Genomic DNA, 234,650 nt, shown 5'->3' on the forward strand with positions numbered 1-234,650 from the left:
AAATCCATTTATGGTGGCATACTTTGTTACAGTTTCATGCTATGCAGCACTTCATCAGACTGGCAACCTTGCTCCTACATGTACTTCTTTCCTGAAGTTGCTGCCATTGGTGGCGCTAGAAGCTGGGCAAAAATATTTGGGAAGTATCTACGAAAAAGTCGTACATTGGCGAAACTTCACGCTTGTTTGGAACATGTCTCAAGAACATTAAGGAGAAGCGGAGAAAACACAGAATAAACAATCACTCACAGAAATCATGAACAGAGATGATGGAAACTATTTCTTACCAAACATTTTGTACCATCATCTAGCTGCCATTGGCAGCAACTTCAGGAAAGAAGAACAAGCAAGGTTGCCAGTCTGATGCAGCATGAAACTGTAACAAGGTATGTCACCAAAATGGATTTGATAGTATGAATTCCCATCAAACGACCGATTCTGTGTTCTAGGTTTCTGATGGTATAAAAACCTGTTTTGGAGTAATGCTATCACAGACAGAAGCTCTTTACTTCCTCAAAGACATTTTGAAGATAACTTCTGTCCAAGAAAGACTGATCAATGACAAAGCTGCCCTTCTGGATGAAATCATCAACATCTACCAGCAGAAGATTCCATATCAATCGATAATTGTAATATCCAGGAGAGACCAAGATCAACGATATCTACAATGGATGACATCAAGGCCCAAATTCTCAGCACACAAGGAGGCCTTTGTTATGATCACAACATCTTCATGAAGCATCTTCTGGAAACACTAGGTTTTGATGTTTGTCTCAATGCATGTGAAATAGGACTAAATGGTGTACAAGACCATGTGTCTGTTCTGGTCAAAAACTTGGTTCAAACTGGGGATAATTACTATGTTGATGTAGGTGTAGGTGATCCTTTCTTCCAAGCCATCCCACTGGATTTTGACAAAATTTCACCAGTGTATCAATGTGGTTTCCAGTTTTATAAGTTTATCAAGGAAGGAGAAGTGATCAGTTGGTGGCAGAAGGTCAATAGGTCATATTCAACTATATCCCTTGGTGAGAATGACATCATAATTGACGGGTGGAAGAAGTATATGACCTTCACATTACATGATCAAGCACTATGTGACCCAGAACCCTCCTATGCCTGGAATCACATTTCTCCAGTTGATGTGTGCAGTGGCCTATCCTGGGCAGAGGTTGTTAGCTATCCGTGGCACAAGCCTATTTCATGAAAATGATGAAGGGAAAATTGAGACTAAAATTAGATCTAAAGAAGAACTTGTAGATCTGCATGCCAAATACTTCCCACAGCTTCCTGGTGATTTGGTTAAAATTGCTATTGAGAAGATGAAGTACAACTTTGAAAAGTGAAGATTTAACTTATTGGATGAAACGTATACCAAAATAAAGTAACATAATCGTATTATATTATCGACTGTATAAAGGTTATCGACTGTATAAAATTTAAAATTGAGCTTGAGCCTGGTCACATCAGGACCCAAGTGTGTGTCTGCCCGGACTGACCGGTTAAACAAAGAGAAGACTAAAATGAATGGATGAATGTTAACCTTCATAAACATATCACAAATTAACAACAAAGGTTTTGCAAGTTGGGTTTTGAAAAGATTCATGTGGTCTTTACATAATGAGGGATATATTGAGAGATGGTGGGGGAGAACAAAACATCACAGAACAATACAGGACAGGACAGCAGACTGTCGATCAATGTGGATTCAATGTGGATCACATTACTACAGTCTGTCCACCTCGAAGTACAAAGTAAATAGACCTCGGAAACTGGAGGTATGAGAATAATTATTTCAGCGCAATGCTTCTTTGGTGCGCCAACTGCTGCGCGATTTATACTTGCCGAACGCACCACGCTCTTTAACCCGTCGCGTCGCATTCGACCCCTGATGCCACAGATTTGGTTTGTACTTCTATGTGGACAGACTATACCCAGGTACGAACCTACATTTGTGTAATGTGAACACAGCCTTTACTTCCAAATAAAATATGTGTATTCTGTACCGATGCTAGTATAGCACAAGGAAGCAACATGCTGCTGCATCATCATTACACTTTCTTGTATTCATACAGGTTCACACAAAGACCCTGCACATCAGTTGCGGACATGGTGAAGCAGAAATGATTCTGATATATCCTGATGGCAGCGGAATAATTGTTGAAGTGTGCTGATGCTTAGCACACATTAAATCACCAACATTTTTTTTTAATATATAAAGGGTTAATAATATATTTTAGTCAATTTAACTTTATGAAATTGCAAGCATCTGTGTGCATAATATGCCTGCATTGAGTTTTTTTTTAACATACTAAAAATAATACTGTTAACTTGTCATTAGTGAACCAGCTGTTACTTTCATCAAGCTGTAGCCAAGTAAAAATAATAATAAGTCAATAAAATGGATATAAATTGATCCATAATATCATGACTACCAACTTCAAACTGAACTGTTGTGAAAACTTGTCCTTCCGACAGATTGATTAATTCTACATGACAATGCTATCACAGACAGAAGCTCTTTACTTCCTCAAAGACATTTTGAAGATAACTTCTGTCCAAGAAAGACTGATCAATGACAAAGCTGCCCTTCTGGATGAAATCATCAACATCTACCAGCAGAAGATTCCATATCAATCGATAACTGTAATATCCAGGAGAGACCAAGATCAACGTATATCTACAATGGATGACATCAAGGCCCAAATTCTCAGCACACAAGGAGGCCTTTGTTATGATCACAACATCTTCATGAAGCATCTTCTGGAAACACTAGGTTTTGATGTTTGTCTCAATGCATGTGAAATAGGACTAAATGGTGTACAAGACCATGTGTCTGTTCTGGTCAAAAACTTGGTTCAAACTGGGGATAATTACTATGTTGATGTAGGTGTAGGTGATCCTTTCTTCCAAGCCATCCCACTGGATTTTGACAAAATTTCACCAGTGTATCAATGTGGTTTCCAGTTTTATAAGTTTATCAAGGAAGGGGAAGTGATCAGTTGGTGGCAGAAGGTCAATAGGTCATATTCAACTGTATCCCTTGGTGAGAATGACATCATAATTGACGGGTGGAAGAAGTATATGACCTTCACATTGGAACCAAGGGAAATTGAGTACTTCAGAGATCATATGATCAAGCACTATGTGACCCAGAACCCTCCCATGCCTGGAATGACGTTTCTTCAGTCGATGCGTGCACTGGCCTATCCTAGGCAGAAGTTGTTAGCTATCCGTGGCACAAGCCTATTTCATGAAAATGATGAAGGGAAAATTGAAAAGACTAAAATCACATCTAAGGAAGAACTTGCAGGTCTCTATGGGAAATACTTCCCACAGCTTCCTGGTGATTTGGTTACAATTGCTATTGACAAGATGAAGTACAACTTTGAAAAGTGAAGATTAAATTAACTTTATGAAAATGAAATGATGAAGGCCAAATTCAGAAGACTAAGACTTAATCTGAGGAAGAACTTATAGGTCTCTATGCCAAGTACTTCCCACAGCTTCCTGCTGATTTGGTTAAAATTGCTATTGACAAGATGAAGTATAACTTTAAAAAAGTGAAGAGTTTATCAGAAAAGTATACCAATACAAAGTAACATAATCATAATATATTATCAACTGTTTTATTTATTGAATCGTTTTAAGGGGGTACTACACCCCTGGCCAATTTTGTGCCTATTTTTGCATATTTCTCAAAAATTATAGCGCATTGGTGACAAGTAAGATATGTATATTATAGGGGCAAGGACTACAACTACTTCCCTAAAAATTCAGCAACTCAAGGCAAGTAGTTATTGATTTATTGATCAAATATTGGTTTTCCTCATTTTGACTGTAACTCCACAACTGTTGTCTGTGCTGAAATAAAATTTCCAGTGCAGTAGTTGTAGTCCTTGCCCCTATAATATACATATCTTACTTGTCACCAATGCGCTATAATTTTTGAGAAAAATGTAAAATAGGCACAAAATTGGGCAGGGTGTAGTACCCCTTAAGAGTTAAATTTTATTATACCTGGATAATATAATATTATACCTTGATGAATGATAATCTTCACAAACATATTGGTTTTGAAAATATTCACGTGGTGTGCCATAGATACAACTGTATTCTTTAGCCTTGAGTGAAACAAAATAGGGTGTCCTGAATGTAATTGTGTGACGTCATACATCAACTCATCTATACAACCAGTATCGACTGTATAAAAAGGAAAAATGTTTCAAATTGGATTTTTTTTAAAGAAATAATTTGAATTTGATGGCAGTTTAATAGGGCATTACATGATTGAGCATCCATGAAAAAAAGATTATTTAAAAAATTTCAGTTGATTCAGACATTGAATTTGTGAGTTAGGCATAAATGCATGTACTGGTATTACAGTGCCCCATAGGCCACTATGTTGTAATTTCTTTCTTGTCACAACTCAGAAAGTACAAATTGGACGATGTCAAACGACCAAATCTGTATGTTGTATTGGGTTCATCTGGATTGTAAATAACAACTGGTAGATGGGAATTGATACTATCAAATCCATTTATGGTGGCATACTTTGTTACAGTTTCATGCTATGCAGCACTTCATCAGACTGGCAACCTTGCTCCTACATGTACTTCTTTCCTGAAGTTGCCGCTACTGGTGGCGCTAGAAGCTGGGCAAAAATATTTGGGAAGTATCTACGAAAAAATTTATGTAACAAGTCGTACATTGGCGAAACTTCACGCTTGTTTGGAACATGTCTCAAAGAACATTAAGGAGAAGCGGAGAAAACACACAAAATTTATACTCGGTCACAGGAAAAACAATCACTCACAGACACCATGAACAGAGATGACGGAAACTATTTCTTACCAAACATTTTGTACCATCTTCTAGCTGCCAGTCTGATGCAGCATGAAACTGTAACAAGGTATGTCACCAAAAATGGATTTGATAGTATGAATTCCCATCAAATTACCGATTCTGTGTTCTAGGTTTCTGATGGTATAAAAACCTCATTGTTTTGGAGTAAAGTTGGGGTGGGGGGGGTGGGTGGTCCGAGTCTGTGGATCACAAAATGCTCCTTTAAAACAATTATTATATAATTACATTACTCCTATTTTTATGGCTATATATTATTACTTTCAATATTATTTTAAATATAGTTTAGTTTCAAATAAAGAATATGTGTATTCTGTACTAATGCTTGTATAGCACAAGGAAGCAACATGCTTCTGCATCATCATTACACTTTCTTGTATTCATAAGGGTTCTCGCAAAGTCCCTTGTATTTGATAGATGCACCAAATTAGTGAATATTGTGTCATTTCAAATGCCACTTAATATCCCACAACCCAGAACTACACTTGTTATTAATTCAGCAAAAATTACCTAATTATCATAGTAATTTTGGACATTCTAGTATTTTAATAATTTTTTAGGAGGTCAGTAGATGGCAAGGCTCAAGTTGTCCTGCTCATTTTTAGAGTATCATGCTGTAGTTCACAAGAAATTAAATACTTTGCTGTCGTCATATAAAGGGTTAATAATGTATGTTAGTTAATTTAATTTTATGAAATTGCAGGCTCATGTGTGCATATATTATGCAACTTTGCAAAATTGAATTTTTTTCTAACATTTAATAATAATACCATTAACTTGACATAAATGAACCAGGTGTGTACTTTCATCCAGGTGTAGCTTAAATGGATTTACATTGATCTGTAATACCATGACTACCAAATTCAAATGTTGTAAAAGCCTGCGACAGATTACGACCGAGTTCAACATGACAATGCTATCAGAGACGGAAGCCCTGTGGTTCCTCAAATACATTTTGAAGGTAACTTCTGTCCAAGAAAAGCTGATCAATGATAAAATTGCCCTTCTGGATGAAATCATTAACATCTACAGGCAGAAGATTCCATTCCAATCGATAACTGTAATATCCAGGACAGACAAAGATCAACATCTATCTACAATGGATGACATCAAGGCACAAATGCTAAGTACTCATGGAGGCATGTGTTATGATAATAATGTCTTCATGAAGCATCTTCTGGAAGTACTAGGTTTTGAGGTTTGTCTCAATGCATGTGACATAAAGATGAATAATGTCCATGACCATGTGTCAGTTCTTGTTAAAAACTTAGTGAAGACTGGAGATAATTACTATGTTGATGTTGGCACAACAGATCCTTTCTTCCAAGCTATTTCACTGGATTTTGACAAGGAATCACCTGTGTACCGATGTGGTTTCCAGGTCTATAAATTTGTCAAGGAAGGAGAAGAAATCAGTTGGTGGCAGAAGGTTAATACACAGTATTCACCTGCACCCCAAAATGAAAAGGGCATCATAATAGATGGTTGGAAGAAGTTTATGACTTTCACATTAGAGCCAAGGGAAATTGAGTACTTCAGAGATCACATGATCAAGCACTATGTGACCCAGAACCCTCCTATGCCGGGAGTCACTTTTCTCCAGCTGATGCGTGCAGTTGCCTATCCTGGGCAGAAGTTGTTAGCTATCCTGGGTACCAGCCTACTTCATGAAAATGATGAAGGGAAAATTGAGAAGACTAAGATTAGATCTAAGGAAGAACTTGAAGGTCTCTATGCCAAATACTTCCCACAGCTTCCTGGTGATTTGGTTACAATTGCTATTGAGAAGATGAAGTACAACTTACAAGTGAAGAGTAACTTGTAAAAAGCAAGAATATTGACTTATAGATGAGGTGACAATGTGTTTACATTTAGTATGCCTATACTGTACAGTTGGTTGAGATAAAAACTGCTGGACAAAAGTCTACATGGAGAAAGTTGATTTTGTTTTGCATCAACTTTGGTTTCAAATCAAACAATGCCAACAATGCTTACCATCAAACTTGCTTACAATCAATAACATTGACTGTATAGAAAGGAAAAGTAAGATTCCATGTGGTCTGCTATAGATATTACTGTATTATTAATATTTAGCCTTGTGTTAAACAACAGAGTGTCTTGAAAGTAAATATGACTAGTATGATGTCATCCATCAACTCATCTATAAAACCAGTATCAACTGTACTAAAAGGATAAATCTTTCAAGTCGGATTTTTTTTTAATTTAAGGAATAATATTTATTGCGGCTGTGTACTCTTTTCAAGAGATTGAGGGAGGATAATTGTGATAATATTTTGAGTGGTATTTTTTTACGTTACTTGAATACAATTTTTCATAGCACTAGATATCTGTTTAAATATTGCAAGTACAGGTATTACAGTGCCCCATAGGCCACTGTGTTATAATTTTTGTCTTTCGACACTTAAACCCTGGAATTATGGAAACTTTTGGGCCTCAGACCTGCTAAATTGTTGGTCTAAAGAAAATAAAAGCATTCATTTTTAGAATGCCAAAGACTTGATGAATTTATCTGTTCATTTTTGGAGAAAATCCCCCGAATTTTTTTGTCCAATTTTTTCCGCAATGTAACAGGGTTAAGACCACCCATTTTTACAATATCATGGTATTGTACACAAGAAGTTAATTACTTCGCTGTTGGCATATAAAGGGTTAATATTGTATTTTGTTAATTTAATTTCACACTATTGCAGGTACCTGCATTTGTATTTTTTTTACATAATGAAAATGATACTAGAAAGAAAACGGATAAGGCATCTCAGTTGCAAACTTAAAGCAAAATATGCTGTGAACTTTTTGGAAATGCTGAAATAAATTGAGGGGCTCAATATAAAAAACAGCATATCCCAAATTTGGGTTATTTTAAGAAAACTTAACTTTTGTGTGCGAATTTTCAATACAATACATAACAATTTCACATCTTAAAATGTTGATTTACAACTTTACCAAGTTATATTCATGTTTCATGTTTGTAATGATGACCTTTGGCGACCTTAACATTTTTCAGCAGCATCATCTATGTTTACCAAAATGTGGCATAGGTCGTTTTTATATTGAGCCCATCAATTATAAAAAACTAACAAAAACTGATTTTGTTAAAACTAAGAAAAATTAAAAGTCTGCTCTGAGGGAGGGGGGGGGGGTTCTATACCCCCTTTTATTTGTGATTTTTTTTTTTTTAATATTGAAATAGAAACCAAAAAAAAATGAAAAAAAAAAAATGTTCAAACTGCAAAATTAATAGTCAGCTCAGGGGATTCCACACACCTTTTTATTTGTGACATTTTGGGGGAAATGCTGAAATAATAAAAACTAACAAACATTTTTGAAAATTAAAGTAGGGATGACCAATGAACCATCAACTTGATTAGAACACTCCCATAGACATGCAGGGAGCTCAACTGTGCACTGCTTGCACAGACATTTCTAAATTGAGCTCGTTCTTTTATTTGTCATAATTTTTCTGTAAAAATTGGAGATGTTAATGCCAATTATGTTTTGTAACTATCCTGCAAATTACAGCATCATAACTTATTTGGTTTTTCTGTAAGTGTGAGTCAAAATTGGTCCATCGCCACAGTGTGCTTAATTGCCAGTGGCCCAGTGCAGCACTGCTCAGAATGGCACAAAATATTCAGATGAATAAGATCAGGTGAACACCTTGACCTACTGAGCTGTAATTTGGCAGAGTTGTCGTTATTACCTCTATCATACCCTCTGTAAAAAGGTTAAAAAATGGACAAGTAGATCTCGAGTTAAAAATTAAATACCATCTTCCCTTTGGAATTTCCAAACACCTTTCGAATCATGTTAAATAGACACCTTTCTGAACATAAATGTGAAGTTTTGTGCTCATTTGTTGTATTATTCACCTAATCTCAACCCTAAACATTTTCTTATATTTATACCATCTGCACTGACTTGCTGCTATACACGCACAGGAGCCGTACTTTTAAAATACGCGCCAAATCAATAATGAGTCTTTCACTCCATTGTTAAAGTACTGTGCTCCCTGTAGCATATGGAGTGACCAGGCCCTGGAGTGTGATGGTTTGTAGCACATGACAGTATTCATTCAAGCCTATCAAGGTCAGTTATTAGCCACTTGCTGAATGGCTGGGCATTATCAGCTATCAAAGAGATACCTTATGCTGCTGCCAATCACAATAGAGGTTAAACATTTTGTTAAAACCCCAGAAGTGATATCAAGACAAAGCTGTGCATGTTGGTACTTGATTATTTGGATTCCTATGTTGAAAATCCCTTGTAGTACATTAGTATTTTTCTTATGTGTAGTGTATATTGTTGTGGAAAAAAAGTTCACCTGGACTTTTGATTTTGTGCCACTTTGGCCATTATGGATGATTTTTGGCAAATGTTTTCCAAAAGCATGATTTCAGTGCTTCGGTTTGAAGAAATACTTAATGCTATTGACTAGTAAAGTGCCATTTCATAAGAAACCCTTTGATACTTTCACAATATGCTTGTTTCATGTTTGCATATATATTAAAATAAAGAAATATAAAAAGGTAACTAGAAGGCTATATATTTGTACACAAATACGGCTATACCCGCATGTTATCGGTGTACCCAAACTTATAGTCCTTATTTGCTGAGGACTTAAAATAAAGAAATTGTAAATAGTCGTCCAATTGGGCAGAAAATGTGTAAAAAGTGAAAGTCCAAGTCACAAGCTTTAATTGAATGTAGGTTGCACTGTCGTAGCACTTAAAATAAAGAAATTGTAAAAGTCCCCTCCCAGGTGAGTCGTCTCTCTTACTCTCCATAGGTTGCTGTTGTCAGTCTCTCTTACTCACAGTGAGGCTATGCAATATGATTAGGGGGAAACTATTCCAGAGGGAATATGTAAATTAAATGGAACAGCCATTTCAGAGGGAGTATGTAAATTAAACGGAACAGCCTTTTGGGGGGACATTTCAGAGGGAGTGTGTAAATTAAATGGGGCAGCCAATGGGTATGTAATTTAACGGGAACAGCCTTAACGCTTCACGCTGGTATTTCCAATTATGATAATACGATCTGTCTGTTTAGTCCCACGTGTGTGGGGTGGATGGGTGTGTGGGTGTTAGTAACAATATAATTCTCAGGTGCTATCTGTGTACAAATTCTGAGTCCGGGAGCTGCTTTCTTTGATGAGAAACGGCCCGCCCTTTGTTTTAACATTTGGGGCCCTGGGGCCCATAATATTTGACTTATGAGGCCCATATACATAATTACGTTTAAGTATAATTCTCAAGTGCTATCAGTAGACTTAAGCTGGGCAGTGTAGCTGCTTTATTTACTGAGTAACGGCCGGCCCTATGTTTTAGCGTTTGGGGCCCTGGGGCCCATATTATGTGACATATGGGGTTATATATACATATGACAATATAATACTAAAGACCTATCTGTGTACCAAATCTGAACCCTGTAGCTACTTTATTTGCTGAGAAACGGCCGGCCCTTTGTTTTAACATTTAGGCCCCTGGGGCCCCTAGCCTTGTACATATGGGGCCAAAATGGGCAAAAGGCACATCTACAACTTAGGGCCCATACATATGCCACATATGAGCCCTAGTCATCTTATACTTATAGAGCTAGACTTGTCAATCTGTTGCACCATATTTTAACATTTGGGCCCCTGGGGCCAATAATATATAACATATGGGGCTCTTGTATATTTGTAAATATAGAGTACCCCTAGGGCTATCAGTGTACCAACTCAGGGCCCTGAGGCTGCTTCATTTGATGAGAAACGGCGTGCTTTGAATTTTCACATTTGGGCCCCTGGGGCCCGTGACCTTGACCTCTGGGGCCAAGATGGGCAAAAGGCACTTTACGGGTAGGGCCCATAAGTGTACCACATATGGGACCTGGGGCCCTTGTAGTTTTAGCGCTAGCCTTGACAGAATGATGTGTTTGATGGGAGGAAAAGGAGGAGGAGGAGGAGGAGAAGAAACCACAGGATGGGAAGATACCCTGCATGCTATTGCATGCGGGTATAAATATATGCTTATACCAATTTTGCTCACATTGCTATATTTAGACTTTGTCAATTTATTTCGCTCCAATGACCGGTCAGAATGGGAAACTTTGAAAATCTTTCATAATTCGAAAAGTTTTTGACCGATTTTGACCATTTAACCACCAAAATACTTCTGTTGATGAGTTCTTTCCAGAAAACAATCTTTTGTAGCAATAGGGGCAACATGAAATTATGATGGTCATCCCTAATTAAAGAATAAAAAATAACTGCAAGGAAAATGACAAGTTGACTTTTGACGGAGTTCTACCTTTTTATTTTGGGGAAATGCTGAAACAAATTATAAACAAACTGAAAAATTACAACAACAAAAATCAAGGAAAACAAACACATTCATTAAACATGCCATTCATTACAACATAGGCCTACGGAAGAATTTGCCTTCTGTTTCAGCCGAGTGATAATAACTATTTTTAATCAACCCAAAACACTCTCCCCGCTGAGTTCCCGGTACCGTGTCCATTGATAATGACAGGCACTTATTTTAATTTTTGCCATGCTTTGTACAATTATATTGTCTTTGCTTTTGATCATCATGCCATTTCAAAAGAAACTTTGTGCGGTAAGTTTTTGCACATTTGTGTCTTTCTTTGCTTTTGGAGTTATTATAGTTATGACTGTATCAAAGTGATATAAAAGATTTCTTGATGTTAAAATTTCAAGAGAGCAATGTTTTGTCATTTCAGTGATGTTATGTATCATATTGAAAGAAACCCATCCTTACCTTCCCACACAATTATTATCAGCCATGTCTGTCACTTCCTTCATCTTGTCCTTTTCTGCCTTCCATACCTGCCATGACCCCTGTAATATCTTCTTCTCTCTCTGCTTGATCACAACAGTCTCTGCCTCATGATACTGACGTTGCTTACATGTCCATGTATGCCAGGCTTGTAGCGTTGTTTTCAAGTGATGTGTAAATGATTTGATATACAGATCATCTGCTGCTTGTACTTTACTCAGTTGGAGTCTCCAGTGATTGAAAGCCTGTAACAAAAAGACAAAATCATTTTGATCAGTTTTGTTACCTATCCTCTTTTTGTTCAAAATGTAACCGAACAACCAGATGGAGCAGGATACAATAGAAGTATGTATTCTAGTAAATACTAATACTCTACCTTGTAGAGATCCACTGAGCCAAAAAGTATATTCAATTCAATAGCACCAAATTAATTCATCAGGTTTGTTGATATACAGTAAGAATTTGTTACTCACTATTGATGACGAGGACCCAAATGTCTTCAACAGAGACGAGGGGACCCACTCACTACCTAAGTAATGTGTATGATCCTCTCCTGACTGAGAATACACCCTCTACAGTCGGGATACATCAGATACCTATCCACCATGATAGGGGAAACCGTCAATAGTGAGTAAAAGAAAATTTTCCAAGTCACATCACCAGTTCCGAAAACTCATGCTCACAGGCTCGGACTGACTGACGGATGGACACCCAGGAAGCATAACACCTTCCGGTAAAGGCTTTATATGTTTTATAATTCTTGATCTCTTTGACACACTTTTGTGTAGGCTGTGCAGGGGTTTGGCATAGTACTACACTACGCAAAAAAAGTTTCTTTATGGTTAGGAAATTAACCCACTATTAAGATCTAGCCAATAATTTTGTACGTTTGCTCAATAATCGCATGCGGGTGATTGTTCTGCGCTTTTTGACACCTCAATCACTACTCTACGACACTCCTGAGAAAAGATATGAATGTTTAAGTAACACGAGGTCGAAAAATGAAAATTGCAAAGAGGGCTATTCAAGTTTTCAGCATAAAAGAACACAAAAAACAACAAACATGCAGATAACATTTTTTGTTTAATTGCTGAGTACATTTCAGGCATCATACTGCCGTTTCCAACTTCACTTGAGATTAATCTCTTTCTTTACCCGTCTTTCAATACTTTGGGTGTCCACCGTTGGCTTCCTTACAGCAGCCACGCGGCGTCTCATGGTCCTAATGAGGCGTCGAATGTTACCTTGCTCAACCCCGTTTCACTCGTTGATAACGATGCGACGCAATCCCACCAGAGTTATATCTGCCTTTATCTTCTTGTTGACTCGTTTCTTGTACTGATCCCAAAGGTTCTCCAAAGGATTAAGATCAGGGCTTCTGGAGGGCCACTCTATGTTATGTTATGTTCTAGTGTCTCAATTCCTTCTGTTTCCAGGAATGCAGCTGTAATCATGACCTGTTTTGAATCCCTTTTCCAAATCCATCTCTCAAAACGTAAATGTCTTAGTACCCACTCACCTTTGTCTTTGATCATTCATCTGCATAATAAGCAAAGGATTATCCAACATGCATGAAGCAAAATGCTTTAAATTAAAATTTAAAAGGCGGGAATAATGAAACCGTCTTGGATCAGTGAATCAGCTCTAAAACCGCTGAATAGGCCTCTTTGCAATTTTCATTTTCGACCTCGTGTTACTTAAACATTCATATCTTTTCTCAGGAGTGTCGTAGAGTAGTGATCGAGGTGTCAAAATGCGCAGGACGATCACCCGCATGCGATTATTGAGCAAACGTACAAAAATTGGTTGCTAGATTTTTATAGTGGGTAAATTTCCTAACCATAAAGAAACTTTTTTTTGCGTAGTTTATTATTTCCTTTACCACTCAATATCACACTTCATGCTCTAAAGGTATTGGCAAGATTGCCTTTGACATACAAACATATTCAAGTTAGGCTAGCTCAATCAATAAGGCGTTCGACTATGGTGCACAAGGTTGCAGGTTCGAACCCTGGCGGTGCCTAGCACACTCATATGGAAATTTGAGTTAGCTTGAAATTCCCCTGGACAAGGAACTTACTGCTAATTGTCTCGTTGTAACCCGTACGAAACGCGGGGAGCTGATCCTGTTTGCGAAGGTCATTTGTGTAATGTCTAGGGTGTAGGCTCTTGAAGCTGCAAAGTCCCTGAATTGTTGTTAAATGGTTTATGGAATGATGGGGGGGGGGGCGTAGTGGTCAGCGACAACCTGTAAAGTGTGCTGAGGAGCAACGTCTAGTGTGTAGTGCACTATAAATCACTGCTCTTTTTTATTAATTACCTTGCCACAACTTACCAATTTTTTGCTGCGTTTCATCTGCATTATATTGCACTTCTCCTTCTGTTCCAGTCTCTCAATTGTCCATGATGACCACATAGATAAGCACCTGTTTCATATTATAATAAACGATTAGAAAATAATTACACTGACATGTTTTAACTTAGAGGTGTATGACCAGTTCGACAACCTCATCTCCCATTTTACCCCAGATAAATTAAAGGATTAAAGCCTTAATGTACGATTTCTGTTAAATTTTAATTTTGTTATTCTTTATTCAAAATGTTGAAATAATATTAGTAATAACTGCCGGGAAGGGTTGCTGTCCATTTTAAGCTGAAATAACAAGGTAAAGTGAAAGAAACCCCACTGGTTATTTTGGCCATTTAACATGCAGTTCTATGGGAGGACATAATTTTTATTATCAGAATTTTTAAATGTCGAACTTTGCTCTGTTGACCTACAAAGACAACAAACTTGGCCGATTCCATTTAGGGGCAAGTTGGGACATGTGTAAACATTGCAAATATGCAAAAAAATCAGGTTTGAAAAAAATTAACCTATTTCATATTATAAGATCGTACATTATGGCTTTAAATGACTTCAGTATCCTACCTCAATGCAATCACCCTGTTGTAATGGATCTCTGCACTCCTAATCATCTCAGCTTTGTGTCTCCACACCTTCAGATATTCTCTCTTGGTATTCCTGTCAAATTTACTTCTCAACTTTTCCTGTTGGTTTTCTCTCTCTTGTTTCACCTGTTCTTTTTGTTGTGTTTGCTCTTGTTTGATCCTCTGCTCATTGAGTCTCTGCATTAACTGTGAATGTTTGAAAGAAAAGAGTAATCTTGAATACAGATGCATAACTGGTCTGGTCTTTCATAGGGGCAAGGGTCTAGCCACTTAGAAGTTTGTCCAATTTGAATGCAAAACATGATTGAGAAAGAACTGATTAACAGTAATTTTCATTTGTCCATCCCAATTTCACCCCTACAAATGCGCCCATTTACACCTTCACTCATGTAAACAAAATATATCGGATTACAGGTATTTCCCTTCAAGCTTAATGCATGGACATCCTCTGTATTATTAAAACTCTCTCCATAAAATATAGATTCTTGGATGCATATTTTGTAATCCTTTTGTAAAATCTGCACTACCCCTGTGGAAGGAGTATGAATTTCAAATGGAATTAGCACACATATGGAAAAGTTTTCCTATGAAAGTCTCTTTAAATAAATTATACTTGACTCCAGTGTGTGCACGCTGTGTGTACAGAGGCGTTCAAGGTCAATGCACAATGCATACATTACCACGCAACACACTAAGAAGGGCTGTGCGGAAGAGGGTATGGTTTTTCCTTTGGTACGACGGCATTTTGTAACCAATCAGATTCCTTTTTAGAGAGTAGAATCCGGCAAAGTATTTCTAGGAAATACCGTTTGAGCCAAGTCAATCGGACTTTCTATTATTAAGTGAGGGCCATCTATAGCACGCTATTTTAATGACACGGGGTGCATGTCAGTGTATTTCGCCGTAAATCGAGTGAGATTTTGGGAATACCTTGCGGTGTTTAGTGCTCCTGTACGACGAGGTCTTTCATCAGATTTCCTTGAAAATCGGGGAAAGTAAAGTTTAATATATACTTGAGACAATTAAGAGTGAGCCAAAAAATAAAAGACTTTCCCTTTATAATAATCAAAGTTGAAAGTGAAAAAAGACAATTTTCTCCCATTGCTTAACTGTGGGACCCCTTTTATTTGAGCAAAAGAGACTACTTTTCCATATGTAACCAACTCTTTTTGAGACTCACCCTCCCTCTGTGGAAGACTCAGGTTGAATCTTTCTCAGATGGTGTATGAAATTCAAATGGACCTGCCTAATGTGCTCATTCCATTTGAAATTCATACTCCCCCTATGGCAGATATTTCCAAAATCTTTCACAGGGGTAGTATGGATTTTATATGGAATAGCCCATTCTGAAATTTGGATAACTTGAAATTGAATCCATAAATTTCATATTTGAATATCAAAATTCTCACAAGCAACGTGAAGCTTTACCTTTGTTTTCCATGTAGTGAGTGCTTTCCTGATGATCTTCTCATTGGAGTACCTTGTTGCCTTTGATTTCATGTCTGTCTCATGTCTTTGTTTGTTGGTCCATAGTCTCCACTGTCTGAATATCATTGACTTTTGTCTTGTGTCCTGCAAAGATTGGAATAAGTTATTCACATATTAACAAGCAATTTTTTGATAAATTGTCAAGTTGTATTTCTTTTTAATATCAGATAATCTATCTGTGTTCAGAATGAGGATTATGCAACACACAAAACAAAAGAGAGTGGTGTCCTTGTCAAGTTTGTAGTGACAATTGGAGCATTCTGCAATCCATATCTTTTTTAAAAATTCATTTTATGGGGTGCTAACATTCAAGGAATATATTTCTTTTGTATGCAAGCAAGCAAAAAATACAAGTCAAAAGATTGAAAACCTTTGAGGTTAGTTTTTTAAAGCAATTGCATTTTATTAGGCAATAGAAACAAATAAGTTTGATCTTTCAATCGACCATCAATGCTTGGTACATACTTATCATCAATAAAATCAATTAATTGAGTATTGCTAATTGTGATAACTTATGAATTTTTGGCTGTATGATATTGACCAATATAAATTTAGCATTAATTCTGATGTTGTCAGTTCATTAATATCAAGCATCAAAGCAGCATCGACGGTCGATTCAAAGATCAAACAAAATTGTTCTGGTGCCTTAGGGGATGACACTTTTGTAAAATTTTGTGACTATCAGAATGATATTTCTCTGAGCAATTGTTTAGTATGCCATATACTTACCCTGTGGTTCTCAGCTACCTTGCTGGTTTCCAGTCTTCTTTTCCACTCTTTCCACACAAACATCATTTGTATTTGTGCTACCCTGTACTGTCCCTGGTATTGCAAGGCTCCAAGTGTTTTCTGTTTCCTTGTATACTCTAACCACTGATAGAAGACAGTACTGGCTGGCCACAGACGCCATCTTTGTACTACACACATCACAATATCCTAGAGAAAAAAAGAATGCAAAAAGAATTGGTAAGTTAGCATTGCAAGATTTTAAGACAACTTGCAGAGCAAAATTGACAAATTAAGGAGACTCAATCATGAATAATGGAAATCATATGGCCTAGGGACTGCATAAGGTGAAGATAGGAATCTAATGTGATAGTGCTGATGTTTTCCCGACGAACCATTCCTTGATGATACTCTTCATAGCTTTACACTAGCTCTGTCTTCTGCCTTATCACCATGGGTTGACCAATGCAATGCACTCGCTAGTGTAGCTTTTAAGCCTTGATATTCATATAGGCTTAAGTATATGCTCTGACTTTTTGTAAGTAGCCAAGAGAAGGAAGCACACTATTCCCAAGCCACATTCACAAGAGGAAATTACCATGGAGTGCTCATAATAAAAAGGGTAAAATAAGGCTCTACAGATGACAGCGCTGGTGAACTACCAATGAATAACTTTTTTTCCTTTAGATCCAACACCCGCACTAATGCAGTCCTCTGTGATTCACTGTATAAAATGACACCAGAAATATCTTCCACAGGGGGAGTATGTTTCTTAAATATAATTGGTCAGGGTTAATCATTTTGAAACTCATACTCCCCCTGTATTATGGCTTTACCTATATCTTCCACAACTGGAGCATTTCAAATGGAAGTTACCAAATTGTCTATTCTATTCAAAACTCATACGCACTCTGTGGAAGACTTTAGCTAAATCTTCCACAGGGGTAGTGTGGATTTTAAATAGAATAGCCCAATATTTGAATAACTTACTCTTTTGTTAGTACTTCTGCGTTGAGATATATCTTGTGCATGTGACATTGCTAACCAAGGATGGACATGAGACTGGTCAAGTCCATGTCTATTCAATTCTTGGAATTCCTCCATCATCCACCTATCATCAATCTGTTCTCCTGTAAATCCACCATTTGACTGTCTTTGTGTGTCAACCCTGCTATGTAGTACTGTCAAATTCTCATCATCATCTTCAACCTGTTTAATAATGTCACGTTGAAAAATAAAGATAAATTGTTATAATATTATATTGTCTTGTTGTAATCTAACATGTCTAAGAGAATGAGAAGGGAAAATGAATTAGTTATTAGGCGAGGTGGAGGAATAAAGATTATTTCTAGTCAATGAACTCTTTTAGATGAGGTGACCAGTAACATCACATGTTTAGACTGCCCTCATAGGGCAAAATAATACACAGTATCTATAGCAGAACACATAAAATCTTTTCAAAAAACCTTTGTTGTTTTAATTTTGTGATACTATTTAACTTGTGGCACCTGTAATCAAGTTTGAAAAATGTTTGGTATTATTTGCTTTGAAACCAAAAGTTTATGCAAAAAAAAAAGAATTCTCCATGTAAACCACAGTCCTATGCCTGCCATGTTATAGACTCTTAAACATGTTCTATTGTTCCGAACAATATAGAAACCAGGTTCTACTGCCAGTTCTGTCATGCCAGCCAGGGTGCTGACAGCCTACTAGCAACTGGGTTTTGACGCCATCCCTATATCTTCAAACAGCCGCTTACATTCATCAAATTCTAGTTTACAGATGGAAGACTTGCCTGTATGATATCCCTACCATCATGACCATCCTTGCTATCAAAATTGTCAGGTAACTCGAGATTAGAAGATCTGATATAAGATGTGTTACCATTTAGTACATCATTCCTTCTTATTGGTGTTGACGAGTAAACCTTCCCATGCAATAGCATGCTCCGTGTACCCCCACTATGGCTTAAATATTGCGGTGGTAGAGCCTGATCCTGATGATCAAAGATACCACTTGATGCACTTGGTGATGAGGATGTTCTGATGTTGCCAAGGTAACCACTGTCTGGGATGGAGGAGTATGCAGCATTACTTGATGTCTCTACAGGTGACGATGGTGTGGTGTTATACATAAGTCGTACTGACTCCAGGTGTGATGGTGGTCCAACATTATACATGGGCTGTACAGATGTGGTTTCATCAGCTGATGAATGACTTATATCTGGGGATGACTCCAGGTCAAGGTTCTTCAGCTCATCATCCACAACAGCAGAAGATAAGAAAGAATATGATGCTGTAGATGCTGTTTCCTCTGAAAGAAATCAGAATTTCAGTTTTGTTTAAGAATAGATTTTAATAATAGCTAATAATATAACATTTCAAGATGACACTATCATGTCAAAAACATTACCACTGAACACAACTGATGGCATAATGATAACAATAAGCTCATTCTTTACTTTAAATGCATATTTTAATTACTTATAGACACTTCATTTTGTTGGAAGAGTGCAAAAGGTAGTATGCGTATGAGTCATTTTTGGTGATAATTGATTTTTGATTTTGTGCTAAGCAGCAGAAAATTTCCCATTGAAATGTACCATATTACCCACAATGCTTAGGGAACATCACAAGCCCCTAGGTTTACATGGTTTACAAGACTTTATTGACAATTACCTGATTCAACTTCAAGTAGTGATAGAGAGAATGAGTGTACAGCTTGTTGAAAGGAAGCATTGGTTTCTGTTCTCCAGGCGAGTAGACTCTGATGCAGGCTACGTTGCTTGTTGAGGTTGCACATTTTCCTGAAAATTTAACAAAATTTTAACACATAATAATAAATCCCTTTCAATTTCTCTATATATATGGTCTACTAAAAGTTGCATCTTCACTGAGCCCTTCTACTGTCACTTTTCGGGTTGTATGGGTGTGATCCTCGGCCATACAATAGCATGGTTTAATGGCTCTAACCACCACGCAAGCAAAGGTGTTGGTAATTGCGACCACCATCCATCATAGGGCTGGATAGCTCAGATGGTAGCGCTTTGGCCATGTAAAAGCCAAGGTCATCGGTTCTAATCTTACTTCAGCCAAATTCTCTTCCCTTATTCACATAATAATGATCATAATATACACCGTGAATGTGAATCTATGTGAATAAAAAGAATCAGTCACAATTTGATCATTGATGGAAATTGAACATGCATGTATTAACTCTCTCCATGCGGGTGTCGACTGCAGACGACAAGTTTCACATTTTATTTGAATTTTCAAAAATTTCAGAATTGTAAATTTTCATATTTGAAATCAGCATGAAAAATGCATTAAAATGAGTACAAACAAGCCTATTTATTATTGGTTCAGTGATTATTATGATAGCTCTTGATATTTTGAGAAAAATTCTCAAAACTTGGTCTTTTTATGTTGAAGCTTATGACTAGCACGCAGAGAATTAAGCATGTTAAATAACTACACAGTATAAATTTCACAGGGACAAGTATACAAAGTTCATGATCATGATCTTGTTATTTGGGCATCAGAATTGTCATGTTAGTCATGGATTTCCTAATATGGATCTAGTCTGTTGAAACTTGTAATTTTTTGTTCAATTGTGTCTCAAAATTCTAACACTGTGAAATTATAACACTGTCATATGTACACTTGGTCACATATTGACTGCTTGGTGCTCAAACCTGGTGAGTGCATTTTCAATTAAGTCACCAGTACACTACAAATTAAACGCCGCCTCAAATGTAGATACACTTTCTAAGATTAACAGAACTACATTTCAGAAATGCCCTTGGCATTTACAGATTTCAAAATGTACTTGACAGGTTTGTGTTCCAAGTAATCGGATATAATGTCAATTTGAACCACTTTTGGTGACACTTTAATAACATGAGTAGTTTTTAAAAAGATATTAAAATGTTCATGTTTCCATTGTAATTTCACATTAAATTGTGTTATAATTAAAGACCGAGATAAAAAGAATTTATCGCGCCTGATGTCACTGTTAATTACGATCCTTGATTGGTTTACACAGGTTAATCAGCGCCAAGAAAAGGAAGACCGATCTATCTGGTGCTGATCGGAGAAAAGGAATGGCAGCAAATGGCGAAAAAACTACGTACTTTAACAAGGCAAAAAGCAGCTTTTCTAGGCATTGTGGACATGGTGCCTTCGGTTAAGAAAGTTTCCTACTATAAAGACCTAACTTTTGAGATGGTTTGCATGTCGAAAGGTGCAAAATTAACAATAAGGTGCCCGGTTATAAATCCGCGTTCAGCAAGTCATCATCACAACACTTGTAAACAAACCGTGCTCGAGTTTGATTGACAGATGATGTCAGACGCGATAAATTCTCTTTATCTTTGTCTTTCATTATAGTGCAAATCAGCTGGAGGGAGTATCCCATCATGCATTGCAGTCTATCTGCAATAAACATAGTAAATGTAAGGAATTAATAGTCCTACAATGCTAAAATTCTGCAGACCTAGGGTGATGTTAGGGATGTTTTTCTTAGATTTATTTGGTTTTAAGCAAAACTATATATTTACTAGTGCCGTCGTCGACATGCCTTATGTCGATTTACTAGTGCCGTCGTCGACATGCCTTATGTCGACATCGGCACGTATCCCAACATGTCGACATCAAAAAAGAAATTTTTTTAAATATTTGAATAACAAGTCATTTTGGGCCCATAACTTGCTTTTCTGGCCAAAAAATATTTTTTGAAAAAAAAAAAAAAAATTGTTTGAATTTTTTTATGTCGACACACTGTTGACGTCGGTATACGAATTATATCGACATGTTGACATTAAAAAACAGTGCCGACGACATCACTAATATTTACGATAAATTTGTCATACCTGGTGAATTGTGCAACCTTTGTTTGCTTCTGCCAATTGTTGAAGGTTGTCAGAAGTGTTCTCTGCCTTCTCCCATCCTTGATATTCACAAGTAGATCTGCTGTCAACTTCTTCTGATGGGTGATGTTGTCATGCCAACGTCTGAAATATACCCTCAATAGAAGATGAGATTGAATCTGTAAGACAAAACAACAACAACATATTATATAGTTATATATCAGCTCCTAATCGGTGAGGGAATTGTTAGGCTTTTAACACTACCCAGCAAACACAAAACGTTTTCGACATCATTCGCAAAAGGTTATAAAAGGTTGTTAGAAATCGTTTAAATGTCAGGTTATATAAAGGGTACATTAATATAAAATAATTTCATAACATATTAAATATCATTTGTTGGTAATTTACTATACAGCAAACATAAATGTTTTACAGAAAACATTTAAATGTCGGGTTATATAAAGGGTATAAAAACGTTTTAATAACATTCCAAAAACATTTTTGAAAACTTGGTACAAATCATTCTAAACAGAATGTTATTTTGGGGTTGAAAAATATTTTACAAAAAAATGTTTGCCCAAAATATTTACAATAACGCTTTTTAAAATGTTTTTACGACCTTTATATAACCAGCATTTCTGTGTTTGTTGGGTGCAAATATTTTAACATAATGTTATTTAGGTGTTGACAAAATATTTGGCCAAAAATGTTTGAAAAAATAGTTTACAATGACATTTCGTAAACATTTTAAATATATTGTTGTAGTGAGTTTTATATAACCCGACATTTTAATGTTATTAAAACGTTTTTACCTAAACCAAAACCCAAAATATAACTTATTTAAAACATTTTAAAAACGTTTTTGTGTTTGCTGGGTATGACGAAAGTAAACCCACATTTAGGCCCTTTTATTATCAATTCAAAAGTGTATTAACATGAAAGGTTTTCTGGAACTAAGAATGATCTTCATGTCTTAACGAAATCATGAAAACAAGTAAAGAAGCAAATAAAAAATAGGAAGAAGTTGTATTTCAAGTTGCATTAATATGAACAATTAGACCTCTCAAACAATAAACAGTGGTACTTAGTAGGGCCCCTACTCTATAACATCACACTATTCATGATTTTTTGTGTCTTAACAAAATCATGAAAACAAGTAAAGAAGCAAATAAAAAATAGGAAGAAGGTGCATTTCAATTTCCAGTTTAAAGTTGGAAAATTAAATAAGATAATAATGATCTTTTAACACTCCTTTCTAAAACAAACATTCTAACCCTGTCTAAAGGGCAGGCTTTGTTGCTATAAAAGGTTCCAATTTGATTAACTCATTTGATTAGGCTCTTTAACTGTTTTGATTGCGTCACCATGCAGTCAAAACCCCTTGAAAGAAATCCCCTTGTTACACACATCAGGTAAATAAAGCTATTGTAACACACACTTTACTGTACATATACCGTATATGGAATTAATACTGTATATGAATTAATATCTTTGGCTAATATTAAACTTGTGTATAATAGATTTATGGGATAGGATTGCCACAACATCATGCTATCCTTCTTATTGGGCTCCTTGAAAAGGTGCCTGAATCAAGAGCCCAATAATCAAAGTGTCTCAAAAGTGTGTTAACGTCCAAAAAGCTGTTTCTTTTTACCCAAACTTAATGCATCATGCAGACTATAATTATTTCATGATCATGATCTCTAAAAACAAACTTCAAGTTTCCTTAGTGAAATTGTGATAGCGGAAAGCCATCTGGGTCAATCAAATATTTGGGCTGAACAATTCTGGCAACTCTGTAACCTGATTGATCGGTTTTTCAAAAATAAGAAATCTATCTATACATGCACTGAATGAACAGCATACATTTCTGCTACCAGAAACATCACAAAGTCAAAATACATTATCTGGTGCAATTTGTATTTAAACTGGTAAAACTAGACCTGTTCATACATGTAGATTTGTGAACAATTATGATAAGCAACTTCTTCAGGAAATAGTACACAACCACCTGTTGACAGCTGGAGCACCGTCAGGACAGAGGAGTATTACAAGACCCACAGAGAGCCTGCATCTTTACCTGTTGTGGGTACAGATTATACTTTGAAGGTAAGATACAAATTGTCTTATCACCCATTCTATTCTAGCCACTCAATGGACTATCCCAGTTGAAATCCATACACCCCATATGGAAGACATGATCTTAATCTTCCACACAGGGAGTGTAGATTTCAAATGAAATTATCCATTCTGGTAACTCTAATTGAAATCTACATGGTGGGAGGTAAAGATCGATCATTAAGATCATGTTTTCCATAGGGGGTGTATGGATGATAAACTGGAAAAGCCCATTTCAAAAAAACAAAATAATGAAACTTCAGTGGAGCTTGAACAAATTGAAATCAAAAATTTATATCTTCCGTTCTTCTCCAGCGTGCCTCTGTGGCTCAGTTGGTTAGAGCGTCGTGCTAGTATTACGAAGGTCGCCGGTTTGAATCCGGCCGGATGCACTGGTTTGTTTTTTTCAACGTTCTTATGCACTGGCCTACTCTGGGGAAAGATTACAATTTGTTCATCCTATTAACCCAGAGAACTAAGTATTATAATTTTCATACTTCAGTGGAGCTTGTTTCAAATTCTATCAAATAATAGTGAACATAGCATTGGCCTTCAAATCAAGTCTCTATTGTATTATTTTTGATTTTTTGATTTTTAAATGTGGTCTCCATTTCTTTTCAGGTGACTATGAAGGGACAAATTCAAGACAGACATATCTATAGAAGATGCAAATATTGTGGCTTCAATGCAGGAAGCGGATCTCGTTTTATATCTCATATACGCCATCATGAATTATGCATCAAACCATATTGGTACACCAATCCTCAACTTAAGCCTAAAGCTGGATGTTCTCATATGAATCACCAAAATGGACAGAAAAGTGTCAACGGCAGCAACCGAAAAGTGCCACCACAACAACGCAAGCGTAAAGAGGCACATGGAAAGCTACGGGTCAAGATGAAATTGACCAAGAGTGCAAAAGGTAAAAGCAAGTTTAAATGTGACTTCTGTGATAAACCATTCAGGTTTTTGAGTACGAAGAAAAGGCATGAAATGACCCATACAGGTGAGAGACCTTATACATGTAGCTACTGCAATAAATCATACACAACAGTTGCAGCCAGGAGGGAACATGAATGGACTCACACGGGATACAAACCATACAAATGTAGCTACTGTGAGAAGCACTTCCGAGCAAAATGTCATAGAAAAGTTCATGAACGGCTACATACTGGAGAAAAACCTCACAAATGCAAAGTCTGTGAGAAGACCTTCATTCAGCATAGTGGATTAATTGAACATGAAAGGACCCATACCGGTGAGAAACCATTTAAATGTAGCTACTGTGATAAAACATTTGCACGGTACATAGGTATCAGGCAACATGAACTAACCCACACTGGTAACAAACAGTTTGACTGTAAATTTTGTCAGAAATCTTTCCTGAAGTTGACCACGTTGAAAAGGCATGTGTTAATCCACACAAATGCCAAGCCACATAAGTGTGACACATGCAACAAGACTTTCAGACAGGCTGGAACGCTTGATGCCCATAAAATGACCCACACTGATGAACGCCCTCACAAATGCAGTCATTGTGATAAAACTTTTAAACTCAAAGCTCACATGAAACGACATGAGTTAAAACACACAGGAGAGAAAACATATCATTGTTCTTTCAGTGAATGTGATCGGGCTTTTATGAGACAAGATGGTCTGAAAAAACATGAACTGACTCATACTGGAGAGAAAAGATTTCATTGTAAATACTGTAACAGAGCTTTTGCCCGTCGGTCTTCTGTGGTGGATCATGAGCAGACACACACGGGTGAAGAAAAGCGCCACAAATGTAAATATTGCTGCCAATCTTATAAGAGTTTGACCTGCTTGAAAGAACATGAATCAACACACACAGGAGTAATGCTGTACACGTGTGAGTATTGCCCCAAACAATTCCATTTCAAAGTGAACTGCAAGCAACATGAAAAGAAACATGAAAGGGATTCATTACGGATTCATCATTGCAAACATTGCAGCAAATCATTTGCACAATCAGATGAATTACAAGTGCATGAAAAATCTCATCAATGCGGCTTCTGTGGTAAGATATGCCCGAATATGAGTCGTCTGAGTCAGCATGAAAAGTCACATCTGACAAAGACTCACAAATGTCAGTATTGTGATATGGCCTTCAGGTTTTTAGGGCAGAAAACGCGCCATGAGATGATCCACACAGGAGAAAAACCCCACAAATGTAGCTACTGTTCAAAGACATTTAATAGAGGAGATACATTAAAGTCCCATGAAAAACTACACAGTGGCCAAAGAAATTATAAGTGCAGTTACTGTGATAAAACTTTCACACAATCTAGTGGATTGAAAGAACATGAAAAGATACATACAGGAGAAAAACAGTATATCTGTAAATTTTGCTCAAAGTCTTTTATTAATATGAATTCAAAGAAACGCCATGAGCGAACACATGATAAGCCTTCATATGACACTGCTACAAAAAAGCACAATGCAAAATTCCATTGTACTGAAAGTTTTCCCTTATAATTCATGGATTTCAGGCAATTGATCACAAGTTGTAATATTTTAGAAATGATTGACACTAATTGAAACAAGTGAAGTGTATCTATCTTTACCAAATATTCAATTGTAATTTTTTCTGACTCAAACTATTTGGTACCTATCTTGTTTCTTTTGTAAATAGATTTGAACTTTTTGTCTTTTTTGTATGTCAGTAGTAAATAGATTTGTATACAGTATGTATAATTAGGGCTCAACCAATTATCGGATCGGATACCCTATCGGCCTGATATTTTCGATATCAGTATCAGATTGGATATTGCTGGTAAAAAAAAATCAAAAATCTATTATTCACAGCTAATTTGAAAAAAAAATGGAAAAAAAAGTTATGAAAAAATTATTAATATTATTCATATTATTCACCAACAACTTTTTATAAAAACAAGAAGAAATAATGCTAGCAGTAAAGTTATGTGTATAACTGATTGATTTTTGTAAACAATTTGATGCAATAATGAATTGTGTGATTTTTGAATAAACTAGTTATTAAAATCAAATGATAATTATGTTACCGTTAATCATAGTATTAGTATGACTAAATAAGGGTTTTATCAAGTCTCAGGAATGTAGGAAAAGTGACATAACTTCCAAATCAATTTGTACATGGCACAGAAAGGTTTATACAATTTTCTGAAAGAGTCAAGAAATCTAAAATAATAAAACAGATTTAGAGTAAAAAAACTTTTGGCGTGTGGCACTAGATTTTTTTGAGCATGAAGAAGGGGTCATTCCGGGTAGGGGGCGAAAATCAACAAATTTAGCACAAAATTGCTGCAAAAAGTGGAAATTTGTGTGATTTTGAGTTTTTACTGGAGCCATCGGAGAGCTGGTAGAGTTCTGACTGGGGCATGTCAAAGATCCACACTGAGTGATGAGATTGTAATGCTACACCCAATATATATATGACACAAAAGGAAGCAGGCTTAACTTGTGTTAAGCTTCAGATTAAATTGGTTAAAAGTGCATTGATTTTAAAGAAAGAGAACTTTTCTGATGATTTTGAACTTGTTTACATTTACTCTTTCTTTTATTAGTAATTCAAAAGGGTATCACTAAAATTGTATTAACAATAAAATGAAAGGTTTTGTGAAGTCTTAATAAAGTCATGAAAACAAGTAAAGAAGCAAATAATACATAGAAAACAATTGGCATTTCATTTTCCAGTTTAAAGTTAGAAATTTAAATTAGGACTGATGATCTTTTAACATTTCTTTAATTTTAATGCATGTATATATACATATATATTTTTTTTTAAAAGAAAAGAAAAGATAGATCGATTGATCTATCAGACCAGACCAGACCCTGTCTGAGAGGCATGCTTTGTGACACAGTAAAACCTCATTAAAACGAAATTGGATACAAGAAAAAACCTGTTATAAAGAAGTAGTTTTCCAGAACCAAGATATAAAATTCTTTTGTTATTTATTGTTTTTACAACCCTGATATAACAAAATTTGGATATAAAGAACTAATTTCTCTGTCCCTGACAACTTTGTTACAATGAGTTTCCACTGTATTCAAATAATTTGATGTTTAATTGCTTGGGCTCATTGATAGTTTTGAATTGTATTGCCATACAGTTGAGAGCCCTTGAAAAAATCTCCTTGTTACACACCTTATCACAGGGTTGCCCGCGATTTGAGAGCCCAATTGGGTGACTTTTGAAGATTTCCCCTGCAACTTTTTGTCAATTTCCTTTCCTATAGAAACCAATGGTTAGGAGAAAAAATGAGCGACTTTTTGATTATTTGACTCACACTTTGGGCTGAATTTTTTTGGCAACTCTGCTTTATCAGGTAAATAAAAGCTATTGATACACATGCTTTACTGCACACAGACATTGATTTAAGATCTTTGGCAAGTAAGTATTAGACTCAAAGATTTATAGGACATGGTTGCCAGAACATCACACTATCCATCTCATTGGGCTCCTTCAAAATGTGTTTGAATCAAGAATTCACCATAGTCAAATGAAAGTGTCTCAAATGTTTGTAAACCTCCAAAATGCTGTTTCTTTTGATATAAATATCACACATCAAGTAGACTGTAAATCATGATATCTGAAAACAAACTTCAAGTTTCCTAAGTAAAAGCAGAGGAGACTTTTATGGTAAAATTGTCTATCAAATATTTGGGCTGAACAATTATGGCAACTCTGTAACTGATTGATTCACTTGATTGATTGGCTTTCAAAGATAAGACATGCATCATAGATTATCAAAATATGCCACACTATTTTCTGTTACCAGAAACATCACATAGTCAAAATACATTATCTGATGCAATTTGTATTTAAAACTGGTAAAACTAGACCTGCTTATAGATGTACTTGCCAACAAAAATTATGAGAATTAGCAACTTCTTCAGGAAATAGTAGACACCCACCTGTTGACTGCTGGAGCACCATCAGGACAGAGGAGTATTACAAGACCCACAGAGAGCCTACATCTTTTCCTGTTGTGTGTACAGATTATACTTTGAAGGTAAGATACAAATTGTCTCATCACCCATAAATTTTTATTCTAGCCATGCACTCAATGGGCTATTCCATCTGAAATGTATATACCCCATGGAAGACATGACCTTAATCATCCACACAGGGCTACACAGGGGGAATTTAAGGGATCTGGAATGAGCGTTTTGACAGAATTTTTTGTGGGACATGAGAGCACATCAGACATGTCAAATTTTTTCCCAAAAAGACCTCATTTTTTTGGTGTTTTTGGAAAAAAAATCCATATCTTCAACACGAAAGGTCAAAATTTTTAATTGATCGTCGGCTTTTCATCCCACCTACATACACTTTAAGTATAACTCATCAGATTTATAAAGTTTACTTTGAGTACTGTTAAATATCAAAAATATCAATTTTTAATCATTTGCCATAAAACCTGTATTACTTTGCAAATTTCAAAAAAGCAAAATTATTTGATATCAGAAGGACATTCTTCGCATTCAGAATGCAATTCGATATGTTTGATGTGCTCTAATTTCCCACAATAAATACTGTCCAAACATTCATACCCCATAAATTCTCAATCCCTGCGTGGAAGATTGGTTAAGGTCATGTCTTCCATAGGGGTGTATGGATTTCATCTTAAAAAGCCAGAGAAACCAGTGACCATATTTTGATCCTATTTAAATTACCTCCAGTTGAGCAAAATGAATTTCTATTATATTTGTTGTTGGTACTTTTCATAAGTAACATGATAAGGCCTACTACAGTACAAACATGAATTTATTTTCAATGTCAAACTTCTGTAGTGGGTGCATTCTCATTATTTTCTATAATTCGCCAGCAAAGTGATTACATAACTCCTTGGTAACTGGATCATGCACCTTTTGGAATTGGTAGTTATGCCATAGACTTTGTGTTGCGATCATTTCGATTGTGGTGCAGAACTCAAAAGCGTGATCCAGTTGACATAGTGATAATCGGATTAACACGTAACACTTCGCTGGCAAATTAAGAGGCGGTCCTAACAATTTTCTTATGTCTTAATTATCATAAGGGATCAATAGCATACCTATCATTGAATATGATAACCATGCTGTTTTGAATAATTCTTACAAAACTAATTAATGAAACAATAACCAGACAAAAGTACAAAACACACACAAAAAAAATAGCAAGCATTTTGAAAAACAAAAAGGATGAGGGCGAGACGCAGAAATATCTTACACTTACCATAATGCATTTTCTCAATTTACTGATATGCTATCTAGTGCAACATGGGCCGCTAGTGTTGAAATGTGCCTCAGTGAACAGATAACATCCAGATCTTGTAAAACGTGCTTATTATTTTACTATCGACCCATGTTTAGCCAGTACATCGTCGTGTATTCTCAAAATGAGATTTCAATCAAATAATTGTGAACATTGCATTGACCTCTCATATCAAGTCTCCATTGTATTATTTTCAAGTTTTTTGATTTTTAAATGTGGTCTCCATTTCTTTTCAGGTGACTATGGAGAGACAAATTCAAGCCAGACGTATCTATAGAAGATGCAAATATTGTGGCTTCAACGCAGAAAGTGCATCTCGGTTTATATCTCATATACGCCATCATGAATTACGCATCAAACCATATTGGTACACCAATCCTCATCTTAAACCTAAAGCTGGGTGTTCACAAATGAATCACAGAAATGGACAAAAAGTGGCAACGGCAGCAACCGAAAAGCGCCACCACAAAATCGCAAGCGTAAACAGGTACCTGGAAAACTGCGGGTCAAGATGAAATTTACTAAGACTGCAAAAGGTAAACGCAAGCTTAAATGTAACTTCTGTGATAAACCATTCAGGTTTTTGAGTAAGAAGAAAACGCATGAAAAGACCCATACAGGTGAGAGGCCCTATGCATGTAGCTACTGCAATAAATCATACACAACAGTTCAATCCAGGAGGGAACATGAATGGACTCACACGGGATACAAACCATACAAATGTAGCTATTGTGAGAAGTACTTTGAGCAAAATCTCACAGAAAAGTTCATGAAAGGCTGCATACTGGAGAAAAACCTCACAAATGTAAATTCTGTGAGAAGACCTTCATACAGCAACATGGATTGATTACACATGAAAGGACCCATAGCGGTGAGAAACCATTTAAGTGTAACTACTGTGAGAAAACATTTGCAGGGGTGATGGCAGGAGACAACATGAACTAACCCATACTGGTAACAAACAGTTTGATTGCAAATTTTGTCAGAAATCTTTCCTGAAGTTGACCACGATGAAAAAGCATGAGTTAATCCACACAAATGATAAGCCACACCAGTGTGACATATGCAACAAGACTTTCAGACAGTCAGGAACGCTTGATGCCCATACAATGACCCACACTGATGAACGCCCTCATAAATGCAGTCATTGTGATAAAACTTTTAAACTCAAAGCTCACATGAAACGACATGAGTTAAAGCACACAGGAGAGAAACCATATCGTTGTTCTTTCAGTGAATGTGATCGGGCTTTTATTAGACAAGATGGTCTGAAACAACATGAACTGACTCATACTGGAGAAAAAGATTTCATTGTAAATTCTGTAACAAAGCTTTCATCCATCGGTCTCACGTGCAGGTTCATGAACAGACACACACAGGTGAAGAAAAGCGTCACAAATGTAGATATTGTTGCCAATCTTATCAGAGTTTGATCAGCTGGAAAGAACATGAATCGACACACACAGGAGTAATGCTGTATACGTGTAAACACTGCCCCAAACAATTCCATTTCAAATGTAGCTGCAAGCAACATGAAAAGAAACATGAAAGGGATTCGTTACTGATTCATCATTGCAAACATTGCAACAGATCATTTGCAGATGCTGTCAAATTACAAGTCCATGAAAATTCTCATCAATGCAGCTTCTGTGGTAAGATATACCCAAATATGAGTGTTCTAAAGAAGCATGAAAAGACACATTTGTCTAAGACTCACAAATGTCAGTATTGTGATATGGCCTTTAAGTGTTCAGAGCAGAAAACTCGCCATGAGATGATACACACAGGAGAAAAACCCTACAAATGTAGCTACTGCTCAAAGACATTTAATAGAGGAGATACATTAAAGTCCCATGAAAAACTTCACAGTGGCCAAAGAAATTATAAGTGCAGTTACTGTGATAAAACTTTCACGCAATCTAGTGGATTGAAAGAACATGAAATGATACATACAGGAGAAAAACCACATATGTGTAGCTATTGCCCAAAGTCGTTTATTAGTATGAAATCAAAGAAATATCATGAGCGAACACATGATAAGCCTACGCAAGACATTGCTACAATGCAAAATTCCATTGTACCATTAAGAGTGCAATTGATTGACATGAAAAGCTACAGGGATGGAAATCGTGGAGCATATACTTAGCCCTCTACCATGACAACTCAGGCTGCAACAACTAAATTGATATAGACGAATCCAACGAGTCAAGTCATGGTCAGGATTTGGTCGGCCATCTTTGGTTTCCCGCTAGCACAAACCTGGTGTTGTGAGCGCCCGATTGTGCAAATAAAAGCCACCTAACACCTAGAGAAGATGCAAAGACGAGGAGGGTTAATAGAATAATATATACAATAGACATGATAGAGGTAATCCTGTCGCATCTATTCATACATAGTCCTTTTGTTCATCCATTTGTACACCTATGAATATATGCGACGGGATTACCTGCGGAATTATCTCTATTGTATTATTCTATTAACCCTCCTCGACCTTCTCTAGGTGTGAGGCAGCTTTTATTTGCACAACTGTTGGAACTGTATTGTGTTGTAAACTTAAATCATTCTTTCGTCTACCTGTGTTTTCGCGGAAGGTGTAAAACGGGTGATGGAATGCAGTTTAAAATTTCCGCCAAGGCCAAATCATTTCACATTTTGGATGCATTGTAGCCAACGGGGACCCAACTAAAGGCTGCTAGTCAGGTGTAGGAATGTGTGTAATTGGATTTGTCTATATAGAGCGTTGGCTCTTATTAAGGTGGCTGTGTACTCTCAGACATGCATGTAGTAAAAGTGCAATAACTTTGTAATTATTCGCGCAAAACATATAAAAGTATACATTTTTATGAAGGCAAGACATCAATAAATCTTAATATAAAGACAGATTTGGGGTAAAAGCAACAATTTTGAAGAAAATCACAAAAAGTGAGTTTTTGGCAATATTTGTTAGGTACATCATAACAAAAAACACTCTTTCCAAAATATTTTATTTTGTTTTTAGCTCAATCTTGAGGCTCCATTCCAAAAACGTTTTTTTTATTTTTTGATATTGGCCTTATTTTTTGAGATATTGACCATATAAGGCATCAAAATGAACTTTTAAAATTCAAAACGCCTATTTGCACAAAATGATGCCCAAAATCGGAAATAGACCAAAATATAAAAAAATGAGAAAACCGTTTCTTGAGTTGAACATGCTTTTTACGATGATCATATTTGCTTACCTATAGATGCTGTATTTATTGAGTTATCGTGTACCTAAATCGTCATTTTACCGAGAAAATGAACATTGAAATAATGGCCGTTGAAGTTTAAAGTGGTCACATTTTGCACTTTCATCGAATCTCACAGGAGAATGCGACAGTTTTCGTTTTTGTAACTTATATTACGTGAACATCGGGTAAATCCACAGCCCCTTGAGAAGTTTGAGCAAAATCCCTTCATAACTTGATATTTAAATCGGGGGAAAGAACTTGAAAAAACCCACATTTTATCAGCTATTAAAACGGAGCCATTTGACCACTAGGTTTTTGTGAAATCAGTGCTTCCGTGGTGTTTCCATAAGATGCGCCGCGCAAGATGCAGATAAGCGTCAGCGTATGCGTCGCGATTTGTGCGTTAACAAATTGCGCGACACGGAACGCGATGAGTTGTTGCGTGCGTGTACCTTGCTGGTACAACAAAGATTTTCTTTCCTTTTCAATTTCAAACACGAGTGGAATAGTGAAATAAAATCCTTAAAATATTGCAGTTGGAGTTTACAAATCTGGATTTTCATTCCTTGTATTTATAAAAACATAACAAGGTACAAACATATCAAAAAACTCAATTTTGAGAAAGAAACAATGGCTAGAGTACACTGCCGCGTTAAAGTATATCCTTGTATTAAAAATGCAAATGAGACAGTTTACGTTTCATAGCTTTCATACTGAAATTTCTGGGCTTGCCTTTTGTTATTCCCCATTTCAAATGCTCAAGGACATATCTTTACAGATGAATGAGCATGAAAAGAATCTTCCGCACATCTATATGGTGCAGAGAAAATATCAGATTAGTTGACTCAGGATATGTAATGACACCGGTGTCGACTGCAGAAAACAAGTTCTAAATTTTCTTTAAAAAAGTAAAAATTTCAGACTTTTGCATTATCATGACCATATTTGGAAGAAAAATGCATTACAATGAGTACAAAGAAGCCCAGTATTGGATTATTGGTACTTCAAAATCAAACTGAAATCATATAAGGAAAATATGGAATTATGATATATAATATCATCAAATTTTACATATATGATAAGTTGAAAATGTAAATTATGCTTGCTTTCATTTCTGAATAGATTTTAACTTTTTTGTATGCGAGTAGAAGTAGTTTTGTATTTTATTGTTTTGACTAAAAAAAGCAACAACAAACACTTTATTGCAACTATAAGAAATAATGCCAGCATTTAAGTTGAGAAATTTTTTAATGCAAATTGGATTTCTACACATGTGTTGAGTGTTGACAGTACAGTGTAAAGAATTTAAACCAGTAGGTTGATAGGTTGTCAAAATATTTTAAAAAAATCCTCATGTTACTAAGTTTTGCCCCATGATCCCACCTTTCTCCAAACAACTTTAAATAAAATATAAGCAAAATTCACAATAAAATAATATCATTTGGCTGAAATTGACAATTTGCTGAAAATTTTCCCTTGATTAAATGTAGTAATTTTTTGAAAACTTTTGAAGCAAATTGAAACAAGTATCTATCTTTAACCAAAATATTAAATTGTACATTTTTGCTGACTCAAACCATTTGGGATCTTTCTTGTTTCTCTTGTAAATAGATTTGAACTTCTTTGTATATTACTAGAAGTAGCTTGGCATAATTATGTATACTATTTTTGGGTGTTTACCAAACAAATTGTTGCAACAAGAAGAAATAATGGCAGCATTAAAGTTATGTGAAGAACTGATTGATTTTTGTACATTTTTGAAGTAATAATGAAGTGTGTGATTTTTGAATAAACCAGTGAAATCAAATGATAATTATGTTACCATTAGTCATACATTTGTAGTATCAGAACGCCTAAATAAGGCAAAAAAAAAAAAACATGTTTGTTTCCTGTAGCAGGTCAAAAAAGTCAAATGAGGTGTTTTATTTTTTATTTTTTTTATAATCCAAGGTCTTAAAATGAAAAAAAACAACAACACTTTTTTGCTGCAAATTGGAATGGGAATTTACAGTGGATCTCTTGGACACACACAAAAAAACACCATATTTCTTCATATTCAAGAATATTTATGATCCCCTTTCAACTTGCAGATTAAAAAAGTATTTAAAAAAATGTGTGACATTTTCTCCAGTAGTTTTTCACTATGCTCGTTTCTTGTGTGATGAGTAAAAAAAACCCACAATTTTTGGAATGCGGCTCCAGACTTTTTTTGAGTATGGAGAGGGGGCAATGGGAGCAGGTCAAAAATCAATAAATTTAGCACAATATTGCTGCAAAAAGTAAAAATTTGTGTGATTTTATGTTTTACAGGGGGGGGGGCATCAGGGGATAGGGAGTTCTGACTGGGGCATCTGCGTTAAAGATGCACACTAAGTGAGGTTGTTATGTTGTACCCAATATATGAATGACACAAAAAGAAGCAGGCCTAACTTGTGTTATGCTTCAGTTTAAATAGGTTAAAAAAAACCTTTTCCGATGATTTTGAACTTGCTGTTACTGTTCCTTTGAACTTGCTGTTACTGCTATAATTTTTGAGAAAAATGCAAAAATAGGCACAAAATTGGCCAGGGGTGTAGTACCCCCTTAAAGTTGGAAAATTAAATTAGGTCTAGATAATAATGATCTTTTAACATTTTTTTTTTCAATTTTAATACATGATTGTGAAAGAAAGAGAAAAGATGGATTAAAAAAACCCCATCCCGACCCTGTCTGAAAGGCATCTTTTGAGGCTATCAAATGTTCCAATAATTTGATAGATTAATTGATTGAGCTCAATGACTTCCTAGGTTTAGAATTGCATCACTCTACAGTTGAGAGCCCCTTGAAAGAAAATCCCCTTGCTACACACCTTTATCAGGTAAATAAAGCTATTGATACACAAGATTGATTTGGCAAGTACTAAACTTGTATAGATTTATAGGACATGATTGCCAGAACATCATGCTATCCATCTTATTGGGCTACTTCAAAATGTGCCTGAATCATGAGCCCAATCATCGGGGTTTCTCTATCTACAGTGAAATGAAAGTGTCTCAAAAGTTTGTAAACCTCTAAAATGCATTTCTTTTTAGTACATAAATATCATGCATCAATCAATCAAGACATCTAGGCCTATAATGATCATAATCTCTGAAAAAAAACTTAGTAAAACTGTTCTGAGAGCTGGGTCTATCAAATATATGGGCTGAACAATTATGGTAACTCTGTAAAGTAATTGATTAACTTGATTGATTGTCTTCTCAAAGATAAAAAGATGCATGCAGCGACACTATTTTCTGTTATCACATGGAGGTAGACAGATCACATAGTCAATACACTATCTGGCGCAATTTGTATTTAGAAAACTAGACCTGTTCATACAAGTAGATTTGTCAACAATTATGAGAATAAACTTCTTCAGCAGGGAATAGTACAAGCTAATACACAACCACCTGGTGCATCCTGAGTACAGGACAGGGGTATTACCCACACAGAGAGCCTGCAACTTTGCCTGTTGTGGATACAGATTATACTTTGAAGGTAAGATACAAATTGTTTCATCACTCACTTTGTTCCAGGCACTCAATGGGCTATTCCAGTTGAAATCCATACACCCCCAGGCATATGGAAGACATAACTTTAATCTACCACACAGATGGAATCATCCCTTCTCAAAATCAAACAGGGAACCTGTACAAAGCGGGAGTGTCATTTGATGAAATGAGGTGGAATCATATTGCAAAGGTTTGTGGGATGGGAAAGATATTATGATCTTTCTGTGGAGCTTGGTTTGAATTCAATCAAATAATTGAACATTACATTTACCTTTCAAATCTCCATTATTTTCAAGTTATTTGATTTTTAAATGTGATCTCCATTTCTTTTCAGGTGATTATGGAGGACCAATTCAAGGCAAACGATCTATAGAAGATGCAAATATTGTGGCTTCAATGCAGGAAGCGCATCTCGTTTTATATCTCATATACGCCATCATGAATTACGCATCAAACCATATTGGTACACCCATTCTCAACTTAAGCCTAAAGCTGGGTGTTCGCAAATGAATCACCGAAATGGACAAAAAAGTTACAACGGCAGCAACCAAAAAGTACCACTAGAAAATCGCAAGCGTAAACGGGCACCTGGAAAGCTACGGGTCAAGATGAAATTTACTAAAAGTGCCAAAGGTAAACGCAAGCTTAAATGCGACTTCTGTGATAAACCATTCAGGTTTTTGAGTACGAAGAAAACGCATGAAATGACCCATACAGGTGAGAGACCTTATGTATGTAGCTACTGCAATAAATCATACAAATCAGTCCCAGCTAGGAGGGAACATGAATGGACTCACACAGGATACAAACCATACAAATGTAGCTACTGTGAGAAGTACTTTCGAGCAAAATCTCACAGAAAAGTTCATGAAAGGCTACATACTGGAGAAAAACCTCACAAATGTAAATTCTGTGAGAAGACTTTCAGGCAACAACACGGATTGATTGTCCATGAAAGGACCCATACCGGTGAGAAACCATTTAAATGTAGCTACTGTGAGAAAACATTTGCACGCAACACAGGAATGAGACAACATGAGCTAACCCACACTGGTAACAAACAGTTTGACTGTAAGTCTTGTCAGAAATCTTTCCTGAAGTTGACCACGTTGAAAAAGCATGAGTTAATCCACACAAATGCCAAGCCACATAAGTGTGACATATGCAACAAGACTTTCAGACAGTCTGGAACGCTTGATGCCCATAAAATGACACACACTGATGAACGCCTCATAAATGTAGTCATTGCAATCAAACCTTTAAACTCAAAGCTCACATGAAACGACATGAGTTAAAACACACAGGAGAGAAAACATATCATTGTTCTTTCAGTGAATGTGATCGAGTTTTTGTTAGACCAGATGGTCTATATGCACATGAACTGACTCATACTGGAGAGAAAAGATTTCATTGCAAATACTGTAACAGAGCTTTTGCTCTTCGGTCTTATGTGCAGGCTCATGAGCAGACGCACACAGGCGAAGAAAAGCGTCACAAATGTAAATATTGCTGCAAAACTTACAGGGATTTGAGAAGCTTGAAAGAACATGAATCAACACACACAGGAGAAATGCTGTACACGTGTCAGTATTGCCCCAAACAATTCCATTTCAAAGGGAACTGCAAGCAACATGAAAGGAAACATGAAAGGGATGCGTTACGGATTCATCATTGCAAACATTGCAACAGATCATTTGCACAATCAGATGAATTACAAGTGCATGAAAAATCTCATCAATGCAGCTTCTGTGATAAGATATGTTCTGATATCAGTCAGCATAAAAGGACACATATGACCAAAACTCACAAATGTCAGTATTGTGATATGGCCTTCCAAGTTTTTAGGGCAGAAAACTCGCCATGAGATGATACACACAGGAGAAAAACCCTACCAATGTAGCTACTGTTCAAAGACATTTAATAGAGGAGATACATTAAAGACCCATGAAAAACTTCACAGTGGGCAAAGAAATTATAAGTGCAGTTACTGTGATAAAACTTTCACGCAATCTAGTGGATTGAAAGAACATGAAATGATACATACAGGAGAAAAACCGCATATGTGTAGCTATTGCTCAAAGTCGTTTATTAGTATGAAATCAAAGAAATGCCATGAGCGAACACATGATAGGCCTACGCAAGATACTGCTATAATGCAAAATTCCATTGTACCATTAAGAGTGCAATTGATGGACATGAAAAGCTACACTAGGGATGGAAATCGTGGAGCATTATAATTTTAACCCTCTATCAGGAGTGATTGCAGACAATAAGTTTAAAAATTCACAAATTTTGCATTTTCATGACCATATTTGGAATCAGCATGAAAAATTCATGCATTGAAATGAGCATAAAGATGCCCAGTATTGGTTTATTTAGAACTGCAATCAAAACTGAAATTATGTAAGGAAAATAATGAATTACAATATTTATCATCAAATAATGCAAATGAGGAGTTGAAAAGGTAAATAATGATTTGAATTCATTTATGAATCGATTTTAACTTTTTTGTATGCGAGTAGAAGCAGTTTTGTACTTTTATTGTTTTATTTTATTGTTTTGACTAAAAAAAAGCACCATAAAACATTTTATTGCAACTATGAGAAATAATGCCAGCATATAAGTTGAGAAATTATTAAATCCAAATTGGATTTCAACATACATGTTCACAGTGTAAACAATTTATACCAGCAGGAATGGAATTTTAAGCTTCTCCAAACAACTTAAATCTGAAATTAACAGCCAAATTCACAATAAAATAATATCACTTGGCTGAACTTGACAATTTGCTGAAAACTTTCCCTTGTAATTGATTAAAAGTAGTAATTTTTAAAAACTTTTGAAACAAGTGAAGTGTATCTATCTTTTACCAAATATTAAATTGTAAATTGTTGCCGACTCAAACCATTTGGGATCTTTCTTGTTTCTCTTGTAAATAGATTTGAACTTCTTTGTATATTACTTGAAGTAGATTGGCATAATTATGTAAAATATTTTTGTGTGTTTACCAAACAAATTGTTGCAATTAGAAGAAATAATGGCAGCATTAAAGTTATTGATTGATTTTTGTACATTTTTGATGTAATAATGAAGTGTGTGAATAAACCAGTGAAATCAAATGATAATTATGTTACCATTAGTCATACATTGTGTAATGTCAGAACCCTAAATAAGGTATCAATATGCCTAAATAAGGTATCAGTATGCCTAAATAAGGTAAGGGGTTTTATCAAGTCTCAGTAATGTAGTAAAAGTGATCACTTGTAGTCAAGTCTAATATTTTAAAACTCATAGCAAGAAAAAAAAACATGTTTAGCATCCTGTTTTTGAAAAATAAGGAAGGAAGAGGGGCTTTTATTTATTATCACAAAACTTTCCTGAAGTGCTTCTTAGGCCCAAAAAAAGTATTGTTGTGTTGCCTTCAAGTGGGAAAAATGGGAAAGTTGGGTCGGTCGGTCGGATTTCTTTTTTTTTTTCACCTTCAGTTTTTAAAAATCCCCTCAAATATTAAATTATGCTTCTTCAATTAGGGACATTTATTTGTCAATTTTGACTTCTGGATACTTGTTAGACATCAATTTAAGACTAGTCTTTCAATAAAATATTAATTTTAAGTGAAAAACATTGATTTTTTTTAACAAAACCGTAAAAATCATCATTCAAAATAAAATGCGACCCTGATTTTTCTGGATTTAGGGTGGGTCGATAGAGGCAAACACAACAATTTTTTTGCCTTATACATTAATACGGTTATAGAAGGCTGTAGAACTTCTCAAACATCTTCATTAAAAAATTATAACAGAAAATTTGGAAAATAAGAAGAAAATTTAAGAATCTTCAAAAAAGGAAGCGGGAGGGACGCTAAACATGTTTGTTTTTTACTCGGCCTAAGTATTTATAAAGCATCCAATTTTATGTTTTAGGAACCCTGGGGAGGGTAAAATTTGGGGGGGGGGGCAGGGGAAAGAAATGTTTGCGGAGCTGAAAGAGGGGAGGGCAAGCAACATAACATCCTAATCACTTGTCGTCAAGTCCAATATTTTAAAACTCATAGCAAGACCAATAAGTATTTCTAAAGAATCCAATTTTATGTTTTGGATCCAATATTTTCACAGACTTGGATTCATCGAAATATAATAATGGTTGCAGTAGGATTTGAACTGTTCATTTGAGACCAAATGTTAACCAAAAGCCTTACATAATGACGGACACACTGACTGATGACACACAACTCATGATGCCATAAGGTATTCATTTTCTTTCGGACAACTAACAAGGGCAAACACATAAGGACAGGAGTACAAACACCACTAAATCCTTCCGCATTTGGTGTAACCCTTGATAGTTTTGGTAAACATATAGCACAGGGTCATCACCCCGATATCTTCATGGCAGAAATCACCATGGTAGGTTGAATCCACAACCACGCATGGCCATTTTGTTCCGACCTATTTAATAGTTCAATAATGGGCAGAGGGACATCCGACTAAAGTTTAAAAAAAAAGTTAAATCCTTCCCAAGCCTTTCGGCCAATTGGGCGGCGCCTATCTCCGTTTCATAACCATAGGCCACATGTCTGCAAGCAGAAAAGCTACAGCAGGGGTTAGTCCACTGGTAGCCATGTGTTTAACTTTCCCTACTCCATTCTTTCAATGCCGAACGCCTGGTAAGAAGGCAGTTATGGTACCATTTTTAAAGCCTTTGGTATGGCCCGGCCGGGATTCGAACCCGCGACCTCCCGATCGTACGGCGGAAGCTCTAACCACTAGGCCACCACGCCACCTAAGGCTATTGACAATAGCCTGGTGACTGATCTCTCTGTGTGTGCGTGAGCATGGTATACGCCATGAGGTCATCTGCTTTTAGACTGCCTCCACGAGTGTCCTACGCTGCGCTATAGTTCCGCACATATAAAATCAGAATTTTTGTCAGTTTTTGAGCTCAATACGCCTCTTTCTCAATATGCAAGCTAACGACTATCATATCCTTTCAACACATATATTCAAGTGCAAGCAAAAAAATATGGCTTCTTTAGAATAAAAAAATTACGGGAGATATTCATCATTTTCTACCCCGGTATCCAAAGATTTATCGTCTGAATATGAAATCGTGCATAGCACATTCATGTGTATCGATTCCGGGTATTGATTTTAGTGTCTCTGCTGTACAAAGTAGTTATTAACCAGGCGATGTCGGTGTGCATAGGCCTGTAGTGCAAACAAGTAGGTGTCCCTTGGGAGCAAAATGGTTAGCCATGATTGTTTATTATAATTATAATTAAATTTAAAGAAATGTAATTGATCAATGTTCAGAATATTACAAAACGGTGTACTTTGATCAGGTCAGAAACTAATCCATGTGCGGACATGGTAAGGAGGCATTTGTGCAAGCTGAAAATTAAAGGTGGCGCTGTTCAGGTCCTCGTTTGTTTAAAAAAAAGCAATTTTAAGTAATCAGGGATGCAAATTGTGCAGGAGCGGGGAGCACCGCTCCTAGGAAATGAGAGTCAAAATTGAGGAAATAATGCCATGGGAAGAAAAAAGAGGGAGAGGAAAAAAGAGGGAGAGAGAAGAAAAGAAAAGAAGGGGAGAGGAAGGGGGAAAAGAGGAAAGAAAAAGAAGAGGAGTGAGGTACAAGATAATAGGGGAGGGCTGTGAGGAGGCAGTGAAGCTACTGAATGGAAGAGAGGAAATCTTTAAATACACTGGTTGTGCAAAATTTGGAGGAATTCACATTATTGTTCAAGAAATAAGAACAAAAAGAGGAAGGTGTTGGTGTTATAATTCAGTGATAATGGGATATGAGGAAATTTACAATTCATCACCATAGGAGGTATTCAATGTGATTTAACAGGAAAAAAGAAGTTGGATGAAGGCAGGTGGAAACAGGACACATATCTGAGGAAATTTACAGAGAGGCGGCAATCATATCTGAGGAAATTTATACAGAGGTAGCAATGAGGATTTTATGGGAACATAAGTCGTGAAGGAATTCAGTGTATCAATACTAATACCACTGAGAAGAGGCCAAACTGGAAAATATTGAGGAAATTTAAAAAGAAGAACCATAAAGCACTGAACAAGTTGTGCTCCCTCTGACAAAATATGAAAGAGGAAATGGTGGGCAAATGAAAATAAAAGGGGAAAGGATCGAGCCTCTGTCCCACCAAAATTGACACCAAACTAGTGTAAAATACCAATTTTTTTGCGCGCTATGCACGCACATTGTCCTAATACTAGCCGCCTTTTTTTGGAAGCTCGAAGACTTTTAAGTTGTTCTAAAAAAAGGCTATGTCAACATTCTCATCTTTTGAAGTGCAGAATAAACCTATTTTATGCATGGTATGATCCGGGTATGATTGAGGAAATTTTGAGCCTAAAAACCTTGCTCCTGAGGAAGAATTCACAATTTGCACCCCTGTTTAAGTTAAATCTTTATTAAAGATATTGGTGCCACCAAAATGGAAAATGGTTATACATGGGGTAGGAAAACAAACTTACTTTCATGCATATTTATAATACATGTACTTCAATGGGACTTTATTTAGTGGTGTGCACCCTACACAACTGGGCTGAGACCATAATACCTATTATCATGGCGATGGTATTATGGTCTCACTGGGCTTATACATATATATTGACATTATTGATGAATACCTACCCTGGTGCATATTACTTATTAACCCAAATAATCAATGTTCAATCAATATAATGGGATATTATTCACCAGAATACACACATAGTACATGCACACACAGGGTTGCCAAACCAGCGATTTGTAGCCCAATTGGGCGACTTTTGAAGATTTTCCCGCGACTTTTGACAATTTCCTGTCCCATAGAAACCAATGGTTAAGAAAAAAAATTGGGCGACTTTTTCAACATTGGCTCCCCGCGACTTCCGATAGTTTCCTGCCCCATAGAAACCAATGGTAAAGAGAAAAATGGGGCGACTTTTTGATTATTTGACCCGCGATTCGGGCTGAAATCTTTTGGCAACCCTGACCAGAATACACACATATAGTACATGCACACATAGTCTAGGCCCAGTATATGCCTGGGATTGTGGTTGGAGTATGTGACTGTATTTCTTCTGGCTGGTATCCCTACATGTATGATCATTTGAGAAGAGTGCTTTTTATTGCTTGATATTAAACATACAATTTAATTGGCGCCTGATTGGTGTTCATGTTCAGATGCTAGAACTACCCATGTTTCACTTCATTTGAATGGAGCAAATTTAAGGTGAGTTTTGCTAGCAATATTGTGTTTATAGACAAAGTTTCAATATATTACTAAGTCAGGATTGAGGATGATATCAGAGAAGAAGTAAAATTGCTTGTAAATTAAAACAAACCTTAAATTCAGGTTTAAACTTGAAACCTGCCATCTGAACCTCAGACTTCTGAAAAGCATATCCCTTGCTTACAGCAAGTGCACGATCACAGCTATGCACTTCCATTTGTTCTCCTTAAAATGATACTTTTTAATATCTTGAAACAACAAAATATATAATTTATATCAGATTGTTTTATTCAAGAAATTTTGTGAACAGCTGTTTTGATACACAGCATTTATGCAATTTTTGAAGCATCCTTAAAAATTAACAAAGAAAAAGTGGAATATAAAACAACTACCATAATTATATTAAAATTTTTTGAATGTTCTTTCTGCTTCATCTTGAAGTATATAACTTATGTATATCAAAGCATGAAGAATTCATTTTTTCTTACCACTGGACTATGTTGGCTCAAATTACACAATTTTATATATTTTCAGTGCTTTTAATGATATATTGATATATCGAAAATTTGGGGGTGGGACTTTACTCGAAGGTGGGACTATACTCGCGTGAGTACGGTACTCATCTACATGCAGCTTTACATGGTTGCACTAACCCACTTCTGGCACTGAGCATAATGATATATTATTATTTGTAAAGTATGTAAACCAAGCGAAATTTTACAGAATATGTTCAGTGCTCAGTGCCAGGTACAAATAACTGAACATTTTTCAAAATTGGGGGTGGGACTATACTCGAATTTCAAAAAAAAAAAAAAAAAAATATTTCAAGATGTTTTGTATTTTTAATACGAAAATTGATCATTTGTTTTCATGTCATACTCTATTAATGATTTCAAAATGCATTGAATTTGAATGCATTTTGAAATCATTAATAGAGTATGACATGAATACAAATTATCAATTTTCATATGAAAAATACAAAACATTTTGAATTTTAGGTCAACCATGAATGATCCTAGCATTTACATGTAGGTCTAGGTCCTGGGACACTCCAAAACCGAAAAAATATTTAACTTAACTTTTTTTTTTTAATTTCTGAAATTTTTCAAAAATTTGGGGGTGGGACTTTACTCGAAGGTGGGACTATACTCGTGTGAGTACGGTACTCATCTACATGCAGCTTTACATGGTTGCACTAACCCACTTCTGGCACTGAGCAGTTGATGTGTTATTATGAGTACACATTATGTCATCAGTACATTTCATTTTCTTACTAATAGGCCAGTAAAATCAGCTGAAAAGGTCAAAAAAATTGCAACATGAAATTTTTTTGCGGAAAACATTTCTATTAGGTGCCCTTATCAATATACTAAAAGTCTACCAAAATCAACCTTTGCGAAATATGGATAAATCGATTTTTTTCAAAATGGCCTCCAAAATGATTAAAATGGTGGAAACAATATAGAAAACAGACTCACTATGTCACTTATTAGTAATAGTAACACGATTCCTTTGTTTCAAGCTATGCTTCTAGGGTCTGAAATAAGATTAATCACTTTTTCTCACTTGTTAAGTTTTCAAAATGGCCGCCAAAATAGCTGGAACGGTCATTATTCCATCACTAAATATGGAATTAAAAAATTAGCACTTGTAAACACAAACTGATAGTTTGGGACCACAAGAAACCCTCTGTACCACAGAAAAAGCTTTTGACACCCCAGAGGAACGGGGATGCCCAGTATCACCAAACCCTAACGACAGTCGCCCCACCAACGACGTTTCTTGTGACCCTCACGTATGAACGTGTATGACAATCTTGAGGGGTGGAACGCCTAAAACGCGGGTTCGTGAGAGAGGTAAGTATTATGCGCTATGCGTATCTCCCTCTCACTTCTGAGTGGGGTACACACTGAGCAACTCTACTTACCTCCCACGATCTCTTTACGCAAGCAATGTACCCTCTCAGAGCCCTCACTGGGCGTGACGGTTTCATCACATATACCCCGCAATGAGAACCAGATCAGTGAGGCACATCGGGTAACGAGTAGAGGACAGGGCATGGTCTGTTTCTTGTCCAGGAACCCAGCCCGGGGAAGGATAGAGATTACCTCAGTGGTGAAGCGTAGGTGGTGCTCGTCTATAGACAGAACATGTACATAACTGAACAATGTCGACCGCAGGCCACTGCCATCAAGAACACAGTCTTGAGTGTCAAGTCTTGCAACGAGAGAGGTCCTCCGTGGGTTCGAAGGCCTTGGGTAGATACTGCAACACCAACATGAAGTCTCATTCCGGAACCATGGAGCGAACTGGCGGTCTTTCTGTCACCATGCTCTTAATGAGCTCCGCAAGTGCTGGACTCGATAAGACCGTCATATACCCCCCCCTCAAGTCATGATGAATCGCTAAAATGGCAGTATTGTATGCTTAAGCGGTACGAGGCATACGGTCCCCGTGGTAAGGAAATCGGTGACTTGTAGAATCGGCGAAGTCGCGAATCGTAAGTCTGTCTAGTTGACTGTTGCCTTGCCTTTCAGCAAGCGCAGCAACCGGATATGAATGGCCCGCGGTCTGGGCGGACTGGCGGAAGTACGCCAAACAGTCAGGTGGAGGTTGTTAATCACCTCCATCTGTACCTGGTGCCGGTGGCGTGGCGGAACTGTGAGAAGATCTACATGTACTTGGCATAGACGACTGACTGGTTCTCCCACGAGAAGATCCAGGAGCTTGGGCCAGAGAAAGCGGCTAAAAGGAGTAATCAGTTCCAAGAATTGGCTACCTTCAGCAGAACCAGAAGGATCATGGCAATGGGAGGGAAGGCATTATACCGAATATGCCCTCCCAACTCTCCTGCATGGTGAACCGGCCTACCGCCCTTAATCCCGGGTGAAGTAAGGTGGAAGCTAATGGTTCTGATAGGACGATCTAACCTCTGAAAGATGGACCGATGCATGCATACTACTAAGTGAGGTGCCACTCAATTAGAAAAGAGAGATGAGGACTCGGCGAGTCAACCCCGTCCGAAGCTCCGTACCACCTCCACTGACACTACAGAAGAAGGGACACTGTCTCCCTGCAAATGCTGATAGCTGGAACTTTTGGTGCCCCCTCCCTGTTGATGTAAAACGCCACGGTCATGCTGTCATACTGAGTTGATTTATCCACCAGGAGAGGCAGGAGTGGAGCTGCCGAGGGACCGGAATTATGAGGCTCTGAGGATGCCGCCACGCTTGCAACTGCCCGAGAAAGTATAGCTGTATCTCCCTCGTACACAAGTGGCAGCTCCGAACGCTGGCCACCAGCCCTAATAGGCGAAGCCACACCCGAGCCTGAACCGATGCCCCCTGCCTGATAATCAGAGCGCATAATGAAACCAGCGATCCTCAATATTGGGAGAGACCCGGACCCTGGCGGAGTATATCGTCGCCCCCAGAATTATTCAAGTGGAACAGTAAAAATAAGTTACAGTCATTGCAGTCATGCTGACAATTAAATCACCTTTTCGAATCACCCCTGATTTATAGGTCTTTAGAATAGACCCTGTAGCTCTTTGTGGGAGAAATGTTTGACGACGCTGTATTGAATGTTATATTAGGACCGTCCATCCAATTACCATTCAAATATTTACTCTAAAGTATCCGATACACATAATATGTGGATCATAACTTACATGTACTATTTTAATGCTGATTCAGCTTCTATGATGAAAAGTTGATTGCCCTGGCTGTATTCACAACTCATAATGAACGTATTTGGCGGCCATTTTGAAATTTTGAACAAAAACTACGCAGACAAATAAATATTTATGAAACGGTAAGGGCATAAGAGCATTTGTAGGTCAAAATGTCACCCAATTCCCACATGGACACTCATATAATATTGATATCACAACTGTCTATTTTTTACGACATTTTGGCTGCCATTTTGAAAAAGTCAATTTTACACATCTTTTGCAGAGGTTGATTTTGGTAGACTTTGAGTATGTTAAAATAGAGACTTAAGAGCAACATTTTCATAACTAACCTGTACTATTTTGATACTGATTCAGCTTCTATAGTGAAAAGTTGATTGCCCTGTCTGTATTCACAACCCATAATGAACGTATTTGGCGGCCATTTTGAAATTTTGAACAAAAACTACGCAGATAAATAAATATTTATGAAACGGTTAGGGCATAAGAGCATTTATAGGTCAAAATGTCACCCAATTCCCACATGGACACTCATATAATATTGAAATCACAACTGTCTATTTTTTACGACATTTTGGCTGCCATTTTGAAAAAGTCAATTTTACACATCTTTACAGAGGTTGATTTTGGTAGACTTTGAGTATGTTAAAATAGAGACTTAAGAGCAACATTTTCATAACTAACATGTACTATTTTGATACTGATTCAGCTTCTATGGTGAAAAGTTGATTGCCCTGTCTGTATTTACAACCCATAATGAACGTATTTGGCGGCCATTTTGAAATTTTGAACAAAAACTACGCAGACAAATAAATATTTATGAAACGGTTAGGGCATAAGAGCATTTATAGGTCAAAATGTCACCCAATTCCCACATGGACACTCATATAATATTGAAATCACAACTGTCTATTTTTTACGACATTTTGGCTGCCATTTTGAAAAAGTCAATTTTACACATCTTTCGCAGAGGTTGATTTTGGTAGACTTTGAGTATGTTAAAATAGAGACTTAAGTGCAACATTTTCCGAAAATAGAATTCGTGTTGCAATTATTTTGACCTTTGGAGATTTTGGGGCTGATTTTTACTGGCCTATAATATTTAATCATAGGTCGTGTTCTCACTACAGACATGGGGTCTCGTACCTAGGTCCGAGTCCACATACAAGTGGACTGAGTCCACATTGATTTCGCGTTCTCACTAACACCAAAATGCTGATGTAGGATCGACTCCAAACCCGGATGTTATAATATCAAGCACTTCAATGCATGACCATGACGTCACAAATTCTGTTCCAATGCATGTTTTGAGCCGAACTCACAGCACAAATCAAACTTTACTATAGTCTATCAATTTGGAAAGATCATGTTTTATTTCCAGGCCCCTGATATATTCCTTCAATCTATGGATATGTTATTTTGTAATATATGCATGTATTTGGAAAGATCTGAAATAAACAGCTCTAAATACTGTTATTTTATCTAGGCCTATACGTGTAAAATGAGAGAAATACATCGGCCGGGTTATTATCACAGTCTGATTTTGGTCAAGCACGCCGATTCACATAACACAACCTCTAAATCACCATCAAAAATACTATTTTTGATTGGTAATTTTAACTCAGTCTAGCAAAATGTACAACTCAAAAACGAATATTACACCTGAATAATTCAATTCAATTCAATTCAAGAAACATTTATTTCACAACTTCAAAAATACATAGTATAAATGACAAATGCCATAATTTTCAAACCAATTACATACAAAGCAAAGTAATGAATCCGATCACAGGCCCACTGATGACAGTCAAATGCGATCACGTAAGAACAAGCAACCTATTAAAAGGCAAGAGACAGGTCAAGAGTGGGCCTGAGACAAGATTATGAGGGGCATCAATAAAAAACCTAAAATAAAGTTGTGGGGCAACACGCGGGGAGCAAGCTCGTGGGTGCGGGTTGCCGCCAAACAGTACAAACGAAAATACAAATACAAACAGGACAAGACAAGACCTTACAAAAAAATAAGATGTGAGCAGGAGTCAAAGAATAATTACTGGTAAACCGGTTTAGAAAGCAAATTGCTCTTAAAATGATGTTTGAAATATCCTTTTGTATTATACTGTAAAGCCCAATGTCGTTTTGTTTAATTCTGAAACTGGATAAAATCTGTATCTTGCCGCGATGCCGTTGTTTTCACACTGCACGAGAAGCATGCTGCTCATCAAACTAGCTACGGCAAGCATCTCGAACGAACCAAAATCTATGAACGAACGAGCGTCCGTGTATATCCACTTTCCCTGACTTTTTCCGCATAAAAATAAATATTGTAAATTACATGAAATAAAGCACGTATAAATTTGTTCTATAATACCAGCGCCCTTAATCTTAATAGTTATTGCATCTTTCATGAAGCTAAAGCATAAGGGCGCGTTCTCACTATGCCTGTTTGATACCAGGATGTGGACTCGATCCTACATTGAGTCCACTTCCAAGCATAGTGAGAACGCGAAATAAGTGGTCTCGATCCTACATCCAGGATGTAGCATCGAGACCACCTCAATGAGGTAGTCTCGTACCTAGGACGTGGTATCAAACAGCATATTGAGAACGCGTTTACAAGTGGACTCGATCCACTTATACCGGAAATGATGTATGCACAACCTTGATGGCCGTTGTTGTACTATAGGCCTGTACAATATACATGTCTACATTATATAATTTTCCATGATAAAATAAAACTTCAACTTAAAAATTCATAGCTGGTATTTTAGTACAAATTTATAACCGGCTTTACTTCATGTAATTTACAACATTTATTTTTTATGCGGGAAAAGTCGAGGGGAAAGTGGCTATACACGGACATTCGTTTGAGATGCTTGCCGTAGTTTGATGAGCTCGTGCAGTGTGAAAACAACGGCATCGCGGCAAGATACATATTTTATCCCTGATTTTATCCAGTTTCAGAATTAAATAAAACGACATTGGGCTTTTAACAGGATAGTACAAAAGGATATTCAGGTTTAATATTCGTTTTTGAGGTGTACATTTTGCTAGACTGAGTTAAAATTACCAAGATTTAAGGTTGTGTTGCATGTGAATCGGCGTGCTTGACCAAAATCCGAAATAACAACCCGATGTATTTCTCTCATTTTACACGTATAGGCCTAATATAAAATAACAGTTTTTAGAGCTGTTTATTTCAGACCTTTCCAAATACAGTACATCACAAAATAACACATCCGCCTCACATCCATAGATTGAAGAAATATATCAGGGGGCCAGGAAACAAAACATGATCTTTCAAAATTATGATAGTCTATAGTAAAAGCTAGTAAAGTTTGATTTGTGCTGTGAGTTCGGCTCAAAACATGCATTGCAACAGAATTTGTGACGTCATGGTCATGCATTGAAGTGCTTGATATTATAACATCCGGGTACGTGGAGTCGATCCTACATCAGCATGTTGGTGTTAGTGAGAACGAGAAATCAATGTGGACTGAGTCCACTTGTATGTGGACTCGGACCTAGGTACGAGACCCCATGTCTGTAGTGAGAACACGTCCTTAGACAACTGATTCTACAGCTGAAATTGAAGCCATCACAAGGAGCTGGTGCTACACTTAAGGCCTTGTATCCATAGGCTGTTCCCTTGTGGTGTGTGCCCTTGTTCCATGTTCACTTGTTCCCATGTGACCTGCCACACAGACAACAAACCTTTGTTTTGCTTAGTGGATGTATCCATTGGTATGTGTGGCAGGTCACATGGGAACAAGTGAACACAGAACAAGGGCACACGCCACAAGGGAACAGCCTATGGATACAGGGCCTTACATCCACAGGAGTGCTCTGGTACAGCATAGCCTGTTGTTCTGGTCTGAAACTACATTATTAAACGTTTCTTGGCCTCATGTGTGTGTCCGCATCCCTCTTGTTTTTATCCTATAATCATGAACTGTAGAAACAAAATCAGTCCATGCTTTAATTGACATGTTCGGCACTTCTCGCATTAGCCGACTTTGCGGATATGTATTTAATAATATAGAGGGCGGGTATTGAACTGAAGGCCTATAGATAATAACATCACTGCTCTTCTCCATCTGACTCATTAGCTCAGTTGGTAGAGCATTGGTCCGGTGATCCGAAGGTCCCAGGTTCAAATCCTGGATGGTCAGTGAAATTTTTTCACTGGCTGTCATTTATGCATGTGGAGACTTGTGTTAAAAACCTTTCTCACATTTAATAATAATGTTGTTTCATTTATTTTTCATTGTATATTTTTGCTTAATTGTATACTGTATCTCAATTTGTTATTTAGCCACCTTATGTATTAGTTGCAAGGTTTAAGCCAGGGTTAAATACCTTCTATCGCCAGAACCTAATATATTTATGCATCACCTACATGCATGCATTACATTAATTCATAATAACTTCTCTGCATCAGCTCAAATACTATTTTGAACTCACACTATAATATGGTACCTGAGCATGTACATATACATATAGCTTGGCTTGCTTTGAGTGTTTTATATTCTATTGTGACAGTGTGGTGTTTTCGTCTGTGGAGTTACCAGTGACATTCACGCATAAAGCGGTGCACCTGAAACAAGAGGTGGGAAGCCCAGAATTGATTGATTTATTGATTGATACCCTGAATAAAATACCCAGTCATGCACATACATGTACACCCCATGCTACACTCTAATATAATCTGTATTTTGTTTTTGTCTTTTCAGTCAACATGAAGATATCAAAGAAGCAATGGATCATATGCAAATACTGTCAAAGAAAATTTATATGCAACAGTCCTCGATACAAATCACATGTTCGCAGCCATGAGTTGACTATAAAGCCTTATTGGTACAGCAATCCAAACTTAAAGCCAAAAGCTGGCTGTGTACCAGTACACATCATGAGACAGAGCAAAGGGAGATATGAAGGTCAGGGTACATCAACACAATCTCTACATCATCTGGACAACAGAAAAGTTGATACAAAGAAATTCATTTCCTCATTTGCACCACTTCCACATGAAGATAACCATGCAAGAGATGAAGTTTATCAATCATGTAACCATGGCAATGATGTCTTCTGTCAAGCAAGTAACACGATGACACACGGGGGAAAATGTCATAAAAGATGCCACTGCAAGGAGTCCTCTCAACAGTCATGTCATCAGGTACAACAAACGGGAGAGAAACATTATAAATGTAGCTGCTCCAACAAATCATTCAGACGAATGGAGAGTAAGAAAGAACACGGAATGATTCACTCAGGAGAGAAGCCTCATAAATGTAGATATTGTAACAAATCATTCAGGCATTTACAGAGAAAGAAACAACATGAAAAGATTCACACGAGAGAGAAATTTCATAAATGTAGTTACTGTAACAAATCATTTAGCCAATCGGGGCACAAGAAAGAACATGAAATAATACACACAGGAGAGAAACCTCATCTATGTAGATACTGTAACAAATCATTCAGCACATTAAGTAACAAGAAACGACACGAAAAGAATCATACAGGAGAGAAACCTCATAAATGTGGGTATTGTAACAAATCATTTAGCCAATTGGGAAACAAGAAAGAACACGAACTGATTCACACAGGAGAGAAACCTCATAAATGTGGGTATTGTAAGAAATCATTCATCAACTTAGGACACAAGAAAAGGCATGAAAAGATTCACAGAGGAGAGAAACTTCATCAATGTAGATACTGTAATAAATCATTCAGCAATTTGGGAAACACGAAACAACATGAAATGATGCACACAGGAGAGAAACCTCATAAATGTAGTTACTGCAACAAGTCGTTCAGCCAATCAACTTCAAAGAAACGACACGAACTGACACATAAAGGAGAGAAACCCCATAAATGTAGACATTGTAATAAATCATTCAGCCACTTAGACAGCAAGAAACAACATGAAAAGATACACACAGGAGAGAAACCTCATCAATGTAGATATTGCAATAAATCATTTAGCGGATTAGGCAACCAGAAACGACACGAAAAGATTCATACAGTAGAGAAACCTCATAAATGTAGTTATTGCAATAAATCATTCATCCACATATACAGAAAGAAACAACATGAAAATATACATACTGGAGAGAACCCTCATAAATGTAGTTATTGCTACAAATCATTTAGCCAATTAATGTACAAGACACAACATGAACTGACTCATAAAGTGAAATCTCATAAATGTAGATATTGTAATAAATCATTCAGCCGATTGGGAAACAAGAATCAGCATGAAAAGATTCATACAGGTGAGAAACCACATAAATGTACATTCTGCAACAAATCATTTGGCCTCATAACTAGAAAGAAAGAACATGAAGATATTCATACTGGAGAGAAACCTTACAAATGTAGTTATTGTGACAAATCATTCAGCCAATTGGGAAACAAGAAACAGCATGAAAAGATTCATATAGGAGAGAAATCTCATAAATGTAGTTATTGTGATAAATCATTCATACAATTGGTAAACAAGAAACGGCATGAAAAGATTCATACAGGAGAGAAACCTCATAAATGTAGATATTGTTATAAATCATTCAGCCACTTACACCACAAGAAACAACATGAAATGATTCATACAGGAGAGAAACCTCATAAATGTAGATATTGTAACAAATCATTCAATAACTTGGGAAACAAGAAAAAACATGAACTGATTCACACAGGTGACAAACCTCATCAATGTAGCTACTGTAACAAATCATTCAGCCGGTTGGCACACAAGAAAAAACATGAACTGATTCACACCGGTGACAAACCTCATCAATGTAGCTACTGTAACAAATCATTCAGCGACTTGGCACACAAGAAACGACATGAAAAGATTCACAAAGGAGAAACCTCATCAATGTAGATACTGTAACAAATCATTCAGTGACTTGGGACACAAGAAACGACATGAAAAGATTCACACAGGAGAAACCTCATCAATGTAGCTACTGTAACAAATCATTCCGCGACTTGGGACACAAGAAACAACATGAAAAGATTCACACAGGAGACAAACCTCATCAATGTAGCTACTGTAACAAATCATTCAGCCGGTTGGCACACAAGAAACGACATGAAAAGATTCACACAGGAGAAACCTCATCAATGTAGCTACTGTAACAAATCATTCAGCCGGTTGGCACACAAGAAACGACATGAACTGATTCACACAGGTGACAAACCTCATCAATGTAGCTACTGTAACAAATCATTCAGCCGGTTGGCACACAAGAAACGACATGAAAAGATTCACACAGGTGACAAACCTCATCAATGTAGCTACTGTAACACATCATTCAGCGACTTGGGACACAAGAAACGACATGAACTGATTCACACAGGAGAAACCTCATCAATGTAGCTACTGTAACAAATCATTCAGCTGATAGAATTACGAGAAGTATAACATGAACTGATTCTTACAGGGGAGAAAGTGTAAATGCAGATATTGTAACAAATCATTCACACATTTGGTTAGGCAATAGAAACAAATTAGTTTGATCTTTCAATCGACCATCGATGCTTATTCGATCCGTGTTATTTATGAAATCAATTAATTTACTATTGTTAATAATCATAATATAGTAATTATTTCCTTTAGTGATATTGACCGATATGAATGTAGCATTAATTCTTATTAATTTGTTGATAGTTCATTAATAACAGACATCGAAGCAGCATCGACGGTCGATCCAAAGATCAAACAAATTTGTTTCTGGTGCCTTAGCAAGAAACACATGAAAAGATTCATACAGAGGAGAAACATGAGGAGATCATTTCACAAGAAACAACATGAAAAAAAAATTTAAAAAAATGGTCGTCTGTCACAATTTTACTGGGCAGGAAGATGGAAAAACTTGTGAGAAGTGAATCACATATTTGAACAATTTAAAATTAATAGTTAAAATTGCACAAAAAAAATCTGAAATTGAAAGAAAAAACCCACTTTTTCTGCAATTCATAATTAGGATAGTTAAACTGTTTTCCTTTATTTCTAGATAAATTGTATTTTGGATGATTTCCAGCAGTTCTTGATGTTTCCAGTTCTCCATTAGATAGAAATGTATTGGTTGACATTTTTGTCATTGTCTTAGTGATTTAGATAATAAAAACAGTTTTCAGTGGTTCCCAATCAGTTAGGTACAATATTGTAGATTTATTATTAGGTATTGCTTGATTTTTGCTTTCATTGTGTTTTTAGACTACATCTACAATCAACGAAAAAAGTCTTGGAACGCTTGCGTGTAAATAACGGAAAACTGTCACCCCCTCTCCCCGTGCAATGTTGAGAAATGCCAATGTCTTCAGCGGTTCCCCAATGTGTTCCAACATTGCTTGATGGGGAGAGGGAAGGGGAAATCATTGTTGTAGATGTCACGTTTCTTCCCAAACACAATATAGGTCATTTCCATGAACATAAGAAATTCTGCACGGAATCTTGACAGAGTGTGCCAAGCGTTCCAAGGACTTTTTTCGTTGATTGTCTCTACCAAATGCAAAATATTTCATCTAAATTTCGTTTTTGTCTCATAACTCAAAAACGGAATGTCGTATGAGCTTCAAATTTCACACGATTTGAGAGTGGATTATATGCTTTGCAATCATAATAAAATTGTTGATAAAGAATTTGGTTTATTTAGAAAGTGGTCACCGAAAACACCCCAGGTGCTAAATTACACACGTTTCATAATTATGGCTCTAAAATGTCGTTTTTGTCCATAGCTCAAAAACAGAATGTTGTATGAGCTTCATGTTGAACACGATTTGAGAGGGGTTATATGCTTTGCAATCATAATAAAATTGTTGATACAGAATTTGATTTATTTAGGGAGTGGTCTCTGAAAACACCCCATATGCTAAATTACACACGTTTCATAGTTATGGCTTTAAACTGCTCTAAAATGTCGCGTTTTTGTCCATAACACAAAAACAGAATGTTGTATGAGCTTCATATTGCACACGATTAGGGAGTAGATAATATCCTTTTGAATCATAATAAAATTGTTGATAAAAATGTTGAGTTATTTAGGGAGTGGTCACTGACAACACCTCCTATGCTAAATGACACAAGTTTTGTAATTATGGCCCTCTTCTGTATGATACTGAGTCAATTTTCGTTTTTGTCTCATAACTCAAAAACACTACAAATGAATTTTTCGTACAATATCACAATGTTTTGCAACATGTTTTCCAAAATGTTTCTTTAATGTTATTAAAACGTTTTGCACCCTTTATGATATAACCTAACGTGTTAAATTTATGTTTTCACTAAAATCCGAGCGAATCAGAAAGATTATGATGTAACAATTTGAAACAACTCATTTCTGAATATTATTTATAACAAAATACGCTTTTGCGATGAGAAAAAAAAAAAATAAAAAAGAAACAACAATTGAATACACTTAAAGAAAAAGTATAGACCACCATTGGGACTCGAACCACGCACATCAGTCAATAGCCAATAGGTTAACAGTCGGAGGACTAATCCACTTTTACGCTGTCATTGCACATTTTGAAGTAACAATATTTACGTATGTTCTTTTAATAGTCAAAATGGGAAAGTGTTAACAACTTGTATAATATGAAATCAATGTTTAATCAGTTTGCATAATGAAAACATTCTCAATTGGACATAGCAAATGTAAACGAACGGACGCATCTCATGAGATGCGTCCGAAAACATAAATTTGCTATACCAATTTTGTCAGTTTTAATAAACTGAATGACACCTTGATCTCTATATAAATTTGTTACACTTTACCATTTGACTACTAAAAAACAAAACTTGTTACAATTCGATTGCGTAAATGGCAGCGCATGCGAACGGATTAGTCCTCAGACTGATAACCTTGACTATTGACCGATGTGGTTCGAGTCCCATTGGTGGTCTTTTTTTAAAAGTATATTCAATTGTTGTTTTCTTTTTTCTTTCTTGTTTTTTTTTCTCATCGCAAAAGCGTATTTTAATATAAATAATATTCAGAAATGAGTTGTTTATGCGTATTTATTTCAATTCAAATGGGTAAACTTAACTGTTAACAAATTTCGTATATGAAACGAATGTTTCATTCCTTTTGCAATAAAACATTTTCAATTGGTATAGCAAATGTAAACGAACGTGACGCTTCGTGAGATGCGGCCTAAAAACATAAAATGTCGCTTTTGGACCATTTTGTCATTATGGTAAACTGATACATTTTGCCGTTTCTACTATAGGGTGCTTGCATGGAAGATCATTAAGTTCAAACCATCCTAAAGACACGCTCCAGAGGACATGCAAATGCACGGAGTACAATACCAATCACCTGTTTAACTGGTTTTGATCAAGTAATTCTTTGTACTCTATGCATTAGCATATCTTATGGAGCGTGTCTGGAGGATGATTTGAACCCATGACCTTCGTGCAAACACTCTATACAAGTTTACACTTTCCCGATACCTGACTACTATAAAAGAACAAAACTTGTTACTTGATTGCGAAATGGCAGCGTGGCGTGAGCGGAATAGTCCTCAGACTGATAACCTTTTGACTATTGACCGATGTGAATGGTTCGAGTCCCAGTGGTGGTCTTTTTTTTAAAGTTTTAGAGAAAACATTTACATGTTGGGTTATATCATAAAGGGCACAAAATGTTTTAAGTTTTAATAACATTGAAAATATTTTGGAAACATGCTCCAAAACATTGTGATATTGTAAAAAAATGTAATTTGTAGTGTTTTTGAGTTACGAGACAAAAACGAAATTTGACTACAGTAGAGAGCATAATTACGAAACTTGTGTAATTTAGCATAGGACGTGTTTTCAGTGACCACTCCCTGAATAACTCAACATTGTTATCAACAATTTTATTATGATTCAAAAGGATATTATCTACTCTCAAATCTGGTGCAATATGAAACTCATACAACATTCTGTTTTTGAGTTATGGACAAAAACGACATTTTAGAGCATTTTAGAGCCATGATTAAGAAACGTGAGTAATTTAGCATAGGGTGTGTTTCCAATGACCATTCCCTAAATAAACCAAATTCTTTATCAACAATTTTATTATGATTACAAAGCATATAATCCACTCTCAATTCGTGTGCAATTTGAAGCTCATACGACATGCCGTTTTTGAGGTATGAGACAAAAACGAAATTTAGATGAAATATTTTGCATTCGGCAGAGACAATCAACGAAAAAAGTCTTGGAACGCTTGCGTGTAAATAACGGAAAACTGTCACCCCTCTCCCCGTGCAATGTTGAGAAATGCCAATGTCTTCAGCGGTTCCCCAATGTGTTCCAACATTGCTTGATGGGGAGAGGGAAGGGAAATCATTGTTGTAGATGTCACGTTTCTTCCCAAACACAATATAGGTCATTTCCATGAACAAAAGAAATTCTGCACGGAATCTTGACAGAGTGTGCCAAGCGTTCCAAGGACTTTTTTCGTTGATTGTAGTCCAATATTCAGGGCCGTCGCTAGAGGGGGGGTATGGGGGGGGGGTGACACTTCAATACACAATTTTGTCTGCAAAATTTGATTGCTATCGGCAAAATCATGTGACTGTAGGCAAATGTAGTCAAAGGTATGTGTGATTGTCGGCAAATTGTGAGAGCCATATAACAGATTAATCATGTGTTACGTAATTGACATGAATAAAAAATTTTTGGGTCAACAAATTACAAAAAATTTCCGTCGGCAAACCATACTGTACACCCCCGAATCATATTATTCTAGCGACGCCCTGCCAATATTTTTAAAACTCATAGCTCAACCAATATGTGTGTAGTATTGGGTTCAAATCATCAAATTTCAAATGGGCCAAGCACCATAACACATCCTATGCATAGCATGACCCTTGGTTACTCATAATATGTCTGCAGATACGCGCACTCGCTTCGCGCCAACTTGCAATGCACAGTAACGATGTTCGCTAAACGATGCGCAGATCGCGTTGACGTGTACTGACGACATCTCAGGTGTACCTGCAAAGGCAAATGGGATTTACCGAAAAGGTCAATTGTACTGTTTTAGCAGTAAAAGAATAGAAATAAACGTTGCTGCTTTATCCTTTACATCCAAATAATGTGTCTGCGCACCCATTAGTTCGGCATTATTCTGCATCAATTACCCTTAATTCTAAATTCAGAATATAAAAGCATATGGTCAAGGTGTATCTTTTATGCATTTGAATATATGAATACAAAAGCCACCTAAGTCCATACTTTGGCCAAATTGAGTTACGCATGGGAAATTGTTGCTATACATAGGCCTGTCATATGCATGAAAGAACAACTCAAATTCATTCTCTGTGTCTATTGGGCATGTGAAAAATAGCATGTATGAAAGAATCACCCAATTCCATGATTTGAGTCTTGTAACACATTGATTGAAATCCAGTATGTATAAAAGTCCACTTGTAACACATTCATTGCTAGAGAATGACTTTTGAACAAAAAATGGGTTTAATAAAGGAAAGTGTGTGGTTTATATTACATGGCAGAATGCTTATCAACATTATACTTACCTGTGTGCTTTATTTTGTATTATCTTACTAGTGGTAATCTCATTCTAACATTGTTGTCTTTGTATATGATTCAAAAAACCACCTAAGTCCAAAATTTAAAATGAACCCCACGAAGTCCCTGAAATGCTAATCGTCATACCTAATACAGGTTAATCCACTCATTTGCACGTAAAACTTACCATATTGACCAGGTAAATCTAACTGAAGGAATTAAAATGATACACGGGTTTTTCTCTCAAAATAACTTCGCATGGACTTAGGTGGCTTTTGTATTCATGTATTCATTTGTTAATATATGTTTAATTTTTAAGTTTAATTCATATTTATAGTAAATTGATAAAGTATGGTAGTTTTATAATAGTGTGAAGTGCATCCATGAGCGCATGAGGATCTGCGATTCACAATGCGCTATATAAATGCTGTTTTATTATTATTAATTTTACTGAAATAAAGTGAAGTGATTGTGAACAAAATGACATATTAAACTTGATGTTTGTCTCCTTTAGACTGGATTAGTTTTCTTTCAACTAGTTGGTATATTTTAAGAGTACAGAAACAATAAATTTTGCAAAAAATTCTCAAAATACGCATTCTGCAAATTCATCACTATTTATGTGATACGACTGATGATTTGCACCATTCCCCCATTAAGGGGTGGGGTATGAACGTTTTGGACAGTATTTATTGTGGGACATTAGAACACAGCAGACATATCGAATTGCATTCTGAATATCAAATTACATTCTGAATACGAAGAATGTCCTTCTGATATCAAATAATTTTGATGTTTTGAAATTCGCAATGTAATACACATTTTATGGCAAATCATTTTATGGCAAATCATTAAAAAAAAATTGATATATAAGGTGGTATGAAAAGCCGACGATCAATTGAAAATTTTGACCTTTTATATTGAAGATATGGATTTTTTTTCCCAAAACACCAAAATAAATTAGGTCTTTTGGGGAAAAAAATCCATATCTTCAATATGAAAGGTCAGTTTGGGGTGGGTAGGAGTGTGCCTCTGAGAATTTGAAAGTGGACCCATCAAAATATAATACAATTTTTCAAGAAATTTGGACCAATCGATATACCAAAAGGAAAATTTTTCACAATTTGTTTCCAAAATGTTGGCTACAGTGAGGCCAAATTTGCCATTTTCAAACTAAATTGAGAAAAATTCTGAAAAAAAAACCCATCCATATACCAAAGTTACCTTAGAAAAGGGGTCATTGATATACAAAAAGCAGAACATGTGTCTGGGCTGGCATTTGTAAATTGTAGCAACACTGGTTTTACTCATCTTGCTCCAAAAACAAGGTTTTCCCTGAAAACACACACTCAAAAAGTGTATTTTTGTTTTTCATGCTTTTCTAGCAACAATCAATATAATCATTGCATGAATTTGTAAGGTGTTGCACACACAACACACTTTTGGGTAGAACCTTGTTTTAAGATGGTCGTGCAAAGCGCCTATTGTTTATTTTATTTATTTCATTTATTTATAACATTTGTCACATAGCCAATACATTGAAGTAAAATATCCTTTGCAACTAGGCGGTTACCCGTATTTGGCGGTTCTCGGCTGGCGCGGTTACCTGGCTGATGGTGACTGATGCTCATAGGACAGTTTTTACTAATTTGACCTCAGATGACCCCTTGTGACCTCGAAATGACCTTCCAAAATTTGGCTCTAAATGTTGACTGCACCCACCACGTTTCATGCCCATACAACAGTTTTTAGTAATTTGACCTTGGATGACCCCAAACTGACCGTCCAAAAATTTGACTCTAAAAGTTGACTGTACCCATCAAGTTTCATGCCCATACGACAGTTTTTACTAATTTGACCTCAGATGACCCCTGGATGACCCCAAAATGGCCGTCCAAAAATTTGACTCTAAAAGTTGACTGTACCCACCAAGTTTCATGCCCATACGACAGTTTTTACTAATGTGACCTCAGATGACCCCTGGATGACCTCGGTTGATCTTGACCCACTAACCAATACAAACTTGTTCCGTCTTAGGTCAAGATGCACCTACCCACCAAGTTGCATGCCCATATGACAGTTTTTACTAATTTGACCCCTAGATGACCTCTGGTGACCTTGACCCACTAACCAATACAAACTTGTTCTGTCCCGGGTCAAGACGCACCCAAATCAAGTTTCAGGAACGTCGACCCCAGTCTCTGAGAAAAATAGTTTTTACTAATTTGACCCCTAGATGACCTCGGGTGACCTTGACCCACTAACCAATACAAACTTGATCTGTCTGGGGTCAAGCTGCACCCACCCACCAAGTTTGAGGAACGTGCGACCCCTAATCTCCGAGAAAATAGGCGGACAGACACACAGATAGACAGACACACAGATAGACAGATAGACAGAGAGACAGATAGAAGATGCGTATTATTATATAGATAAAATCAAAACATTGCTAGAAATACATCAGCAAAACATAAATATACAAAAAATAGGCAAACAGACTTTCTGTTTTTAATTTACATAAGTTTAGTACAGACAATTCTGTCCCTGCCCAAAACACATACACAAAGGCTCCATCTGTATAACCCAGAAATATTCCCAGGGCTGTAAAACATTTTAATCAATTTGGTTTTAGGTTGAGACATTTGGTTTTAGGTTTAGCCTATAGCCAGTTCCCCAATAATGTTATTTCAATCAAATTGATTATTTGACTAGTGGGTAAATTGATATTTAACTGATCAATAATCAATGTAGGATATCATGATGAGTATTCAATCAATCATCTATTGAGAGTTGGCCAGAGTTGCCAAACCTGCAATTTGGTAGCCCAATTGGGAGACTATAGAAGATTTTCCCTGTGACTTTTGACAATTTCCTGTCCATAGAAACCAATGGTTAAGAGAAAAATTGGGTGACTTTTCAAAAATAGGCTCCAGCGCATTCCATTAGTCTCCAGTCCTATAGAAACCAATGGTAAACATAAAAATTGGGAGACTTTTCCAATTATTTTACATATACCCACAATTTGGGCTGACATTTGTTGGCAACTCTGGTTGCACTTTGTAAAGCTGTAATAATAAAAGCAAGATGCCTATAGCAATCTCACAATATTATACCAGAAAAGAAAATAATTGTTGTTGCAGACTATATTACTTTGAATACACACAAAATGTATCTTGAACTGTGGGTTTGAGAGTTACAATTACTTACTATACTGGAACTGTATGTTGTTCATCTCATTCTGAACTACAATAAAGGTGAGTTTGTATAAATATTTTCTTTTCTTCAAAAACAACCTAACCCTAACCCCCGAAGGGCTTTTTAGCGACGGGAAGGGAAAGAATGAAAGAATAAAGAGAGAAAAGAAGGAAAGAAGTTGTTTGGCCAGCGAAACCGTGCCCTATATGTCACTTAGGGCGATCGCGTCATCACACCACGTGGGATGCACGCATCTAACAGCGCATATATCAAGTAGTATTTTGTAGTATACAGGCGGGTTAGGGTTAAGGAAGCATGTACTGAGTTTCGATAGTGGTAACCTAACCCTAACCCCGAAGGGCTTTTGGCGACGGGAAGGGAAAGAATGAAAGAATAAAGAGAGAAAAGAAGGAAAGAAGTTGTTTGCTGTGGGTGGGATTCGAACCCGAGACCCCTCGCATGCCAAGCACTCGGTCGGCGACACCTTGCCACGGGTCTTGGGCTTCGTTGGCCAGCGAAACCGTGCCTATATGTCACTTAGGGCGATTGCGTCATCACACCATGTGGGTGAACAGCGCATATATCAAGTAGTATTTTGTAGTATACAGGCGGGTTAGGGTTAAGGTATACATTTACTATCATACATTATCTTGCTGTATTTCAGCTAGGGTGCCATAGGTAGAAAAACTATTGACCATAATCCATTAGCGAGAGAGATTTGAGAAGTTAAGATTAATTTGATTAGTCTGGCATTAAAAATGTATTCTCAGTTGGTTTGGAATATAAGCAAATTCTGGAATCAGGGAATTATGACTGCTCCAATTTTTGTGAAAGTTATGGCAAATTGTTCATCTACCCAAAGGAGATCAGAAAAAGAATAGTTTGTACTACCTGTCTGGTCAACATATTATATGACAAAGATTTCATAAGTCAACAGGTGAATGACCTTTGACCTAAGTTACAATATTTTCTGCCTTAGTAACCTTACCTTGTAAATAGTGCCAACGATTCTTTTTTAATACCACTAAGTAGAGGAACATTTTGTCATACATGCATAACTTTATTTTGAAGACATGTACAACATAAAGATTGATCTATAACCTTTAAAGACATGTTACTTTGTAACTGTAGGTCACAATGTCTGATCTAGTCCTGGAATTTCAGTATATGGGGTGCCTCACATGCTAAACACACAAAGGCCTACTTGTGTGCAAAATGTAACTTTCTGAACCTCAATTTGTATATCCTTTCAGACACCATCATGAATCAACCTAAGCATCAATGGGACCTACGATTGTATCATGTATGCAAGTATTGCACAAGATTTATTGGAAACATTCCCCGTTACAAATCCCATCTACGCAACCATGAGTTGAGTATTAAGCCTTATTGGTACAGCAATCCACACCTCAAACCGAAGGCTGGATGTTAGGGTGGTTCTTATTTTTCAAAAGTCTGAAATACAATTTTCTCACCCCTTCAAATGGTGATCCTGGATGAAAAATTTATTCTCTGAAATTTTCAGAAATATTGAATATGATTTAGAGGTAGCTCACGAGCCCTCAATGTGGTCGTGAATTGACAGAATATTAGCCATCGGACATTTTTGAGCAAGTTTACAAAGGTGTATTTTCAAAATAAAGTGTTTCTTGATACTCAATCTTTGTAATTGCATTAACAATAACTAGATTAACATACAAATAGCAAAATATGTCTTGTATTTACTTCCATTGTTAATTTAAACCAGACCAAAAATGGCATTTCGTGCCACGCACTGCTAAATACTGCTTGTCGGCCACTTTGAGCAATTATGAAAGCCAGTAGTTTTATAAAAGAGAATATCATGATGCTTAAAACTTTGTAAAAGCATTAACATTAGCTACTTAAACATATAAATAACAAAAAATATCTTGTTTTGTCATTCATTATTGTTTTAAATTCAACCAAATATGGTACTTCGTGACATTAATACCCCGAAAATACTGTGTATCGGCCATTTCGGGCATTTTTACAAGGGTCTATTTTCAAAATACAGTGTCTCTTGGTACTGAATCTTTGTAATTGCATTAACAATAAGTAGTTCAACACATATATAGCACTAGATACCTTGTTACTACTTCCATTATTGTTTTAAGATCAACCAAATATGGTACTTTGTGTCATTTGACCCCGAAATACTGCGTGTCAGTCGGCCATTTCGGGCTATTTTACAAGGGTCTATTTTTAAAACACAGTGTCTCCTGATACTAAATCTTTGTTTTTGCATTTACACTAACTAGTTGAACACATATATAGTACTAGATGTTTGGTATTTACTTCCATTATTGTTTTAAGATCAACCAAATATGGTACTTGTGCCATTTGGCCAAAAAAAACTGTATGTCAGTTGGCCATCACGGTTGTTTGATGGGATCATTTATTAGTTTTTCAAACAAAACATCATGTACACCCAAATTTTAGACTAAAACAGCTAAATGTGATATCAAGCTAATGTATACAGATGCTATTGAGTCATTCTCAAATTAAATTTCCTTTCTTTTACAAAATTATTCACTTTTTATAGCATTTTTATAGCTCTTGTGGATATAAAATGTATCTATTAATGACAAAATTGGTGGCGCTATTTAGTTGCTGGAAATTATTCTGTCAAGCTTTTAATACAAATAATTCCTTTTATTGTTTGATAAAATATGTTTATAAAATTTTCTTGTTGCTTGTTTTACCTATTCCAGCTGTTTTAATGGCAGTATTAATCACATATCCCTTGCAAATACAGAAATATGATTTAGGATAAATAGCGCCATCTATAGTTTGCATTTAGTTAATAATGAAGCCAATTCTATATACATCAAACAACCGTGCCATTTTGAGCAATTTTTCAGGGCCTATTTTCAAAACAGAGAGTGTCTCTTGATGTACTAAATATTTGTAATTGCATCAACAGCAACTAGTTTAAACATATTTATAGCAAAAGATTCCCCTTGGTTACTTTCATTTTAACTAGATAACAGGTACTTCTGTTATCTGACCTTGTGACTGAGAATCTGCCAACGTTGACTTTCTGCTGTCAGGATCGTGCGCGCTGCCGATGCTCAGATACTTGCAGCAAGAACTGCAGCTGGTCTTCATCATGTGGAATGTGTTTGTTAAACTCCTGCACCAGTGCCACTCCGCACTCTGCATGGTCATTTGTCACCTTAATGTTCTTAACAATTTCCATCCCTCTTCTGAAAGTCATCATTTCTGGACCCTGGTGTTCAGGGTTACAAAATCCTCCAGCCGGCCATCAGGAACTTAACTAGCCTTGTGGAAAGTTTGATGCGCTTTAACATGTTTAAGGGCTCAATCTCACCCTCACTTTGCAATCGACTTCACCATCTCACATTTTGTGGCTGCTGACACATTAGGATCAAAGAAAACAACCCAAGGCCAACCAACTGCTCTGACCGATTCCAGAGGTGGAGACTTAGCTTGGCAGATGTGGCCTTAGAGACATTTGCATGGTTGTCTTGATATTAAGCCTGCAAGTAGCTGGAGGTCATAAATGTGGAGCACAGGCAGCTAGGGGTGCAGTGAACCATGCTTTGAGGTAGAGAGTCACAGAAAATAGGCAAAACTCGCACATGTCCCGATCTTTATGCCTTTCTCCTCATAGCGTGTCAGTTTGAATTGCCCTCGGAACATCCACACCTTGAATGAGTAAATGATCTTGGCCATCCAACGCGCATGATGCATGGGACCCGGTTTCACGAAGTGGGTACCACGAGGGGAATGCCTCCAATGCAGTTACAAAGATTTAATATCAAGAGAAAATAGGCCCCTGTAAAATTGCTCAAAATGGCCGGCACTGAAACATTTTTTTGGGCCAAATGGCACAAAGTACCATATTTGGTTGATCTTAAAACAATAATGGAAGTAAATACAAAACATAGTAATATAATGTGTTCAACTACATGTAGTTAGCATGGTTAGTGTAAATGCAAAAACAAAGATTTAGTATCAGGAGACACTGTGTTTTGAAAATAGACCCTTGTAAAATTCACGAAAATGACCGACTGACACACAGTATTTCTGGGTCAAATGGCACAAAGTACCATATTTGGTTGATCTTCAAACAATAATGGAAGTAATAACAAGACATCTAGTGCTATATATGTGTTGAACTACTTATTGCTAATGCAATTACAAAGATTCAGTACCAAGAGACACTGTATTTTGAAAATAGACCCTTGTAAAAATGCCTGAAATGGCCGATACACAGTATTTTCGGGGTATTCATGTCACGAAGTACCATATTTGGTTGACTTTAAAACAATAATGAATGACAAAACAAGATATTTTTTGTTATTTATATGTTTAAGTAGTTAATGTTAATACTTTTACAAAGTTTTGAGCATCATGATATTCTCTTTCTATATAACTACTGGCCTTCATAATTGCTCAAAATGGCCGACAAGCAGTATTTAGCAGTGCGTGGCATGAAATGCCATTTTTGGTATGGTTTAAATTAACAATGGAAGTAAATGCAAGATATCTTTTGCTATTTGTATGTTAAACTAGTTATTGTTAATGCAATTACAAAGATTGGATATCAAGAAACACTTTATTTTGAAAATACACCTTTGTAAACTTGCTCAAAAATGTCAGATGGCTAATATTCTGCCAATTCGCGACCACATTGAGGGCTCGTGAGCTACCTCTAAATCATATTCAATATTTCTGAAAATTTCAGAGAATAAGTTTTTCATCCAGGATCACCATTTGAAGGGGTGAGAAAATTGTATTTCAGACTTTTGAAAAATAAGAACCACCCTACTGGATGTGTGAAGCTACAAATCAACAGCCTTTCTAAAAAAAAAAACCTGAAGACCACAAAGAGGAATTCACATCACATGGACACAAAAAAAACATAAGAATGAAGATCACTTTCTGTGTCAGTTTTGTGACAAGAAGTTCAAGTCCTTATCTGCTAAGTGTCAACATGAATTTACTCATTCAAAAGATGGCAGCTATAAATGTAGGTATTGTATCAAGTCTTTCAGCAAATTGTGTGACAAGAAGCAACATGAAATGACACACACAGAAAAGAAATGTTACCACTGTAGCTATTGCAACAAGGTTTTTCTATCATCAAGTAATAAGAAAGAGCATGAAATGATTCATACAGGAGAAAAACTCCATAACTGTAGCTATTGCAACAAATCATTCAGCAAATTGGGGAACAAGAAAAGACATGAAAAGAGTCATACAGGAGAGAAACTTTACCAATGTAGCTATTGCAACAAGGCTTTTCTATCATCAAGTCATAAGAAAGAACATGAAAGGACACATACAGGAGAGAAACCCCATAAATGTAGCTATTGCGACAAATCATTCAGCAAATTGGAGTACAAGAAAACACATGAAAACATTCATACAGGAGAGAAACTGCATCAATGTAGCTATTGCAATAAATCATTCAGCCGGTTGGAACACAAGAAAACGCATGAGATGATTCATAGAGGAGAGACACCTTATCAATGCAGCTACTGTAATAAATCATTCACCCAATTGGGAAACAAGAAGCAACATGAAATGACACACACAGGAGAGAAACCTTACCATTGTAGCTATTGCAACAAGGCTTTTCTATCACCAACATGTAAGAAAGTGCATGAAATGACACACACAGGAGAGAAACCTCATAAATGTAGCTATTGCAAGAAATCATTCAGTCATGCCAGTACCAGGAATGCTCATGAAATGATACATACAGGAGAGAAACCTCATAAATGTAACTACTGTAACAAATCATTCATTGTATTAGGAAACAAGAAACAACATGAAATGATACATACAGGAAAGAACCATTACCAATGCAGCTATTGCAACAAGACTTTTCTGTCATCAAATGGACATAAACAACATGAAAGGACACATACAGGAGAGAAACCATATAAATGTAGGTATTGTAACAAATCCTTCAGCTGATTTGGAAGCAAGAAACAACATGAAATGACACATACAGGAGAGAAACCTTACCAATGTAGCTACTGTAACAAATCATTCAGAGGATCGGGAGACAGGAAGCATCATGAAATGACACACATAGGAAATAAACCTTACCATTGTAGCTATTGCAACAAGGCTTTTCTATCATCAAAGGAGAAGAAAGTACATGAAAGGACACATACAGGAGAGAAACCATATAAATGTGGGTATTGTAACAAATCATTCAGTGTATTGGGGAACAAGAAACAACATGAAATGACACATACAGGAAAGAAACCTTACCAATGTAGCTATTGCAGCAAATCATTCAGCCAATTGAGTAACAAGAAAAGTCATGAAAAGATTCATACAGGAGAAAAAACACATCAATGTGGCTATTGTAACAAATCATTCATCCGATTGGGACATAAGAAAAGGCATGAAAAGATTCATACAGGAGAAAAACCTCATCAATCTAGTTAGTAACAAATTATTCATCCAACTGGGAGACAAAAACATAAACTGACACATACAGTTTCCCTGTAAAAGAACGCATCAATTTCAAAGTACTTCTGTATGTGTTTAAATGCTTAAATGGACATGCTCCAGGTTATTTAGCTTCTTGTTTCACACCTTACCATCAATCACGTACTGGACTTCGCTCTGCTTCAGATACAACACGGCTTACTGTACATAAGTTCAATGCCAAATCTCTCCATTCTGCCGCAAATAAAGCCTTTTCTTTGGCTGCTCCTGGACTGTGGAACAATTTACCCATCACCATTCGTACTGCAAACTCATTACCAGTCTCAAGAAATTACTGAAGTCATATCTTTTCCCAAAAAGTTAACTGTTTTATTGCTCACATTGTTTTGTTATATTGTGTTTATGCTTTGAATTTGTTTATGCGCTGTGGTCTACATATACCGGCGCTCTATAAAAGAATTGTGTATGTATATATGTACATGTATACAGGAGAGAAAACGTGTATGTAGCTTCTGCCACAAATCATAATTCAGAAAATTGGGAAACAAAAACTGACATGAAAGGATTCATACAAGAGAGAAAGCCTATCAATGGCAATTCCATTTAGAATCCACACTACCCATGTGGAAAATTAAAAAAAAAAGTCTTTCACAGCATGGTTGTTTAATAGCAAAAGGTGAACACTGATGGCGCTATTTATCTTAAATTGTGTTTTTATGTTTACAAGGGGTAGACACTGGTATGACATTAAAACATCAGAAAAAGAGTAACAAGTAGCAACAACATTTAAAAAAAAATATCATGAAATGTTAGAAATTAAATATATGTAAATAGTGCCCCCAATTTGAACACAAATGCACAGATTATAGAATAAAAAGTACCACAAAAAACAGAAAAAGATGAATAAGTTGAAAAATAAATGAAAATCTATGTTAAAAAGAGGAAGAAATATGTACATATTAGTGTCATAGTTGTTGGTATTGTCCAGGTTGAACATTATAATTATAATGTTTTGTTAAAAAGATTACAAGATCACATCAAACAAACATGACAGAGGGAGTATGAGTTCTGAGTAGAATAGACAATTGGGTATCTTCCATTTGAAATACTCACTCCAGTTGAAGAAGGGGGATCCAGAGTATATGTTTTCAAATGATTAACCCTGAAAAACATATTCCCCCTGTGGAAGATATTTCCAAAATTTTCTACAAGGGTAGTGTGGATTTTAACTGGAATAGCCCAATGCAGCTACTGAATCAAATGATTCAGGCAGTTAAGGGGGTACTACACCCCTGCCCAATTTTGAGCCTATTTTTGCATTTTTCTCAAAAATTATAGTGCATTGGTGACAAGTAAGATAAGTAAATTATAGGGGCAAGGACTACAAATACTGCACTGGAAATTTTATTTCAGCACAGACAACAGTTGTGGAGTTAGAGTCAAAAATGAGGGAAAACCAATATTTGATTAATAAATCAATAACTACTTGCCTTGAGTTGCTGAATTTTCAGCGCAGTAGTTGTAGTCCTTGCCCCTATAATACACATATCTTATTTGTCACCTATGCGCTATAATTTTTGAGAAAAAATGCAATAATAGGCACAAAATTGGCCAGGGGGTGTAGTACCCCTCTTAAAATGCTAGAGACATGATATTGTAACAAAATTATTAGGCTGTTGGAAGGCAATTAGTGAGACCCATGCTGGAATGACTCATGAATGTAGCTACTGTAACAAGACATTGAGAGTGGTGTAAGAAAAACCATGACATGAGCCACACAACTTAAAGGGGGATTCATGATCCTAGCATCCTGTTTTTATCACATTTTCAGTAGATATAGATTTAGAAAATTACTTTGTTTTGTGATTGCAAGAACATGCCATGTGAAATAAAGCTGATATATCAGCTATACACTCTTTGGTCACAACCAGCACATTTTGCAGATTTGTTTGACAATATGTGACCGTCCACGGCGAATGAGCCGTAAATTCCTCCCCCGGTCAATTTTGTTTTATTTTGTGTTTAAGAAATAAACATCATAAACTTTAAAATGGTATATCATTTGACTTCAAACGATATCCAGAAGCGGGGTTATGGTTTGTTAAACTTTGCTCCTTCAACAAAATTATTGCTTTTTACGTTTTTACATGTGTCTCTTTTCCCACATTGCTGGCAATAAATATCAAACAGTCATAATTGGTGGTCATTTCAAATCATCCCCAAGTCAACAAGGTTTAAGAAAGTTCTCTCATTGTTAATTGTTGGTTATGCATACCTGTACAAAATACAATGCCTGGTAACCCACCACTTGAACAGGATTTAGTAAAAAGCAAACAAATACCAGAGCTATTAAAAGTTCTATAGCCATCTAAGGTAGAAGCTTACTATCCACTTCAACAATAGGATTATTGATTAGTTTTTGACTATCAAAATGAGACAGATGTCGGGCCAGCTTAAGTAATCGATGAATACGACCTTCGTACACATTTTACACCATAACTCAGAATACAATTTAGGAATTTACGGCTCATTTGTGCTGCCGTTTTGTTTTGTTTCTTTTCCCCCAAATTTGTTTAGTTTTTACCCCCAAAAGACATAATATCTTCAATATGAAAGGTCAAAATTTTCAAATGATGGTTGGCTTTTCCTCCAGCCACATACACTTTAAAGACCCATCCAGTTGACCAGGCAAACTTACAAGGGCAACCCAATTAAGTAGGCTTAAAATATAATCAAGTCAATGTTCATCTCTATACACAGCTCCCAACTTAATGTGTTTTCCAGATATTTGGAGCGGCCTTTAACGCGGCTGTGCTCTAGACATTGTTTCTTTCGCAAAATTGAGTTTTTTTGATATGTTTGTACTTTGTTATGTTTTTTATAAATACAAGGAATGAAAATCCAGACTCCAACTGCAATATTTTAAGGATTTTATTTCACTATTCCACTCGTGTTTGAAATTGAAAAGGAAAGAAAATCTTTGTTGGACCAGCAGGGTACACGCGTCGCAACAACGCATCGCGTTGCGTGTATCGCATAATTTGTTAATGCACAAATCACGCTACGCGACACGCCGCCGCTTATCTGCATGCGCGGCGCATCTTATGGAAACACCACGGAAGCACTGATTTCACAAAAACCTAGTGGTCAAATGGCTCTGTTTTAGCTGATAAAATGTGGGTTTTTTCAAGTGCTTTCCCCCGATTTAAATATCAAGTTATGAATGGATTTCGCTCAAACTTCTCAAGGGGCTGTAGATTTACCCGATGTTCCCGAGGTACAAAAACGAAAACTGCCGCATTCTCCTGTGAGATTCGATGAAAGTCCAAAATGTGACCACTTTAAACTTCAACGGCCATTATTTCAATGTTCATTTTCTCGGTAAAATAACGCTTTAGGTACACGATAACTCAATAAATACAGCATCTATAGGTAAGCAAATATGATCATCGTAAAAAGCATGATCGACTCAAGAAACGGTTTTCTCATTTTTTTATATTTTGGTCTATTTCCGATTTTAGGCATCATTTTGTGCAAATAGGCGTTTGCTCTAGGATGCTTTCTTATCCAGGTAACACATTTAGACTTTTGTCAAGGCCAAAGTGACTCAATATAGAAGCTTGAACTCAATGTGACTCAGTGGGTATTGTCCTTATTTGCTGTGTTACCAAGGTTATGAAACATCCTACATAGGGCAAACTATTCTTTTACTGATTTCTCATGGCAAGACACAATTTAAAGACCATTTCCACAAAATCAAAAAAAAATTATCGCCTCATGTGGAATTACCTGTCGTATAATGTCAAAATGACCTTAATGATAAATGCCACACAACTGCTAGGGCTTGACCTTTTTTTAAGGTCAATAACTGAATATTGAACTACGAACACCAAGTGCAATTTACAAAACATTTTATCTTGATGCAATGTGATCAAATTGTGTATCTGAATAGTTAACAAATGATCAAATTTTATATTGCAATTGTAATTCAGCAAATTGTGCTCAGCAAAATATACCTATAGGCCTATAATTTTTATTCAGTACTATGTGTCCCTATCTGATGTCATATTGTTAAACAAGCTTATGTAATGAGATGATGGTTATCTAAACATCTATATAGCCTATTATGAAGAGCCCATTGAAGGTAGCAAAATATAATCAATCATGCTATTTTAACCAAAGAATCTGATCATGCTTTCTATTGCTGAAGATAGATCAGTGGCGTACCGTGGCCGCCCCAACCCCGGGGGGCTGAAGAAAATCCAATTTTGCCGTCCCTTCCTCAAAAGCCCGAAAAGCGAAAAGGTTGACCCAATTTTTTTCTCGGTCGTTTGAAAAAGTGAAGAGCAAAAAAAAAAAAAAAAAAAATTTATGCTTTATCAAATTTTTCCGCCCTTTTTTATTTACTAAATCTTTTTGCCGCCCCTTCATTTTTGACGCCCCTGTTTTTGCCGCCCCTTCTTCTTTCGCCGCCCCTTCATTTCAGCCGCCCCTTCCGGGGGGCTGGAACCCCCAAAGCCCCCCCAAAATATGTGCATGTAGATATCATCTGATCATACTATCTACTGAAGATAGCACTGTCTGAGATTCATTATTTTCATAGTAATTTTTTTCAGAAAAAGAAATTGTTGAATGTGGCTACCTGCATGAAATTTGAGAACAGATTTTGTCAACACATTACATATAACCTTAATCCTCAAAAAAAATATAAACCAACACTCTCTACACATCTCTCCATCATTTGACACAAGTCAGATGCAATTCCCTAGGTCTATCCCTAAAACGTTTGAAAAACTGTGTGGTTTTTTTGTGTATTTTTTTTTTTGGTCCATGTGAAAAACAATATTCAGGGTTACTGGCTTGTTTTCCAGTTCAATCAAACAACTTGCAAAAGGACAAAATTTAAGGGTGTGTTTCATGGCCAAACTTTCAGGTTTATTCATGCAAAATCACTATACATATCAAACTATAGGCCAAATTATCAGCCTTTTTTGACAAAGTGCAGTCAACCATAGAATATACAATATGGTCATATTTTAATACAATTCAATTCATATCATTTGTAGGTGCCAAAGTAGCAACCCTGAAGCAATACAGGGTTGCCTACTCCACAATTTGGTAGCCCAATTGGGCAACATTTGAAGATTTTCTACATGGCTTATTAACAAAATTCTGTCCCATGGACAACAAATTTTAATTTGGGTTATATCTTTTCAACATAATAATTAATATTGCTCTCACCCCTGTGATTGTTGTTAGTTTCAAGTGACTTTCCAATGATTTGACCTTTGATTTGGGCTGACAATTTCTGGCAACCCTGAAGCAAGAGACACCTGTACAGCATCAGTCTCACTGCTGGCATCTTCATGTATTGTAATGGTATTATTACTTTCACATTTCAATACACACTTAAACTTGAACTACTTTGCATTGGATTTTGTGGACTTAACAAGTTGCATTCCTGTACAGTTGTATGCTGTGTTCATCATTGTGGAACATAGTAAACGTGAGTTTTTACATATAGGCATGTATAATTGTAGTTCTATTGTCTATTTCACTTCTTCTATGATTATTATTTCTTACTGCTTAATACAACATTCCAGGTGGAAAAAAGACAAGCAGGAGTTTTGTGCATGCATAGAAAATAATCACAGTCTCTTCTATTTTCTTCCTCTGCTTTGAAATAATATTTTGAAGTGCCTCTTTAAATTGATCTGGGTTGGCAATATCAGTTATGGTATGGGGCATGTTATTTCAGTCTCTCACTGTCCATGAGTATTTTGTAGGTACTTCTCATCTCTATACCAAAAGTCACAAAAAGCTACAGCAGCAAAAAAAAAGCCTATGCGGAGTTAGATATCACTCTTTTCCCCTCGTTGGGGTGTTCACTAATTAGCCCTAACCATACGAAAAGCCTCAGCAAAAAAACTGAGTGCATCATCATATTCTTCTTCCTTCCTTCTTTTCCTTCCCCACTGCCAAAAAGCTTCTGCAAAGTGTTATTGTACAATATGCCATTTATCAGTTTCGTTATCGATGATGTATGGATAAACTTAAAATTTAGCCCTTTTATAGACAAGGTATTGTTGGTCGAAGCAACCTAAAAATCGATTTTCATTATCTAGATCAGTATATTATTGAAAAATAACACCTTGATGTTTTGCAAAGGTTCATTCTACAAATCGTATACTTTGCAAACTTGCTTAATTTATGAGTTATGCACGTTTTACAAAAGTGTTGTTGTTTCAGCCCTCTTTACAAGGTAACTAAAGAACCGCAGCACCTATAAAAGTATATCTGTGATATTTTAATTCTTCTACACACTCGTTAGGAATTGAGCAATGCAATTTTTGCCAAAGCTCACTACCATTCGTAAGATGATGTGAACTACCAAATCACAACAGTTTAAAATAATTAATAACCTTAAGGGCTGGGGTATGAACGTTTGGACAGTATTTATTTTGGGACATTAGAGCACATCAGACATATCGAATTGCATTCTGAATCTGAAGAATGTCATTCTGATATCAAATAATTTTGATTTTTGAAATTCTCAATTTAATACACATTTTATGGCAAATCATTAAAAATTGATATTTTTGATATTTAACAGTACTTGAAGTAAACTTTATAAATCTGATGATTGATACTTAAAATGTATGTAGGTGGGGTGAAAAGCCGACGATCAATTGAAAATTTTGACCTTTCGTATTGAAGATATGGATTTTTTTCCCAAAACACCAACAAAAATTAGGTCTTTTGGGGAAAAAATCCATATCTTCAATATGAAAGGTCAAAATTTTCAATTGACCGTCGGCTTTTCCTCCCTGCTACATACACTTTAAGAATATATCATTAGATTTATATAATTAACTTCGAGGACTGTTATATATCAGAAATTTGAGAACTATCAAATTTTTATAATTTGTCATAAAATTTGTATTATATTGTGATTTTCAAAAAATGAAAATTATTTGATATCAGAAAGACATGCTTCGTATTCAGAATGCAATTCGATAGGTCTGAGGTGCTCTCATGTCCCACAAAAAAATACTGTCGAAACGCTAATAAACTCATTTTAGATCCCTTAAATTGTTTGCTTTTGACTTTTTCTAAATTTTTGAGTTTTAATTTCTTTTGCCAAATTTATCTGTTTAATATCAGAAAAGTTTCAGTTTTAATCAAAAATATAACCTTTTAGCCCAAAAGTCAATTGCGCGTATGTTTATAAGATAAAAAACAGATTTTATGTGCAAACTAGAACTCTCACCTAACAGGTAATTATGTACTCGGGTACACAATTGAATTTTCCGGCGGGAATCCAGGTACCTGAAAATATGAATGAAAAAATCCAATTTTTTTTTACAAAATTGAAATTACTTGTTATTCAAGGCTGGAAACCAGAAAAATACTGCTACCAAAAAAAAATTACTATTTTTAAAAATCAAAGTTGGATAAAATTGTACATTTTAATAACCAGTACTTATGCTTTTTGTGTGTGTTTTTCGGGTACTTTGACCCATGAATTTGGACCTGGGTAGGCCAAGGACGAGCGGAACAAACCCGGGAATTGGTGAGAGCCTTAGTGCCAACTTTGACTTATACAACTACACTTACATGTTTTCCAACTAAATGAGTATTAATATTTAAAGCATGATTTTAAACCAAATTTCAAACATTTGGCAAAAGTTACAAAAAGTATATCTAGTTTTGAAAATAATGAAAAAAAAACATTAGTCATTACTGAAAATTGGTTGTTACGTTGCCCCAAAATTTGGGTTAAAAAGTTATTTATTTTCTCCAAAACTGCATTTTACTAAAATTTGACGCAACAATAATGGATTTGCCATATACTTTTATATAAATAGCAGTTATGAGGCCCATATGCTTCATAATTCCTGGGTTTAAGACCAACCTCAAAATCACTATTACGGTATTCCTCTATTCCATGTCCCAGCCATTGCAGCATTGAAATTACAGTATCTCGAAAAGTAAATGCCAAACTTCATATATGCGGTGGAGAATACATGTCACATTTTGAAAATTGAATATTTCCCACTTCAGCCTGATTTTGCTTGATCACACCATATTTCAAAAAAAAATTTACATAGTAAATCAGGCCAAAAAAAGTTGTTGTGTTGCCCTCCGCGACCGGGTCAAAATGGCAAAAATCTAGCCCCGGTTTTGTCTTGTTTTTACTTTTTTTTTTCAACAAATATTTTTTTAATCATACTCCAAGCCTATTTCTGGATCCCTCACATTCACTAAAAAGTTTGTGCCCCAAGCCAGCACATTATTAGGACTGACTCATATTCACCAAACAACATATTATGTTTAAGGCCCTTCACAGTTGATTTTTTTCCCGCTCAAAATAAAATATAAAAAAAAGACACTAATAAGTACAAATTTAATTAATAATTAATAATTAAATCTTAACAATAAACTAAGAATTAATTGTGAAGGGGCTTAATATTATTTAATAAAATATTCATGGGTAGAAAATACAAATAATATTACCGTATTCATTCCAATAAGCGCCCAGGGCGCTTAACAAAGTCATTTTGGGTGGGCGCTTATTTTTTACCTTGTTTTTAGTCATCAATCACCGTCTGAAAGTATTTACTCACAGTTAGTGCGCCCTCACAATATTATGTGTCTTAATTTAATATTATATTGACAAAATGTTTTTGAGGGCGCACTAACTGTAAATAAATGGTGGCCGCTGCGCCAGCAAAAAATACGAATTTGGGACAGAATTAGCTAAAAGTTGGCCTTTTAAAGGCATTTGCAGGTGGTTATTTCTTAATATCTATACATCTGCCCACTATGAAATAGCATCATAATTTAATTTGGTGCACATTTTGGGTGCTTTTGATGCTCAATTTCCCTCATGCATGCATGTAAAATCACTCGACAGGTAAGCTTACTGGAAGTATTTTGACAACATTGGATGGGCGGTTAATAATTTCATATTGTGTTTGTTGCAAAGTCGCTGGGTGGGCGCTTATTGGGGCATGGGCGCTTATTAGAATGAATACGGTATGCATTTGCCACTCTTCACTCATGTTACTGTGAAATAGTAGGTATGAATGGTTGCGTTAATTGGTAAAAAAAAAAGAATTCCGGCCGGGTGAGTCACCAGATTTTTAGGCTTGGGAGGGCAACACAACAATTTTTGTTGGCCTCATGGTAAATAAAAAAAAATGATATTTGAACTAAAAAGTATACTTGATATGAATGTATGTATGTCAACTTCCTGAAACCAAAGGTTTTCGACCTATGCCCTATGACAAAGATGCAAATTTTTTTGGCTGTCTTGCCATTTTGCCATTATTGTAGAAGTTTGTTATGTACAGAATACAAAATGTGATTTTCTGGAATCTTATTGTATTTCCTTTCAGACACCATGATTCGACCCACGCGTCAATGGGATTTACTAATGGATCCTGTATGCAAGTATTGCAAAAGAAGATTTATTGGAAACATTCCTCGTTACATGTCCCATCTTCGGAACCATGAGTTGAGTATTAAGCCTTATTGGTACAGCAATCCACTGCTAAAACCAAAGGCTGGGTGTGTGCAGATACAAAGACATTCTAAAAGAAGATCTGAAGATCATGATCCAACAATGAGGGGCTCACGTCACATGACAAAAAAGATCAAAGATCATTTCATGTGTCAGTTTTGTGACAAGCATTTCAAGTCCTTATCTGCTAAGTGTCAACATGAATTTACTCATTCAAAACATGGCAGCTATAAATGTAGATATTGCATCAAGTCTTTCAGCAAAGTATGTGACAAGAAACAACATGAAATGACACACACAGGAAAGAAACCTTACCAATGCAGCTATTGCAACAAGGCTCTTAAATCATCACATGATAAGAAACTACATGAAAGGACACATACAGGAGAGAAACCTCATAAATGTGGGTATTGTAATAAATCATTCAGTCAATTGGGATACAAAAATCAGCATGAAAAGATCCATACAGGCAAGAAACCTCATAATTGTAGCTACTGTAATAAATCATTCAACCTATTGGGAAACAAGAAGAAACATGAAATGACCCACACAGGAGAGAAACCCCATAAATGTAGCTATTGCAGCAAGGCTTTTCTATCATCAAAGGAGAAGAAAGTACATGAAAGAACACATACAGGAGAAAAACCACATAAATGTAGGTATTGTAACAAATCATTCAGTCAATTGGGACACAAGAATCACCATGAAAAAATCCACAAAGGAGAGAAACCTCATAATTGTAGCTACTGTAATAAATCATTCAACCATTTGGGACACAAGAAAGAACATGAAATGACACACACAGGAGAGAAACCCCATAAATGTAGCTATTGCAACAAGGCTTTTCTATCATCAACGGAACAGAAACGACATGAAAGGACACATACAGGAGAAAAAACACATACATGTAGGTATTGTAACAAATCATTCAGCCAATTGGGTCACAAGTATCACCATGAAAAAATCCACAAAGGAGAGAAACCTCATAAATGTGGCTATTGCAATAAATCATTCAGCGATGTGAGTACCAGGAAGCAACATGAAAATATTCATACAGGAGAGAAACCCAATAAATGTGGGTATTACAACAAATCATTCAACAAGAATCAACATGAAAAGAGTCATACAGGAGAGAAACCCCACCAATGTGAATATTGCAACAAGACTTTACTATCAAAGGATATGAAACGACATGAAAGGACACATACAGGAGATAAACCTCATAAATGTAGCTACTGCAACCAATCATTCAGCCGATTGAGTCACAAGAAACGACATGAAAAGATCCATACAGGAGAGAAACCATACCAATGTAGCTATTGCAACAAGGCTTTTCTATCATCAAATGAACAGAAAGAACATGAAAAGATCCATACAGGGGAGAAACCCCATAAATGTGGCTACTGCAACAAATCATTCAGCCAATTGGGACACAAGAAGCAACATGAAATGAATCATACAGGAGAGAAACCTTATAGATGTAGCTATTGCAACAAGGCTTTTCTATCATCATATCAAAAGAAACAACATGAAATGATGCATACAAGAGAGAAACCTCATCATTGTAGCTTTTGCAACAAATCATTCAGCCGATTGGGAGTCAAGAACCAACATGAAAATATTCATAGAGGAGAGAAACCTCATAATTGTAGCTACTGTAATAAATCATTCATCCAATTAGGAAGCAAGAAGCGACATGAAATGACACACACAGGAGAGAAATCCCATAAATGTAGCTATTGTAACAAAGCTTTCCTATCATCAAATGAACAGAAACAACATGAAAGGACACATACAGGATAAAAACCACATAAATGTATATAGGTATTGTAACAAATCATTCAGTCAATTGGGACACAAGAATCACCATGAAAAAGTCCACAAAGGAGAGAAACCTCATAAATGTGGCTATTGCAATAAATCATTCAGCGATGTGAGTACCAGGAAGCAACATGAAAATATTCATACAAGAGAGAAACCCAATAAATGTGGGTATTACAACAACTCATTCAACAAGAAACGACATGAAAAGATCCATACAGGCAAGAAACCCCACCAATGTGAATATTGCAACAAGACTTTTCTATCAAAGGATATGAAACGACATGAAAGGACACATACAGGAGATAAACCTCATAAATGTGGGTATTACAACAAATCCTTCAGCCAATTGGAAAACAAGAAACAGCATGAAATGATTCACACAGGAGTGAAACCTTACCAATGTGCATATTGCAACAAGACTTTTCTATCAAAGGATATGAAACGACATGAAAGGACACATACAGGAGAGAAACCGCATAAATGTGAATATTGTGACAAATCATTTAGTCTATTGGGAAACAAGAAAGAACATGAAATGATTCATACAGGAGAGAAACCTCATCAATGTAGCTACTGCAACCAATTATTCAGCCGATTGAGTCACAAGAAACGACATGAAAAGATCCATTACCAATGTAGCTCTTGCAACAAGGCTTTTCTATCATCATATGAAAAGAAAGTACATGAAAGGAAACATACAGGAGAGAAACCACATAAATGCAGCTACTGTAATAAATCATTCATTTCATTGGAAGCAAGAAAAGACATGAAATGATACACACAGGAAAGAAACCTTACCAATGTAGCTATTGCAACAAGGCTTTTCTATCATCATATAAGATCAAACTACACGAAAGGATGCATACAGGAGAGAAACCCCATAAATGTGGGTATTGCACCAAATCATTCAGTCAATTGGGAAACAAGAAAAAGCATGAAATGATTCATACAGGAGAGAACCAGCATCAATAAATCTACTGTAAGAAATCATTCACATGCTTAAAAACGTGAACAAGCATGAACTGACCCATACTGGGGAGAAACCTCAGACATATGGTCCAAGAGATAGCAGGAATTTCTTTGACAAAAATGACCAGGTGTCTTGTTATGATAGTTGGATAGAACATCCCATGGGACATCTGAAAAGTGAAGTCTTGAGTGTCATGAGTGGTGGAGCATGACATCAGAGGTCAGTGACCTCAAATTTGACCCATTTTCCTGTTTAATTCGTTTTATGCATGCCATTTATTAACAACAGCCTCGATTTTCACATTTTTGGTGTCTAATGAAAGATATTAAAATTATCTATCAAACAAAACTAAAAGATTTTTCTAGTTTGATATTTTTATGGTCATTTTAACCTCAAGAAAAAAAAAGATCCTGACTGGCTGACCCTACTTGAAAAGTCCGTCTGCCTGGAAAACAGATTTGTTGGTTTTTTTCATCGCCATAGCTATTCCTTGAGCAGCACAACCAACACATTGCAAGATATAGATAATAACTCTATAAATGTACACCGAGTGGAAAGAGTGCAAAAAAGTGAGAGTGAAATGGAGGACAACCCCTTTTGAGTGGTAAAATTTCACGATATAAGGATTGAAAAAAGTAGTCTGTATACTCTTGAAAGAGTTAACATCCTAAAGAAAATGTACTTTCTTTCATTTTCAAGTGTTTTCCACTCAAAAATGGGTTGTCCTTCGTTCAACTCCTTGAAAGAGTGGAAATTTAAATGGAGTACAGGGTGAATTTTTTAGGGGGCTGCCAAATTATTGTGCTAGCTCACTCTGGTAATAAGACTATGCATGCAAAAATGTACAATTAGGTCAAATTTGTTCTGAGGCAGGTCTAAATGAAACTCACACAAGAATGACACATAAACTTGCACTTGGTATTTACTGAAAAAGGACCAATTTCGCAGCATCCCCCGGTTGATGAGGCTACTGATTTAGCCCGGGGATTTAACCTCACTGACATTGTCCCTTGAAAATAGCTTTGATATGCATGCTTCACGCTATCCCTTAAGGGGGTACTACACCCCTGGCCAATTTTGTGCCTATTCTTGCGTTTTTCTCAAAAATTATAGCACATTGGTGTTAAATAAGATATGTATATTATAGGGGCAAGGACTACAACTACTGCACTGAAAATTCAGCAACTCAATGCAAGTAGTTTTTGATTTATTGATCAAATATTGGTTTCCCCTCATTTTTGACTGTAACTCCACAACTGTTGTCTGTGCTGAAATAAAATTTCCAGTGCAGTAGTTGTAGTCCTTGCCCCTATAATATACATATCTTACTTGTCATCAATGCTCTATAATTTTTGAGAAAAATGCAAAAATAGGCAAAAAATTGGGCAGGGGTGTAGTATCCCCTTAAATGTATTCAGCAAGTAACAGCTACACAGTATTTGCTCCCATTAAATTAAAGACCTACTTAGGCTGGCCAAAATAACTAAGGGGCGTGCATCAATTAGATGCATTTATCATAATACTCTTACTAAGTCATAGTGGTGTACAGTACCATTAGGTTAAAAAAAGGGTTTGTCTCAAAGATTTGTGAAAAAGCAAAATGCGGAAATTTTTATTATTTAAAAAAAAATATAAAACAATATTTTTTTCCGGAAAAATTCGGGTGAAATCAGATTTTTTTTCTCAAAATACAATAAAAATACCAATTCGGGAATAAAAAAAATAAAATTGCATTTCGCATTTGTTTTCAAATCACGCATAACCTTTGAGACAAAATGGGAATTATTCCCATAGGTTTTTGCTCAAACATAATCTGGGTATTTCTACATTTGTATGATAAAATTATTTTGTATTCTAAGTGTATAGTATGTGTTATAAGTATCCACCAAAAAAACGTTAACAACGTAAAGAAAGCAGCAAGTTTAAAAAGCCCCCACCTCGGCTCACTTTTTGAAACTTGGTCCCATTTGTAAAAGATACTGATTTAATCTTTGTCATAATTATCAACTTAAAACATTTCCAGAAGTGTTATGTATCTTTAATGTGCCGATGCGATATTAAGTTGTTAGCATTCTGGAACGATCAGAAAGGTTATTATGTTGTTCTTGGCCAATATCCTTATATATATGTTTTGTTTTATGATAATTATTAAGTTCATGACCAATGATTGAATTAAACGAATAACAAGTAGGCATGTTAATGACAATGATACTATTGTTTAAACGTTAAAAACACCGATTTGCTGTTGATATTCAAAATGGGACCAAGTTTCAAAAAGTGAGCCGAGGTGGGGGCTTTTTAAACTTGCTGCTTTTTACGTTGTTAACGCTTTTTTGGTGGATTTTCTTTCTTTTATGAATGTAGCCAAGCAGCTCTAAGCTTGGAAAGTCATCGGCTCTGAAGTACTCCATAAAACGAATAAAACGAAAAATAGATGTTTGAAATTATGTTATCCTTGATTTATGACAGTACATAATTTGATAAAACTTTATCAGCCGTTTATTTTTAAAACTTGCTGGTCACAGCTACCGTGTGACTGTAATGTTAATAGGGATACATATACATTTTAATATACTTTAATTATTCAAGGCAACTAAGAAAATGTAAATATGGACAACACATACCCAATGTTGACGATGCCAGCGAGACACAGAGTCCGATTTACTTCACATTAAAACTATGTAGCAAGGCTTATACTACGGAAGCGTCTAAGTGCCACGACTTAGCAAGATAATTATGTTTTAATGATTGTGGTTTTTGTAGCCCTCATGGGCAATCTAGTTGGATATCCAAATTTCGCGGTTGATAGTTCTTTGTAGCCCTGCGGGCAATCTAGTTGATTTCCTATTAAGCGGCGGTTGTTGGCGGTTTTTCGCGGTTTGTAGTTTTCGTTTCCCTCTTTCTTCATGCCCTACCCTCTATCGGGGTTAATTTATAGTTTCAGCTCGTTGGGTAACTATACTTTTCGGTGTGTGGTTCTTTGTAGCCCAGTGGGCAATCTAGTTGGATATCCAAATTTCGCGGTTGATAGTTCTTTGTAGCCCTGGCGGGCAATCTAGTTAGATTTACCTATTAAGCGGCGGTTGTTGGCGGTCTTTTCGCGGTTTGTAGTTTTAATTTCCCTCATTCTTCATGTTCTACCCTCTATCGGGAGTTAATTTATAGTTCAAGCTGGTTGGATAACTATACTTGGCGGTGCGTGGTTTTTGAAGCCCTGCGGGCCAATCTAGCTGGATGTCTCTATTGAGCGGCGGTTGTTGGTTGTCTTTCACAGTTTGTGGTTTTAATTTGTTGGATATCCAAATTTCACAGGTTGTGGTTCTGTGTAGCCCTGTGGGCCAATCTAGTTGGATATCCCTAGTGAGCGGCGGTTTTTGGCGTTTTTCGCGGTTTGTGGTTTTAATTTCTCTACTTGTTCAGGCCCTGGCCTCTATCGGTGGCTAAATTGTCTTTTAAACTGGTTGGGTATCCATATTTCGCGGTTTGTGGTTCTTTGTAGCCTTTGACATCCCTATTGAGCGGCGGTTGTTGGCGGTCTTTCGCGATTTGTGGTTTTTAATTTCCCTCATTCTTCAAGCCCTGTAGTCTCTGGGGGATAATTTATAGCTTAAGCTTGTTGGATAACCACACTTCTTTGTAGCCTCATGGGCAATTTAGGTGGATATCCAAAATTCAGCGGTTTGTGGTTCTTTGTAACCATGTGGGGCAATCTAGTTTGACATCCCTATTGAGCGGCGGTTGTTGGTGATCTTTAGCGGTTTGTGGTTTTAATTTCCCTCATTCTTCAAGCCCTGCTCTCTATCGGGTTTCCGTGTGTATGTGGTCATGGTGGTGGGGACAGTCCTCCTTGCAATAGGCATTTGGGTATTTTTGCCGCTTTGCTAATTTGTCTTTACGTATGACTTTAATGGCCTTACATATTTGGTTGTCTCTTTTTGGATACGTTTTTGTCCCTGTTGGCCTTCCATACAAGTGGAACAATACTTTTTCACACATATATTATAGACAAATCCAAATACACGCATTCCTACACCTGACTAGCAGCCTTTAGTTGGGTCCCCGTCGGCTACAATGCATCCAAAATGTGAAATGATTCGGAAATATCATGATCGTCAGGCATGGTGAAAGCATATGCATGGTGAAAGTAGGCCCTAGGCCTAAATGTGAATAAAAAATCAAACATGTTTGTTTGATGAAAAAAATATAATATCACAATAGCAATGGATGTTCGAAATGGTTTTATTCTTGATTTATGACAATAAATTGGTTAATAAAACATTTAAAAAAAAGGTGATGGGAAGTTTGAACTTGAGCAAAACTTCTTTAGTGGATTAGAAGTCCATGTCCTTAACCACTTCGCCACGTGGACGTCCCGATGTAAGGACGTGTGAAAGTGGAGTATTTATTAATATGAATGTATGCTGTGGTCCGGAAAGAATAAAAGAATTGTGAAAAACTTGATTTTTTTGGCTAATGGGATCCAGAATTTGTATGTAGGGTATCCAGGAAAATGCTAGGGTATATTTTGAAAGTGAATCTCAAAAAGTAGTGCGACAGTGACAGCCATGTATGGCTGTAGCAGTGACTTAAAGATTCTGGATATCAGTATGATTAGCTATGATTTGCCACTAATTTTGGCTATGAAATAAACAAGAATGTTTGTTTATTATGAAATAATCGGATTGACTGTAAGATTGGTGTAACTTTTTGAATTAATGAGTTATTAAAATATTACACTTTGGACAGTAAATAAGATTTAGCATGGTTTTAGATATATTTTGTACCCAGCTTAAAAAATATCATAGAACAATAGCGTTTTGTTTCGTGTAAATATAGTCTTTGGTGCATCTGCTTATTCTTCTTTATCAGTCGCTTTTTTTAAAACTTGCTGGTCATGCTACCGCATGACTCTAATTATACTTGTTTAATAATATTTTTGTAGTTTCTTAGAACCATTTATTAGTTGTGTTGTACAGTCGAGTCATTGTGAACATAAAGTCTCATTTAAAGTCAAGCAATTCAAGTCAAATCACCTACCAATATACCGTGGTTACACTACATGCTAAATATTTTTGTAGTTAAATCTTTTGATTAGTTCAATAAAACCTTACATTTTGATAGTTGGGTTGTACAGTCATTGTAAAAATTAAGTTCGATTTGAAGTCTGGTAATTCATTACACAAAACACTGAGGCTACACCAAGTGGTTTATATCTTCAGTGTGGCAAAAACTTTTGTTTTGATTTGATCCTTGATTATTTATAGAAATGCTGGTAATATCTGGTCCATGTAGACCAACTCTTATTTATCATAAAAACACATATTACATTGCGTCGCTGGGCGGGAAAAACCTCATATGTAATTCCAAAGGTCAAATGCAAAACCTCATATGTAAAAAGTGGGCCCAAATTAAAAAACCTCATCAACTTGAAGAAAATGTTCCAACACACCTTCTGGTGCTTCCCTTTTAACTGTTGTTAAGTGCATAAGTGTCTGTAAATAACCAAAAGAGCAACACCATATTTTATGCAAATCCTGTTAATTTTTAACCGTTTTTTTGCGTCTCGTTACATATGAAGTTTTGTAATTGGGGCCCACTTTTTACATATGAGGTTTTGCATTTGACCTCTGGAATTACATATGAGGTTTTTCCCGCCCAGAGACGATTTACCAAATTCGGCAGCTTTGATGTGCGTAAAGGATTGAGAAAGTTAGTGAACTTAACTTGGTTGAGTCATAGTGGGCAAATAAGATGCATATTATGCATAAAACTTAACGATGGTCTAGCCAAGTGACAATATGTTTCCACCCAGCATGCCCAGGCAGAAGAGAAGAAGACAATACCGAAATGTTCGCCCAATGGCGCACCTGGGCTCCTTTGCCTTGGAGTAAAGTTCATGTACAAATAGAGAGCTCCATCCTCTAAAAATCCCAACAAGAATTAAGGGTATATGCCCTTATTTGCTGGTGGGATTTTTTTTATGGGAGGGCACTTTTAGTTTATGTCTAAAATTCCAGCTAGGTCCAGGGAGCCCATAGCGTCATTAGGTGAACATTTACGGTACCTTTATAGCCGCATATGCTGCACAGCAGCATAGCTTCATAGAGGCACAGAGGAGGCACATACCAATTAAAATTACAATTTTACAAAAATCCCTTTCTTCTGAATGATTCCATTATTATGGAATCTACTAAAATAGCATAATTGTATCATGATATTTACTGAACACGATAATTACCAGATCATGTAATCTACTGAAGATAGCATAATCTGATCATCTACTCAAAATAGCAAAATCATATCATGCATGTATTTTCTTTGTTGGGAGTGGGGATTTGGGGCACGAGCGCCCGGATTCAAAGGCGCGGGCGGCAATTAAGAAGGGACGGCAGAATATGAAGGGGCTGGCTGGAAAAAATTGGTGGCAAAATTTACATTTTCTTTAATAGCCACCAGGTAGGAGCAGCCACGATACGCCACTACATATCATGCTACCTACTGAAGATAGCATAATCTGATCATCCTACATAATGAAGATAGCATAATATGATCATGCTATCTACTGAAGATAGCATAATCAGATTATGCTATCTACTGAAGATAGCATAACCTGATCATGCTATCTACTGAAGATAGCATTATCCGATCATGCTATCTACTGAAGATAGCATAATCTGATCATGCTATCTACCGAAGATAGCATTATCTGATCATGCTATCTACTGAAGATAGCATAACCTGATCATGCTATCTACTGAAGATAGCATAACCTGATCATGCTTTCTAGTTAAGATAGCATAATCTGATTATGCTATATATCTACTGAAGATAGCATAATCTGATCATGCTATCTACTGAAGATAGCATAACCTGATCATGCTATCTACTGAAGATAGCATAACCTGATCATGATATCTACTGAAGATAGCATAACATGATCATGCTATCTACTGAAGATAGCATAATCTGATCATGCTATCTACTGAAGATAGCATAACCTGATAGCATAATCTGATCATACTATCTACTAAAGATAGCATAACCTGATCATGCTATCTACTGAAGATAGCATAACCTGATCATGCTTTCTACTGAATAATCTGATTATGCTATCTACTGAAGATAGCAGATCATGCTATCTACTGAAGATAGCATAACCTGATAACATAATCTGATCATGCTATCTACTGAAGATAGCATAATCTGATCATGCTATCTACTGAAGATAGCATAATCTGATCATGCTATCTACTGAAGATAGCATAATCTGATCATGCTATCTACTGAAGATAGCATAACCTGATCATGCTTTCTACTGAATAATCTGATTATGCTATCTACTGAAGATAGCAGATCATGCTATCTACTGAAGATAGCATAACCTGATAACATAATCTGATCATGCTATCTACTGAAGATAGCATAATCTGATCATGCTATCTACTGAAGATAGCATAATCTGATCATGCTAACTACTGAAGATACATAATTTCGGTATTTATATAGCGCGTTACCGCAGATCACAGAGTGTTCAAAGCACTGTAATTTCACTGCCATGATGAATCATCACAATCAGATCGCATCAACTAGGCATTGTGCAGCCAGAATAGCGCAATCCTATCCGCACTTTATGTAACATCCCCCATTTATTTGTGCAGCTCCCCAAATTCCATAGGGTATATTGCTGATCCATTAATTATCCTTTTCTGGTGCATTGTGGGATAGAAAAGGGAGCAAATTAGCGATCAATTTGCCCCCTTTTCTATCCCACAATGCACCAGAAAAGGATAATCAATGGATCAGCAATATACCCTATTGGGTGAAGGAAGTTTTTGATAACCAAACAACTAATCCCGGATTTTTTTTAAGCAGGAGGAAACCGGAGATCCCGGAGAAAACCTGCGAGAGCGAGCATGGAATCGTCAAGTATGCAAACGTGGAGTATACAATCGTACAGTTTTTGTGGGGTGGGCATGTTAAGTGTATTAGATGTACTATTGTTAAGTTCAACTCGTAAATTTAGTTATAAGTGTATTGTCCTTTTCACTTACGACTTGTACATAAGCACACTGTTCAATCTAAGTATGTTTGTTTTTGTTCTGGTTTTCAGGGCGCCAGCTACGGCTGGGGCACTTTATTGGCATGACTTTGTGAAAAGCTTCTAATTTACTCTTGCTAGATTTACTTCGCAATTGTTTTGCTTAAGGTATGCCCAGCTTAGAAATAAAACCACAATTTGCTTGGATTTGTTTTTATTATTGTTTACAAATATGCACGGGATGAAATCTTGTGCGTATAATCTTTGTTTGAAATATAAAATTAATGGACTGATAAAAACACCAAATAAACCTAGACCTTTGTATTGCTTAACCAGTTTACCGCCTCTTAGAACCTGATAGAGAGATGGCGCTCTTACGATCGCAGAGTAGACCTATGATCCAGGTGAAGAGCGACGCGTGTTATTTAGAACAGTTACCTTTACCAAAATCATTAAAATCCCGTATAGACTTGTCATCTTTGTTGGAAATACAAAATTATTGGGTTAATAAAAACACCCAATACACCGTGACTATTGTGACGCTTATTAAGCATGTTAAACAAGTTCAAATGCTCTTAAAACCTGATATCCGCGGCGACTTTCCGTTAAATCAATAACCAGGAATGCAATATTGTCAGGTATTACATACAACCGACAGTTAAATTATCATAATATGTCCACTTGGAAAACAATCCTTAACAAACCTATATTTTAAATAAAATAATTCTGCTCCAACAACCCCCACAACATGATTTCCTAACAATAGTAACTGAAATGGTAAGATCTTTATTCCTTTTTATTTGAAACCAACCCTCTTTCGTCCCATCAGTTTGGATCTAAATTAGGGGGGAATTGGTTGAGAATATTTTAATGGGGTCTTTGGGTGCGAGCCAAAAGAAGCCTCGAAAATCAGTGATAGACGACTCGTGTTGTTCAGATGGAAATATTAGGGTCTAGGTCTTTGGGTGACAGATCTAAAGGAAAAATATGGGGTGTTTGGGTGACAGAGCATGTGCTGGTAATAGGGTCTTTTGGTGAAAGCGATGGTGAAAAAGGGGGTCTTAATAGCCTGGTCTTTGGGCAACATAGCATGTGCTGGTAATGGGGTCATTGGTTGACAGCGATGGTAAAAAGGGGGGTCTCCCTACATACGCGTCACCTCCAAAGTGGTCCGCAAAGAAATTTCAGCACATCACGTCAAAGCTTCCATTGGGTACCCCATTCCTTTTTTAAAGGAATTTTTATTTATTGATGTTCTGTATAATTGTATTTTTATGTTGGATGCACTGCACATGAGTGCATGTGCCACTAGTACAAAAGTGATTCCAATAAATTGATTGAAATTGATTGTTCAGGATTGCTGGCTTGTTTCCATTCAGTCAAACAACTTGTGGTTGAGGACAAAGAGCCAATGAGCAAATAACAAAGCAAATAAAAGGTGTGTTCCATTCTTTAGTGGTGGATGAAGTAGCACCATCAAGCAAGGCAGGGTTTCCTGACCCAGCGATTTGTAGCCCAACTGGGCAACTTTTAAAGATTTTCCCCATGACTTATTGACAATTTCTTGTCCCATGGACACCAATAGTTAAGGAAACAATTGGGTTATAACTTTTCAACATAACAATTAATATTGGCCCTTGTGACTTTTGGTAGTTCCATGTCACAGAAACCTATGGTTGAGAAAAGTTGGGTGACTTTCATAGTTACACCTGATTTGGGCTGACAATTTTGGGCAACAAGAGGCACCTGCAGTAGCAATCTCACTTTGGCACCAACATTATATTGTAATAGCTTGTAATCGTGTATGTTCACAAAAATACATGCTATAACTTTAACTTTGTCAAATTTGTGGATTTGGGAGTTTCATTCTTGCACATATGTATGCTGCATGTTCATCATTGTGGAATAATAAAGGTGAGTTTCTACAATTGTGTGTTTACAAGATAAAAAACATGTTTTGTGTAAGCTACCAGCTCATGGTTGTGCATAAGTTTATGAGATGCTAATTTCTTCTGTGTTAATTTCTGATGTGATGTACGTACACAACTTCAATTCTCTATCACTTGAATGAACATGATGAATAGAAATAATGGAAGTCAAGAATAGACAGCTTAAGCAATAAGAACTTATGTTTTGCCCCATGGTTTTTAACACATGCATATACTTATTATTGAAAATGTCAACTAAAGTTATTTAGTAAAATGCATACATGTACACACATTGTTTAGTGAAACTCATAACCTTGAATGCAGGAGAGTTGAGTGCAGCTTTCTATGAGCTTATTATCATCGATGGGACCATTTACACATGTGGAGATTTTGTATACCGGAGGGGGGGGGGAGTTCAGGTCAGCAAGGGCAAACATTTTTTTTGCCTTACCATCAATGGACTGGGCCATTTATACACATGGAGAGTTTGTGTGCCTGGGGGGTTCAGGTCAGCAAGGGTAAACATGCATACATGTACTGCATACTGTTGAGTGCTGAAGTGAAATTGCAGAGCACATTAGATTATTGTAAAACACTTTAATTTCACTGCAACTTAATTTGGCAAATTGGCAAAATGTCATATTTTTGTGGCAATTTAATTTCACAAATTTGCATGAACTATTTGGCGGCAATTTAATTTAGCGATTGAAAGCGCTAGTGAAATTAAATTAGCCAAATTAAATTGCTAGTGAAATTAAATTCTTTTACAGTATCGGCCATACCAATTTTATTGTGATAATATAGACCTATAGGGCCTATATAAATTATAAATTATAAACACTAACAATATAATAAAGTACATCATCATTTAATATCATCTCCCTATACTAAATTACTGTAGCCTTGCTAAAGCTCTCCATGTAATTTTTTGGCCTTGCATGTATCCACATAAAAGTGGGCAATGGTGAATCCAATAGACGAGGACAAAAAACACATCAAGGATCAATAAATGATACAAGAGAATACCTTGAATATGAACAACAGGAAAGAAACAAAAAGCAAGGTACACCAACTTGATGTGGGGAAACAAGTAAAATGCAGACTAGACAGTATGCAGGGGGCCAAAAACAGCAAATGTAGGCAAAGTTTGACAGCCAAAAATTACCAGTTATTTTGACCAATGATAGTACAAGTTTGTTATACATAACACCATTTTCTGGAATCTGTATTTACTTTCAGACACCATGATTCGACCCAAGCCTCAATGGGACCTACGAATGTATCATGTATGCAAGTATTGCACAAGAAGATTTATTGGAAACATTCCCCGTTACAAATCCCATCTACGCAGCCATGAGTTGAGTATTAAGCCTTATTGGTACAACAATCCACTGCTAAAACCAAAGGCTGGGTGTGTGAAGCTACAAAGACTTTCTAAAAGCAGATCTGAAGATCATGATCCAACAAAGAGGAGCTCACGTCACATGACAAAAAAGATCAAAGATCATTTTATGTGTCAGTTTTGTGACAAGAATTTCAAGTCCTTATCTGCTAAGTGCCGACATGAATTTACTCATTCAAAAGATGGCAGCTATAAATGTAGGTATTGTATCAAGTCTTTCACCAAATTGTGTGACAAGAAACAACATGAAATGACACACACAGGAAAGAAACTTCACCAATGTAGCTATTGCAACAAGACTCTTCTATCACCATATGAAAAGAAACTACATGAAAGGACACATACAGGTGAGAAACCTCATAAATGTGGGTATTGCGACAAATCATTCAGCCGTATGGGAAACAAGAATCTGCATGAAAAGACCCATACAGGCGAGAAACCTCATAAGTGCAGCTATTGTAACAAATCATTCATCACTTTGGTAAGCAAAAAACAACACGAAACGAATCACACAGGAGAGAAACCTCATAAATGTAGGTATTGCACCAAATCATTCATCAAATTGTCCTACAAAAAACAGCATGAAATGATTCATACAGGAGAGAAACCACATAAATGTAGCTATTGCACCAAATCATTCATCATATTGGGAAACAAAACACAGCATGAAATGATTCATACAGGAGAGAAACCTCATAAGTGTAGCTATTGTAACAAATCATTCATCACTTCGGGAAGCAAAAAAATACATGAAACCATTCACACAGGAGAGAAACCTCATAAATGTGGGTATTGCAAGAAGTCATTCAGCCAATTAGGACACCAGAAAAGGCATGAAAAGATCCATACAGGAGAGAAACCTCATAAATGTAGCTACTGTAATAAATTATTCAGTGAATCGGCAGACAAGAAAATACATGAAATGACACATACAGGAAAGAAACTCCATAAATGTAGCTACTGTAATAAATCATTCGCCCAATTGGGAAACAAGAAAAGGCATGAACAGATTCATAGAGGAGAGAAACCTCATACATGTAGCTACTGTAACAAATCATTCACCCATTTGGGAAACAAGAAAGAACATGAAATGATTCACAGAGGAGAGAAACTCCATAAATGTAAATGTTGCAACAAGGCTTTCCTAACATCAAGATATAAGAAACAACATGAATTACTTCATACAGGAGAGAAACCTCATAAATGTAACTACTGCAACAAATCATTCAGCACATTAGGGTACAAGAATCGGCATAAAAAGATCCATACAGGAGAGAAACTTCATAAATGTAGCTACTGTAACAAATCATTCATCCAATTGGGAAACAAGAAAAGACATGAAATGACACACACAGGAAAGAAACCTCATAGATGTAGCTATTGCAACAAGGCTTTTCTATCATCATGTGAAAAGACATTACATGAAAGAACACATACAGGAGAGAAACCATATAAATGTAGCTACTGCAATAAATTTTTCAGCTGTGTGTCTAACCAGAAAAGGCATGAAAAGACCCATAAAGGAAAGAAGCCTCTTCAATAGCTACTGTAACAAATCATTGATCGTCCTGTCCAAGCAGCATGCATTTCTGGCCGGGCAGATGGACCTGACTGATAATTACAAAAGAATAGGCAAATTTTTAGTTTCTATGCAGTAAAACTGACTGTAACTGAAAGCCCTTGTACAAACCAATATGGATTGTCAAATGGTGTCCCCTTTGAAGGAGGTGTGTTATGGCTAAAGTATGATAAAGGAACAATCCCAACAGAGAGTAGGAATTCCCACAGTTTTTTTTGCTCACAAAAGGGGATTAAATTTTTGTTAAAATTATTTAGTATTCTAAGTGATAATGTAGTATTCCACTATATGTTTGAAAAATAGCCACCGAGTTCTTATAAATGGTCACACGCCAGTGATTTTACAGTCGCGGGAGAACAAGATGTTGATTCAGCTATCAATTAAATTATTTTGACCAAATACTACATACTTTAATATGTTTTAATATACATGCATCTTACTAGTTATTTGATTAATCCTCATTGCTTGTATGTGTAATAGGGATGCTGGAGTGAGGGTTCTTGCCATTCCGTGATGCACTGTCTTTTTTTTTCTGCGTTGGCGCTGCAGTCTGGTGAAATCAGTCGCTCCAGTATTTCTATTTCTTAAAATATATTTTTGTGTAGTTTTTTAAGACTGTATTTTAAGTAGTAATTTGTTATTGAAGCGGGTATTGAACTGAAGGCCTATAGATAATAACAACACTGCTCTTCTCCATCTGACTCATTAGCTCAGTTGGTAGAGCATCGGTCCGGTGATCCGAAGGTCTCAGGTTCAAATCCTGGATGGTCAGTGAAATTTTTTTTCACTGGCTGTCATTTATGTATGTGGAGACTTGTGTTAAAAACCTTTCTCATAGTAATTTGTTGTTTTAAGATTGTATTTTTCATGGTTTGTTAAGCGCCTTGAGACCCTGTTTGGGTTAAAGGCGCTTAATATTTGCGGCTTATTATTATTATTAATCTAGTGGTATTTTAGAAACTGTATACTTTATTTTGATGCACCCTGTAATGTTTTTGTAGGTAGTTAGAACCTTTGATTAGTTAAGTCTCATTTGAAGTCAGGCAATACAAGTCAAACAACCTAACAATTTACTGTGGCTACACTACATGTAAGTGATTCATTTACTCACTTAAAATAATTGCAAAATCTAGATTAGAAGAAAAAAAATGTATCACTTACTGAAACTAAATATTTATTTCTCAATGTATCATGATGTATCTAGCCTAATGTAAATGTTTTTTATACTTATAGTTAGAACCTTTAATTAGTTCAATAAAAAGCTTACATGTTGACAGATGTATTGTACAGTTATTGTATAAAATAAAGTCCTGCAATTCATTACAGTAAAATGTTTAAATAATGGGTTCGGCTGCGCCTCATCCATTATTTACGTTTTTACTGCCTCGGACACATTATTTGCATGTAAAGGATAATGCATTACCCTTTATTTCTTAAAAATAAAGTCCTGCCATTCATTACACAATTGATAATTTGGTACTTTATTATTTACAATCTGCTGGTAATAACTGGTCCATATAAACCCAGGCCTGAGAGTAGTAGCTAAAACATTCTGAAATTATTTAAACCATACATACTTTTGTACACAACAAGACAGTGTAGAAAAATATCTGGAAGTTGGAAAAAAAACATCTGGAAACATAAAGTTCATTTTAAATAACCCTGTATACTTATCATGAAAACATGTATTACATTTACCAAATTATGCAGCTTTGATTTAAGTATTAGTAAACGCAGTCATCCTTGTTGCGTTTTGCGTCGGGGTGACCGCACAAGGCACAATGCACACATCTTATAGCAACGAGATTAGCACCATTTACCGCCGTTGACCATATGGACGATTTCAGACCAACCTTAATATATGCAGTGGTATAGCCAGGAATTTTCAAAATGGGTGCAAAGGGGGAAGGCAACTTTGAAGGGGGATGTGACAAAAACTGTTAAAAAAAGGGCTAATCAGGGATAGTCAGCATCTCACCTGACCCCCCCCATTGTCTATGCCACTATTAATATATTGGTCTATAAGTTGATTCATGCTTTTGACTATGTTGTAGTCAACCAATTCAATTCAATTTGTTTATAATCTTTTGCAGCTGGATGAAGTAGTACCCTGAAGCAATGCAGCGTTGCCTAACCCATGATTTAGTAGCCCAACTGGGCAACATTTGAAGATTTAATTTCCCCCATGACTTATTGACAATTTCCTGTCCCATGGACACCAATGGTTAAGAAAACAATTGGGTTATAATTTTTACTCATAATAATAAATATTGCCCCCCCCCTCCTGACTTTCGTTAGAATATTGGGTGCCAATCAGCCATCTCTCCCACATGACTTTGTTGACAGACATAAAGAAGCAGGGAACAGTGTGGCACACTGATTAAGGTCTTTGCCTTTGGTGCAAGAGATCCGGGTTCAATTAAAAAAAAAAAAAAAAAAAAAGATTCCACTCTCCCCATGGCTCATCTGGTAATGGTGGGGCAGATGACCCACGACAAAAAGACCTTGTTATAGTCGGTTCCGATCAGGATAACAAGCCCAATTGCTGGCTACACTTGACTGTCCTGCAAAAATTCCCAGACCAGCTATCCACGGCGACCCCCTTCGTTCATCAGGTCACTTGTGCCAGGCCGAAGTTATTTCAGCGTTATCTCCTAGATTTCAGCTGTTAACGCCTAGATATGCCACCCTATAGCAAAAAATGTAAAAAAGACAAATACAGCCTGCTATCAACTGAGCCACTGGATGCCACTTACCTCATCAGCTCTGCATATCTCTTGCTGGAGTTGTCTCTCCTCATATCCATCTAGCCACACCATGAATGTCCTCTCCATTAGACGTCTCTCACATCTTCCTTGGTACATCTGGACAGCAGACTTCCTCCTGGTTACCTGCCTCCATGCCAGCAAGTGTCTGTGAAGCTTCTGTTCTTTGAGAAGTGTGTGGGCTACTTGGTATTTGTGTGCTTGTCGTGATCGTTCTCTGTAATAAGAGAAATGTAGTAAAGATTTTTTAAAGATTTTTCAAATATGATCTGCTCCAATGTAATGATCGTAAGGACAATGCACACAAGAGACAATTTGCAATTGTAAGCTCAATGAACTCTACACGTATCTTTGTGCTTAACAAATTGATGCATATAAATTGATACAATTTCCCTTCTTAACCCCATGAGCACTACATGCTGATCTAACATTACCTCTGATTGGCCAATTACGTGATATCTTCACTTTTAATCACCAATCAAAAAGCTTTGTAAATAATTCATCCCAATTTTTTTGCGTGGTGAAATTATTCTAACAATGTTGTTGATTGGTCCAATCGATAATGAAAACTTCTTTTTGGCCAATCGGCAGGTAGTTCTCACAAGGTTAAGCAATGAATAGAGATACAAAATTAGTGTCACTTTAATATTCCATGTTTTTCACTCAATATCTCCAGTACTTCACAACCAATTTCAATCACCTACATCTTCAATTTTCAGTTGATGCTACATGTAAGAGAAAAGTGTGTTGTCCATTTCCAGATATTTGTCAATATCAATTTTGTCTTGTCTTGTATAGAAAATGGTACATGATGGATCTTATTCATTTTGAGTATTGCAATAACTTGTCCAATTTCAAATCAACAAATAGAGAGTTCCCTCCTCTGAATATCCCAACAAGAATTTAAGGTGAGTTGGATGGCAAGGGAAATAATTTTCCAGTTTTAGCATTAATTAAAAAACTAGAATCAGTCACAGAAGCCAATAATTGAATTTATATTTCAATAGGTATTGTGGTTCTTGAGTTAAGGTCAATATCAAAACAAAGGTTTTGTTAATTTCCCCCTCCCGAGAAAAATCATGTACATGAGAAAGAAATGATGCCCTTATATTAACGCCTTAGGATCTCCTTAAAGGGTGTCTCCAGCAATCACAACATTCTGCCTTATGCCTTTATTTAAAACACAACTCATTTTGACCATAAAAACGAATAAAAACAGTTGGCTCTCAACACGCGATATTCAAAATTCCTGTGCCGAAATTTTTGAGTGCAATGACATCATTGTTATTTGTTCTCAATTGTTGTCAGCCTGCATTGTAATACTGGGACGACATTGCCAGGGACAGGTGATTTGTGCGGAAAAAAATAGCAAATTGCACGGAATTGCGCGGAACTCTTTTTTCAGTGCAAATCATGTATCCCTGCTCATAGGAAAAAAAATAGCCAATTGCGCGGAAAAAAAGTTCCGTGCAAATCGCCTGTCCCTGGCCATTGCACTGGACAATTTTGAATATGGCTGTACTAATTTGTTTTTATGGTCAATATGAGTTTGTTTCAAATAAAACCATGTGATTCATGCTTGATAATTAATTTTCTAACATATAAGGCATGATGTTGTGATTGATGCCGGAGACACCCTTTAATAGAATCCATACCATTCCTCTTGTGTGTTGTTAGCTTCATTTATGTCAATATTTAGTGCAGACACTAGGTCAAGCACCCTCTGATGGGATTTTTACGAGACATAACTGTAGTTTATGCCTAAAATTCCAGTTTTGTCAAGGGAGCCCATAATGCACCATTAGGTAGGTATATGTTTACAGTATTTTAGGCTAAACAAAAAAAAAGATTATATCTCAAAGCCCATGGCAGTTTCAAAAAAGAATGCGTAATGAGGTGGTTTTTTTTAAGATTTTTATAAACCTAAAAACTAAAGATTTTTTTAAAACTAAATTTCGAATTAAAATTTTTGAGTGTTCAAAAGTACACAGCATAAAATTGTGGTTGATTCACACAATTGAAGTACAATTGTTTTATACCTAAACAATGCAAGTAACGAATCATGTAATATTCTTCCAAATTTTGGTTAACAATTTCGTGATTTTACGGCAAAAAAAACTACACAAAAAAAAAGAAATAAATAAAAAATGAATGTCGGTTCAGCTGACGCGCTGAGAAAAACGAACACGCCTGGCTGCTTTGAGACATAATTATTTTTTTAGCCTTATAACTAACCTCCAGCACATAAACGCCCTCATGATACGTCTGTGTTTGAGCTGTAACTGATGATGACTACATAAACGTCTCCTTCTCACTACATCCCTCCATGCATCAAATACACTGGCAATGTAAAAATTAACATCAATGATTACATCAATCATAAACACTACAACTAGAACTTATCATGTCAAAATGTCAGTCTCATAACGCCATCTAAATCACAACTTCTTGGCTACTGCATTCTATATTGCACACATCTAAAAGTATTATACCTGGCAGCTATTGCAGATTGGGCAACCCTTGATGCCTTTATCTCCTGTATACATAATATTTTATACTAAAAATACATAATGAGGGGTTAGGGAAAGAATGTCCTACCTGCAATAGCTGCCAGGTGCAATATTTTTAGATTGTGTATGATATAGAAAGCAGAAATTGTCAAATTGTTTATAGGGCTATTGCAGATAGGGCATTCTGGCACTAATCCCTCGATTTGGTCTTTAACATATTGACTTGTAGCTTCTTCTAACTTTGACAAAGCCCCCCAAAAAAGATTGTTTGCTTGTCCTCCACCAACCGACCATAATCTGGAAAATATGGATAAAGTTTTTTTTGTCTTACTGTAGAAATGAATACCCTAATTTTCGAAATTCCAGAAAAAGTCATTGGTTAAAAATCAGTAACTGTTACTTGATACTAGCAATTTGAAGAATTCCATCTTTCCACATCAGTTCATTTTTTATGCCAGAAAAATGGAAAAAGAAAATGTTTAAAACTCAGAAGCAGGATTTCTTCTGGGTGTAATATTCACTTGACGTCAGCATGTACAAACTGGAAGGGCTTAATACTGTTGCCGTCTGCCAGCATATCATGTGAGCAGCCAATCAGCACTAGGCACTCAAAGTACACAGCCAATCAGCAATAGGCACTAAAAGTATACAGCCAATCAGCAATAGGCACTCAAAGTACACAGCCAATCAGCAATAGGCACTCAAAGTACACAGCCAATCAGTACTACACACTCAAAAGTACAAAATCTAAAAATAAAAGGATTGCAATGGAAGTATCTGGCGGATTGTATAAGCCACACAAACACTTCCCAGAAATCTTTTTTACCACAGACAATTTGTCAATATACCCAGCACTCAAAATACCCATATGACGCATGCGAAAGAATCTTGGAAATCACTATTGTAACTTGTTTTACGTCAAGAAGTCTTTCTTTGAATCAAAGTTAATTTGTATTGTCTTGTATCATCAAAGACAGATGTGATTTATATATTGTTTAATGAACAATACATAGCCACATTTCCTCACAGGGAGAATGGCAAAGTTTAAGTGACCGCTTATGGGTTTGAATTTCAACCAGCCTTAAAAATGAAGCTCCCGTGGACCAGTGGTTAAGGCACAAGTCTCGTAAACCTGAGGTCCTGGGTTCGATTCCCAGGCGGGATCACTTTTTCTACTTGTCTCCTTTATTATTTGCGATGGTGATCCTGGTGAAAAACTATGTTTATTTACATAGCCACATCATTTAAAATTCATTGTTGTGGACAGTTGGAAAACAAATGAAGCTATTTTTATCAGGATAGTAAAATGCCCATAGCAAAGAATAAAGCTGAATTTATACAAAACTACTTTTGCAGAAAAGCGGTTCTCACACCCTCAGTGTGTACTTTCATTTTCATAGCACTGAGCTAATCAGTAGATACAAATCGCCCAGAGGCAAAAACTTGAAAAAAAAAGTTATGCTGCTTGTCACATGAATGCACCAACCAATCATTTCCTAACTGGATCTATTATTTTGCTAATTTAACTTTCTTGATCATTAACTTTCGGATATGAATTAAAAGCAATGATAATTTATATTGATGTTCGAAAAATCTATTTTGCAGACTTTTTGAATATTTTAATTGTCATCTGCAATCGCTATCACCGTAAAAATTATATCAAGTGACAAGTAATGCATTGCAAAATTTGGCGATTGCCCATCGCATTTCAAAAGCTATGCAATTACAATCGCTCAGCAATAGTATGAATTTCAGGTTTACACTCATTTCCCTGATATGGTTCATGATTGCATATTCCTGGTTATAAAGTTGATAAATTCTGCCATGCTTGTGTGTGGGTATAACAACCAATATATGAATTTGACAGCCAATCAGCCATCTGGAAATACTTCCTAAAATGTGCTCATATCATGGTCCACTTGATGAGTTTATTTCTTGATATAAAAGAGACAATGAAAAGCTTCTACATGTACAAGTAACATCCCTGTATTGCTAACATTTTTATATTATTCTGCAAAGATTACCTTTCATGTGCAAATAACCTTGCCACTACTTGCAACTTTGCAAGGTCAGAGAAGATACCTTACCCTTCCCAGAATCCTTTGCAACATGATATATCACCTCATTTCATCAAATTAAACTTCCATTACGTTGTACAGGTTCCCTGTTTTCATTTTGAGAGTAAACTGGCTAAAAAACATGGGTTGATAGACAGGAAATAAGCATATTTTGCAAGATCTGGATGTGCTTGTTCATTGAGGTACTTTTTGTCACTATCGACTTAAGCTGCACTGGATAGCAAATCAGTACAGAATTGAAATGGAAGAAATGCATTATGGGAAGGGTCAAATAACTTCTCTGGTGCAAGGTGATACAATTGCAACCAGAATGGTAAACCTACCCGGTCATCATCTTGTGATTTCTTCTTTGTACCATTGGTGATATACTCTTCATTTCCATGGTAATGAGTCTCCATGACAACAGGATTCTATGTAACTGGTTGTGTTGCATCAGACACATGGCAGACTCCACCCTCTCATGTGTATGTCTTTCCTTGCAAGTGGCTTCTATCCAAGTTTTGAAGGATGCTGCATGATGGGAATTTCATGCATATTAAAATATATTACCATAAAGTGAGTTCAATAAAATATTAAACAAAATATACATGTAATAGCACATAACCAGGTCAAAATGACATTGGGGGAAGAGGTTGTAAAATGTCTTGAAGTATAGTGAATCAAGCACCTTTTGGCGTGCAAAAAATTGGTACTTTTGGAGCTAAAATGGCCAAATATGAGGTTAATTTGATCAGAAACCCACATACTGTACAGGCGTCAACATGGGGGGCGTTGATGATTGTATGGATCATCCCCTAGCAAAATATTGGGGGATTTATCCCTCATCACCCCGGGATCTACGCCTATGATAAAGGTCACACAGCATCTTAGCTAATAGTTATATATCCCATTAACAGGTAGTTTGCTCCTTGGATAGGCAAAATTAATGACTTTTGACAAATTGTACTGGTGTGTTTTTTGGTCGCTACACCCAGGTCAGCAGTTGGTACAGGCTTTATAACATGGGCCACTATAGTCTATATATCTACCTCCAGTCACTGGCACTAGCTTTGAAGTTCAGCGTATGCTGCGTTGGCTTAGCGAGGTTTCTTGCGTGTACACATGCAGCACGTTGATCGTGCGCATAAAAGTATGTACACGCACCAAGTAACGCAAAGCTAACGGAGAACACACTGAACTTCAAAGCTTGTGCCAGTGACCGGAAGTAGATATATAGACTATAGCTTAACTGCCTTGGGTACAGTAGACCTGGTTTTCCGGACCAATCTTGATTTCAGAAGGTTTATAGGGTCAACTTTAGTAATCAGTATCTGGAAATCATGATGGAATGTATACTGATGACGCACTGATTTTGCTTGAACACAACATACACTACCAGAGATACACTGCTGATTAGCTACTTCATTAGACCTATGTACTCTAGAGTACACACACACATACTGGATTGGTTCTGCACTGGTACACTAGATTAGCCACAAAGTAGCTGGGCATCAGTGTACCTCTGGGGTAGGGCAGGAATAGGAATTAGGGGTCCATTTCACTTAACCTTACAAAGCTTTGTAAGTCTCAAAATCATTTCACTAAACAAACTTACGAATGGTACCCTTCGTAAGTAATGGGGATTTACTACAGGAACCCTTCATAAAGTTAGATCTAGTAATTGGGTATTTGTAACTTTACTAACAGTTACAGGAGTTACAAAGGGTAAAAAGTTTAGTGAAATGAACCTCTGGTAAAGTACTCAAAACTTGTAAATGTATGCCCACCTTGCACAAGGCCCTGTTCTCTGATGGTCTGATACTCTACACATGCCACCTCCAACCTATGAACATGGACACACAGCTTCCACTTCCTAATAGCTTTCTTTACACATCTCTCTGACCATAGTCTCTGGCACAATCTGGCTGCATTTGCTTGTCTACACTGATTCAGCCAAGTCTGAAAGATGTGATGTTTCATCTTGAGTTGATTAGAATGGATGAAATTCTGCATGTGTGCTCTGTATTAGTAAAAACAAGCAAAGTAAAGAGACTTTTGTCAGTATCTGAAATTGAGAACTTTAGTCTTCCTTGTTAACATCGTATGCAGAAAAGATAATCTAATTCTAAGGAGCGTTAAGCTAATAATTTATTTTATTCATTTCAATAATATAACAAATAGTTAATTACCTAATTAATTATGGACTTACTTAATTTTTAGTATAAAGGGAGCAATAACAGATTCAAAACCTATAACAGAACCAAAGACTATCATTAAAATATATATTTCCAAAATTTGAGTTATATACCGTAGAATTCCGTCTAGAAGCATATATGCCTCTAAATGAGGTTTTTTTTAACGAAAGATATGAAAGGCCAATACCCTTCTCAAAAACATTGCAATAGATTGGTCTTACAAATATACATGTTTGTACAGCCGCCTTTATCAGTAATATAGTTGTTCAAACTCCAAATAACGTTTTTGTTGAGAGTGTCTGCCTCTTGTCTCTTGTGTCAAAAAAACCTCGTTTAGAGGCATATATATGCTTGTAGACGGAATTTTACGGTATTGTTATATATGAGACCCGCTCTGACGAAACCGGCCATAAGTCGCACTCAGCCATTTCGAGATACGGCGAGTCAAAGTTGGGAAAGGGGTTTTCCCTTGCAGATTTTGTTTTTCAGTTTTTATTATTTTTTGATGACTTAATATGTTTACTTTAACCTACCATTTAACAATTTAAGGAATTAGATATGAAAAGAAAGGAGAGGGGTAAAAATACACTGTTACCTTTGAAAAAATCCGAAAAAGTGCGCTTGATTGATGTTACGTCATTGAGACTCAGCAAGCCTGAGAAAGGGCTATTTAAGATTGGTTTGGTTAGTCTGATGGCTCACATCTGTATAGCAACCATTCTTATACTGGTCGATTACGGCTTATATTGGCTATTGCTAGTTATAAGAAAACACGGGGCCATACAAGTGGATTTATCAGGAGAAAGTGGGGTAAAGCTAGAAACTTTTGGTGACAGTGCAATAGCTAATTTCGTTCGTGATGCATTCTCGTTTGATTTAGATAACAGCTTCGATGTATCTTATGATAACAGAGAGTGTCTGCCAGATGGTAGTGCACCAAATCACGTCTTGGCAGTCGGTATAGGTATATGCTACTTAATAGCAATATTCATGGTATTATTTCAAGCATATGCACTCAGATTACGAAGGCGTATTGCTGCATATTTCTACCCAGAACGCGAGCTGGAACGGCTTTATTTCATCTACAATGACACACTAAAGAAACGCCAAACGTTATTCAAGTTTTTGAAGGATGTTATAAAACAGAAGAAGAAAGAACACGATGCAACACAACAGCTCAGCATTCGTGTTTATCTGGCTGAACGCTATCCAATCTGCAAGAAGATCTTCAAGATCCTGCATATATCCAAAGAACAGACGCTCTGTTTTGGATGTGACAGTGATGACGATGGCACCTTCAAGCAATGTGAAAGCAACAAGTGCACGGCACGATATTGCGACGAGTGTCTCAATGTAACGAATAATACATGCACAATTTGCGGTGAAGGTTTTGAAGACGTATTTTACGAAGCCATTGAAGAAAGCAGTGAAACACGGTTCTAATAATTACTTTGTTGCTTAATCCCTGAGCACTACCTGCCGATCTGACATTGCCTCTGATTGGTCAATTACTTGATATCTTTACTTTAATCACCAATCAGAATGCAGCTTTGCAAATAATTCACCCCAATTTTTTTGTGTGGTGAAATTATTCTAACAATGTTGATGATTGGTCAAATTGATAATGAAAACTTCTTTTTGGCCAATCGACAGGTAGTTCTCATGGGGCTAAAGGTATTCTGAAGTTTACACCGTACATTTTATTTCATCAGGTTACTAACATTATACTGATAGAGCACATATAAAGAAACATATGTAAGGAACCAATTGGATTCACGCTATGCTGGTTTACATGATTCAGGCAAGTTTTGCATGCATAATTTAAAGTAGGAAATAGAGTTTGGCATCATGAACCAGAAGAAACAAACACATCAGAGATTTAATGATACATGAGGAAACTCAAGTTTGGTGATTAGGGTGTCTGCCTAGCATTTGGAAGGTGGCGGGTTGGATTCCCAAGTCAACAAATTCTCAGCTTTTTTTTATCTGGACCTTGCCTGGCTAACTTGTTCATTTGTAACACTTTGGGTGGGTTAAACTGTCCCATTTTCTTGACACATACAAATTAACACCAAGAAACATCAAAATCATAAAGATACAAATAAAAATATTATAAATTTGTAAAATAAAATTTCTCTGCAAAAATACTAGTTAATTATGTCAAAAAGAGAACTATTTTTTTAGAAAACAAAAGTTCAACATCTATTTTTGCCATATATTGTGATAACCAAACCTGTTTGAAGAATAACAAAGAAAATATGAGGGCGCTGTTTAAGTTCGAGTAAAACCCAGCAAATTAAAAAAGCTTTAACCAACAACACCCTCCTATTACCACAGAATATAATAGAATTTTGGACCAATTTAGTCTCAAAATGCCCTCTAAAATTAATTTATATTTTGGACAGACTTTTGTCAATTTTGTGACATTATCAGACACATTTATGGCAATTTTGCCCCTACATACACACAAAAAACACATGCACCTGAGTACAAGGACATTTCCTGATTTATATACTTTCAAAGAAATACTAAAATCATCTGGAATGTTCTGTCTGCATCCATCCGCACTGTTATTTATGGCAGGAAAACATTGATTTTCCATGAAAACTATCGCAGAGATGTTTAAATTGATATATAATAAAATATGGATTACTTTCAAGTTCATGTTTTTTTAGTTTATAGATTTGAGGGTTTTTTCCCCAAAAGAATTAAATCCATATTGTATAGTTCTGAGAAAATCCTTAATGTTCTGTTTGCACCTGCACTGTTATTGATGAAAGGTAAAACATTTCTTTTCCTTGAAAACTATCTCAGAGATGTTTAAATTGATATTTAACAAAGATGGAGTGTATACTTACAGGCTCATGTTTTTTAAGTTTTTAAATTTGATATATAAAGAGTTGTATCCAAAAGGAATTAAGTTTATAAATGTGATATGAAGATTTTTTCCCAAAAGAAATTAAATGCATTTTGTATAGTTCTGAGAAAATCCTTAATGTTCTGTCTACATCTGCACTGTTATTATCATTTATGCTTTTCCTCAAAAACTATCGCAGAGATATTTAAATCAATATTTAACAATGATGGATTTCTTTCAAGCTCATGTTTTTAAGTTTATAAATTTGATGTATAAAGAGTTTGTTTCCAAAAGGAATTAATCTACTTTGTATAGTTCTGAGAAAACTCAACTATAAAAAACAATAAGGATGTTGCACGATATGTGCACATCTTTGATTAAGTTTATTTACTGCCCAATGCAAGATACCATATGTTGAAGCTCACCAAAACTGGTTTGGTTTCATTCTTTTGTTTTCACTGCATTTTCTATGTATTTCTTTATTTCGGGACACAAGTAGATATAATCCCTTTTAGTTTTGACCAATTTCTAGAAAACCATTTACCAGTTTATTTTCATTTCAAAATAATGAAAGGCAATGTCAACTCACACTGAAAACAGGAAACTGCATTCAAATTACTTAAACTTTTTGAATTATAATTGTTTTGCAGGGTCGAAATTTCATTTCACAGTGTAAGAATCAATCTTGATTCTTGCAGAATAAATTTGCGGGATCATTTGATTCTTGCAAATCAACTTTTGTGTAAACTACAAAAGTTTGCGAGAATCAACCTTAATTCACGCAAATCTGTTTACGAGAATCTTTGCAAGAATCGATTCACGGATGCGACCTGAATGCTGGTACACAGCAGTGAAGTTGAGACTGTTTGTCCTCCGAATCGGTATAGGTAATTTGTACAGAGTCCCGTGGGCCTGATATAAAATTATAATATAGTCTTAGTGATATGATAATGTTGAAATATAATATAATATTGATTTTTGTTTCTTTGAAAGGAAAAGGAAACATCAGAATATAATAAAAAAGAATTCTATGAATGTGCTCCCAAATACATACTATTTCATGAAAAATTAAATTGCTTTACAACAAAATATTCTCAGATTCCATCACAAGATAAATTACTTACAAAAACAGTTGACATTTTCTGAAAATAAAGGAAGACCTGTTTTCATTGACACCTATTATAGTGAAGTTGAAAGTGGTGTTCTTTTGGAAGTAAAGTTTGTTTCATGTGGAAAACATATTGTGTTTATTACTAAAATTTGGTTTAATGTGTCTGTAAACAAGACCAGCATTCTTATCCAAATACAGTTTTTAAGATTTTTTTAAATCTCTTGGAAGTCTTAAACCAAACAAAAGTCAAATAAACATTACAATTTACATGTTAATTCATCCAGTATTTCTCAAGACCACCTATCATTAAAAATGATTGCTTTCTGGAAATATTACACCAAATTTATAGTACAAAAGTACTTCAAAAGTATCATGCAGGCATAATAATAACCTAAAAAGCATGTAAAATTCAGCAAAAACAGCCTGAAAATATATAAAAATGCATAAATGTTGGTAACAAAAAACCCTGAAATCAGGTTTGAAGCAGAAAATTTTCATGCGTGAAGTAGGCACCTACCAAAACAGGTTTCCTTTAAAACAGCCATATAGGGCACTTATTAGGGAAAAGGCACTAATTAGGTAGAATACAGTACTCCAGAGAAGATATCTCACACTTCCCACAATGCATTTCTTCCATTTCAGTTTACTGTACTGATTTGCTGTCTAGTGTAACATGGGTGGATAGTGACAAAAAGTACCCCAATGAACAGAGCACATCCAGATCTTATGTTTATGTTTATTTCTTGACTATCGACCCATGTTAACTGTTCAGTCATTCGCAACATGAAAACAAAGGGAATCTGTACAAAGTAATAGGAGTATCATTTGATGTAATGAGGTGATGCATCATGTTGCAAAGGATTCTGGGAATGCTAAGATATCTTCTCTTACAGAACTCTTTAAAAGATATTTTCAAACAAACCTTTGATGTTTCTGCCTTGCAACACATTCTGTCCATCTCTGCATTATCCTCCTTAGCAACACTCTTCCCAAGATTGTTTCAGCTTTCTTTCTTTTCTCTCTCCATTCATGTACATATACCATCCATCTGTGCAGTGCCCTCCTCTTTATGTCTCTGCGCTCTTGGGAAGCCAGGATTAATCGGTGTAGTTTCTGTCTTTGATATCTCAGTTGCCATATCTCCCATGCGTACCTGGAAGTAATGGACAAGTAGGTTTAATCCTGTCTCAAGTCAGACTGCCTAAACTTGAATCCTTAACAATGAGATGTCGTATCTGGCCCATCCTACCAGTTAACCTCCTAGACAAATCTAAAGCACTATCACAGATGTAGTTTGCATGAGATGGATGAAGTGGATGTCTGGATGTCACAGAACACTCTACCATACCATGATTCTATTTGATAGAATAGGAAGAAAAATAGGGAGAGATACATTGATACGAAAAAGTCTGGAAGGAAGGCCGTAGCCAGGATTTATTGGGATGCGACCGGCTCAAAAGTGGACCTTTTATAATTTAAGGGCTCATTTTCAAAATTTGTGGACCTATTCATTCAGATTGGCATTTTGTCACATTAATGTGAACCAGTTTAACAACATCAAATGCCTATTCTGCAATAGGTATAAAAGGACATAATTAAGAGGGGCGCTAGACCACTAAAAACACCTGTGTTCCACAATCTGGTCTTTACTTGTCCAGCCTTTATTGACAGCAGGCATCCACCTCTATTGAAATAAGCTGATTGGTACTTCAAACTTAACAGTGCATTCAAGTTATGTACAGATCAATTCAGATAATCCCTTGCATTTTCATTTCTGAACAACACACTAGCTGAAAAGATAAAAAGACCCTTAGTTTACCTGAGCTTGACTTGGTCCAGTCTTTTTCTTGCCTTCAACACTGTCAACTTTTCTCTCCACATGGTTAGATGTGTCCTCATGAGGGCTCTCCTTCTTGCCTCTTTAGCTTGGCAGTTGTCACGAATATGTTCACCCTTAGCAATCAAACAGCCTTGTTGCCATGCTTGAAATACTTGAACCAAACGATGATGCCTGTTGTTTGGAACAAAATTCAAAAACATATAAAAGCATTATAAAGTAAGTGAGCAATAAATATAACTCAAAATGAAAAATGTACTAGCACATAAACAAGCACTCAAGCAGTCAACAAAATATTATAAGGAAGTTGGACAATGTAACCTAAACATACAAAGAATCCTTAATATGATAGGACTATAACTAGAGCAATAGCATTGGTATGATTTGCAAGACAAGTTGAGCAAGTTTGAAAGTTGAGCCTGTGTGAAGTTCAATGACCTTTTACTTGAAAACCCCAACATTTGGGACTGTAGGTCCTGCGTACAGAGAGCCATAGCCGTACATGTATCTCGCAGTCAGTTTAGAAATGAGTAGGGTGTTAACCCCTGACTGTTCCCAACCTGTCCCTGTGTCCAAATGGACCCCAATGAAAATAAGCTTCAATAGAGGCTTTCTTGGGTTATCCAGGGTTGTTAAAACCCAAACAAATCAAATAAAAAAGAGGCATTATTGTCACCCTGCTACAATAATTGCTACAACAACTCATTTTTTGTAGTTTTAAGAAAAAGTCCAAAATATGGTTCAAGCATGCATATAAACATACTTATTCATCAATAAGAAATGATGAGGGTGATTACATACCTGGGGCATGTGACTTTCAGTGACTTTGCAAAATTCACAGCAAAATCTTCAGACTGAGTTAGGCATACTCACTATTTGTATCTTGTCAAATTGCCTAACTCATCCTAAAATCTCCTTTATGATTGGGCAATGTCAATGGGATTATTACAGCAGGTACACATGCTAATAAAGACATGATTTAGGCAAAAACTCAATTCGGCTGAATAATCAGAGGCGTAGCAAGGGTGAAGTCCATGGGCCCGAGCAAAGACAAAAATGACATAAGTGTAATAAAGGAGACATTAAGGGCCTAGCACTGTTCCTTGTGCTCCATGGGCCCATTGCTACGAATTGCTTGTGAATAGTGTTATGTCCAGTTACTTGTGAGGTTATAGTTTATCATTGTTAAAATCTCTGATTGTGAAGCAGTACAGAATATAATTGTACAATTTAGACTTTCTTATCATCCCCACACACTGCTCTGCACGTGCAGTGATAAGTAGTGAATGTGTAGCGTCTTTTGAGGCTTTCTTGGGTTATCCAGGGTTGTCAACCCAAACAAAAAATTCAGTTTATAAGCTCAAATTGCATTGCATTAAAGCTTCCATTCTCTCAGCACTTATTCTTGTCATTCTGTTTAATTTGCTCAAATATGATGAAGGAGGGCATTTTGTTTTTATTGTTTGCAATGAATATATCTTACTTGGATTTGCCTTTATAGCCTCATACCAAGTATCCATCCCACACTTCTGGGTAATACCAATTGGGCTATTGCAGTTGAAATCCATACACTCCATATGGAACAGATGATAACCTTAATTAATCTTACACATAGGGAGCATGAATTTGAAATCTACATCCCTGTGTGATAGATTCAGATCATATCTTCCATATGGGGTGTATGGATTTCAACTGGTAATAGTCAATTACTGAATGACAGGAGCATTAGTTTGGACACAACTCACTATTTCATATGAAGTTGCCTGAAATACATGAACCATTACCTATTACGGCAAAGGGGCACATGTTTTTGTACACATGTTTAGTGAGGAGGTATACATTTTCTGATTGTTTTCAACAGATGTGCTTTTCCTGAATACTGGAATCAGTGCAATGTCCAGCTTACAGCTTGCCATGCATACTAAATAGGTTTATTTATGCTCATACAATGTATTTAAATACTTTAATGTACCTTTTGTTTCAATATTTCTTATCAAATTTAATCATTATTATCCTTTCTTTTCATTCTGGGTGGTGTCTTTAATGATTTAGCGTTTTTATGCAAGGGAAGTGAAAGTGGTAAGTGGTATGCACTAGTGTGCTAGTGGATACATGATTTTGTAAGTGGATACACTATTGTGCTTCTGCAAACACTAGTTTCCTTGTGGATACACTAGTTTGCTTGTGGATTATTCTAATTTATAGTAAATACACAAGGTTGCTAGTGGATACACCAAGTTGTTAGTGAAAAGTGAGTTTAAAGTTCACACAGGGAAAAACCTTGCCATCTATGATAGCCCATACCTGCTTATTTAGTCAGTGAGGGGTCAGATGTAGTGAAAAAATAAAGTCACAAAAACCAGCTTAATTTTGCAGTGCAGTTACTGAAGCTACAGAACAACATCACATGCTGTTAACATGCCACTCTAGAAATATGAAAAGTAGTTCAATTTGAAATTGAACTATTCCAGTTGAAATCCATATACCCCTATGGAAGAAATGACCTTAATCAAGTATGAACTTCAAATGGGGTTACCTGAATGGGTGACTTCATTTGAAATCTGCACCCCCTGTATGGAAGATTAAGTTTAAGTCTTCTATATGGGGTGTATGGATTATAACTGGAATAGCCCGTTTTGAGGCAGATAATAATTTAACCCATACCATACCTGTAGTGTTGCTTGGCTTGCTGTGTTTTCACATACATTGTCTTCATAGATTCCCAGTACACTTTGGTTATTCTCACTTCAAAGTGAACACTTGCCATTTCTTCTTGGCAACCTTTGACCCTTGACCTTGCTGTAATCTTCTGCCACTGATGAAAAGCTGATGACAAGAGTTGCACCCTGCAAAAGATAAGGACAGACATGATTATTACTAGAATTACTTCAGTACTTTGTTCTAAGAGAAGGTAAGTACTGTAGATAAAAGATGTACAAGCAAGCAGCCAGCATGACAGACAGACACACCCACATCCCATACCCACCTACTTGTAAACAGCAGCAAACTAGGGCAAAGTTTTTCAACAGAGGACATTTAACTTGTGCATATCTAAACAGACTTTTTACATCTGAAATCCTGCACCAACCCATGGACCTGTTTCAAGTTTTTACAATCCAACCAATACCTGACCTCAGAGAAGATGTCTTACACTTCCCATAATGCATTTCTTCCATTTGAATTTCCTGTACTAATTTGCTATTCTAGTGCAACATGGGTTGAAAGTGACAAAAAGTAGCTCAATGAACAGAGCACATCCATCCAGATCTTACAAAATATGTTAGACTATCGACCCATGTTTTGCCAGTAAATTTGCAACATGAAAACAGGCAAATGTTAAATCTCTTCTCTGACCTGACCCTATACCAGGCAAACAAGGCAATCTTATATAAAACCTTTCTCACAAAATGAGCGGAAAGTCACCGAAGAAGAAAAGCAGATATGGTTCATTGAACAGAAAACAAAAGAATTCTTCTTTGAAATATTGACTTTTGAGCACCAAGTGAGGGGGCAATCCTGGCAAGTTATATATGACCCAGAAGTTATGAGACTGCCTGACCATTAATAAAAATAAAGATTTGCAACTTTCCTCTCATTTTGTGGGAAAAGGTCACATATGCATTTTTACATTAGTTGCAATATGCTGGTGGGAGAAAGGAACTAAGGATGTCTGAAGGTGCTGGTGTCTGCTGTTATGTGAAATATATTCTTGTCTACATCCTTGATTGCAGGCATTTACAAAAGCACAAAAATACACCCAGAGGTACAAGTTTGGTTTGGGTAGGTGTGTGCTGCTGAGAATTTGAAAGACGACCCATCAATATACCAATTTTCAAGAAATTTGGACCAATCGATGTCAAATTTTTTAGCCAAATTTAACACAAACTGTCTTAGCTTTTACAAAGCTTTCCCCCCAAATTTTGGAGGAAATTTCCAAAATTTTGGCTATGTACAGTGACGCAAAATTGGGATATTTTCTGATAAAATCAAGCAAAGTTTGAAAAAAGGACCCATCTATGATCTATATACCAAAATTGGCCTAAAAATGGGGTCATTGATATACCAAAAGGCTGTAAATGCTACCCATCTTTGCAGCACATCCCCATTCCCTGTTTGGTCATTTGTACTGAATACCCCTGGGATACACACTTACTTAAAATGTAAAACTGCTATTTTCTTCCTCTGTTCAACTGCATGCTGCTTTTTCCATTGTGTGAAAGTCTTAGCCAGGGCATACTTTCTGGCTATGGTATCAAGCAATTGAAATCTTTGTCTTCTATAGGTAGTAAGATTTTTCCACTGAAATTAAATTAAACAAAACCAACAAAATAATCAATACTATTTTACAGAATCAACACACAAGTGAACCAAATTCTTGAATTTCTGAACCAAAAACAGCCAAAACTAAGTACCACGTCTTCTTCTTCTTCTTTGTGGTGAGATGTATCCCTCGGCGGCCGAGTATTATCACATCCATGGAGCAAGTGCGGTGCAGAAAACACAAAAGGTGCAGGAAATAGATGAAGGTGCTGTACAGTGTGGCTAAAAACTCCAATGATAATTTAAGGGATGATGTTGGCCAGGCCTCCTATGAATGCCTCACAGGAAGGAGTGGTGATCAAAGAAGCTGGAAGAGCATTCCACATCCGGATGGTACTGGGGAAGAATGCATGTTGGTACACCAAGATGGGGCTCGAGGGATAACAAATCTTAGGTTGTGACCTCTTGTATGTGATGTCAGCAGCACAAGGTGGTATGGTGGTATGTCAACAAGACCATAATAGCCCTTGTACAACATCACAAGCTTGGACGTGTCTCTGCGTTGCTGGAGAGTTGGCCAGTTACATGCACTGGTTTTATTTCATTTTGCTCTTTGTTTTATTTTATTTGTTGATTTGCTTGCTTATGTGTTTGTATTTTGTTATTTATTTAACTCATGAACAAATTTGAAAGTGCCCATGTGAACTTTTTAAGTGCACTCTTTCAGTATTATTTTAGCATGAGATTTCATCAAATGTTAAATCACAGGAGTTACATCACATAAAAATCTTTTCAGCATTAGGTCACAATGGCTGTGACATTTGTTCTTCAGTTAATTATGGCTATATCCCAAGTTACATAACAGTGCATTGCTTGGAAAATAGATATAATGTGGTAGCCAACTCTCTGTGAAATCACTCTAAAACCAGTTTAATGAGTAATGGCACCCCGAAATGTTATCCAATATGATGTTGCTGTTAGTATTTTTCTGGAAATTATAAAAAACAAACTTGATATATCTGTATATCAAGATTGATTCAAGTTTGAGATCAACCAATTGTAACTCACAGACAAAGAAGGATCCAACTCAATGTGAACTTGCTTTCATTGAGTTAAGACACATCTTATTTTACTCTGTGTTTGCTGTCTTGTTTGCTGCTGAGTTCTATTTGACTTGAATTTGTTTTTAAACTATAGCATGCAGTTTTCGCTGGTTGCTTTTAAATTTTGTTGTCTGTCCCTGAAGAATGGCGGTTTATCAGCTCGAAACGACGGGTGTTTTTTTGTCTGTTTGGTTTTGTTTGTCTGCTACATGCACACTGTGCACTGCACAGTGATTTTCATCACTTTACAGTGTACTTTTGTACCCTTTTTCTGACACTTATGTGGGCTCTGGAATTGGCAATTTTTGGACATCAAACTTTTGTTTGTTTTCGGCCTACATTGGTTGTTTGATTTATTGTATCTGTTTCATGTGCACAGTGATTTTCATCACTTTCTCTAGTGTGCTTTTGTATTCCCATTGATTCATTTTGTTTCAACAGATTTAACAGTTCTGTGGGCCTTGGTACTGGTAATTTTTGGCTATCAAACTTTACCTACTTCTGATGCCTATATTTTGCTGTTTTTGTTCCCCCTCTGTGTACCGTCTAGTCTGCATTTTACTTGTTTCCCCACATCAAGTTGGTGTTTTTCTTTCTAAAGATCTACCATTCATAAAGGTTTTTTTGTAATCTGTTGTAATCCTATTTACTGAGATCATGCTGAAAAAATAGTAGGAGACCATAACTCAAACAGCTGTCAATTACTCTATCACCATCTATGCATGTAAACACAGCCAAAAAAGAAAGTCTCCAGTAGTTCCATCCCCATTTAATCAGATTCTGATGAGTTTATGGCAAAATAATTTATATAATAATTTTCTATACACTCTCCTTCAAGATTGATACCAAATTTGATATCAAAAGTTTAATCATCGTGAGCATAGAAACATTTGTTTGGAAATTCGTGCAATTTTAAAAATGATATAGGGAATTGTATCACGTAGCAGAGCTAGCGTGAGTGCCAAGAATTACGCCGCCTGAATAGGCCGGCAGGTTAAAGGTTTGCCCATGCATGTCAAAATGCAAATCAAATACCCGCTCTTTCAATTGTGCGCAGGCAAGGGTACAATGATTCCTGTCACGGGCATGCTTCAGGCCACATAATAAGCTGATACCATGCATTGATTTTTGCGTGGTCAATTAAGTAATTTGTCATTTTTAAAATTGCACGAATTTCCAAACAACGGCTCCTTTGCTCATGATGATTAAACTTTTGATATCAAATTTGGTATCAATCTTCGCAGGAAAGTGTATAGAAAATTATTATATAAATTATTTTGCCATAAACTCATCCGAATCTGATTAAATGGTGATGGAACTACTGGAGACTTTCTTTTTTGGCTGTGTTTATATTGTTTTGGAAGTAAACTATCAGAATCTATCCATTCTTTAGTGTTTACAATGCACTAGCACAAAGTTTTGAAGGTTACATGAAAATTTTCATCTATAAATAAAACCCTTGGCTATTGTTTGCAAAACCTGGACTAAATTAGTCAATCAACAACAAGAAGGACATAATTTTCAGAAGTAACGTTCAAATGTTTTGTAATTCTGACTAGGAGACGGGTTGATCTGGTCTTACGTAAGTTACAACGCACATTCAATGGAATTACAAATTACAAAACCAAATTTGACCCAACTAAATAACTAAATCAAATACTTGAATCAAACTGCAGACAAATATTACAAACACAGTAGTGGATAGAGAAATTTGCTATACACTACGGTGGTTGTAATATTTGTCTGCAAATAATATTAATATGTCATCTCACTTTGACCTGAAGCCTCAACTGTTTACTTTACACCTACCGACTGGTCTTGCAAAACATGTTTACATTTGTATGTGTGAGGGAAAATACAAACGTGTGGATGTGATTGGCTAATTCTATCGTATCAAGAAATATCTGTTTCTCATTGGCTGCTCAAATTAGATGGCACAATGGGCTATTCCAGTTGAAATCCATACACCACCTATGGAATACATGATCTTATTATGAATTTCAAATTGGCTCACCCATTCAGGTAATCCATTTGAAATTTACACTCCCTGTGTGAAAGATCAAGGTCATTATGGGTTGTGTGGAATAGAATGGAATAGCCCAATATGCTACTATACAGGTTTATATTTTCAAAAATAAAATGACCAGGTTTGTATGCTGGCAATTTCAATCTTAAGGCCTCTGATGGTTAGCCACTTTACTAAGTAACTTCTAATCAAGAACTTACTTTATCTTTGAACAAGTTCATTAGGATTGTTGATTTAAACTGTGAATCGTTATGAACCATTCCAACTAAAAACTAAGGTGATTTACTCATGTTTTAGTGATGTTTCACCACTATGCTAGTGGTTTCATCAGACTGGTAACTCTTCACATCTGACTGTTCCTCACATTTGACTGTTTCAAAAAGCAGATAAGACTAACAAGTTGCTGAAAGAAGCCATTTGGATCTGCAGAAAAGGACATGGCATTCTAAACTATGCACTCAACAACATCTTTGACCAACTCATCACACCCTCTACAGTGCTTCCTATTGACCATAAACCTTTTTACCATAAACCATTTACCTTGTTAAAATGACTTTCCAAATCTCTCCTATGTCTTCTCTCCTCCATCATATTTTGTAGTATCTTAGTCTGTGACACAGCCCACTGTAGACTTCTCAGACCCTTCTCCAATGTGTGCTGATGCCACATCTGACGTGCAGCTTCCTGGTTGACTCTGATGATGGTATGCCATCCGGTGAAAGTCTTCTGCAATAGATGAAGGTTGTCAAGTGCAACTGCCCTGTGATGGATAAAGAGAAAAACAATTTACTTCATTTTATTTCATCTGAAGGGGTATAAAACATTGCTCAGAGGGTATTTTTTATATTTTAACAATGTGTGTCTCAATTGAATTGTTGACCTTTTTTCCGCCAAGGTGCTCAAGAATCTAGAAAGTGGTAGTAGTTCACTAGTAAATATAAATTATTACTACGGACTTGTGTCTCCACTAGCCAATGTCATAACCTCATGGTTCATTTTTCATAATAGTGTTGGTATATTTTCGTTGCCTATCACTACCACTCATTTTATATCAAATCATAAATTGAATATTATGAATGCATACGTTTTCAAGATTTTGTACAAATTGGACTTTTGCACACACACCACACGCACACACATTTTATTACAAGGACATACAGCAATTTTCTGTAAATACTAATTGTCTTTATAGACCATTCCTATAATTGGCACTTTCCTGTCATTGATGGGGTGAACATCAATATCACGCCCTGGTTTCGTTACTTTATAATTACATAATACCCTTCTTGCCCTCACTTTCGTTATGTGATATCGATATTCACCCCATCAAGGGCAAGGAAGTGCCAATTATAGGAATGGTCTATGAAGCTCCATCTGTGGTCTCCAACCAAAGTGGACTACAGCAATCTAATTTGACTTGTGCTGACGTACTTAAGACTTATTTTCAGCATGCAAACAAGAAGTTATACAAATTCTAAGATTCATTTTTTCAACAAGAAAACTTTGTTTCTGGCTCATTCATCGATGGGTGAGACAACACTAGGGGTAAACATCACAATCATGCAAAAACAGGCTTCAAAAAGTATGGTCTAGCTGTTAGGTTAAATATTTCATTATTTAATGCTTCCTATTTTTATGTTTTATACAATCAACTTGAAGTTAAGATGTTCAGGAAACTAAATATTTACTGTCTGATCTATTCACTGCTATTTATATCATCATTTTATACAGGAAAAAACATGGACTGTGTAAATTTGATGTTTTTTTGGTCAAAAGAAGTTTTTTCCTAATATGTGACATGATTTGGTCCTTAAAGGCCAAAGGAGGCATTTCTGAAAATTAAGTTACTATAATTATTACCTTATACAAACATTAGGCTATGATATACTGGGAACACAAATAACATACTTGGTTCTAAAGTTATGAGGTTTTGTGATGTGTATTTTAATGTATTTTATTGTTTTTTACTCCATATTTTTTGCCTTTATCTCGGTTTCAAATTTGCCGCCTTTGGCCTTAATGGATCAATTTGTGTCATGTAAAGCTCTATTTCAGAAGTTTTGATAACAATCCTATATAATTTCATTAAATTATACGCGAATAAAGGAATTGCTTTTAGCTGCTGTCGTGCATCCATCTTCTCATTAATCATTGTCTTAAGTAAAGGGTTGTTTTACGCCAAAAATAATGACGTCGCCCGGGTTATATGAGATGACAGATGTACGACAGCGGCTAAAAACAATACCTTTATTCTCATTCTTAAGGGAAGGGGTATGAACGTTTGGACCGTATTTATTGTGGGACATGAGAGCACATCAGACATATCGAATTGCATTCTGAATAAGAAGAATGTCCTTCTGATATCAAATAATTTTGATTTTTTGAAATTCGCAATGTAATACACATTTTATGGCAAATCATTAAAAATAGATATTTTTGATATTTAACAGTACTTGAAGTAAACTTTATAAATCTGATGATTTATACTTAAAGTGTATGTAGGTGGGATGAAAAGCCGATGATCAACTGAAAATTTTGACCTTTCGTATTGAAGATATGGTTTTTTTTCCCAAAACACCAAAAAAAAATAGGTCTTTTGGGAAAAAAATCCATATCTTCAATTTAAAAGGTCAAAATTTTCAATTGATCGTCGGCTTTTCCTCCCAGCTACATACACTTTAAGAATATATCATTAGATTTATAAAATTTATTTCGAGGACTGTTATATATCAAAAATTTGAAAAATATCAAATTTTAATAATTTGTCATAAAATTTGTATTATATCATGAATTTCAAAAAATGAAAATTATTTGATATCAGAAAGACATGCTTCATATTCAGAATGCAATTCGATAGGTGCTCTCATGTCCCACAAAAAATACTGTCGAAACGCCATAAACGCTCATTCTGGATCCCTTAAACACTTCAATTCAAATAAAAATATCATAAGTATACCAAATTTTAATCAAAAATCACACATTTTTAACACATAAGTTTCTCAGGTGCAAACCTGAATGTTGACCAACAGAATGCAGTATATAGGCTCTTATCTGGCCAACAGATCAATTTGCTGGGTAGAAATTTGACCAAAACTAAACTTGCAGTAGGTGTCTTCTTTTGGGCCATTTAACACCAAACTGAGCCTTAATTTATGGACTAAAAATACATATAGAATTGCATTGTTATTTGTACACAATTCATTTTTGGAGCAAGTCAGTGTAAAGACATTACAGTCACTTAATAAAAAATTTGCCAAAAACTAAATGTAATGTACAATGGTAAAATGTTTATCGTTGCCTCAATACCTCTCTGATGATGAACTTATTGACTACTCCTCATATACAGTAAATATAATATCCAGTAGCTCTATTTACCTGTTCCAGTTGTCTTGTTCTTCTCTTTTGGCAGCCCCTAAGATTCTCACATTCACCAACCATCGTCTGAACCAATATGCCTGCATATATGACAACAACAATATCAACATTCTGCATTAACAACACAACTCATATTAAAGTTTTAAACAAATTATGTCAAGCATATCTAGGCATTAACAGCTACAAGCAAACCAATAACGCTTATAAAACTTCAACCAAATAAAGTGTGCTTTTGATGGTATAAGCCAAATCGGCATTGGAAGTTTGCAAAGCATTGTGGGACAGTTTTTGCAGGTTTGGGACACTTTGCCCTCTGACCTATTGGGAAAATTAAAAAAATTGGTTTTTGTGCGTACAAAATATAATCTTAAATGTTTTACAAGCATGAAAACAAACCCAAAAAAACATTATTAGTGAATAAATTAATTATTAAAATATATTTAAAGGTGAACCTCATTGAAAATAAAGTTATATATCAATGGAAAGCTTATGATGTCAGGATACTAAAAATTATTTTGTCCGATTTTTTTGATGGCCATTAAAGCTGAAAAATTAAAAAAATGAATGAATTTTTGGTCTTTTTTAAGGCGCCCAAAAAGCACCCAAATCAATCGTCTATGACCTTGAGAATGCTCGTGACGTAAGCTCAGGGTTCGCAGTCACGTGATCCTACTCGGAAACATGTAAACAAGACTTGCTTCCTGTACTTTGCAAGCTGCCCGGCAAGTCTGATTTTCACAATAAAGCCTGAAATTAGAGGAATCTTCAAGTTGCTGGTTCCTTCTATATATATTAGAAATAATAGAATTATTGTCAGCACATAAATTTTCCGTAAATTTTGACAAAATCAGTCATAACTCGCTGGGTATAATTGGGTAATTGAGTTTGAATTTCGCGCTGGGATCAATTCCATGCACAAACTTGCTGCTACCGCTCATGTCATGGACTGAATAAACATGATCGAAAAACAAATTACATACTTGTTTGTGACATTTCTATTCTTGATTCATTTGAAAATATCTGATATTTAAAAATATCGTCTTGCAGTAATCAAAAAATTAATAAAAAAAACCGCCGATTTCATCAAATCCAGCCCATAAAGGTTTTCATATTTAGCGCATTGCGGTAAATACACTCTTTCCACGCAATCACGATTGAAAGAAACATACTTTATTATAAAATAAGTACAATTGAGGCTTAGTAGATGGAATTCTGAAATCTGAATAAAATTAAAATATTGTCACTTGTGTCACGATTCTTTAATGAGAGTACAATCAGTGTACGGTACTGAAAAAGTGAAACATTCATGTTTTATGGATTTATACCGAACACGATATGCGTGAAATTGCTGCTGAAGAAATAGCGTTTACCCGACCAAGGTGGATATGCTAAACACAGCGAGTCGCCAAGTTAGTCCCTACGGTATAGCAATTGCGGTGCGGTGTGTGTTGCAGCAGATTTGATCAAGTCTGCTTTTGTATGCATTTTCGCAATTAAGCTTGAAATTAGAGGAATATTCAAGTTGCAAATAATAGAATTATTGTCAACACATAAATTTTCCGTAAATTTTGGACAAAATCAGTCGAAACTGGCTGGGTATAATTGGGTTATTGAGTTGAATTTGGCGCTGTGATCAATTCCATGCGCAAATGCTTGCTGCGACCGGTGACCGGTCATGGCATAATAAACATCAAATTAAATACTTGCTTATCAAGTGACATTCCCTGTTCTTGATTCATTTTAAAATATCTGATTTCTAAAAATATTGTCTTGCAGTAATCAAAAAAGATTTCATTAAATCCAGCTCATAAACAGGTTTTCATATCTAGCGCCGTGATCATCCCCGTCGGATATCATTAATTGCGAAAAATATTCTGTCCATGAATTGGCAATTGAAAGAAACAAATACTTTATAAATACAATTTAGGCTTGGTAGACCGTTATTTGATGGAATTCTGAAATCTAAATTATAATATTGTCATTTCTGTCACAGTTCTTGATGATAGCACAATCGGTGTAGCCCTACTGAAAAAGAAAAACATCCATATAATTGTTGTATGGATGATGGTAGTAGCGAAATACTAAAGAAATTGCAGGAGCTGATGTCTGCGAGGCGGATATGCCCAAACAGCGCTAGCCTTCGTCTTCCGGGAGCACTTCTCTGTGTATTAGCTGATTTGATCAATCGTTCCTTGATATTTGGAACATTTACAGGAATAAATTTTGCTGATGAAGTAGCAATAAGTTGGAAATATCAGAATGTGAATATCAAATCGGTCATTTTGTCTGCAAGTACAGTACAGTCGCGGATACCGAACACTCGGCGACTGAGTCACTGAGTTCATCCCGTATGTATCTACGAGTTCGCCTATCATACATGACCGGTTGTAAAGCTAAGAAATAATTTAAAAATCCTGTACATGTACCTTATTCTATTCCTTCATTTTCTCATTGTGATAAGTTTATCTCAACTTGGTGTGACGATCTGAACTGGTAGCACTAGCAGTTATTTTTTTGCAATCTGTTTTCATTCCGGTTCTTGGCGAATCTTCGCTCTTCGTGCTTTACTGTAATATTCCCTATGCATATCGTGGATGGCTTGGCCTATCCCAAATCACCCGCCAGCACTTTTTCCATTTTTATCCACACACTTTATTCAGGAACTTCATTCTTGATTTGATCATGATGTTTCCTTCATGTTATTCTTATTTTATTGAAGATATTTTTCATGTAAAGTAAGTTGACAATGACTTAATTCGTACATTGGCCCGATGCATGCCACAGTAATGCATGGACATTGTGTTTACAATCAAACCGGAAGTAACTGTGTGTCCCCGAGCTGACGTCATCAATGAAAGCGCCCAATTTGAACGATTTCGTTTTGTAATTTAGGGGGGGTGCCAATATCCAATCTTTGCATGGATATTTTGTCTAGCCTAGTACGTTAGGCAAATAAAAAATATTCTTTTCTGCTTCCTGACATCATAAGCTTTCCATTGATATATAACTTTATTTTCAATGAGGTTCACCTTTAATGATAACATTATGACAATAATAAATTAATTAATAATAATTACAGCAATTTTCCAGATATGTACTTGAAGCAAAAATTAGGTAAATGAGTACATATAATTATTCTTCATCCCTACTCTAATGGCTAAATTTCTTGATCTAAAGATAAGGTAATGCAAGCAGTGTAACTCAGGAAACACCTTCTTTAGCAATGACTCAAAATGTGAACTGCTCCCACAAAAATGAGTGTAAAGTTGCCAGTCGATGGAAAAATTCAACGGAAGGAAAGGAATATAGAGGAAATATCGACCAAAGCAAGAAACCTAACATGTTTGGTATCTGATATATGCTGATGATCTCTGACAAATGTACATTGTATCATCACCTTCACCGTTCCATCCAGAGTGTAGCAGCCTATATTGCCAAAGCTCTTAGGTGAGCAACACATTTTCTTTGGGAAGTGGTTTAAATTTCACTCAAATACTAAAGCTGGTATATATATATTATTATTTTGAAGCAGTTTGTTTTTACCTAGGTTGGTCCGTAAGGGACACAAGCTTGGGTCAACGATCCATATACTTATGCAAAATGCTAAAACCAGGCTAACTATAGCAGGCTGACTATAAAAGCACATTGGCCCATATATTTAAAAAGAAATAAAGCAAGAAATAGAAAGTTGATTTGCATTAAATTAGGTGACCCAAACTGTTGGTTTTAAACAAAATATTTGGCAACAGGGACAAAACCTAACAATAAGTTTGTTTAATATGTATATAGAGGTCAGCTAGTTTGTGATTCTGGGAAACATCAACAAGTCACCCCGCAAGCAAAGGTTTGTTCCTATATAAGGTAATGTTTACTCCATTTAAATAGACTAAGTACTTTACAGCACCTACTTGTGTACTATTGGCATACACATTTTGCCTTTTTATTTAATAGTCATAGTTGCACGATATTAAGTTTTTCAACCACTGTCATAATCATAATAAGAATAAAAATATATGTGATGTGACCATGTAATATCAGTGGCTTATCAGTTGCCTGGGTACATATTTTCCCAATTTGCATCATTGTAGCCCAGTATGTTCAGTGGCATATACATGTACCTGGCAAATTTTAAGGACTTAAAGTAAAGTTTTCCTCCCCACCTGTTCAAAAAATGACTTAAAGCTCACAAACATTTGCAATCTTACATCATTTTGGATCATAATCAATGCGAATTTGGGTGTTAAGAAGATGCACACTAAAATATTAATCAAGTTCTGCCTGATAGTTGAGCTGGTCTGCGTAAGAACCATGGGAGGGGGTAACACTCTACCTCCCCACCCACCTAAATATGCTACTTTGCAAATATAAGTCTTGTATTGAAAATCAGTCTATAGCTTTTCTAAATATCTGATTTATATGGTTTAACATTTTGACAGGCAATTGAGACTTATTTTAATACAACTAATCCCAAAGAAAAATTTAAATCAATCAAAAAATTAATAAATCTAATCTAACAATGCATCTTGCATCGGATTTTTGAACAAATAAAAAATACAAGAAACAAACCTGTAAATAGTTTTTGCCAGAGGAGGCTTAAAGGCATTCCTACAATGCACTATGATTGGGAAATTAGATCAATATAACCTAATTTTAAAGGCAAAGTCCCCATTGCCACACACACAAAATGGTAATTTTAAAACTGCAGCCAACAAGCTAATGACTGATATTTGATTTTCTTATAGGAAGAAACATTCATATTGTCCCATGCATTAATTTTATTCATAAGTCTCAATATTTTGAATGTTAAATAATAGGATGAAAACACCAGATATTTGCATACAATCCCAATAAAAATTATGGTCAACTGTACCACATGTGTACAAAAGCCAGACATACCAAGGTCAGAAACCCCATTGGGTTATGGGAATGTCTTTAAACATCCTCTGCGTTTTTGCCTTATACATGAATGTCAACCATCATACTCATTTACACTAATCATATAATATACCTTAGTAACAAGTTCCTCCTGCCTGTCTAGTGGTGCAGAATGAAGTAGATCAAGAAGTTTGAAGGCCCACAGGATGGAGGTAGTTCTTCTTGGACTCTTGCCATTAGGACTCAGGCTTGACAGAGATGAATTAGATCTATAACAAAATAATAATACATGAAAAATTCAATACAATCCAAATTAACAGGTACTTACAGTTTTTGATCAGTGATATATAAAACACAAACTTAGGGTTTCAACAGTTCAACATCAGTATAAGTATAAAACTCTCAATCTTTTGTCAGGATTAGCTCTAATTTCTTCAAGACAAAACCATGAGTTCTATATGTAGACTGCACCTTGTCCCTGGACCGTGTCTACAGAATATCATGTGGGCTGCCCCTTGCCCAGTGACATATAAGTAGATTTCCATGTAACTACCGTACTTACGAGATGGTGTCAGAGCTCATCCTGTGAGAGATTTAAAACAGTTTTATACTTGAAAACCTGTTGAAACTTTCAATTTGTATCATGAATACTAGCTGTAATTGTATAAGCAATTATACAATTTAATTAACAAAATAATTTGAATAATACAATTAAGCTATTTACCTAATAAACTGCACACTAGCACAATTAAACATAAGTACCAGAGTCCTGTTTATCAGAGGACAGTCTGTGTAGCTCAGTAGTTAGAGCGCTCACCCTGCAAGCGAGAGGTCTGGGGTTCAAGTCAATGCACAGGCAGGTATGTCCGGAGTTTTTACTTTAGTTTATCTGCCTATGCATGTTATTTTCCCACTCGTAATTTCATGTTTAATTGTGCTAGTGTACGATACGCGATTCTTCTTTCAACTGTGTAACAATTTATGTTCATCTTCCACGAAGCATGAATGCCATCCATACTTGGAAGCAATCAAAATTTCCATTTCTTAAAATCCACTTGAAATAATAGATCACATTGGATTTCATTCTATTCTAAAATAATACTAAGAAACTGAAACAAACTTACAAATTCACATCCTGTGCAGTCCTTCTCTCTGGTGACAACTTTTGCTGATGCATCTTTTGACTTAGGTGTTTTAATCCCTATAAAAAATATTTAAAAAATATTTTTAAAATGTTTCTACAGTAGGCTTACAGTCTCCAGTTCACCAAGGGGACCAATAGATTCCACCAGATCCCAAATTTAGAGCAGTAAATATTGTTTTATAGCCTTCAACAATATATATTCTTTGTTCATTGATTGGTTAAAATGTAACTCAGATTAAATGCCTGATGAAACTGCCATATTTTAGCTGCAGTTCTGTGCTGTTATGTGTGCTTAGCAAGACAACATAACTTGCTACACATTAATACCCCGGTTCCGGTACTAAAATCCTGTGTATGTGGTGAGTTGCACTGACCATTAGGAACTGTGATGCGGCAATGAGGTCAGAGGGAAATAGTAGTACTATTCCCGCGGGAAAGTACTTCCAATAGTTCCCCATTCCCTCATCCCTTTACAAAATACTATTTTTGGTCACATGATACTCGTTTAACCAATTAATGAACAAGAATATATTAAAATGAAGGATATAATTTCAAATAACTTCACATAGTATTCAAGCGTGATAAAATAGTAAGAACTGGTAAACGGGCAGTTAAAATTGAGAAAAAAGGCAAGTTATTAAAAGGGCGAGATTACCAAGAAGCCCTCAAGGCCAGTTACAGGATGTCAACAAGGCGAGGTATGGAATCTACAGATACAAGGACGAGTTAGAAAATTATGCGGAAAAGTCCATGTGTACGTGCAATATTAAGCATGTCCATCCGACCTTGTTCAAAATAATTTGCACTGGACGTTAAGTAGTACACACATTTTTTTAAAGAAATTTTGCATTTATTTTAGTCGTGAAGGAGTCTCATTGACATTAGCCTTCAGGAAAAAATATTACAAAGCTTTTTCTTGAAATAACCATAACTTGCCACAAGAACTACAACAATATTACAACATTTCAATTTTGAGTGAATGAATTAAAGAAATCGCTGTCCTTCAAGTGCTAATGTCACCAACCACTCCGTTGGTCACGTCCTGAGTTTACTATCTTGATGTGTTATGAAGATCCAGTACGCCATGTATGCAGTGTTATGAACATCAAATATTCAACTAAATATTTTTATCATTTAAAATGTCTTATTAAAATGGGCTATCAAAAATCTTAGATTTGTCACAAATGCAGCCTTGGTGATGAAAAAAAAATCAGAATTCTGACAAATCATTGATGGCATCCTCGTCAGCGAAAATTACAATTTACAATATTGCTTAAATATGCCTTAATCACTTCTATCCTGAATGACCAACAACTTGATCTAAGGTATCTCATCCAAAAGACTAATTGTAACTTGCCCATATAGGTTTGGAGTGATTGAATTGTACCCAGCAGATATTGAGTGCTGTGCCATGTTTTCAAAAACTGAAACTGATGATTAATGCTCTAAATGCTGGCCATAGTTCTAATTTTTAATACATTTTCTCAAAATATCAAGAGCTATCTCAAGAACCACCGAACCAATACTAGGCTTACTTGTACTCATTGTAATACATTTTTCATGCTGATTCCAAAAATGGTCATGGAAATGTACTCTGAAATTTTTGAATTTCTAAAGATAATGTGAAACTTGTCATCTGCAGTCGACACCTGCATGGAGAGGGTTAACTACTAAACTTCTGAACTAAAAACTAGTATATTCATATGCAACTTTGTACTCTCCACATATTCTGTGATTTGTAGGTGGCATGTATGCATCACTGAAACACTGGTGAAGGAGTTTCATTGACATTAGCCTTCAGAAAACAATATTACAAAGCTTTTTCTTGAAATAACCGTAACTCACCACAAGAACTTCATTTTCTCAAAATATCAAGAGCTACAATGTATCTCAAAACCACTGAACCAATACTAGGCTTGATTGTATGCATTTTAATGCATTTTCCATGCTGATTACAAATATGATCATGGAAATGTACAATTCTGAATTTTTTGAATTTTTAAAGAAAAGGTGAAACTTCCCTCTTGAAGAAAGGTAAACTACTATAAGCTTCTGGTAGTATTCAGTATTCATATGTATTTGTCAAGCAGCACTGTCCATCACCGCCCACCATTATAGATACAATCATGAATTGTAACTAGAATTATGCGGTTCATAATTAAGGTGGCCCACACAAAAAAACATTTGTAAATAACAAAGGTTTTTAAATACATTTATGCAATTGAAGCCAAATAATTCACAAATGTGCAAACATGACATAAAACTATACAGCACATGAGGCCACCATACCCTGTCACCCCACCAAGATTTTGAAGTTGATTAGTTTTTGTGTTTAAGCTGCAGAGTGGATAATTGAATATCCAGTAAAATATGCAAATAAGCTCATTAATATTCATAAATATGCAAATAACATGACACAAAACTATACAGCACACAAGGCCACCACATTCTATCACCATACAAAGTTTGAAGTTGATCAATTATTGCATTTAAGCTGTAGAGAAATGAAAATTGAGGTAAAATATGCAAATAAGTCCATTAATATTCATAAATATGCAAACAACATTACAGCAGGCGGCCAACCTGTATCATAACATAAAACCCTGACAAAACATTGTTGTGGGAGTCAAAAAAATCAGAATAAGTGGTTATGCACGGTCTTATCTACAATAGCTGCCCTATATACATTTGACAATGTGACACCTGGCAGCTTTTGCAGATAGGACCTTGTACTAACCCCACAAAATATGTACCTTATTAGCTCTCATCTGACTGGATTGCACAGGCTTTCTCAATTGTTGACTCTGTTGCCTTGTCTTTCTTGTGTGTACTACCTGCTCAATGCCATTCCTTTGTGTTCCAACACCATTGAAACTACTCAGTCTGTGTGAATCTGCTGCTGTCATAGATCTCAAACCATGTTGTTCACTCCTGGTTTTTGCTACATAAGGTTGATTAACCCTAGAATTTGTCTTATATGTTGGCTCTCTTGCTGACACATCACTCACTGTTGATTGTAAATCTTCTAATAGAAAGGTACCAGAAGAGTTAACCGATGTATTGATGTCCAACAGATCATTATATTTAAGACTAGTATCAAAGTCATTTTGCATAGATTTACCCTGGGTATCAGCTGCTGTATTGTGATGTTGGGAGGTGCTATTTGGAATGTCTGAGGTGTTTCTGCGGTTTCTGTAGGAAGATTGGAGTAGTGTTTTAGATCCATGCATTTGACTTGCTGCAGCATCTTCACTTACTCTGCTCTCAGCCTGTGTTAATCTTTCACTTGATACTGATGACCATTTATGTCTAACAGTTGACCTTTGGCCTAAGTATCCTTCAGGAACCATTGCCGACTGTGACAATGTCTTATGTGTGACATTGGACGGACTAGTTTTTTGACCTTTACCCTGTGACCTTTGCACTCTTGACCCTGTGTCAACATCCAAGGAATATCTGAGCGGAGATGTTTTCCCTATTGATGCCTTTCTTTGGTGTTCTAAAACATTTGAAGAAGAATGACCTTGTCTTGCTATAAATTGAGAACCATCATCAACATTGGATGCCATCCAACCGCTTGACTGATCTCCTGAAATATTTCCATTTGTAAACTTTCTAGTGGAAGACATAATAGATAAATTTGGATGACTAGTGGAAGATATCTGTCTGGAAGAAGATGAATTGAGCTTAAAATTAGAAAAAGTACTTCCCTTTCCCTGAGGTGATGTTCTACATGTAGTACTAGATGGTAAGGCAGATGAGGATATGGAAGAACTATGATGACTTTTAGCTGATTTTGTTTTGGCATCTGCACTTTTGACTTTGGTTTCATTTTGTGTATCTTCTTTCCGACGATAAGAAGCGTAGGATTTATCATGTTCAAGTTCTTTGGCGACATATCTTATACTTCTCCAGATACTAGTATCACTGTCATGACTAGTTAACACATCATGTGTTGCAGCTTTTGTCTTTGAGTCAGATAGGAAGTCAAAATCAGAATCGCTGCCATCTTTACTCTTATAGTAGCCACTTTGTGTAGGAAATATTGCACTTTGTGGTGGCTCAGAGGATGATTGATCTGAGATGACAGGTGCAGTGGTATTAGACATAAGCAGCATTTGAACGTTATCTTGGGAAGCAGGAAGACTGTGTGATGATGATAATGGAAGAAAACCATCAGAGTTGCTTCTTGAACTACCATTATTTGTCCTAAGCATTGCTCTGCTCTTTGTCTGACTCTCAAGATCTTCATGGTACTGAGCGTATAAGCTCTTCCCTGGGTCTTCTTCAGCTATTTTGTAATCATATGAATGGTAGACTTTGTCTCTTTTGGAAGCATCTGCATGTTTTATACTACTACTTGGTAATAATGAAGACATACTTGTGTGCTCGCTGGTTCTTGTATTTTCAAACAATTCTGTTGATGTTATCCCAGATTTCTGATTGTATTTATCATTGGCATGAAGATCATCATTACTATATAACCTTTTTTCAAGTTGCATTTCACCTTGAGTATCATTTTCATCACTAACCAAAGTCTGCAATCCTCTTTTTGATGACAAAAACATTGAATGTCTTGCTGCTAGATTTTCCAAAATTAATTCATCTTTAAATGCATCAGCTTGTGATGCTCTGGAGAAAGAGAATCTGCTTTCAACTTCTGATGGTATATCTTCCCCAGGTGACATTTTCTGACTTACAGTTGATCTGAAGTTTTCTTTATCAGCATGATACCTGTTATCCACTACATAACGACCACCTGACGATACTGATCTATCATTCATCTCAAAAGGACCACTGTCGTGCAATGTCTTCGTTTGATGCTCTAACCTCTGTCTCTTCCACAAGTGACTGCTTTGAAAAGATGATTCTTCTTTAGAGTACTTGAATTGTTTAGCTTGGTTACCACGGTAATACGGTAAAGCGCTGTACATCTCTGCAGGTTTAGGGCTACGAATGAAGATTTCCTGAACTGTGAGATGAAAATTAATGAAAACAAAATATTACATTGGGCTCAAGTTGAAATTATACTCCTACACAGGGAGTGTGAATTTCCTGGGAGTGTTGGTTACCTGAATGAGTGACTCCATTTGAAATCTACACCCCCTGTGTGCGAGATTGAAATATATATGGATTTCAACTAATATAGCCAATTAACTATAAAATATTACATTAACAATATTTGTGAAAATTATCATTCATCAAGGTAGTAAAACTATAACATTTAAAATGCCAATCTAAACATCTGGAAAATTTTCACATCAAAATTTTAAACAAAGAAAATAGACAGTGTGAGAGGGGACTCAAAGAAGCAATTTATTCAAAAAGGGAGGAAACTTCATTCAAGGGTAGAGTAAAGGAGACACATTCATCCACACCCAATTTGAGATTTCTTGACACTTATGATGTATTCTTTCACTTGAAACTGATAAAATACAACTTTTAAATATTTCCTCCCATATTTTTTTTGTTTTATTTATTTAAAAATCATTATTTCACTCTTTCCAACTCTAAAAAGTCACATGGCTCAAGACAGTTGAAGTAAATTGGCCAGAAATAGGTACTTAGAGATTCAGCCGCACACATGATTTTAACAATTAGAGTATAATGTTCAAACCTGAAGTTGAAACACTTTTATGTGAATGACAGATTTTCAAGCTACTAATTCAAAACCTTATGGCAAGAATCTTATATGAATTGCATACATGTATATAAAATTATTAAAATCAGAAATGAGGAATTCATTTAAATGGCAATTAAAGGGTATAAAACTTTTGTCTGCTTTTAGTGCACCGTAATTCAAAATAATTTAAGAATCTGAGTGGCATTTGACTGCAAATCTTTGTTTTGTTTACACACATTAATTGCTGGCGTTAACAACTTACCAAAATACAACTTAATAAATTAACAGCATTGGACATACATGCAGGCTTCGGCCTTGTCTCATGTGTGTGACATGAGGCAAAGTGTGCAAGTAATCACAATTATTTCGCATTCCAATTATCAAATAAATAATGTTAAATAAATAAATAATACCAAATATTTGTTAAATTACAATTATCAATCTCAGAATAAAAATGTGACACAAACAAATACTGGTTAGGTAACATTTAACAAAATTATTCAAATGGCTGCAAAACAATCATGATATGTGAACGTGATTCATACAATCTTCTATAGCGAGAACCCATCAGAGCAAGCGTTAGAAAAATCTAAACCAAGCATTGATTGTGTCAAATGTGCACTCCGCGTACTACACGCAGTGCTTGCGGATGTGTTCGCGTCGCGTAGGCTTGATTAATTTTTGGGCGGGTTGATGCATATATTTGGTTCTATTTTCCCAACATTTTTACTGATAATTTTGTTAAATAAAAACAGCAAAAATCACATGTTTTTTTTTTTTCTTCTCGTGTATGAAATAGATTAATGAACGCATATTTCTTGTTGCTCGAGAATTACAGGGGGGGGCATTAGACGCATCAACATCAGCGTAAGTGCATTATTTTGTCAAATTTATCTCCCAACAAGTAATATGCGTTCATTAACCTATAATTATATTGTAGGTTCTCATAAACACAAAACGTTTTAGAAATAAAGTTTAAAATGGGCATGTGAAATCTAAATCAATATATTACTGAAAAATAACATCTTAATATTTTGCAAAAGTTCATTCTACAAATCAAACTTGCTTGATTTATTGCTGTGAATGAGTTATGTACGTTTTACAAAAGTGTTGTTGTTTCATCCCTCTTTACAGCATCGCTCAAGAACCACAAGACCTACAAAAGTATATCTGTGATATTTAAATTCTTCTACCCACTTGCTATGAAATGATCAATGCAATTATGTTCCTCTCTTTCAACCAGAAGTCAGTCACAGCACAAAAAGGAAATGTATTTAGACACCAATAACAGATCAATGAATAATAATTGAAGAATTATTTTAGGAATTGATTTTCTGTTATCTGTGGTAGTGTTAAATAGGATATGATTCAGAGAGAGATAAGAATATATGTGACATGTGCAGGTGGATACGCCTTTACAGGATTGTGTAAGAATAATGCCCGATGTATACTTTTTATTTGATGTAGACTATTAGATGTCTTCGTTACTTATTCCCATTCTATTTCTAGTCATGTTTAATTTCTAAAGAATGTTTGCTGATGTAAAATCAATAATATATTTCCACCATACATTCAACATCAAATATAATTGATTTTCTGTCAACAAAAATTCATTAGAAGATAAAAATGAATTGAAATAGATTAAATAATGAATACTTCTTGAACGAATAAATTCTATGTCGCATATAAATTTGCAGTATATATGGCCCTTAAATGGACTGAGTATCAAGGGCTTAAACCAGAATTCAGTGGCTATGCCATAAATGTCTACATGAATTATGAATTTATTTGTACAATAACAACATGAATCTATTTGGTTCCTTATCTAAGCAACTATTCAATTAACTTTAGATGAGCAATGTTTGATTTAAAAATGTTTGAATTAACAATTCAATTAACTTAGTTATGTTTGAATTGTTTTATAATTGAAAACTGTATTTCGGTTCTTTAAAAATCCAAAATAAAATCCATGTACGTTATAAATTAAGGATATTCAGCTTTAACAAAGTGTAATTTGACTGATGTTGAGTTCAAATTTACCCCATTCACATAGTCCATCATTCCTTGGTTCCCATTTAAAAATCAATGCCTACAATTACATTCAAAAATCAGAACAGCACATCTCTTCCAAATAAAGTAGATCTTATAAAACAAGCTTAATATTTTCTTGACCAAACAAGGAATCTCACCAGATTTTGAATACAGTTTCTCTCTCTCACTTTTCCACTGCTCCATTCTCTCCACAGTATCAACACTATCAGTAGATAATTCACTTAAGTGCATTGACCCCTCATTGGTTGCTATGGTGATAAAGCTGTTGTCAGGGTGATCATCTGAACTTCTCTCCTCCTTGCTTGTCACATTTTGGATATTGGTGGTAGATCCATGCTTTCTTTTTAAATTGACATGATCCTATGACAGTCACACACAAAAGAATTGATAAATAAAACATGTAAAATATGGGCTACTGAACACATTTGGGTCTAATGAACCGAAATTGGGAAAAATTACATGTTTGGAGCTATGAAAATTCCAAATTTTCCCAACTCTTGGATTAAGTGTACAATATTGGGAGTCTTAAATCAAAGTGAGGCTCAAGAACTGGAGCATGATCCCAAACTGACAGTCGACTTCAGAACAGCCAGAGAACCTGACAATAGGAATTTTGACTGTCGCGTATATACCCAATTACCCATACACCCTTTTCATGTCAGTGCACCTCAATCAAGTTTTTAAACCTAGGCAACTTCTACCTTACCCTATAAGATAGATGTCCCTTGCAGTTGGAAGAAGTAAATTTTTGGCATATTTAAATATTCTACAATGCACAAGATGGAACGTTTTATATAAATTCATACATGTACAAATTCATAAGTGTAAAAGTTTTATATAAATTTGCACATGTATAAATCTCCATGCACAGTCTTACCAGCTACCTGTTTCCAGTTAAAGCACAGAAATTTTGTATTCCAACATTACAAGTTCTGTAACACTACTTGTTGGTTGCTACAAGTATAATGATCCCAGGCAAATGACACCTACACATGATTCTGTTACCACATAGTAAGTCTTCATTTCATGTTGAGGTAAGATGTATTGTATTCATAGCAAACATACAACATCAATAAACATACAACTTTGAGTATAAACAAATAAAACCCCAAGCCACTTTAAATGTAAGTCACAAAGTCAAACTCTTCACAAAATACTATATATTCATACAGTATTTGAAATGGAGTTTTGTCAGAAGATATCACACACTTCCCACAATGCATTTCAACTTCAATTTTCTGTACTGATTTGCTATCTAGTACAACATGGGTCGATAATGATAAAATGTACATCAATGAACAGAACACTTGTATTCAGCTCTTGCAAAACATACATTGACTCCCGACCCATGTTTAGCCAGTATATTCTCAAAATGAAAACAAAGGGAACCCGTACAAAGTAATGGGAATGTCACTTGATGAAATGAAGAGATGCATCATGTTGCAAGGGATTCTGGGAGGAATTTAGTGAACTATATGAAAACATTACTGAGAGTTGGTAGAAAGTTTTGACAGTAGAAATAGTTGGCCAACCTTGGCGTGTTAGTGACCTTGGCATTGTGCAAGCTCCAGGGGGTGGTTTCCACTGATCAGGAAAAGTAAACACTTGTTTGACAAAATTAAATGGACCTGAAAAAGTCTAGGCTGAAATACTAGTAGTGTAGTCTATTTTGCGAACTTATATTTGAGGAGAAACATTACCCTTTAGTTTGATACCTAATCATGTGTTGCTCTTTCACTTGCCTACATGTGTTTGTCTGTCTGTTTGTTTGTTTGTTTGGGGGTTGGGTCTGGTTTGTTTTCCTTGGTATTGAGTGTTTAATTTAATTGTCAGGTGGTGCAACATCTTCTCAGGCTTTTGCTTTTAGTTGCACCTCCCCCATCTTGTAATTATAAAATGTTGTTGGTTGTTTATGTGTGATTTTAATTGAAATAAACACCATCACAGCGTCTTCATTCAGCGTAGTGATGTTTACAATCCTCCAGTCACATGCTAATGGGTGGTCAAGTGTCAGCAGAACATTGTATATGGCAGGCAGCTAGGTCATATTCCTACACTGAATGAAGACGCCATGATGGTGTCGTAAGCTACAAAATATGCTTATCCCCCATAAATTGTAATGCTTCTGCTGCGACTGCTGCGGTATCTCCAGGGTACCCCAATAAGTATTTTCCTACACAACATACCAATAATCAAAAATTTAGTAAGACCACTTTGGAGAAGAATGTCCCTCACCCTTAACCCTAACACTGACCCAGGTTTTTTGCTATCGGAAGTCACAGAAGATCCGAAAAAGTGAAGAAGAAGAAGAATTTTTGACTTGGCACCCCCGGGATTTGAACCTTTGACCCCGCATGCCAACCACACGATCGCGGACCGGGAGCTACACGGGTTATTGCTGCCCGGCCAGCAATTCCGTGAGCATTTGACACTTAGGGTGATTGCGTCATCGCAGACCCTGGGATGCATGCATGCGCAGAATTTTTCATCGTGATATTCTGTGGTATTTTTGGGTGTAAGGGTTAACATAGGCTCTAATCTGGAAAAATACATCTTAACTAACCCTAACACTGACCCAGGTTTTTTGCTATCGGAAGTCACAGAAGATCCAAAAAGTGAAGAAGAAGAAGAATTTTGACTTGGCACCCCGGGATTGAACCTTTGACCCCCGCATGCTAACCACACGATCGCGGACCGGGAGCTACACGGGTTATTGCTGCCCGGCCAGCAATTCCGTGAGCATTTGACACTTAGGGTGATTGCGTCATCGCAGACCCTGGGATGCATGCATCGTCGTCCGTATTCCATAGTGGCGTATAGTGGGGCGCTGAATAAACAACTTTTCGAGAAAATCGGGTTTGAAGAAATGCCAATTTAAAATCGAGTTGTGTAAATCAGACATTCATTATATTTTGTAAATGATGTGAAATTTCTGTAGTAAACTAAATAGATTTTATTGTTATATATTTTTCAAAAGAAATAAATACATACTAATGCTGGCAAACTGACAATAAAACTATACGTCACTATGGAAAACGAACAAAACGCAATACCCTAACCTTACGTTACACGCCACCTCGGTCGCCGTGTAATCCCTATGGCGTTACTTTTTCGTCTTTCAGATTCCATAGTGGCGTATAGGTCCGATACGCTGACGCCACTATGACATACGATGTTTTTCATTTTGCCGATATTTCATAATTATAAAATGTGTATAAAAAGTGGCGTATGGTCGATCACGCCACTATGGAATACAAAAATGTCACTTTGTAACTATACGCCACATTTAATTAATTAATTACTAATTAATTAGCTAATTATGACTGATGAGACTTAGAAAAAAAGAAAGAGAACATCATTAAAAACATATGTGCCAATTTTCAAAAAAATGACCAAAAATCACTATACGCCACTATGGAATACAGCCGGCGACATGCGCAGAATTTTTCATCGTGATATTCTGTGGTATTTTTGGGTGTAAGGGTTAACATAGGCTCTAATCTGGAAAAATACATCTTAACTAACCCTAACACTGACCCAGGTTTTTTGCTATCGGAAGTCACAGAAGATCCAAAAAAGTGAAGAAGAAGAAGAATTTTTGACTTGGCACCCCCGGGATTCGAACCTTTGACCCCCCGCATGCTAACCACACGATCGCGGACCGGGAGCTACACGGGTTATTGCTGCCCGGCCAGCAATTCTGTGAGCATTTGACACTTAGGGTGATTGCGTCATCGCAGACCCTGGGATGCATGCATGCGCAGAATTTTTCATTGTGGTATTCTGTGGTATTTTTGGGTGTAAGGGTTAAAGGTTCTTGACCCGATCAACAGCTTTATCACCAATTTTTCTTTTTCTCATTATCCCTGTAAATTTTAATGCCCAAGATATGTTTCATTTAAATGTTGTGTACAAAAATGTGTTGAATTGTGGTGACAACAGACACCTAAATGTAGGTACCGGTACTTAAAACTACTGAAATTTTATATCCTGTCCCCTTAATATAAATTTCAAGGTTATCATTAGCAAGACCTAGTGTTTTTTGAGTGCCAAAGAGCATAGATTTAAAAGATTTATTTTCAAAGTGAGATAGTTGTTTTCTATCCACTTGGAAACCTACAAGACCTAAATTAAGAATTCTGTTTATATTTTAACCTCAATTGATTTATCGTTGACAAATATTGCAGTGTCATTAGCCAACATGTAAGGTGTGTTATTTATCTCTGAATTCTAAAGAAGATTTTTGAGTTTCGAGTCAAGATTTTTGAGTTTCAAGTCAGGATTTTTGAGCTTTGAGTCAAGATTATTGAGTTGAAAGTCAGAATTTTGGAGTTTCAAGTCAAGATTGAGAGTTGAGAGTCAGGATTTCAAATCATGATCAAACTTCACATAACAATCTGAGAACAGTGACGTCAGAGTTTTACCATGCGTCTTTAATACGTTTTCTAGGCATTTTTCTTTGAAATGTAATTGAAATATGAATAATTTAAACTTCAACACTCACTTGTTTATTTTGCTTAACGGAAGCAATTCCGAGGAACTTCCTTGTTGTCAGCCAGTGTTTCTAGCTCTGACGTTTTCTTGGAAACTGAGCAATCCAATCTGATCAGATGACGTCACACTAGGTGACGTCACTGAAGTTGGAACATTTCTGTTCCTAGGTTTGATCTGCCAGGGTGTCCCACACAAGATCTAGTTCCAATCCTGTTAATTTTGTTCAAGCTAATGAATAAAGGGTGTTTTTACATACCAAAATATATTTGATTAACTTTTCAGAAATAGGAGAAAAAGAGGGCGCAAGGAGGGTTCTGTTTTTGTTTTGTTTTTTGACACCCTGTATTAGATCACAGATAAACAACCTGAGTTGCCTCTGATTAGGTCATTGATAAACTACCTGGGTTACCTCTGATTAGATCACTAATAAACTACCTGAGCTACCTCTGATTCGATCATTGATAAACTACTTGAGTTGCCTCTGATTCGATCATTGATAAACTACTTGAGTTACCCCTGATTAGATCACTGATAAACTACTTGAGTTATTCCTCATTAGATCATTGATAAACTACATCAGCAACCTCTTAGATTATGCTACCCGAGTTACCTGATTAGATTATTGATAAACTACCAGAGTTACCTTTGATTAGATTATTGATAAACTACTTGAGTTACCTCTGATCTGATTAGATCATTGATAAACTACTTGTGTTACCCCTGATCAGGTCATCAATAAGCTACCTGAGCTACCCCTGATTAGATCATTGATAAACTACTTGTGTTACCTGATTAGGTCATTGATAAGCTACCTGACTTACCTCTGATTACATGTAGATCATTGATAAACTACTTGAACTGCCTCTGATTAGATCATTGATAAACTACCTGGGTTACCTCTGATTAGATCACTAATAAACTACCGAAGAGCTACCCCTGATGTAGATCTGATTAGGTTATTAATAAGCTACCTGAGCTACCCCTGATTAGATCATTGATAAACTACTTGTGTTACCTGATTAGGTCATTGATAAGCTACCTGACTTACCTCTGGTTAGATCATTGATAAACTACTTGAACTGCCTCTGATTAGATCATTGATAAACTACCTGGGTTACCTCTGATTCGATCATTGATAAACTACTTGTGTTACCCCTGATTAGGTCATTAATAAGCTACCTGAGCTGCCTCTGATTAGATCATTGATAAACTACCTGGGTTACCTCTGATAAGATCACTAATAAACTACCTGAGCTACCTCTGATTAGATCACTGATAAACTACTTGTTTTTACCTGATTAGGTCATTGATAAGTTACCTGAGTTACCTCTGATTAGATCATTGATAAACTACTTGAACTGCCTCTGATTAGATCATTGATAAACTACCTGGGTTACCTCTGATTATATCACTAATAAACTACCTGAGCTACCCCTGATTAGATCATTGATAAACTACTTGTGTTACCCCTGATTAGGTCATTAATAAGCTACGTGAGCTACCCCTGATTAGATCATTGATAAACTACTTGAGTTACCCCTGATTAGGTCATTGATAAACTACTTGAGCTATCTCTGATTAGATCATTGATAAACTACTTGTATTAGCTCTGATTAAAATAAGCTACCTGAGCTGCTCCTGATAAGATCATTGATAAACTACTTGTGTTACCTCTGATCAGGTCATCAATAAGCTACCTGAGTTAACTCTGATTAGATCATTGATAAACTGCTTGAGCTAACTCTGATTCGATCATTGATAAACTACTTGTGTTACCCCTGATTAGGTCAGTAATAAGCTACCTGAGCTACCCCTGATTAGATCATTGATAAACTGCTTGAGCTAACTCTGATTCGATCATTGATAAACTACTTGTGTTACCCCTGATTAGGTCAGTAATAAGCTACCTGAGCTACCCCTGATTAGATCATTGATAAACTGCTTGAGCTAACTCTGATTAGATCATTGATAAACTACTTGAGTTACCTCTGATTAGATCATTGATAAACTACTTGTGTTACCCCTGATTAGGACATTAATAAGCTACCTGAGCTACCCCTGATTAGATCATTGATAAACTGCTTGAGCTAACTCTGATTCGATCATTGATAAACTACTTGTGTTACCCCTGATTAGGTCAGTAATAAGCTACCTGAGCTACCCCTGATTAGATCATTGATAAACTGCTTGAGCTAACTCTGATTCGATCATTGATAAACTACTTGTGTTACCCCTGATTATGTCAGTAATAAGCTACCTGAGCTACCCCTGATTAGATCATTGATAAACTGCTTGAGCTAACTCTGATTAGATCATTGATAAACTACTTGAGTTACCTCTGATTAGATCATTGATAAACTACTTGTGTTACCCCTGATTAGGACATTAATAAGCTACCTGAGCTACCCCTGATTAGATCATTGATAAACTGCTTGAGCTAACTCTGATTAGATCATTGATAAACTACTTGTGTTACCCCTGATTAGGTCATTAATAAGCTACATGAGTTACCTCTGATTAGATCATTGATAAACTACCTGAGCTACCTTTGATTAGATTATTGATAAACTACCTAAGTTACCTCTGATTAGATCATTGATAAACTACTTATTTTACCTCTGATCAGGTCATCAATAAGCTACCTGAGCTAACCCTGATAAGATCATTGATAAACTACTTGTGTTACCTCTGACACTATCATTCTTGAGAAACAAGAACAAACAACTTACCTTCTTCTCAGTACGGTAATGCCCACCCAAGGACCAATGCTGTGATTTTAGCTTCCTCAATATCTTTGCGCTAGACCCATCTTGGTGCAAATTGTGAAAGTCTTCATCCTCACCATTTTCCTCCACATTCTCTACTGCTTGAAGAATATGTCGCTTGCCTCCACCTCTCCCATCTCCATGACGATCTTGCACGGAGCTTGCAGAGAATTCAAGTGACGCCGACACCAAGCTTGTGTCAAATATTTTTTTCTGAGATAACCGATTGACATCTTCCTTGGTAGAGCCCAATTTGGACACTGTTGACCTACAAGTCACATTTGATTGACGTGTAATCTGATTGTTTATTTTACATTCTTCCTTTGAACAGGTGGATTGTCCAATTAAATCAGTATCACGGTGAAATGAAATATTACATTGTCGTTTCTTGGTTTGCCGCTTCCTAGCTGAAGCTGTCAGTTTGTTTGGAAAACTATTTGATGCGGAGGAAACTAACTGGATCCTTCCTGGTTGACTGTAATCTGGTTGTTGTGGGGGTGATCTTGGATATAAATTGGATTGTCTTTTTGGCATTGTTAAATGTTTAATTGCTTTGTTGCATCATGGATTTCTCTGCATCAACTCACTTCAGCACTTCACCTAGAGTATAAAGCAACAATAATAATTTTATTTTTCCCCACGACTTTCTGCCATTAAGAAACACAGTTGAATTTTAATCCCATCACATGAGAGTGATTTCGAATAGATGCATGGTCGTATTAATACATGCACAGTACGTTTGAAAATCGCACAGGGTTCGCAGGTTTTTGCCGCAGGTGGAAAAAAACATGGTTTTAACCCGCGGTTAAAACCGCTTGGCAAAAATGGCAAAAACTAAAAACAGTGATTTAAAGTTATCTCAAAACGAATTATTAAATAAAAAAATTAATTTCCTGAGTGTAACAAGGCCAGATTTTGTAATTAGTAACATTATTAAGAAAATAAAGCAGGCATGCGTTTTCATTGCTCACTTGTGCATTTAACTGGAATGTGGCATATCAAATTCAAAACAAACAATACAGTAAGCAAAAGTATTAAGGTAACAGTTATGTTCACCCCCTGTATATATCTTAAACAAAGACAGATATGTCATAATTAGAAATCTTTTGGCTCGAATTTAAGACCTCATTCCTTGAAATCGTTCAAGAAATAAATAATTCATTAAATTCATTGTATAAATGTCAGTGATTGTGTCCATGTATTGTTCCTGCACATGCAAAAGCAGTTGTCAAGCTGAATTTATACATATACTCGATCGCTGGATCACCATGTGAAATTTTCACCTCTCGAAAACCTCTATGAGGTTGTTAAGCATCGAGCACGCTGACTGGCTTAGCAATTGTCAAAGTAGTTTTGTAAACCAATCAGGTTAGACGTACTTTAATGGCGGGGTCAAGGAAACCTACATAAATATGTTTTCTATACTTCACTTGACCCAAATATATGATTTTTTATGGTGATGAGCCACTCGCACATGGAATTTTAGAGGATTTTGATAGCAGTTCCATTAAAAAAGCTGCTATCGCCATGAGACTAAGATCTAGAAACACCCCTAAATGCTGTTTTGGGGAATTTTGCTAGCAGAATCTTTTTGATGAAAGTCAATTTTTGACAAGATGTAACTTTGTTACGGAAAGTGCTATGACAAAAATGTTTTCAGTTTTGGCTTTCTTTACTCAAGGGCTTTAATTTGATATGTAAAATGATGCAGTTTGATGGCAAATTTGAATTCACCTAGCATATACCTAATACATGTACAACAAGCGGCTAGGGGACGCAGGGGTAACCTTGTCAATCAATGGTTATTCTATTGTCCACCAAAGATAAGCTTATGACATCACCAATACGTTTATATCTATGATCAATCCAATCGATAGGCAATTATCCCCAGAGGACCACTGTGCGAAATTGACCAAGTTTAACGTGTGCGCATAAATCTGCATGGAATAAAAGTTAAATAATTATAAAATATTGCTATTTGAAATGAAATAAAATTTTATAATAATAATGAAAAATAATCACAAAAGTTATAAATAATGATAATAGGCCTAATAATAACTTTTATGTTAAATCATTGACCATTTATAATATAAAGCTACCAAGTAATACATTTTAATGTGAAGGTCTGAAAGGCCATCCCGGCAAACACAAAACATTTTTGGGTTTTGGTTTTGGTTTTGGTAAAAACATTTTAATAACATTAAATGTCAGGTTAAATAAAGGTCATGAAAACATTTTAAAACATTTTATATGGAAACACACTACAAAAATATTTTTTAAATGTTTTCAAAATGATATTGAACAATATTTTCTGCTAAATTGTTTTGCCAAATATTTTGTCACCAGTTAATAAAATAATGATATAAGTTTCAAAAAATGTTTTTGAATGTTATGAAAAAGTTTTATTCCCTTTATATACCCTTTATATAGGCCTACTAAACTACTAATAAATATGTATTAGGCCTATAGGCCTACTCAAAAGACACATTCCTATTTGTATTAACAATTTGAGAATTATTAAAGTGCTTAGTTTTAACCAAATAACAAACAAAGCACATTTTAATATAACATTTTTCTGCTAAATTGAATTGGTATTTGTATTCAAGTTAGGCCTACATTTTATGACAACATGGTCATGCTGTTCGTGCGGATATTAATGTATAACGTTACGAATTCATATTTAGGCCTATGATAATGATAAAAAAAGTTTTAATTTCTTTAAGGGCTGGGGTATGAACGTTTGGACAGTATTTATTTTGGGACATTAGAGCACATCAGACATATCGAATTGCATTTTGAATACGAAGAATGTCATTCCGATATCAAATAATTTTGATTTTTTGAAATTCGCAATTTAATACACATTTTATGGCAAATCATTAAAAATTGATATTTTTGATATTTAACAGTAGGCCTACTTGAAGTAAACTTTATAAATCTGATGATTTATACTTAAAGTGTATGTAGGTGGGATGAAAAGCCGATGATCAATTGAAAATTTTGACCTTTCATTATTGAAGATATGGATTTTTTTTCACAAAACAACCAAAAAAAATAGGTCTTTTTGGGGATCAAATTCATATCTTCAATATGAAAGTAGTGATAGGCTGTACAGCCCAAAAATAAGGGTGATGTTTCAAAAAGCTTAGGGTACCAGCTGAATTGAAGCAGCTAATCCTCCTGAGCATTTTGACACCATTTAAAAAAAAATCGGTTGAAAAATGAGACAGTGCCGCCAAAAACGACCTTAAGGGGATTTCTTGGGACCCCCTATTTTTCACTATTTTGACAATTATGGGCATTTTCTTTGCTGTTTGTTGGATTCTAATGATTATTTGCATGATTTTGGGTCCCCTGGATATATTTATGCAATTTTTACACAAATCGTATGTTTTGATGCAAGTTTAAGAGCCAATTTAGGATGTGAGGGCTCTGTTCAGCCTAATAGCTGTTACGTATCCCCCCTACTAAAATTTTATCATTTCTTATTATCAAATCAAAGTTACTGATAAATAACAGCTTCTGTCCAAATTTGAACTCTCAAGCTTATTTCATGCTTGTGCGTGGTACCCATTTGAATATATGTGTAGAGACGCTTCCATTGACTTACATGTGATACAAAGTTCGTTGACCCCTGTATATTGCTATGGGCAGGTTACCCCTGTATTAAAAATTAGTGCCACGGCCACACCAAATGTGATAAATGGCTGAAAATTTCAGAATATGGATGATTGATGATTATCTCTAGTATGAAAACTTAAAAATAAAAAATGGTTGTGAAATGGGTCGCTAAAAGGTAAAGCGCCCTCACGGCCTAATTTTACCCAAAAACGTTAATTTTAAGGACACTAAAAAGTTTCATTTGACACAAAGTGCATAAATGACCTTCCTGGACCTAAAACTATGTATTGTAGATACTAAAAATGCATTACATAATCCATAATGTGATAAAATTCCCTTAAAACTAGAAAATAAGGGACAAATCTCCCCCCCCCTTGTGCGTCGTTATTTGGCCCGCACTGTCTCAATTTTTGGCTGATTTCAATGAAATTGGTGTCAAATTACTCAAAACACCAAGCTGCATCAAATAAGCTGGTACCCTAAGCTGTTTGCAACTACACCCTTATACAGCCTATCACTAATGAAAGGTCAAAATTTTCAATTGACCGTCGGCTTTTCCTCCCTGCTACATACACTTTAAGAATATATCATTAGATTTATATAGTTTACTTCGAGGACTGTTATATCAAAATTTTGAAAAATATCAAATTTTTATAATTTGTCATAAAATTTGTACTATTATATTGTGATTTAAAAAAATGAAAATTATTTGATATCAGAAAGACATGCTTCGTATTCAGAATGCAATTCGATAGGTCTAACTAAGGTGCTCTCATGTCCCACAAAAAATACTGTCGAAACGCAATAAACGCTCATTATATATACCTTATATTCTTATAATATTATCATTATTTTGTTTATATTTTTATTATTGTTTTTTTTTTAAATCGTAATCATAAAGAATAAATTAAGTCATGACAACTTGTTGTTGATTGCTCGAGAAGTCTAGCCAAGAATTTGCTCACCGATAGCTTCACATTCTAGGCTAGAGACCGTAGCATTCAAAATGTAGTCAGATTCGCTGGAGCATGACACCGTGTAAAGCAATGGAAGTTCAGAAGTAAACACAGCCGATCACGGCAGGTGATTGCATCAAAAATGTTGCTAAAATTACACTTGAAATTATAGACTGCCCAAAATAGGCAAATATTGCTCAAAAGATACAGTTGACTCATCGAAATATCTTTCATCCAAATTTCAACATTACCAGAATAAATAACCTCCGTGCAAAAAATTGCATCGCTGTCCGACCAAAAAACCATAGCAAAGCACTCTAGCTTGAATTGAATGAGTAACTATCGTGTGCAAATTCGAAGCTAGAGTTCTCGAGTAAGTTGTTGAGTGCTGAATCCAGGTACCTGGCTGGGGCTGAATCACCTCGTAAAGTATTAAAGTGCGCCGCCGTATCTTAATTCCATGATCTTGATCCTACTTTTATCGATATACATCGATCACTTATCGGATTAAGTATTGAACACAATAGATGAATTATTTGATTGACAAGGTTACCCCTGGGTTCCCTAGCCGCTTGTCATGTACATGCGTTACAAATATGAATGATGTACGGAAAAAATAATCGCTGCCGGAGCCTGCCGGCATGCCGGGGAATGTTTTTTAAACAAATGTGTGCAGATTCTAGAATAGATTTATAAAAGGCCATGAAAACATTTTTAAAATGATGTATATGCAAAAGCACTACAAGAACATTCTTAATATAGGTTGCGCCGGCCCCGACTCATGATTCATGGACAGCGGTGGCACGGGATTCTCAGTTGCTGTATCTAGAATTTTTAAGCTTACCTATCTCTCATGATTTCAGCTGTCAAACATGATCGAACCAAAGCCATGTCAATTCGCATTAATCATTGTAGGTGACCGGAAGATCCAGATGCATTAAACATATGATACAGCTAACTCCACCAGCACTTACAAAATTGATAAAATCATAAATAAACACGGCATTCCATTTCCCATATTTCGCAAAAACCAAGTGAGTTCGTATTTACCGGGGTTGACCTCCGTCGAGCAGCTGCAGTCTACTTCCGGATTTGCAGATAAAAAATTCCCTTTAAAAAGACAGAATTACTGGTTTGAGGGATCTGGGATCAGTGAGCGTTTTGAGCGTTTCGACTGTATTTTTTGTGGGGCATGAGAGCACATCAGACATATCGAATTGCATTCTGAATACGAAGAATGTCTTTCTGATATCAAATAATTTTCATTTTTTGAAATTCACGATATAATACAAATTTTATGACAAATTATTAAAATTTGATATTCACATTTTTGACCTAACAGTCCTCGAAGTAAATTTTATAAATCTAATGATATATTCTTAAACTGAATGTAGCTGGGAGGAAAAGCCGACGATCAATTGAAAATTTTGACCTTTCATATTGAAGATATGGATTTTTTTCCCCAAAAGACCTAATTTTGTTGGTGTTTTGGGAAAAAATTCCATATCTTCAATATTAAATGTGTATTAGGCCTACACATGCGAATTTAAAAAAAATCAAAATTATTTGATATCAGACGCACACTCTTCGCATTCAGAATGCAATTCGATATGTCTGATGTGCTCTAATATCCCACAATAAATACTGTCCAAACGTTCATATCCCATCCCTTAAGGAGATTTCAGTATCATGTTTTTGTGTGTGGTTTATTTTATTTTTATTTGGGGGGTAGTTATTTTTATTTTTTTATTTTTTATTTTTTTTATTTTTTTTTTTTTTATTTATTTATTTATTTATTTATTTATTTATTTATTTATTTATTTATTTATTTATTTATTTATTTATTTATTTATTTTGGCTATAAATTGTTTGAAAAAAATCATAGACTTCATTAAAAAAAGGAAATGAGATTTTTTGATTAGGACCCAATTCTTTTTATATGAAAACACACTAAATGATTTGATTTGTTTTGATTTGATATAACAATGCAAGGTAAAGAACTATAAATTGCACCAAAACAAAAAATAAAAAGGTAATTAAAAATTAAGTTGATCAAAATCATTAGAAGCTAATTTGGTTAAAAGATGTGTTTTCACAGATTTTTTTGAAACTTGGTTATCAGAAATTGATTAGATTACTCTTGGTAAGTTGGCCCAATCCTGAATGGTATTATATAATAAAAGGAACCAGAAGTGATAGTAGCACAGCGTCATCGTCCCTATATCTTCGTGTCAAAAATTGCCGCCGTGATAGTACGATTTGTTTTCAGGTAAAACCCAGGTTTTGTTTCCAATACACTACCTAGAAATGTAATACACTAATTAGCGGCCATGGCTATTTGCTTGTGGATATATTTTACTGCATTTAATGCGTAAAGATTTTGAATCGTAAATAAAAATTGTGATATATTTAATTTTGAGAATTACAATTATATAAAAGCTCTTATAAAGGAACACGTTTAGCCCATTCACCTAAGATCCAGGTGCTTGTATAGAATATTCAATCACGCGTCTATAACACAATGCATATGTAAACTTTCTTTATCTGTGTCAATAATAGAATATTGATTTCAAAAGAATTGAATACATTTTGAGTTTGTACTTTACCACTGAGCGATCTAGCGATTGATTTCTAGCCAATCAGATAGGAATCCTTTTCTTGCGTTCGGTGAAATACCAATCGCCCGTCGCTCACCAACGGAGTATGGAGCTGTATGGAAAAAATATTTATAATATAGGGTGTTGACACTGTGAGTAGTGGATTTGGGAAAATGAACATTTTGCACACAGTTTCTGGTACTATATTGGTGCACACTTTCTGGTCAAATTTGATCCAAGATAGTGTACGTGGGCCAACCTCATTAAAATATCAAAAACATGGTTCAACCTGAGTTGTTTTGCCCTATTTTGAATTTTCAAGAAATTAGGATCCTTAAAATCATCTTCTCTAACAGTGATAGATGGAATCCTTATTCAAAATAAGTGGTGCTTGTCTCTCCTTTGACATGTTTTCTGTTGATGAAGTTGTTGATATTCTTAAGAGTCTTGATACCAACAAGTCTCCCGGTCCTGATAGTATTCTTCCTGTTTTCTTAAAATCATGTGCAAGTGAATTAGCTCCTGTTTTGTGTATCTTTTTTAATGAATGTATTTCAAAGGGTGAAATTCCGTCTGCTTGGAAGTGTGTAAATGTTGTGCCTATTTACAAAGGTGCTGGTAAGCCTAAGAATGCTATTTCGAGTTACAGGCCAGTTTCCTTAACAGCAATCCTCTGTAAGGTCATGGAAAGATTGGTTTGCAAACGTCTCCTTGGTTATCTTGATGAGCATGACATTCTTTCAGATAATCAATTTGGTTTTCAACATGGTAGGAATTGTGAGCAGATGTTGGCTAAATTTTATCATTTTCTCTGTGGTAACCTATTGATAACAGCAAATATTGTAATTTGGTGGATGGGATTTTTCTTGACTTTAGTGCAGCTTTTGATAGAGTAGATCATACAATTTTGTTGCAAAAGCTTCATTACTACGGTATCAGGAATAATGTGCTCAACTGGATTCAAAGTTTTCTTTCTGGTAGAAAACAGAGAGTTATCTTTGGTGGAGCTAAATCTGATTGGGCTTCAGTCACATCGGGTGTTCCTCAAGGTTCTGTTTTGGGGCCCATCTTGTTTCTGTTATTTGTAAATGACATTAATGACAAGCTGTCCTCTCCCTTATTTCAATTTGCTGATGACCATACACTTGTACGCTCTATTAGAACTTTTGAGGATCAAGTTGCACTGCAGAAAGATCTTGACACAATTCACAGGTGGACCATTGGGAACAAACTCCCCCTGAATGCTTCTAAGTGTGCTGTTGTTCATTTTTCGAGGTCTAGGGCTTGCAGTCTTTTTACATACAAGTTAGGTGGTATTCCAATTAAGGTTGTTGATGAATATAAACTGCTTGGTGTTGTTTTCAATTCTTCCCTATCGTTCTCTTCACATGTTGATAAAATCTGTAAAAGGTTTCTCGCCTAACTGGTTTTGTCATAAGAATTTCTCGCCATATGCACGTCAGTGCTCTTCTGCATCTATTTAAAGCATTGATACTCCCTCATCTTACATACTGTGCTGTTATTTGGAATCCTTGTCAGACTGGCCTGCTTGATAGGTTAGATAAGAGTCAGAGAAAGATTTCTAAAGTTTTGATGTATAGAAAGAGGTGTCCTTCTGATCTTTCATACGAGTCCAGATTAGATGAATTTGGATTACTTAAAACATGTGACTTATTTGATTTGTTGAGGTTGATCTTCTGCTTTAAATTGACTAATGGAATCGGTCCTTCTTCTTCTTTTTGCCAATTTTTTAAACCTTCTAAGGTTAAGGAGTTTAGGTATCTCTACTGTAGTTCTCATACCAATGCCTTTTTCAACTCTGTTTTTGTTTCCTTTCCACGTTTGTGGAATGAACTTCACAATGATGTCCGCTCTGCGCCCTCCCTTACCTTGTTTAAGGCCAGGTGTAAAGAACATTTTATGATGTACAGCCTGTCTCAAAAAAAATTGTGCAAGTGAAAAGCGCCCTCTGTGGCAATTAGAAAATACCGTTGTGACATAATGCTTACATCAACGTCAAGGGCATAGTCTTAGCTCTCAAATGCCGTTTAGTCTGTTCAATTTGCTTGTTTTAATCTCGAGATATGCTTACTTAACAACGAAAGGGTAAAATCACAATTGTGCCACTTTTACTAGGGAAGAGGGCTGTATATGTAAATCAATGATATCATCAAGTTTATCAAGGCTCTGAGTTCCTTCGTGAAATCAAAAGAATGCATCAATTACACAACAATACAAAATTGTTTTTAGTGTTTTATCATGACTAGCGGGATACCCGCGCTTCGCGCGGATCCCCGCTAGATGAGTAAATGGGAGGTACATTTTATTTATCTAAATCTGTCTCTTCTTACATTTTCTTTTTTAGTTTCTTCTGCTTAGCTTGTGATTTTCCGTTTCCATGTTATTTATTTATTTAACCCAGTTCCCATTATTTTCTAAATCTGTTCTTTCTTACATTTCCCTTTTAGCATCTTTTTTTATTTGCTGCTTGTGATTTCCCGTTTCCATGTTTTTTATTTAATTCTGTTCTCATTATTGTAGCTTCGTTTTTTCTTACATTTCCTGAATAGTTTCTTTCCTTCTTTGTTTCGTTCCCGTTTCATTTAGTTACTTTAACCCGTTGGTCTAATTACTCGTACCTTTTTGTCCTCATTTTAATTTAATTTTTCTTTATAGTATCGCTTCATCCCGTGACCCGTCTATGTACCTTTTTGTCCTTTATTATTTATCCTTCTTTCCGTATTATATCATGTCTACTGGTCTCTGGCTCGCAAATCGTGTGGCTCTGCACCGTTTACGCGCGCATTGGCGTAATGCGCATTACGCACGCGACGCCGACGCGCTGCCGGCCAGCTGCAGTGACGCGTATGCTGGTAACCGATTTTCATAACAAAACCCCCGTTTTTACCCATTATTCACTGTTTTTGCAGCCAATTCTTGACCGTTTTCAACCAAATTTTCGCATTACCGTCTCGGTATATTCCTCGATCTCCCATATGAATTTGGTGACATTTGGATTGAAACTGACGGAGCCTTTATACACATAGATAGATAGATAGATAGATAGATAGATAGATAGATAGATAGATAGATAGATAGATAGATAGATACAACATTCCCCTATTTATAGTAAGACTAGCGGGATACCGCGCTTCGCGCGGGTCCCCGCTAGATGAGTAAATGGGAGCGTTCACTATAACAGGAAGAATTACTGAACAGGTAGAATCATTGAAAAGGTACATTTTTTTATGTATCTAAATCTGTCTCTTCTTACATTTTCTTTTTTAGTTTCTTCTGCTTAGCATGTTATTTATTTATTTAACCCGTTCCCATTATAAATCGGTTCTTTCTTACATTTCCCTTTTAGCATCTTCTTTTATTTGCTGCTTGTGATTTCCCGTTTCCATGTTTTTACTTAATTCTGTTATCATTATTTTAGCTTCTTTTTTCTTACATTTCCTGATTAGTTTCTTTCCTTCTTTTTTTCGTTTCCGTTTCATTTAGTTACTTTAACCCGTTGGCCTAATTACTCGTACCTTTTTGTCCTCATTTTAATTTAATTTTTCTTTATTGTACCACTTCATGTTGTTTATACAACACACATCTTTTTCCTGTATTTATTACGTCCTCTCATAGCGTGTCTGCGGACGTGTTCACCCGGTATCCTGTGACCCGTCCATGTACCTTTTTGTCCTTTATTTTTCCGTCTTTCCGTATTATCATGTCCACTGGTCTCTGGCTCGCAAGTCTTGTGGCTTTGCGCCGTTTACGCGCGCATTGGCGTAATGCGCATTACGCACGCAGCGCCAACGCGCTGCCGGCCAGCTGCAGTGACGCGTAGGCTGGTAACCGATTTTCATAACAAAAACCCCGTTTTTACCCATATTTTCACTGTTTTTGCAGCCAATTCTTGACCGTTTTCAACCAAATAAAGTTTAAACACGTTCCCGTATATTCATCGATCTCCCGTATGAATTTGGCGACATTTGGATCGAAACTGACGGAGCCTTTATAGTGATACATAGATACATAGATACATAGATACATAGATAGATAGATACAACATTTCCCTATTTATAGTAAGACTAGCGGGACACCCGCGCTACGCGCGGGTCCCCGCTAGGTGAGTAAATGGGAGCGTTCACTAAAACGGGAGGAATTACTGAACAGGTAGAATCATTGAAAAGGTAAATTTCATTTATCTGAGTCTGACCCTCGTTAAGCCTAAGTTTCCATTTTAGTTTCTTTCTTTCTTTTTAGTTTCTTCTACATGGGCCAAATTTGTTCCATTTTTTAAAAACATTTTGCTGCTAAGCTTGCAAATTTCCATTACCATGTTTTTTATTTACTCAATCCCGTTCCCATTATTTTCTAAATCTGTCCTTTCTTACATTTCCCTGTTGACTTCATTTTTTATTTGCTGCTTAGCTTGTGATTTCCCGTTTTCATGTTATTTATTTAGTTCTGTCCTCAGTTTAATAGCTTTTTTTATTTAAATCATCTAATTTTATTAGATTTTATTATTCTTTCCTTCTTTAGCCTATTTTATTCCCGTTTTCATTTTCTTACTGTGACTAACTATAGGCTAACCCACATACTCGTAGGCCTACCTGTTTGTCCTCATTTTGTTTTCTTTTTTAATTACAGTAGGCCTACCTCTTCATGTTGTTTGTACTTTTTAACACACATCTTTTCCCCGTATTTATTACGCCTACGGTCGGTCGTTCACCCGTATTACCATTCATTGCGCGACTCTGCGTCGTTTACTCGCGACATGGCGTAGTGCTGCGTTACCCGCGCGATATCGCTGCGCTACGCGAGCGGCTTGGCATTAGATACGCCCGTACGACGCGCACGGGCTAGCTTGACAACTGACTCCCTTTTTTGTTTACCCAGCATAGCAACGTACCACATTTTCACTGATTTTGAGGCCAATTTCTTGACCGTTTTCAACCAAATAAAGTTTAAACACGTTCCCGTATATTCATCGATCTCCCGTATGAATTTGGCGACATTTGGATCGAAACTGACGGAGCCTTTATAGGCATACATAGATACATAGATAGATAGATAGATACAACATTTCCCTATTTATAGTAAGACTAGCGGGACACCCGCGCTACGCGCGGGTCCCCGCTAGGTGAGTAAATGGGAGCGTTCACTAAAACGGGAGGAATTACTGAACAGGTAGAATCATTGAAAAGGTAAATTTCATTTATCTGAGTCTGACCCTCGTTAAGCCTAAGTTTCCATTTTAGCTTCTTTCTTTCTTTTACTTTCTTCTACATGGGCCAATTTTGTTCCATTTTTAAAAACATTTTGCTGCTAAGCTTGCAAATTTCCGTTACCATGTTTTTTATTTACTCAATCCCGTTCCCATTATTTTCTAAATCTGTCCTTTCTTACATTTCCCTGTTGACTTCATGTTTTATTTGCTGCTTAGCTTGTGATTTCCCGTTTTCATGTTATTTATTTAGTTCTGTCCTCAGTTTAATAGCTTTTTTATTTAAATCATCTAATTTTATTAGATTTTATTATTCTTTCCTTCTTTAGCCTATTTTATTCCCGTTTTCATTTTCTTACTGTGACTAACTATAGGCTAACCCACATACTCGTAGGCCTACCTGTTTGTCCTCATTTTGTTTTCTTTTTTATTTATAGTAGGCCTACCTCTTCATGTTGTTTGTACTTTTTAACGCGGCTGTGTACTCTAGCCATTGTTTCTTTCTCAAAATTGAGTTTTTATGATATGTTTGTGCCTTGTTATGTTTTTTATAAATACAAGGAATGAAAATCCAGATTTGTAAACTCCAACTGCAATATTTTAAGGATTTTATTTCACTATTCCACTCGTGTTTGAAATTGAAAAGGAAAGAAAATCTTTGTTGTACCAGCAAGGTACACGCGCGCAACAACTCATCGCGTTGCGTATCGCGCAATTTGTTAACGCACAAATACGCGACGCTTATCTGCATGCGCGGCGCATCGTATGGAAACATCACGGAAGCACTGATTTCACAAAAACCTAGTGGTCAAATGGCTCCGTTTTAGCTGATAAAATGTGGGTTTTTTCAAGTTCTTTCCCCGATTTAAATATCAAGTTATGAATGGATTTCGCTCAAACTTCTCAAGTGGCTGTGGATTTACCCGATGTTCACGTAATATAAGTTACAAAAACGAAAACTGTCGCATTCTCCTGTGAGATTCGATGAAGGTGCAAAATGTGACCACTTTAAACTTCAACGGCCATTATTTCAATGTTCATTTTCTCGGTAAAATGGCGATTTAGGTACACGATAACTCAATAAATACAGCATCTATAGGTAAGCAAATATGATCATCGTAAAAAGCATGATCGACTCAAGAAACGGTTTTCTCATTTTTTATATTTTGGTCTATTTCCGATTTTGGGCATCATTTTGTGCAAATAGGCGTTTTTGAATTTTAAAAGTTCATTTTGATGCCTTATATGGTCAATATCTCAAAAAATAAGGCCAATATCAAAAAATAAAAAAACCGTTTTTGGAATGGAGCCTCAAGATTGAGCTAAAAACAAAATAAAATATTTTGGAAAGAGTGTTTTTTTTTTTTTTTGTACCTAACAAATATTGCAAAAACTCACTTTTTTGTGATTTTCTTCAAAATTGTTGTTTTTACCCCAAATCTGTATTTATATTAAGATTTATTGATGTCTTGCCTTCATATAAATGTATACTTTTATATGTTTTGCGCGAATAATTACAAAGTTATTGCACTTTTACTACATGCATGTCTGAGAGTACACAGCCACCTTAACACACATTCTGTTTCCCGTATTTATTACGCTACGGTCGTTCACCCGTATTATCATTCATTACGTGACTCTGCGTCGTTTACGCGTGCCATGGCGTAGTGCTGCGTTACCCGCGCGGTATCGCTGCGCTACGCGAGCGGCTTGGCATTAGATACGCCCGTACGACGCGCACGGGCTAGCTTAGTAACTGACTGCTTTTTTTTGTTTACCTTGGATAGCAACGGACCACATTTTCACTGATTTTGAGGCCAATTCTTGACCGTTTTCAACCAAATAAAGTTTAAACACGTTCCCGTATATTCATCGATCTCCCGTATGAATTTGGCGACATTTGGATCGAAACTGACGGAGCCTTTATAGCATACATAGATAGATAGATACATACATACAACATTTCCCTATTTATAGTAAGACTAGCGGGACACCCGCGCTACGCGCGGGTACGTCCCCGCTAGATGAGTAAATGGGAGCGTTCACTAAAACAGGAGGAATTACTGAACAGGTAGAATCATTGAAAAGGTAAATTGTATTTATCTGAACCTGACCCTCTTTAAGCCTACGTTTCCATTTTAACTTCTTTCTTTCTTTTTAGTTTTTTCTACATGGGCCAATTTTGTTCCATTTAAAAAAAAATTCTGCTGCTAAGCTTCCGATTTTCCGTTACCATGTTTTTTTATTTATTCAACCCCGTTCCCGTTATTTTCTAAATCTGTCCTTTCTTACATTTCCATTTTAGCTTCTATTTTATTTGCTGCATAGCTTGTGATTTCCCGTTTTCATGTTATTTATTTAATTCTGTCCTCAGTTTAATAGCTTTTTTATTTAAACTTCCTGATTTTATTATAGCTTTTTTCCCCTTACATTTCCTGAAGAGTTTCTTTCTTTCCTTCTTTAGCCTATTTTATTCCCGGTTTCATTTTGTGACTAAGTATAACCCACATACTCGTACAGCCTGTTTGTCCTCATTTTGTTTTCTTTTTTATTTATAGTAGGCCTACCTCTTCATGTTGTTTGTACTTTTTAACACACATTCTGTTTCCCGTATTTATTACGCTACGGTCGTTCACCCGTAATATCATTCATTACGTGACTCTGCGTCGTTTACGCGTGCCATGGCGTAGTGCTGCGTTACCTGCGCGGTATCGCTGCGCTACGCGAGCGGCTTGGCATTAGATACGCCCGTGCGACGCGCAGGCCTATAGCTTAGTAACGGACTCCTTTTTTTGTTTACCTTGGATAGCAACGGACCACATTTTCACTGATTTTGAGGCCAATTCTTGACCGTTTTCAACCAAATAAAGTTTAAACACGTTCCCGTATATTCATCGATCTCCCGTATGAATTTGGCGACATTTGGATCGAAACTGACGGAGCCTTTATAGCATACATAGATAGATACATAGATACATAGATACATACAACATTCCCCTATTTATAGTAAGATAAAGGTATAATAATTCTCTTTTTCCACTTACGACAAATTAAACGATAAATAAATATTTCACATTCTGCTGTAAAATTAAATACATGTGCATGTCAATGATTTTACCATGGTTAATACTGTTCTCTTTGTCATTCAAGACATGTTAAAAGACAAGCAAATATTGCACATTTACAGGTTAATTTGACAAATAAATGAACTTAGACAAAACAATGCACGCACGCTGGTGTTGATGCGTCTAATGCACGAGCCCCGAGGGAGGGGGGGGGGGATTAGACGCATCAACATCAGCTATCATTGATTTATATGTACAGCCCTATTCCCTAGTAAAAGTGGCACAATTGTGATTTTACCCTTTCGTTGTTAACTAAACATATCTTGAGATTAAAAGAGCAAATTGAACAGACTAAACGGCATTTGAGAGCTAAGACTATGCCCTTGACGTTGATGTAAGCATTATGTCACAACGGTATTTTCTAATTGCCACAGAGGGCGCTTTTCACTTGCACAATTTTTTTTGAGACAGGCTGTAAATTATGTTTTTCATATTCATAGGCCCACTCTGAGGCAATAACTTTGTTCACATGTATTTTATATTTTGTTGCTGCCTGCCTATCTTGTGCACTGTGACGCATCCTGTGTGCAAAAGTTATGTAATAGAGTGAGTCACTCATATATATATATTTTTTCATTCAAATGTTTTTGCTTTAATTAATGTGTATCTTGTATTTATATTATTATTGTTATTTTATGTACTTTAATATAATCAGGAAAGAAGAACACATTGTGCTTGGACTGTTTAGTCTACTTCTTCTTTCCTGGATTGTCATTTAAATTGCTTTTAATGTTTTTTTCATGTTTGTAATTTATGGCAATTGAAATAAATATTATTATATTATAAAATGAATCTTATAACTTTGTTTTGAGCAATTAGCAGGCATTTACTCATCTGTTTATGGGTGCCAGCATGCCATGAAGAAAGAATAATAAAATAAACAAAGAACAAGAGCAGAGGATAAAATTTTCTTGATTTTGATCAAGAAACTTTGAAATTTCAGTCTATAGAATTAACTTTTTTTATGATCCATTTCTTCACCATTCAAGCACTGGTCAATAGTAATACCTATAAGTAATACTTTAAATTATAAACGGTCTAAAGGTGTAGTAGCAAAACGTTTCTTTTTAAACAAAAGACGTAGTATAAAATAAGAATTTCTACTTAAGACATTATTCGTGGTTCCTCATGGCGATAACTTAACCCACAAGCAATATTAACGAAATCAGCAAAACCAAAATTGCAAAATTGCCATATATATATCATACTGCAGTTCATTTTCCTATACACAATACACAGTGCTCTCACCATTGAGGTGTGACCTCTACAAACAGTGTATGTTAGAGGTATAGGGCGTTTCCTAGTTAACGTCACTGTGTGAAAAATAACCGGCCAATATTTATTGTAGTCTCTGAAATTCTAGGAAATATAGTTTTGTAACATTTCCTAAATTTTTAGCTAATTTAGATATTTGGAAATATTCGCACTTTGGTGTTTTAGCAAGTAGGGCACGGCAAGGCCTGCAAAATTCCTTGTATAAATCGACTGCAACTTTTAGTGAATATCACTCACTTGTAGATCGCTCTTTTCCGAAGGGCATTAAAGCTAAACCACTTGACGGATATTTTTTGTACTTGATGTCAATAATGTATACATTACATGTAGGCTAAATACTGAGTAGGGGACCTATGTGGGGCATCTGTTTATGTTCGTACCTCCCTGATATGTAAATGACAGATAACAGCAAAAACAGCTCCCCTATCTGTCCATAACTTTGGTCAGTGAAGCGAGCCAGGGGATTTTAAGCAAGGATGATCTACGGTAACGCACGAAGTGCGTGTTTCAAGTGGGTGATTATTGATTGGTAAGTGCCATATTTGGGCGTAAGTGCAGTGCACAATTAAATGTGAAGGATATAGACTAGACTTTATCGATTGATTTTGCTGGAATAGTTTCTGATAACCAGGTTTAAGTACTGCAAAAGTCGAATCATGTTTGCTGTGCAGTATAACTGCACTATGTATTGTTGTAAACCGTGGGTAGAGGTTCACAATATTTATCATGAAGAGCCACAAGTAATAATGAAAGAATTATTCCAAGTTATGTTAGTTGACCGGTTTATTGTCGTAATAGACATGTAACATTCATATCTTGATGTCAGATCACAAGTCCTACTCCTAAGAGTACTGTTTAGAATACTGAAATGAATCTCTCCTACTCATCTACTCTCTCAGTGATCCCATATTGGAAAACCCAGCTCCTTATATAGCCTACACTAATAGAGAGAGGGTTCCAGGAAATATGAATCTGTCATTGTGAGAGGTCATACCTTCCCATATAGGGTCTTTGAGCGATCTGCTGTTCAGGAAGGTTATCCCTGACAATAGAGTCCATTGAGAAGATCAATTAGTTGTCAATCACAACTTTTCACTGCAATGTATAAACATGTGACATGTGCTGCATATGAAGCCTTATAACGTTATAAGCCAGCTAATTACAAGGTCTTCAAGGAAAATACAACAATAGCTGTAGAACTGAACTAGTGAACAGAAGTAGGACATTGTACTTTGGGAGCACGTGTGGCCGAGTGGATTAGGCGCCCAACTCATAATACACAGGTTGTGAGTTCGAGCCCCGCTCGTGCCAACGTGTTGTGTCCTTGGGCAAGGCACTTTATCCTCATTGCCTACTGGGGGATGGGGTTGGGTTGGATTGGATGTTTGTTTAGTTGTTTGTTTCAATGTTGCAATATTGGCGCTGATTAAGCTGCTGCCTGCAAATTGCATTGTGTCTGTTTAGTTGTGTTTAATGTACAATTCTAGCAATTTGACCTGCGGGTCACCATTAGAGTTTGAAATAAATATTTAAAAAAAATTGTTTTTGTTGTCAGAAAAAACCCTCTGAATCCAGTATTACAAATGTAAAGGTTTTTACACGTATAGATGAAATCAGGCCGCTTTTTATTATTATATATTAGTAAATTGTGATATTACAATTCATAACTATGTATATCAACTTGATGAGAAATACTTGGACTAAATAATATAAAAAATTACTTGAGATCAATTTCATCGTGCGAGCAGAATTTGAGCACGACATATCAATTGTATTTACTATGGAAATAACCAATTTCCATGGCCCAGCTAGGAAATAACTTTTTGTTGTCCCTTTCCAATTTCTCGTGATGAAGTTCGCGCATTATATACATCAGTGAACATCAAAAGAGCTCTCCGAGAGCTACATAATAGTACATGTAGTGAAGTGTTCATAAATGAACGTCATCTGTCTGCTGCATTGGAAATCAATTTCGCTTCGAGCGCTGAAAAGGGCCGTACGAGCCAGCATTTTACTTACCAACATAATTTGTCTTTTTTCAGGAGAAATACGAATAAAATTGCAACGAGCGTCAACTTGTAATGTAATAACTATTCTCTTCGAATGGAGTTAAGCCTTTTTTGCAATATATATACCCTTTAATCATACTCCAATACAACTTAAACAATAGAGAGACGGGTTCCAGGAAATGTGAAACTGCCATTGTGAGAGGGGTCATACCTTCCAATATAGGGTCTTTGCCCGGGGGGTGCACTCCCATTGTGGCCTGTACACCATCCGCGATAATCAACTTTTGAAAAGCACCCTAAGCTAGAACGATACCCAGGTAACATGCGCCTGTTTTCACACCCTAAACAGGGATTTTATTCAATTTCATACCTTAAATTTCATTTCCGCGTATTAGACATTGCAATTTTGCTACCCGTTTCCCGATTTTTCATGTTTTTGACACCCTAAACACGATACGCGCGCGCGTATCGTGCCTACTCACGAAAAACTACCCTTTTTACGCGTTTTTATTATGGTGTACAAGCCACAATGGGAGTGACCCCCGGGGGTCTTTGAGCGATCAGCTGTACAGGAAAGTTGTCCTTGACAATAGAGTCCATTGAGAGGATCAGCTGTGACCAAGACCATAACGCTCACAATAGGATCTATTGGGAGTGATGCTCACAAAAGGATCTATTGAGAGTGGTGCTCACACTTGGGAGTAAAGCTCCAAATAGGATCTATGAAGGACATCACCTACCAATAGCTAAGTACACATTCAGAGGATGATTTAAGGAAGCCCCATCATGCACTGTAAAAGTGTTATCACTAGAGTTTCAACTGCCACTTTACTTTTCAAATCCCATTGAACTCTGTGCAAAAGATGTTGTTTTAGAATTGCCCGTGTGTCATTATTACTTGGTCGATTTCAGATCTAAAGTGATGTATGCATGAAGGATAATTCACACCTTCTGTAGATAACATAAAATGTGAAATCGACTGGCATTTTGAATGTGTATTTATTGTAAATATATCAGTCCAAATTCAAATTTAACCATGCACGTGTGTATGCAGTGGGCGGGCAGTGGTGTCATGTTCACTCACACAGCTGTGCTAACCGCAAGACTTGCTGGGAAGTGCTTAAATCATCCTCTGGTACACATTGGTCTTATCAATAGGCATAATAGAACACTATTGGTAGGAAGCACTGAAGTACATCTCTCACAATGGTATGATCGCTAATATGCTAACTCACAAAGGGATTATTGTCTTACGTATCATGGGTGTAAATGAAGACATCATCACGTGTGTGTGTCTGTATCATTTACCTATCTAAGTTTTTAAGGGTGGTATAGGAATACAACACTATCCCCTCCCTGTTTGGAACAATGCCCTCATTGTTTAGCTCTTTTGGTGCAGGTGATATCTTTATACAATAATTATGTGCCTGGTTAATAGTACTTACTTTAGCAACTAAATTTCTTTATACTGTTTAGTTGAAGTTATCCAAAACAAATGTTAAATGATAAATGAATATTATTAGTATATCTTATGCTAATTTGTACTATTGCCTAGGAGTTAGTTATATTTTGTATGCTGGCTGTAATTCCCTTCTGGTAAAATTGACATAGCTTTATGACTAGTAGTACATCTAAGTTGCTGCTTACTAGTTTTAGGGAAAGGTCAGTGTCTGTATACCATCAATACTATGCATACCATGCATGCAGATCCTAACATCCAGTTTATTTCAAATAAAATATGACCGAAGTTCCATGGCAAATAATAATTTTGCACGCTTGGTTACACTTTCAACCTCTACGATTTATGATACATATTATCAATTTTCAAAATATCTTTATTAGGTTTGCAGGAAATGACAGGAAAATACATAAAACAATAAATTATAGATGATCAAAAATCATCCCTTTTCTAACAAAATCCTAAAACACTCTCCTAAATAATTAATATATGTTCCAAAATGGGCGGATTTTTTTTGGAATCTTTACAAAACTACATTTCTTTCTTATAGTATCCACGTGTGGTATCCCTTCAGAGCAACATCAGATACTTAACACACACGTGTCATACTTTCAAGGAATTCTCTATAGAAACATTGGATATGGTTTCAATTCTGGAGTGAAAATTAATCAACCGTAGTCGGCAACACACATCACATCAAAGGCAACTTTCAAGTAGATGTGTAACTACTTGAGAATAAAGGACTATAAATAGGTGCGACAGGATTACCTACGGGATTATCTCAAGGATATAATTCCGTTCTCCCTCCTTTTTCTTACATCTTCTCTGATCTAATAAACCTTCACCAAACCTTTTGAACTACTTATTGCATTTAATTGCTCATTATCCATTTGGTAATGTAATAGAAGATAACATAAAGTATTTATACACCATAACAGGTGATTTTATCTGGTTAGTTCCTTCTTTACATGTCCAACTATCAAAATATTTATCACTTGCATGTATTTCAATGCCTTTAATGTTGACAATATTTACATAGCTGATTACCGGTAAAAATATCTTTTCTGCTAACGTGTAAAGAATTTTGACTGCATCAAGGAAGATCGTATTAAGGGGGTACTACACCTTTGGCCAATTTTGTGCCTATTTTTGCATTTTTCTCAAAAATTATAGCGCATTAGTGACAAGTAAGATATTTATATAATAGGGGCAAAGACTATAACTACCGCACTGAAAATTCAACAACTCAAGGCAAGTAGTTATTGATTTATTGATCAAATGTTGGTTTCCCTCATTTTTACTGTAACTCCACAACTGTTGTCTGTGCTGAAATAAAATTTCCAGTGCAGTAGTTGTAGTCCTTGCCCCATAATATACATAACTTACTTGTCACCAATGCGCTATGATAATTTTTGAGAAAAATGCAAAAATAGGCACACAATTGGGCAGGGGTGTAGTACCCCCTTAAACTACTGATGCATAAGAATGACAGGTTTAGTTTGCATTAATTGCAAATCACTTTTATAAATAGATGATTAGTTGCTGAATTAGTTGGCAATCACAACTTTTCACTGCATTGTATATCACAAACATGTGACGTGTGCTAAATAAGAAGCCTTAATTTAATAATATTGTTATCAACCATCTAATTACAAGGTCTTCAAGGAAAATACAACAATAAACTTATAAACAGAAGTATGACATTGCCATTAAAGTCCCATTCAGTGATCCCAGCGAAGAGTAAAAAACCACATAAAATTGTTTATAAATTGCTTAAAAGTGAAGGATAAGTCATTCAAATTGTCATTTGGTATTTTTGAAATGAAAAAATTGGCAAAAAACGAAGAACAGCAGCATTGGTGAATTTGAAGCCCCATTCAAATACATGTAGCTATACTGTCAGTATATAAATTACAGATTCATGTAAATTTTTGATTTTTGTCTTTAATACAAGGCTTTCGGCTGAACCACTAGCAGGCTATGTTAACACATTTATGACAATGGCAAAGGTACCAAAATCTGAATTTTGATGATTTTTACGATCATCCGGATATGGGCAAATCACTGAATGGGCCTTTAATTGTGGGCTAACAAAAGGATCTATTGAGAGTGGTGCTAACAATAGGATCTATTCGGATTTCAAGATTTATTTATTTGATATTCATAAGATATGATCAAATACATTGTAACGGATACAAATAGGTAAAAGTAAACAATATAATTAAACTACAACAAAATGATTAAATATATCATGCAGAATACGTTTATCAAAAGATGAGTTTAGAAACTGAATAACCTGAATAGTATCATAGTCCTGTACACTCATAATAAGTAAACATCTCAAAAAAAGTAACTAACCCCCCTTAAATAATGAACATTATTCAAAAAGGGGCTATTGTATTGCAAATCTGTAAAATGCGTTGGAAGCAGAATTTCTTTTTGCGCATTTTGACACCTCATTTGATACTATAGCCCAGAAAACAATAAAACACCGGTCAATTTAATGTAGTGAGGTCCAGATTTGAAAGTTGCTCTTACATACAAATTTTTACAATACAAAAACACTCAGATATTATTATACAGATTTCCTTCCATTACACTGAATGCAAAATCAATAGAATTTACTGCAACTTTCAAATCTTGGGTTAAATTGATTTAAATGTACGCTGTGACATCAATATTTAGTCAATTGCTACAAATGAGGTGTCACCCGTTTTTGAATAATGGTCATTATTTAAGGGCGTTACTTTCTTTTTTTGATATGTTTATAAAGATATCTCTATGAGATAGACTGTCAAAATCATAGATGCTTCCAATCTTATCCGCAAGTCATTGTAGAAAGAACACTTCAGAACAAAGTGGAACTCATCTTCAACATCATTACTATCACATAACTTACAATTCCTATCTTCAGGTTTAATATTAAAATGACGACCTTTTTGCAATCATTAGCTCATGTGCGCTAATTCTTAATTTACAAAATGACATAGAGCGCCCGCGGTTCACCATCATGACATAAATTTCTAATGAAAAGGTTTTTTGAAAAGACAAAAAATTAATATGAAAATTACTATTATTAAGTTTATTTAACAGAAATGGAGACCAAACCTCACAGCCATACCCAATTATTGGCTGCACTAATGTTTGGAATAACTTAAAACCACATTTTGTTGAGTTATCAAAATATATTATGACGTATTGAGAGTGGTGCTAACAATAGGATCTATTCATTCTATTGGTAGTGAAGCTCACAATTCGCTGTCGAAGTGACGTAATAATCGGATTAACTACCATAGCAATGGATGAATACAATTTTTGAATAGATCGCCCTGCACTACAAGCAGATTGCACTAATCATCTGTGTAGGTCACCAAACAGAAGTCGTGTTCACACAGTCGGATATAAGTGAGTTATTACCGGTAATAAGCGACTTATAACCGGTATTGGTGACTTATCACCGGTATTAATGACTTAAATCCGACTGTGTGATCACGACTATAGATTGAATAAAATACCGCTCTTTTCAAAGATATTAATCTTACAGGTGCGAGTGATTAGCATTTCTTTGACATCTATGTTCAATGCATAGGTACCGCGGGAACGATGTGGTGCAGGGCGATCTACTCAAAATTGTATTCATCCATTGCTATGGTAGTTAATCCGATTATTACGTCACTTCAACGGCGAATGTTCGACATTATCTTAGTTCAAAAGCCCCCTCGCGCCCCAATAAAGAAATCGATTATGTTGTTGGATAACTCAGGTTTCTTGCTGCTGCTATTCAAGCATAGAATGGTCTGCGCCACAACATCTACAAACAATTCCAAGAAGCTCTTAAAGAAACACTTGGTTTTAATTGTTTTGTTGTGAATGATGGAATAAATGAATGAATTGTTGAAAGAATGAATTGTTGAATGAATGAATGAATGAATGGGTGGGTGGGGTGGAAGAATGGAAGAAAAGGAAATAAAATGATTCATTCAATTTAAATTCTGTTCACTCGACCTCGTCATTTAAGTAACATTTAAGAGGTTCGGTGGTCCTTTTCAGGCGAAGTTTGCGCATTATTTTGTTTTCACGATTAAATAATATTCTTTGCCTACCGTTCCAATTCAATTAGGAGAGAAAAGACAACAGAAATGAGTCTATAAAACAGAAAATAACAGAATAAGTAAACATAAACCGGCCCAATTTGAAATACTAACATTTACAACTTCGTTGAAGAATGTGCCCTAACGAGATCAGGTTGAGTTGAGGGCTGGAGACTATGTTCGAATCAATTGTTATGCTAACTGAATTTGTGACCATTGACTTAAAGAAGTATGGTTAACATGAGCAAACATTATACTTTTAAATGAAATACTCAAGAATCGACATTTGGAGACTAGTTTATCAACGACAACAACGATCAGTTGATGGGATAGGGGAGTGAAATCTTAATTTGAGTGTTAAATGTTGCCATGGTTATGTGCCATTCATATAACGCCTTACATGCTGCATAACAAAGACAGTTGGTATTAAAGGCAATATAATTATGTACAGTGATTCAAGCGAGAGTGTATCACAAATTAAAAATTGCTGGGAATTGCTTCGAAGTGACGGATAAGTCAAAAACATTTGTCGTAAATAAAATTAAGAAAAGAAAAGAAGAGAAAAGAAGAGAAAAGAGAAGAGAAAGAAAAGAGAAGAGAAAAGAAGAGAAGAGAAGAGAAGAGAAGAGAAGAGAAGAGAAGAGAAGAGAAGAAAGAGAAGAGAAGAGAAGAAGAGAAGAGAAGAGAAGAGAAGAGAAGAGAAGAGAAGAGAAGAGAAGAGAAGAGAAGAGAAGAGAAGAGAAGAGAAGAGAAGAGAAGAGAAGAGAAGAGAAGAGAAGAGAAGAGAAAACGTCAACGTTTATGAATAGGAAGCTTCATTCAGAAAAGAAAAGAGAAGAGAAGAGAAGAGAAGAGAAGAGAAGAGAAGAGAAGAAGAGAAGAGAAGAGAAGAGAAGAGAAGTGAAGAGAAGTGAAGAGAAGAGAAGAGAAGAGAAGAGAAGAGAAGAGAAGAGAAGAGAAGAGAAGAGAAGAGAAGAGAAGAGAAGAGAAGAGAAGAGAAGAGAAGAGAAGAGAGAGAAGAGAAGAGAAGAGAAGAGAAGAGAAAAGAAAAGAAAACGTCAACGTTTATGAATAGGAAGCTTCATTCAGAAAAGAAAAGAAGAGAAAAGAAAAGAAAAGAAAAGAAAGAAAAAAGAAAAGAAAGAGAAAGAAGAGAAGAGAAGAGAAGAGAAGAAGAGAAGAGAAGAGAAGAAGAGAAGAGAAGAGAAGAGAAGAGAAGAGAAGAGAAGAGAAGAGAAGAGAAGAGAAGAGAAGAGAAGAGAAGAGAAGAGAAGAGAAGAGAAGAGAAGAGAAGAGAGAAGAGAGAGAGACGAGACGAGAGAAAACGTCAACGTTTATGAATAGGAAGCTTCATTCAGATGTAACAAAAATCTTAACAAAACGAGTCAATTTACCCTATTCTGGTTTCCATTTTTTTTAGGCTTTCCAATTTAGCAAATCACTTACAATACCGTGCCCTTAATTAAAGTAAAGCACAATTTTATATACATTGAACAATGCATTTTGCAAATGAAAAATACAAACGAAAAAAATAAATGAATACAAATTGCATCTATTACAATGATTTATACCGGGAAAGATGGAATTTTTTAGTTATCAACGGCATTTCTATTGGTCATATTGTTTCGCATTTTCAGTTCTACATAATTATATTTAGCTTTCTCAGATTTGTTCGATTTTAAAAATTGGACGTTTCTAGTAGAAGGAGAGGATTGCGTAAAAATGGTGAATTCCAAGTTTTGACAAAGCAACCTATTTTGAAAATCTGTAAAATTACTAACCGTTCAGCACAAAGTTATTTGGAAAATGTTATGCAGTATATTTGCTGTGTCCTATTCTTACTTCTACTAAATAGTCGATATCTATCGTTTATTTATGATGTTACGAAGCAATCCTTGAGTGACCTTAAAATATTCTTTCTTTGGTGGCAGTTTTGAAGACAATTATTGCGGTGTGTGAGTTTCATCATTTGAATTGCCGGCAGAGATGGATTTTTCATAAAAATATAGAGAAGGTTCGTCCTTAGTCTTACAGCATGCATTTATGTCCACAGTATATTGGCAAACCCACAGCTACGAACGAAGACAATTAAAATTTACTGCGAGGAACTTATATCCTCTGTAATAATGACATTTTGGGTAAAAATTGTGGTAAAAACCACATAAAAAGTATGTTTTTCAACCTAAATATGTGATGTCATATTGAAATGTTTCACTTAATTCCATATCAAGAATTATTTAGCATTGTAAGCTCTACATATGTGCCAAATGTGTTGTATTTCCTATAAAAGAATGTAGGATTTCTCCAATATATGTGATGCGATCAAGCAAAATCAGTCGGAACTCGGAAATATTAAATTTTCAGTTTCTTATAGTATTTTACAGAAAACACCATTGAAATTGAACAACCAGTTCAAAAGATATGAGCAATTAAAGAGTTTCCAAAACAGGAGGAAGCAAAATGAAATATTTCCTTTGTTTGACTGTATCTCAAAATCAATATTTCCGAGTTCCGACTGATTTTGCTTGATCGCATCACATATTACACAGTGCGGCTGGACGATGGTGATAAAGGATCCATGAGTTATGATGCCTTTGCACTGAAAATTACACACATGCAGTTTTCGTCCATTTTCAGTAATGGCAATGTCACGCCAAAACGAATCAAGCTATATATTTCCATGAAAGTCACAGAATAAGTAGGAGACATGTGTGGCATTGTATTGAACTTATTAAGATTAGATACACTGTTGACTATATATTTTTGATTCAAACACGGTATAAATCATTCTGGGACACCCTATATTATAAGCCTACCGATAGTCGTGATTTGCTCTATGTTTTTGCTTGATAAACATGATAAAAGGGATGCTGGCCTTTAACTCTCTTCACGCGGGTGTCGACTGCAGACGACAAGTTTTAAAAAAATTCAAAAATTCAACAATTTCAGAAATGTAAATTTTCATGACCATATTTGGAATCAGCATGAAAAATACATTAAAATGAGTACAAACAAGCCTAGTATTGATTCAGTAGTAATTAAGATAGCTCTTGATATCAGAGAAAATATTTCAAAACTTGGACTTTTTCCATTATTTGGCTAGCACGCAGAGCATTAATTATTATTGGTATTTCGCCCATTCCCTCTACTAATTTCCTTTTATAGTCTAAGTGGTTGCGCCTCTTGTTATAGTTTTACTTGTTAATGTGTTTATATTTTCTGTTGTTTTTCTCTCTTGATTATGGATGCAAATAAAGCTAAATACATGACAGTCTTTTGTTTTTCCCAATAATGAACATTTTTGACATTGAAAGAGGGTCATCTTTAATTGATAACCTTGCTCAGCACTAATAAATTAATTCCATACATGTTTACAGATAATGCATATTTGTTCTTCCACTTTATATCCTCCGCGCACGCACAAACAGTTTTCAGAATTAATTCACCATTTCGCACAATACATGGAAAAAAAAATTCAATGACGTTACTACCAAAAATAATTGGAATTTTGATGACGACTTTTTATAGGTACGTAGACCATACACGTCAATTTCCAAAATACAGATGAAACCATTTTTTTCATATCTCGCAAATATATGCAGTGCCAGTGGCATAGTGGTCTTGCTATCCTCTTGCCCCTACCCACTCATTATGATGCTGGTCGCCCTGATTCGTAAAATCTTGGGTCTTTCTCGTACTATTTAGATTTAGCCCATTTTTGACCATTTTCGTCAAAGAGTCCCCCTTGAAAGTTGCCTTTTGCCCCCTCCCCTTCGAAAATCATTCCACTGGCTATATGTGACTGGACGCGGCGAATCAGCCGTAATGTCGGCCCCGGTCAATTTTGTTTTATTTCGTGTTTAGAAAATATATACCATAAGCTTTAAAATGGTATATCATTTGACTTCAAACGATATCCAAAAGCGGGGTTATGATTTGTTGAACTCTGTTCCTTCGACAAAATTGTATTTTTTTATCGGTTCTACATGTGTCTCGTTTTCTACATTTCTGATAATAAATATCCAACAGTCATAATTGGCGGTCATTTCAAATCATCCCCAAGTCAACGAGGTTCAGAAATATCCTCTCATTGTTCATTGTTGATTATACATACCTAGACAAAATACAATGCTTTGTTATCTACCACTTGAACAGGATTTAGCCAAAGCAAACAAAGACAAGAACTATTCTATAGAAATAGGTAGAAGCTTATTATCCTCTTCAGCAGTAGTATTATTGATTGATTTAAACAGCGTTTGATAAGATACTGGTCGCAACGAATTGATACACCTATGAATACGACCTTCACATACATTTTACACTTTAACTCAGAATACAATTTGCCGAGTTTACGGCTGATTCGCCGCGTCCACTCACATATATTCGATGGTCTTTCCGAAAAGTGAATGAAAGTTGTGCCTCAACACGTAGCTACTCTTATAACATCTGGGATCCAATGAACATTTTGACGACGCTTCTATAACGCAGGTGGTGTATGACGTGCATTCCCTAAATTCAGTACATTTTCATCGTCAACCGTGTAATTGAATGGGATTATTTTGAAATTTTAAAACGCTTGAAATATCACAAACAAATAGGCCTATGTTGATAAATAATATAAATACAAGCTAAAACCGTTGGGGTTCGATAATGAACCCCACAAAACTAACCGAGTATATGGAAAATGCCATACGGCCGGGCGGTTTCACGAGTTGCCGGCTCGATCATGTCATCCGCCGCCTGCTATAACGCATCGTAAATTCCACTCGCTAAAATGATTTAGTTACGACCCATATACTACAGGAACCCTTCGTAAAGTTACAACAAAATGGGAATCCGTAGCTTTAGATCGTAAATTATTTCATGATGTTAGTGAAATAGATATTACGATGCATCATAACTTACGATGGATTTTGATGAGACCGACGAAGCATTAGATAGTAAATCTGAACGAAATGGACCCCAATTGGCTTCCTGAAACCCTACATGGGTGTACATATCATCGTAGTGCCACCATAGATATCATGACTTATAACATATCTTTCATATTTCTGACCAGCACAAGATTTGGTATCGGACATGTCGGAAGCGGAACAAAATTTTAAGCATTAGCCTAATTGAAAATTGGTGTATATATTTCTCCACTATATATATGTTAACTCATGTCAGGGGTTTTGATTCACAGCACTTGATTTTTATTATATTAGCAGATGTCAACATCCAATCATGTACTAGCACACTAAATGAAAGATTCAGGCAATGGGAAGCTATGAGATATATTTTATCGGCCAAATATTATACCTGCATCTATTTTCTTTTATATGCGGTTGAAGTTAAAAACTTATATTGGGTACACATGCATTAACTTTTAAAATAATTGTTTTTGGCGCTCAATTACAATTTTATATAACAATGGACAATTTGGTATGCCACGGGCCTCTTCTTCTAATGTTGACAAATAAATGCAAAAAAAAAAAACGTCTTCAAAAAGGAAGAACATTCAATTTGGTTTTGTTAGCTGCGCATTGCTTTTTGCGTTACGTTTATTTACGTTCTTAGACTTTCCCCAAATATATATACAACAAGAAATGAAAACCATTGAAAGAAAATCATCTCACTAAGCTTATAACCACTCTGGCTTATAACCAAATGTTTTATAATTCTTGAAGATGTCCATCAGGACTGTTCATGTTAAACTGGTATTTGTAAATTCATACAACTAGTCCAAAAATTTCCACTTACTTGCAGACGTTTCGGAAACTCACAGTTTCCTTTATCGATGCTATTGTTGCAGTGACGATCTATGTACAGCAGGTGATTTTTGCTGCTTATCAACCCAGTTGCCAGTTGATTTCTCAGCTATCAGATCGTCAAAGACGTGACTCAAGTTGTATTGTCCCTCGTCTCGGTTCACGCTTGGAAGAGCATAAAATTGGTGACAATATAAAAACTAGAGCCACTAGAAAGGCATCCCAATCGGTAGTTCATAAATCAGCCATCACCGACCACGTAGTAGACAACAACCACGTCATCAATTGGGAGGAGGCTAGAATCGCAGGCAAAGAGAGTGATAGATATAAGAGATGGATTAAGGAGGCAATCACCATCAGAAAGCGGGGAAAAACCATGAACCGAGACTGAGGGGTAATGCAACTTGAGTCACGTCTTTGACGATCTCATAGCTGAGAAATCAACTGGCAACTCGGTTGCTAAGCAGCAAAAATCATCTGCTGTACATAGATCGTCACTGTAACAATAGCATCGATAAAGGAAACTGTGAGTTTCCGAAACGTCTGCAAGTAAGTGGAAATTTTTGGACTAGTTGTATGAATTTACAAAGAGCTACTACCATAAATATAAGCATATATATATATAGATATAAATTTCGATGGACATTTGACAATTTCTGTATAATACTTGTATTCTATTATGTACACGTCTAAAATATGATACCGGGCAGCTATTGAAGATGTCAATCTCGTACATAACATAGGTACACTCACGAATATTAAATTCCTTGATTGTGAAGTTCACTGTATAAAGTATTATGTTCATTGCGATTATATACACAAAATAAACATCTCCAAAAAGTAACTAACCCCCTTAAATATTGGCCATTATTCAAAAAGGGGCTATTGTATTAGATATCTGTAAAATACATGTTCACATCTCATTTGATACGATAGCTTAGAAACAATAAAACCCCGGTCAATTTAAGGTTAGCAACTATTTTAAACTGTTGTAGTTCACAGCATCATGCAAATGGTAGTGAGTTGAATTGCTTATTTCATAGCGAGCATGTAGAAGAATTCAAATATCACAGATATACTGTTGTAGGTCCGGTGGTTCTTGAGTTATGTTGTAAAGAGGGTTGAAACAACAACACTTTTGTAAAACGTACATAACTCATTAACAACAATAAATCGAAGTAGTTTTCAAAGTATACGATTTGTAAAATGAACTTTTGTAAAACATCAAAGTGTTGTTTGTCAATAATATATTGATTTAGACAATGAAAATCAATTTTTTTGATTGCTTCGACCAACAAAAGATTGTGTCGTCCAGATTTGAAAGTTGCACTTGCATACAATACAAAAACACCCAGATAACATTACACAGATTTCCTTCCATTATACTGAATACAAAATCAATAGAATTTACTGCAACTTTCAAATCTCGGGTTACATTGATTTAAATGTGTGCTGTGACATCAATATTTAGTCAATTGCAACAAATGAGGTATCAAAATGTGCAGGAATAAATTCTGCTTCCAACGCATTTTGCAGTTATGTAATACAATAGCCCGTTTTTTAACAATGGTCATTAATTAAAGGCGGTTAGTTTCTTTTCTTGAGATGTTTACATCTATGATACGATGTTTTTCGCGAGATGGTGAACATGGTGAATGACAATAAGGGTTTAGTCTTAATTTGAAATGTAACTTTGTTAAATAATTATTATTCTAAGTTCGAGGAGAGAAATGTTGACACTCGACTTTGTTGCGGATGTCAGTACAATAATTGCATTATGCATTTTTGATATTATTTTGCAGACAGTTACAAAACAACATGTTTTCTTTATGTATTAATTTAATGGCACAATATATTTAAAACCGATCTTATTGAAATTATTATCTATTAGTGATGGAATCATACACTACTCTGACATTTCATCCAGCTTTGTGTCATAATAATTTTGTTATTTAGTTATTTATTATATACTGGGCCAAGAAAGTATCCTTACACTTGGAAAAATAATCACAATTTCAAAACTGAACCATATTGGGGTAAATTAGTTTTTGTAATAGATGCAATAATCCTGCACATTATGACACCACATTGAATCCAATGTGACCTCAAGAAGTAAAGTTACAAGCAGTTGAATAGACGAAGGTCCAGTTTTAAAAGTGACAAGTTGGCCTATACAAGGCGCAAAAAGATTCCAACAAGCGCACCAAAGAGACTACACAGTTTCTTCAATGAAACTTTATTTAAAGCAGTATTTATTTCAGTTGTTACTTCTCTGTACTTTTCATAACTACTTGCATTTTATTTGTCAGCTCTTTTGTTTCAGTTTCCTTTTGTTTTAAATTAAAGGCACACACAAATGAGCCATTTACCACTCTCAAACCAAAATAATGTCTAGTCCATGAAGTTTTGAATAGGCCAGCGTGTCACTTTTGAAACTGGACCTTCAACTAATCAAATGCTTGTAACTTTGCTTCTTGAAGTCACATTGGATTCAATGGCATGTCAAAATGTGCCGGATTAGATAGTGCATCTATTTAAGAAACAAATTTATCCCAATATGGTTCAGTTTTGAAATTATAATTATTTTTCCAAGTGTAAGGATACTTTCTTGGAGCAGTATATATTTTATTCATTGTACGTGTGAGTATTATTATCTGGTTTGATTCCATACAATTTTATTTCTTTTCATTCCCATGTCGGCCACATTATATCAACATTGTACACATTAATATTGTAGCGTAAGTTAAATTTCCACTTTGTTCAGATTGGGTGCCACATTCACGCTCTGCGTCTTTGCGGCATTCACATCTCTTCACTATTCATGTTCTAATGGTAATATAATGTATTCTTGATCTTGCATTTTTCATTTTTGTAATAATAATTAGTGTTAATTGAGATGAAATAAACTTGAACTTAATCTTGAAGTATTTGTTATCTGTATTTGTTATCTGAATGAATGAATGAATGAATGAATGAATGAATGAATGAATGAATGAATGAATGAATGAATGAATGAATGAATGAGTGGGTGGGGTGGATGAATGGAAGAAAAGTAAATAAAATGATCCATTTAATTCAAATTTTGTTCACCCGACCTCGTCATTTAAGTAACATTTATTAAGAGGTTCGGTGGTCCTTTTCAGGCAAAGTTTGCACATTATACAGGGTGTAACAATAAAATTTGGACAATTTGAAAAATAGTATTACACAGGTATGCCGCGTATTTTTTTGATTTGATATTTATCTGTCTATCAGGATAATGTCTTTAGTCACCAGATAAGCTTTGTTTAAAAAAATAAAAAAACCGATCGTATACAAGTGAAGATATGGCCAATTATGCAACCTAGTCTCAAAACCGCTTAGGCCACTTTTGTCTGAGTGTGACAAAAGTGACTGAATAGAAATGAACCATGGTGCTCTTATGATAGGTAGTTTTAAACAATGGGGCATTCGATGTGGTAGATATTATTACATAATAGAGTATCTCCTTGAGGTTTTGAAAGTCACAATTAAGCACTGACATAACAACCTATAGGAGTCGTGGCTGCAGCTCCACAACTTCAACTCCAATTCACGTTGGAAGTGCGCATTTTTTTTATGGTTGTGACATAATGTAGCACATGCAATCACGCAGAAACCATAAGATCGTTTGTAGGTCATTTTCCAAACTCACGCCTTCCATACGAAGGCATACAATTACGTATAACTATGAGAAGTACGTAGAATTTGTTATGTGTACCAACAACAATTCTGGCAATAGTGATCGCCACAGAACAGCTAGAAGCCCAGCTGAACTTAATTCCAAAAATACCGGCAAAACAATTCTTAGTTTTACCAATGATATGAGAAATTACTTTTGAAAGAAATATCATGACGTCATTTATACATTTTTAAAGAAATATCATGTTATTATTCATGTTAATTATAGTCTATATATGAAGAAAAGTCACTTACAATTCATTTGTGTCAGTTCTTTGATGTTTAATACACCCCTGAGGAAATGGTCTTGCGACGGCCCTGTATACTATAGGAACCCTTCGTAAAGTTACAACAAAATGGGAATCTGTAGCTTAAGATCGTAAATTATTTGATGATTTTAGTGAAATAGATATTTAATACGATGCATCATAACTTACGATGGATGAGACCGACGAAGCATTAAATAGTAAATCTAAATGAAATGGACCCCAGTTAGCTTCCTGAAACCCTGCATGGGTGTACTACTACTATACATCATCGTGTCACCATAAATATCATAACTTCTATATCTTTCATATTTCTGACCAGCACAAGATTTGGTATCGGAAGCGGAAACTTTAAGCATTAGCCTGATTGAAAATTGGTGTATTATATTCTGCCTACTATATATGTTAACTCATGTCAGGGGTTTTGATTCACAACACTTGATTTTTGATTATATTAGCAGATGTCAACATCCAAAACGTATTAGCGCAGTAAAATGAACGATTCAGGCAATGGGAAGCTATCAGATGCATTTTATCGGCCAATATTATACCTGCATCTATTTTTTTTTTTATTGGAATCAGAAAATGCGGTTGAAGTTAAAAACTTGTGGGTACTCATGCATTAACTTTTTACACATGTTATACTTTTCAAATAATTGTTTTTGGCGCTCAATTACAATTTTATATAACACAATGGACAATTTGGAATGCCATTGGCCACTCAACCATTCTTCTAATGTTGACAATAAATACAATATAAACGTCTTCAAAAAAAGGAAGAACATTCAATTTGGTTTTGTTGGCTGCGCATTGCTTTTTTGCGTTTATTTACGTTCTTAGAACTTCCCCAAGTATATATATACAACAAGAAAAGAAAACCATTAAAAGAAAATCATCTCACTAAGCTTATAACCAATTGTTTTATTATCTTAGAAATATCAAAGAGCTACTACCATAACTATAATACGCGGGGAGCTAGAGGCACGTCCTGTGCATCCCCCCAGGACTAAAGCAAACCAACTTTTTAGGTTCCTGAGATGACCCTAAAACATAATCAGGAGGTTCCAAAAAATATAAACTGGCCCTAAGTGGGTTTTTCCCAAGATATCGTCCAAAATGACCCCAAAATGCAGGTAATCACTATAAATGACCATAATATGAATACCTTTTCTGAATCAAACTATTTATATTTTTGGGAACATCCTGATTATGTTTTGGGGTCATCTCAGGTACCTGAAAAAGTTGGTTTGGTTTAGTCCTCGGGGGATGCACAGGACGTGCCTCTAGCTCCCCGAGTATAAGCATTATAGATATAAATTTGGATGGAGTAGTGCAATAAGACCATAATCGCAATAGCTGCCCTATAGACATTTGACAATTTCTGTATAATACTTGTATTCTAAATTATACACGTCTAAAATATGACACCGGGCAGCTATTGAAGATGGCAATCTCATACATAACATAGGTACACTCACGAATATTAAATTCCTTGATTGTGAAGTTCACTGTATAAAGTATGTTCATTGCGATCATAGACACAAAATAAACATCTCCAAAAAGTAAATAACCCCCCTTAAATAATGGCCATTATTCAAAAAGGGGCTATTGTATTACAAATCTGTAAAATGCGTTGGAAGCAGAATGTCTTTCTGCGCATTTTGACATCTCATTTGATACGATAGCTCAGAAAACAATAAAACACCGGTCAATTTAAGGTTAGCAACTATTTTAAAATGGTAGTGAGCTTTGGCAAAAATTGCATTTCTTATTTTATAGCGAGCATGTAGAAGTATTCAAATATCACAGATAATATTGTAGGTCCTGTGGTTCTTGAGTTATGTTGTAAAGAGGGTTGAAACAACGACACTTTTGTAAAACGTACATAACTCATTAACAACAATAAATCGAAGTAGTTTTCAAAGTATACGATTTGTAAAATGAACTTTTGTAAAACATCTAAGTGTTCTTTTTCAATAATTTATTGATTTAGACAATTAAAATAATTTCTTTTTGATTGCTTCGACCAACAAAAGATTGTGTCGCCTTTGAGCGTTTGAGGAATGAGCGTTTTGAGCGTTTCGACAGTATTTTTTGTGGGACATTAGAGCACATTAGACATATTGAATTCCATTCTGAATACGAAGAATGTCTTTCTGATATCAAATAATTTTAATTTTTGAAATTCACGATATAATACAAATTTTATGACAAATTATTCAAATTTGATATTTTTCACATTTTTGATATATAACAGTCCTCGAAAATAGATTTGATAAATCTAATGATATATTGTTAAAGTGTATGTAGCTGGGAGGAAAAGCCGACGATCAATTCAAAATGTTGACCTTTCATATTGAAGATATGGACTTTTTCCCCAAAAGACCTAATTTATTTTGGTGTTTTGGGAAAATTGATCGTCGGCTTTTCATCTCACCTACATACACTTGATTATAAATCATCAGATTTATAAACTTTACTTCGAGTACTGTTAAATATCAAAAATATCAATTTTTAATGATTTGCCATAAAATGTGTATTACATTGCGAATTTCAAAAAAAATCAAAATTATTTGATATCAGAAGGACATTCTTCGTATTCAGAATGCAATTCGATATGTCTGATGTGCTCTAATGTCCCACAATAAATACTGTCCAACAAACGTTCATACCCCATCCCTTAATGTAGTGAGGTCCAGATTTGAAAGTTACACTTACATACAATACAAAAACACCCATTACACAGATTTCATGAATATACTGAATACAAAATCAATAGAATTTACTGCAACTTTCAAATCTCGGGTTACATTAATTTAAATGTACGCTGTAGTCAATTGCTGCAAATGAGGTGTCAAAAATTGCTGCAAATGAGGTGTCAAAATGTGCAGGAATAAATTCTACTTCCAACGCATTTTGCAGTTATGTAATACAATAGCCAGTTTTTGAACAATGGGCTTTAATTAAAGGCGGTGAGTTACTTTTCTTGAGATGTTTACATCTATGATACGATGTTTTTCGCGAGATGGTGAATGACAATAAGGGTTTAATCTTAATTTGAAATGTAACTTTGTTAAATAATTATTATTCCAAGTTCGAGGAGAGAAATGTTGACACTCGACTTTATTGCGGATGTCAGTACAATAATTGCATTATGCATAATGCTATTTTTGATATTATATATTTTCAGACAGTTACAAAACAACATGTTTTCTTTATGTATTAATTTATTTGGCCCAATATATTTGAAACCGATCTTATTAAAAATATTATCTATTAGTGATGGATCATACACTACTCTGACATTTCATCCAGTTATTTATTATATATTTTATAATTGTACGTGTGAGTATTATTATCTGGTTTGATTCCATATAATTTTATTTCTTTTCATTCCCATGTCGGCCACATTATATCAACATTGTACACATTAATATTGCAGTGTAAGTTAAATTCCCATCTTGTTCAGATTGGGTGCCACATTCACGCTCTGCGTCTTTGAGACGTCCACATCTCTTCACTCTTCATGTTCTTATGGTGATATAATGTATTCTTGATCTGGCATTTTTCATTTTTGTAATAATTATTAGTGTTAATTGAGATGAAATAAACTTGAACTTAATCTTGAAGTATTTGTTATCTGTATTAACTGAATGAATGAATGAATGAATGAATGAATGATGAATGAATGGGTGGGTGCGTGGGTGGTGGGGTGGATGAATGGAAGAAAAGGAAATAAAATGATCCATTCAATTTAAATTTTGTTCACTCGACCTCGTCATTTAAGTAACATTTATTAAGAGGTTCGGTGGTCCTTTTCAGGCAAAGTTTGCACATTATACAGGGTGTAACAATAAAATGTGTACAATTTGAAAACTAGTATTACACAAGTATGCCGCTTATTTGTTTGATTTGATATTTATATGTCTATCAGGATAATTTCTTTAGTCACCAGATAAGCTTTGTTTTTAAAAAAACCCGATCGTATACAAGTGAAGATATGGCCAATTATGCAACCTAGTCTCAAAACCGCTTAGGCCACTTTTGTCTGAGTGTGACAAAAGTGAGTGAATAGAATTGAACCATGTGTTCTTATGATAGGTAGTTTTAAACAATGGGGCATTCGATGTGGTAGATATTATTACATAATAGAGTATCTCCTTGAGGTTTTGAAAGTCACAATTAAGCACTGACATAGCAACCTCATTTACTATAGGAGTCGTGGATGCAGCTCCACAACTTCAACCCCAATTCACGTTGGAAGTGCGCATTTTTATGGTTGTGACATAATGTAGCACGTGCAATCACGGAGAAACCATTTTATAGGTCATTTTCCAAACTCACGCCTTCCATCCGAAGGCATACAATTACGTATAACTATGAGAAGTACGTAGAATTTGTTATGTGTACCAACAACAATTCTGGCAATAGTGATCGCCACAGAACAGCTAGAAGCCCAGCTGAACTTAATTCCAAAAAAACCGGCAAAACAATTCTTAGTTTTACCAATGATATGAGAAATTACTTTTGAAAGAAATATCATGACGTCATTTATACATTTTTAAAGAAATATCATGTTATTATTCATGTTAATTATAGTCTATATATGAAGAAAAGTCACTTACAATTCATTTGTGTCAGTTCTTTGATGTTTAATACACCCTGAGGAAATGGTCTTGCGACGGCCCTGTATACTATAGGAACCCTTCGTAAAGTTACAACAAAATGGGAATCCGTAGCTTTAGATCGTAAATTATTTTATGATTTTAGTGAAATAGATATTACGATGCATCATAACTTACGATGGATTTTGATGAGACCGATGAAGCATTAAATAGTAAATCTGAATGAAATGGACCCCAATTGGCTTCCTGAAACCCTACATGGGTGTACATATCATCGTAGTGCCACCATAGATATCATGTCTTACTGATATCTTTCAGATTTCTAACCAACACAAGATTTGGTATCGGAAGCGGAATAAAAATTTAAGCATCAGCCTAATTGAAAATTGGTGTACATTTTCCTCCTACTAATAATATATGTTAACTCATGTCAGGGGTTTTGATTCACAGCACTTGATTTTTGATTATACTAGCAGATGTCAACATCCAATACTAGCGCAGTAAATGAAAGATTCAGGCAATGGGAAGCTATGAGATACATTTTATCGGCAAAATATTATATCTGCGTCTCTTTTCTTTTATATTGGAATCAGAAAATGCGGTTGAAGTTAAATATTTATATTGGGTACTCATGCAGTAACTTTTTACACATGTTATACTTTAAAAAAATAATTTCGTTGGCGCTCAATTACAATTATAATATACAGTAAGCCAAAGAATTAAGGTACCAGTTATGTTCACCCCCTGTATATCCTAAATAAAGACAAATATGTCAAAACTAAAACAAACAGTCAATACCTGTACTCTTTAGCTCTGATTTAAGATCTTATTTCTTGAAATTGGTTGAGATTTTAAAAACGGTGATCTAAAATCTAATGAAGAAACGAAATCAAAAGTTGCACTTTTGTGTTCTAATCAATGAAAGCATGGCGCTATAGTTTTAACGTGCTAATCAATGGAAGCACAGCGCTAGTTCTTTGAGTTCTCTTGTTCACGAACGCTTTGTGTACAAATCAATAGGGCATTTTGCAACAAACTGCAACGTTTAAGAGGACTTGTCCAGGAAAATAGACTTATTTGTCAAATTTGTGGCAAAACGCAAAATCACCAATTTTCTTCATATTGTGTCAATCAATGATACTTTAGGGTGATGTATCAAAAATAACATTTACAGTGACACCAGCTTCTTGTTGCCATGGAAACGGCTAATTGTTCTTTTCCCCTTAAATTGAGTGATTTTGGCAAAATTATGTGTAAAATTGTCTGTCAATTCGATATCATTTTGGAAAAAAGTTAGAGCGGGTTCATTAAAGTTGGTGAGTGTAAAATTTAGGTCAAGGTCTTGTCTGTGTTTCAGGACCTAAATGGGAACTGAGGGCCTTTTGATTTGGGAGATACCACTTTTTCTAAGAGGGGTGTTTTTATTATTTTGAAAAGTACATAAAACCTGTATGGTTGAAACGGTTGTAAGTATCATGCCAACGCTTCTAATTCAACAAACTTTTGTTTCCTGGAAGATTAAAGTATGCTTTAAGAATTTACAGAAAAAATGGTTTGGGGAAATCATCTGTATGCTCATAGTGTTTCTAGAAATTTCCCTATTTTTACAATCTCTTATTTGTCTATTTTGCCTTCATTTGTAATATTAGCATTGGGAAAATTACAATTATTGGAGATTGTAAGCCTAATGTATTGCAAATATGAATATGAGATTACAGAAATATCAAAATGCTAAAAATACAGTGTTTCTATAGTATTTTGGTTTTAATCATTCATTTTGGTTCAAGGAAAATTAGTTTAGGGATAGTCTTACTAGGAGAGAACAATTTTGCATAACAAAGTATTTTGGTAGCATTTGACAATTTATAAAATATTAATGAATAACAATTTCTCCAAAAAAGCAGTGTTTCTATTTTAAAAAATTGGAAAATTGCATTTTAAGTGTTTTATATTATTATTATTATTATTATTATTATTATTATTACTATTATTATTATTGTTATTGTTGTTGTTGTTGTTGTTGTTGTTGTTAGTGTTATTATTATTATTATTATTATTATTATTATTATTATTATTATTATTATTATTATTATTATTATTATTATTATTATTATTACTATTATTATTATTATTATTATTAATTCATTAATTGAATTCGGGAGAAAAAAATCATTTTAATTTACCAAAAGAAATAATGTAACCCCCTAATTTTTGATACCATTATATTTGGTACCAATGTATAGCTATGGGTCTCCTCTACCCAGTAATACCAAAATAAGTACAAATATTCCCCACACAATGTTGCTATGATGTCATAATGTGAGGGTGCCCATGAAAATGTGGGAAATTCTGCCCATGTACAAAAGTATATACGGTAGGAAAAATTGATTTTGGGCTAAAAATTCTACACAAATTTATTTTTCAGTGAATATTCTCCTCAATATAAAAGGAAAAGACACACTATTCGCGAAATGAAAATCATTGATTTTACTGTACAAACCAATGGGTGCCTCACCAATCCCCCTCTATAGTCATCTTTGACGATCGATTCTACCAGGTTCTACCGGGTAAGAACATTTATCACTAAAATGAGCGCAAAGGATGGATCTACGACTAGCTTAGGTCGTTTGGGCGCAGGCACATGTGTTTTTTATGACGGATAAAAAATTTTAGGAGAGGGGGTTGTTTTTCGTAGTTCTAGCTATAGAGTTAAAGCGGTTTTTAGTAGATAAACGGTCAAAAACTAAAGGTAGATAATTGGTATTTAATGCAAATCTAAATAGATGGTCAAAATATTGAAAATGTGCACATTTTCAGAATTCACCATATAGATTTAATGGGGCTAATGTCACAGAGCACTCAACCCTTGAGTGTTTTACTCAAAACATTTTATATTTCAAGAACATAATAATAACAAAAGTTTTATGAACATTCGGTAGCCTACCCTTGAAGGGAGCACACCATTAAATCAATGCGTCATTTGTGTAACCCTAATGAGTTCCGGTAAAATACAAAAACTTTTTGACGTATTTGGGCTGCCCTTTAGACAAATAATCAGAGAGAGTAGCAAATTATATCTCAAATAAAGTGTAAAACCTATGCATGAATTTGAGTCGCCAAAAAGTCGCATTTTATAATTATCGAGAAAATAGGTCCGCGAAATAGTCTTGAGAGCATATCAAAAACAGTGAGGGCACTGTTTAGTGCCTCGTACCTGGAAAAACGAGGTGGAACTTCAGGCTACCCATACATTGAATCATATGTTAAACTTTCATCGATTTGCAATCGACTGGTTGTCATAAAATATCTCAAAAGGTGCACAAAAGGCCTCAAAACGAGCAAAGAAGATCGGAATTTGTACACATATTTCAAGGGGGGATTAAGCCTATGAGAAACTGATATAGAACTTTTAACTGTAGATATTGTAAATACAATCCAAATATTATTATAATAATGTCAATTTTAGTTGTATGCAGCTATTCATGACAAGTCAATATCAAAGTACGGTTTATTATTAGTTCATCATGAACACCATCAGTGTTGCAAGCATGCGTTTAACTTTTTACAGATGTAGTACATTTTTTGCCAAAAATGGCAACACTTACATGCGGAATGGCAACTCTGCTATTTTTTTTTATATCAATACATTATACAAAGTACACTAAACTATTGTACACGATAATAGTACAATTTTATACAAGTATTATATGCGAGAATCAGCTTTATGATGCACCTAAATCCATTTACAAAATTGAAAGTATGCAACATTTTCTGGCAACACCCCGTTTACCACATGATTTTCCCCAAACTAATTTCTTCCATTTTCAATGTAACAATGTCCCATCAAGTCAACCCTAAAATGACAAATCAAATGAAGCGTTACCATACGGGATATGAAGCCCAGAAGTTAGGTCTAAATGGGAATATTCAAAATTATCAAAAACACCCCTATTTAAAATAAATGGTATAGCCCAATTCTGACCCCATTCTAATTTGTTATGCAATGTATTTGCTACTAAGCCTTCCATCTATATCGGGAAAATTATAAGAAAATATTGAGAAATTTTATGTGTGAGGTACAGTTACTCTAATAAAAGGGTATTTTACTGCTCGAAAGTGTGACAATTGGTTAAATTGGCTAATAATGGAAAAAATGTCCGTTACTATGGCAACAAGATATAAATTGTCAAAATAAAACCACCCGTGTTTATATGAGACAAAGGCCTCTTACCACTCAACTTATAAGGAAAATCTATTTTTGGCCGTTGCCACCCAAAAGTCGAATTTCCTGGACAAGTCCTCTTAAATTGTTATCTTCCTTGGGTTTTGGGATCGCCGTGTCTTTATTTCTTGAACAATTTCAACGAATTTCAACGAATTCTTAAATTCGAGCTAATTGGCTGCTGATTCAAATTATGACATATCTGTGTTTTGGATTTTTGTTTAGGATATACAGTAGGTGAACATAAATTTTTTGGCTTATTCTAGATATAAATTTTGACGGAGTAGTGCAATAAGACCATATCTGCAATAGCCCGTTTTTGAACAATGATCATTAATTAAAGGCGGTAAGTTACTTTTCTTGAGATGTTTACATCTATGATACGATGTTTTTCGCGAGATGGTTAATGACAATAAGGGTTTAGTCTTAATTTGAAATGTAACTTTGTTAAATAATTATTATTCTAAGTTCGAGGAGAGAAATGTTGACACTCGACTTTGTTGCGGATGTCAGTACAATAATTGCATTATGCATAATGCTATTTTTGATATTATTTTGCAGACAGTTACAAAACAACATGTTCGCTTTATGTATTAATTCATTTGGGACAATATATTTGAAACCGATCTTATTAAAATTATTATCTATTTGTGATGGAATCATACACTACTCTGACATTTCATCCAGTTATTTATTATTATATTTTATAATTGTACGTGTGAGTATTATCATCTGGTTTGATTCCATATAATTATATTTCTTTACATTCCCATGTCGGCCACATTATATCAACATTGTACACATTAATATTGCAGTGTAAGTTAAATTCCCATCTTGTTCAGATTGGGTACCACATTCACGCTCTGCGTCTTTGAGACGTCCACATCTCTTCACTCTTAATAATAATAATAATAATAATAATAGCTTTATTTATACACGGTAAAAACATGTTCAATACAGTATAGACGAATCCAAATTCACACATTCCTATACCTTAATGGCTGCCAAAGTTGGGTCCCCGTCGGCGTAATCCCACATAAAATGTGAAATAATGCGGCCTTGGAGCAGGGGCGGATTTAGGGGGGGCGCAGCCGGCGCGCGCCCCCTCTATTTTTTGACTAGCAAAGGGCGCTGGTAACTTAAAAATACAAAAATTGTAAGAAATTTAAAAAAAGGAACAAATTCGGCCATGAACAGCAAACAATGGGCCAAAACCGTTGAGTTTTCAAGGGGGTAACCCCCTTTAACACATTCTTTTCGTCATCGACCAAAAGGCGCCCCCTTTATCAAAAATTCCTGGATCCGACCCTGCGGAGGGTATTTTAAACTGCATTCTATCACTCGTGTTACACGTAGACAAAAGAATGATGACAGCTTACAACACAAAAGAATCTAACATCGATTTTTAAGCGGCTTTAATCCACCCAATTGGGCAGTCACTACACCAGTGTGGTGCATGCGGGGACCCGTCATGGCCGACCAAATCCTGACCATGACTTGGCTCGTTGGATTCGTCTATTGTTCTTCCACACGTCCGTGTGGATATTAAAAATATTACTAACAAACACAAGTTAATATTTAAAATATAATATATTAGTGTACATAGACTAAAAACTAAAATTAATACGATCATTTACTAAAAGACAAAATATATATAATAAATAAAATAGTAACCCTGCATTCTTCCTCATACAGTCACATTCTCACATGCACTCTTCTCTCACCCTCTCAACACACATCCTCCATACATCTTTCACAATAAAACGTTATAATATGATTTATGTACAAGTTATATTTAAATTATTAAAATACATCATCAAGACCACTATTGCACAAAAACATACAAAATGATAAATTATTCAAAAAATATTATTAGGAAATAAATTATTAAAACACATCGTGATAATTTGCAGGCCCACTATTGCACAAATATAGAAATTTCATATTAATATAAAATACTATAAAAGTAGCACCTACGTTCATCTTCATACAAGCACACATATTCCCACCATGAAACAACATACACTCCACTCACCCCTCACTTACATACACGCACACCCCAACTCACCAAGCATATTGTTAAACCCGTTCATCCCCTCAACACGCATCATCCATACCCAAGATCCATACATCATATACGATTTATATACAAATTAAATTTAACTTATTAAAACACATCATCAAGATCACTATTACATAAATAATACAGATATTAAACAATATAAAATATACAAAATGATTAATTATTCACAAATATTAAGAAATAAGTTGTTTAAAATGTTTCACATTGCACATGCTTCTAGCATTGTCATCAATCGAGTTCCACAGTTGAGCACCTCTATAACTAAAGCTACGCTTCTTATATTCAGTATTTGGCTTATCCATGATAAAAACATCTTTATTTCTGGTGTTATAACAAGTTTCTTTTTTAACAAATCTATTGCACAGATATTTTGGTGCTTGATTGTTTACAATTTTATGCATTGTAACTGCTTCGTTTATGTATAACTTTCCTTCAAGATTTTTCCAGTTTAAAACATTTAAAGCTTCTGTACTTGACTCATATCTACTTACACCTGTAATAATTTTTGCTGCTCTGTTTTGTAAGACTTGAAGTTTATTACTAAGGGTTTTGTTACATCTTCCCCAAACAACATTGCAATAGTCAAAGTGAGTGGCAACAATGCTTTTATAAAGTAGACACTGATGGTGTTTGGGGATAAAATTAGCGGCTCTCCTTAGAAAATACAAACCAGTTAAAACGTTCTTTCTCACTTGGTCAATCTGATTGTTCCATAACAGTTTATCATCAACTTCAATGCCAAGGTGTTTACAATGATTAACCCTTTGAAGACGGGTTCCTTTTATGTTTACATTAAGATCATCATTACATAAATTTGCAAGTTTTTGTGGAGTACCAATTAACATAAAGTGGGTTTTGTCAACATTAAGACTTAATTTGTTACTTGCAAGCCAGTTGTCAACATTATTTAAATCATTATTTAGTATTCTAACAATATCATTAACATCTTTTGAAGAATAATAAATTGCTGTATCGTCAGCATACATGCTCACCTTTACATTAACATATTTAGGCAGTTCATTAACATATAAAATAAACAATAACGGCCCAAGTATCGAGCCTTGTGGAATTCCACAAGAACTTCTTTGGTCATTAGACTTTGACCCATTAACACCAGTTATATGAGATCTATCACTAAGGTAACTTCTGAACCAGTTGACAACATGATCATCCATACCAAAATTTGGCAATTTATCAATTAAAATATTGTGATTCACTGTGTCGAAAGCCTTTCTTAGATCTAACATTACAAGACCAATGTACTCACCATCATCAATTGATTTTAACCAATCCTCTGTAATGTTTAATAATGCAGAAGATGTTGAAAAACCTGGCCGAAAACCTGACTGGCTATCATGCAACATATCATTTGAGTTTAGAAAAGGGTAAATTTGGTCAAATACAGCACGCTCGATGATTTTTGATAAAATGGGAAGAATTGATATTGGCCTGTAATTACCTGGATCTGTATTATCACCACCTTTATAAACTGGGCAAATTCGGGCTTTCTTCCATCTGCATGGAAAGGTACCTGATTTAAGGGATAAATTAACAAGAAATGTCACATGTTCTTATGTCTTCATGTTCTTATGGTGATATAATGTATTCTTGATCTTGCATTTTTCATTTTTTGTTATAATAATTAGTGTTAATTGAGATGAAACAAACTTGATCTTGAAGTAAACATCTCAAAAAAGTAACTAACCCCCTTAAATAATGGCCATTATTAAAAAACGGGCTATTTTATTATAAATCTGTAAAATGCGTTGAAGCAGAATTTATTTCTGCGCATTTTGACACCTCATTTGATACGATAGCCCAGAAACAAATAAAACACCGGTCAATTTAATGTAGTAAGCCCTGGGTAGTAAGGTCTAGATTTGAAAGTTGCACTTACAACAATACAAAAACACACAGATATCATTACACAGATTTCCTTCCATTATACTGAATACAAATCAATAGAATTTACTGCAACTTTCAAATCTTGGGTTACATTGATTTAAATGTACGCTATGACGTCAATATTCAATCAATTGCTACAAATGAGGTGTCAAAATGCGCAGAAATACATTCTGCTTCCAACGCATTGTACAGATTTGTAATACAATAGCCCTTTTTTGAATAATGGCCATTAATTAAGGGGGGTTTAGTTACTTTTTTTGAGATGTTTATTTGTTATCTGGAGACACTCACATAAATGACGGCATGGTCATGCATCGTCAAGTCAATGTCCAGAAAACACAAAATGTTTTCGACATTATTTGCAAAAGGTTAGAAAAGGTTGCCAGAAAACGTTTAAATGTCGGCTTATATCAAGGGTATATAAAGGGTATAAAATGTCTTCATAACATTCAAGAACATTATTTCAAAACGTATTGCAAAATATTCTAACATAAACATAAATATTTGATAACAAATATTTGCAAAATATATTTTACAATAACATTTTAACAACATTTAAAAAAAATGCTGCTACAGTCGTTTTTCATTCAAAACGTTTTGAAACGTTTTCATGATCTTTATCAAATTTAATGTTGAGATTTTTTTGTCAAAACCGAACTCAAAAATATAACCCGCTTAAAATATTTTAAAACAATGTGTGTTTTTTGGTCATGGATCCTTCATTCACAATTGGTCTACCCCATGGGGCTATTATAACATGGAGAAGCAATATATTACGTTACGCATTGTTCCTTTGTGCTGATTTGATTTGCCGACAAGCTATTCATCGAGAGGTAGGCCTACCTTTTGTTCAGGACAAACGGGTAACTGGCCCGACAGCGTATTAACGCTTCACCAGGCATGGTACTGCCAATAAGTGATCAAAAGAAAGTCACGTGAAAGCGCCCACTTGAACAAGAGGTACGTTTTGTTGTCATACAGCCCACGGGTGTGATTGAGTCTTCGCCAGCACACAAAATCACACTTTACCGTCGATGTACACTTATTTACCACCACCTTAATTTAGGCGCTTCATTTAAATAAATTGAATGAGTTGCTGATCTATTATCCGTAACAACGTGGCGGATTTAGGGATGAGGCGTATGTACCCTCTTCAGAAGTACGGAACTTTTGCAAATTTGGTGGACCATTCTGATACTATTGTTGTGTAAAATGTTAGTTTGAAAAAGCCGAAAAGTGGTGAAATGAAGGCTCGATTGAAGCCATAGTTCCTGTATTTAATAAGTAATGTTTGTGGTCTGGGCTACAGAAGTTTAGTTCATTTAATCCGTGATAGGCTACTTAATGCATGCTCGGGTTCAAAAGTTATCGGAGTCAGTATTTGTTTGATTAGTTAAAGGTTCTTGGAAACGAGTTGATCCAATTTGACTTTCACTTATCAACCTTAATGTTCCATGTAAACTTGATTGGTATTGTCATCATGCTGTACGCATCACTAAGGAAAACAAAAGAATCACAATAAACTTGTGGCCGTTTCTTACGCTTTTAGTTGTTTTTAAATATTTGAAATATTAACACAACACAAAGAAAGTCCTCACTTACATAACCCATCATGAATCTAACCTGCTCATCATGTTCATGTTTGATTGATACAGCCGTGTGCAGCATCTTGTTAGCTCCAATTATTGGATACTGCATTAGCTACCAAAAGCTCGAAATTGACAGACCTCTACAAGTATTTGAAATTTGGTGATTTTTCAAAAGTTGCAAATCAAAACGATCACGCAATTGGAATTCTAAAATGGCTAAGCTTGCTTGCCCGCTTGCCCCCTGTCGACTATCCAAAGTGCCCGGTTTGTTCAATTATTATTTGAAACGCATGGATTAGTAATTTGCAGGTTTCACAAATGCACCAAATATCATATATCTGTATCAATCTTTGTCAATTTAAGGCTTTTGATAGCAAATGTGGCTCACAAGATTCGGCACACGACCGTAGATCAATCAAATCCACTGAATGCCAAACTGGAGTCAGGGTTACACTAAAAGCAGAGTCCAGCCACTCTGCGACTCTATGTATAAAATGACTCCATATTGGGAGTCATCTGACTCCCTGGAAGAGTTATAAATGTCTTGACTCCGCGGAAGAGTCACCGTTGATGACCCTACACAGGAGTCAATTGACTCCAAATATGGAGTCATTTTAGTCATAGAGTCGCGTAGTGGCTGGACTCTAGAGTAAGCAGACTCCATTTATAGAGTCACCCTGATTCCATTACAGGGTCACTCCGACAGTTCGGAAATAGCACAAAATTCTGATACACATAGATGTACATCAAGATAAAAATTCACAGTTTATACCTTAGACGACAGGATGAAGAAATTTAGACTGAACCACCATTCCTTAGGAATGGGAGAATATACATTCCATGTTGTTAACAGCAAAACTATTCCAGTTATTCCAGCTATTCTCTTGAAGAGTCATACATTTTGCGACTCCGTTGACGACTCTGAAAGTAGAGTCAATTGACTCCACGGGTAGAGTCAACTGACTCTCTTGTGCCAGTCAGGTGACTCCTTTTGAGAGTCAGTTCTAGTTTACTCCACTTTGAGAGTCACTTGACGTCAGTGTCGTCACAACTTTAGCAAGTTAAGATTTATGACGGGATCCGGATACATAAGTGAGGAATTACTTTTTGTGTTGTGTTTAATATAAATTTAGAAAGAAGGAAAGAGAAAAAACTACTGGAGAAGAGGTGAGATTTAAACAGATTCATATGAATGATCGCAATGCTCTGCGTGCTGGCAATGTAGGCTTCAACATAAAACGATACTGTTTATATGTTTCTGGATGTCCTGCGGAACATGATAGGTCAGGGGGTGGGAGTAAATATTTAGTTTCCTGAACACATCTACTTCAAGTTGATTGTATAGACCATAAAAAGGATGTCTTAAATAATGAAGTATTTATCCTCACAGCTAAACAACACTTTTCAAAGACTGTTTTTGCATGTTTGAGCTAGAAACAAGTTGAAAAAGAAAAATCTTAGAGTTTGTTGAACTTGTTGTCACATGCTGAAAATAAGCCAGCAAGATTGGGTTGATACACTCACACGGGGAAAATAGTCGTCTCTGTTATATTTTGAACAAAAATGGTTGAAATCGAGGGGATTTTAAATCACAAAACCAGTTTTTAGCCTGTATAAGTTGGTATACCAGGATCTTACCACATCAAGTTGGTATACTTGGCTCAAATCTTACCACATCTAGTTGGTATACCTGGCTCAAATCTTTCCACATCAATTTGGTATACCAGGATCTTACCACATCAAGTTGGTATACTTGGCTCAAATCTTACCACATCTAGTTGGTATACCTGGCTCAAATCTTTCCACATCAATTTGGTATACCAGGATCTTACCACATCAAGTTGGTATACCTGGCTCAAATCTTTCCACATCAATTTGGTATACCAGGATCTTACCACATCAAGTTGGTATACCTGGCTCAAATCTTTCCACATCAATTTGGTATACCAGGATCTTACCACATCAAGTTGGTATACCTGGCTCAAATCTTACCACATCAATTTGGTATACCAGGATCTTACCACATCAAGTTGGTATACCTGGCTCAAATCTTACCACATCAATTTGGTATACCTGGATCTTACCACATCAAGTTGGTATACCAGGATCTTACCACATCAAGTTGGTATACCTGGATCTTACCACATCAAGTTGGTATACCTGGATCTTACCACATCAAGTTGGTATACCTGGATCTTACCACATCAAGTTGGTATACCTGGATCTTACCACATCAAGTTGGTATACCTGGATCTTACCACATCAAGTTGGTATACCTGGATCTTACCACATCAAGTTGGTATACCTGGCTCAAATCTTTCCACATCAATTTGGTATACCTGGATCTTACCACATCAAGTTGGTATACCTGGATCTTACCACATCAAGTTGGTATACCTGGCTCAAATCTTTCCACATCAATTTGGTATACCTGGATCTTACCACATCAAGTTGGTATACCTGGCTCAAATCTTACCACATCAATTTGGTATACCTGGATCTTACCACATCAAGTTGGTATACCTGGCTCAAATCTTACCACATCAAGTTGGTATACCTGGATCTTACCACATCAAGTTGGTATACCTGGATCTTACCACATCAAGTTGGTATACCTGGATCTTACCACATCAAGTTGGTATACCTGGATCTTACCACATCAAGTTGGTATACCTGGATCTTACCACATCAAGTTGGTATACCTGGATCTTACCACATCAAGAATACCGATGATCAAGTGGGACCAAAGATAACCCAACTTTAAAACAAACGGCACATAAATACGCAGGAGAATCAATACCCTGTGATTTATATTCATGACGTCATATCGTACTGAAAAGCCATCTTTTGTAATGGAATATGTATATTTGTATGACAGTTGGTAAATTTGTTTTCTTTACAAATAGAAAAACATCATAAGTATCAGTAATATATTCGTGACCATTATTGTGCATTGTAGAAACCTTGGACCGTTTATATCCATAATATGAGTAAATCTATACGTCCTAACTCACCATTCCACCTGTTGGAGTTCAATACAGTATACCAAAAAGACGCAACTATTATTTCAATAATAAGGAAAATGTTGTCTATTTTTATAGCTTGCTTTAATTTTTTTATAGCTTGGTTTAATTTGACGCTAAGCAGGCTCAAAATCAAGAAATTTAATCACGTCAGTTACCATGGTTACTGAGAGAAAGTCTGCTGCCGGGTAGAATGAAGAAAACAATGAATGAATTTGTGATTATTGCTCTGATTAGCCCAACAAAACCTGATTAGCCGAACAAAAACAAAATATACATGTATTTTGACATCATTAACATGTTAACGAAGATATCAAAAATCATTTTAATTTTTAATAACTATTTATATGATTCCTTGTGGTTTTACATTGCCATTCAATATTTCATTCATAACATTTATGCTCGAGGCTAGCCAAGGTTGCACAGTAACAAAATATTATTTTGAAGTGTGTTAATGCTCTGCATGCTAGCCATGCGCTTCAACGAAAAAAGTTCAAGTTTTGAAATATTTTCTCAAAATATCAAGAGCTATCTTAAGAACTACTGAACCAATACTAGGCTTATTTGTACTCATTTTAATGCATTTTTCGTGCTGATTCCAAATATGGTCATGCAAATACACATTTCTGAAATTTTTGACTTTTATAAACAAAATTTGAAACTTGTCGTCTGCAGTCGACACCCGCGTGAAAAGAGTTAAGTAGAATAAAGAAACCATAAACTGCGTCAGCATTTCCAGATAAGAAAGATACATAAATGATTTTCTCCTTTTCATACGCAGGCGTGTTGGAGGTTTGACTCAGATTGTTTTACTATGAATTCATTTAACAATTTGTTTTTCACAAGAGGAAGAAGCTCAGTACGTGAGCAAACACTGCCCATTATCTCAAATCTCACTAAATACATCACAAAGTGGGCGTGTCTATTCTTTCAAAGTTGAACAACGCCAATAAGACAACTCGTGATTTTTAAATTTGTTATTAAAAAAAAGAGAGGATTTGGAGATCCGAACAGACATGGCGGTAGCTTGGTGGACTTATCAACTCCTTGTAGTTTTTATATGTGGGTCATTACTTTTTCAACTTAGTACATCAGCAGCTATATCAAATAGGGGAGATAGGATTCGCCAACAAAGTGTAAGTTTGACTCATTTTTACATTGTTATTGTATTGCAACAAGCGTTCGCTTTACCAGGCTCTGCATAGTAATGGTGCGTTCTATCTGCAAAATTAATAGATTATATTTAAATGGAATACAGGTGTGTTTACGATTCTCATATCAATTTGTAAGCGCTCTTTGCAATTCATAGTTCATTGAATTTACAACCGTATGACAAAACAGGCGAAAATAGTAACCTTTTGTACAAGATTTGCAATTTAAAGAGAATTGGCCATTACTCATTCTAGTGACGCTAGTATATGGACAATATAAGTGTGCTTTTTCATTTAATGACATAAAATTGAAAAAATATTGTAAGGAACACTTGAGGTTTTGACTTTTAAAACCTACATTTTGGTCAAAAAATTGAATTGCGATCAAGTGATCAAGTGACGAAAAGTGTTTTTAGGGGGAAGTGTTAGCTTTCGTTTGATATAAAAAAAATTCTGATTGGATGAAGGGAACACTTCAGGTTTCGACAAAAACAATCAAAGAGGCCCATTTTTCAGCTAGAAGCTCCACAGCTCTTACATTGCTATGTACTCAACCGTGTAGTGTAATCAAAGACTGTGCGGAGACAATTAACTGCTTGCTTGAGAGCTCTTGGACGAAAATGTGTGCTCAGGTGTATCGTAGTGGAAACTGTGCGCATGATGGATTATAAGAGAATTGTTTTTGTATAGAAACCTTTCCATATGATAATGCGTCTGTTCATAAAAACATGTAATTAGTTTCCTCAATACATTCGTTACATGATAATATTTATGCACAATGTTTACAAACTTGTCAGTCATGGCAACTTCTTTATGTAAAATCCTTCCAAATATTATATTTTTCAACCTTTTACGCTACGGTGACCTAGCGGTCCGGGTTCTAACGCATAAACGTTGGGTTGCGGGTTAGAGCCCCTCCGCCACCTAGCGATACTGGTTCTGACTCATAAATTTGGGTTGCGGGTTCGAGCCCCTTCGCGGCGGTGGTGCTTTCGTGTTGCATGTGCCCTTAGTCTCTTGCCACCCAGGTGTATAATAGACCATTTCATATCAAGATAGGAAAAGTTCGAAAAACCGCGCTATTTATTCAGTAAGCTAGGGGGTCAAATTGTACTCAAACTGACGGACAAGTAATGTCACGAATTACGGTACCCTTTTGCGCGAAAATACAGCTTATATTGGGGTCATCGGTTTAATATTTTCCTAGCATATTGCGCTAACACATACGCTACTTGGTTTTTTACTATAAGATACCAATGGAAAGAAATGATCAAATGTTCGCCATTTTTTGTCAATTAATTTTTTTTACAGAACATTTTTTTCATGCACCTGTCTCTTAACAAGACATCCCAACACACGCTCTCTCAACCATAATTGTTCGTCGAAAGTTCATCGTAGTTTATGATGCCCGTTACATATTGGAACTTCGCACTGTACATGATGCTGCAGAGGTACTTTTATGCGCGCGCGACAGCGGAAATTATTTCATGCTTCGGGTTTTTATCGGAATGACTCAGTTTGAAAAGGTCTATATAGTGCTTAGACTTCTCCGTAGTCCACTTGCCCATTGTGCATACTCTTAAAACTCTGATTTAATTAATGTGTGCACAATTGATAGATTTTCACGTCTGATCTGATCTTTCTAGTCACCGTACTCCCTCTATTTGTTAGCTTCCCAAGTGGACTACTTATGAGATTGTCGGATTTCTGGCCTACTAAAATTGGCCATGATGTAATGCATCTTTAAATGGATCTGGCTTGTGATAAGTCGCCAAGATCTCGTTATGGTTTTAAAAATCCTCCGGGCATGTACCATTACCATTGATAACTATATATTGTGCGGCGCTTTGTGTACTAGGCGCATGAGCGCGTCTTGTACGTACGTGCGGTCAAATTGGATTGATAAACAAGGATGATTGACAGTGTGTGTTAAGGACTAAGTCCCCGGTCAAAGTCCTGTTAAAAATTCAATGTACATAGTCGATTTTTAACTTGGGATTTCGCGATTAATAAACTGGTTGATTCTAAAATCAGAATAGTTCAGTATTGAAGTGTCATTATAATAATTTATATTGCATTCAATAATATTATAAGCCTTACTAATATAATTGTTTTCACATAACTTTTTCGTAACCATTTACTCTAGCATTTTGATGTAATAGATATCAATATAATTTCGCAACTGAATGCATTCATCATGATTAATAACACATTTTTATTTATCAAATATCGACTATGGCATAGTCTATATAGTGCTGGGAAGATCAAACAGAAGGATAATGTTTTGGTTGTGTGAATTGTTATATATTTCAGTATTTATAATGATGACAAGAGGTGTAGATCTTGGTATAATCTCGGTTTTGAATATTTCAAGGGCCAAAATGTAAGTTTTTCATGATAATATGTGTCTTGCTTCCATGAAATGAGCGTAAAGACGCCATATGTTATTAGAGAACCAATTTGCAATATTCTTAAGATTGCTATTTAGCATAGTTTCTAAGTTATTAGGATCATTGGATTTACAGAGAAAAGATGTGTCATCTACATACATTATGACTTTACAATCAACAGAGCTAGTGAGGGAATTTATGTAAAAGTAAGGGTCCTAAGATTTTTCTCAAAAAAATAACTACACACTGGTAACAAAATTTATGTATATTATAGGGGCAAGGAATCCAATTACTTCACTGAAATTTCAGTGATTCAATATAAGTGGTTCATTATATAAGTTAAGAAATGAGGGACATTCTATTGGTACCTCTTTTCTTATCATAAATAACGTACCGCCTGTCTTGAGTCACTGAATTTCCAGTGTAGTAACTGGATTCCTTGCCCCTATAATATACGTAACTTTTGTTACCAGTGTGTTATTATTTTTTAGAAAAATGCAAAAATAGTCACAAATTTATCAAGGGGTGTAGTACCACCTTAAGCATGTTTCCAATCAGATGGGAAACTGGAAGATGCTAATGAAACGTTACATAAATAAGCTAACGATGAACAAATATAAGGTGAAGCCAATTTCAAAAGTGATGTATTGATATCATCTAAACCATCTGTCTTATTGGACGAAAGGTCATTAATACATTTTAAGGTACTATCAAATTCAAATTTATTAGTACTATCACTTACTGCAGCAGCAGAATTACCTGTATTAATAATGTAAATATTCTTAAATTTAGAAGCAAGTGTTTTACCTATATTGGTAAAATAAGAATTAATCTCTGCATTATTAAGGGGTACTACACCCATTGATTTTTTTTTTGCATTTTTTGCATTTTGTGAAGAAATTACAAAAAAAATTGGACAAAGTGGTATGCAAAATGAAGGGCAAATCTTCTCGTTTTATTGGTGGTATCGGTATCAATGTAGCTTACATGCTTTTACAGATAGAAGCCAAAAGGAGGTACATCACTGATGATTTAAATTCACTTCATTTTGGAAAGCTTACTATCAACGGATTTCGTTAAAATTTTGGATATGTGTTGCTAACACATAAGGGAAATAAAGTTGATATGTAAAATGGGAATAAGTGGTTCCTGATTTCTTTTATGACTTCATGAACTTGGTGCTCCACAACTATCAAAAAAGGAACTGGTTAAAATGCTTCTATTTTCAATGTTGAGCTATATTTTGCATTTTTAACTTGCGACATTATTGCACTGAAACTTAATTAAGCCATAGGTAACCGGTTACAACAACCATACTACAGCAATGATGAAAAAAATTGTATTTCTTGTCACCTATACAACCATATTGGGTAGTTTTCCGTAAGCTTAAGTTTTGTGATTTTGGTAACTATTTTATATTTATTTGTGAAATCCGTCTCAACTAGGCATTCTAAATTGTACTCACCATTTACATCCCAAGGTATATTAGTATATCCACCATGCACTTCTCGATATATATCCAGTTAAAGACAGAATATCAAAATTATGCCTCATATGATATCACAGACTCTCACATGTGTATTCAAAATTGATGCTTAAATTTGACCTGAACCAATTGACCTATAACCTGACATACGGTGACCTAATAGCATTTTCTTCTCCTAACAACTAATGACTATGCATCCATTGTATAAGTGTTTATTTAATTTATTCAGTGTTATATCATGGTAGGTATTTTGCATGCACCACTATAGATTTTCTATAGAGAGTATAACAAAGGATTTAATGTATTCTATTCATGTACCCTACTTGAACATTTTCAAAAGAATAAATTATGGTTTGTTATGAAACACAGATCTGAGTTACTAGGTTACAGTAAACAAAAAAATATATAGGGCTAAAATGACTTACTAAAATTGTTGAAATTCACTTTATATGTAGATATATTTTATAAGTTCAGGACATGAGGTGATAAACATATATATGTACTTAATAAATTTGCAAGAAAAAAAAGAAGAGGGGTACTGATGAAAATCGGGGTATTATATCGCCTTAAGTTTATCATTAGATTGGTGTGAACCTTTATTTATAACAGGAGTTGGACTAGGTTTATGGCTCGGAATTACCTTTTTGAGAGTCTACCATAGTTGCGTGGAATTATGTTTATACCTTTTAAGATTGTTACTAATATAGTTTCTTTTAAGTGTTCTATTGAGATTATTAACTTTATTTCTGAGTTGCTTAGCTTTAATCCAGTCACTATCATATTGTAATGTGCTTTAGCAGTCTAATATGTCTTTCATGGGAGGACAATTAATTCTTTTGAAATCCATTCAAGCAAAGAATCATTTACCATTCTTTCAACAAAAGGAGCATTTTTATTACAAATATTAGTAAATTTCGCTTCCCAGGCATTCCAAATATCGTCAATTAAATTATACTGCTTGACCTCATGCCAGTTAGCAGAGCTATTGTCCATAATAAACTCATCAGCATTAAAGTGTACAAAAACCAGATCAATAACTGTTCTCCTACCTTCATAAAACAGTTGTTCATATATATGGTGATAAAATGAGAGAAATATAAGCTAACGTGACAACATGGCAGTGGTTTTACGATAGAGGGTCGAAAATCATTTTGTCCACACGTATTTCAATGGGATTGGTAAAAACTCTCGGCTTGTCATTCAAAAGTGATAAATGTTTATATCCATTAATGAATTCCAATCCAAGATTTTTATCACCACTATTAATGCTAGACACACTAATGTATCCGAAGTTCACTCCCGTCATTGACAAAGAATTATGACATCAACCAAACCATCACAATTCATTTTTGAATAACATTTTTATCGAATACTTCAAAAATATGCAGCAACAATTTGAAACGTCATTCGTGTGGTATGTGAGGCACACTTTTGCGTCTATAACTGCCTCTGGAGTAAACGCCTACCAAAAAAGTAATTACCCCCTTTATTACGATATAAAAGTCAAAATCAGTGCATCAAATTTAAAAACTGAAATATCAAACACAAACCCGGGTTAATTCTACAAATTTTGATACCTCATTTGTCTGGATAGCTCAAAGTTTGTAGCCATGGTGACTCCTTGAATGAAAAAGATGCATATTTGAAAGTTGCACTATAAAGTCAGTGGGGAGGGCGGGTTAGTGTAGTGGTCTTCTCACTCGCTTCTCAACACTGTGGCCGGGGTTCAATTCCCCGTGGTGCCACATGTGAGTTTGGTTGCCGATCCATGCTCGTCCCCGCAGGTTTTTCTCCGCGTGTTCCGGTTTTCCTCCTGCCTCTAAAATCGGACCTCTTCCCATATACCTGTCCGTCATATCCGGATGGCATCCCTTGAATTTAGTAGCCTCTGAGCGCTATTGGGCTTAGCCTGACTTCGGCCGAATGTTATAGATAAATAAAAATAAATAAAAGTGTGCCATTACATTCTCTATATGACTGGTCAAGGATGTAAGGTTGCACTCGAGCAACAAAAGCAATATTTTCGATGGGTTTAGGTGCAACTTTTGAATAGAGGTCTTTTTCATTCAAAGGGTCACCATGGCAACAAATTTTGGGCTATTAAGACAAATGAGGCATCCAAATTTGCAAAACAAACTGGTTTTCCTTTTGCTATTTTAGGTTGAAATTTTGATGCACAGATTTTGAGTTATTATCTCATAATAAAGGGGGTAATTACTTTTTGGTAGATGTTTATTAGGCAGGTGTTTGGGCAATTCTATGACGTCCACTGCGTCCTTTACATCTATTCAACATATGATAGGCCTATAGTTTATAATAGTTACTTTTACTGTAGACTTACGGTACGTTTGGGTGCGATTCTTACATTCTGGAAACGAATTCGAATTCACGCAGCACGTCCAAAAATCCCTGTTCTAAAGTATACTTTTGCCAAAAATCGTGTCAAAATGCAAACATTTAAATTCAAAAATTGTACCAAATGAAACCAATGATATTGTGTAATTGTTATATTAATTTGATAATGTTAATTTCAAGTACATTGTTTCTAGTATGATTAGCGAGGATTAAGATCAATAGATTGTAATTCATTCATGAGCTTTCATACATGTAAAATTATATTGTGAATGAATAGCTGAAGGTGTTTACCAATAATGCAATACTGTTGGTAATCGGATACATCCCATTGGATTACGTGTGGACAAAGTGATTCTGCACCCTCTGACGAAAAACTGCTGCCATTTTGTTACTTTAGCTTGTTTTTCTCTAATTTCTTTTAACCACATATTCTTAGAAAAATATATATTTAGAATATGTAAGACTTGAACTTTTCAAATTTTTAGAGTTGGCGTATAACAACTACATAAAAATAGTTTCTTAGGACGCAATTCGCTAGAGAATCATTGCATTTACAAAAATAAGATAATGCTAAAAGTAACAATAAAACAATATTAAAAACAAGTGTGTCTTTAAGGGATCTGGAATGAGCGTTTTGAGCGTTTCGACAGTATTTTTGTAGGACATGAGAGCACATCAGACATATCCAATTGCATTCTGAATACGAAGAATGTCTTTCTGATATCAAATAATTTTTATTTTTTGAAATTCACGATAAAATACACATTTTATGACAAATTATTAAAATTTGATGTTTTTCACATTTTTTATATATAACAGTCCTCGAAGTAAATTTTATATATCTAATGATATATTTCTGAAAGTGTATGTAGCTGGGAGGAAAAGCCGACGATCTATTGAAAAATTTGACCTTTCATATTGAAGATATGGAATTTTTTCCAAAAGACCTAATTTTTTTTGGTGTTTTGGGAAAAAAAATCCATATCTTCAATACGAAAGGTCAAAATGTTCAATTGATCCACATACACTTTAAGTATAAATCATCAGATTTATAAAATTAAATTCGAGTACTATTAAATATCAAAAATATAAATATTTAATCATTTGCCATAAAATGTGTATTACATTGCAAATTTCAAAAAATCCAAATTATTTGATATCATCAGGACATTCTTCGTATTCAGAATGCAATTCGATTATGTCTGATGTGCTCTAATGTCCCACAATAAATACTGTCCAAACGTTCATACCCCATCCCTTAAGAGCTTCTTGGAATTGTTTGTAGATGTTGTGGCGCAGACCATTATATGCTTGAATAGCAGCAGCAAGAAACCTGAGTTATCCAACAACAGAATCAATTTCTTTATTGGGGCGCGAGGGGTCCTTTGTGCATGCACGAACCATCGTAATTATATAGATACAATGTACAAAGCATGATCTTTTGGGATTGGTATAGGCCGGTGCAATAAACCAACTGGAACGGTATCAAATGAACTGGCAGCCATGTTGGAGGACATTATGAGAAAGGGAAAATGCCGTACTGAGCAAGTCAGCAACCAATCACGCCGCGCCTTTGCCCGGACGTCAGACGCAAACTAGTCTTTTTAATTCGGTCTTCAATAGGAATAACGTGACAAAAATAGACGTCTTCTTACAACACGTGAATTCCTTCACAGAAGACTAGCAAGGTATTTTTTCAACTTGTTACGGATAAAAAAATGTTTCCGTAGTTTTTGAAACTTCTTTTAAAGGAAATGTTTCCGCAATTTGTAGAACGAAGGAAATATCGCGGACACGTGATGCATTGCTATAAATAGTATATTGAATTGAAATAATTATATACTTTATTAGTCCGACAGCAGAACCAGGTTACATGGATTCGCCAGGTATAATAGTGTTTTTATAATTATTGTTCTTTGGGTGGTACAAATAAGATCCGGGTGGGTATCAGTACCACCCGTGGGCAATTCGAGAATTTCAAGGTTACCATTTACACAGAGGTAGAATTCTAAACTGGTGTTTAACCGTATGTGAACTGCGACCTTAAAATTCTCAAATTGCCCACAGAGGATGATTTAAGCACTTCCCAGCACTCCACTGGGTCAACTTGCGGTTAGCAGCTGTGTGAGTGAACATGACACCACTGCCCGGGACCACTGCATAAACGTGTATGGTTAAATTTGAATTTGGACTGATATATTTACAATAAAAACACATTCAAAATGTCGGTCGATTTCACATTTTATATTATCTACAGAAGGTGTGAATTATCCTTCATGCATACATCACTTTAGATCTGAAATCGACTAAGTAATAATGACACACGGGCAATTCTAAAACAACATCTTTTGCACAGACTTCAATGGGATTTGAGAAGTTAAGTGGCAGTTGAAACTCGCGTGATAACACTTTTACAGTGCATGATGGGGCTTCCTTAAATCATCCTCTGAATTGCCCATTAGTGGCAATTTTACACCCACCCGAATCTTATTTTGTACCACCCAAAAAACAATAATCAGCAAAAACACACACTTCTAACTGGCAAAACTATCTAACCCGAAATATAAGACGTTCTATACCGCTTGAAGTAGGCACATCTGCCTTATTCCTTAGTCATTATTATGGAAAGAAATAAGTCATTCAAGTATAATGGAGTGTTACTTTTTCACATTAGAAATTAAAAAAAAAATTAATTTCAAAATAAACCTTCTTTGAAATAAATAATTTACCTTGATTAACGTTTGTTCGTACTCTATAATGACAAAAAGTAGGTAATTTTATATCTACATGTTTACATAACAACACATATGCTAAAAATTAAAAAAATCAGTATTCAGTTAAGTATTTTGGTGTCAATGATAAAATCTGCTTAAATATACATTGTAAGCCAATCCATATCAATTATCATATTGTGAAAACAAAACACAATTGTTTCCTGTTCCTGTTAGATAGTGTTGTTGTGAAAATAAAGGTTATCACGTAATTTAACCACTGATAGAATATAAATACACATTTATAACCATTATATGTTTGAGCAAAACATTAAAATATTAATTTTGTTTGTATTAATTTTTTGACATTTCAAATTTACATTTAGTCTCTCTGGAGTTGCCCGAGTTATAATTTAACCTCAAAAGTAAGATACCATTTACACTGCGAAAACTGGGGTGTCCAGTTTAATACTCTTGATATTCACAATTGACCACACATATTGGCATTATTTTTGCACTGCCTGTATTATTTGAACACCTGCAAAAGTATTGTGTGAGCAATCAAATTTGGTGTATTTTTTGGGGGTTTGGTTTTGGAATCCGCACATGCGAAACACACCCCAAGAAAAAAATACATATAAATGGAGCCCATACCTGTTACACAGATGAAAAATAAATAAAACTTGTTTCAGCATCAAATTATTTTTATATATTTGTCTTATGCTTTTTGATTGACGGGCCGTGGTATGTCCCCCCCCCCCGAGGAGGTAACCAATAACAATTAAGAAAGTCATAAAAATACGAGTTTCTTAGGACGCAATTCGCCAAAGAATCATTGCATTTACAAAAATGACATAAAACTTAAAGTCCAAAAGTAACAACAAAACAATTAAAAAGTGTGTCTTTAAGAGCTTCTTGGAATTGTTTGTAGATGTTGTGGCGCAGACCATTCTATGCTTGAATAGCAGCAGCAAGAAACCTGATCGAGTTATCCAACAACAGAATCGATTTCTTTATTGGGGCGCTATATATATATCGCGCTTCACTACAAGCAAGTTGCACTCATCACCTGTGTATGTCTGCAATCATAGATTGAACCGCTCTTTTCAAAGATATTTATCTTACAGGTGCGAGTGATCAGCATTTCTGTGGTACAAATAAGATTCGGGTGGGTATCAGTATCACCCTTGGGCAATTTGAGAATTTCAAGGTCACCATTTACACAGAGGTAGAATTCTAAACTGGTGTTTAACCTTATGTGAACTGCGACCTTAAAATTCTCAAATTGACCATTAGTGGCAATTTTACACCCATCCGAATCTTATTTTGTACCACCCAAAGAACAATAATCAGCAAAAACACACACTTCTAACTGGTAAAGCTATATAAGACGTTCTCTGCCGCTCGAAGTCATGGAAGTAGGCAAATCTGCCCTATTCCTTAGTCATTATCATTAAAAGAAATATAAGTATAATGGAGTGATCAATTTCAATTTCAACCTTTTTTGAAATAAATAATTTACCTTGATTAACTTTTGTTTGTACTCTATAATGACAAAAATTAGGTAAATCCAATTCTATAGCTATATGTTTACGTAAACAACACACATGCTAAAAATACAATTCTATCAGTATTCGGTTAAGTATTTTGGTGTCAATGATAAAATCTGTTTAAATATACATTGTAAGCCAATCCTTATCAATTATCATAATTGTTTCCTGCTCCTTAGATAGTGTTGTCGTGAAAATACAAGTTATCACGTAATTTAACCACTGATAGAGTGTAAATATACATTTACATTGTATTTTTGAGCAAAACATTCCATTATTAATTTTGTATTCATTTTATGACATTTCAAGCTATTTCAAATGTACATCTAGTCACTCTGGTATTGCCCGAGTTATAATTTAGCCTACATGTAAGACTTGGATGTCAAATGTAATACTCTTGATATTCATAATTGACCACATATGTGACCCGGCAGCACAAACGAGCCGTAAATTCCCTAAATTGTATTCTGTGTTACGGTGTAAAATGTGTACGAAGGTCGTATTCATCGATAACTTAAGCTGGCCCGACTTCCGTCTTATTTTGATAGTCAAAAACTAATCAATAATCCTATTGTTGAAGTGGATAATAAGCTTCTACCTTAGATGGCCGGCTATAGAACTTTTAATAGCTCTGGTCTTTGTTTGCTTTTGCTAAATCCTGTTCAAGTGGTGGGTTACCAGGCATTGTATTTTGTACAGGTATGCATAACCAACAATTAACAATGAGAGAACTTTCTTAAAACCTCGTTGACTTGGGGATGATTTGAAATGACCGCCAATTATGACTGTTTGATATATATTGCCAGCAATGTGGAAAAAGAGACATATGTAAAAACGTAAACAGCTATAATTTTGTTGAAGGAGCAACGTTTAACAAACCATAACCTCGCTTCTGGATATCGTTTGAAGTCAAATGATATACCATTTTTAAGTTTATGATGTTTATTTTTAAACACGAAATAAAACAAAATTGACCGGGGAGGAATTTACGGCTCATTCGCCGTGGACGGTCACATATATTGGTGTTATTTTTGCACTGCCTGTGTATTTGAATACCTGCAAATGTATTGTCACCACCAGTATGTATGAACAATCAAATTTGGTGTATTTGGGGGTATGGTTTTTGAGTCTCATCCGCACATGCGCAACATACCCCAAGAAATACACATAAATGGAGCACATACCTGTTACACAGATGAAAAATAAATAAAACTTGTTTCAGCATCAAACCATTTTTATATATTTGTCTTATTCTTTTTGATTGACGAACCATGGTATGTCACTCCTAGCGGAATTAAGTAACCAATAACAATTGCATTAAAGTAATAGAAAAATGAAATACAGATTTAACAGAAAACAAATCATATTTTTGCACGAAAAAGTAACACCCAGGTATAACACCCAGTGACCTTTTGCGTCGTCCTCCAGTCACTTCCCTGGTTCAATTAAATTATATTACACTAATTGATTGAACATGCAATTAGACTTTCTATTCTTATAAAAGCTGCATTTAAATAAAAGCATTTTACTGTAAAGAAAATTCATTTAAAAATCTCTAAGGGACTACAGCAAATTCTCTCTTATCAGTAAAAGCATAAATGACCCGTTGTAGATGTTGCGTTACGGCAGGTTTAAATTGTTGAAAATGTTGACCAAATGATTTGGCAGGTTATTCCATTACTTACTGTTAATGCTTGGCAGAAAGGCAAATTTATAAACGTCTTTGTTGGCATGTTGGTATGCATTAGGAAACGAATTTGGAGAAAGCCTTCTGTTATTAAAATACTATGCTGAGCCACCAGCCTGGGTGGCTCGATCACGCTCCAGTAATTTCAGATGATTGAGCTCAGTAATACATCAAAGAATGTCTTCCAATTCATGAAAACAAATAGATAATCAGCTTATCGGATTAAAAGCTTAGAGGGAAGGTCTTGCTGCTCAGCGAGCGTTTGTATTTATCAGAAGGTTTTCTCCAACTTCATTCTCTAATGGAATAGATTGATAAGCACAATTATTACCGTGGAGCCGTGATTGATGTTGAGGAGACTGAAGCAGGGATAGGTGACCGGATGCAGCTTTGTGGAGAACTATGATATGATGACAAGGGTTCGCCGTTGCAAATAATAAAGGACACAAGTAGAAAAAGCGATCCCGCCTGGGAATCGAACCCATGACCTCAGGTTTACGAAATCTGTGCCTTAACCACTCGGCCACGAGAGCTTCGTGATTAGGCTGGTTGAAATTCGAACCCATAAGCGGTCACTTAAGCTTATCTCCTCCCCGCAAATAGCCCATAGTAGCTAGGGCCGTAAATGGGAGAAATAAATTGCCATCCTCCCTGTGAGGAAATACAACATGGACAAACAGTGGCATGATCGACGGAATTATAAAAATAAACATAATTTTTCACCAGGTTCGCCGTCGCAAATAATAAAGGACACAAGTAGAAAAAGCGATCCCGCCTGGGAATCGAACCCAGGCCCTCAGGTTTATCAAATCTGTGCCTTAACCACTCGCCCACGGGAGCTTCATGATTAGGCTGGTTGAAATTCGAACCCATAAGCGGTCACTTAAAAGTTTATCTCCTCGCCGCAAATAGCCCATACACCTTTGTTCCATAACCATTAAGGTATAGGATATTTTTTGTTTTTGCTATAGCCCCCGTATTTCTGGGGTTTTCGGGCGATTTTCAACCAGAAAGCCAAGAAAGACCCTTGATTTTGATTGTTCGCAGCTCCAAAAGTCCCAATTTTACTTGTTCGCAGCTCCAAATGACCACCTTTGACCGGTACGCCGTCAGCTCCTAAAGACCCACCACCTCACAAATCCTGGGGAACAAACCCACCAAATTGTTTTGATGTGCCCCCCCGCCTACAAAATGGAGAGTACAGTATTTAATTTTTGACAGAATCCCTACAATCATATACTCCAATATGCACGTAGAATTTATTATTACGCAAAATGATTTCAACTGTTCAAGGAAGATTGTCAATCTGCTGATCTCGAACCCTTGAAATAATGAAATTCGTAAACTAAAAGAGTCAAATTCCAAGAATGATAATGCACAGATGCACAGTTTTGTTAACCCCGAGTTGGCGGGCCATGGTCATGACGTCACTCCTATCAATTATGCCCTGTGTTCAGTAGACAAGGGCTTCAGAGTTAGTTGTGGACCAAGGCTATGGTCAAGTAAGAGCTGTATAATTGATTTCATCATGCCTTCATCCTGTGTACTTTGGGTTAACAATAATACATATAAAAACGAACATTTGTAGAGCGAAATTTGCCATTGCAAAAGTCCATACGCTCCGGTTTCAAGGGTTGCAATGATGTCATTTTCGGATCTTCCTCAATGACGTCTAGAGAATAGTTGAATGTTTGCAATTAGCCAGGCATATCAAGGCAACGTTACCTTCAATGACATACATGTATCGCTACACAATATCGATGTTTGTCTTAAAGTACCTAGATCATAATGGATATTTAAGAGTTGTACATAAGAACATGAGTTTTACTGCAAGTTTGAGTTTACCGCGCAAAATGGTGTTGGTACATCGCTAGTGCCCATATTAATGATCTTAGTTGTAATTGATGATCACAGATAAAATGTTAAGCTGGCTGGCAATGGATATATACCAAACTACCGCACTCTTTAAGGGTACTAGAGATTCTACTGCTCAAAATATCATGAATTGGAATGGAAAGAAAACAGTTTCCACGGCATCAACATGATCAATGGGACTCAAACCAGTGATATGTTTAAATACCCCGGACCTGTTACTAACTTACTTTCATCCTCGGTTGATTATAAGTCTTTGTTGACTGCAGCAACTAGGCATTTCAAAAGAAGAAGTATAATATAAAACATAAACCTCAACATGTTGTGCTTATATTCCTTTGGTAAAGGGCATATCTATTGCAAAAACAAGTTTATCTCCATTCGAAGAGAATAATTATTACATTATAAGTCGACACTCGTTGCAATTTTTTATGCGTATTTCTCCTGAAAAAAGAGAAATTGTGTTGTTTAAGATCGGGCTCGTACGTTTCCTTCCCCCGTTCGAAGCGAAATTAATTTTCAAGGCAGCGGGCTGATGACGTAAGTAAATGAAGCGGACACTATAGGGGAGAGTGGGGTAATCCCGAACATCATTACTACACATTAAAACAACGTAAGATATAAACCATACCAATATCAAGAGTGGAATTACCCTTTGAAACAAATTCATCAGGATTGTGAAGTAAACTTAAGTTCTCAATTATGTGGACAAATCCAATGAAATTCTACTCACTTCGACAGTATCGTCTTCCTTGTCGGGATACTTCTTCAGTAATGCGATGATCCGCTGGTTTTCCCGCGAGACTTCTCATACGTAGGGTGCACAGGTCACATATATGATCCGCTGCTAAGAACTGTTACGTGAGACACAGTTTTTCAAATGGACACATATCAAAATGTTCAGAAGAGTCTTTGCAATCTTTTCTGTCAGATCGGCAATTTTGTAACCCGCGCGTTTTATTTTGTGTGCATGGCAATAGTCTCCCTATTTAATATAAGGACTTTTCTCATTTTCTAACCAAACATGTTACATTTTATGCCCATCTTTTGTATTTGTTTAAAGATTAGTATAAATGTCCGTTGCCATGGAAACTGCCTTATCTGATGTGCTGTGTTTGAGGCAATGAAGTTGAATGCCAACAGAGGAAATAGAACTTTCATGATGCCATATATAAATGCCTACAGTATTAAAATCTGACATCTCTTTTAATTCTTCTTGTTTATTGCAGATTTTTGATTTGTCACGGCCTGGGACAATAGACACCGAGTTAAATACAGATGTGAACAGCTTACAACTAGTCATTCAGAGAATAGTACAAAGAATTGAAGATTTGGATGAATTACGAAGGTCATTTGAAAATGCAGCTAGCAGGATATCAAAACGTAAGCAAAAAGAAATGTAATGTTAACAATGCTAAAGCTAGATAAATCTTTAGAAAATCAGTCACAGACTCAGTACATGTAGGGTGATTGTGAAGTTGAAAAACAAAAATGGTTCAAAAGATATAAGCAATTAAAAGGACATTTCGTGATCCACAGCATCATCCCCACTCTTTTCACAAAAAAGTTGAGATTTTTATATCACTGGAAACCTCTGGCTACATAATGTTTATGTACAAACATTTCTTGCAGATTAATTCGGTCGATTCACAATACGATGCGCCTCCAGCGGTAGCTGGGGAGAGGCCAAAATACGCAGTGCATCATGGGAAAATGTCGACATCTAAAGCCCGCGTAAAACGAACATGTCATTGTGTGTTTAAAAGCTTTTAAGAGCTCTTCACATATTTTCACTTGCTACTGGCAGTACTTCAGTACTCCATTTCTAATATAACCAGCAAAAATAATCGATATTGTTTATTGTGGCTTGAAAAATCATCCATCCATACGTACATTCGCGAGTTGATTTTGACAAAATTGGTAGTCGGAATTGAAAAATGGTGCAATCAAAACCGTAATTATGACAAAACTATGCTTTAGAAAGTTGGGAGATATCTTTCGTTACTGACTTATGTTACTTTGAAAAGCAAAAACGTTGACACCAAAAAAAGCTCGCTGGGCAAGTTGAAACCTATGAAAATCGAAAATCTTACACTAGAAGCCTAAATTTCACACCTAAGTTTAATATCAGGGTTAGAAAAAAATATACAGTATCAAGCATTATACTTTTCTTCTGACATTTACTGAAAAAATTTTGCTTATCATTTGGTCAAGAAAATTTATTTTACATTGAAAAGGTGTAACTCAAAATTTTACTCATTTCAACACCGAATTCGATCGTTTGTATTGCCTCATTAAATGACTGAGTGAGCCCCCGAGTGAGCCTTATACAACAGTAGCCATCGGTTGACTAGAATTTCACACCCCTGTGTCTTAGATTAAGGTGATGTTTTCCATAGGGGTGTATGGATTTCAACTGGAACAGCCTAATTTCGTGAGAAATCGTTAACTCCGACATATCTGTGCACCCAGTAGAAATAATCAAGCTGAATTTATGTTCCATTGCTAGGCGATAGCGATTGGTTTTTAGCCAATGAGATAGAGCGATTTTTGTTGCGTTGGGAAAATCCAACTACCTTATTGGGCAAATACCAATCGCTCATCGCTCAGCGATGGAGTATAAATTCAGCTTCATAGAATTGAGCACTTTTGTGAGAAGCATTTAAAATTAGATTTCACAAGGTGAAGGCGGCGCTGTTCTACTAATGAACTAATCCCTGGACGACTAGAACGTAATAGTATTTGACGGCAGAATGGATGACCAGTTCAGGGACATCTTTTGCCTATTATAGGGTTTTGCTGTCCGTTATTTGAGCACCTGCTATTTGGATTGCAGTATTGATAGCGATTATAGCTAGAGGTCTACAATGGCCCAAATATGATGAAATTAAGGACAGATGTGCGCACAGAAGTAAAGTCATAGTTATGTCTTTTACAGCATAACATTTAGATATATTTCATTATATTGAAATTTAACTTCATTCAGTAGGATAAAGACGGGTTTATTGCCTAATGAAATTTTGTTGTCTTAAAAGGTGGTAGATGTCATTTTATGAGGTTTCCGTATGATATTCTCCAAACATTTAGCTTTCGTTTACTTTTTATACTGCGCCAAGAAAGTATCCTTACACTTGGAAAAATAATCCCAATTTCTAAACTGAACCATATTGGGGTAAATTTGTATTTTTCATAGATGCACTATCTAATCCGGCACATTTTGACACTCCATTGAATTCAATGTGACTTCAAGAAGCAAAGTTACAAGCATTTGATTAAATGAAGGTCCAGTTTTAAAAGTGACACACTGGCCTATTCAAAATTCCACGGACTAGACATTTGGTTTGAGAGTGGTAAATGGCTAATTTGTGTGTGCCTTTAATTTAAAACAAAAGGAACAAAAGAAAACTGAATCAAAAGAGCTGACGAATAAAATGCAAGTTATGAAAAGTACAGAGAAGTAAAAACTGAAATGAATACTGCTTTAAGTTAAGTTTCATTGAAGAAACTGTGTTGTCTCTTTGTTGCACTTGTTGAAATCTTTTTGCGCCTTGTACATGTTGTATAGGCCAATTTGTCACTTTTAAAACTGGACCTTCGTCTGTTCAATTGCTTGTAACTTTACTTCTTGAGGTCACATTCAATGTGGTGTCATAATATGTGCAGGATTAGATAATGCATCTATTACAAAAACAAATTTATCCCAATACGGTCCAGTTTTGAAATTATGATTATTTTTCCAAGTGTAAGGATACTTTCTTGGCGCAGTATATTTGATCAAAGTTGAACATTCCGTTCATATTTTACAAATGAAAAATTGTCCTTAGAAAATGCGAAAATAATTCATAATTAGTGTTATCCATGTAATCTATTGTTTTCAAGCAGTGATATTTTAGATATCATTGAATACAAATTAATCAAAGATCAACATATTGTTGCATTAAATATCAAAATGTTACAACAGTAAAAATAATCACATTCTAATCATCAAAATTATGTTAATTAGCTTATTAAAATTCATTATTGATTTTGTAAACTTTAAAGTTCATTTTCTCATATTTCATATTTTCATAAATTCCGGAATTAAAAAAAAAAACATGGAAGCAAAACTCTACCATACTACTGGCCTCATATTTGGAATGAATATGCTTTAATCCCTGATCTGGGCATTGAGCCAACTTTTAAAAATGTTGCCATTTCACACGACATGATTCTTACTCGTGCATGACTAGACCCGGGGATTAGACACATCAACATCTCAGTACGCGTGTATTTTATGTACAATTTCACCCAACAAATGATACGCATTTATTAACATATAAGCGCAGATGCTGCCTTGTGGTAGGTTTTGATTGATATTATTTATTTTTAAATTTTATGGATATTAAAATGTTTCAAAGTAACAGATGCAAGTCGCAAATATGACAAGCTCATATCTATATAAAGAGAAAGAAATACAGTAATATTTGAAAACAACAACAATATTATTAATTGCACTATTAACAAATTATTACTTAATGGCACGCAGTCTTCAGTCTTTTTGATATGTGCAAATCTTATTGAGTATGATAAAAAGAACCCTACTACTGATCAAGAACAAACTGAATTCAAACTAAAAAAATGTACTAATACTAATACTAATACTAATACTAATACTAATACTAATACTAATACAGAGTGTCCCTGAAAGAACTGTATCGTCGGGAACTGAATGTTTTGGGTATTCTAACGCATAAACCAAACATAACTAAATAACTGATGTGGTTGAGGAATATATCCGCTATCACATACTTTTTAATTTTGACAATTGACCGGCCCGTTTTTTAAATAGAAGAATTTTACGAAACTACCTCATTTTCAGTCCGTTCCACGGAGTCAATATCTGTCAATGACAATAGACGCCTCATGAGCTAATGATACGCAGTGATTAGCACTTCGAATACAGATCATCGATTGATATTTGAATCCATGGAAAGGTTTGAAAATGAGGGAGTTTCGTAAAATTCTTATATTTCAAGAACGGGTGGTCAATTGTCAAAATTTAAAAAGTGTGTTATAGATGATTTATTCCCCCACCATACCAGTTATTTAGTTATGTTTAGTTGTGGCATTAAAATACCCAAGCAATTATATTTCCGACGATACAGTCTTTTCAGGGACACCCTGTATTATTCCTCGCCTTTGTAAATACGTAGAATCTCAAGGTTTTTCACGCATACAGAAGCCAAATGCATGTCTTATTCTTATATTCTTTTTTCTTTTTTATTCAAAACATAGATATTAATTATACCACTAAATTGATGGATTGTCTGCATTAAGCATAAAATAATTATTTTAACACCTTTTTAACCTACTATCGTATGATGGCATGACCATATCAAAATAGTTTGTCCTGCTTGAGAATCTAAATTGGTATTACTTTACGTTTCCTTATTTGTTTGCATCACGTCTAACAAATGAAGAGAAAAAATGATTACGACTCATGTTTTTGCTTCAATCTAACATTGAAACGGTAAATGTATGTAGCAATTTAACACAGATGTTTTGATGATAGGCGTCTATGTAAAATAGAAAACACTAGTTGAACAACTCGGGCCACTCACTTTTATTCTGTTCCTCAACATAATAAAATGCCTAAGAACAACTTCTCTTGTCTCAAGAGTATGTAAAGCAAAAAGTTTCAGGTTAACCGCACCATCAACCACACATCACAGTTCCTGTCTAATTATCATAAAGTGGTGATTATTTTATGTACTAATAGTTATTCAAATTATTTAATAGTATTATCTATCTGTAGTCCGCACTTCCAGACCTTTTCCCCGACCATTCTGCCCTTTTCGTGTCATTTGCTCGCATATCTTGCTGCTCATACTTTTTTTGCATGCTTGTTTGTTCTTCCCGTATGTGATCTTGCCCAACCAACGCACTGCAGGGTCTATTTTACTTTTGTGTCCGATTTTAGCGCTGACATATTGGAAAATTTTGCCTATCAATATTCATGAAAGTGTACATTCAACGTCCAGTTATCGAAATTGGGTGACTTGTGTTTGGCAGGTGTGAAATATATCTGACTGGGTGTTTTAATTACGTAACGTATTAAGGTTTTGGCATCATTAAATGGCTGCCTAGTGCTGTTATATGCTTAGATTCTATAATAATAACTAATTATTTTGTTTATTCATTCCTTTCTTTTCCTTTCTCTGCATTTATTCGTTCTTATGCACACACTTAAGCAGTGGCGTAGATTTCTTTTTGACATAAAGAGGGTTGATTTTTAAAAAGTACCCAGTACAGTGAACCTTATGGTACAAATGCGCGCGAAAATTTTAGCATAGGCCTATTGAAACTAAACTGGAGAAATATGGGACAAAAGTGGAATCTGCACTATTTTGTATTTTGTTAATATTACTCTTCAGGATGGCCAAAGTGTTCTGGAGCTTTGTCCTTTTTTGGTCATCCATCCATTATGTTTTATATGTCTTTTCATTGCGTTGTTGATATTGTAAATAAATAAATTGAAACTGAAACTGAAGCATTCTTTTAAACATGTTAAATAATTAATTAATATTCATATGTAACATACGCACATACTCTTGATACTATTGATAAAATCCTCAACGATTGACAATCATAGCCAAATATATCTTCCCGTTAATTAAAAAAAAAAAAAGAAAGAAGCTGATTGTTAAGAAAGGACGTTCTCGGTACGCTGTAATGTTGTGATGTACCTTAAGGGTAGACGAGGTATTGTTGGTCGAAGCAACCTAAAAATCGATTTTCATTATCTAGATCAATATATTATTGACAATTAACACCTTGATGTTTTGCAAAAGTTCATTCTACAAATCGTATACTTTGCAAACTTGCTTAATTTATTGTTGTTAAGTAGTTATGTACGTTTTACAAAAGTGTTGTTATTTCAGCCCTCTTTACAACGTAACTCAAGAATCGCAGCACCTATAAATGTATATCTGTGATATTTTAATTCTTCTACACGCTCGCTATGAATTGAGCAATGCAGTTTTTGCCAAAGTTCACTACCATTCGTAAGATGCTGTGAACTACCAAATCACAACAGTTTAAAATAATTAATAACCTTAATATGATCGTTTACTTTGATTTCATTTAAAACCATTTCATGAGAGATAGGAATTCCCCCCATGTAATCAAACAACAAAGTCAGTCAGAACTATTATTAACTTGGGAATTCCCAGATAACACGATCTGATCATTGTATTGTATCATATGAAAAGTTTTTGTACTAAATTATGTAGGAATGAGCTATCAATAGAATGTGGTCTGCCCAATTTGTTATTATTACAGTAGTCAAGTCAAGTTGATCAATGTAAGTTAAAAAAAAATTACAGTAGTCAAAGAAATTTAAGGATCAGGCTTATTTATTCGGGTTTTGCAAAAGGAAATTGTCGTACGCCAAAGTGCGCATCTATCTCAAAAAGGGGATATACTGTTCTCCTGTTAACATGCTAAAGTCTGGTTTATGACAACACGGCAGTCATGTAAGGCCTAAAAATGTTTGATTGGCGTAACATGACTCTGACCTTTTTGTGCCATTATCAAACGCAATTTAAAGCTTTAAAAGTATAAAAAACAAAATAAAAAAGATCCCGACCTACCTACCCTAATTTTTTTATGTCACGCCAATCAAACAATTTGTTTTAGGCCTAAATGGAAAAGAGAAGGGAGAATAACTGTTCCTGATCCTGAAGAAAGTGAGTGAATCGTGAAAGCAGCATCTGTACAAGGATTCTGTACACAAATGATTACGCAAGCCTAAAGGTGGTCATCATGGGACATAAGTCTGGATAATACTTCAGAATTAAGAACAAGATTTTGGTATTTATCATTATTACAAAAATTTTCACATCTTGTTCCATCTAATATGTTTTGTATGTTAAAGGCATTGACCAATCATAGTATACTTTTTTCATTAATAATACATTGGTATTTAATATACAGATATTGACTGCTTTTAGGGGCATGGTTATAAAGCAGTCAATTTTTGTTTTATATACCGAATGGATGTACACGGATGTTGCGACTGCGCAGTTTGATCGGTACGCACGTGACCGGTTAATAGTGCGTTTCCATGATCTGTCAATAGTTTTTTGAGGGGATAGCTTATTCAATGACCGCACTTTCAACCAATCAGATGACAAGAATCTGTATATGAGGTATATAATGAATTATTTATCAGTGTGTTTGTGGCCTTAGAAGAGGTGATTTTGACCTTGGGTATTTCATACCCGTAACACTGTGCACACAGACAAGTTTGACCACGCTCAGCAATTGCGACCGCGTACATCGTTTTGATTTGCAACTTTTGAAAATTCACCAGCGTTCATATACCGGTATCAATCTTTGTCAATTTAGAGCTTTTGGTAGCACATTTGGCATCAAATTGGAGCTAACAAGATTCTACATACGACCGTATCAATCATATTATCATAATAAGATCAGGTTTTGGTGTAAGACGGGTACATAACTGCGGACTTTCTTTGTTTGAAGGGCATATTATCATCATTATAAGCGTTCAATATTTGAGGGATTTAGTCCAACTTTTCTTACTTTCTTATTTATGTCCAAAATATCAATTTTAAATAATTTATCTAAAAATTTGTATTATATCACGAACTTAAAAAAAAAAAAATCAAAATTATTTGATATCAGAAGGACATTCCTCGTATTCAGAATGCAATTTGGTGTGTTTGATGTGCTCGCAGGTCCAACAAAAAATACTGTGCAAACGTTGCTATCCGATCCCTTATGATGTAATTTATGTCAAATTAAAAACATTTTTTTTGCTGCTTAGCTAGTGATTTTCCGTTTCCATGTTGTTTTATTCATTTAACCTTATTCCCGTTTGTATTTATTTAACACCGTTCCGCCTTCAGGTGAGACATACATAATTGGACCAATAGTCCTTACGGACTCCCTTTGTTATTCTTTTTATATATTATACATTATGCAATCCATTTGAAAATATAATCTATGCGCAAATACAAGTTCATAAAGTAGTTTGGACATCCGTCTTACGTTACAAATGGTTATTAATGCATACACTTTGTAAACAATCAAATCATAACATGTATTTCCCTTACAATGCTGTCGAAACTTCATATATAATAAGTCTGTTGTACGTCATTTTGAGATATTTGAGAGTCCATTTATAAGTGCAGTTCTCCAGTTACTGAGATAACCTCCATCGGTCTTGTAAAGTAATGATTTGTGGCATTGTTTGTCGCTTTCCTTATTAACTACGCGTTTCTTCAACTTCAATAGATAAGTTTATAGATAATTTCTTCATGACTAACCATACTTAAAGTAGGAATATGATGTAACGAAGCTTCCGGTATTGAATGGAGACTACCATCAACAAAGAATGTTTGATATAAAGATCAAATGATGTACCTGATGAAAATGTTGACTTCCGTCGGTTCGAGTAGAATTTAAGTGACGTCAGCTTGTAAAAGAGTAACCCTATTTTATGATATAAATGATGTATACAACATTTATAGTTCATTTGAAGAGTTAAAACATTTAAATCATTTAGTCGGTACCAAATATTGGTTGGAAGAGAAAGTGAAACCTTATGCATGTTACAAACGATTTGCCTATTCAAATTAAAAAAACCCGAATTGCATGGATTGTTTTTAGCTATTCAATGACTATGATTTTTCAAATAAGTTATTATATTTAAAGTGTAACTGAAACATAATTACAGTATTTCCAAATTTACATTTGTGAAAAACCACCTGTTAGTAATGGTAATGTTACAATCCTTCAACAAAGCAACACAACCAATTGCCAGCAATTTAACATTTTCTTGGAATTACCTCCATGCGATTCTTGGACACTGCCACAGATCAAAATTACTTATTTGCCGTTCTATGAAAGGGACTATACTAAAAGGATACAATTGCATATATATTTTTGTATTTGTCGAACCTATGAAAAGAAATGACAGCAGCAGTAAAACAAGGACATTAGAAATGACTTTAGAAATAAAGCAAACAATATTAACATAGCTAGTATTTATGATGAAAGAGTTTTAAAACTATTTAATCATAAATACTAGCTATGTTAATATTGTTTGCTTTATTTCTAAAACTTCAACACTAACTTCTATTTTTTACCCTCACCTGGTTTTTGCTAGCTCGACTAGCGTCTTTAGCATATGGCGATGCTGTGATACAATCGGGATAATCCTTTCTGATTAAAAACAATTTTATTTTTTATTATTATGACTTTTACAAATACCATACTCTATAGTCGAGTTCGTATTATGATACTTGTCAGTCACTGTGAGCCAGTCAATTTGCATAGCCAATAATGTTCTATTACGCCAAAGTGTGAACCTTTCCCAAATTCGGAATTATTCTTCTGTTGACTAGCTTAAGGTTTTTAGACAGTGGAAACAGAGTGGATGCATGCCTGTTTCCTGAGGAAAGTGAATGAACGGTGAAAGCAGCCTCGTTTTGAAAATTATCATATGCTCAAGGATTTGTACACAAAGAATAAGTTCACGTTGGACAGTGGACTTCACTGGATAAATTTGAATCAGTATAATACACCAGTCGTCCGGAGCACTTGATAATTATGAGGAACCAGAAAAGTAAACATTGTAAATTGTTGTAATTCATTGATTGTATCACTAGGAACCCTCAAAGGAAGTACCCATTTTTTGCGACAAATGGCGAGGCTAGGCGAGAAAGGGCGAGGAAAGGCGAGGTAGCCCATTATAAAAGGCGAGGAATGGCGAGGTTGAGATAAATAAATTAAGTCTTAATCAGATTCTGAGCAAGTTTGGCGTGGAAAGGCGAGGAAATGCGAGAAATGGCATGGAAAGGCGAGGTACATCCAGTACATCCATACCTGCCACAGATATTTTGTTTGGATATAAGTAGCACCCAATTAACACCCATTGTTATCATGTTGACTCAATTTATAATAGGCTACCTCGCCTTTCCTCGTCATATCTCGCCTCGCCTCGGCATTTCTCGCCAAAAATGGGTACTTTATCGCCTTTGGGGGTTCCTAGTGTATGCATTCATGTTTATAGGCAAGAGCATTGCCAAATCATAGTTTTCATTCAAGATTGAAATTTTGTTAACTTAAAAAGAAACAGTGTGGTTTGTTGTGCATTCTAAAGTGAAATTTTGTAAAAGATGTTTTAGCCTTGGTTTGCGATCAACATAACACGCTGAAGTTGGTTCCACACTTGGAATAAACGGACATCACATTTAATTCCTGTTTTTATAATACCAGGCTAGTAGTCCGCTAGTCCGAAAATAAAACGATGTCGCTAATCTGAAAAGTTCGAGAGCACACTAACCCTTACCATAACCTACCCCTTTTCCTAACCCTAAACCTAAACCTAGCCCTAACCCTAACCCTAGCCCGGACCCCAACTTAAATCTAGTCCAAATTCTAACCTTCGCACTAGCGATCCCTTTTTTTGGATTAGCGGATTTTATTGACTAGCGGATCCTATCTTCGGACTAGAGAAGTTTAGGACTAGCAAAAACCTATAGATGTGAATTAGAATACTGCGTAACTAACTATCTAGTGCTTAGTAATATTGAACTTTCATTATTTAATATTTGCTGCAATTTGAAATTTTACAATATTTTCTGTTCCTCATAGTTTTTTTAAGCTTACCGCACCAACCCCTTCTGGATACAGTCCTGCATACTTACACTCTAAATCTAAGTTTACTCACCCACATTGTTATAAGATAGAAATATATAGATAATAAAAATGCATAGAATGAGTCAAATACATAATATTGCTCGTATTAAATAGCCAATTTAGACGGTCACGACCTCTACAATTTAGCTGGTAATGTCTTAACATTTGAAATCGTATCGAATGAACAGGTCGTTTTGTGGTACATGTAATACACATGTAATTCTCGAATTGCATTGAGGTTAAAGACGGAGATTTTGATGATTTTTTAAAGGTAATTGCACAAGACTAGAGCAGAAAACAATGCTTTCTTTCCCACATTGTGACTTTGAATTCAACTCAGGAAGTTGGGTACGGTAACGTTAAATGTTATATACATTTATTTTGTATGCAATTTGAATAAATTATTTAGGAAGGCTTGTAAGTTGTATCGTACATTATATATACTGTACCTATAAAACCAAAACGATCACTAATCGTTAACAACGGCTAACATTGTTGTGTCCGTAACAACATTAATAATACATAATACTTAAGCCAAGCAATCCATTAACCGAAAGCTATGTAAAACCATTTAAGATAACAAGGAGCATTTGGAACAGAGTTGTTTAATGTTTTACTGTAAATTGAAGATAAAAGCTATTACATTGATCTCTATGCTCTAAAACAATCCTCATCGTTTCCGTTGCGGGGTTAAAATATAGAACATATCGAGTGTGCAGAACCAGAAAGCCGTAACTCACTATGATCAGCTCTCACAAAATGAGCATAACATTGGCTCCTTGCTTTGGTCTTCAAAAATCAACATTTCCTCCACCTCTTTTGTTTTCGATTGAAATTTGTTGTGATAAATGAACTGAATCTTCTGGCGCCTTTATGCTCATTTTGTGGGAGCAGGTGATTGTGAGTTGAAGCTTTGTGCCTCTCAACCCTCGATATACACTGTTAGAAATATTTCCTGAAAAGACGTAAAATTGTCGCTGTCTGTCAGTAATTGTCCGTTTTTTTCAAACATTTTTTTTTAAACAGACGTCTTTTTTTTGGTTGAAATTACAATTTTTTGTTGTTTAACAGAATATTCCTGGTGTCTTTTTCACTTACATATTTTTGTATTAGGCCCTATTTTAAAACTTGTTTAAAACTACAAATTAATGGACAGTTTCTATTATAGTTTTACCATGTTTACGGCTGATACAAATCATGAAAAACATCTGTGACAGTTACTGTTATATAATTATAAAAACGCACACTTAAAAACGGGCGAACATTTTTCACTTTACGCTTTGGTGTTTTACCAATATAAATACAAGTACATTAATTAACTGGACACAATTATCACAATTATCTTGGAATAATACACGTTAATAATTCTCTATACTCTAGACATATTTTTTATCATGTATTTTAGCTGCTGCATAAATTATGGATAGACTAAAACATTTGACGTTTCATGAGCACTCAATAGGGTAGCATTCTGTTGAAGTGCTCCATACTTTCGTGGCGATTGTTCAGACACTCACTTTATTATCGTAAGAAAATTTAAATTAAAAACCTACCCTAACTGTATTTCTGTTCTATTTAACACAAGAATGGCTATTATAATTTCTGTTTTCATTACCACTCTTTTTTAATGGACGGTACGCGTAGGAAGCGAAAGGACGCATATATTAATACTAATTGTAATGGGCTAAAAATAACAGCAAAAAAAACCTGTAATGTTTCTGTACTAAACTGGCCAAAGGAAGATTACAACGTGGTCAATTTTGTCCAATCTCCCCCGCCTCTTCTGCTATTGATTCTACATTACGTACTAAATATTAAGAGTTTTCTCATGAAAAAGTTAAAATTAGATAGGGTGAAAGGGTGTTTGATTTGGTGGGAACTATTACATTTCCAAGGGATGACGGAAGTGCAAAAAATCTAATGCAGAGAAGATGAGGCTTTTGTATTGAAACCAAACAGTTTATTTGTTTCGGGTAAAGTGTCCAGGAAATGGTGAAGGGAGAAAGTTCCACAGAAGTGGTAATCAGAAAATATCTACGTGACTAAACAAAAACCTAGCTAGTAAACATGGTAAACCAGAAACTTTTCTGAAAAGGCCAAATGTATAAATAAAATGTATAGCTTATTTCTAAATCGAATTTCTTCTGCTTGTTGTACATTATGCAGGTCCGGATTGCCGTGTATGGAAGCTTCTTTGCTGACACACCATCAATGGCTGCTACTAATTCCATCTGCAGCGATTGCACGTAGCATTTGCCATGTTTACATACGGACACCTTCAAGATCTGTCAACTGATGAGCGCTTCATAAACCAATAATAATCATTTTTGTACAGTGGTATAAATGCAAAACACATTATTATTTGCGGCTACTTATTTCTATGATAACTCTTAGAGCTTACAACATAAACTATAGACCACTTGACATGTGACGTCATTGCCCGGCAGTATGCGCACGCATTATGGTATTTTCCATTGTTCTTTGCCCTGCAGAGTGCGTGCGCATCGTAGTCTGCTCAGGGCATGTGTATTTTAAATCTCCCACCACATTTCATATAGTACAAGAAAGCCATTGAACAGTGAAGCGGCTCGTTCGGGCATATCGACAGACCAATCCCTCGCCTTTGTTGATAAACAATAATGTAAAGTGGTCTATACGTTAGTTTGTTATAAGATAAGAGTAAAATGCAATGCGCATGCGTCAACCTTTGTCATGCTGGTTACGAGAAGTATGATTACGCAAGTCAGTTCCCGGTTTTGGTTTAAATCCCGTTCTTCAAATTGACTGTTGTATGAGTTCGCGTGTGCTTGCTGACGTTGAAGATGTTCAAAGAATTAAAACTATTTTTGTATAAATGAAGAAGGTAATTAAGAAAATTAAACGTATTTAGAAAGGTTATGTGCCAAATCCGGTTCCGTAAATCGGATGTTATGTGAATTTCATTAATTTCGTGCTAAGTTCTGAGAGTCTATTAAACATAAGCATTTGATATGTGAGATAGTCGTGCACCGTGTATTCCGTTGCTTGGACTATTGCAGTTGAAATGCAAACACCTCCTATAGAAGACCCTTTCTCCCACACAGGTGGAGCCACCCCTTCAGGTAGATCCATTTGTAATTCACACTCTCTGTGTGTGGCATAGTCTTCCTTACAAGGTGTGTACAGATTTCATCTGCAATAGCCCAGGGTGTGTGCACGGTGTGATTATTGGTAGTTAGTAGTAAAAAATCAAATTTTTAAAGTCATGTGAGATATATTGGATCGGCTACTATTTTGTCTGTTATATATATCCTACATTGCACTAAACCTGTATGTGTACTTGGTAAGATTTATATGACCTTTGGTCAATATTTTATTTTATATTTATACGTCATATCGTGCGTTGTGTCAGTGTTTATACTCCACTTCCATGTAACACGGGTAGTCTATTGAGAATCATATTTGTGGTTTGATCAAGCAAAATCAGTCTGAATTCGGTCATTTTTCAGTTTGTATTGCATTGTAACAAGCATTTACAAAGCTGCATTTTGCAGAAAACCCCATTGAAATAAAACGATCAATTCAAAAGATATGAAAGATATGTGTAATTAAAAAAGAAAAAGTGAATCTGATTTATACGACCTTTACAATTTCGTTGTAGTCATCATATGATTTTATTGTTTTGATTGAAATTCACAGAACGAACGCGCATAATGGGCTATTTCAATTGAAATCCAGGCACCCCGTACAATCGGGGCCTGAGATTGGAATTCCAGTTTCCTTTCTCACGAAGTAAGGGCTAAGAGTAAAATTGTACAATTGTGTTTGGGAGTGGCCTCTCTCTTTCTCTTTTTCCTAGCTATTTTCTTCCATTTCTTGCTTTGTTTATCAAAGCTATCTAGGCCAACATGCATATATTAGCCTACACTGGCTATCCAGGCTTGTGCATTTGTATGAGCTTGGAACGGTCCATGGTTTTCCATGGATTAGCATGTGTTCCTCACGGACCAACCTGGGTAAACAAACAATACATGATCTTATTCTTCTACACAGGTATTGTAGATTTCAAATGGAGTGACCCATTCAGGTAAACCTATTTGAATTTCACACTTCCTGTGTAGAAGATTAAGGTAATGTCTTCATAATAGATTAGGATAGCCTAATGACGCTTTTTACTATAACAACGCGTTTGTGTAAATGTTTTTTGTTTTTCGAATCGTATACTACAAAAAAGTATGGAAAGTTAAACTAATTTCTATTTTAAAATCATTATACAGAACAAGTGTTTCTATTTCGTTTGGTAAGTAGTTGTTCATCACCTCAACTAGGTTGTTTCTTCCCCTATTGTATGGAGACCTTTTCAAGAATCTTCTATTTATGTCTATTTGTACACCCTAGCCCAAGTAGTGCCTCTCGGCCCCTATATAAGCTGTTTATCATCTCGACATGTTCGTCTTTGCCTTCCACATCTTCGCTTTGGTTGTCACTCAGTGACTCCACGTATTGCCCTTGTTTCTTGTCACGTGACCTGCCCATCACCAATCCGTTGCACGATGTCTCTGACTTCTGTTTAGTCCCCCTCTCTTGAAATGATGTAAAAAAGGAATTTTTCTTAAATATTATGGATCGTTGTACGATTACCACATATATATCGCCATGATTTCTGCATAGTGACGAATAAACACGCAGATTACTATAAACCGTCCCTATCTAACAAGTGAGATGCCTTGAGCGATTCACCGAGCGCGAGTAGCGACGTTACACTACTAAAACATTGATAACGTCGCCCTCTGTAGTCAATACAGTAAAAAGGGATTCGGGCTGTTTATAGCTGTATGGTATTCGTCGATATGCGGTATTCATAACGATGATGTCATAATAGGGTGTATATGGTGTGATAAAAATGGTTTTTAAGATATATATTGAATAAATTCTAGTGGCAGTTATATTATATTATATTATATTATATTATATTATATTATATTATATTATATTATATTATATTATTTATCATTTTTATTATAATTTTTGTGTTTGTTTTAAAAGTCGAAATAATTAACATTGTGAATTATAATCTGTAGTGTATTTTGCAATTTTAGACAAAAAAATTGTAGTCAAAAAGTAAGTAGAATAAGTATGCGTCACATCGAGAGACTGTCTCAGTTTATTTGGAGAAAATTTACCAGGAAAGTAAAATTTACTTTACTTTTTACTTTTATGTTTGTGTGAGTTGTTTGAAGCTACTAAGAAAGTTAAATTGCGTCAAGAGTTCGTGTGTAAATATAGAGCGAAATGAATCAAACAATGGTACTAAAATAATACACCGCATCATACATATCTGAAAAAAAGACTGGCTTTGCGATTCATAAAACCGGTGACGCATTCAAAAAGTAAAATTGAAAATATTTATGTGGAGTATGTAAGAATACTTATGTAAGGTATGTATAGAAGAATATCAACTTAGGGTTTAACTAAATAATGTTACAATCGCACATGGTCAGCTTCTGCATAACATACAATAGATAGTAGCCATATTTATGATAGAGTCTATGTTATTTCAAACCTTTTGATAATTAATTTGGATGTTTTTCGTCTTTGCTATGAACTTGGGCACTATCTTCCAGCTATTATGCAAATGGTGCGCTGATTTCAAACGCGTCGACATGCAATGGGGGCTTTTATGTATTTCTTTAAGTAATTCAAGTAATTGTATTCAAATTGTACTCAAATTATCCCACATTGTGCAAGATGATGGTATATGCCAGCATGTGATTTGTGAAATGCACTGTTACAAATAAATACGGAAGTTTGGAATTAAAAAGTGTAACCCTTGTTTATTATGTAAATAATTATGTAAATAATTATAGCTATCATTATGGGAATGAATATGATAATGGTTGACTTCACAGTAAGCTTGTATAACAGCTTAATACAACTTAAACCAATGCCAGTGTCCAAAAACAATTACATTGTCAGGATTGTTTGTACTCAATTCTGAAATAGAGTATGGTCCACATTTATTACATTTTGTCTAATTGTCAGCCTTCCTTCAATTTTGAAACAAAAATAGAATAAAATAAAGTAAAAAGGACAAAAATACAGAACAAGAACAAAAGACCCTTTGAGTTATAGTCGACCATTAATTTCCAAAGAAAGTCTCACTGCTCACAACAATGTGCAGAGATTTGATGACAGACTTTTTCCTGTGTGTAATTATTTCATGCAGTTATGTTTGATGATATTGGTGGACGTGTTGGTTTCTGATTCTCTTCGCATGGCCATATTTATTTGAAATACATAACATTCTTTAAAACACCAATAATAAATATTTAAAAAAATAAATAAATAAATAAAATAAAATAAAATAATAATAATAATAATAATAATAATAATAATAATAATTATAATAATAATAAAGATAGACAAAACCGCATCCGTTTTGCACTTAATAAATAATACTTCTTCATAGTTATTGTTAATATGATGATAATGATAATAATAATAATAATAATAATAATAATAATAATAATAATAATAATAATAATGAATGATATTAATGAATGATATTAGGTAACAGAACCAAATTAGTTCAATCTTTCGGTCGACATCGCTGCTTAGTCGACCTTTATTATTTACCTAATCCATATAATTGACCAGTGTTAATTGTGAATCTCTGCATGTTTAATTTGGGTTCACCAATACAAATTAAATATTGTTTATAGTTAATTAATTGATAATTCGTTAATAACAAGCATCGAAGCAGCATCGACGGTCGATCGAAAGATCGAACAAATTGGTTGTGATGCCTAATGATAATAACAATAATACGAACATTACTAATAATAATAATACAAAATAAAGATTACAATTTAATACTAATAATAAATGCAAAAATAAGAGTGTATTTTTGAAATGAAAATAATAAATTAGTACACACCAAGTAGGTTAACTGACTATTTAGAAGCATAGGTATGAAATCAAAACTCCACCGGCCGTTGAAAGCCAGTTCCGTCCGGTTTTTATTGCTCTAAACAATGGAAACCGGACGGAACCGGGGGTCAATCGGATATGATATTGTTAGAAATATATCGAAACATCTATATTATTTATGTTTATGGGCAATTCATCTAGAACAATTACGCTGTATTTAATATCACAATTTGTTTATTTGTTAGAAGAGCCAATAATGGCAACAAACAAGCATGATGTATATGAAATATTTAATTCAAATGCCTTTATTGTTTGTGTTTGAGAACTATTATATTAAAATATTTGTTTATAAAACAATTGCAATTGAAAGCCGTGGTATTTATTAACTTTGGTGGAGTAATCGTTTATAATTACTAACAACAAGAGGAGACCGATGTTCCGTAGTGTCTATGTTTGGAAAACAAAAGCACTGTAACTCTCCAAAAAGTGCCTTATAAAGAAAAATAAATTCAAAATTAATAATAAGATTGAACTTTGTCTTTTGTTATGATTGCAGTTTTAATTTAACAATTACTTAAAGGAAATGTGTTAATATCTCCTCTTATTGTTCTTTCATTTCTCCTATACTTATGCGAGGGTCATTCAAAAAGTTCTACTTCTACTATATAGCTTTGGTTGTGTAAATGATCTTAATCAGATAATTACATTTCCTACTCGAGGCCAGGCAACCCTGGATCTCATTCTAACTAATATCCAAACCCATTATTTACCACCATCTGCTCTCTCATCAATTGGTAAAAGTGATCATGCATGTGTTCTATGGAAGCCTAAAAACACCACTGCTAAGAACACAGTTAAGTCCAGGATTACACGGCCTTTTCGTGATGATAATATCAGAGCATTTGGTAGATGGATTCAGGATCAGAGTTGGAGTGAGGTCCACGAATGCAATGGTACTCAAAATAAAATGAATGCTATGTATTCTGTGTTAAACAAGGGTATGGAACTTTACTTTCCTACTAAATTACTCAAAATTCATCAGACTGATAAACCGTGGATCACTCATTATAAAGAAACTCATATCAAAACGTCAAGCAGCATTTGAAGCTCATGAAACCTCAAAATGGCGCCAGTTGCGTAATGAGGTGAAGAGAGAAATTGAGAAAGCTAAAGTGAATTATAATGCAGACAGAGTGAGAAAGTTGCAAAAGACTGAACCTCGTAAATGGTATCAACAAATCAAGTGTATGCTTAATTCCAGCAATTCTGATCTTGACATGCACATCCCAGGAGTGGATAGGGCTAACCACAAGGCAATGGCTAATGCCATTAATTCCAAGTTTGTGAGCGTGTCCTCCCATGTTAATCCCATAGATCATTCTGAGCTTCCAACCTTCTTGCCCGCTGTGAAACCTGCCCCCGTTCTTTATCCATGGGATGTGTATAGCGAGCTTAAGAGAGTTAAAATTTCAAAATCAAGTGGCCCGGATGGAATTCCTCCCAAAATCATAAAGGAATTTGCTTATGAACTGAGTGGCCCTTTAACAGATGTGTTGAATTGTTCTTTTGAGGAGGGAATTGTGCCACACCAGTGGAAATCTGCCATTGTTGTCCCCATTCCAAAGCAACACCCGCCCAGCATTGATAAAATGAGGCCTATATCACTTACTGATATTTTTGCTAAGGTTGCCGAAGGGTTTGTGGCAAAATGGATTGTGTATGATATTGAACCATACATAGATATTAATCAATTTGGGAATGTCAGTGGTATATCAACATCCCATTACCTGATCAATCTTGTGCACACACTTTTCCAAGGTTCAGACAAATGCAACAATGTAGGAGTCAGTGTGTTAATGATCTGCAGGCTTGGATGCTTAGAAATAGATTGAAACTCAATCAATCTAAGACTGAGTTTTTTATTGCTTCATCTGCTCACCACTATAAGACCCTGCAATATCTCACCCTTCATCTTGGTAATCAGGAAATTCCTTCTTCCCCTAGCATCCGTAACCTGGGTGTTATTTTTGATTACTCCATGACAATGGCTGATCACACTACCAATTTGTCTCGTACCATTAACTGGCAGCTGCGAAATCTAAATCGTATCCATAAATACTTAGATACCGACACTTGTCATAACATTGTCCGCACTCTCATTTTATCCAAACTGGACTATTGTAACTTACTCTTCAATGGTATAGATAAAAAACACATAAACCGTCTTCAAGTCCTCCAAAATAAGTCTTATCTTCAGGCAACCGAGTCGCAGTCATGCCTCTCCTCTTCTTCAATCTCTCCACTGGTTGCCTGTTGCCCAAAGAATACAGTTCAAGAGTCTTCTCCAGACATTCAAAGCATTTCACACCAAATCACCTGATTACATCTCTTCTTATTTTCAACCTCGGACCCACAAAACATCTTATGTGCTTCGATCTGACGCTGCTGTCACATTTGAAGTGCCTCGTTCCAAGAAACAAGCTGGCGATCGCGCCTTTTCAACAGTGGGGCCGCGCCTTTGGAACGAGTTGCCCACCACTGTCCGAGGTCAAGAAAATATTACCACATTCAAGAATCTCCTTAAAACCCACCTCTTTCCCACTCATTAGCTCTTTTTCCTTTCTTGTCTTTCTCTCTTTTAGCGCTTTGCCTACTTTTGTAAAAGGCGCTTTATAAATCACATTGTTTATGTTTATGTTTAGGAACGGTAGTCCTCACGGACTTCTCCAAGGCATTTGACCTGGTAAACCACAATATAGCTGTTGAAAAGTTGATTGCTTTGGGGGTCCGGGGGCTATCGTTCCTTGGGTTTGCAGTTTCCTCAATAATCGCACTCAGTGTGTGAGATATAACCAAACCTTGTCTGATTATGCCCCCTTGTGTGCTGGTGTCCCGCATAGGTGCCAAATTTGGTCCCATCATTTTCCAGGCTGTCATCAACGACGCTGCTGAAGGTTGCAGTTCTCACTACTGGAAATATATCGACGATCTCACATTCGTTGAGAACCGTGCGTGTAGTGAGAAAGGCAACCTTCAGTCTGATCTTGATGACTTCCTGGACTGGTCTGTAAGTAACCACCTGAAACTCAACCCTGACAAATGTCAAGCCATTCAAATCTGTTTTATGAGAAACCCACCTTCTCATCCCATTCTGAAGATAGGCCATTCATTGCTTTCTTTTGTTTCATCTGCCAAAGTCCTGGGCATCTTCATACAGCAAGATCTTAAATGGGATGCCCAGGTGGATCACATGTGCAAGTGCGCTAACAAACGCCTCTTCATGCTCCGTTCTCTGAAACGTTTTGGTTTCAACGTTTCGGAGCTGACCACAGTTTATGTTGGTTACATACGTCCCCTATTGGAATACTCTGATGCCATTTGGCATTCATCGCTCACTGTCAAACAATCAAATACACTTGAGCGAGTCCAAAAAAGGGCATGTAGAATCATTTTGGGTGCTAATTATATTTCGTATGATAATGCAGTTAGTGTTTGTAAGCTGGACTCTCTCTCTACCAGGAGGGAACAACACTCGTTTAAGTTCGTGCAATCGCTTGCTAAATCAGAGCGTACCAACATGTTGCTCCCTCCTAGTAGAAGTGAAGTCCATGGAAGACAGCTGAGAAATGCAGCCCATATCTCCAAAGTGCGTGCACGCACAAGCAGATTTGCTGAAAGCCCCGTTCCCTACTACATTAATATGTTGAATAAGCAGTAGTAGCTTGTGTGCTGGTGGCTTCCCATTGTGCCCTTTTGCGTCTCTCTGCTGTTTTTCCATGCCAAGTTGCCTTTTTTTGCTTTATAATTATGTGTAATTGATTTCTTTCATAATATTTGTTTATTGTCTCTTGCATAATACAATTCGGCCGTTTGGCCGCGATGTCGTGCAGGTTAATAAAATCATATCATATCATATCATATCATAAATGGTAGCTTTAAAATCAGCATAACTATGCATTGGAATGTCACCTATACCTGGTTGCAAATGCATATTGATACCTTTTCCAGATTTTTGAAAGTGCCCTCAGAACCAAAATAAGATTTGATATAACAGACGGTAAATTATCGTAAAACATTTAAATGAAAATATTATGTGTGTATCCCTCTTACAAAATTAGCTCGATATGCAAGTGTTATGATTATGCTAGCAGATTATAAATGAAACAACATCAAATGTGTAACCAAACATCGAGATTGCCAGTTTAAAATCCATTTTAAAAATTCATCCCAGCATCCAATTTGAACTGTTATTTCTAATGGTCATGAGACTCTGCCTAGGAACCATATGTATGAAATGACTTTTAAGTGAAAGAGGTGAAAGTTAAAAATAAAGACACCCAACCACTTTTTCTTACTTGCTATTTTCAAATTAGTTTCCTTGGTGTTTAATTACCAAGGTATAATTTCCATAGCAGGTACAATATGCTTCCAGTAGGTCCTTTTTCCCAATAAACAGACAATTTCTGCATAATGTCTTTTGGTTTTTTTTTCTAGAAAAACACACTTTCAATTTGATTACAATTCTTATCATTCTGCTCTTATCGTTTCTTTGCTAAAAAACAACGGTGTTTGTTGGAATGGTGCAAACATTTGTTTATAATTTTACATAAATGTTAATATGTTTCCTTATGTCAGCTTTAATTCAAGCCATCTGAAGGGACTCGGAATTTTGTGATAAATTCAATTTGATATATTGGCGTTCTTTGTGAATATAAATGTACAGATATTCTCCGTTTCCGCGGTCCTGAATCCGGGTGTAATTTGTCCTTCTCTTACAACATACGGGAAAAAATATCAAAACAAAATTTTCTCATTAGCTAGATAAAACCATATGTTATCATCATGGAAAATATGAATGGGCTGAGATACGAGAGTGGCGGTAGAACTTTTGGAAGGACCCACGTATATAGTTAAAGGAAAAATGCCCAAATTCATCACATACATTACTATTTACCTTGGCTGAATGATCTTGACTCCCGCTTGTAAAGGTAATTTACATATTTTGATATGAGAGCCAAAATTGTGCATTTGAAGGCTAATAGACAGTTAGATTATCCAGAGTTTAACACATTTTAACTTGAAAAATATTTCTTGCATTAATTATTCAGAATCAAAGAAATAAACGCTCTCCATGACTACTTTTCTTTTAATACATAACAAATGGGAATGGTGTGGGGACCATTGGTCGAACCATCCTAACAAGCCTTATAAAATATTACGAGTAAAAATATTTCTAGTAAAAATGGTCAGGAAAGTATTCTGGTCATTTTAAGCCGAGCTATTGAGGTAAAATGAAAGAAAACTCACTTACTATATATGTTAGCCGCTTAATTTTTGGTGTTCTAAGGGAGATTTAAAGTAATAATTATGACTTTAATTCAAACTTGCTCTGTTGTCCTAAAACACATTGAACTTGGCTGAATCCAATTAGGTGTAATTTGGGACATTTGTAAACATTACAAATATGCCAAAAAAATCGGTTTGAAAAAAAGTGACCAAACTTATTTTAAAAGCTTGTACATTATGGCTTTACGAGAGAAAGCACTCCGGGTAAGAAAGCACAGTCAACAAATCTGAGTCAATTTTGCTTCTTTGTTTGCTAACGTTTGCTAGCGTTTGTTTATTAAAGTGATTTAAAAGCCTGAAATCATTATTGTATACAACCTGTACTAAGCATCAGTCAACAGGTTGCAAACCGTTTTCTCTAGTAGTTACAATTTGTAATCAAATTTAGCTTTAGGCAAATAATGACGTTCAATATAATTTGATCTACGTATCATGCAAGTATACACACTTTTCCTAAAAGAACCGTTGTTCCGAAAACGGAATAAATGCTCACTGATATGACAACATCCTTTGAAATTTATAATACTTCCTAAGCAAAATTATGCGAGCGTCACCATATCAAATTGAATGCTTGCACCCATTCATGATATATAGATTAATTAATGCAATATTCTTTCTTATCCAATTTCCATAATTTCACAATAGAAAGTTTTTGATTTCATGTCATCTTCTATAATAATCTGACCGGTGCTTGTGACTACGTAGGTTGACCACTAAAAGCTTACAAATAAAATTGTTCACACATGAATGGTCGTACTTTAGGACTCTTTTAAAGGGATATTCAGTATTTTGCCATCGCTTGCCCATACACTTTTCTCGCATTCCTGGTATATTACGAATTTATTATGGTTGCAACGTTACTAACAGTATCACATACGGCTTAATTCCTGTGCTCTAAAAAGCCGGAACCAAATATTTTTCAGTCGGGAGGTTGCGTTCATCATCCCTCGGAGACGTAAAAGTAAACGTCTCACACCAAAACTGTTGACAATTACATGAAAGGGACCTTTGAAAGCAGATGTAGTGTCGAAGAAGTTCCCTGAGCATGAAAGTTAACTTTCTAATTCAAGACGAATGTCTGTTGATGCATTGTTTAACAAAGAAAGGAATCACATACACTGATGACGTCATTTTCGCGTTTCCCAGGGATCCCGTCTATTATAGGAGATGATTAACAAAACCTCTCAATTGTGCTTCAGCCACCGGGGGGTGAACAGCAGTCAAAATCAGTACCTTCCTTAATAATAAATACGTAAGATCAGCAATAGACAATTTACTAGAAAAGAGTTTATGAAACAGTAAAATTAGGTACGGTAAATTATATTTACATACTAATTCTTATAGAAAATGCGTGTAGCATCAGCAACATACAAATTATTCAGTTCTGAATATCCCTTTAAACCCGGTAACAAAAAGTCCTTTGGGAGCAGGAGAAGCGCGGCAGTTGTTGCGAGGACAAGACAAATCAAATATTGATGCTAGTATTGGCGCAAAATCATATTTTTCACCAATACTTTTTAAACTCTTCAATTATATTTTAAGAAGCACTTTGACCCACATAGAGGTGTTTTATTTATTCTTTTATCATCAAAACAGAGTGACCGTTGGTTAGTTCTTTGGACTTTTTTATCCGCTAATATCTGATCTGACTTAAGGTTAGCAACTATTAAAACCTTTTCGATTTGGTAGTTCACAGCATATTGCGAATGGTAGTAAA

At 35.6% G+C, this 234,650-nt stretch overlaps 8 protein-coding genes and 1 non-coding gene across 9 annotated transcripts; 8 read left to right on the forward strand and 1 right to left on the reverse strand.

Moving 5' to 3' along the window:
- The first annotated feature begins 2,419 nt into the window (after positions 1-2,419).
- Positions 2,420-3,431, forward strand: LOC140156235 (uncharacterized). Its single transcript, XM_072179233.1, has one exon. The coding sequence runs from the start codon at positions 2,494-2,496 to the stop codon at positions 3,397-3,399; it is 906 nt and encodes a 301-aa protein (XP_072035334.1). The 5' UTR covers positions 2,420-2,493; the 3' UTR covers positions 3,400-3,431.
- Positions 3,432-5,770: 2,339 nt separating this feature from the next.
- LOC140157591 (arylamine N-acetyltransferase, pineal gland isozyme NAT-3-like) lies at positions 5,771-6,688 on the forward strand. The gene has a single exon (XM_072180830.1). The coding sequence runs from the start codon at positions 5,771-5,773 to the stop codon at positions 6,686-6,688; it is 918 nt and encodes a 305-aa protein (XP_072036931.1).
- A 4,956-nt stretch (positions 6,689-11,644) lies between these two features.
- LOC140157592 (uncharacterized) lies at positions 11,645-131,696 on the reverse strand. The gene is made up of 22 exons (XM_072180831.1): positions 130,071-131,696; positions 127,298-127,374; positions 126,307-126,442; positions 121,299-121,378; positions 118,464-118,683; positions 114,688-114,833; positions 113,204-113,380; positions 110,517-110,708; positions 109,620-109,850; positions 104,322-104,554; positions 102,879-103,065; positions 100,203-100,307; positions 97,959-98,184; positions 21,703-21,878; positions 19,511-19,638; positions 18,628-19,145; positions 17,823-18,041; positions 16,836-17,042; positions 16,047-16,190; positions 14,599-14,804; positions 14,002-14,092; positions 11,645-11,911 (listed from the first exon to the last, which is right to left on the reverse strand). Exons 1-22 carry the CDS (start codon positions 131,694-131,696, stop codon positions 11,645-11,647), a joined length of 5,592 nt encoding a protein of 1,863 aa, XP_072036932.1.
- On the forward strand, positions 22,684-28,069 carry LOC140156460 (uncharacterized). The gene is made up of 4 exons (XM_072179406.1): positions 22,684-22,693; positions 23,693-23,808; positions 24,439-25,858; positions 28,056-28,069. Exons 1-4 carry the CDS (start codon positions 22,684-22,686, stop codon positions 28,067-28,069), a joined length of 1,560 nt encoding a protein of 519 aa, XP_072035507.1.
- Positions 24,136-24,209, forward strand: Trnat-agu (transfer RNA threonine (anticodon AGU)). The gene has a single exon. It is a non-coding gene; the product is annotated as a tRNA-Thr (tRNA).
- Positions 43,894-54,717, forward strand: LOC140156236 (uncharacterized). The gene is made up of 2 exons (XM_072179234.1): positions 43,894-44,064; positions 52,489-54,717. Exon 2 carries the CDS (start codon positions 52,494-52,496, stop codon positions 54,639-54,641), a length of 2,148 nt encoding a protein of 715 aa, XP_072035335.1. The 5' UTR covers positions 43,894-44,064; positions 52,489-52,493; the 3' UTR covers positions 54,642-54,717.
- Positions 91,865-96,509, forward strand: LOC140156237 (uncharacterized). Its single transcript, XM_072179235.1, has 2 exons — positions 91,865-92,207; positions 93,461-96,509. The coding sequence occupies exons 1-2, from the start codon at positions 92,171-92,173 to the stop codon at positions 95,164-95,166; spliced, it is 1,743 nt and encodes a 580-aa protein (XP_072035336.1). The 5' UTR covers positions 91,865-92,170; the 3' UTR covers positions 95,167-96,509.
- LOC140156461 (DC-STAMP domain-containing protein 2-like) lies at positions 105,273-106,744 on the forward strand (the record flags this gene model as incomplete). The annotated part of the gene is made up of 1 exon (XM_072179407.1): positions 105,273-106,744. A coding segment is annotated over one exon (900 nt), but the record flags the coding sequence as incomplete, so codon positions are not given.
- A 63,074-nt stretch (positions 131,697-194,770) lies between the features above and the next one.
- LOC140156238 (uncharacterized) lies at positions 194,771-223,488 on the forward strand. Its single transcript, XM_072179236.1, has 3 exons — positions 194,771-194,906; positions 210,202-210,355; positions 222,845-223,488. Exons 1-3 carry the CDS (start codon positions 194,787-194,789, stop codon positions 222,877-222,879), a joined length of 309 nt encoding a protein of 102 aa, XP_072035337.1. The 5' UTR covers positions 194,771-194,786; the 3' UTR covers positions 222,880-223,488.
- The last annotated feature ends 11,162 nt before the right edge of the window (positions 223,489-234,650 follow it).

Source organism: Amphiura filiformis, chromosome 7 (genome assembly GCF_039555335.1).
Source record: "Amphiura filiformis chromosome 7, Afil_fr2py, whole genome shotgun sequence".
NCBI lineage: Eukaryota > Metazoa > Echinodermata > Ophiuroidea > Amphilepidida > Amphiuridae > Amphiura > Amphiura filiformis.

Excerpts from the sequence above, each read along its gene's own strand:
- LOC140156235 (XM_072179233.1), top strand. The coding sequence starts at position 2,494 with ATGACAATGCTATCACAGACAGAAGCTCTTTACTTCCTCAAAGACATT.
- LOC140157591 (XM_072180830.1), top strand. The coding sequence starts at position 5,771 with ATGACAATGCTATCAGAGACGGAAGCCCTGTGGTTCCTCAAATACATT.
- LOC140156460 (XM_072179406.1), top strand. Across the intron at positions 23,809-24,438 it reads GTACAGATTATACTTTGAAG|GTGACTATGAAGGGACAAAT; the intron begins GTAAGATACAAA and ends ATTTCTTTTCAG.
- LOC140156236 (XM_072179234.1), top strand. The coding sequence starts at position 52,494 with ATGAAGATATCAAAGAAGCAATGGATCATATGCAAATACTGTCAAAGA.
- LOC140156237 (XM_072179235.1), top strand. The coding sequence starts at position 92,171 with ATGTATGCTGCATGTTCATCATTGTGGAATAATAAAG. Across the intron at positions 92,208-93,460 it reads ATCATTGTGGAATAATAAAG|ACACCATGATTCGACCCAAG; the intron begins GTGAGTTTCTAC and ends ATTTACTTTCAG.
- LOC140157592 (XM_072180831.1), bottom strand. The coding sequence starts at position 131,696 with ATGTCTTCATTATTACCAAGTAGTAGTATAAAACATGCAGATGCTTCC. Across the intron at positions 103,066-104,321 it reads AGAACAGGGCCTTGTGCAAG|CATCCTTCAAAACTTGGATA; the intron begins GTGGGCATACAT and ends CCCATCATGCAG. Across the intron at positions 19,146-19,510 it reads ACTACTTGAAGTTGAATCAG|AGGAAACAGCATCTACAGCA; the intron begins GTAATTGTCAAT and ends GATTTCTTTCAG.
- LOC140156238 (XM_072179236.1), top strand. The coding sequence starts at position 194,787 with ATGGCGGTAGCTTGGTGGACTTATCAACTCCTTGTAGTTTTTATATGT. Across the intron at positions 194,907-210,201 it reads ATAGGATTCGCCAACAAAGT|ATTTTTGATTTGTCACGGCC; the intron begins GTAAGTTTGACT and ends TGTTTATTGCAG. Across the intron at positions 210,356-222,844 it reads AGCTAGCAGGATATCAAAAC|GTCCGGATTGCCGTGTATGG; the intron begins GTAAGCAAAAAG and ends TACATTATGCAG.